We start from the raw sequence: 288,358 nt of genomic DNA, 5'->3' as shown, positions 1-288,358 counted from the left end.
CGTCATTCAGATGGGGCAAGAGCCAGGAAACAATATTCCTTTTTTGGCTGCTGCMTGGGCTTTCTGAGCATATCAGAAACACCGTTGACTGCCACGACCAGAGCAGTGCTTATCAGTCACGTTCTGCAAGGTGCTGAGGAAGCGGTAAGAGACAAGACAGCTCTTACACACCCGAGAGACTTGTTTTGCAGAAGAGGAGCCCACCTTGGTTAGATGATATTATTTTCCCACGTCATRTGAGGAATTAGGCTGAGCTGAGCACCAAAACCATCTCTCCATCATTCTGGGGACAATCCACAATGCCAAAACGAGCCACTTGCTGATTTAGGTCCTGCTCTTATTACTATGGGGCCGCTTCGTGCTGGTCGTGCCTCTGTTTCCCCCGGAGGGGTGTGAGCAGAGAGGGAGATGCTCATCACTATTTCTCCCACAGCCAAAAGTCCTGAAGTTCCTCCAGACAATTAAAACCAATGAACTGATGAGCGCATCAGTAGATGCCGGCTGCCCGGCGCTCCTTCCGGCCTGTCTGCTGATGAGGAGCCGAAAACCTCCCGGGAGGCAAGAGCCGTGGCCACTCATGTAAACACAAGCTAATCAACAATTGGCATTAAAGAAGTGTAGTCAGGTGATGACCCCAATTTCTTTTATTCCAGGGTATATTTCTCGAGCAGCAATTCGCATCAGCTCTCACAGTTTCTTTCTTTGCCACTTACGTCTAATTAGGATCCGCGCTCCCAATGAGTGGGAGCATCTGTAATTAAACCCAACCACYGCGCGGGGAGCGAGCGGCGAAGAGCTCACTTACGCTGCTGTGCACGGCTCTTTCCAACACGGCGGGAGGCCAGGATTTCAGCGGGAAACCACGGCAAAGGCTCCTGCCATGGACAAAAAGCTGGTCGGACCCRTGCACATGCACATCCCCTCTGGGTACCTCTCTCCTTAAAACATCTTTCATTTCGCAGTGCTATTGCCGCGATCTGTCGGGGGAAGCTGAGGCACGAGGGCAAAGCCTTGCTGGCACGCAAAGTTAGTCTTCCCTAAAAAGGCAATATTTAGCCCAGAATAAACATGGTCTACATAAACACAGGTTGATTCCCCTCTGCTGAGAGGAAAATTAGTCATTTCAAAGCGATGTTTGGGAATACGCACACCAGGCATCAGCCTGGACTGCTTGCTTATTTTTTTAAATGCCACCTTTAAACGTACCAGTTACACCCATAGAAAACACAGACAGAGAAAAACAGGACTGCAGGTTTGCCCAGGGCAGGTGATCAGTAAAATAACCATGAAATGGAAAGAAAAAACACCTAACCTAGCCAAAAGTTATTCCGTGTCAGTACACAGCCCTCGCTCTGCCCAGCGCCAGTCAAAACTGCCTCTTTCATGCCAAATCAGCACCAGCAAGGGGTTATAATTGCTACACTCGGGCAAGACAGGAACCAGAGGGAAAACTCCCAGATTTGATTGCCATTCTAAGGGAAATTTAGGGGCATAATTGATATCCAAGAGCAGACTGCGGATGCAAACCCCACTTTGAGCCAGAGCCAGCAAGTCAGGTGTCGACGGGTCTCTGCGGGCCCCACGTGGTCAGAAATGTAATATTACAAGTCACTGGGAAACCTCAGTGGATAGCGATTTCGTTAGAGTGTTGAAACATCAGTGGCTGAGGCATTCCAGGGACTGCATAATTCAGGAGACAAACAGATTCTGGGAGTTTGGGGTTTTTTTTTTTTCCTGAAAGAAAAGCTAATTTTAATGGTTTCAATTATTTTTTTTCATCCGGTTGATGCCCTAGGATGATGCAGAGTTTTGAATATCGGCAGGAAATAGTTTTGAAGGGGGAGGATTAAATATATGTTTATGTAATAAAATACATACAAATCCAGACCACAAGAAATGGACTGCAAAGCGCGGTATGGAACTAATCCCACCAAGGGAAGGAAGGAGCCAACAAGTTCACTCGTGCAGTTTATAAGGTCAGCACGATCCCGCACTGGGAATTGTTTGCTTGTAAATAACTGCAGCCCAACTGTTTTTCTGAATCAAATCCCCCATCTTCCAGACGACTAGTGATATGAGGCTGAAAGCTTCCCTTCAAGTAGTCTGGTTGTCCTAGTCCAGAGAAGGAAATCCAGCATCCTGAGTGCAGAACAGGAATGCAGGATCCTCAGATATTCGTGGGTCCTGGAAGAAGTCAGAAGCTACCAGCTAGCTGAGTGATATTGGGAAAGGCATTTCCAGCTCCAGCCTGCCTACTTCTGCGCTAGCTGGAAGGAAACATTTCCCATAACTCAACCCACATTGTTTTAAGAAGTCCATCCGGGATGATATTTGAGGTTTTGATAGTTTTCCAAATGCAGGGCAGGAATTCTTTTTTTTTTTTTTTTTTAAACTAAATCTGGAAAACATCTCCTGGGACAGGAATGTAATTTCCAAGTGTGCTCTTGAACTGATCGTGCCTCACAGCACTCTAGGAAGACTTCCTTGCTAATCCTACAGGCGTTTTGAAGTAAGCTATATTGCTCACGACCCTCAGGACCTCCTGAGCTCCTGCGGCACTGCATGAGCCACGAGAATACCTGGGAGCATCCCAACAATTTAACCATTCTAGGCTGGACACCATCCAGCATTTTCATAACGGAAAGGGGTTCAACCTCCCATCCTTGGCCAAAAACAAGCCTATCCTTCCCTTACTGCATAACAGTGAAGTAGCAGGAGGAAAGAAAGTGATGGAGCATCACCTGCGCATGCTACCTGGCTGGCACCTCCGCTCAGCAGTGCGGCGAGTGCCCCCTATCTCCCGCTGAGGAGCTCCATCTCTCTGACCTGGTGAGACCGCCATCCCCAGGGAGATGCTGCTAACAGATTTGCCAAATTAACAGATTCTTGCGATAAGATTTCTCCCTTTGCTCGGAGACCTTGTGAGCACTAATAGTTGGAACGACTTATCTCTCCGAAAGGCCCTACTCCAGCCCCTGTGCGGCACCGCTTTCATTTGTGGGAGCGGGAAGTCCGGATCTCTCCCTGTTGCACTGTTTTCACCAGGCAGCTTGCCTCCAAGCGTCCAGAGCTTTAGCCTGGGGATCCTCTTCCAGCTTCAGGCTGAAGAATTAGTATTTTTAAATCCTACCTTCTGGCCTTGCCTCAGTTTTTCCCCTTGAATCCAAGACTTGTCTTTCGCCTCCATCTGAGAGCTGCTACTGCCCCCATGCACAGTCCCAGATTGACGTGCTCCACCCCAGAGGCAGCTGCAACTTAAAAGACAGAGAAGCAATGCACTATAGATACCATAAATTGTCCCTTACAATCCTCTGTGACAATAGGTGAAGTCAAAGCTATACCAAAACCGAAACCCACTGTGCTTTCAAACAACAGGCAACTATTTGGGATGCTCACCCCAGCTGTTAAAACTTATAATTCCCTTTGCAATCTCTGTGAAGATACATCTTCCCCAGGAAAGAAAAATGCTGATGGGAACATGCAGCAGAGGTTCTCTGTGGCTGTTCAGTTGGCCTTAAAGCTTAAAACTTAAAGCAGTCATTGTCCTTATGAGAGCTTCATGGGAATAAATCAGCCACAGTGACTCAGAGTAAACATGCTAGAGCCTATGGGACTGGAAGAGGCACAGAAAAGATGGATGTTTTTGTGGTTAAAACACTGGATTGTGTCAACTGGAAGAGAAATTCCTGCCACATCTTCCAACGCAATCGTTTTCCAGAACAAATTACTCTTTTTGTGCATTTGGGCTACAAATTGCCGGAGAGCAGGGAGGTAGTCATGTGTTCCTGTGCCACCCAGCATGATGGGCTTGCAATTCTGCTTGACATGCATAGGAGTTACTGCATTATAGTGAATAATAGCAATGATTTGCCTTCTTCAGCCTTCTGGGGGWGGCAAAAACAGGTGAGCACTGGCAGCACTGGAATTTTACATGTTAAGAGCACAGGGGACCAATATAGCCTGGCTCTGACTGAGGGTGCTGCATAGGCAGCTTGGGAGGGTGTGGTAGAGCCCAGCTACAGCCTGTTTGATCTGCCTGTAAGTCTGTGCCTGCACGTAACCAAGGAACAAAAAAAGCAGAGTCCCTTGGACCTGGGAATGCTCTTTCTCTATATTCCCAGACTATCTTGGACCAAAGGACCTGCATCGTACTTCACTGAAGAGTTCCCATGGCAATCAGCTCTCTCCTTTCCTCAGTGAATCTCTCAGCACTGCCTGGGAGCCCAGGATGGTTTAGCCACGTATGCAAGGTGCAGGCTCTTCCCAGTCTCCCCACTGCTGCACCTGACTCCAGCGCTAACCGCATGGGGATGTGGAGGCCAGGACCAAGGTCCTAGAGGAGCCCATACCGATGCAAGCCTACACCGATGCAATACCGCTTCATCCCTCGCTGTGTGCCAGACACAAGCTTCCCACAGCTGAAAACCACCACTCCCCWGACCCTTGCACCCAAAGCGCTCAAAGGCTATTAACTAAGAGATCCCCTCTGTTATCTCTAGTCTTAGGGAAGTCTGTGCTTCCYTCTGTCGAACGTTCATTTCTGTTCACGGTGTGTGCTGCTTGCCTGCGCAGAGCTGTTGGTGTAGTAAAGCTAATTAGTCAACGATGCACATTCAAGAATGCCAGAGAATGTGCTAGTAACACTATGCAAACACACTAGCTAAACTGGAAAGCCATGGACCACTTTGGTTTGGAGCGTCTGCTGGAAGGAGGCTTTGCCTCAGTGCCGGTTGCTGCATGCCGTCTCCCATCAGGTCCACCATGGTGATTTGTAACAGCCTTTTGACAGTCGTGACCTATTCGTTATTTCAGACAGGCCTCTAACAGGTTTCTGTTCTGATTCTACCTTTGTGCCTTGTGGCTGGATCTCTTGAGGTTAACTGTGCCAAGCATGGCAGGGTTGTCCATCCTGCAGGAGGAATTCCCACCTCTTTCAGGTCCCCCCAGATAGATTTGCACATCTGCCCTCAGGACTGACCCTGGGAAGAAATGGCTTTTTTAAGCTTGGTGTCTGAAATAAACACAACAAAAAGCAAAGAAATATTGTTTGGGGTGGAGTTCACCAAAACTGATTCTGCCCAGGAACTACAACCAACCAAAAACTGGTTGGTATGGGTTAATCAGAACAAGCCCTCTCCTTTATTTCCTGGATATCTTTAAGAAAAGGAAAGATTGGCAAAGAAAGGATATTCTCTCTCCTCCTTGCACTCATAAGTGCCCAGGCACATAAAGCTGCTCATCTCAGCTGTGGGAAATGACCCTACATGGGTATCCGTGGACTATCTTAATTTGCTTTAAAGCAGGGATTTAAACCAGGCTGTCTTGCCTTTCAGGGCAGGTCTACTGAGAGAAAGAGGATAAGGCAGTGGGGGATGAAATCCCTCCAGTTGGGAGAGAGTAGGGTCTTGGCCAGTGTGAAGAGAGGCTCTAATGACCACACGTTGCTTTGAGTTCATTTTCATTCCCCCAAAAGGCTATGCCCCCATCACTCCTCTCGGAGCTCTCTATTAGGGGCAGTGGTTCAGAAACGATGCGGAAAAAAGAGGGCTATTTTCCAAAAAAGTTATCCAAACAGCATTTAGCAAGCTCCTCCTGGCTCACAGAGCAAGCGTGGCTCTGCTTAGCTTGAAAAAACCCAACACAGCTGCCCTCACCATGCTACACCCCAGAGAAAAGTCCCCAAACAGTAACCTCACATAAAGCTCCCTGCAAAAGCTCGGTGCTGCTCGCCATGGCTCAGCAAAGCTGCAGCACAACTCTGCCTGTGCAAACCTCAGTGTGCTGGCACCAGTGGGACGTGTTCCCATGAGGTGACCAGTTATTGCACAAGAGTTCACAAGCAAAGAGCAACTCCCAGGAWTTTGCAGCAGCTCCGATCCAGAGCGGAATGCAGCGATTGCATCTCTCCACCCACATCTGCCCCATGGTAGGCTGATAGAGAGCCCTATGCAATTGTTTCTCAACCTTTTTTCATCAAGAACTAAGAAAACATATTTAAAAATACCCCTTGGACTTGCTTGTGGCATGGTGCTATGAGATAGTTCAAAAATAAAGGTAAGCTTTGAAAATTCAAGTATTGCTAGGTTTTCTCCTGTTGTATTTGTTTGCCCATTGGCTGGTAGGTGCTAGTTAATAAAAAAAGGAAAGGTTTGCAGTGGTTTCATGGAGCTCCTCTGGACGTCTGCGACAGCACTAATGGACCACGTGAAGCCTACCCACCTCTCCGGTCCAAGGGCCTGCTGCTTCCCTCTGCACTGCATCCCCACATCACCRCTTTCTCCATCCCTTTCTGCCAAGCAGGAGTGGAAAAAGCCTGAGCAGGATGAAAAAAAGCTTCCCGGTGYAAAAGGGAAAGAATGATGCCTGGCTGGGATTCATCCATCTAACTTTATGTGTCATCAGTTCGGATGCGTAAATCTGAGCGAGTTGTCTAGACGCCTTTTATAGCCGATGGAGAGGAAGAGGAACTTCCAAGGTGCAATTCAGCTCAGCTGGGAGAGATGAATTGTGCTCGAGGAGGAACCATCTCTCTTTCCCGACTGTAAAGCAAAGTCTCGGCAATAAAGCAGCTCAGACATAACCACCTACTTCTCAGCAATCTGCAGTTAGCTGAGAAAAGTCCCACTCAAAATACCCACAAACAACTGCCAACTTCCCTAAACAGCTCCCACGGAGTAAGGGAATAAAAGCAGCCGGGGGAGAACCTCGTGTCTGCAGCGTGCTTTCCACCATCCTCAAACCAGCCCAAGTCCCTGTCCACGGGCGAATTATCTGGACTGGGAATAGACCTGCTCCAAATTCTGGCTGTAATGCACCRTGCCAGAGGAAGGGATTAGGATTTGGGGCCATATGGCAGAAGAGTGCCTGGACCTGCTCTCTCTTGTGTTCAGGTTTCGCAGCAGCGGGGAAGTTAGATGGCATCAAAGAGGCTTAAAACCTCTCCCACGGTGGTGTGTGCTGCACGCCAGGAATGGTGCCTGCCTCCTAGGGAGACAAGGGAGGATCTCTGAATTACAAAACGACCAGAATATTGCTGCAGATTTTCCTCGTGAGAAAACCAGGYTCTGGTTTCATTCCACCTTTCCCTCCTGCCCAAATATGAGAAAATTTGTGGAAATATTTTCTCTACTCCATTGGAGACTCCACCTGCATGCACACACGCACACACRCAGGCGTTTCCCAAGTTTGCTTTTCAGATTTGCCTGTTGACGTTCTCCCTCCCTCCTTCCCCTCATCCCCTGCTCTTGGCTTCCCCTGCTCACACACACTGTGCAGGCAGCAGCCTGACTCGGGTCTGTTTAACATCCCCCATCGCTGGGAGACCTGGGACTGCTTGGGAGGGGGAAAAAAAAAAGACAAGATGGGAAAGGGAAAAAGAAGAGGAAAAAAGAGAGAGAAAGAAAAGAATGCACGTCGCTCCGAACCCTTCTGCAGCACAGGCGTGCACACGGGTTGCCTTTTGCTTGGCGCACATCAATGCCTCTTATCCTCCAAAGTGATTTCCCCMGGATTGAACCTATCAAAGATTTCCATCCTCTCTGGAGAGAGCAGTTCCAGATAACACTGGATTCCCTTGTCAATTTTTGCCTACCAGGCTCCGGCAGCATTTTATGCCTGACGCTCTGATCTTGACACACACGTGCAGAAGCAGCGTGTGCATGTGTGTGTGTGTGTGTGTGTGTGTGTGTGTGTGTGCACGTGCGTGTGTATCTGGTACTGTTTCCTTCTGTTTTGCGAGCAATGCAGCCAGCTTTCGGCTGCAGGGAGGAAGGGAAAACCCAGTAACGCTTGGCATCTATATAGTACCCTATCCATCCGTGACTCCTGCAGAGTGTTGCCCTCCTTATAATTATTGTAATTATGGTTGTTATAATAATAATAATAATAATAATCATTATTTAGTGTGTGCCAAATCTTTCCCAATACAGCTCCTGCCCTGGAAAAGCTGCAGCTATATTTTTTAAAAGCAGTCACTGTAGGATTTCCAAATAAGTGCTCCCAGCTAATACTCTGCTGCTACAATAGCCAGGAATTCAGAAATATTTGTCCCTCTCCTCCTTTTACTGTGACAACAGTACTGAAAGTCCCAGCCACTCCAACAGGTACCTAGCATTTTTCTGATTATTCAGATAGAGTTTTCTGGCTTCTTGTGRTTTTTTTTTTKGGGGGGGAGAGGAGTGGTAAGAGCTGATTACATTAACAGTTCATTGGGGTCACCATCTCTTCCAGGCATTGGGCAGGGTTTGAGGACAACTCTTTTATGCCTCACCCTCCTGCTCTCCAGTGACTGTGCCAGTTGACGACTTCTCTTTGTTTTGTTTTTTTTCCCCTGGGTTCTATGCCCCAGGGTGGTGTTAGGACCTAGCTCCATCATGGACCATGAACACCAGCTCATCTCCTGCACCAAATATGAGGAGAGCAGCAAGAAATGACCCRAACTGTGGCCAGTCTGCTCCCTCTTGCAGCAATGCTGTCTCCAGCACATGCAAGAATGCTGGAAAACACCGCTCTGTGATTTGCAGTCTTACATATAGCCCTCAGTTATTTGCATTGTGTATGATCTTCTAGCTTTCTGCATAAGAAATATCACCCAGGTCATGCCCTGGAAGTAGCATAGCCCTCTGAGGCAGCTGTCCTAATGGTGTGGGAGGAGGATTCATGAATGCAATTTATGGAAGGTGTTACAAACATTAAATCATAACATTTCCATGTTAGTCCAATAAAGTCCTGTAGAAGAAAGGGAGATGCACAGCTACCCCACTGCCCCTTGGATACTTCAGTGAAACACCCAGTTCAGGAACCCACCATCAGTGTCACATTAGGACCCCACTGCTTTGTGCCCTTGAGCATTCACACTGATTTTGCCCCAAAGATGCCCTGTGGCCAGCGGTGACCAGAAAAGCAGAAGGAAGGTAAAGTATTCTCACCCATGCACAACCCCACAAACCCGAAGAGTGCCGTAAAGCCCTCACGCTCCCATGGGTGTGTGGGTCACCACCAGGTATGCCTATAGAGGCTGCCAGTGGGCAGACACCAAGGGGACCACGTAGGCGGAAGGGCCACAGTGCACRGTGTCCATACCAGTTCTTCCAGCCATTGGGGACGTACAAACAGCTAGTGATTCCTGAAGATCTTCATGCTAAAATCAAGAGCTCTGTTTGAAATTCAGCGGCACAGTATAGCCCCTTGATAGCAGAGCTAGCTCTGGAAAGGAGAGTTTTAATTGCAAGCCCTGCTCAAGGCTCACCTGTGTTCTTCCAGTCCTGTAAATAAAGGTTGGAGACCTTGGCTTGTGGCTATTTCACGCAGTTCCCCCTCTGGGAGTTCCAACATTTATCAATTCCAGGAAGATCCAATAACATTTTAAAGGCAGGATGTGAAATTGGATTACGGGGGACTCAGCCTTTGAGCAGAGAAGAGGTAGCTCTCCTTAAAGGCCAAAGTAATCTCTCCTCTTTCGCTGCCTGGGACCTTCACTGAACCTTGAATGGCGAAGCACGTGGTTATTCCATTTCACCTTGCAGCTGGCTTGCTGTAATTGATTATATTTGTCAGCTCGCTTTTTTTTTTAAAYGCCATGAATGGATTCACGCTGCATGTACGTGTAAACTAGAGTCGCTGCCCTGCAACAATAGTCCCCTGTTATTCTCTGTTCTGTACTCACAGGGAGAGAGACGCATCCAAATAGGACAGAAAAATACTGCTTTAGAAACCTAAAGTAGGTGTTGCAGCATCTAATCCAACCATCCATCATCTCTCTCTTCTAATCTGCCTGGAGTCAATGGGGACACAGAGAGAAGAAGGAGGCAACAATAACAGTATCGTGGTAACYGTGAGAGCGATGCTGGAGTGGACCGCCTACGCCGCACGCGCAGGGATAGGTGCACAACCTCACGTGCCGCTTCCCCAGGCTGTGTTTACTGGGTAAGCATTAATCAGATACAAAAGGGCACGTGTCACGCAGGAATAACTCTGCTATTATGATTATTTATTCTATGTAATGCTCTAGCTCTCCAGTCAGGTCACAGCCTTGGTCCTTTCCTTCAAAGCCTGAAATAGTTGGAGGCCTGCATTGCTAGGAGACTCCCTCATATTCTGCAGCCCCATTTTCAGCTCTACTCAGTGGTCACACCTTGTAGTCAGACAAGTCCCCGTGATGTCCCTAGCGGTTTGGACAAACAGGAGGTTGTTGTGCCACTGGAGATGCCACGAAACCAAGGGGTGCAGCCCAAAGAATGGAGATTTGAAGCATCCTTCCCTCCTACCAGCCCCAGGAGAAATCCTTTCAGGGCACAACAGCAGCTCTTATCCTGGCAGTGCTTGATGTGATGATACAAAGGGAAACATGGAGTTCTGCAGCAACAAAAAAAAACAAACAGCTCAGAGCTTTTTTTAATGGACAAGTTAAAAAGCAAAAATTATCTCTGAAAGTTCCAGCAAAACCTGCAGTTTCCCCCTAAATATCTTTTCAAAGGGAAGTCTGGCACCAACCAGCTCACCCCCTTCTGCTCTGAGATCTGCTCCTGGTGTCAGCTGCAATCAGTCTGCCACTTCCACCTCCTTTAACTATCCCATGCAGAGTCTGACATCTGCAGAAGGAAGGGCAYGGGGCTGCAGTGTGCGACTCAGCCTTGCTTCGAAAAACCATCACCTGGTGTGAACTCCAGAAATGAACCACCTGGGGGTGTTTTGCTCTGATGGAGCTTTAGGCGATGTGGAGAAATATGGAAAGGCTTCTCCCTAGACAGCTGCTGGAGTCCTATCGTCCTCCCTGATGCCCTGGAAGGAACAAAGGGAATTTGTAATAGGAATTAATAAGGTGCAGTGTAATTACACAAAGAATAGGCTATTTAGAAATACTTTCAGCTAAAAAAAACTCAGAAGCACTTAGGGGCTGCATCCTTCACCTCTCTCCTCCGATCTCAGTCATAGGATGCAGCTGCCCTCTCATGAGGGGCTGCAAAGGTAAGAGGAGATGAGATGAGAAACAGCAGAGCAAACACACACGCCCAGGGGCCACGCTGAGCTCCTTTGCAGGCCTTTGCAGCCTTCTCTCTTTGGCTTTGTAGGAGTTGGAGGGATGTGACAACATCACGCAGCAACTGGAGCTCGAGAGGTGCCAGCATCGTGTTGGGAGAGTGCAAAGTAGGGATGCGGATGAAGCTGTCAATGTGGGATTGATGCTAAAGCAACCTTAGCCCTTTTGGGAAATCTGTGCCTGACACTGCGTAAAACTCTGGACTGAGAAATAAAGACAGCATTTGGTTTAAGTTTGGCRGGGTGCAATATTATCCAGTAAAGCCGTGACATGGAGACCAAAGTGTGCTGCAGATTTGCGTTTGCTAGTGGAGAATCTGCAAGAGCAAAAGAGAAAAAGCCTGGTACATTCCTGCCTCTGCTTCAGTGAGGCATTTTAGGAGGTGCTCAGTCTGCAGCTGGGTGCAGAGGTGGCTTCTGTACTGTTCTCTCTGCTCTCGTTGTTTCATGACAGGTCTCTCCAGCCGGCACTTTTAAGTTTAACGGCTTGGTTCGCCAACAGGTCATCACACTCAGTGGTTCACGGATGGGACTGAGCCCAAATCCATTCTCTGTGGTTTGCTACCCAGCTTTGCCTCTGCTACTAAACCTAAATAACTAGTGGGTTTAGAGGCTGCAAACGCTGCCAGGCTGTTCTAGCTTTATTTAGCTGCAAAACAGGTGCAGTTTGGGAAGTGGCCTTTGCAGTCTTCCCTCACACATGCATGCCCACAGCCTGCCAGCGAGGTTTAACCCATCCCTGTGGATTTGTGCAAGTCAGTCCTTCCCCCACTGCCAACGAGAGGATCAGCTACTGCAGGGAGTCCTTGCGCCTGAGGCATGCGGCTCAGAGGTGTCCCCTGGTGGCATCTGAGTGTCTCATGGTGGGTCTGAGAACTGGTCACCAGCCTCCTAGGGATGGGATGGCTTCTGAAAGCACCAGAAGTCCTGGCTGGACTGAGATGTTGCACAGTATTCGCCGTTGCCTTAAACCCCAGAACAGCCATGACAATGTCCTATCTGGCGGGTCCACAGCAGATGCCTGGGAAGGGGACCTCTAAATTTAGAAAGCATTCAGATTTTTGGGGGGTGGGGAGGGGGGGAATTTGTCCAGTGTCTTTCTTAACCTGTGTAAATGCCTAGCATTTGTGATATGCTGTGTGAAGGCAGCCAACAGAACAACCACTCGCAGTCTGAAGGACGTCCTTGTGTTTGTTTTCAGCTTGCTTTCTGCAAAGTGCTGTCTGCCTGGGAGAGTTGATGCCTCCTTGTTTTTGCATCAGAAGAGATGGTGAACTAGCTTTGCTTCTTCTTTCCTCAATGGTACCCATGTTTTCACAGACATCACATCCACTTTCAGTCATCTTTTGTTTAAAATAGTTAAGTTGCATTGCCAGGATCTTGTTTCTGGCTCCAAGACACAAGCTAGGAATAAGCACTAGCTGAACAGASCAGTCTGTTACCAGCCCAGATAATTCATCCAAATTGCTCTGAAAATGACTCCTAAGGAGCAGTCCRGGACCAGCAAGTACAAGATTCCTGAACTAACACTTGGCACATGTGCAAGGTCCTGTACCAAAGCGTGGTACAGAGCAGCCTAATTGAGATCACCAGTCCCTGGAGAATTGATCTTCTCCGTTGTCAGGAACAAGGCTCGCAAGGAACTATTAAGCCACCTTTGCAATGCCCATGCTCCTGGCATGCTACTGCCCACCCCTGCCTTTGGCTGTGACTTGTCTGTAAAAACACGGACAGCTTTTTCCACCTCATGGCATTATTTAGAAGCTCAATTAGTTAATGGCTGCAAAGTGCTGGAAAGATGGATAGCACTATAGAAACACTGTTCTAGAGAAGTACTTCCACTATTAAAAAAACAAAACCGAATGACAAATCTGTTGCTAGAAGGGCCAGGATGTCAAAAGAGATGGACAGTGAATAACTGAGAAGGGGACAGGAATTATAATTAATCTTGTAGCTGGAATTTGTTTCATTTTTAACTCCCCTTCAACCTGAAGGCCCAAGTACCAGGTGGGAGGAAAGAGTTTTGTTAAAGACTTCTGAACCTTTCTGATGAAGGGCAAGAAACCCTCTAAGCACAATTGAGACCCTCCCCCCATTTTCACATCGCTGCTCCTTCATGTTTTTACTATTTCTAAGGTAAAAAGCAAGCAGGAAAGAAAACAAAAAAACAGCTGATACAGACTCTCCCAGGCTGTTTTTTAATATCATAAAGAGGTGGGAAGGAATAGAAACCCTGTTAATGTTCTTTTGTGAGTCAAAACAAGTCAAGAAGGTGCTAATTTCCCTCCAACACTTTTTTGATTTTGCTGTGCTTTTGGCCCGTGGCCCATTCCCTTGCTGCAAGCATGACCGGTGTCACTAACCAGAGCCGAACGCACACAGTACTTACAGCTTCTTTGAGCTTTTTCTGAAGGCAGCTGTGTGCCATCATCTCTGCTGTTTGCACAGCTGAATGCCTGTAATACCTGAGTCAGGGCTGAGCGCAGTGCAAATCCCTGCAGCTATCAGGAAATCCAATTTTATGGACACGGCTAAATTTTTTGTGATGTGTTGGTGGATTAATTCATGAAGATCATTGCCTTCTCAGTACTATAATTCAAGCTCTTTTCATACAGGGGAGAGAGAAAGGCACATGGATATTTTCACATCATGGGGCCAGTCAACAAGTGCCACAGCGGGCTGCAGAGCCAGTAGGTAAGATTGCGCTTGGCCAAAGGTCAACACAGCTATTACAGTGCTGCATGGGATTGGCCAAGGGGTTTGAATAAGCAGCCCAGATGGGTTAATTCTGATTTCACAGATACTGAGAGGTCAAAAGGCTGCTGGCAATTCCAAGGACTATATGTATATGTACTGCCCATTCTGGGATTTATTTGCTGGTTCAACATAGATCTGCCTATATCACTAAATCACACCTGCTTTGTGAGTGAAGATGGAACAGAAAAGCTTTTATTTGAGAGGCAACAGTGTACGTACACTCTGGCCCTGCCCTGTGTCTCTCTGTTCTTCACATTTGCACAAAGCTGTTTTCCCCTGTACCGTAGTAAAGTTGCAAGCTGCTAAGGCTTTGTGGACCTTCTGCCTTTCTGATGTCCCCGGCCACCTCTGTTCCAAAGCCCTTTCTCCCTGGACGGATAGCACCAGCGTTGCCCCAGAACAGCCTTTCCAAAAAAGGTACCACTAGTCTCGTGCCTGTGGAGTCCCTTCCGTTAAAATGGAAGCCAGAAAATCTCTGTTGTGCAGACTGTTTAATAGTGGCATTGGTCTCATACAGAGGAAATCCCCATGAATGTTACAGAAGGGCCTGCTGGGTGGTGCCTGGTGGGAGCCTAGGGCATACAGAAATGATTAAAAGTCAGGGAAGAGTTGCATGGGTAGAAATGGGTCTGGGTGTAAACCAGGGAGACGAAGGAGTTGTCTTACGGGATTCAAGTGCACTTTCAGACCCAGGCAGGGATCCCTGCAATGAAGAAAGGGCAGTGGAGGTCACAGCCTGAGCAAACACCTCTTTCTGCATCCAGTGTGATTCAAGCCCGTTGAATCCCATCAGCTTTACAAGTGCTAATAGCCACACACAGACCAAGAGGCAAAAGCAGACTGCACTGATGGCCAGTTTGCTCTGCTGCATGGGTTTCTTTCCAGATCACAGAATAAACCTTCCTCCATCTACTTATTACCTTCCTCGGCCAGGCTACAGCTGCATTTCCCTCCACTCAGAACCAGCCTGTGTGAATAAAAGAGGAAGGCAAAATGGAATTTCATGCACATTTGGAAATTTTAGCCCTAGAGGGATCAGTCCTTATGGTTTGATCTTTGGTATCAGCAAGCAAATGCCATACTGGGATCATTGGCCACTGGTTAGCTCATCACGATCAGAAAACCAAATAACCAGGGAAAAAAACAGTCTTGGCAGTTATTTTCTCCAGTGAGTGACTGAAATTTGCTGGCAAGAAAACCAAAGATGCCACTGGGAGCTCAGCTCAATGGAAGCCACCATCTGCTGCCTCCAGAGCCCACACAAGTCGAGACTTCACTGAAAGCAGGACCAGCAGCTTGATGTCAGGGTGAAAAGCAAACCCTTTTCCATGTGTGGATTTCAGAGCACTCTAGGGAGGGTGGAGGAATAGCATCCACTCTGTTTCACGGATGGCGAGGAAAAGAAGAGCAATAGAGGCACCTCAGACTACATGGGATCAGTCACAGATTTGGGAATGGGTCTAGGAAAAGGATGGAGCACGTGTGAGTGTATGTGTGCATACGAGGGGGATCTGGTCCCACTGAAATCACAGACAAATCCTCCACTGACTTCTCCAAAGCCAGGATTTCATCCAACAGCTCAACCCTTTCTGCGACTTAAACGAATGCCCTTCATATGATTACTCCRCAACCCTGATAACCACCTCAGGGTTGCTGGTTCTTGCAATTCACCTAATGCCCCCTGTTCCTGCACTAATTAACAATGTCCCACGGAGTCTACTGGGAAGCACTGGAGTTTTCTGAGGCTTGGAAGGACCCTGGGAAATGACRGGGGTGAAAGCCTAAAGGGGCGGTTGATCTCAACCCCGCTCCGATGGAGGCTCAGCTTAGAACGAGAAAGAAAGGTGCRTCAGATGGCATGAGGAAAGACCGGACACCCTGCACATCTTACAGGCATGGATCTGCTCTTCYGGCTCCCAATTTATGCCTGTTCTCTCTCCACCCATGCCTCTTTCCCTTTAAAACTGAATTTCTCTAACCTTCTAGATGCAGCCAGACACTGCTCAAAAATGACCTTCCACCCCTTCCATTAAAGTCTGTCTGCGTTTCCCTCTCTTTATGTATCTGTGCATCATCGTGTTTGTGTTATAGTTTCAGATAAATGGAGAAGCCTCATTGAAAGTGTTTTCCTGGAGTATTTTGCACAAATTGGACCATTAAACCTAATGTGTGATGTTAACAAAGTGTGTGATATTAAACTGAGTAGTATTTAGTGCATAAAATATATTTAGAATATTAGAGATTAATAGAGATCGTTTTCTCTTTACAAACTTAAAATACGTTAGAAAGTGAGAAAGAAGTGTAATAGCAGAAGGATCAAGTTGTGATTCAAGGCTGAAGAGTTAAAGCTCCCTGGACCACTGTAATTCTGACCCCTTCTCCAAATCATTATGCTAGGACATAGGGCCTTTCATTACTTGAGAATATAACACTGGGCTTTGGGAGCTTTAACTTCACATTTTCTGGTTCTTGTGGGTTTAAATCACAACTTAATGTTCCATTAAAACAGTTCTTTTTTTATTTTCCCTTCCCAACGAATTAACTTGGAGAGGTTTTTGAGAGTGAAAAGGGAAATTAAAAATGTGGGGAAAAATGGAGCGATCAATTCTGTTCTTATATGAAAGCCTTTGGGGGGGGGGTATTTTAAATGAAGGTAAACACACCATAAAACTGCTTTGTTAGTGCTGAATGATGTAAGGTGACCTTTATACAAATGAAAATCAAATCCAGCATGTTCATAAAGGCAAGGAAATAAGCCCATCAAAGAAACTTTTCTAGTTTTGTTTCATGCAGAAGTGTATTTCAACATATGTAAAAGCCATTGCTTAGTGCCTTTGATAAAGAGGACTCTTCTACCTCTCTGTCCTTCCTCTGAGCTCACCTCTCCTCAAATCCTTCCTTGCTTGTACTCTTACCAAAAAAATTTGTTCTGCCCTCTCCTTCTGTCTGGTCCTACGTCGTGTATTTACTGGATTTCTGCAGTCCCTGAAGACAACAGGGATTTGTCTGAGCAGCCTCAGGGTTTTTCACTTCAAGCTCTTTGATATAGGGAACATGTCTCCATGGATCTGTAGAATGCTGGACAAATATGCAAATATTGCTAATGTTTATGGCTTATATGTGGAATTGTAGCTAGATACACCAGCCGGGTTACAGCCCCGTTGTGCTAGACATTTCTCACCTATACACTATATACTTACCTTATCAGAGAGAGCCAAGGGTTCATCCTCCTGCCATTGAATGGTAGCAGAGCAAGGGATAAGTCATGGGTTAGATATGTCTACCTGGGTTTCCGGGTACTTGCTTGGGTATCATGATACCTCCCAACTTGTCCATAGGGAAACTGATACCAATTTACAGAAGCACAGCTATTGAGTGCAGACGTAGCAGATTGCATAGGGTCTAATGGAATTAATAAGCTGGTTACAAACACGGGGAAAGGGATCGATAAATGCTGCTGGTTCACAAGACACAGGGCCCCTTTTCATTCCTTTCATCAAGACTCTGGACAACGATGCTACACCAAGCAAGCTAGAGGAAGGCCAACTCTGGTATTCGCATGCATGTTGAAATAATGCCTCTTCCTTGCAGTGCAGGAATATCCCGAAAAGTAAGATGTATTCAGCAGGGAAAACAAATAAGCAGGTAGTGTGAGAAGAGAACAGGGTGACAAGCATATTACAGAGGTAGAAAGAAGTTTGCTTGGATTAGCTAGGAGCACATCTTGATATATGCAATAATCCAGCAAAAAGCTGTAATCATAACCTGACATTTGATAGTTATCATTATTTTTATAAATATTAATTAAATGTTGAGTACTGGCAGAAATCCCTTTCCTACCTGCACTACCTAGATCTGACTCAAAGTCTCCTGGAGACCCCAAATCAGAAGCTTCTGTTGTTTTCAACAGCCTTTGGCTCAGGCCGTTTCATCACCAGGAAAAGCCTGTTGCATATCAGAGATGGAACAAGAATGACAGGAAAAAAAAGAAAAAAGCAGAGAGACAGTTAATAGGGCAGTCTCCTGTGTGAGGTCTGAAAAAAACAAATATCTCCGTGAAATAAATGGGGACAAATGTTGAATCCGCGGATGGCATTTGCAAAAATGGCACCCATTGGCCAATGTTCTCTTTCTCATTATTCCTCATTTGTAGAACAAAATCAGGCATTATCTCCAGGGATGTTTTCAGATGTAAATAGATGACTAGGCATGTTCTTATGATTTTTGCCATCCCTAGTGTTTATGTTTCATATCATTTCATGGGCACACTTCAATCAGATTGCATCAAAACTCGTCGCCAGATCAGGGGTGTTTTGACTGAAACGAAGATTAAACATTACTCAAGACGATTTACAGCCATCCAAAACTGGATCTAGAAGGAAGCTGAACCATTTGTCTGGTATTTTCAGAGCCTCAGGGATAGGAAGTTCTGTGCAGATTTATATTTTTTATTTCTATAGTCTTGCAACGACTTGCTAATGAGACCCATTTCTCACATACTCTGCGTACATAGGACACCAAAGACACAGCCCTTCAACCACAGGGTTAGATATAAGCCCAGTTACATCAGTGTACACCCAGAGTAAATGATGGAGTCATTCTTGATATAACCAGAGTCTGGATCAGACCCACAGCTTCGTCCCTTCAGAGTCACTTCCCAGCTCTGTCCCATTCTGCCTATGCTGTTTGTCATCCAAGTTGTTTGCACGAGACTTGAATCATATCCAAACACAACTTTAAAAAACTTCAGCTCTGAATTCAAGTTTTGAAGTCTAGCTGTAGAGTTTTAGTATGTTTTTCTTCAATCTCTTGAGTTACAGCAGGCATCAGAACCTCTAGGTAGGACATAAAATGTCAGCAGGGCTTTCTGCTCAAAAGGAGTGTTACTTTGCGATCTGATGGACATCACCACAGCTACAACATGTTCAGAAATTTCCAAAATTAATCACTGTGTAGGGGCCTTCCTGCCAGAGGCAGGATTCAGCTCCAGATTGAGATGCTGTTTGAGCTGGGTATTTCAGATTAACAGCAGAAACACAGGGTCTATGCACTTTTCTTGGCCCCTTCATCTTTAGAGGAGTTTTGTTTTTATTTACTTGAACAGGTCTAAGCAATTCTTTGGGAAATTCCTTTCTTTTTCCCAAAGGACACAAGCTGATAGCTGGATGAGGGGAAAAAAACATCATGAATTTCTTATAGATCTGATGTCTTAAGGCAAAATCATAAACTATTTCACTTGCTGCTGACTCTGGTGGTGCAAAGAAGAGGCGATTTGAGGAGTCACGCTGTCAAATGAGAAGGATCTTCTTGGTTTGCTGTAACTTTGCAGTTCCTGCACGATGCCACAGGGAAACTTTAGGACTTTCACAGCTCCTCCACAAGATGGGTTGGAACTCTCCTTGTTTTCTATCTGGGGAAACCAAATCCAAAGAGGGTTCCTCGGTGCGTGGCTTGTCTTCACAATGACTAACTTTAATTAGATTTTTTTTTCTAATGTTGATTCACATCTCACAGCACTTCGCTGTTCCTGACTCCCTGTCCTCAGCTGACGAGAACTGGGGTTGTGCATCTGTCTTTCACTGCTGTCGCATGAAGCGAGTCCTCTATGTTGCATACAGATGAGACTTGGCTCTCACTTGCGCRGCAGCCAGAAGGAAATCCACAGGAATCACAGCTCCCCAGGTGTAAAAGTATGAAAAAAATACAGGCTTGCAGTTTGCAGAGAACTGGTGGAAGACACTAGTGCCACTCTGCCAACATTTGTGATTTTACTGCCAGCCTCACAATGTCTAGTAGTATCTTAAACCAGTATCTCAACTGAAAGGATTTTACRTTAAAAAGAGCAAACTCTGTGTGATTGTCACTGTGGAGCAAAGCTAGCACATACGAATCTGAGAGGGYATGAAACCAGAGTGCCATAGAAGGACCCCAGATCTCACTGCTTTCCAAAACCCTAAACTTTTTTCTTTTAACATTTGGGATCGGAAATGCTAAAATTAATGGCTGGATTGTACTTATGTTCTGCAAAGTTTCTTGTGAAAATGTCTGAGCACTGAAAATAACCCCTACATCTTCTTCAGAATCATTCTATTTGAACATTTCCTTTACAAAGTCAGCTTTCGGTCCAACATTTGAGAAAAATATTAAGCTGGGATTTTTTTTTTTCTGAGATATCAGAAAGGGGCTATTTCTGCAGCATGTGTCTCAAGTATCCTATAGACCCCCCTAGCTTTTACTTATGCTGCTTTTGAGCATCAGGATAGTCTGCTCTTATCTTTCCAATGGATTTCTGTTGCTGTGATCATTTCTCACATGGGAAAGGTGTCTGAGACTCTTTCCACCACCACAGAAATACAAAAGATCCCAGTTCCTTTCGTCAAGAAGCCAGTGTCGAGAATTTCCTCACATAGGGGTAGTGACTGACCCGGAAAGAACATCTCCGCTGAGTATTAGTTTTCCCAAATGAAATATCACTTATCCTGTTCTTTGCAGTACCACTAATGCAAACAGTCTCCAACCACTATAATAGCTTTGTGGTATATTGAAAAAAGAAGGAGCAGCTTTGTTGATTTGTGGTTTAGGAGAATGTACAATATATGTGTCTCCAACTGATATTAAAGATGACAGATTGAAATCTGAACAGCTGAAGATGTGCGCTGCAGATGATAAATTAGCCTCCAACTTTGAGAAGAGTTGGATCATGGCTCAGAGTGCAAAGGAAAGACATAAAATGCAAGCCAAAAGACCAATGTGTAGTCTCCACAATTAGTGTAAGCATCCATCCTACATCTGTGGAGTGCTTTCTATTTCCATACGGATGTAAGTGAATTAGAGTGGTAGGGGCTGATAGCCCCATTAGATAGCCGTCTTTCTTCTAATGGTTTGATAAAAGGGAGGTGACAAGAAGATAGATAGAGATAATATGCTAGGCTTCTTGCAGTAGAGCCATTATCATTAACAGCATTAATTAGCCTATAATACACTGTACAGAAACATCAAATACAACCATTCCAAAGGGAAGAAACCTGACGATTGTCAGTAACCTGATAGCTTAGCATTAGCATGTAGTGATCACTCAGTATCTTTATGCTCCTAACCTGGCCTTTCAAAAAGGGAAGAATTCCCCMGACTGCCTTGCAGGCAGCATCTCTAGCCAAGTCATTAAAAAGACACAAGATCATGGAAGTGGGAGCCACGAGGTTGGTAGCAGACTCCAGAACCTTTTGTTTTCAACTCAATCCTTCTGGTACTAGCCCAGTTCTACCCTTTGCAAGGCTATTTGCACTTAAGGGCACATTCATATGAACTAAATTGCTTCTAAATCCCAAAGCCTTCCCCGCAGAGATTGGTAGTACCTTTGAAGAGCAACTCACAGAGTTCTGGTACAGAGAATTACCCGAGTTTGCTCATAGAAAGTAATATGTAGCAAGACGTAAGTGGAATTAAGTGTAGCCCTAGACTGGAGAACTTCAGGCTATAGTTGACYTATTTGAGACAGCTGTTCTGGCCTCCGTACCTTGTCATCCTGCAGTACAGATATGCTGAGATGATGAAAGGATAACAGAGCATGCAACCTATACCCTTCTGAGCAGCTAGCCAAAAATACCCAAGGTTTTGTAGATTGCCTCCTACTGTGAAGCAAAATTAACTGTGGAATTTCTTTAAGGTAATCATCTTTCTTTGAAAGGAAGGGGTCAAGTCACAGAATCACAGAAATATAGTTGAGTCTCTTGCACTGAAGCTGGACCAAGGATACCTAGACCATGCTCAACACAAGTTTGTCTAAACTGCTCTTGAAGATTTCCAATCAGGGAGATTTTACAGCCTCCCTTTTTAACCCATTTTAGTGTTTTGTTATGAAGATGACTTCTAGTTTCCCCTACTATCCAAACTAAATCTTCTTTGCTGAATATTAAGCTGATTTCTTCTTGTTTTTCTCCCAGTAGACTAGAAAAATTGCTTTCATCACTTTTGCAAGTATCTTTTGTCTCCTAGAAGACTATTATTCTATCTCCACTTGGCTTCTCTTTTCTTGGCTAAAGAAAAAAAATTCCTTCAATCTCTTTTGCTGATTACAAAAGTAATCAAACTACTAGACAGGGTTTCCTTGCTCTGAGCACAAACCCTCTCTCAGCAAGGAGCCCTGAGACTTTCTCTCATCAAGCTTTTCTGCATGCTGTTGCTTAAGCCTGCGTGATGCTTTTCCCTGTTAGTACAACTGCACTGCACAGAAAGGAATATCTAGTTTTAATCTAACTAACTGCTTTCAGTGTCTCAGCAGTCTGAGGCAATATGGATTGGTGTGTGGGCTGTGCAAGGTGGGTTCTGGGTGGATCCTCAGGGGTTATACTGAAATCCAAGCCCTTTTATATTGCCTGCTACTGGTGGTCATGATGGATCTCTGAATCAGCCATGGCTTTGAGAAGACCTTTGCAGGGGGCTCCCAGAAGAAGACCAAAAGGCTTTTAAACTCAGAATGCCCCAGTTTTATTTGAATAAAAATCTCTGGTTGATTTTCCAGCTAGTGAATAGAAAGAGATAGACCTCTCCAGAGGATGTTTCRTCCTAGAGGCTAACCTTAGGCTGGGATAAAACTATTCCTTTCTGGAGGGAGTCCCAAGGTTTCCTCGGCCTTGACACCTAACCTTTATATGGCCTGCATGTGATGAGACGAGTTACACATCTATGCTCTGTTTTGCTTCTGTTCTCTCAGAAACAGCTCCAGTCCAAACAGACTCAGCAAAATCCCTCTACTGGGGCACCTCATATGTCTGGGCAGATTCATAAGCATCTTTGTTTTGGGCATTGACAGAAGTTTAACTGTCTTTGCAGCCATTTTAGCAGAAAGGCAACCATTACAATTGGTGATAATTAATGAAAACTAAGGATGGTTTTAATCCCCATTTTAAACAGGAGAAACTGAGGTATTAGGTGCCCTGAGGGATGGGTTGGGATTCAGCTCAGCTCACCTCATCTAGGTAGGTACCTGGTCCAAGCTAAGCTCATCTCCTTCTGCAGTCAGTGTCAAGAGAAGGCATCTGCAGCAGGAGGCTCTTTGCATCCTTCATGTTCAGGCGTTCCTGCCCTTGTCAGAGACCTGACGTCAGAGCAGAGGAATAACCCTCAATGATATCTATTATTTGCTCCAAAACAGAGAAAAAGCCTGTGACAGGTAGGAAAGTAAATACAATTTTTGTTGTCGCTAGCAGAAGGCCACAGGCTTCGCACTGACCCAACACTGCAAGGTTTCCAGCTGCTCCGGGCTGGCCATGTCTGGAGCTAGTTGTCACCGGGTCACCAGTGTCTGGTGGCCAAGAGCCTCCTGCCCGCCCAGCCTGAGCTCAGCACCGGGAGCATCCACAGGGCCAAGGGCTGCCCCCGCGCAGTCCCTGCCTGGCAAACAACAGCCCTTGCGTGACCCGCGCTGGGCGCTGGGCAACTCTCCCGCTGGAGCTGGGGCTGGGCGGAAGGGAGCCGGCGGTGGGGAGAGGAGGGGTAGAACCAGCCCCAGGTGGACCCACGACTGGGGAGGAGGAAACCCCACTGTGGACATCACACTCCTCATGGTGAAGACCTCAGGGTGGTGATGACTTGCAGTGATAATCCCACCTTCTGCTGGAGGAAGACTGGTGCCTTCAACCATAGGGCCTGGAGGGACGCTGGCAGGGTGAGCATCACACCAGAGAAAAGGGAGATACTAGGAAATTTTCTTGTATAACTGTTTTTACTGTTTTATTATTAATTACTTTTTTCTGTATTAATTTGTACTATAAGCATTAGTATTATTGTAACTGGATTAGGAACACTGTATTTTGAGTAGACTTTTAAGATACTAATGAGACTAATAATGAACTTTTGGCTCTATACGTATGGTGTGTCCCTTTAGTCCCTAAGAAGAATTTGAGTGTAACAAGCGCCGACAGCTCAAGGTCATGTCCCCCTCATCCTGGGAGTGCTGATGTTCAACCATGTCCTTTGCTGAGGTGGGCAGACCTCTAACTCCAGTGAGCCACAGCCAGTGTTAGAGCATGGCCATTTCTTTGGTTCCTGAATGAGTGCTTTGACCAAACCAATCCTTCCAAGTCTCTTCTTGGAATTAGTCTTTGTCTGTTCTTGGGCAAACTCCATGTTCAGCTGCTTTGCCTGTCCATGCACATGCCAGACTCCTGGGCACTACGAGCTCATGATTACAAACAGGTACCCACTGTCAGGAGTCTTGAGAAAAGCGCTCATGAACAGACTCTGAAAAAGATGAGGGACAAGCGAGAGCAGTCTGTCCTGCAGTGACCAGGCTCATACCCTTCCGCTGGGTCTTTGCAATTCCATTTTCTACCTCTTTTGTTTTCATACTGATCTTCCAAGTGCATGGAAGTCATACATGGAGGGAGGATTGAAAGACAAGCTAAGTGTGCTGGTGAGCAGTATCTCACTTTGGACCGTCCTTTTGCTATGGTGGGGCATCAGAACTGGGGAACAGAGCATTCATACCATAGAGCAGCATTTTGCTGCTGAGCTAGCAGCTGCTTTAATGAAATGCACAAAAAAAGAAAAAAAAAAAAAGCTGCCCATTCGGTCTAGCCTGGAACTGAGTTTTGGGGTTGTGATGGGACAGGAGGAAAGCAATCTTCCTCAGGGGAATGGAAAATATGGAAAATGAAATAGAGCAGACAGCAGAGAGACTGACAGCTGGAGCCTGCTGGATCTATTGCTATTGACCATAAGCTTGGTTAAGGTGGCAGTTATCAGCTGTAGTATCATTCCACCTAAAAGCAGAAAGGAAATATCAATACTGGAATGTTAACGGCATAAAAAAGCAGAGCAGAGAGAGGATGTGAAATAATGGGACTGCAACGATTAAGACAGACAGACAGACAGTGATGTTGCTGCAATGACTCTCAGCTGTGCGGGGATTGGAAATCTACGTTTCATTGTGAGAAATCATAAAAGAAGATGAATTTGCTCTTGTGCTGCCTGCAGATCTGGCAAGGCTGCAGAATCAAGTTCCCAGGTTCTCTGAAGAAAGTGCCTAGAGGAAACATCGAAGATAGGAGGGTTATTCTCCCTTGCTCACAAATGATACCTTGACATAGTCCTTATACCCCTACCCAAAAGGGATGGATTCACTCCTCTTCATACTTATTATCAGGTCTGACATGGCTTGAGATCAGTTATTTCCCAGGAGAAAAATAAGTGTTTGATTCTTGCCACTTTGAACTTGATGTGTATTTACTATTGCTTGAGGTGAAAATCTGACCCAAAACGGTGTGCATGCATCAGCATGTGTATGCACGTGCAAGCAGGGGTCAGGTGGGCACACAGGGTTGTTATAAATAAAAGGAAAGCGGCTGTCTTCTCACATTGTGCTTGGAACTGGGGCTTATTTCCCTAGAGGACCACATGTCCCATTTTATTTATGATCTCTAATGGCACACTCCCAAATGATGGCTGCTCCACAGATGGGCCTAGCTCCCCGGAGGGGACTGTCCCATGAATCCAGCTTTTTGGCAGCACCTATTCCTCCAAAAGACAAAGCCATTTTTGGTACTTTCTGCCCAACAGATGTGCTGTTGTCTGTGGACACCCTAGAAGAGCACCTTCCCTTGGGATGAGGCTCATTTCTTTACTCTCCTGAGGAAGTATTGGGCATTCACACATCCCAAGGATGCTTTTGAAACACAAAGCAAAGCTACATTTCATGCAGAGCATTGCCTTGCAATGAGAGGATTCAAGAACACAGCTCCATGGGGCCTTCCCTACTCAAGACTGACAGCCCAGGACCATGGATCTCCTCTCCTTCCCCCTGTGTCAGCTCCAGGCTTGTGCCTCTTGCTCAGGGAGCAGTTTCACAAAACCTCAGTTCCAGCAGCAAAGCCCACAGTTGTCTGTCCCACCCCCACAATGTGGCCCCACAGAGCTGTTTTGGGGACCACACTGTAAACCACATCACTGAAACATCTTGGTTAAAAAAGAATCTTTTGGATAAGGTTTTGTTTGTTTTTAGGGGTTATTTTCAACCCAGGTCATTTCACAGATGTTCAAAATCATCCCTATTCCAAAAACCGAGCTTGTGATGGAGCAGTATCTGACCTTCCCACCTAAGGTGGAGGCAGCTGCTCTCCCTTATTCCTCTCCCCCCAGGTCAGCCCCTGCAGTCCCACAGGGGCTATAAAAATTAACAGTGACAGCAAGAAAAAGGAATCTGCCCTGATGGTCTAATATCCCCCTCCAAAACCTGCTGGCAGTCCCCATGGTGCTGCTGATGAGGCCAAGAGGAGCCCTCGGGAGAGCTCCTCTGCCGTCCCTATCCCATCAAGAAAGCACCCGCCGTCCCCTCAGCACCCCGAGAGAGGCCTGATTCGAGTGTGGCTTGCAAGGCTGTTTTCAAAGGAACAGGAGGGGGAAACGGGGAGAAAAATCTTGTTTTTACCGATGGTCAGAAGCAAGGCCAGGGAAGCATGAGGGTTTGCAAGGGTGTTCATAGACGGACGCACACACAGCCTCTGCATCCAAGGCTTTACCTCAGTTGCCTCCTAAATCATGTCAAGAAGCATCCAGGTGACATAAGGCAGCCGCAATCATTTCCCCCATCCATCCCTCCCCTCCTCACAGTCCAAGCTCTGATATTTTTTCTTGCTTAGCTTTCAAGGCTATTTCAGTTTCTAAAGCCAATTCTTTCTGCATCCTCCACCTCTTCTCCCTTTAACTTTTACAGCACTGAGAGAGAAATATGAAAGCCAGGTTTCCTTTGCATAGCATGGCACGAGAGGAACCGTGATTACAATTGCAGCTCTCGCACTGTTGATGCGCATATGTAAGGCATCTTGGCTCAAACTCTAGATAACACCCCATTTGCAGGATGAGGATATCCTATATTGTCCTAGCTCTGGGTAGCTCGTGAAAGAGAGAAGATCTGTTTTAACAGGCGAGTATTTCCTCAGCTGGTGCAAGCCAGCATACACTTTGTGCCTTTCTAAAGGCCAGAAAGGATGACGATAGCCCCAGGATAATTTCCCTCAAAGCTTCACAGAATCCGAATGAAATGAACACAATTCATAGTTCATTGCAAGTTCTCAGTAAAGCAAGCACACAGCTTGGCACTTAAATTTCCCCACCGTCTCAACTCTTTTTATGTACAGCCAGCCAAAGCCATATTTATTTTCCCAGCATCTCTCTATTACCATCATTCCCTTCTTGTTTCACAAGAGCAGACCTTGATATACAAGGTATTGGGCGAACAACTTGCCTAGTGCTTCAAAAAGAGTCAGCAGCAGAGTCGGACGATAAGACTTGGCATCAGGAATCGCAGCGACATACATCTATAAACTCACCTGCCTCTGGCTGCAGTAGCACTGCAATGGGAAGCTGCAGGTGTGGGATCGAAGGGGTGGTGGTGCACAGGAGGAGGCAGAGCAGTGTGAGAAAGGAGATGCTGCAGGCAGCACATCAACACCACGCTTTTAGACGCAGGGTGGCCAAGTCCTGTGCGGTTCAACTGATACGGAGAAAACTACTTGGCTGGAAATCTCTCACAACCAACCTTTGGCACGCACAGACCAACGCGCTGAATATGCAATGCAGGGTTGACCTGCGCAGAGCGCAGTGCATCAGATGTGCTGCTCAGGCGCTGGCAGCGTGTGCAGCAGCACAGCCAGCAAGACAGGCTCAGCTTCAGGTAGCAGCGCTGCCGAAGCTGGCAGGCATTTTGCTTCTCACATCTGACTTCAAACTTCTTCTACCCTCTCCCCCAGCTCAGCTGCTCTGAACTCCTCAGAAAGGAGGGGTGGCCTTGAAGAGAGCTATGTAAGGCATCTCAGCTCAAATCGTTAATGGTTTTGAGCTGACTTGCAGGCACTGCCTGTTTTAGAGCACAGACTTGAACTTTAACGTCCCACACTGGCCAGGGGCTGAAGAGACTTTCCTGTCCTTGTATGTCCTGCCTAGGAGTCCTTTGAGCCAGTGCTGCCTCTTCTACGCTCCAGCTCCTTAGCCTTGTCTCTGCAGGTCACCTGCCCCAGCATGCAGGGCAGGGGGCAGCTCTGGCGGTCACTTTCCTGGTGGGGCTGGCAGGACCCCAGGGAGAGCAGGGCAGGAGCTCAGCTGGCTGAATCTCGGCTTAGTTACAGCATCGAGGGTGACCCTGTGGCCTTTCTGAAAAAGTGTGGTTAGCCCTCAGGCTGGAAAGGTTGGACACCTCTGGCTGATTTATCCCAAGACACTTATGCAGGAAAGCAGGCTCCCAGCCGGGGGAAGTTTGTGGAAGATGGATAACGCAGCACAGATGTTAATGGGCCATAAGGGTACACGGCAGAAAATGTGAGGAAACTACTGATACCTTCCAAATATAACTGACCCTTATCTGGCTGACAGAAGGATTTGAACCTGGGTTTTCCAACCCTGCGGGCCCAAATCTCATGGGTCTGCATGAAAGAGCAAGGGCTCAGGTTCACCTGAAACCTACCTAGCCTGGAACAGCAGGTAGGGAAGCACAGTGAGGACAGCGAGAGGTCCAAGAGCAGAGCCTCCAACAGCTGTCATCTGGGTGAAGAGCTGCCTGGAGCTCAGCAGTGGGAACACCCGTAAATCAGACCTTAAACGTCTCCTCTCACCATAGTCAAGGTGTCTTCTCTTCCTAAAATCCAGCAGGATTTGCTCTTTTTTTTTTTAATATATAAAACACTGTGGCATGAGGAAGAGAGAATCATAGGGTTGTGATTCCCTACAGTCAGGACAAGCTACATGCACACACAAAAGTATCTCCATATTAACTAGTTATCATTGCCCCCCTCTGACAAGCCTAAAAACGAGTGAAAGCTTCCTCACACAGCATCCACCTCCTCAAAAGCTGAGCAAGTTAATAGACATCATTGTCACAGCCCTTTGTTTGCTGCTGCCTTTCAATCTATACATGCTAAAGGTGGGTTTCCATCCCATCAGACACATCCAAATTCATCACCCTGGAGAGAAGTAGGCACAAGTAGGTGCAACTCATCTCCTTTTCCTAAAATACACATAGAAAATATGTCAGACAACCTGCACCCTAAGAAAGCTTGTCCTACTCCATTGACTAGGAAAGGAGAGGAGCCTGATTAGCTCTGACGCAAATAGCTGTATCATTCCACCAAAAGACCCTAAGAAAGTCAGAGTGATGTTTGAGTTACGAGTCTCAGGAAAAGGGAGTCCTAGGTCACTTAAACATCCCTGAAAATCCCCCCATAGAAACAAAGTAGGAATGGAGGTAGCAAGATGATGATATGAGAACTCATAAAGCAGGCAGGTACCAAACAGTGCTGGAAGAGAATCCCAGTACTGATTGCAGTGCGAAGTCTGGGACACCCAAGTGGTTGGAGAGCACAGGGAAATGTACTGTCTCACAAGGCAGGACAAATAATGCATCCCATCTTCTGGCTTTGTCCCTTTCATGAGAAAAAAGTTCTCAAATTCTCAAAACTAACAAGTGTACTTCCTTTTCATGGAGCCAATTTCAGGTGCTTTAAAGGGGATGGAGTTTCACAGCCTGACCCTCTGAATGTGAAAACTTTCTGAAACGTTTCCTACTATGCACACAAATATCAAGCCTCCAAATTCACTAATTAGTTGATTTGCAATCTCCATGGTCCAGTCTACACTTGGCCCCTCCATAGGTACCTTCATGCACAAGGTTTGATCTTTCTTGAGGCTTGTCTGCTTTCCTCTCAACTGGAGATTTGGCAACAGGTTAAGGACAAATGCCTGAGCCCTACATGAAGTGGGTTAGAATTAACTCCCTGGTTTTCAAAGGGGACCCTGGAAGAAAGTGCAGAGAAGGACTGAGAGGGCCTCAGAAAAGTTTACCCAGAGCAGCTAATCAAGAGTGGGTCTCCTGCCCTTTTGACTAGACAGCTCTCCTGTTCTAGGACTGGACTCCTCCAGCATTTCTCAGAAGCCGATGGGCAGCTATCAGATATTGTCATTTCCTAGCATGTTGTCACCACTCCTTATTACACTAGCCATGATGGTTGTGTGTTATTTCTCCTCCTACCCTTCATGGGGTGCTGAGCCCTTTGGGCTAGGCCTGCCAGTTGCACATGTGCACAGCACCCATCCAGCAGCTGATGCCTCATGGAGTAGTACCACAGTTTTGGTGCTATCTCATATGCGTGCAGGATCCCAGCCTTTGCTGCTTCCCTGGAGAATCCACCCACAAACAGGTTCTGAACTCTCCCGCCCCTTTGTTTGCTGGTGTTGTGATTTCTCTTTCCTGAGACACCCAATTCTTGTGTGATTTAGGTTTTAGATGAACAGTTACAATGAAGAAGATAAGAAAAAAGTTCATTTAATTTTCTCTGTTAACAAGATACATTTGTGCACTCCTGCTTCCCTCCTCCCCCTTCCTCTCAGCTCTTTCACTGAATCAAGGATCTGTTATCGGTTGCTCTTTGGAAACAGCTCCTCTGTGTTTACTGTCTCTGCAGGAGACATTATTGCCTCTCACAGCTTAAATCCGTGAACCTTTATTCTGTTTGTTTCTTTTTTTTTCAACTCCAACTTTCCTTTTTGCCTCCATTTACTACTCCGAGAGTGCTAGGATATTCAAAATACTTTTGGGACAAACACTTCTTATTCTTGATGTGCAAGACTAAAAAGCATGCACTCAAGACAAGGGGTTGTATTCAGATCACCTATTCCAGCTGCCTTGCTTTGGTACCACGATGATGTAGCATCAGCAGTCAAGGGATACCTGGTGACTCATCTCCCTGCCATCCAGGTCATTGTAACCCACTGGATCAAGAAGAGAAAAAGSTTCAACACAGATTTAACCACCTACAGTCGGAAACTTTAGACAGTTTGAATATGAAACCTAACTTTGTTTCCCAATGACAGTGGATATTGATTTTGATAAGACCAGGATGGTCTTCTCGCTGAGAGGGAATGGCCAGGTGCCTCAACACTGAATTGGAATTCCAAAGACCTGACAGTGACTTTGCACGTGACCTTCACTTCTGTGGGCACCAATGTACCTTTGCCATTTTTCCAAGCATATAAAATGGAAATGGGGTTCCTTACCTCAGTCCACAAGCTGTGAAGAACCAGGATCACAGCAGCCTTTCTCAGGAAAAGGTAGAGCATCCAAGACCTCGCTGTGTAGAAGTAACCAATGTGAGGAAGGGAAGGCTAGTGCCTAGTCATGCACAAGCATAAGGGACAGGAGATCCAGGCTCTGAGATCAGATCATCGGCTGGTTGGTACATTTTCAAAGGGCAGGTTAAGCTATAGTTTGCTATAGGCTATCAAACTGATATCAGCTATCAAGCTATCAGCTTAATCACTGATAATTCAAGAGCACTATATGCTTTCATTCCCTTTCTTTGCTGCCCTGTGCTTGCAGCTAAACACCATTCCTCACCTGCCTTTGCATGTTTCTTGTGGTCAGTCCTTGAGGCACACTGGATTCATGGCCAAGGCCATTAGGCTGAGCCCACTCTCCTCCTCTGGCATTCAGCTGTCACTGTGCGAGAAGCTCACCCTGACATCAGCCAGGATGATGTGAACGTAGTAGCATCAAAGCCGGGCTAAGGATCCCTGGGTAAGGAGGGAGCTGAGGGCAACACTGTTGGCCAGCAGCAGAAAGGGAAAGAGCAATTTTTTTCCTCAGTTGCTGGCATTGGCCACTACCTCAGTGCCCCCCGCTTTGGGTTAGGAACTGTTAGCCCCATCTAATGAGACTTCTCTTTGCAGTGGTGTATGGACTGACTGTCCCAGCTCATTGCAGGTTGCCAAAGATGGAGAGGAAAGGGGTCCCATGGCCACCGAAAAGCCAAGGGGACAGAGATGGAAAAGCTCAGCAGAGGAGCTGCTTCTAGAAAATGGGCTGTCATTGTCTCCACTGACCCTTTCCCTCTGCTGAGCCGATATCGCTGTTTTCATTTCCAGGCAGTAAGCTGGAAATGTTTTCTTTCCTGTCTGTGGATGCCAAAGGTGCCTGAGTTGAGACAGAAGCTTTCAGGGTAGCTCATCACAAAATGCACCGTAATAAACACTCTCAGGGACGGAGCCGTGCTTTTCTGAGTGTCGCGCATGTTTTCCTCCTTCCTCCATCACAGTGCRGAGCAGCCTGTCAGGAGTGGGACAGCCACAGCCTTTGCCTGTCAGACTGTGGGATTTCTCTCTCTCGCTCTCCCTGTCTCTGTGCCTTTGGTGCAATGCAGTATTTTCTGCTCTAGCTGCTTCACTCAGTGCAACCCTGCAAGAGCTGGAGAAAACGAGGGGGTTGCTCTGCAAAGCCTCCCTTGCAGCACAACTGCTGCTCCAGTCTTTAGTGGTTCCGTGTTTAGCCCAGAGACACGGTGGGAGCTGCCAGGCCAGGAAGGGGACGGGGCACAAAGGTTACTGTTTGAGCTCAGTTTATGCTGCTTGCTGTCAGTAAAGTTAAGGCTAGGAATGGASGAGTGGCAAAGTTCAGTGGTGGAGCCCAGCTTCTGGGAATTTTTTGTCCAAGCACCAGCCGGCGTCCCAGAACACATATAGWGACTTGTGGGACCTACTTGCCTCTTGTGTCGGCTGATCTGGGCAGGGATTAGGGAAGACACTGGTAGTGCGTAGCTTGTCACACCTAGGGTGGAGAGAAGACAGCTGGGAAGAGTCAGAGTTTTGCTGGCCACCAGGTAGAGAAAGGCCCATGTCCACCAGCTCAGGGCTAGCCCTTTTACAGGGGGTCGGCTCTGCCACCATCGCAGAGCGCTGGGCCTGGCTTTTCTCTGGGGCCATGGCTTGCCCATGGCACTGAGGCATAATAATTATTTTTTGGTGGATTTTTCTTTCCAAAATGCCTGAAAAGCAAATAACTGTCCCCAGAATAGTGCTTGGGCTTTGTCTCAAGGGAACAGGCTGATTCACACCAACCAGGTATCCGCAGGTGAGCTAACAGACACGCTCCATGGACAACAAGGGGACTGGGATGCAGGAGCTACCCAGGGAGCTAAGCTGAGTGTGTAGATGTGTCTCTCTGGCTTTCTAGGCAGAGTCTGCAACCCCAAAATGCTCAGGTGAACTTGCAAAGAGCCCACAGATATTGTTGCAGCCACTTTTGGCAGAAACCCAGCCCTACCGTAAGTCTTTTGTGCATGTGCAGAAATTAGGAAAACGCATCAGCTGTGCTGTAGTTTCCTGCCTGTATGCAGGAACGTGACTTCATCTCTCACGTTGCGACTGTTCTCCCCTTCCTAGTCGAAACAACAAGGCTTTGCCACTAAGCAGCAGTATCCTGCTCCTGCTCTCCTCTCTCTCTGTCCAAAGACACAGAAAGCTGGTTTACTTCTCCTGCAACAGTCAGGTGTGTTCAGCATCGTATTTAATGCATTATGCAAGACCCAGAGCACCAGACTGTGGGCTACCACCAGCTATGGACACTCAGTGGAAATGTCCTCATTCACCCTTGCTCTGCAGAGCTAAAGAAAGAAAGAGAGGAAGGAACCAGATGGACAGCACAGAGCTCCTATTTCTCTCCTCCTCGCTCTCTGTCCACTCTAATGAGAAACAGGCAGAGTTTCTCCTTCCCCAGCAGCCATGGAGCTTGTTTGAAGCAATTTGGAGTCAATTGAATGAAAAGGAATAAATGAGTGGATATTGCAGTTTATGGATGGCTGAGTCAAACCCAAAGGCAGTGATTAGAGGCCCACAGTCCCTTTCATGCCCACAGTAAGAAAATGACTTAAATTTGTTCCATTTTAGCTCTAAACAGGAGGCGAAGTTGTAGTGGGCTGCATCATCAGTTATGGCACCTTTTAATATTCATCTGGAGGAAAAACAAAACAGAAGAGATTTTTTTATTTTATTTTAAATAAAACGTCAGTCGATTCAAAGCAAATTTCTCTGGCTTTGATCCTCTCCTTCAGGCTGAGATACAAAGAAATGTGTGTGGGGAAAACAGAGCATAMACAAGCGCAAGTTCCCTGCCCTTTCCCCAGGCTCATTATTTGCCCTACAAATGGTTTTCAGCATGGCTCTTTGTCCAGCCTGCCCCAAGTTAGCACTTTCTATGCTGGGTACTCGGTCCGCCTGAGCAAGATACGTTCAGCTCCAAATTGTGAATGAGATGAACACRTAATAAAAGAGCTTATCTGAGCCTTAATTTCATCCCTGCCTCCACTGCTGATTTTCTGGCTTTCTTCCCATGGGACACAAGGTGAGGAACTGGAGGAGGAACGAGGGAAAGTTGGGCTTTCGTCCAACATGAGTCTAGGTTGCAGCCAGGGTGCTCTCCAAGCACTGGCATACGCATTTGAAGAATGTATAGTCTAAACAGAAAAAGGCAGAAAAAGACAGAAATTCACCTGAAGTCACCCAAAACATCAGTGGCTGGGGTACGCTTRAGATGCCCTCACTCCTTACTCAGTGGCCTTGTCTCCATCCCACAAACAACTTAAATCTTTGTGTTCTTAAGCCAGCTTGTTTCATCGGTGTTACTCTCAAGATTTTGGTTTGTTTATTTATTAATAGGGAAAAGATACAGTAAGGTTTAAAAAGTACTTGTCAACCTACATCTCTTATAATACTGTTTTTGAGTCTCCTGGGACAATGGCTACCATGGCATCAGAATCTGAATCCGCCACATCAAGTCTCCTCCTTTGTAAACTGATGGAAACTTGACATTTTCAAGTCTTTCAGAGAAATTACAAAAGAAAAAAAAAGACAGCAAAAAAAAAAAAAAACCAACCCCACACACTTAAAGCGTCAGCTGCTGAATCAGTATCAAGCTTTCAATGGATAGGAGAAAAAAAAAAACTCTTGGATGATCCATCAGACTGTAAAGGCYTCTTGCTGCTGCTGATAACTCCCATTTTTGGTCCTTCCTGCTTTATGTGCCGCAGTATTTGTGCCATTGTTTTGTCAACCTGACAGTGATGAAGTTACTACAGATTTTGCAAAGGCAAAAATATAATACCAGTTTACAAGGGTAGGACCTTTCATGCCAGCAGTATCCTGTGTATTTTGCAGAGAYAAATGCAAAGCAGCATATACACAGTTTAACGGGTACATTAGGGGCTCAGTCCACCTGGAGCTTTGTTCAGCTCTTCTGTAAAATCCCAAGCAACCCACTTTTCCCCTGTAGCCTCTTCTAGTCTTTACATACTGCAATGCCTTCTGGGGAGAGATGTCTCTCGCTGTGGTTCCCAACAACTCCCAGCCTTTGATTTCAGCTGGGTTCTCAAATCGCTATTGTAATGCAGAGAACAGCAACAACATCTGCATACAGCAGAGGCACAGAAGTATCGCATGAGATAGCAGACAGTAGCAAGACCAACAACAGAGCACAAACAGTGGGGAAAGGGTRTGCTTTTTCCTGTGCAAAGACCTGGAAAATGAAACAACAGTGCACCAAACCTCCAAATTTGGTACACGCTCAAGCTACTTGTGCTATGTCTGGATGGAAGGAGGGAGAAAGCTGGCGTCTAGACTATTGGAAGAAGCACAGATGGGAGAAGAGACATTAGTATTTGAGGTGGAATGGAGAAAGCCCCTRAAGATATTCCAGTTACAGAGATTTTTTAAACAGTTCAGTGAAGTTACTTGAATTTCTGCTGTTATAAGAGCATGTAGAGCATGTCAGAAGCTGAAAAACTGAGTGGAGAGACAATCTCATGGCTGCAACACTAGTCAGCAGCTCGGAAAGTACAGATGTCATTTGGGGCTCCACTGCAATTTTTTCTGAACCTGGCCACTTGCTTACAGCTATATTTCCCCAAAAACCCAGCTCCTGAGCTAGCTGCAAAACAATTTTGTTTGTTTATCTATCGCTCCCATAAAATATGTTGAGGCTTTGTTGAAAAAACAGACACTTGGAAAATGAGTATTTCTCAGTTTTTAAGGAAAGCTCACACTTCCTTTTTGTTACAAATTATTTTTGATGGAAAAAATATGCACTTTCAATCTTCCCCCCTTTTTTTTCAAAAATATCAACAGCAATGAAAATCGAGCAAACAAATTCAAGAACATCTTGTGGAAAAAAAGCTCAAACTGTCTCCTGTCTAAGCATTCAAGAGAGGAGATCAGATTTCCCAAAGTGCCCAGCCTGCAGGAGCCCCTGTTTGCACCAGGCAAACTACAACCATCGAAAACTATTCCTCCGTTTTTGTAGGGGTTGGATCAAAAACTGCTGGAATGTTTGTGCTTGGAGATGTCCTTGACATGTAAGATGCCATGCTCTGATTTTGAGTGGCCGGTGGCACCGGTGCAAGGGAGAAACTGAACATCTTTATGAAGCAGCCCCAGTCCTGCACCATGGGCCAAGGAAGCTGAATAGTGTCACCGTGCTGCTGCGAACACCAGTCCTGCCAACTGCAGAGCCAGTTTCCCACCTCCTCCCTCCTCGCAAACAGCTTGGAGCTCTGCCACGGCCCTGGAACGGGGCCCAGATATTTACGTTCCTGGACCTTGGCTCATGGCAGCCAGTGTTTGGTTTTGAAAACAACTGCTGATTAAACAAAAATTCCCGGCCGAGCAAACAAAAAGAATCTTTTCTTCACCGTTTTTTGCCCATCCACTTACATGCCTTGGCTGGCATAAGACTGTGTTTTTCTGGGCGAATCTCTCATCTGCAAACTCCAGTGGTGGATACACTGCTTTAGCACCCACCTGCATTGACATTCCCAGGGACTCAGAGCTGGGAGATAGGCTGGAAGATGAGGGAAAAGGTCTTCTTCAAATGATGTCAAACTGACACTTAGTAAAACTGATAAAGTCCCAAATAATCTTCAGTGCTTTCTTGCAACCCCTGTAGGGTTCGATTTTGGTCCCTAACACCTCTGTTTGTTTGCAAAGCAGCCTTCGCAAGTGATAACCACTGCAGTTTACACAGGCATCCTGCACAGCCCTTCAAAATACTCTGAGCTTCCTCGAGTCAGAGAGGTGACGTGACAACTCTGAAGCATTATGATAAGTTGCCATTTTGACCTTGAAATAGCTGAGTTGGCCTCCAAGAGACCACAGCTGTTCTTTCCATCGTTCTTTCCAYCCCCAGTGCAATACTTTGTTATCCCCAGCTGGAATCTGTGCCTTCATACAAATTTTTATTTGTAGTACAAGTGATCCTACTGCTTTCAGCCTTAATGTAGACTCTAGTGCATGGTGCTGTACGTGTCCAAAACATTTATAAAATAGATAATGCAGGCAATGGTTGGGAACAAAAATAACTGGCAGCTTTAAAGATAGGGTATGGCTGGAGGCTGGTAGTTCTTGGCCTTGAGCTCATCCACRGCACACTTGCTAAAAGGGATTTCCACATTTGAGGTGTTACATGTCATAACCCCACCTATATTTGTTTCATTCAAAAGCCATCCTCAAGTGGGAACTAATAGCTGGCAAAAACCCACTTCCTGACTCAGCTTCCAGTTGACATGGTCTCCATGCCTCTGGAATAGCCCCTTTGTGCTTGCAGAGCACCAAATTTCAGGAAATATGTTCTTTCCATTGCATTCCTTGCACTTGATTTTGAATTAAATGGCTGCTACTRCATTTCCAAGGTGACCCATTGACATGAGACCTTATCACGCTATTTAGGAAGAGGCTCGCTAGATTCTCCAAAGAGGCTTTGCAAACAAAGCCTTATTTTCAGAACAGTTCAGTAGGCTGGGTACTGAGCTGGTCTGAAAATCTGGGAGCTGTTAAGGGATGGGCAATTACGAAAATCTGAAATTCTTTGAAAATCTTGTGTCATATAATTTAGCCAAAGTGCTACAGGGACCACACGGTAAACCCAGCTCTTGTGCCATCATTTTATGAGCTCTCCTAATGTCTTTGCATTGTCTTGTTTCAATGAAAACCTTGGGGATATAATAGTTACATACAGCATATTCCCTTTTCAGCAGGACATTTAGAGCTCAGTGAAAATTTTCCATCACAARTTGTTTCTCAAAGGAATCATATTTTTTTCCAATCTAGATTGTTTATCCAACAGTATCTACAGCATTTTCATTATAAAAACCAAGAGCTCCGTGCCTCAAACTTGAGATGTTTGGATGGGATTTCCACTCACTTGCCTTTAGCCCCATTCTCCCACAAGGGTGACACTCCCTGCCTGGAATATATCTCTAATAATGTAGCACAACCTTTCTTCAGGAAGACTATGAGACTATGGTGATAGAGGAAGACCCAGACCAACCAGTAAGTCTAGAAAATTGGAGCAAATCTCCCAGGGCACACTGGAATCAATTTTTCTTACTTTCCAGCCTTTCTCCCCTCAAATACATATTTTCACTGAGCTCCTCCAAAAAGCTTCTAAGAAGATGGTGAAAGAACCTTTTCTCAGACAGCTGTAACTGCAAACATTTTATAGAACCTTTTTTTTCCTACTGTCTTTCACATTTCMTTTAAAGTTAGTTCTTATGAAGGCAACTACCTTGGGATCCCTCCCTTGAACAACAGAACAGGTACTGGGTGAGCTGAGAGATGCAATTTCTCCCCTTTCTTTGTCAGTTCGCTCTGCTGAAACAGTTGAAAAGTGTTCCAAGTCTGCTTGGACAAGTGACTATCTGACACAGACCTTTCACATGAGCCATCCAACAGCTGTTGGATGGCAACATCCTTCACTTGGCTATTGGTCTAGTTTGGATTGATTTGCAAGTCTATGACCTGGAGGCCAMATCTTTAGGTGTTCCCTTACTAATCATGGTCAAATCAAAGGAACTTGCAAAACATGCTTACGGGATAATGTTAGTGAACAGTAAAGCACATTCACAAGTATTTTGAGCCCTGAACCCCAAGGATGAGCTAAGTCTATTGAGAAGAGTTATGAAGAACACGTGTTTTGATGGAACTAAGGAAAATATAAGCTTTACATCTGACATATTTCTTGGCAAATGCTGTGGAGTATCTTCTCCAAAGGATGGGTAAATAMCCTATTCACTAGACCTGTCTGAAACTGTGTTTGCATCAGCACTTACAGAAACAAGCTTATACTGGCCATGAGAGGGATGAGATGATCTRATAGGTCTTTCCATCTCTCATTTCTAGCCCTTTGTCTCTTGGGCCATCCATTTCCTTCAGTGTGATTGCTTTACTTCCCAGTCTGCTGCTGCCTCTCCTTTCTAATCAGCAAAAAAATGGTGCTCTCATTAGTTTTTGTTCTTACCATGAGACTATGCCTTTCATTATAGAACAGAGGCTCTCTATGGTTGCCAAGAAAGAAGAGAGCAAATTAGGAGCTTCATCTGCAGTCCACTGTACATGCAGCTGGCTGACCCATCATACCTTTAATGGGACCTGCATGTTGCATTTGGCAGGAAATCGGATAATATGCTCCTATGCTATACCTCTAAGGGGAACATATCAAATTCCACTCTGGTCCCACGTAAGACTACAGCATCAGCCTACGACAGCAGAGAGGGAGGTGAGAAGTCACAACTCAGTCTTCCCCATCCACAGATCCTCATATTATCCCTTATAATAACATAAAATAAACCTGCTTGCATTACATCAGACCAAAGGTCCTCCAGCCAGCTAGCCTACCCCCAACAGTGGGCAGCTGCAGTTACCTAGGGAGAAAGTATGCAGAACTGGACAATTACGGAAAAATCCATTCCCTAGTTTATCCATCCACAGACCCATTTTTCTTCTCATCACACTTGGCACCTCTTCAGTGGAATGGCACACATGGTAGGTATGGATCTTTAAGGTAGACATATGTTTAAATATCTTATTCCAAAATCTGAGTCACATCATCCTAGAAAACCTGGAAGAGATGTGAATTCTGCCATTGTCTTAATGAGATTATGTGACCTTCTTGGAATAAGTGCAAATTATTCAGATTGAGTGAAAATTTGGGGAAGATTTGGGATTTTAGGTAGGAAGTTGAATCATCTGAAGACACTGCTCTAAGACTAAGGTAACCTGGGAGATGTTCTAGGGGTGATCTGGAGAAATGCTTCTCTCAGACACTTGTGTCCACATGTCTGGCGACTCTGAGTTCATAAGAGAATCATGCCTCTCCCTGTTCCCAACCAAGTGGGAACAGGACTTCTTTGTTGCCTTTGACTCAAGAACCAGAAAGTTCAGAAGCAGCATTAAAGTAAGATAACAAAGGGGAAAACAATGAAAAAAAATGAGATTGGTTTTGTCCCTTGGACGGTGGATTTAGGACAAGTCTTGCCCTATTCAAAATCTATACATCCAGTCCAAGGGATTCAGTAACATCTTGACCTCAATACAGTCACCAAGAAATGGGAGACAAACAGGACAGGTTTGAACCTGTCATTTTTCCTTGCCCAAAACCCATAGGAAATTTCAGATTTCTTCACTTCTCTTAAAATGGGATTAAACTAAAAGCCATGCCCACACACACATCTCAGTGGTGAACAGTCACCTGCAGTTTTGCATCCAAAGTTTCTCCATGCGGGTGATCCCCAGGGGCCGGTGCGGGGTCCCCTTCTTCTCTGCCATGCCTGTCCTTGTACTCTTCCATGTAGATGTTTCAAAACTGGACACAAACACCCCCCAAACCCCAAGCCTGTGTTTCAGGACAAAGAAAAGCAGCTGCCTTGACATGCAAGCCCACGATGTTGCCCCTAGTCAGATGACTATTGAAGTGCCGCGCCAGCATTTTTTACGGCAGTTTAAAACACTATCAAGGCGGCATCAAACTGCCTTTTACTTCCAAACCCAAATGGCTATGGAATGGAGCCCAGAGTGAAATGCTAAATTGGATCCTATCAAATCAGCATCAGATCACACAGGCTAAGCAGTAATGAATGGCTCCTAACAACGGAGTTCATCATTATAAAGTAATGACAAAAGATACATAAGCATCAAGGTCTCCAACAGCGTGACCAGCCGCCACCCATCACCTTCCCCCTCCACTCTGTCTGCCGCCTGCTGATTTTTTCCTATTAGGGAGAAGCTCTTTTCTGGGGAGTGTTTTTCTCCCTTTAGCTGGCAAAGGGTTTCAGGGCTCATTCAGGATAAATTATTCAGTCTAAACAGCGATGCAATAAATCTTAAATTGGAAACAATAGATGATTCTCCCTTTAGACACACAGAGCCTACAAAACTAATCTCCTGCTAAGCAGTAGTTATGTCCCACCACAGCTGCTGATGGCAAAATTTACAAGGGTAGCATTTGTTTCCTTATGTGCATCTATATTTAGATTGCCATAGGGCCTTCCCTTCCCACAGCAACACAAGGCAACCCATCACTGCATGTGTGAACTGGTCACCATGGGAGAGAGGAAGACAGAGAAATGGCTCTCCATCTCTCTCTTTGGAAAATGACTCAGTGTTCGTTTCTAAGTGATGCAAACTTTTAGCTATTTTGCTTATTAAATCGGAACACTTAAAAGTGAAGGAAAGGATACCACAGTTCTCCTAAGTGGTATAGGATTAGCACTCCAATGTACTGTTTTGCACAGATTTAAGCTCCTCACATTGCTGGTCTTGCACCGTTCTTCTTGGAAACCATGGCCTAGGCAGGAAGGCAACACTGTTTAAAACAGTCCTACCCGCTTTGAATCCAGTGGACCTATCTGAAAGTAGGTGAAGCTTCAGACCCACCTGCGATGCTCAGACTTCTGCCCCATYGGTAAGCCCGTTCCTCCATTTTCCTCCACCAGAATTCAAAGCACAGACTAAGTTTGTAGCATCTGGAGGATGCTGCTACTCCTTAGGGAAAAGAATCAGTTCGAAACACAGAAAATCCCCACCACAGACATTGTGCCAGTAACCAGCTGAAATAACACTATGGCTAGCACAAGCTTCGGCTACCGAGTGGAAATAGCTGTCGGTGCTGGGCAGGATCCTCAGCAAGCCACATTTCCACTGGCTGAGGACTTGGCCTTCTGTGTTTAAATCTTTCCTCACATTGCACACCCACTCCTTCCTGCCATCTGCCAGGCGCGCCATGCCCCGGGCCAAGTCTGGTGCAGACTGCTTCTCCCTGCACAAGCCTTCCCAGTCCAGATATGCCCAAGTGCTTCCGCACACTCCAACTGCTCCTCTCAGCCCAGGAAGGAGCCAAATTGGGAGCTCTGCTGTCATTTCCCCTACCCCCACATCATCTGTAACAGGAGTGAGCAACTGCTTTGGCTCCTCTTACCTTGCAGGTCCATCTGGACAACCTCAGACCTTGTGCTAAGGGAAATGGAGGAGCGCCAACAGCACCTTCATGATGTCACCCAGGAAGCAATTTATAGCCTAGAAGCAGGAGGTTTATGTACATTCATGAAATACTCAGGACTTCCTTGTTCTCCTTTATGGCTGTAGCATCCTCTGGGAATGGCACCGACTCCTAATGGATGCTGCATTAGCTAATCCAGTGATTCAATTAGTTCTAAATACTCTCTGGTGGCAGGGGCTAGTCTTCCTTCTCACTTACTGGAAATAGTTGCTTTTCCAGGGGGAGGGGGGAAGAGCTTCCATTATAAGAAGCATCCCCCTCTTTTTTCTCCTTGCACTGTCTTTCCATAGGTAGTACTCAGCCTCCAAGGGCACAAATGGATGCACACAGACCTGAGATCCAGCAGCCTCCTCCCCAGCTGGCGAGACAAAAATCCATTCTGGCCCTGAGGTCCTAAGAGCTGTATGAGGAAGGCAGGTCATCCCAGCTCAGCACGGGGCTATCCTGATGGCCAGCAGCTTACGGACAGGATCTGGCCCATATCCAGCCAGCCTGGGATGAAGCTAGAGGTGCTCAGCCCTGCTGAAACCCAGCTCTGTAGGCTTGCCAGGCCAGGACCAGCATCCATATGATATCAGGGGTGGCCCCAGCATGTTGGTATGTAGTCCTCCTTCAGCTGGCCAGCGCTCAGTCACGGTTGGTAAAGGGGATGGTAAAAGTAGGGGTACCAGGCTGGACAGATTCCTATCTGACTTATCAGTGTATATTCTGCTGTCTGAATTCATATTGCTGCTTTAATTAAATAGGTTGTGTTTCTTCATTTCCTGCCCTAAGCTCTGCCTCTGTGGATGGCCACATTTCAGCTGTCCACTTCAGASAGCTGTTGTGTCACTTAGGCGTATGCATTCATATCACCTGTATACGATACAACAAATCCATGTTCTTTTGGCTGGCACTTTGCTGTATGGACAGGATTTCACAAACCTAAGAATAGCATTAGTCTTAGTTCTTGAAAACACAGCTGAGATGAAAGACAGGTTGAGTACACTCAGAGGAATAAGAAGCTCATGCCAGAGAGGAGCAGGTTTGATCCTGTAATGAAGGAGGGCAGTAGCYGGCCACATCTGGTGGATAGGCCTGCACAAAATACTGCTCCCTCTCAGGAAAGTAATCAGTCAGACCTTGGGCGGATCTGGTGTTACTCTTTAGCAGGTATTGAATAATAATACACATATTTCTTAGAAACATACAAAAAAATGAGGAAAGATTTGCATAGAATGGGAGTGCCAGGCACACTTTATTTTGATCTGTCAGGGATGAGCAACCAAAGATGACCCGCTTTTGGCTTTACTTGTACATTTAGGATTGCAACATTCACCTTTGACTGCGGAAATGCTAAAGCATGTACAAGAGACACTGTGTGTGTGTGCCTATAAAAGGGAAAGGTAAGATCTTACGAGCTTCTACCACCTTCATATGGCCAAAGACCACAAGAAACATATTCATACCTTGSTTCTTAGCTTTAAGGAGCAGAAGGGATTAAATATATCAATACAAATATATATGAAGTATTTTAAAAGAAATAGCTCCTTAGCTGGGAAAAGAATCAGCGTTTTCAACACGCTATTGCAGAGCATGGATTGAACTGATGTGGAACTGCATTAATTACAATTTCTCTCGCTGCTTGTCCCAGGCTTAGGCTCACAGGGAGAAACTGCTATTTGCAAGTGGCTTAACTCCCTGATGCTGCTGGTCCTGAGTTCCCAGCTCAGAGGGGCAGGAGAAGCGCTGTTTGCAAGCACTTCAACTCACTGCTGCTGCAAAAAGGGACAGCAGCAACTGTTTGCTCGAATGACTTTCCCAGGAGCAAAGCACGTTCAGGGCAATTCAAACCCTGGCTAATCTTCCCATCCAAACAGCATGAGATGGAAATCCTGGCCTCTGCCCTTCAGCATTGGTCCAGTATTTCCACAAACCTCAACCTCAAAAAGTGGACTCAGGTTTCAAGAGAGCAAAAGATTTCCTTTGTGTGAGGACAAAATCCAGGTTCAATTCGGAGGGTAGTTCAGGCGAGGGGCTGTTTCCAGCAGGATCTTCGGTTGGAGCCATCCTGTTTTGGTGGAGACCAGAGTTTAGGCATAACAGTGTGATCTGTGTGAGCCACCTGGTCTCGTCACCAAAGACCAGTGCCTGGTCTGGTTTATTGACATGTATCCATTCCCTGGCACAGCTAGATCACTTCTGCAAGGACTTGATAGGATTTGCATAGGCCCTGAGGCCAGCGCAGCCCTGCCAGTGTTGCCCACACTGATTTCCTTAGGAGCTGGGTGCAGCTTAAGGAAAACAAGCAAGGCACCCTGCTGCATAAAACCCTGTTTGGTACCAGCAAAAGCAATTTAAAGAGTATAAATCCATTACATTCTTTTTAGAGGAAGCCATTAAGCTAAATCCTTTAGCCTGAGGTGGGCCACAGGCTTCTCACGGTGCACRTGATCAGGTAATATGTAACAGGGAGAGTGGAAGAGAAGGGACAGGAGGTGTATGGAGGAAGTACTGCATGGGTGACAACACAGGACAGACAGAAGATACCRTAAATCCAAGGAGAAAGAGTCAAACAAACATGGCCTGAAATTCAAATGTAAGAGTAAATTAATTTTCTTTGCATTGTATGAAAACTAGACCGGAGAGAGGAAATTATGAATGAGGAGGGATGGGGATATGGAGTCACCCTGGAAGATAAAACAAGTAAAGTATGGAATAAACTCTGCATCGGTCCTCTAATCCAGGAATTGCAGAGGTCCTGTCATTCACTGCCAATGAGACCAATCACCACAAGCACGGACAATCAGGTAATGGACATGCCAGACTATWTTTAAGCTGCCTACTGTGGTGTGTAGGTTTGATTTAGGGGTGTACCATGGTGCTTTATTTCAGGAGAGGAGTGATTCTGACTTTCTGCTGTCCAAGGCCCTCAGACACTCATCTCTAATACTGTAAATATAGAGAGGTGGACAGGATATCTGAGCAACTCCCTTATTGCACGTACTCTGGAGATGGAGCGTGCCTCCCTCCTTTGACTACAGGGAATCAGGATGATGTGGTCCTCACGTGATCCGAGCTGCTCATCACTATGGGGAAGCCAGCTGCATACCAGTCAGTGCCTACATCCTTCTTGGGAGTCACAAGGTGAGTACGGCCTTCATTTCAGGAAATTCTGGGCAAAATCCATCCACCCCACAGCCACAAACTCTCCACAAAAAAAAACTCAGGCCCTTAGAAAGAGCCGTAGCTGTAGTGTGGCAGGAAGACCAAGGGCATTGCCTAGCACTACTTGTGCACCCTGTYGATGGCAATGATGGAGTTAATATAGCTCCCATCTACATGTTGAGCAGGCAGCTTGCCAGAGGCTTGAAGTCTGGTAAATAAGCAGGCACATCTTGGCTCACTGGGAACAGATTGTTAACTCAGTTCAGCGCCGGGTGAGACACACCGCCGAGCGGCTGTCATTAGCAGGGAGGATTCAGTGGTCATGACTGCATGTCAGTGTCACAGCCAGCGCTGCACGGGACTGGAGACCTGGTAAGAGGAAATGGGTTTGGCTCTCGACCAAGTCTTGCAGTCCTTACTCCGTCAGCACTCCCATTCCCCATCTCAGTGTAACCTGCTGTTCGGTGGGTGTTGCACGTTCCTCTCCTGGCAACCAGCCTATAAACGTGCAAGCCGGTGACAGCTACAAACAGCTTTATACCCTGAGGGTTGAAAGGTCCTTGAATCAGTCCCGAGTCCTTCCCTTCATGCTGGTCGTGGTTCAAGGACCACAGGGTTTGTTCATGTTACTGGTAGAGGTCCTCTCTGCCCAGCCTCCTTCCCTCAGATCCTGCAGAGTCCTAGTGATGAATGGGGCAAAGAGACCCCAAGCGCCACCACCTGGGCTGACACGCCATGGCAGAGACAACACACTGGATGCTACAGCTTGAGCTGCAGCAAGACCAGTTCAGCTGAGGAGTTATGGGACACTGGCAGAGAACTGAAATCTGGCAGGGGTCTGGGTGGGGGTAAGGAGTTCACATCAACCACCCCCTCTCCAGGGAGCTACCTCAGCAAGAAGGCCAAGGATGTTAGCGGTCGTGGGACTGAGCACCTCTGTTCCCCACAGGGCATCTCCCCAAAGCGATGGGAGAAGGTCCATGTGGGAACTTGCTTCTCCTTTCCGGGATTGAACCATAGACYGGGCTTCAGCTAGTGCAGCCACATCATCAAAACCCCTCTAAAACCTACCAAATYAGAAAACACTGCTATCAGGAACCCTCTGCACTGCAAGTGCAAATTCTGGAACATGATCCATTTAGGGAAACAACTAGCAAATCCACAGYTCACACTGTGTTTTTCCCTAGAGCTGGAACTCAGACACAGAATTATGGACCTATTATCTGGTCTAAAGCAAAAAATCCATCAAAAGTCATCAGTATAGGGCATGCAGCACRCATTGGAGCAGTTTCGGTTCAGTCCAGCCGAAGCCAGTGGGGACTCCATCTGCTCCAGCCAGCTTGTCACAATGCYGTGCTTGCAATTTATTTGTGTGTCTTCAGTGCAATAATGAGGATCTACATGGGAACTTTCTCTCCATCTCCTGTTTGCTCTCGGCACGCGATGAATTCAAAGCTACGTGTACAACATCACAGGGCRTTAGAACAGAATTGGTCGCAGTGTCACAAAATCAGCTGGAAAGTTTGCAGAGCCGTAGCAAGGCAGGCAGGCTCATTTTTCTCAGTTGATAAAAAGCCTGAAGAGCAATTTTATTAAATCCATTGAGGGAAACCCCAGGATCAGTAGCAGAAGGGCACAAAGGGTTGTTATGGAGAAAAATCCTCTCTTAAACCACATGGATATCTTGGAGAGAGGCTCAGCGGAGGCATGGTGAATTATGAAAAGTTACCAACAAATTCTTGAAAGGAAATGACCACAGCACAGTAACAAGCCAGCTCTGAAAAATATGTACTAAAATCTTGCTAGAGGATGCAATCCAGACTGTGTAAGCGGGTGACTCTATTACAGTCTATATAACTGTTATCAAATAGGTTCTCCTATAGCTCAAACAGCAGAGTTTGGAGGGTAAAAATGTTGGGAATTTTCTCTCTGCCAACCTGTGAACAGCTACAGTGCATAGCAAAGAAAGAACTGTGCTGAAAGCTTTTCTGAGGGCAGGATCTGTCTCGTATCACACTGGCTATGTTGTTGGTGCTTCTACAGTGTAAAGAGATACTGCCATATGGGGACAAGTCCTTCTGCCCTTGCCCGACTCCTTGACTTTGGTGCATGCTCTCTCCATGGCTTTGTCACCTTCCATCCATCCCTAACCAGGGACCTGCTTCCTCCTTGAGTAACAACATCCACAATTTGAAGGAGAGCTAGTGTGGCTCATAAGAGGCATCTAAATTTAGGTGGCCTGTTTACATCTCAATACTTTGCATTTGCAACCTTGCTTCTAAGTGAAATGCAGAATTTGATAGCAACATTGCAAGAGAAGGACAATTTATCAGCAGAGGAACTAAATGCAAGTAGGCCAAGCGATGTACCATAGCGAGGCAGACAGAGGGAGAGAGGATCTCCATAAAGGAATTCTGTGACGGGTCCTTAGGAGAGCTGATTAGACAGAAATAATCTCTCACTCTCAGACCAGCCCTGGCCCTCCCTCTCAGTTTAGGTGGAGAAAGGGACTGGAGAGCAAAATCTTTCTTCTTTTAAAGTGCTTCCGTCTCCATGCTACAAAGTGTTGTTCCCCGCCTTGTAAGGTCAGTGCAAAGTGGGAACACGCAGAACATCAACCTTTCCATAGGAAGCAGACTCCCACAGGAACAAGCGACACAATTTTGTGCAAGGGAAGTTAAAAGGGAAGGAAGCCTTTGTTTCTTAGATCCTTTTAGGTGCTGATCAATGATKAAGCTTTAAACCTTGGCAAATACACCTCGCCCTGAAGTCAAACCAAGCCTGGGGCCTGGCTTTTCTCCTTCTGATGATGGGCAGCCTTTCTTCCAGCCCTGTTTCACCACCCCTCCCGGAGGGGCTGTCATCAGAGTGGCTCTTTCAGAGAAGGACCCAAGGTCTGCACATTCAGTATTCAAGCCAGCAAACAGCTAGGTGACATCTTCCGAACCAATTAGCAAGGAAGGAAGGCTRCCACATGAGCCGTGACCAATCAGGCTTCCCAGCGATGGGCAAGTAGATAGGGTGACGTGCTGGTGACATGGGGAAACCCATCTCAATCCCAGCTGCATCTCCATCTCATTCAGAATGCAGCTGGGCTCTTCATTGCATTTCCCTGTTGCTTTCGATACCAGATGAACAGGAAAATCGCTGATCATTAGCAACAACGTACGGAGGATCCCGAGGGCAAAGTTTATGTTGTATTCACAGAATCATCTCTCCAATCAGGCAGCCTGTCTCCCTGTGGCAGGTCTGAGCCATGTARCATCTTTAAAAATACATTTTTTATATAAGTAGTGTCAAAAATAAAGGCCTTCTTATGCTAGATGCAACGTGGATTAAGTAGATCTTCTTTGCTCTGCAGAGCTTAAAATTTAAATAGTCAAGACAATATGTAAAGGGAACTAGAGACATAAGGAGATAAGCTGACTTTCCAAGGTCTWACTGGAAATCAGTTTCAGAGCTGAGAATACTACCATGGTCTCCAAACAGAGCTCGGACTCCTACAGCACGATGGGGTTATCTGTTTGGGAATAAGATTAAATACTCCAAGTGCTGGAGTGCGTATCAACTTTCTTGGACACTGTCCTGCAGCCTGATGATTAGGAATTGGTGCCCTTGGTATTTAGCCTGAAGTGTTATTTCCYTCCTAGGCATAATCTGGTTTACTGCACAAGTTTCTCTCTCTCCAGCTTGCCAAAACTGTACAGGTAATAATGTGCCAGATTACCAGTACTGGTACTGCAATCATTTGGAAGTATTTGCACAAGGGAGAACAATTCTTACTCGGCTGCTAAAATCGTTGCAGAGAATAGTGTCTTCCACCCCGAAGGACATGCCACTGCCTCCCCAGTTACTGACCTGCAATGCAGATATTTTGCAGATATATGGCAAGACAACAGCAGCATGTCATACAGTTARCTCAAGACTTTGCAAAGTTGGCTCAGCTTAAGGCATGGATCTGATAGCTTCTTCTCATCAAATACAGCGGGATCAGTGGTGTCTCCCTTTGGGAGACAGATGACCTCCCAGTCTGGATTTATAGGAATTAAAACAGCACATGTTGATTCTGTTTGGGTCCTGTAACCACAAACCATAATATGTAATATCATTCTAACACTAATAAGAGTTTTGGTCAAAGTTGTATGTAACCGTTGGGTAAAAACTTATAGTTGAAATAACTGTCTATGGCTGCAGACTCTGTGATAAAATGCTTCGTTTGGCAGTGAGGGAAGAGGCTCTTGTGCAGCRTTGTCAAACTGCATAGACAGAAAATAATGCAGACATGACTGTACTTTTTTTCCTCCATATTTTGTATCTGGCCTTGTACAAAAGTGGTTTTAAAGCATGTATGTTCTGCCGAGCTCGCAAAGAATCGAATCTCACAAGGATCTTCATTTGGGCTGGTACCTTGTAATGTTTTTATTAATGATTCAGACATGGTAGATCGTTGAATTTGCTAGACATAATGAAATAAAGGCAGCGGTTAAGACTCAAAAGGATGTAACCGTTTTGCAGGCCAGTCTTAATAGAGGAGGTGAACGGGCACAGAGGTAGAATATGAAATTTAATGTGGCTAAGTGTGAAGTGATGCATTTGGGTGGGAATAATCTCCAAGCTAAGTGCATTTTAAATGGTGCTGAATTAGTAATACAAAGGAATATGATCTAGCCATACTGACAGAATCAACATTTACTGTCTTTCTCCATCGTACGGTGATGTAAGGTAATGTCCAAAGGTCAGGCCTCTGCTAGAGGTCAACAGGAGACACTGTATACAGGTAAGGGCAATTGTAGGCTCAGCTAATGACTATTAGGATAGTTAAAGGCAGTCTCATTTGCTTCAGCTTTTCCTGATGCCAAGCATCATTCTCAGCTGCTACTTAAAGCTGTCATGAGACCCGGGCTGCTCACACCCTGTTTTCTGATCTTTATTACTTTGCCAAACTTTAATTGGCCCAGCTGATGCTTCCCAAGCTGGGTGTCTGCTGCAGCCTGGTTAGTTAGTTATTTTTGTTATTATTTGTCAGAGGAGGTGGGAGGAGGGGAGGAAATGGGTGTTCCAAAAAGAAACCAGTGCAACTCTTTCTAAGGCAAAATGCATTGAACAAAATGTTAAAAATGTTCATACAACCCTTTGGGGGAGGTTGGAATAGGGGGTTGACCTTAGAAAAGGGAGACGGAGTCATTCTGATGTCTAGGGAATGACCTTTCCCTTTCCCTAGGGGTTGTGTCCATGTTTGCTAATTTGAAAATCTCCAAAAGCTTCAGCTTTCCACTTACTCGTGAAAGGCTTGTTAGTGGTTGGCAGTTAAATCCCCTGAATAGCTTGTTTGCAATGACCATGCTCCTTCCCGTCAGAGACCCATGAAACCAGCTGGGCTGACCAGGAGCACTTGGACTTATGCCAACCCACTGCAGGGAGAGCAGCCCAGGAGAGCAGCCCAGGACTCTTCTTGCAAAGTTCCTTCTTATTTAGGTCTAGAACTTGGAACAGGGAGACTTTTTTTTTTTCCATAACCTCAATATTCTCTCATTTAGCAGTGAAGAGAAAACAGTGTTACTGAGGAAGGAGTGTAAAGAGCAGTGAAGGAATGAGACAGTTAGAAGAGCTTGATAAAAGCAGAGATATTGCATGGAAGGATCTGGAGYGAAGGGAGCTGGATGGACATCTGTTATACCCCAAACCATGCCTAGGCACCATTTGAGACAGTGCTAGCTGGCTTGGGTCAAAACCTCATCACGAATCATGCTCACAGCTTGGATGCCCACGTGTTGGTGCTCCAGCCCAAGCCATGGCCCTCACTAGTTCACTGGCGTAGACATAGCCTGATGCTCCCGTCTCACACTTTCTCTGCTGTCAGCAGACAGAAACAAGACTCCTCATACTCCTTGCATGCTGATCAACACAGAGCACACTGTCATCCCAGCAGGGTTAGCACATGCAAAGGAGCTCTGCAGGATGAATCTGAGAGGTGAATCCTAGTGACAACCCAGAGAGTGGGGAGAAGGAGAAATTCATGGAAATGTAACAGATTTCCTTAAAAAAAAAAAAAAAAAAAAAATTGAAGTTGCAAAATCAAAGCTAGAAAATGTCAGAATTGCCAGTGTACATACCTTAGTTCAGCCCCTTTCATATATACTCATTATGTCATAATCTTAATTACATGGTTGCATAGGTTTTGACTCCAGAACTTGGCTCACGGGATACAAAGTGCKTATTGACTCAGGCACTAGGTTTCTCCCTGTCATTCAGTGGATAACCCCATCCCTTATTTTTCTGCACAGTATTTGAGCCTTTCTCTGAAGACAGTATTGTTAATTACAGATCCTTTTCTCTGCTGATCCCCCACACCAGAAGTTTCACAAATATGAATGAATTTATTTTCAAAACACTCCTGAGAGATGAAGGTGTACAGTAAACCTCACAATAAATGGTAGAAACTGAGACACAGAAATATCAAAACACATCCACATTTTGATTGTCCAATTTGAGCTTGCCACGACCCATTTTTCAGAGAGTTTAGCATTTTATAGGGATTTATTTGTTATATCTCTAAGGTGCCATTCATTTTAGTTGTGGTTTATAACTATTGAACATTTCTACACAGTTCACTGGTTGGTCTCAATGAATGGTCAACAAGGAAGAGTTTAGTCTAAATTACTTATCCGGTGTGCATGACCAAGGGACTTCTGTGATGGAGTTTCAATTCCCTGGGCTAATGCTGAAAGAGAGCTGGCCACAAAACAAGACTTCTCTTTTGGAGAAGAAAAGAATAATSAAGGTTTCAATTAAAAAAAAAAGTTATGAACCTGTAATCTTCTGCAATGGATGAGAAGGAGGGCGAAAGAGAGTAGAGTGGTGGTTAGGATGTATTTCTGGCATGCAGTTAGGCCAACTTTTAGTCCCTGCTCTGAATCAAGCATAATCAGACAAGTTCTCCTGAAACTGTGCTAGGTTTTAGAAAAAACAAATAAAATATTCATGAGCAAAGAGGCAAATTGATAGGACAACCCCACACCTCTGAACTTCTGGTTTTCCCTATCTTCAAATGAGAATCCAAATCAGCAGCTATCTGTCGCTGAAAATCCTATCCTAGTCTTGAAAAGCCTTCCTGCTCAGTCATGCTTTTCTGGCAGGGAAAGCATTCTGTGACAAAGGTCCAAACCAGCTCTACATTTTCCTGCCTAAACCTCAGTACCAGCCTTTCTTCCCTTCAATATCTCACCCACTTCATTGCTTCCACCTCGTGCCACTGCTGTGCAGTGGAACCCTGCTGCAGACTGCACCCTTTGCATCCCCTTTCTTGCAGCAAAACAGATGGGACCCTTCTGAGAAAATGGGGTCATTATGAGAGTTTTGCTTCCCCTTAATGAGTCCAAGAAATTGGAGATTTAGTGTACCTGAGTTTTAGCAGAAAATGCAACACAGTCAACAGAAAAAAAAGTGTAATATCACAGAGCAAGAGAKGTTGGAAGGAATCTCAGGAGGTCTCTGGTCCAATCCGCCACTCAAAGCAAGGCCARCTTCAAGTTAGATCTGGCTTTGAAATTAGATGAGGTAGCTCAAGGTCRTCTCCTTGAGCTGTGGCTTTAGCAGAGAAGTAATCCAAGGTTTTCCCTGAAAAGGCTCGCCRGTCATGGGCAGACATTTGTCCCCAGGGATTCTGCTGTCTCTTCTCAGAAGGCTCTTCACTGCATACATGCCCTATTGGCACAGAGCAATAATTTGGCTTACCCACACCTCATCCGTAAGATATGCATATCCGCATTCATTGCCCTATTTTAAAACATCTGAGCTTTATGAATGAATTGCTACCAAAGCTGCTTTGCTTTGTGGGTGGTGTAGCTGCAAGCCACACATTTCCTGTTCTCTCAGAAGAGCTTCACACACTGTCTAAAATGCAAACATTAAATTACATTCATTAGCATGTTCAATGTAACGTGATGCCAGAGAAACAAGTACCAAGAGTGTAACTGGCTGGATATATGGGACAGGCGATCCACCAGACCATGGAAGCATCTCATGAGATGTAGCCTACAAGACAGGTTCCTGTTCCCCACCATTGTGCAATTAGTGCCTTTACCATAACGCATGCACCCATGTGGGTGCCAGCGACTGACATCCTGCCCCTTTCGAACTTTTGAGAGCTCGTCTTTGTAGCCTTAATGCCCTTTTAATGTAGAATTTTGGATGTAATTATTTATTTACATGACCGTGCAGCCTAGAGGGGCTCACTTACAAGGATTGCGTGAGAAGACTGTGATTACTCAGGCTTTGCAGAAGATGATTAAAGCAGCGTGACTAAAGTGTTTAAAGTGCAGATCTGTCCTAAAAAAGGGCAATGTGTAAAGTGCCCTCTTCCTGCATGCTGCAGCTGCTGTCTGTGTTCAGAGACAGACTTGTTAACTGCAACGACAAAAGGAAGTTCTTCTTTCTTTTCCTTCTCGTCGGCTTGGCAATAGTCAAATACAGCATGTACTGGATTTTACTCCTTTCAATGGCCCACTCAAATTGTTGACTCATTTCCAGGCAGCTACACCTTCACCAGCCTCTTGACAGCAGCGAGGTGGGAGACGAGTCCCCAAAGGCGTAATCTGAAGACAGTATTTTTTACAGAGCTGTCAAGAAGTTCTTCATTTGGGCTGCTGAGCCTTTATTGCTAGTGACGTGCTGTAAGACAGAGAGGACCCAACTTGCATCTCAGATTTCAGGATGAGTTTGCAAGATTGATAGAAAAAAAAAAGCAAAACAAAAAGAGCCCTTCATTTCAGCATAGAAGCTTATCTAAGCTGGAACTTGCCAAGTGAGATAAACATGGGCCCTCACAGTCTGATTGTCACAGTCATTTCTTAGGCTAGATACAATCTTTAATCCATGGGTCACTATGAAATTAAACTGGCTGATCTGTTCGGATAGAGGCAAAGGTTGAATAGCTGAAGGATGAAAAGGAAGGATGCTAAAGGGGAAGATGAAGGAATTTCTTTTCATCAGCTGGTTTATACAAAATTGGCCTGAATATTCATTGTGGGTGAGAAAGTTAGGTAGGAAGGGTGAAGAAAATAAAAATAGCAGCAATATGAAGTCCTAACTAGGGATTGTGAATGTTTTCCCTGAACCTTCTTTCCGATGTTTGTTCACATGCACACACTGGACAATAGTGACATTTAGCATGCAGAGGACTTTTTCCCCCCCAGGAATTTGCTATTGGCTTCAGAATGAGAAAGGAAGAAATTGAGGTGGAATTTTCAAATATTTACTGGGATTTAAGAGCATTTAACAGCTGTAAAAAGTGAGTAAGATGTGCCTCTGAATTGCAAAGAAAGAGACTCCTAGAGAATGGCAGTTGCCTCCTATCTCCAGCTGTGAAGGTGAGGTTCTCAGACACCCTCAGYGTAACCAATGTGGTCCTGCAGCAAAAAGCTTCGGTGCCAGCACCAGTCACACTGCCATGTCCAGGAGGTGGTGCCCAGAAAGGGGAGAAAAGGATGAAGCTGCTTCTGAAGATGTTCTGCAGGGCTTGAGACCTGCAACCAGGACTGTCACATGAGGCACCTCATGAAGAGGCCAGCTTTCCAGAAAGCAAGAACCCTCCTTCTGAAATAATTCCCACCCCACTACAGTCAATGGGGCAAAACTGCCCAAAACTGTTGGCGTGTACCAGATTTTCAAAAAATAAAGCCTTTTCTTAATTGGAGAATGAAAGGAAGGACTTCCCATCCCTATAGCCAAAGTTTGATTTTTCCGGAAATGATGGATTCCACCAAGTTCAGTGGACTTAGTCATGTTTGCACTGATGTCAGTGGGATCAGAGCTTGGTCTCGGTGACACAGAGCTGGCAGCATAGTCCTCAAATTGTCCTTAACACCATGGGCATCTGGTTCGGTCTAACTTCCACCACAGTAGTGCCAACTCCATAAAAATAGAAACAGCAGGGGACTGACGGAGAGGTACATTGGGCTCGAAAGACTTTCATGAAGGGAGACGGGTTTTTGTCATCTATCCTTTGAAGATACAGTGCAGCAGTTAGGTATTCAGGCTTGACTTGTGTCTGCTTTTACAAATGGAACGATGTGAAGAGTTATAAATGGAGGGAGCTTTTAATCTCTGAACAAGCTACAAATCGAAGGTGAACCTCATTAACTTGGACACTTTGTGTGTTAAAAATGAGAAGCATTTCACCTAATGAGAAGCTCTTAATAGGTGTTGTTTTTTGCTAAATTATCATATTAACCAGAAGATAATTAACAAGCATTTTCTTAGTGTGGTGCTTTACTGATAAAATCTCATTGACTATAAATCATCAAGCCACTACAGAAAAAAAATGGCTTTTTAATCATGCTGGGCATTATGGGCAAAAAATTACAGGACAATTTTAATTCTTGGAGAACTAGAAGGGAAGAAAAGAATCTCTAATCTGTTGGGGGGATACACGGGGTGCCTTAAGGTATATCTAGCACTTAGGGGAGGTTTTTAAAACACTTCAGAGTACTTATGGGAATGATCAGTCTTTATTGAGATGGCTTCCTTGGGGGTACAATGTGGCAGAAGTTTAAGAGCAAATGCCACCTCCAAATGACACTTTAGAGGAGAATGGGGAGAGAGGAAATCCTGAAAGAAAAATTATTCCTGGTAAGGAAAGCCAGCCAAGATTAAAGCCCAAAGTTTCCTTTTGTGGAAAGTACCATGGGGCTCTTCAATAACCACGCACAGTTGGGACCCTGGCATTTTGCACTGTCGGAAAGACGACGGCTCCAGCAGCACAGCGACGGTGCGTTGGCTCTGTGCTGTTTCTGAGCAGGGAAGGCGCTGCTAACGCCGCCTTCGCCGAATGGCTTGGGCAGAAAGACTTGGGGAGTTTCCATAGCATCCAAGCCCTACCACACAGCCTCTTTCGTCCGCAGCCAACGCTGCTCATTATACATYGCCCCAGAAGGTCTTGCAGGTGGTCCTCCAATGGACCCCAGCACTGGTGAGACAGGCTCAGATTAGTAGAGTGCTCGCACCATTTCTACTTGAAAGCACTGCAGCACTCTGCAGCTCAGTGGTGCATTTCATTTTGCTTTCTAGCAATTTCCCTGCCCCATAACCATCGAAATAGTAACTGTTTTCCCTGTTAATTCCCTATCTCTACAGCCCTTGCTCAAGGTGACATATAAGAAATCCATGGATAACCAAAAGCTTACCTGCAGTTTCCTGAGTCCCTCCCAGCCCACTGGTCTGTTTAGTGGAAGAATTTCTACATGAGAGTGCGGCTCTCAGTTCAGCTGCACAAGAGATGGGCAGAGGTAACTCCACGTTCCTGATCCCCAGACCCTCCCCTTTGCTGGGGCATTGCGCTTCACAAATGCCACCACAAGCAAAACTAACTTGTGATTCATTTCCAGCCAATGTATCCTCCCCAAACTGCCCTGCCATTTCTGCTGTGCCTCTTCCCTGCAAAAAATCCCACCTGGTTCAGCATCTTTCTTACAGACGTTCCTGGTCACGGCCCAGATCTGCTCAATATCTTGCATTCCCTGCCAAACAGCTCTGAAGTTGCCAGCAGCAATTTTTGAGATGTCCTGGTTGCTTCTTGATTGTACCCACTGAACTGCTGAATTCATTCCAGCCTGCTCTCGGAGGTCTACTAGTTCACAGATCCGTCTTTTAAATAATTCTTGCCCTCTCTGTCTCCAGGGGAGTTTGGGCGAGGGCGGATTTTGCAGGGAGGCAAGGTGGCAGAGGGTGAGCTGAGCAGGGTTTAAGGCTCCTCTCTGCACTTTCTCTCAGAATTTCTCCCAAACCTGCGGGCTGCACTCACACAGACTGAAACGGCAGCAGTTTTCAGCTTGGCGTCCAGCCGCTCCGACCGCTGGCTGCTGGGGTGGTGGGCTCTGTGCCAGCTGGCCTGGGTTGGAGAAAGTTTGGCCTGGAGAGGAAAGTCAGATCAGGAACAGAGCTATTTGAATCAGCTCGGAAGTAAAGAGAGGAGAAAAGCAAAACAGAGGGAAAACCTGCAAGCCCAAACTGTTCCGGGGAGTCTGGGCATAGGATATGAGTCCTTCATGTCTAGTTCATAATCCATAGCCATCCAGGAGAGCCCAGCTGCCCTCATGAATACTCATGAGGCTGTGGGCATGGAAACAGATCTTTTTGCTCTTGTGGAAAGTCACGGATTGCTTGAACAAAAGGAATCTCCCTTCATACAGCCCAGAGTGTCAAAACTATGGTGCACATATCGCACAGCAGTCCTCAGCCCATCCAGCAAACAGGCATGAATCCGGGCTTCTGAGAACTCCGGAGCAAGAGCCAACAGCAAGCAGGATGGTGCTTTGGTGGTCTGCATGAAATTTGGAGATGAGGGGTGGAAGAAAGGCTGTGCCCTGAAATTCTTCCCTTTGCAGCGGTAACAGAGCCCTCAGGAGACTCAGGGCAGGTTTGTGCTACACAGGGGCGCAGACTGAGGTGAAAACGGTGAGCTGGGAAAGTGATGAACTAGAAGTCCAACAGTGCAGAGCACCACACCAGCTTCCCCCATCAGACCATAAGCATCTCTGCCTTAGCCCATAAAATCCTGTTATATTGCCCTGGTTTTGCGCAGCTCACCTGTGGCAGGGGACAGGCTCTGCAGCACGTTTTCCAGCACTGCCACTTTCAGTCTCTGCATGAAGAGCGCTGGCTTAGGTATCCTCGTGCTCATCACATGGCCATGTCCTTAAGGGACTTGTTCTTGGCTGTATAACCCAGCCCAACATGCTCAACAGGAGCGTGACAAATATCCCGACATTCTAGCTACAGACAGCCTCCATCCTTCCACATTTGACACATGGAGGGAAGAAGGASAACCCCAACACTGGCAAAACCCAAAAGACCTTCAATAGCTCGTCGTGCTTCCCATCCTAACAGGAAAATGCTGGAGGACCCTGCAGCTGGAGAGGAACCTGGAAGGAGATTGCTGAAGCAGAGCTTGGCTCCTGTGGGCCAGAGTCAGGAGACTCAAGAAGCCAGTTTCACAGCAGGACTTTTGTATGAGGATGCTGCATGGGCAATAGTGCTTCTCCAGCTTGTCTTCTATCCCGGCTCAACCCACCATGCCCTGGTCCAACACTGATTGGGGCACATGTCCCGCTCCACCCAGCTTCTGTGGGAGAAGGATGGAAGAGAACTTCATTAGAGGAGCGACAGAGCAGGATGAAGGGAGCTGATTGAGAAGGAATAAGAGTGAAAAATAATGGGAGAGGAGGGAAGGACTGCCCAGGGTGCCTAAGCATGTGAGGGGAGAAGGACAGAAGGCTCCAAGCATGGGCCGTGGATTTGTAGCATGCACTTAGCACTTCCATTCATATACAGCAACATGAGCTACCCCATGCCTGGGGTAGCTAAAAACCACCAGGGCCTTCATCCAGAGCTCAAACACCAGAAACTCTTCCATTAACTCTCACTCCCTGCCAGCTCCTCTCCTGTTCTTCTTTACCTCTATGTTACCGCCAGCATCTTGTCTAGAATTACCCTAGGCTGCTGTTGGACCAGCTCTAACCTCCGCTGCAAGCATCTCAGGTCACCGTGGTTGGTGGTACAGTCTTGGCTGATCAGTGCAAACTGTACACCCTGGCCTGCTTCTCCCTCCGGCCACCAATGATGTGGCGAGGTGGGGAGGGGGAGATTGTTTGGGCCTTTTATAGCAAATTTACTCCATGATTTATGGGAAGAGAAAATCCATTTGGAATTTAAAGCTGCTTTTAGCTCCTTTTGGTGTGCATGTGTCTGCATGTATATTTTATATATATATATATATGTATGTGTGTGTGTGTGTGTGTGTGTGTGTATATGTATACAGACACACACACATATATATAAAATACATATATCAACTCTTATAAAAAATAAAACATAATAAAAGGGTGGGGGAGGGATGTTTTCAAGCCTTGCAGGCACAAAGCGTTGGAAATGTGCAGCAAGCTTTATAATCACCATAGCATTTCCAGTTCTTTTGGCCACAAAAGCTCTGAATTGAATTGCTTAGCATCCCTCTCTGTCTAGCTGTGACTCTTCCTTGCACCACAAAGCTCAGAGGCGCCATTTGAAATTTCAAAAGGAACATTTTGGTGAATGAGATAATCAGCACTGACTAATCGGCCTCCGTGTAATCCATACACCTCCAGCAGAGGGAACAAAGCCACGTCCAGCTAATCCCCTTGGGGCTTGCCTCAAAACACATCCTGTGGCCCCTGTCGCTGGAGAGGAGGCAAAGAGGATTATGCTCTCAAGAGCAATCATAGGTCTGTGTCTTACATCATCCGGGACCTCGTTGTGCATGATTCCAGGTAACGAACAAATGTTGGGAGCAACATTGTGCAGCAGCGGGCCGTTTGGCCTGCTTGGATCTCTGTGCTAATGGCACAGAGGAGACCACATTTAACAGCAGTCAYGTGGGAAAGCACCCACTGCCACACGGACCAGAGCCTTGTGCCCTGCAGATGGGAGGACACGATCAGCACCTTGCACCCAGGAGACACGGAGACTCTATTCTCCGCCACCTCCTGACCAAAGGCTTTAACCATCACCTTATAGGCTGGACAGGAGTGGAAATCACTTTCCACCCCACAGTGGGTGCCAGGCTCCTACACCAAGAGTTGTGGGACCAGCAGGAAAAGAAAGACACAGAGGCTGATGCTGCAGCCTGATGCTCAGAGTATCTGAGGGGCAGGAGAGGAGYTGTGCAGGGTTCTGGGCTGCTCATGCATTTCACATAAAGAGTCACTGGATCAAACAAACAGCAAAACCCAGGAGTAATCTCAGAAGCTCTTAAATCCCCTACTTTCTCATTGCTATGGAAGAAGCGTATATGGAGCAGTGAAGGGTGAGCAAGAGCACACCCATGCATGCGTATCCATGTATGAACACAACCGTGTGTGTGCATGCACATGGCTGCATCCCTGTGGCTGGCAATGAACGTGTTTCTGACCTACCGGCCCTCCCCAGATCTACTGTAGAGTAAATTCGCAGATGCAAACAGGCTCAGAGCTGCCTCACCGAACCAAACCCCCAGTAGCCGTGAACATCCATTCTCAGGGTTTAAACTTGCTCTGCTTTTAATAGATTGCACCTCAATTAAAAAAGCAAAGGGCCTTGTTACCCTTCCCCCCCCCCCAATCCATCACAGAGAAGAGGAGCTGCTCCTGTTGCACTGCAATCAAATCAAACCAGTCGATCATCTTTGGAGAGCCCTGTTCTCTCCAGACAGAGGCATCTCTCTCCTCCTCTCGCTGACACACTCGCATACATACACGCTTATTCCTGCTCTGTGACTCTCCAAAGGGAGCTATCACTCTCTTCAAAATGCTCTCCTGTAGTCACCAGTGATGGGCAATGTAATAATACCTTTTATTGGGTCAATATATCAGCTGGAAAACAGAAGCTATTCCTTTCTTCAGGTGATGGCCAAAGAGTGACCTATGCGAGTGCACAGGCCTGTATATTACAGCTGTTAGGCTGGCCCAATAGGCAGCATGGTATATTTACCTCTCTTAGTTTGTCTCTCTGTGCTTTATTGCGTTTCCTGTTTTGTAAGCCGCCTTAATAAAACATCTTTCTGAAGGGCTCTCTGCTGCGTAGTAAATATCCTCGCTCATCCTCCAACTTAGATAGGCATCAATCAATCAGAGGAGGCCCCCGGGGACACCAGCATGCATCATTCAAGGTTAGGGACCGGACAGCCAGGTGACAGCAGAAGGATTGCAGTGCTGCTTCTAGGATTAAACCCTCCCATTGATTGCCGYGGAAAGGAGGATGGGAGAGTCCTCTCAACACAGGAAAGATGCCATCTCTCATCCTCAGCAGGGTTTCTTTCAGATGCCTGGAGGAAAACAGGCGTCCCTGAAATCAGCCATCTGGGTGTCTTGGTAGAAAATGTGGTAACACATCAAAGTGCATTGGGCTCTCTTGCCAGTAGATATCAAGATCTAACCATGGATTTCAGGAAACAGCACATCCAAGACCTGAGGAGTCTTCCCGTTGTGAGACGGGTCAGGACCAGGGTGAGGCAGCCTCCGTGGGGAAGGCCTGACATAGTTTGTTTGCTCCATGCTGCTGAGGAACCACAGGAAACATCTTTGCTAGCTGCCAGTCCAAAGGGTGACACCCACCGTGGTGGGTACCTGAGCTGCCTGGTGTGAATCCAGCATAGCTTTGCTCAGCACTGGACCAGGTGACGAGGTATCTCCCAGCAAGGAAAGAGTATGGTTACTGAGAAAAGTTTGACAACAACGTTTTATTGCTGTCTGTGCTTCCAGGCTTTGCAAGTATCTCTCGTATTAACTCTTCAATGCCTTCCAGCAAGTGAAGAGAGGAATTCAAATTTATTACTGCATTATTAACACATTAAAATGCCAATATTTGCCTTCAGTAGCCTGGAGTGCCAGATGGGAGTGTGGAAGCTCTCGCGTAGGGAAACAGCAACCATAAGTAACAATGACCTTTTAATTGGTCCATTATAAGGTCAGCGCTTGGCTGCCACATTGGGAGAGTTCACTAAGCAGTTAATCCATTTAGCAGAGTCCGGATCTTTGGAGAGGATGTAAGTGGTGTGGTTGTTGTATAAGCTGCATTTGAGAGTCATTAAAGGCTGCTTTTTGCAGAAAGAGTCACATTTTAACAGCRTTAGCTCCCAGCTCCACCAGGCAAGCCCTTGTGAATTACCCTTGCTGAAGCGGCAGCTATAGRTTTCATCTTATAGTTTCCCCCACACAATAGAGGACAGCTTGCAGACATCCTAGAGCAGAGCTACTAATGGCAACCGACATGCAGAAGCGCATAATATATCCCGACTCGGGAGTGAATTAAACCTGAGCACTCCGCAGACAGATCCCCTCCAGTTGGACAGCGGACAAGAGACGGCGTGCTGGATAATGTATTCGCAGGCTGTGTTTTGTAATTTGGCTCCTTTCATACTGACCGATAATAGGCACAGTCTGCAAGCGTAAATCCAACACATGCTTCCACCTGTAGCTTCCGTTGATGGTGCAGCTGGCTGCTTGGCCAACCGGTCCGCGCTCCTCTGTCACTGAGTCTGAAAACAAGCTCAGCTGTTTCTACGCTGATGCCAAGCCTGCGAAAGACTTGTCCTAAGAGGAGGTCACTGTTTGGTTACAGAAGCCCCTGACCAGGCAATAGCTGCCAAATTCTGGTTTCTGTCCTCTACTGGGGAGTTCAAAGCCTCGTGCAGGATGAGACAATGACAGATTCAAATGAACACGGGATTAGGTCAGGGAAGGAGCTGAGGTCTGCGAAAACGGAAGGAAGAGCGGTGCACCACTGAGTGACACTGTTTCCTCATGGAGGTTTCTGGCCTTGGGCAGGTTCCCTCTTCTGCTGYCCCACGCAGTGGGGAAGAGTATTAGGGGCAGAACAGAAAGTGCCATGCGTTATCTACTGTGTGTGTTTTAAGGCCATTCAGTGGTAGAAGCTAGCTAAGCCTCAGCAGGCAACAAATACTAAAGTCTGAGCACATGACCTGGAGCTCCAGGTCATTCTGTGCATGGTGAGCAAAGGGCTCCAAGTGGTGCAGAGGGGCTCAAAAAGCCACACTGCTGCAGGCAGTCCCTTGGCCCAGGCCTGTAAGGACCCTCACAAAGCCCTTTGTGGATGTAGCATGCCAGGATGAAAAGAAAAGCAGTGTGAAGGCCAGCTAGCAGCACTATACCTGTGCATGGGGCTAACTGGAAAGATGCTACAGAGGGAGGCTCCGAGTTAAACCTCAGTGCCGATGGAGTACTGTTGTTATTCTGTAATTCTGTGTCTTTCCCCTGTCCTTCCTCCCTACCTTTCCCTCTGGTGGATCTACAACAGGCTACTGTCCCCTTCACCTTTGAAAAATGATTATACTAGTGACAGGGACTTTCTAAAATCTCCTCTGGTCAGAATGGCAATTGTATGCATCTCCTGAAAGACAAAAGACCTCGAGCCGCAGAAGGGCGATAGTGCTGGAGCTGACGGCAGCAATGACAATTAGACCGCTTGGTTCGTCCATGTGCCTGTAACCTGGCAAAGTCCTTCAAACCCGCTACTGAAAATGACGGGAATCAAAACGGAGCAGAGATGATGTACTGCGTGTTTATGCCCAGAAACAGATTTAATAAAATCTCCACCACTGCTGGGAGCATGTCTATTGCTGGCAGGATGCTCCCGCCAGGTCTGCTGGAGGCTTTCCTCCCTCTTCATATTTGCATTTTGAGCAATATCTATAGGGCCCACAAGGTTGCAGATTTTTGTGCCAAACTAACAGTAGTACGTCCATGTCTCAGTGGGCCCTATAGAAATGCCAAGGGAGTTATCACCATTTTCTCTGTTTGTCAAATAGAGGATGGATGTATAGAGATCTACACGAAAGCTCAAGGCGTGGAGGTGCACGCATCCCCCAGATGCTGGCTAGCACGATGCTTGCATTGCTCAGACGATGCAAGGTTATGCCGGGAGCCAGTGTTAGAACAGAGGCTTGAACCCACATTTAACGGATCCCTGCCTTCCACATTAGCCGGAAAAAGCTATCTTGCACTGTCTTTGCAAATGAGGCATCAAAAGCTGTGTGCACTTGACTAACAGCAAACATAGTCCTGCTCCACTAGCTCTGTATTAGCGGCAGTGCCCCTCTTGGCTCATGAACTCTGCTGCGCTCGCGCTCTCCAGCCAGAAGGCAGGAAGCTCTGCACCGCAGTAACACCACTGAATCGCCACTTTTGGCGAGGCGCATGTTTCATTACACTTAGCAGGAGGGCTCCGACTGCTTTCATTCATTTACACTTTACAGCTCTGCAAAACAGTTTTGCTTTTTGGCAACGTGATTTCCATCCCCAAGTCTCCAAGAGTTGGGGCCGGTAGCTGAGTGCCGGACTTGGGCAGGTTGAGTGCATGAGTCTCACTGCAGAGCCTGACCCTGCTCCACTCCTATCGCTACAGTGCAGGGCTTAGGTTGTCCAGCTGCGAGGGGAACATCGTGCCTGCATTTTTTTCCATTTGTTGGTGTCTTGTCAACCTGGTTAGCAGCCGTGCCTATTGCCTTGCCTGCCATGCGAGGCAGTGGGATACGCTGCCCCGTCAATATAACTTGTCCAGTCTCCTCCTGTTCAACAGTGAACACTCCTATATCTCTAAGTTTCCTTTTCCTAAAGCAGCTAATCATTGCGCTGCCGTGACCTCCCACCCCAGACCTCGTCTGCATGGCGAAACCAACTTTCATGCTCAGCAGCAGCCCAGATTAGTGGCTTGCAAATAGAAGCATCTTTGTGCCCAAGCACTGGCCTTTGACTCAGCTCCTGATCTCAGCGGATTTGATGTGTTCGACTATTTGTCTTGCCTCTTGCCTGGAGGAAGAATAGGAGAATGGAGAAGGCACGCGACCGGGAGCTGAGCAAATCTGGGCTCTATTCTTGGCTCCATCGCAGACTTCCTCTCTGACCCTTGGCAAAATGACGGACTGTCTATTCCCGGGTTATGTAGGGTTATACTCTGCTGCGGTGGATCTCCAATGGAAGTGTCCATAGCAGTAGGAGGATCAAAGGATGGGTAATACAATATGGCTGGAGCCTGTATTGCTATACTGAGCCTAAAATCCAATTCTAGATTTGCCAGCATTTCAGATCCGGGGATTTGGAAGAAACAGCAGCAAGGAAGCCATTTTTACGGCATATCTTCTCCGTCATCACACCACAGCTCTCCCCAGCACAGCCTCCTCCCAGGGTAAACCTAGACCCCACATCCACACCTTCCTCATCATCTCTGAGGACATCGGCCTCACTGCTGTCCCTCTGTTTATTCCTCCCACACAGCCTCATCCCTGCCTACCTCCCAGCCTGTCCCCTGCCTTCCCTGCCTCTTTTTCTCTCTTCTCATGTGTTGATGTAGAAGTGGATGTAGTCGTAAAGAGAAACCAAATCTCCAGTTCTTGCCCTCTCCAGCTCTCGGCTGTCCCAGACACCTGGATTCCTCCTCTTGTCCCTGTCCCGGCAGGAGACCTCTCTTACAGAGAGCCAGGGCATTGCTTTTCCATTATGCTCAATGTTTCCAGTGYTATTAATTGTGTCTCCTGGAACAGTGACAAGTTAAATAATCCATTAAAACAGGGTGAAAAAATTCAATAGCTTTAAGACAAAAAGCTGGTATAACTGTGATAGGAAACTCATCCAATTGACCCACACTGGGACAGGGCTGGATGGGAATGTTTCTAGTCCATAGAGCAAAGCTGATACTGAACTCTCCAGTTCATGAATTGTAAAATGGGACCCCATCCTGGGCTGGATTTGTGATGGTAAGCGTCAGGTTCGTGTGAAATCTCCACCAACAGACACATAATATCACCCCAGATACTAGCTCCAAGTCCACTAGCTATAGAGATTTACTACTCCCTGCAATTACAGCCTTTGTTTTTCCTCTCCACGCTTTCTTCACGGAGATGGAGAATGCTTTTGCAGCACACTGTCAACTAACTGAGTTTTCAAATCATTTCCTAAATGGGTACAGCCCCATTCAGATGGAAAGAAACTCAGTCTCAGCTTCTCCCAGCTGGAAGCTGACACTCTTGTGCTGGCATGGAGACTTCACGGGTTGCTCCTGGGGGCTCCACCTTTGCAGCTTTCAGCAGTGATCAGTAGGAGGCTGTTTATGAGGGAGGGAACACAAGCCCTGTCAACCGCGCTAGGGTAAGAAAAAGTGAAAACATGTATCAGGACAGGATTACCAAGTACTGTGAAGGAAGGAAAGAAGTATTGAAGCAAAATGATGTAATACTTCTGCTAGAAATTTTAAAAAAATATTGACAAAGACTATGTGAAAAAAAATGGCCCCAGCAAACCTAAAATCTTCACACAAAGGAAACATGAAACGAATAGCCTACATGAAGGAAAAGAAGAATTTGCTAAGTTCTACTTTAAATAAGGTTATTGAGAGAGGTCATAAGACAGGACACCTAAGCTCCTAGCTACAGGCAGAAACGAGAATCTGACAAAGTACCCATCATGCATAGCATCAATAGAAAAATATGCATGACACAAAAGTGCTGAGAATCTCTTCTGGTCTTTTTTTTCAAGATTATACAAAGCAGAGCCACAGTTATCAATCAGGTTTGCTTTGAATACTAGGTTACTTAGTTACTAGGTCTGCTTAAGAATAAGTGTACCTTAGAGGCCCAGAAGAAACACTAGGAAGTGCATCTCAGACTCAGAGATACAGATGTAACCAAGAACAAACTAAAACATGCTAAATGCACAACTGGGAATGAATTTTGAACTGAGATCTAGGAAGAAAAAAAAAAAAGTCCTCAAACCAAAGGTTGTAAAGAACAGCTCCAAAACTTCTGCAGCTCGCAAGCTTCGGACTGCTAAACGCAGTCTAGCTACACGAACTGCTAATTGCACAAGACACAGATCCCCTTCCCTGATAGTTCTGGTGTTACACTCAAAGTCCTGTTATGGGCAAAATGGAAGACACCAATATTAGGAAGCCAATAATGTATTGTTAGTGCATGTGTGATGCTCACCCTGTCAGCATCCCTCCAGGCTCTACGGTTGAAGGCATCAATCTTCCTCCAGCAGAAGGTGGGATTGTCACTGCGAGTCATCACCACCCTGAGGTCTTCACCAGGAGAAGTGTGATGTCCACGGTGGGGTTTCCTCCTCCCCAGTCATGGGTCCACCTGGGGCTGGTTCTACCCCTCCTCTCCCCACCGCCGGCTCCCTTCCGCCCAGCCCCAGCTCCAGCGGGAGAGTTGCCCAGCGCCCAGCGCGGGTCACACCAGGGCTGTTGTTTGCCAGGCAGGGACTGCGCGGGGGCAGCCCTTGGTCCTGCGGGTGCTCCTGGCGCTGAGCTCAGGCCAGGCGGGCAGGAGGTCCTTGACCACCAGACCCTGGTGACCACAGCGACAACCAGTTCCAGCCATGGCCAGTCCAGAGCAGCCAGAGATGCTAGGGCAGGAAGACCCTTCGGTAGTTTTCTGGGATTATTGCCTTCCTGCCTTCAGGAGACCATGGCTTGCCCATTGCTTCACCATCAGCTCCACATGAACCCTTCCTTTGAGATGACCACCCATGACTGTATTTCAGACCATTTTGTTACAGAAGGCACAAGGGAAGACACAGCCATGGCATACTCCCAGCCAGGGTGGACGTGCTATCCCCCGGGCTGGAAATAGCCAATGGTCTGACTCCACTCTCAAGCCCACAAAGGTCAATACCCAAATTATTAGAATTTATTGAAAGGTCCAGATACAAGATTAATTTGACCGACAAAGCACTAATTGGTTTCAGGACTAATTAAGTACATATACTCGGCATTGSTTAATCAGTAAAATTTCCAATGGCATTAAAATGTCTAAGAATACGAATCCCCAGAGATTTAAAGTAAATAGTTAAAATCAACTTAGATCCAATTATCATATAAATCACTAATGACCTGGGTAAATCGGAAGCTCTTTGGCTCAGCCTCTAGGGAAGAATAAACCTGATAAAAGTGAACATGCTACCTGGATTAATATACATGCTCTGGGGACTTCACTGCAAATATTCCAATAGAACTGCCCAGGAAGTTTTCAGTGACATCGTTATTCATTGGAAAAATACCAATATTTCAAAATAAACACTTTTCACAGAAAGGTCTTGATGAAACTTTGATCAGGAACTTTCGTATCTTCATGTTCAGGATCCAGAGCTATATTCACACAAAAATAGCCAATTATCTATGGCTGGGCACATTGCTGACGAATACTTAAACTGGAGGGCAATTAGYTGTTTCTGGTCCCATCTTCCTGCTCCGTGCTTTTCATCTCACCCATGTTAACATTCTGATATTTCATTTGTAAAAATAATTAAAAAAAAAAAGAATAAGAAGACAGAGTTTAATTTTGGTCTAATAAAAAAAAAATTCTTGCAAATGTTTGCTGCATGCCCCAAGATAGTCAGGTCTAGTTTTCAAAATTAATTAAATGAAAACGGTGATGGACAAGGAAAGACACCTTGAGAAAGACAGCTGTCAGTTGAATTACTGGAATTTAGATTTCCAAATCTGAGGAAAGAGAACAAAAACATTATAGTGACTGAAGCCATGGGATGGATATAAGATATCACATAGGAAACACACAGGAAACAGCTGTAATAGTAATATTTTGCCAGGCACACTCACTTTTAGGTGCAGGATACAGCTGGTTCCCAGAAGACCTAATTTCCGCTATCCACCTGGGTTGTCTCATCTTGGCCCATTTAATTTGTCAGTCCAAACTCCAACCTTCCTCTCCATTCATGGGAATCCCACTCCAAAACTTGGGAAAGGTGATATGTGAAAAAGAAATCTAGATGAAATATGATACGGTTTTTCTGTATCCAGTGATTACAAATCTTAGTGTTTACGTCTGCCAAACTGCAATACGCATTAGGAAAGGCTGCCAATAAATGACCATTCAAACCCTTCATCTCCTCACTCTAGAGTTTAGCCAAGAAACGCTCACAGTCAGAATCCCTCCCATTTTGTATAGCTCTAAAATGTTCCCAGATTGTCTGCTTTGCCTTATGATTTCCTAATGATCCACCAAAGAGTTAATCTGAGTGTAATGAGGCACAAATGGGATAAAGAATTAACAGTAAATACCTCACCCACAGCAGAATAAAGCGATTAAAGAAATGTCCTTGGACCTTTGATTGTGTCTCACAGGAGAACAGAAAAAACAATAGTAGGGTACATCGGGCACCCCAAAAAGCTACGTGAAATTAAATCTGTGGGTCCCCCACCCTAAGCGATGGTTATTAAAGCAGCAGTCTCTGGAGAGCTGGGCTTGTACATAGGTTTTGGACATGGGCTTTTATTCCAAAGTATCAAAACACTATCCTGGAGGTCTGTAGTGACCTGGGTTATCATGTGTCCAGCAAACAGTGGTGCGAGGCACATTAGAGCAGATGGCCAGCTGGACCTTWTGGGTTGCAGTGTCTGCTGTGCCAGAAAACCCTCCCACACAGCACGTCACCTTGACTAGGGGACCTGTTCTTTAAAGGAAAGGATGGTATATAGTCAACCCATGCGGGGCAGTTTCTCCTTGACCRAAGAACCCTCATGAGACCCAGATGAAAGGCATGAAAGAAATCCATACCCTTCTCCCCTGCCTCCCCACCTCTTTCCTTTTCCTGCTATTCCTTGGTGTTATTTTGCTTTGGTAAGTGCCTGGAAAATACCTGCGTGCTCAGAAAACTTGGATACCCAGGCAAATAATAAATAYCTTGGTTGTTTCATGGCATAGGGCACTTCAGTGCTTGAGATGCAYGCTAGCACCTCTCATTTTCTTCTTTCCTTTTTAAGAAAAAAAACAGATGGAAAAAGTTTAATAAATAGATAAAGTAGGAAGAAAGGAAACCCACATTCCCCCTTACTCACCCTCATGTTCCCCAGGAATCCAGAAAACTCAAAAATATAGACTAAGACTCAGTGGCTTGTCATCCTTGCTTTTCCCCCGTATCATTAGGAGAACTGTTGGTGGCTTTGCTTTGCAGCCAGAATTCAGACCTTGCAAGGTCAGAATAGCTCACAGAAATGTAAGCCCGTGGCTGAATAAAGCTCTGATTTAGCCAATTGCTCAAACCCTTGTTGCTGAAAAAGCCCAGCAGCGCTAAAGTATTATAGGTACGGGGCTGTAGCAGAGCGCTGGGCGGACTTACGGAAGCGTGGGAGAAGATGAGGAGAGGTTGTGCTGCAGGGCAGTGCTAGAAATGAGCTCTGGACTCGGTGCCGTTTTGCTGCTTTGCTCCTTTTACCTGGTTAAAGGAAATCCAGGGACAATTTTAACACAAAGTCCCTGGACATGAGCCATCCCAAGCCGGTGGCCGAGCTGAGCCCTTCGGCACAAAGCGGAGGCAGCCGGAGCGTGGCCTCCAGGCTGGCAACRTGTCAGGTCCCTGCAATGCGAAAGACAGCATTTTGCAAGGCAAAAGCAAGCCCCGGGCGTGAGCACGAGCAGAGCCGTGAGAGATGATCGCAGCCACCGTCACAGCGGTATGAATGCAATTTATAATGCGGGGTATTGACGTGATAATGGGAAATACTGCATCAGTAGCGCTCGCTCATCCATCACCGAGCGGCACCGCAGCCTGCTCACTCACAGCTCACACCGGGGGAATAAAGAGAGACACCTGCCTTGAAATGTCCTCATGACCTGGAGGAGGAAATTTTGCTAAAATGGGGCTGGAAAGACCCCCAGTGCAAGACTTAACCAGGATCGGTTCTCCTCCCAGCCTGTGCAGGGAACAAGGATGAGCCTACTCCCAAAATAAGAGATCTGCTCTGATCCTACAGCTCCCCGTCAAAAAAAGCCAGGCCCTCACCAAGGGCTCGATGGAGATGCATCAAAACCAAGGAGCATTACAGAGCTGAGCACCGACCCGCAGGCTGCAGCGCACTCCGGGAAGAGGCAAGGTCTGATGGTGCCCCAAAAGGCTAAGAAAAAATCAGTCGAAATTGCAACGTAGGCTCTGAAAGTAAATTTTCCTCCTGGCCCCTGTGATTACATGAGACTGACACACGAGGCTTGATTACCCTGATGTTACTACAGATTAACTACATGCTTTTGCCAGTCACTGTCTCTCTACTTTCTTATTAACACCATCGTGTTACCTAGCGGAAATATCCAGTCTCATTTTATATTCATTTACGGCCGTTAGCTCGCAGCCCAACACAACASGCAGGCACCATGCGCAGAGCTTGCCAACCCAGGTATTTGTCACATTAAGCAGTGCAGGCCAMTTTAGAGCTGAGCTAAGCCAGTCCAAGTCTGCTCGGTTTGGCCCTGGGTCCGAATTTCAAAGATAAATGCCTTTATATGTTTGCAAACAGCAAGTCTACAAACTATCTGCAGTCAGAGAAGGATAAGCAAGTTTGACACTTTGGGGTGGAAAACTGCATCCTTCCCCATGTAACATGTCACATTTGGCCTGGGAGATTCACTTGTCTCTGGGGGATCAAGTATTCATCTGTAGTCAGTTCACTAGATAAAAATAGGTCAGTTCTTGTTTTCTCCCAGTGCTCTGGGCAAGGTTTTTTCATTCCTTGTGCTGGAAAAAAAAAAATAAACAGTATCATATCCCAGGATGCCAAGGCTGAACGAGGGTTTTCCCTGGTCGAGCATCTCCCTCTGCACGCTTGCCTGTGGTTGCCGGCCACCCTGGGCTGCTTGCGCCTGAATTTGCATCGCCAGAGCCGGAGAGGCTGGAATTTGCACTGCTGGCTGCAAGCCAGGCGGCAAAGCCCGGGATTTTCAGGGGGCGGCAGCAGCCGCGGCCGAGGGCACGAGCTCCACCGGCGTCGGCGGGATGCGGGGCCRTCCCCGTCTCCTCCGTGGCGCGTAAACGTTGGCAAACGAGGATGCGGCTGTTGCTAAGCTACACGGGGCCGAGCGGCTCGGCGGCAAACGCAGGGCACCAGTCTCCGCTTTCGAAAGCTTGGGTCCCTAATCCGAGGGCCGAAGAAAAAGGGGGGCATCTGGGAGCGGAYGAGCCCCGGGACGTGCCGTCAGCAGCACAGGCTGCAGCGAGCRGGGTTGCAAACGCCAGCCGTCGCATCGCATGCCCTGGGGACGGGCGGCATYGGCGAGCGGGCACGGATCCTCGAAGATGCGTCCTTTAAGAACGGAAGGTCTTTGAAGAGATTAGCCCCTCGATGCAAAAACAAAACTAAACGCCCTTACGTAACGCCGAGCCCCTCTAATGCTTCAGACTCGTCCCTTGAAATTAAAGACGGAAAGATTGTAATCTGGAAAGCCCCTCAACCATCAAATTATTTCACCCTAAAAAAATAAAAATTAAAAATTTAGAAAACCACGCAGTTTAAAGCAGAGCGAATACAAAAACTTGCTGTCCCTGAACAGAGGCGATGCGTAACACGGCAGGACGGAGACCCTGCTCCCCCTGCCCCTCGCCTCGCCAAGCTGATGCCTCGCTGAAGGTCGCGGGTTCGAGCCCTGCCGGCAGCGGAGCAGACGCCCTGSTGCTTTGCCTGCAGCTTCCTTGCAGCGGGGGCCATTTCCTTACATTTGCTTTTCCCACCACTGATACTTAACAAATGAAACCTAATCAATACCAGTAATAAAGCTTCCTAGGCAGTAGGAGGGAAAGAGACAGCTCAACATTGTCATTATAATGGGAGGATTGATTGTCCCTCCAGTAACTCAGCTCTAAGAGACTCGGTCTTCAGCTCACAAATCTGACCTTTTGCTTAGCTCAGGCTGGTTCCAGCCATAAAGACAAGGACACATGTGCCCTCAGCTCTCGTGCCCCATCTCAGCAGACACCTTTCAGGCGTAAGCAGTGCATGAACCAACACAGACAGCCCTAAGATGTTGCCAGCTGCAGCCTAAGTCCCCCATCACCCTGGTGCACCATGTTAAGTCAATCTCCTGAAAACTGGTGTTGTGAATGTTGCATAAAGCCACACAGTCTCTTGGCAGATGCTTCTGACACCAGGGCTTGGACTGGCTTGTGACCAAGGAAGAGGTGTCATATTGGCCTGCGAGGGGGAGATGCATCCTAGTGTCTTCAAACAGGGGCTCTTGGAGTACTTCTCATTGGAGATCCTTTTCACGTTGCGGGGATGTAGAGCGAGAGCTCTCTGTCTCCAGAGCAACACTGCTACCTTAGCGCAGATCTCACAGCGCCTCGGTGCATCGCCGCAGAGGAAGGAGAACCAGCTGCCCTGGACAGCTGGGCTCCCAGCTCTTCTGCCACAGCTGCCAACACAGGAGCAATTAGCACCACTCTACAGACCACCCTGCTAGATCCAGAGTGAATAACACCAGCACGTAGTCTGCAGCCTTTTGAACAGCCTCTTGCTATAGCGGATGGTATTTCAATAGCACTGACTGGGTTTGACGAGGGCTGGTGGCTGGATGGTGGAGAGATGTCCAAGCACACACATGCACACACCCCAGAGTGGCAGTGGCACACCTTCTTTCTCAGGAAAATTGCACCATGATGGTTCTTGTTATCCATCTACCCAAAAAGGTGGCTCAGAAACCCTTCTGGAGCAGGATGCTAGCAGGGAGCAGTACAGCAACACTGGCCTGGTGTGGGGTTATGTCTCCTGCCAGACATCCAAGCAGTGGGAACAGTTGCTGGTGCTTTAGTGACTGCCCAGGGGACTTCGCTTTATGGCATTCCTGTACGTGGCATCTCTTCTTGTATTAATGACACCGCAACTGGCAGGGGCTGTTGACAAATGCATCAGGGCTGAATGTGAAGCCTGTGTTACGTGCAGTGGATGCAGAAGGCGACAATCTCCTGAGCCCACTTAAGGGCAGTGGTGAGTACTGAGTTTATAACTACTGGTCGCCTAAGCTGGGCACAGGGTCTGCATGTCTTGTGGGACGTGTGATGGACACAGTGCACCTTCTGCCAAGGAAGAAGCCATCACCAACATCTTCAGTTTCTGGAATAGAGGGGAATTTTGGGGTGCTGAAATACTCACATAACCTAGAAAGTGACTGGGACAGAAAAGAAGAGCATCCAGTAACCACCAGGTTCTCCTGGTTGTTCCTGTCCAGCTTCCTTGTGAACACAGAAATGGCAAAACCTCTCTCCTGGAAGAAGACCGCTGCCTTCATCAAAGACCAGATATCAGCAAGGAAGACAAGTACGGGGTTTTTTGCCCCCAAAAGTTCCCACCCCAGTAGCTGGTCCTTCCAGGCTGGACATTAGAGGCACCTTTCGCACAAGGACTGATGCCAACTCTGCTTTTGTGGCATGTTTAAGTGGAGACGAGGACCAACAGGGATCACAAGCTACAGCAACCTTTCACTGGCACAAACACAGCAGAAATTAGGAGGGCAGAGCCAAAACTCTCTGTGTTCAGGCTGCAAAGTGTTAATCTGAACACAGACGCATGGGCTGTGCACACACCCAAGGGAACTCAACTGCCACCCTGCATGGGAGACCAGGAGTCCCAGGCTCCCAGACGATGGGCTGTGCTCAGTCAGCACAGTAAAGCAGAGGTTTTGTTTTAATGTCATGTTTTTGTCCCTGTTTTGTGAGGCTGCGGTGAAGTGTTCCCAGCAGCACATTTAGACCCCACCACCGTCTGGCAGAAGCCCGGCCACAAGCCCGCGAAGGAGCAGCCAAGTCGAAATGAAGACAAAGCACTCGGAGGTTTTGATGAACGACAGGCAGAGCTGCCTTCAGACCGAGCCTCTCGTACTATATACAAACGAAGACACAAATCAATGCAAAGTGCTTGAATTCCAGAAAGAAAGAAAAAATCAACACATCTATCACACTCAGACATACGTCCATTTGAGTCCGAAAGCTGGCAGCGCTTTTTATCAATGGCAGGAGCTGGATTAATACAATCTGGGATCTACACGCATCAGGACATGAGGTCCCTCTTCCCTCTCTCGGAGGCAAATACTGCACTGTTGCCATTAGCATCACTGATGAACAACTCTTCATCTGAGATGCATTAATTCTCCCAGTGCACCTCTAGGAAAGGATTTAGTCCCATTTAACAGAAGGAAAACTGAGGGGACAAGCACCATCCCATGGCTGAGGTTTGAGGAGAAAGACTAAGTCCAGGTTAGACCATTGAAGCAAACAGTTGATTGAAAAAAAGTAGAAACAAAGCTACAGAAAAGATAAAACAAGAGGTTACACCAAAATCTGCCTGACATGAGCCCTGCCCTCAGCTGCTATATGGGGTCTTCTGCCAGGGTAGCCAATTCTAGCAAAGCTGATCATTTCGGAGAAGCAGATGGGGTATTTCTGGGACCATGATCATTCAGGCACCCGTAGCCTCCAAATATTCCCTTACGGATGGGAACAGAGAGTGGATATCAAGCCTGCCAACACATAACCACGTGTCCGCACTTTCTTGCTAGTACTGATGGGCTACGGAAGAGACCCTCTCAGGGGCCTTCTGTTCATCTCTCCATGTCACTGCTTTATCAAGGAGGTGGACTGTGCTGAAGTCCATGTGTGACTATAAAGACAACAGTCTTGGGGTTTTCAGGTTCTTTTTAACATTGATTCTTTCTCCGGTCATTTTGTTCAGTGATTAACATCATTTGTTTTTTTCAGCCAGCAAGCATACAAATTAAGCATTACCTGGATTTTACAGTGGTTGGTTGTTCAGGTTTACTTGATACTGGGCACCTCAGCAATACTGAGAGAGGTGGTTGTCTTCTCCCCAGCCTAAGTATCCAACCCCCAAGGGTGTTTTACAGCCCTCTAGTTCATCCAAGCTTAGCCATCCCCTTCTGGCTTACTGCAAGTTCACGAATAATACAGYCTAAGAAACAACTGTTGCACAAACACCTCATTAAGACCATGTCTATCAGACAGCTCTAAGATTTCACAGAACCTAACTACGAGAAAGAAATTTTTAACAGATAGATTTAAGGAGGAGGTGCTTAACCCTGCAAAACATTTCCCTGTATGCTGGTGTGCAAGTCCTCTAATGCGGCTCTCCCACCTTGCGCAAGGCATTTGACCCCACAAAGAGCATTTGTTCCAGGCTGTCTGCAGACTGAGGTAGATACTTTCAAATCAGTCTCACTTATCCATGCTTTCAACCTTTCTTCACCTCTGCAAGGTCTGGAATAATGCAGACGTGATATTTTCAAGCAAGCTTGCCTTGGACAGTGGGTTTTTAGTGAGTCAGTGACAGGCTGAGGTCTCAGCGGGTGTTAAGCAGAGCCTCCTGCCTCTAGGGCAGAAAGAGGCACAACAGAGCATGGGAAGTCCCGTGGCCTCTTAGAAAGGTGCATGTGATCCTCTGCACCCTCCCAGCAACACGTCTCTGCATAACCCACTGCAGGTAGGTGTCCTGCCCAGGTGTCTCAGCATTGAGCCAAAGCATTAAGCTTGAAAACTGAGCTGCTCCTCACCAAGGTGGCTCAGGCCAGGCAGAGCCAAGAAACTGAGCAAGAAATACCCTTCGACTGTGGTCCAGGCCAGGTCTCCTCTCCATGCACAATGAGGAGACAGCTCTGGGCGCTCTTTTATACAACAGTCTGTTTTTAAGCACTCTCCCTCACGTTGAAATATTGGTGGTTTCCTCGTCAGGACAAGCAGCAATGTAACAGGAACCTTCAGGCTGCCCTGTCTTCTCCTCCACCACCTCCTCCTCTGCCCCGTTGGCCCCATGGGACAGACACAGCTGCCTTAACATACCAGGCATGCCCAGCATCCCTGCCCGTGGAGCCTGTGGGTCCAAGAGAGCAGTTCCCGTTGAACGCAGGTACGTTCAGACTCAAGTAATGCTGGAGAGAAGGGGCCCCGAACTCAGCCAGGACGGGGTTATTTTGAGCCATCCCCCTCCAGCTCCTCTGCTACAGGGTGGAGAACACATCATTGATGCACTTTCAGCTAGAAATGACTGCAAGGTCCTGGACCGGTAGCGTTCAACCAGCATCAAAGGCAGCACCAGTCCGCTCCTTTCAGCGTGATGGCAGGTGTCAGGGAGAGCATCTGCAAATAGAAATAGGAGGACAGGCTGYCTCTCACTCACTCATCTATCTATCCAGGGTGCTGCGAGACCGACCCATTGATTAATACTTAGCACTTCTACAACGGGTTACAACTTCAAAGTGCTGTGCAAACGTTAACTAATTAACTCCCTTGCCAGGTTGCGAGGGAGGGGAGGCTTGTCATCTCCGCGGTGCAGGTGGGTAGCAGAGGCACAGAGAGTTCAGGGGGAAGGGAGGAGGCAAGCCAGCCTGGGAGCAAAGCGGCAAGTCGCGAGGCTATTCCTCCTGATGCTGGTGCTCCTGTCCGTGACCAAGGAGTGGTTGCACTCGTTTCCCATCACCTGCAAGGTGAGTTGGCTTTGGCAGGGCGAAGGGGCAGCTTTGCACCTCAAAACTCCCCAAAAGCACCCCATGCTGCCCACCCTGCCCCAAAATCTCCTCATCACTGTGATCCTGGTCTTCCTTTGCTCTGCACGTTTGTTGTAGGAGACCCTTATATCAGGCTTTACATATACTTTCAAGTCTTAATTCCTTTTTGTCCCTCCAAAATACCAGGTAAATGACTAGAAAAAAATGTTTGCCACGTTAATAAGAACACGTGTAGATTCACCCTGGGAGAGAACCCAGCAGCTGAAGCCAGATTTGTCTTTAGGTCAATCCGAACTCCACTGTCATTCACCGCCACGACCCACCACCACCCCGGCAGAAGCAGATATAGGAAGTTACGTCTATTATAGTAAACTAGACAAGGTCAGGCCACAGGCTCAAACTCTAGCACATAATTATGCATACTTTCAAGCTACTGGCACACTATCTGTCACAGTTTCAGCCCATGACTAGCAGCCTCGCTCCCTTGAACGCCGTCCTACTGCTCTGGCCAGAGGATGACTGGCCGTTGCGCAGCTTCTTACTAGTGGCAAAGCCTTGCTCGGTCCCCGTACTGTTTTGAAAGAGCTGTAACAAATTGCTCACCTCTGTCCCCCTGCACACCACATCAACCCCTTCCCATCTTAGGCATCTGATGCATTTTTACATACCCTTTACATTCTSCTTGCAGCACTGGGAAGAAAGGAGAGGTGTCTTTGTGGACGGGAATAGCAGGAGCATTGCTTATGTGATGGCTCGGGGTGGGATGGGCCAGAGAAAGGCAGAAGCGTGGTGGGAAGCGAGAGGAGCTCAGCGCGACACCGTGACTGCGCGTGTCCACCTGCCTCCACACCACAACACGGTCTGCTGGGCTGAAGGACCTGGGCAATTTGATCTCCAGCCTGTAGTTGCCTCTGACAGTCGTCTGCRTTGCATCTCCATCAACTGCCCTGCTCAGGAAGCCTCTGTGAGCTGTGGGTGCCTACAGGATATGGACTATGCCCAAAGGCAGGAGAAGGGGCATGCTCCAGGGCAAAAGACAGTGCTGGGGAGAGGAAGGAGGGAGAGAAAGCAAGAGACCCCATGTGCACGCCGCCCAGGACTGTCGGGTGGAGGAGACCGAGAGGGTTGCAGCCATAAACGGGAGAGGGGGATTTGGGTGCAGGGGCTGCAGGGCACCTCGGGGGAAGGAGAGCCGCGTGGCAGTCCGTGCAGCGGGGCTGATGGGGCGACACGGTGGTGGAGTGGACATGGAGGATGGGTGCTGGTGGGGGGACCAGCCTGGCTCTCATACCCCCTCCTGCCCTCCAAGCTGTCCCGTCACATGGATGGGGAAGAGAGTGCCGAGAGATTTCAGATGCACTGCCGTCGCCATGGAAACCCCGTCCCCAGCATCCCTGAGTGCCGGCCGGGGATGGCTCACGTCGTCGCTGGCCGACTGCGAGCCCCGGGAGAGGAACAGCCCCTGGGRAGGGTACAGGGAGGAACAGTAGGGCCAGGGGGTCCCTTGCACCCTGGGCAATACCAACAGGACAGGAGCAGGCTCTGCCCATCTCAGCCACACTTCCATGGTGGGGCATCACCAGCCAGTCCCAGCTGACCCACCTCTGAGGAGCCACCAAGAACCTCCAGAGAGGCAGGAGGTGACCGGGGCCGCTGTTAACAGATAAAAAGTCAGGCAGAAACCTCCCTGTGGTCATTCGCTCTGCAGTTACCCATGGTGGCATATCTGCTCCTGGAGGTGAGCGACCAAGAGAGATTCTGGCTCATGTCAGCCTGAGCACGGGCCAGGCAAGGTGAGCACAGTGGGGTTAAAACATGCTTATCATCATGGGACTCATACCCGCATCAGCTGTCCGCACACACTTGCCCATCACGGCACCCTTTGGAGGACAGCTGGTCTCTTCTGACTGCCCCACACTCCAGCCACCACTGGCCTGAGCGCAGAAAATACCCCAAACCAGAAGGTTTTCAGAGGGAGCAGTGCCAACCTGCTTTCTCCTGTCTCCCAGGAAGGTGGCAAAGGGAGGATGGGCTTGGGGTCCGGATCTCCATGTTCACGGTCTCCGCCAGCTGCCACCTCAACCGTGGTAAAGTCTTTGCAGGGGTCYCCAGTGAAAGATTCCCAGGGCAACAACATCGTCTCTTGGAGGCACCTGTGAAATGCTTGGAGATGGTATAATTCACCTTAAATTAAGCGCTTGGTTTTAGATTGATCCTCAGTGGACACTTTCGAGCTGGACGCTCACTGGTCCTCAAGGGAAATTGAACCCACACTTGATTAGGATTCACATTTTGTAGGTGTTCACCCATTTTTTCAACGTGCTCCAGTTTTTGTTTTATCTGCACAGTATTTATTGTGTGTTTGCTGCTGTATTTTACCAAACTGTAAGAAATATGTAAACAGCAAATGATCAAAGCAATATATCTTTTATATCGAAAAGCAGGCTAGCCAGATGGAGTTAATTAATGAAGATGTTTAGCAAGACTAGAGTTTAGCTCATATGCAAACAGGTTGTTCCCAGATGCATCAATCTAATCCAATAAACAATTTGTGGGGGTGTAAGAAACTGTGCTTGGTTCCTTCCCTTCCGCTACAAAGAGCTGAGCAAAACTTTCATTGTTGCTATTTAATCCTGGTGAGAGGTTTTGAATCAACAGCACCAAAAGGCAATTTTCTGCCTGCACTGGAAACTTCCTTTCTGCCTGTCTTGATCCTGTTGCTTCGGGGAACAGAATAGTTGCGTTTCCAAAGCTAATGCAGTGCTCGGCCTCTTCACTGAGACTGCCAAGGGACCTAATTATGGCCAATTGTAACGACGTGGACATCATTGCAYACCAGACTGCATCCAGCCAAGAATCCTGTTCCATATCAGATGATAATTCAGCATGTAATATCAGATTTTATCTTTATTCTACAAGATATTACTAGACATAAACTGTTATAAYGCCCTAAGTGACAATCCACTCAATCACGCTCCGTTGTGATCCACCCTATAACTCAGATTTACAAGCCAGGTTTATGCCACAGATTATCGATCAATTATCCGGCTCGGCTTGCAGCAGTCTGCGGTGCCAACCCCTGCTCAACCGGCAAGAGAAGAGGCGTCAGAGTCACGTCCAGGCCACAGCAGGTGTATGTGGACCTGTACATGGGCACATGTGGTTTCCAGGGGCTGYGGTGATGGGGGTCCCATTGCTGTCTGCCTCTGCTGGCCGAGGGACGAGCGGGGCTGGCCGAGCTGTCCGGAGAGAAGGGAGCAAAAAGGAGCACCAGGATGGGTCTGGCCCCGTTTGCATTTCCCTCAACCAGGCAACAGGACATGGTGGGCAAAATGGATGTCTTGTTAAATGAGTCAAACTTATTTCTGCTTTGAAGCAAAGAGAGCAGGAGAACAGTTCTAGCTTTCTCTGGGATGGGTTACAGATGGGTTGCAGCAATCAGAGCTACAACAGGCAGCTCAACGTCCCATAAACGGCTCTGATCCCTCAAGAGCCACCGAACCCCCTTGAGCTGCTGCCAGCACCTGGCAGAGGACTCAGCTAAATCTGACCTGCTGAATGTCCCTCTAGGAGTGACACCACCTGGCTCCACCTCACCTACCTGCAAGCACTCAGCACTGGTGCCCAAAGTCTGGTTGCCATAACTCAATAACTTCACCTACACACCTAAAATTCAGCTGATGAATCCAGACCATGACCTCTGAGAGCGTCAGCCTGAGATATGACTTCTTTACCCTGGAGAAAGCCTCTTATCTGATGTTTCTCTTTGCAGTGGTTATCATAAGCCTGTTTGGTTTGAGGGAAGATTGCCCAGCAATGCCAAGGCGCTGTCATCTGTCAGCAACTGTGGTCACACCAGACTTCTGGGAAATGGCAAGTCACAGATCCAAATGAAAAGACTCTCCAGGAAAAGAAAGCATCAGAATAACTTTGTTTTATGGATGTAACATCCCCTTTTAGCACCTACTGCTGGGAGCTCTCGGGTTAATTCTTCTTCTTCCTCCAACTCCCCCTCCATCCCATTCAACACRCACTTTGAAGGAGTTTGAATATTCCTCTTCTTTCAGCCAGCAAGTCATCTAYCTCTGCGTCTGTTTAGACCCTGAGCTCAGAAGAAAACAGGTAAGGATGCAAAGAAACAGCTTTCAGACTTTCTCTGCACAAAAATACGAAAACAYGCCTTTCCCATTGGTGATGCCCGGGTTTGTTTTTTCCCCCATGGGAAGGAAATGGCAAACAAGAAAGAGGCAGAGTTTAAGGAGAGCCCGGTGCGTGGGCAGAGAGGTGCACACGTGTGCCCGCGCGTGACCAGTCCCTTCCCAAAAGGCAGCTGTAACTCTGGGACCAAACCCACCGTCCAGCTCTGCCTTCAACCTCCAGATAAACGTGAAGCTTCAGACCCAAAATTGCACAAAGTGTTCTACGTACATTTGCCCTTGTTATCCTCACACCTACTGTGGCTAGAAAAGGTCAAAATTGTTTTAGAAACCACTTATGTCCTGTCTGTGCTGCAGAGCAGACGTTTCCCCAGCTTCCTTGAGCTGCAGCAAGCTTTCAAACCAAATGGATCAATAATAGCTTTTAAAAATTATCATAAAAAAAAAAAAAAAGAAAGGCTTGGCAGTGCACATCCACTTAGATAGCTGTAACTACAGCAAATTAACATGAAACTGAAGTCAGTCCCAAATGAAGGCTCGTCTCTGAGACACTGGCGTCTAAAATGGCCTTTATGATGTAAATTTATATTAAGTACCAGCATTCTTTTGTGTTTCCTTCTTTAGCATTTTACTTGCAGTTGGCTTCTTTCCGAGTCTATTTTAACAAGAGATTTCCTAGACGGAGGGGGGACAAAGCTGCTGTCAGTCACATTTCGATTTCCACTTTCCTAGGACATTGATGGTCATCTGGAACTACGGGCTGGGGATATTTAATAGAGGTGAGCAGGCTGGAGTTTGGGGGAAAACCTGCCGGCTCTGGTTTTCCTCGGCTTGGGGAACGCGTGGGCCAGCTGCAAGCGGGTTGCATGACCCCGACTTGGCTCATTTTCCCCTCTTGCTGCTGGGCAGGGTGTCGCTCCCCAGTTTTCGTGGCTTTTCGAGCTCCTTGGACCCAGCGGGCTACACAGGAGGCTGGTATTTACTCTACATGAAATTTCCTTTATCAACCAGCTTAAGGAGGGTATTAAATTATTAGGATGTACATTAAACTGTTGTCAGTCAGTTGCTTAAATTGGATTAAAAAGTCACTCGTAATCCTCTGATGGGCTTCTGGGTTCCTAAACAGCCACTTTTTTATGGACTTGATGAAACACTACATCCAGCACAAAGACAGCGCGAGGAGAACAAAATTACAAGGAATCCATCTCCAATTTCCCATCCTTGCTCCATCCCCGTTTGTCAGCCCCACGCGGAGAGGAAATCCCAGATGGGTGGATACCGGGAAAAGAATTGGGTCAGACATCACATCCAGACCTTAATTTCTCCCGGACCAAGGTGCATGCAACAGCGACCATGGGGGCAACCCCTGACTCGGCAGAGGGAGCGCAGGTATCACGTTGTGGTTTATTTTCCAGCCTGCGGCCATCAGCAGGGTCTCAGGCCCCAGCCACGTCCTTGCGCAGCAAAATGCTATCTGTTCAGCCCCTTCCCCTTGCCAGGCTTTTCTCCTCCATGCCCCAGCCTTGCCCTGTCTTTTAGCAAAGCCCAAACCTGCCGTGAGAGCAAACACCAGCAATTGCATTTTATCTTTTATCAAAAGCATTTAGCGATGCAAAGGCCACAGACCCATTACCAAATATTTACTTACATCAGAATAATAAAGAGCTTTGTTTTGATTTCGTTACCAGGAGGAAAAACTTCACGCTGTCAGTGCAGAGGACTATGGATCGGGGCGCCAGGGCTCTGCTCCTGCTGAGTGACTTTGGGCAGCTGGTTTAAAACCCAGTCTGATCCCCACCCGCAAAGGCAACGAGGTATCTGACGCTCATTGATTTCAATGGGACAGAGGTACCCAAAGTATTTCTGAGAATCTGGGCCTGCGCTAGTATCGTTGTTCCTGTAAACTGGGGATGGTGGTGTTACCCCTGGGCTTTAGGGTCTGGGAGGCTTCTGGGCTGACGGTGGGAAAAGCTCCAGGGTGGAAAATGATCTGCACTTTTATAACCCATAGCGGGGGCAGCCAAGAGAGAAGAGGTTGATCAGGAACGTTTTAAAGTGCTGCTCGCACTCGGAGGGAGTCAGCAGGATGATCAGATGCTAAATATAAGGGGGAGGGCAGGACGTGTCATCTTTCCAGGCACCATCCCTCCAAAACYTGTCCGCGGCATGGTGACACAGGGGCATTGAATCCCACCAGTGTCCAGGGACTTCCCTCGCTTATCATGGGATGAATCAGGATTATTTTTACTGCAAAATACTCAGCTTTCTTACTCTCAGGGCAAGTGGAAAGAACATTTTAATCTCCATGGGGACGAGCTTTAACACACTGCGAGCGCTGCCCCCTTCCCCCAGGAACGAACAGCAAAATACAGTCAGCATCTCTCTGAAGGATCAGACTGACTTCCATTAGCAAAGCCTTCCCTTGGGTGACAGCACCATCCTGGCTCCTGGTTCCCCTCAGTTTATTTTGGAGTGTTCATCAGGGCTTTCTGCACCGAAAAGTTCACAGTGACATTTCAGTCTCAGACACTCAAGAGCAGCGCACACAGCCACCACCTCCCTGCTGCTTKGCCTCCAAAGCTATGGGTGTAAATGGTTTGTGGAAGGACCTCTGAAGGATTTCTGGTGTGCCTTGTTCGTTTTCCCCAGCGCAAAGCAAGGGAAATCTGGGGCTAATGATACCCCAACTGCTGTGATAGGGGGAGATCACTGACTCTTTTTCAGTCCATCTCCAGGGCCTCCTTGCTCCCAGGAAACCTCAGGACAGGGCAAAGCCTTGGGAGAGAGGGAGGAGCTCACCCATCTTCTTGCTTTACGGTGTGAGTGAGTCTCTCCTGCATCTCAAGCATGTCCTTCACCATCCCATCCTCTTCAATCCTGCAAAGCACAGCGCAACCTGGGGATGAACTCACCATACTGAAGGCCACCACGGACAAACACTTCCTAAAAGGCCAAGACAGCCTCAACACCTTCACTTGCAAGGCAAACAGAAGAGACGAAAGCCTGAAAGAGCACAAAACTCAGCGCTCAGCACACCAGCATCGTCTACGTTGCACTGCTCCCTTCCTGTTAGCACAGTCCATGCAGCAGAAGCCAAGTGGTGGGTGAGCTATGGGGGGACAAACCCTCACTCCACTTTCCCTAGAGGATCTTCCTCCATCAGGCCACGGTGAGCCACCTCATGCTGCTGTCACACAAGATTTCCCTAGAGACAAGCAGCAATGATAAGCCTTCCATGGAGCTCTATTAACTAGCACAAAATTACTTCCAGAAAAGGAAACAGATAGGCAGTGCAGTCATAGCTTCTGTTTTTGTTTCTGTTCTTGTTTGTGTGTGTCATACTGATTCTTACTATAAAACTGTTATTTAATACTAAAAATTGGGTAGGGAACTAGGGATCCTTGTGCACCAAGGTTTAACAGATCTCTGAAGAGTAAAGCTTAGGAAGTGCCTTTCTGGGGACTGGGAGCACTGTACAGAGAGTTTGCCTACTCCTAAATCTCTACCATCTAGGAGCAGGAAAAGGAACCCACCTCTTCCAAGAACGGTTCAGTGCAGGAGGTCTTACCTTGAAGACTGCTGAGGTCCCTTCTAGCTTTCCTGTGATTGTGATGCAGGGCTTTTTACTGCTTCTTCTGAAATAGCTTGTGCCAGCCATGGTTAGGTGGGATTCACCCAACTTCAGGTCCCTACGTGACACAAGATTGTGCAGCCTCCCTCCAAAGTCAGTAGGAAAAGGGAGCATCTCCACAGGCAGTTCAGGTAAATCTAAAGTAGGTGCCCATGGCAGGTGGACCGAAACACGCTCTGGATATACTACCCTCGTTCATCAACTAGAGATGGAGCCAAACTCCCTCAGACTAGAAACCTCACGCTWAGATAATGACCATTGCAAAAATGAGCCTCCCTCTTGAAAACGGGAGCAGAGCAGAGGGAGTGCAGGCCTCCTCCAGTCTGACCAGTGGAGCAGCAAAGGGAAAGGTGGGTAAGAACCACCTCCCCTCCCATTCAGTGAAGATGAGACGCTTCTGAGCAGCAGCTCCCGTGTCCTGCGGAGCCAGTCGGATGGTTTTTCCTAAGGCCCGAGGAGGATCCAGCCTGCGCCAGTGCCAGCTCCCACACGCAYGGTGCTGCAGAGCCCTTGTCGCTGGTCTGCACGCTCTGCTTTCACATAACCAAAGTGCTGGGAGTTGCAAATTGGGCAAAAAYTGTGGTTTATAGTGTTTTTTAAGTTATGGAGATAAAAAAATGATTAAGCTTAGGGAAACTATGCTCGAATGTGACCTGCTCCACAGTCCTGTTTGGGACTCTGAGATCGCCGCCTGTCCATTGCCCTCTTCCCGAGCAGGCATCATGCCCTGCAGTGCTTTCATTGCAGCGGCAAATCCAGCTTCTGCAAAAATGCCTTCAGGAGCGTCAGAAACCTTTGTGTAAACTAAAGGGYCCTGGATAACGAGTACCCAGGGCTGGGAGAGCCATTGGACAGGGCAGCTGAGTAAAACTCATAATTACATACCTTACGAATGAGCCTTGATCTCCTGAGTGCATCAGAGGTGCTCTTTAGTAGTGGTCCCAAAGACAGTGCACAGGAATGTTATTTTTCCAGAAGTCTGGGAATGAAGAACTCTTTTCCCTCAAAAATTGCTTCTCTAACATTCCCTCCGGTAACGTCAAGGYCATTTGGGCCTGTGATGTAGAAACACTAATATTCTGCAGAAATCAGGTGTATCCTAAGCAGCCTAGGTAGGCGTCAGGGTAGCTGGACAGCGAGTTCCCATGTCACTGCATATTCCTGGTGCTTTTCATAGCACTGGAACATAAAAAGGGATTTTGATTTCTTTCCTTTTCCCTCCACAGAGTCTATCAGCAAAGAGAAGGGCATGAAATGAAAGCTGGTTAGAGAGAATTTTGCYGGCAATATTTCATGCTGCCCCTAGTCTGTTCTTTCCTACGGAGTATTCCCAGCTTGAATATTGAGTAACCCTAGCTTCAAAACACACATGGAGGTGATGGATTGCTGCTGAATGCAGGCTGAAGTTTTAAGCCAACAATTACTTTTCTCTGAAGATTTTTTTCCCACCAGGAACTGGGGAAYAAAATACCTTTGAATTGTTTTTATGAACAATGCTGTCTTCTGCACRGTACCTGGGATCTTTAAAGGAATCCGGGTTATGAATAGCTCTCATTATGGGGAGGAAAATGACTGGTACCATGTTGGTATTTTTTGTACATGCGCATAGTGTATGTGCAGGGAATTAATCACTCCTTTTAAGGAGGAACAGAGMTAAAATTATTAACCTCTAAGCACAAACCCAATTTAAAAATGAAGGAGCCCACTTAGGCACTGCCTGGGAATCCAGACCCCTCTCCTTCCCCCTCCTCTGCTGCCATGGGGAGGAAATGAGTCTCCGCAGAGACAGCCACGATGGACCTCTGCAATATGAATGTCTCTCTAATCCTGTAAATCAAATAGTGAGTAACTTCCAACTGGGGGAAGGGATCACTTAAGAACCGGAGGCAGCTTCAAGGAGTGAATTTCAGGAGAAGAGCATAGCAGGGGCTGAAGATACCTTAAGGGGCAGAAAACGGGCATTTGGCATTTCTGCTGCTGTTTAAGTTGTCAGCCTTTAAAATGTTCCAAGTTGTGCACCACCCCTCCAAAAAAAAAAAAAAAAGAAGAAGAAGAAGGAGGAGGAAACATTCATTTAAAAGGTTGGCTCTTGACTGACATTAATTTCTAAGAGACATCTGTCGGGTCTTTCGTGGGGGTACCCCATTACCTGCCCTCAGCACCTGGCARTCTCGAGTAGGCGTATTGCCTTATTGCAGACTCAGGTCCAGAAAAACAAAGCGAATAGCACGTGGTCACACAGGACGTCGGTGGCATCACTGAGAACTCAACTCTTGCCTTTGGAGTCCAAGCAAACGYCTTCACCACTGCAACTTCCTTTCTTTTCCTTTTTGCTCCCTTTCAGAGGGGTCACATACCTACATACATGTCAAAGAATAGGGGAGAGACCATCTCGTAGAGTAGATCCTGGTTACAAAGGACCATTCTACATCTACAGTAAAGATTACTAAGCCCTTCTGAGAAAGGACAGCCTTAGACTGGGGCTCTTGGTCAGAAGGATCTAGATATAGATATTTCTAAAGCAAGCTGGAGGAAGCACATAGAGCTGCTGTTTCACATCTGTGAAGGTCTGGGGCAGAGCTGCTGAGCAGCTTACCTTCAGCTTTCCAACGAAACAAGGGTCTCCTGGGGAGGAAACAGTGACCGTGCCCCTTTTGCCTACAGGACAGATTAAACAATTCCTTAGTTCAGCTTGTCCAAAGCAAAACTGAAAGGAAGGGGAATAATACACACACACACACACTCCTTGAAGAAGAAAGGAAGTGTCCAGCAGCTGAAGAGGAAGGAGGAAAAACTTGGGCCACTTTTTAAATTTCATAGCATGGTAGATACTTTCCAGGGAAATGCCTATGGTGGTGAGAACCTGAACAGAGCTTAGAGGGACAGGTTAGACCAGCACTAAGGATTAACACAGTTCATTCTGGGTTAGCAGCTTAGGAATTGCACACCCTGGCATTCTCTCCTCCAACGCCTACAGCCAATTTTCAAGCCTGATACAGTTACGCCTACACCCTTCTCCACTGGGCTGGGGAAATGGAGGCACGGAAAGGGTGAATGATGCACCCGGCAATGCTCAAACTAGAAACCATATACCCTGATGTCTYGGTGTCCCCCTCTGAGCACTTGGCATCCCTTGTGTGGACCAAGAATAATGCTCTAGCTGGTTCAACCCACRGCCTCCTGGAGGAGCAAAGGTGAGTGAGACCATTTTCTGGACTCCTTGCCTTGAGACGAATCCTCTCAGCTTTTGCACAGGGTCCCCTCGCACCTGGAGGCACCCTGGACCTAACTAAAGGCAAGACATCGTAAGGAGCAGGATAGGAAAGACAGCTAAGTCCAAACGACTGACCCCAGGTAGCACTAGAGCAGGAGCCGCAATAAAGCAAAAACCACTGCATCTCCCAGGGAACACAAACCTTCCTGGAGCCAGGACCCTTGAGTCACCAAGGTTTGATACACACAGGTTTATTATTATATTTGGTTTCCTGGTAACAGCAGACCAAGCAGCAGCAGCAGCAGCAATCAGATTTGTTCTAAAACCCAAAAAGTGCCACGACATCAGATTAAAAAGCTTCCATTTAAAGGAAAAAAAACCCAACACATATAAGGCGAGACTTAATAGTGATTCATAATGACACTGTTTTACAGGCTCCCTAATGGGCGCACTCTCCATTCAAGGAAAACACACGGTGCATTGAGTGAATGATTTTGTTAGACTCCGTGCCACAAAGCCAGCGCATTTAGGTCGATAGGCAGATCCCAGAACACACACAGTTTACGGTAACATTAGCAGCAGCCGCACATTACACATTCCGAGAGCCTGAAGTGGATTCACAATCATCTGTTGTTTTACTGGAGGCTATTTAATATTCTTTCGCTGTTGACACCCTGCCTCTCCCCCGCCTCCGTTCTGCAGTTTTCCTCCAAACCTGTAAGAACAAATAACACATGCACATGTTTGCTGCAGCGCTTCCAAGATGCTCCCTCAYCATTCCTCCGAGACGGCAAATTGGGACCAGAGAACAGGCGCTGTGCTCAGTCTGGGAGATTTCCTTCCTATGCGCTGCTTAAGAATGAAGGATATGGCCTGCTAATCTGGTGCGTCACCATCTGCTCCAACCTCGGCTCACGTGCCCCATGCCCAGCACTTCTCCAGCCCTTTATATTAGTCTTAAAAACGACGACGGGGATCAGCCTCCAAGATGTGAAAACACACAGACGTGCTCTGTTCCTTTTGCCTTTTCTGTGCTCCTGGAGTTATCTTTGGATCATGTTTACAGACTTCTCTTGGCGAAGCTAATTTTTTCCTGAAAAAGCAGAGATTTTCATTTGTCCACCTGATTCCAGGAGCAGGAACCTTAAGGAAAACCCCCAATATAAAGAGATCACAATACCTTTCCCTACCCCTAAGCACTCGCCTCTTGTCAGTGAGACCCCACTCCCTGGCTGTTCACCTCTGCAAATACCTCCTTTATAAAACATAAGGCTCTGCTATTTAAAGAAGGCTGTGGTGGAATATAGATTTCTTGTTTGCTTGTTTTTAAGAAGAGTCAGATTAGAAGACAGTCAAGCTGACTTTGACCTTTTCAAAACAGCCCAAGTGTTAATAATATTAAAACTAAGGGGAGGGGGGAACCTTAATATTTGACATGATAAACAGGGTAGAGATCCAGCAAATTCTCATGGGCAGTCCAGCAAAAAAGGTTCCTGTCCATTAACGGTTCTTCAGTACCTCATCTCGTTTTGTCCCAGTACACTCCTCCCACGAAGCCCTTCGCCGAACCGTATTCCTATATGGCAGTCAAACAAACCACACCAAGCTTGGCAAACCGCGGCTCGTTCGACAACCCGACTGCTCCGAGGGCAAGAGCGCGGGCGAGCTGCCGTGGACTGGGCATGTTCCTTTCACACCGCAATGGCTGGAAGTTCAACCCAGAAGAAAAGCCCAAAGGGGGGGACTTCTAGACAGGGGCAAGCCAGGCCTGGGTAACAGAAGAGGCCAGCACAAGCCAAGATGTCCACAGCAAGGAGCTGCAATGAGCGGCTGGACTACGAACGCTCCTTGTAAACTACAGTGAGCACGGAAAGGCCAGGAGTGGTCGGTTATAGAAAATCAGTCCTTCATGCTAAGCCAGTTCATTTGTCTAGTAGGTGTGCAAAGCTGTGCTTATTTAATCAAAGCACTGAATATATTTTGGGGAAAGACTGGACTTCTAAGCATGACAGGAGGAARTTCTGGAACAGCTTTCCAAAGAGAAGATGACTTGGTTTAAGGAATGTGAGATCAACTCCTTGATATCAGGTTTTATGGAATAGCAAAGTGAACTCAAACATTTGCTAAGACTCCTTCCAGCCCTGCTATTTTTATACAAGCAACAGATAACACAAAGTAGAGCCTGCTTAATTTGCAGTTTACCAGGGAATTTGATCTGCTGCTTGCAGCTCCAACCCCGTCTTCCAAATGAACGCTTGCGGTTTGATCTGTGCAGTCACCACCACTTTGGAATAACAGGGACAGCTGCTCTACCCCCATCCGCCCTCAGGAGTTGCAAAGGAAGGAGGGACGATTTTCCTGTGTAGGGTGATCAGAAAATAACTGAGGTTTCATATGACAACTGAAGAGAAAATATGCATCTCCGGCTGCTGACTTACACCCCAATCCGGTAGAAATGCCTCCACTAAAGCAGCAAGACAGCCCACAGGTGAAAGGATGTGCAGGATCTAATACCACATACAGTGAAGACCAAAGTTAACCACCATCGAAAATTATGGTATTTCCTCTCTACTTAACTTGAACCTCAGTGCAACCATACAACGAAAACTGAGGAGCAACAATAAACCCAAAMCTCCTTTGCCAAAACCCACCTATGGTTCCTTTGGAACAACCCTTATTTCCAAAGGGCAGCAATACCATGGGGATCCATGTACGTAAAGCCTTTGTAATAAATGCGATACCACTCCAGGGCCATCTGCTGCCTTAGATCCTCTCCACAATGACCCATTTGGCAATTTGCCTGGGAAGCACAGCTACCTCCAAAGCAAGCGGAGGACTATGGCAGAAGCACTTTCTGAGTTGACTGGGAGGTGGCTCAAAAGTTTTTCAGACATGAGAGCTCTGAAAAGCACGCCTTTGGGGGTTATTTTTCCTCCAAACTATCCCTTAGGAATTTCAAACACAGAAGGGTTAAAGCAGCTGGGGGGGCACTGCAGCACTGCAGTTCAAGGTGCTCCCTCCAGCACAATGGCTGAGCGTTCTCCTCTTCGCAGCAGTTACTGGCTTGAGAGAGAATCAAACTAATTACCTTAGTAATTACCAAACTAATTACCTCTCTAATTACCAAGCATCTTTGTTCACTCCAAGCTGACATTCTTTCACAGGAGTTCTGGCTCAGTGCTCTACGGTCTCTGGGAGCCTGCCTGGCTCTTTCACAATGACTTGAAGACCATGATCCTCTTCATGCCATGTTCAGGAGGTCTACCTCTTCCTCAGAGATGTGCAGAAGCTGACTAAGCTCCTCAGCTRGTATAGGCCTGCTTTTGTAGTGGAGTGACCATTTTCCTGACAGGCAGCCTAAGAAAGGGTGCAGTACGTTTGCTACACATAGCTTTTTCTGGGGAGAATATCCTCAGCACGGTGCTGTGGGATCATCACCACAACGATGATCAAATTAGAGAGATGCAGTTGCCTCAAGGTCCTTTTCAATAATGCTCTCTACAATAAGAGCAGCACCTGGGAACAAACAGGAAGGTGTCCCGAGATGACAGACATTCCTCTCCAATGTAGAGTTAAAAACAGCAGGGYGTTCACCCAACAAAATCCAACATGAACATAATGTCATCTTATCTCATCTCTGCAAGCTTACACCCTCTACATTTTCCAGACCTTAACTTGAATCTTGCCTTGAGCCATCAAGAGCRGAAATCTGGTAGTCACTCACTGCTCTGCTGAACTTAAATGTGACAGTGGGCTCTTATCCCCTATTAAGCTGTCTGAAAGCAGCCCCCAGCTCTTTGAGGAAGACTCATCATCCTTAAGCACATMACACAAATGGTTTCTTTAATACTGACCATGATTTGTGGATGCTTTCGTATGAAGAGATGTTAGAGCCTGAACACGGAGAGGACTCTCATGGCTGTAGGATGTCCAGCTGCCCATGGCCTCTCTTTCTCTCTCCACCGTCCCCTATCTCCTGTGTCTTCCAGTGTCCAYTCAAGGCAAAATTCACAAAATTCACTTCTGCAGTCATTTGCCCCCAGACGAGGGGCATCCAAATTTAAATATGTATGTTTTTAAAATGCAACATCCACTTCTTGACCAAATAGGATTTATTATGGGCAGGGCACAAGTGACAGGCTACAGAGCACGTGAGACTTTCTGCAGGTGAGCTCTAACGTGGTATCAACTAGCACAGGACAAATGTCTGACAATTTCTTGGTCCTGCAAACGAGWTTCTGTACACTGGGCAGATGACTTAGTCCCCCTCCGCTTTATCTCTCTCTGCTRTTTGGAAAGCAAGGCCTGCCTCACWGTCTCTCGATGATAGCTACTGTGATGAAAGGCTGATTTTGGTTGGGGATCTCTAGGTGCTAATAGAAAAGAATGATGCATATAAACAAAACACTAGAAATAATAGGTTTGCTTTGCACAAACCTGATCAGCATTCAGTCTCCTTCTCGGCTGGAGGGAAGACCTTGCAACAGTCTGCAGAGAAGAATATTGACTAGCATTTCTGTTATTAGGGAACGGGAAAGGTTCTCCATCCTGTTGGAGTTCAAACAATGTACAAAGCACTTATATATTACACAGACTGAATCAAGGGGTAGAAGAAATAACCCCTGGAATCTGTTCTGGGAAAGATCACTAGTGTATGTGACAAAATGCCAACCTGAGGTTTGTTTTTTGCCAGCTAGCAAACTTCACAGGGGTAAACAGTTTCCTCGAGTGCCCCAGACTGACAGTGGTAGAAACACAGAGGGCTTCAGCTTTGGCTCTCAAAGCAAGGAATTGTCTTTATAGATCTGACAGAAAAGACACCAGGTAGTGGGGGCAGATTTTCAAAATTAATGCACAGGTATGTATGCAGTCTGGCAAGACAAGCAGGAAAGGATCAGTAAAGCCAAGACCTGATTCCTAAAGAGCCTCTTCTCCGGTAGGAGACTTTGGTTTGAGAGATGAGATTTAGCTCCATCAGACAGAGGGATCTCCATTCCCCTCTTCAAACTCCCCCTAAAAGAGCCCAGGATATAAGAACAACAAAGCAGTGGCCACCTGAGCTACATAATTTAACCCACYCCTTAGTCATTTGCATTAAAGTTAATTCCAAATATCTGTTTAAAATTGTAATGCAGGGATATCTTAATAGGTAAAAAAAACCAACTCTGTAAGGTTATGTGCTCTGTCTCAGACACACATGACTCCTGAGGAAAGGAAGTCCAGTATGAGAAAGAGTCTCACACTGCTAAATTATATGAGCAGGATAGCCGTGYTTATTTTGATACTACTAAAAGACTTGTGATTTGTTGCATAGAGACTGAGCAAAGAACAATCAAAAAGCTTTGATTTAGCTGTCACAATACTGCTTTCCCATTTAAAACCTTATGTAAAAATTGCCCTTTGGTTAGATCAGAGCTTGTGAATGACCAACAAGAACATCTAAAATTACTTTCTACCACRGGTCCATTCTGAGATCAGGATCTATTGAGTTTGGCTTGAATTCTCAGTTTGGCAGTGTGCAATTTCAGGGAAATCTGCTTATTTCTGAGAAGAAGGGAAACCTCCCCACAGTTTTACTATTCTAAAAAAGAGAAAATTGGGAAACTTTCAAGGTTTTTAGTCTTCAAATATAGCTASAAGTTAAGTCTTGGCTGTATACATTGCACTGTGATGGCATACCAACAACTGGCTTTGCTACATTATAAAGCAGGARTAAAAAAACACTGACCTGAAGAGCAATTCCTTAGGTATCCAGCAGGTAGATTACTTTGGTGGAAAGAGAAGCCTTGGATCTTGTCTCACTACTGAAGCATTTTGCACAGGATAAAAGTAGGAATACTGGCCAGAAGACAGACTAGGCCCAACAGTCTTCCTCCTTCCCCCCAGTGCCATGAACCGTAAGCTGCAGCCATACTCGTCCTGCTTGCGCTTCTTCGGATCCTACGAACCTTGCATTTTTTTGCATCGCTAGTCCAGTTTCAAAAGACATGGCAGAAAGTGTATCTACCTTAGGCAGACATACTGCKTCCTTGAGCAGAAACTTCTGCCATCCCCTCTCAATTCTGTTTTCAAAAGATGTGTGCCCTGCTTGACCTCCTTACCAGCAAGGAGGGAGAAGGGAGCAAGGAAAAAGTCAAAGACTGAGGAAGGGATTAGGACACAGGCATGCCAAAAGAGGGGTGGCATTGGCAGAAGAGGAGCAAACTGAAGCTCACTCCAGAAACATTCAGAWACACTGTTCTACTTTAATAGGAAAAGCTGTCCACAAAGTGGACTATTTTACAGTCTATGCTCTGTTTACTGCAATCTGCAGTCCTCCGAGCTCAAGCAACGCATGCTAGAGATGTCGCTACTGACGATACAGAAGATGTTTAAAGAATACAGCATCTCAAATGAAGCCCTAAACGCAGTTGGAACAAAGCAAGCAAGACTGACTCCCATTGCTCAAGGCTGTCAGGATGGGAAACCAAYAAACATTTGGCAATAATAGAGACCTTCCTTCCCGACATAACTCTTCTCCYGATTTTACAGAATCATCTGGCCTTAAAACCGTCTGCTTTTTCTCTATGCTGCATTTTGCTGCCAATTCTAAGTCTGGCAAGGATGGATCTGCCAACTTCTTGGCTCTCTGTTACAAAAGAGAACATTATAAAGGAGAATTTGTGAGTTAGCTGATTTGTAAACACTACACCAAGTCACCATGTAAACATGTCACTTATGTTCCTATTATTTCTCTCAAGCAGTTACCTGGCATCTGACATTGGATGCCAGGATTTTCCTTTCCTAAAGATATTACAGCTCGTTCACATGTAAAAAAGACCAGCTTCTTTTTGTAGCATAAAAACCCTCTTTAATTAAACAGTACTCACAAAGCATCTTGATAATTAGGATAGCAGAGTCACGGGCAACATTTTGAATACAAATGAGATCCGCAGGTGCACTTGCAATTGTACAGTAGGATACGGTTCAAATGTAGCCAATTAGGGAAACAGAACAGGTAAACAAATAGCAGAAGGCTCTAGACACATTGCTCATTTGGCATTACTAGTACCACGTAAGAAACTTTTCTGAGATTGCTTGGTAAGATGAACGCTGCAGTCATTATCTGAGCAAAAACAATTAAACGAAACAAGCATATTAATGGTGTAGGGCTTTGGAGGTTTAAACCCAGATGTTTCTTGCATAAAGATGGTTTGATATTTTGGGCACCGTATGACCATTAACTCCCAAGTACTTCCCAAGAAAGGCAACTCTGGTGGTGCATGAATCACAGCGTGCTATCAAGGGGTTCCCTTTCCTGTGGCTATTATGGCCCATGAAATGCTCATTCCTCTCGGAGACGGCAAATGACCTTCATCTTCCCTCTGAACTAAACACAGACCTGAACTTTTTTCTTTAGTAAGGCACTGCTTCCTTAGTTTGGAGCTGCAGCATTTACTGGAAAACCCCAGCCCTGGTTTTCATAAGGACTTGTTAAGTTACGGCAGGCAAGAAAAGAAGCCACAATTTCTCACCTACAAGATGCAAGCAACAAACACGACTACCATTTGCTCTGATGTTCTGATGAAGCAGTTACATGTAAGTACTGTTCCTGAAACCAAGTCTGGTTATGTGTGAAAGTCTATGCTTTAAAGTTTCAGCAACAACCTCGGCTGGAAAAACAGCAGAGGGAACAGCGTCTGCCTGGAAGTGGAAAGACAGACATCAGACTGGAATATCAATCTTGTTCACAAAATATATTTATTGTTGGTACAGAGTGAGGCATATTCGTCAGTACTTGATAGGAGTGAGGAGCACAACTGAATTATTTCAAGTAAATAAAGGCCATGTTACGTCTTAAGTGTTGGAGCATTAACACCATTCCAGCAGAAGGCCTAAAGAGAGACTTCATTAAGTTACATAATTTGTGAAATAAGTTAAAGCAAAATTTACTTCATTATACATTGAAAGGAAAGCTTTAATAAGAGCAATGAACACAGGCTGTACGGTGTGGAGCAGCAGCTGACTCGCTCACAAAGTATTGCCATGTCCTGGCACACCAAGTGTTACATACCTGTGCCTTTGACAGCGAGAAGTCATTGAAGAGATTCTACAATGAAATAGCAGCATTTGAAGGATATTTCCCCTTTCTAAGGTCAGTGAAAGGTTCTTTTCTCTTCCTTCCTTCAATCACCAATAAGTGGATTTTACTAAGACTGAACAGTATCTTCAGATGTATGATTTCTGATGTAATAAGATACAGGTCTTGGCTTTTCAAATGGTCACACTGATTGAGCTGTGATGGCTGCTGCTCTTGAAATGGCTCTTCCAGTTCTTCTCTTTATTGGTCTGCCCTATAAATGGGCTGTCATATCATTCTTGGGAAAAAAATGCTCTTCTGCTGAAATTAGAGTTGATGGTCTTGTGCTTGATTTGGACAATGCCTTTATCCTCCTCTCCCAAGCATGCTCTGCTAAGAAAGGAGGGGAGGGGAGAGAGGCAGAAACACTTAGTTCAGTAGTTCAAAGTTATTTAGAGACTCTATGAAGTTTAGTAACATTTCCATCCTAGTATTAGTAATACTTAAATTAAAACATAGTAAGACAAACTGTCAACATTCATGTCATCACAGAGATAACTCACTGAGGCAAGGTATCTGAACACTGCACCTCAACAGGCCAGACGCTTGGAGGACTGAAGAGCTGCAGGAACCATTCTTTCTTATCCTTCCTAATGCTATCATGGCTCATAGTCATGCTATGGCTAAAGGAAATTAAGGCATCTGACCTTACAATAAGATAAATCCCACTGCCAGCAATTACATACTCTAGGAAATATATCCTGAAGTCACATCACACTAAATACCTCTCCTACCTACCTCCTTCGTGTGTTCAGAGTCATAATCAAAATCTCAATAGTCTGAACACGTTGCACTGACCTTGTGCTTCATTAATCACTTCCTGTGCACAGCCAGGCCACCAAGAGCTAAAAGTATAGATCTGTCAAGTACTCCAAGAATGCTTCCTGCTGCCACATCGGAGAGGAGAGCCCTGCCATCAAGGTCTTGACTCTACTCAGAGAAGTACTGGCCTCCACTATGAAAATGCAGACTTGGAAGGACAGTATGTAGGGGTCTACTAAGAACTTCCTGTTGCCATCATCTAGGAACAAGAGGTCTGTAGAAACAAGTACATGTATGCAAACCACATACATAGATCAGTAAGAAGTGGGATCTAATATGACACTGGCAGGCTAGACAGTAAAAGTATGCTGAAGGCCATCTATGTTCACTGATGGACTAGCAAGTTAAACATGGAAACCTATTGGTTCTTGCCACCAAAATCCAAAAAATGGGGAGGAGAGTAAGAGCAATTCTGAATCTCTTTGGAAAAAATGGTGGGAAGGGATTTCACAGTTTTTAGGGCCTATATCAGGACCGAGCCCAAATGTAAACCTTAAAATCTTGTAAGAGAACTACAAGCAGTTGATTAAAATACTTGAGTAGTATCTGGCCAGACAGGGCACATTCTCTTGTGATTCTGGGTTGCACTGTCAAAGTCATGAAAGTTAGGGCTCAGGAAAATGAAAGAGAATGGGAAGCCTGTTGCCATGTACTACTTTAACCACATTCTCACAGTATTCCTAAAAACAATCTGATGAACTGTTCAACTAGATCCAGCAGTGCTTCTTCAAGAAAGATTAAGATATACACCACAGAACAGGATATCTGAAASGAGGGTAAATGTCCTTGTGATTGCAAACACTGTTCAGAAGCCATGTTAGGGAAGTGCACGCTGACAAAATAAGAAGAGTCAGTTTTATGTTCCCTAGGTGCTATTATAAACAAAGATAAGTGAAACTTTTATTAGTTAACAAAATCTCCAGTCTCAGTTTTGACAGCATCCCCTCGGAGATTTCTCTAAAACTGATGAAGGCTATTTTAACTGGAAGACTCCTTTGCAGTGGTATTGTGGAAACTTGCTTGAAGCTATTGCTGGGCTGAATATTAACTTTACTTAAATTTAACACTGCATAAATTAACACAGGAAATTCCCAAAAGATCTGAGAAAAACTCTATGTTACTTTTCTTTCATTTAATATTGTAARGGAAGAAAATGCAGGCATTTGCTCATCATGTGCAGATATCTGCCCACAAAACTTCATCTTCACACAGAYAGATGTGTTTCAGGGCTTTATTTCTGTCTACATTTCCGGTTTCTTTTATATTCTTTACCAACTTTTGCAATTTAGCATCAACTGTATATTCATTTCAGGTATTTAATGTTTTTTCCTCATGTGTTTTCATGACACCAATGTAGGCATGAAAGGAACATGGTCCGAGTCTCCCATAATACACTTCCTTCAATCACGACAGTCTTAAATGGTGGCCATAAAAGACAAGGTCTTCTTATTGCATTTCAGTTACAGCGTTGCCACCTATGCTAATTTTTTCGTTAGATTGTGAGATGGTAGCAAGCGCTCTACAAAAAAAAAAAAAAATCAAGACATAGGAAAAAACACTGAAGGGCAAGGCTAAAAAAAGGGCTTCATTCTGACTAGGATGTATGATTAAGGACCACTCTCTCCTTACACATTAAAATAATGGTTACAATGAGGCTGAAGAATAACATTTTGTAACCAGCCTTATGGGCACCAGCACCTGTTGGTATCRTTTTTTGAGGTATTTTCAAGCCTAAGCTGCCTGCAGAATCCTGCGTCCTTAATAAATACAATGGTCTAATAGGAAACCGTATTGCACTGCCTTTATTAAGATATACTGCAGCTGTTTTTCTGTATAGGAATTATGACTCCCTGGTAGCAGCATTGTTTCTATATCCCAGAAAAGGTGCGGGTATTTCTACACCACRTTTTCTATATTAGCTGACAGCGGACTAAGTGATAAAAATGCCGGTGGACAGTCCGTATTAGCGCGGTGACTTTTCCGGCTGGAGCTACTTCAGCAGTGGGAACACTGAAATACTTGGTACGGACAATTGTAGCATCTTCCCCTTAATGGCTCCATTAAGTAGTTTTTGTCTCCATTTCTATTATAATACAATACAAACATTAATAATGCATTTTAATTTATCTCACTAGCTTCTTATGACTTTGGGAAAAGATTTAAACTAAAGATACAACAATGTGTCAAACTCTTCTGAATTAACAGCTCTCTGGGCCTTTCTAACAAGGGGAGAAAAGGACAGATAGAGACATGAGATTACAGACAGGATGAGAAATAAGGAGCGCACAGAAGAGAGGGTGAGATAATTATAAGCAAGATAGGAAAGAAAGGGGAGTCAATAAATTCAATTTATGAAAAGCACAGAGTGTGCTCAGCCTGAGCACAAGTGCCCAGACTCACCGCCAGGAAATCGGATTAGTTAACTTATTTGGTTTTCAATATCTTGGTCTATTCCCTCTAGCAAATTTTCTTCTTTGTTTGCTTCTTGTAGCCAGCGTCAGTTAACTTTTTCATTTCTGAATTTGCCATTTATCCCCCTCCACTGTCTTCCAACCAAGCACACACATTTCATAATTTTGCTGTATTTTATAACAGTGCTGAACAATTATTTCAAAATAACTGTTTGTCTGGACTTCTGGGCAATCAGCAAGTAAAAATAATTACAACTACAGCTGCAACACATGAAGGATGAGCTCTAGAGAACTGGTGTTCGTTATGAAAAACAATCGTTCCTGCTTGTAAATATTTCCATCATAAAAGACTTCTCCTTTTCTGTTATCATAAGAGAAACCTCTCTGAATTCCCATCTTGAAACATGTGTGAAAGAGAATAAGAAGCATTTAGGAAACACTTTTAACTGCTTGACAGGCTTAGTTGAAGATCTTCAACAAATAAGGTGTCTAAAAGGGTTCAAAAACCTCTTGCTCATATTTATGCAATTTTCTTTTCCTGCATCTTCTAAACACGAATTAATTCATCCTCAACTTCTGAAGAAATTCATATCAGATACAAACTTAAGTCATATCTTAAACATGCATAAGTAATTAATCTAATTTTTGTAATTGCTTTTAAAAATAATAGAGGATTTTAAATACAGTAAATAAATGTTCCAGATGATGTAAGCCACAATGAAAATCTAGTCCACTGCATGACAGTATTATGCACTGTCCTTTTTTCTAAAATGCCTCAAGAATTTCAACAGTCCAGGAAACTCGGACTGGATTCTGGAATCCAAAAGAAAAGAAAAAAATCACACTAAGGGAAAACTTAGAAAAATTAAATACGTACACAAATTATTATGTATATCACAGTAGAAAATTAATAGAATTAATTAAAAAGAATGCAATCTTTTGCAAATTCTTTGTAAAGAAAAAAAATATAGAATTCAAAGAGTCATGGAGAAGTGTTTAGGTGAAAAGAGAAACGAGCAAAACCTGCTGGCTGGAGAGTGCTGCTAACAGCACTGAGCAATAGCAGCTTCTGCGCCCAAGGAAGGCAGCTGGGCAAAGCTTCCTGCACTTGTCACCCTTGGGTGTCTGAGCACGGCACCTTTCCAAAATTATTAAAATATCAATAGCTTCATATAAGAAAAAGTCAGGCTGGGATATCAGGAAACATTTTCATGAGCAGGGAGATCTGGTAGACTATGGAATTTTAAAGGAAGTAGAGGAGCACAAGAGCTTATTGCACTAACACGCAGGCAGGACGCACCGAAGGATGGACCAAAGGATGCAATTTTGAAATGCCTAAGGTGACCTCATTGGCCCTTACGTTTTGTCACATGGCTCCTCTTCGGTGAAAGTTTTCACTAACGATAACAAGATTTAATACTACAAAGTGATTTTTAGAGCAACCATACAAATTGTCCTCRTCCTGCACTGCTGCACGTTCGGAGAGGGAGCGCAGCACAGCTGAGCTCATCTTCCAGCCCGGCCAATCTGGCCAGGATGCCTGTTCAAAAACTACATAAACAAAGAATTACAATAATAGCACAGCACAAACGTATTAAGTGCCGTAGACTGTAGGAACAGCATTAGCGCTACCACACAACCGTTGTCTCCTACCACAATTTACACAGCAGTACACCACAAGCAGTATTAATTCCAGTTACATCTTCAGGAATATCAGGGCAAGACTGAGCCAGCATCACAGCAAAAAAGTCATAGTGAATGATTATAGTCAAACTCTTTCTACCTTTCCTCACAGGCAGAATTAACTCTAGTGAATATGATTATCATTATCAAATACTTAGAAGTGCTTGCTGAGTCTTTGCTAACATATTAGAGCACATGTTTTTACATATTCAAATATTAATTCACAGACTTTAACAGAAATAAAGATTAACAGACTTATTTAAGCTCTTTTTATGTACACTACGCATATGGCCTACGAGCACGTTTCTCACTGTTTTTTTTTAAGAACACAACTGAAGCCAACATATGTGTCTCTACATTTGAATTAATGTAAACAGGTGAAAGAGAATCGTTTAGAAATTTTAACTTCTTATAATGAAACATATACATATTGCTATCACTTTTTTTCCCTTGTGCTGCACTAATAAAGCATAAAAGTTCATAACCTTAAGTAAAAACACACACCCCAGCAAATGAGATGACAGGAGGGCAAGACCAGGTAAATAGCAGTATTACATTCTCAGAGTACATAACATAAAAGAAATCAAGACTTCCAACTGGTTAGCAATCAAGCTCAAGACATCCATGCATTTGTTACTGGAAGTGGTCATATTTATGACAAACAGTACCACTTAGTTTAATCCCCTTGTCTTACTGCTAAAATTGCAGATACCAGGAAACATCTGCCAACAGTGATAGCTACTGCACTAAACAATAGTCTCCCAAGGGAAGAGATGGAAACCCTATCATTTAAGTAAATTGAAAGTGGACTCCACAGAGCTTGTGAGAACATACATACTGGGATACTGCTCTAGCATGTAAGAGGGACTAATTGGATAATCCTATATCCTTCCTCCCTTTTTTACTCCGTTAATATTTCAGTAGCAGTTTTTCTACACCCACCTGTTTGGCATGATTGACACAATGCAGGTATTGGCTCGCCAGTGCAGAGCAGCTGAGGGTCTCCTGAGCATGCTGCTGATAACATTGTAGGATTTTACCCTGCAGATCAGCACAGACTGGATGAGACTCGTATCGTCTAGGGAAAGAAAACAGAACATTTTAGTTCCCTTCTCAAAAAGATTTCAGGAAAGATTTTTTAGAAGAAAATTAAATAACAGAAGTGAAAGAAAGCACTTTAAAGTTATAAAGAAAAGTTGCTTCTAGAGCTGTTTGTGTTATAATCTGGGTAACGAACGTGGAGGTGAGCTGTAGAAGTCTGGCTGTTAAGMCTAGAGGTGTCATCCAGAGCCAACGCTCGGTTCCAGCTGGCAGAGCAAATTAACAGCCAGCTTCCTGCGAGCGCACACCTTTCACTGAAGTCCGACAACAACTAAGCATGTCTGATCTCACCTCCGTTTAGACACCACAGGACACATCAAGCTTCATCACTGTGAAGCCCTATGACCACACCACCTTGCTACTTATTAAACATTGCTCCTGCCTAAGAGAGAAAGTGAGGGAACGATCACATACCGGGCTGACCTGGAGAATATAAAAGACCTGCTACCATGAGCAGATTATGCAAGCTACTTTTGCTGATCTGATGATAACCTCTGGTTTTGGTGCATGCTCCTTCCCTCCTTCTGCCCATCACCTCAATTCTAATCCTGATGCCAGATGTGCGATTTATTTAGGAATCCTGTCTACTTTCCTTGCTGCATGGATTCGTTACTCTAGCCATCTTTCTGGCTGATGCAACATGCTTGTTGCTTTCAACAGAAGCTAAAGGAATGGAAACTTCTCTAGTCTGGCCCGTAAAATTTACCCTCTTTTGGACAAAAATGTTGTCATTGCACTTATCTGTAAAATGTTATGCACGCTGATGGTGCCACAGAATTAAAATGGGAATACAATACTTTCCTATTTCAAAAGCAAGGAGGTTGGAAAAGTATTTTAGAGATGAAATGTACAATGTAATAGTAAGCTAACTGGACATTTATTTACTTTATAAATACCTTTTTAAGGTACGCATTTCTACAGGAGACAGCCAGATCACAGTCAAAACCCTTTAACATCAGAAATAAAATACCTTTTTTAACAGGAAAAAAAACCCCACAAAACTTTACAGAAACAATTTACAGTTCATATAATTTGAAAACAACCATTTGTTTTATGCGCGTGAAATATATACTTAACGCATCTTCCCGTTCATCCTACAAGGAAAGCCTGAAAATAGCTGTTTTAACCTACCTTCCAGCCTACATTATTTTTAGTTCAATAAGGCCATAAAAGGAATGAGACTCATCAGCCAGGGTATTCTCAGATGAATATTCTGTTCCTTCTTATTTTGCTGATGGGCCTAGTCAGATCTATATTTTACTAGAGTACGAAAGTGAAACGCGAAGCACAATACTGTTCCTTAGGGGAATTCGCTTCTTGGCAATCACGCAAGATGTAGTACCAAAAAAGGAAGGTTAAGCCTTCTTGATTTTACAGTATATACCTACATAAAACATCCCTCTTCCTCTTTTCATTCATTACCGTACATCTGTGAACGGCCTAAAACAGAATTTAAATGCAGTCCCATGTGCTTACACACTTTATGAGCGGAAAGTTCAAACTTCTGCAGGCTCTTACGGGCGAGGATTTTCCCTTAATCCCCCCTCTGCTGATATCAGCAAGGATTTCAAAAGACTGTTAGGCATCAAAACGTACGACCATCAAATGCCGTACACGGACCGATTACGGCAGGGTCTGCGGCTGCATCAGGATGGAATAAAAGTACGAGAGGAAGCATCACATATGCTCTTTGCAGACTTATGACTCACAGCTCTGATGATTTAGGTCCAACTAAACCAGAGCTCATTTCAAGTGACTAAAACTCTGGTCTGGATTGATAATGCAATACAATAGACCGTGAGTTAACAAAAACCACACACAATAAACGTAACTGTGCCTTTATTCACAAGTGATTTTAAAGGCCTTCATAGAGCACGTCTTCTATAAATTGTGAAGCGAGAAGGAAATGGTCTTCTGTGCACGTACTACATAAATTCTGTAAATGTGTTTAAAGCCATTTCAAAGGGGTAACCCACTCTAACCCACATTAAGGGGCTTCCTAGATTGCTTTTTTCCCTGAGCCATGCCATTAGTGTCCATTCAAAGTCCACATATTATCCCTTATTTTAATGTTTCGATGGATACTTTACACAGCTGTCAATATCGAAGCACCATAGGACATTTATTTCCTGCCCCACAGGCACTTGCTTTCATACTACGATTTTTCACTGGCGATTTTTCAAAATACCCTCTCGGCCCACTGCCTATCCTTTCAGGCACTCCAACGTGGTACTGATGGGAGGTGAACAGGAATAGGGCCAGTTCCTTGAAGCAGACACCGTCCATTTTCTTGGATTAATCTGTTCAAGGAGAGCACTGGCTCTGTATTGATCCGCTGTGCTTTTTATGCTGTCCTAATGCACTATTTGCACTTTTGGGAAAACACTAAATGAGATTACTGTCTAACATTAGATGGTTATAAACCATACGCTGCAGAATCTCCCATTCAGGAAAGAAGGTTCCAGTGTGCATTATGGCGAACCTACCAAAGAGTCTGCGATTGATTTCTGTTTGGTGATGTATGACAGTACTCTTAGATGGACAGTCAGAAACAGCCGAAGGCAAGAAAACTCCTTAAAAGGGAAATGAAATATCTCCCTAAAGGAGAACTTCTCTAATGTTCCTATAAATAAGGATAATTTTACAGAAGTGTTTCAGGGTCTGGAGAGCTTGACTGAAGAGAAAGCTTATTAAAAAAAAAGCTAAACAGTGCAAAAACACTAATTATGTGAACCTCTAGTGTTCCTTTATTAAAAAAAACTCTAGCTTTTTCAATTTCTTGTAATGCTCAAAGTGTTTAAACAGCTGCCCTATGAAATCACCATCACTATCTTCCAACCACACATCTTGAACTAGATTACTTCTTTCCATAACTTTCTCCCCTCTTGGAAGTGGTCGTTCAAATCATGATTCAGGAAGGCCCAAAGATGCATCAGAAAGTGAGCAGTTCACAAAAAAAAGTAAATTTAAGGTGACCAGAGGACAATATCCTTGTATCCAAGTTAGGACGTTGCGGTCTGGATGGGTAGACAAATAGACAGCTGAAGAACTGGTTAGATGGTTGGGCTCAGAGGGTAGTGATTCATAGGTCACACTCCATCTGGAAGCTTGGAGTAACACAGGAGTCTATACTGGGACCTGTCCTGTTTAACATCTTTATCAGCGACCTGGAGGCGGAGATGCTGGAGTGCATGTTCATCAAGTTTGCAGACAGCACCAAACTGGGGAGACCCAGTCAATACACTTGAGGGCAGGGCTGCCATCCAAAGGGACCTAGACAGGTTGGAGGATTGAGCCAACAGGAACCTCATGCAGTTCAGCAAGGGCAAATGCAAAGTCCTGCACCTGGGAAAAGAGCAGCCCTTTGCAACAGTACAGGTTGGGGACTGCCTGGCTGGGGAGCAGCTCTGCTGAAAAGGACCTGGGGACCTTGGTAGACAGCAAGCTGAGCATGAGCCAGCAGTGCGCCCAGGCAGCAAAGAAGGCCAGCAGCATCCTGGGCTGTATGGACAGGAGCACTGCCAGCAGATCGAGRGAAGTGCTTATCATCACCTATTTAGAACTTACTAGACCACATCATGAATCCTGTGTCCAGTTTTGCTCCCCCCACAACACAAAGGCACAGACACATTGAAGCGAGTTCAGCAGAGGGCCACAAAGAYGGTCAGGGGCTGAAGCACCTGCCCTGTGAGGAGAGGTGAGGAAGCCGGGCTGCYTCARCCTGGAGAAGAGATGGCTTTGGGGGGACCGTGCTCTTCACGGCACTGCATGACAGGAGGACAAAAGACAATGCTGTAGATTGAAACCAGAGAGCTTCCAACTGGATATAAGGAGAAACTTTTTCACGATAAGGACAGACAAGCACTGGAACAGGTCGCCCAGAGAGGTTACRCAGTCTCTATCATTGGAGGCTTTCAAGACCCGAAAGGATAAAGCAACCTGGTCTGACCTTAGAGCTGACCCTGCTTTGAGCAGGAGGTTGGACTAGAGACCTCCTGAGATCCCTTCCAATCTGAATTATTCTGTGTTTCTGTATCCTGAGAGGGAGATCTATATTTTTGAATATGTGGCAGAGGAAGTGCCTGACTTTACCACTTGGGAATTTCACAACTATACCTAAGAAAACAACAGAAAAACGGACAGTGTTCCAGTGAACAAGGAATGACAGGACACCCTGACAGATCTCAGTCTCTATTGAATGCGACTCAATTACTTTACAGAATCAACACATGTGAAATTTAAAATGCCTTTCTTCGCAAAAGTCAATATGAACAGCAGTCTGATCTGCACTGTGCACTACATGGCACAACAGTAACGACTTGTTTTTATTAAGTTTACAATTACTCGATCTGCGCTCGCTTTCCCAGCTGCTCCTCAAGCGCCTCACATTCAAGGAAAATATTCCTGTGTACTAGAATAAGCCTCAGAGGAAACCACACACCCACCTTTTCAATCAAGCTGATGCAACAGAATCTCATAAAGGTAATAGGATGAAGACACAAAAGAAAATAAGAGAAAGCTTTAAAAAGAAATATTGCATGCCAAAGCGTGAAGAGAAAAATTTAATGAAAGCAACTTTGTACCCACCTAGCCTCTCTCAAAGAGCACAGCTTATTGTATTCCTGGGGGCTCCAAGAAAGGATCCCCTTCATAGCCTTCAAAAAAAAATGTCTACTAAAGAGGAGATTTGAAATCACCATGGTAAGCTTTACAAGTTTTGTGATAAAACTGACATTCTGACTGACGGAATCCGAATCGCTGATGAGTTTCCAACTGTGCAGGTATCCAGCATAATCCCACCAGATCAGGACTTCAGGCAATTGTCATAAAAATGTAATAAAAGTAATAATAGTAATATAATAGTAAAAATAACCCCAACACATTACAAGAGCTAGTGCCATTAGCCGGCCAGAAGTATCCAAGGACTAATTTTATTCCTCATTAAAATGTTGGGACCTATCAAAGCTTCTATTTCCTCAACRTGCTCATAATGCGCAGGGAAGATAAGGAACAACAAATTGATGCAAACAGATGGTAAAACAAAAGGAAACTGAGGCAATCTTTATTTTCCTGATAGGCAGCCAGCTAAGTATAGCAACAGCCTAATTGCTTTCAAGCGCTTTATGAGCAACCGACAGGATTCTTAGAGGGATTTGTGGGAAGTTAATCAATTACCTTTGTCTGTGTCTACCAGAAGTTCCTCCTAAGATTAAGAAACAATAAAAACAGGTGCTTGTTTGAAAACTGGAGAAGCGAGTGATGAAAGCTAGTGTCAGGAGYGGTTCAAAGAGAAAGCAAATAGGGGGTCAGAAATACCTGGGCTGGGAAAACAGCATTTCCCACACTAATTTCAACAAACATTGTCAAGGCAAAGTTTCACTTGTCACGGCCAGGGGAAAAGCTGTTGCAGTAACTGGTATCCTGAGTTATGATGGATTTAGCTGAGGAGATGAATAAAAAGGCCGYGTTTCAGATATTTTGCATAAAGAGTCAGCAGGAGCGAAACGTAAGCCTACCGGAGAAGACCTAGAGAGAAGGTCAACTCAAAGATAAAGTGTAAGCAAGAAGACTAAAGCAGAACAGGACAATGGCATTTTCCATCATGACACAGAATAGGTGTGTGCGTCAGGAGGGGTATTGCTTTTTTTAAGATTATCTCATCCCAAAAGAGCCACTTCCAGCAGAATCACTTCCTAGTGAATTGGCAGGACTTGTTTATAGTATAAAAAACAGTTGAAAAACAAAATACAGGGGACAAGTAAGGGGAAAAACAGACAAAAGGGCATGTGGTTACGAAGGTCCCTACTGCTGCACCATTATTTTTAGTTTTCAAATTAATTTACTCCTTATATTATTTAAAAAAAATTGTCTTCACACATTAAGTAGGTGATGACTTGCAAGCACATTATGAAACATGCAAAGCACAAACCAAATGGTTACGTTCTTTTAAAAGWAGTATTGTGGAAGTATTACCACTATCTGATTTCTAAAAATCCACAACTGATTTTATGAAGTAGTCCATAATGAAACCGTGCCCACACAGAGCCCTCAAAATTACAGTGTGGGAAGTGCTGCCAGCAAAAGACCAAGAACTGTATGGTTGATTCTTGCTTTTATTTACACTTGACTACATAGTGTGACTTTTCCAAAAGGTGTAAAAAGAAGAATATTTCTAACAAAGTCTTCTATGAAACAGTGGAAGAGAACCACATTCTTTTCTGTCCCACTACAATTGAGAACACTAAATGTATGTAGTAATACCAAGTAAGGGACTTCTGCAGAAGTCTGAACACAACTTACTCTGCCTCCTGACACATGAACCTTTTGTACTATGTGCTCAGTTGCAGTGTTGATATCGCCCACATTATTTTTAGACTCTTTTGCCTAAAAACCCAGCACTGACAAGAACATAAGCAAATGTTTGTCATTCTCTCATTTATCTCATTTCCCATCCATCCTTCTTAAAAGCAAATAAAAAAATCTGTTTCGAACATTCTGACCTTTGCAGTTTAAGGATGGAGACAAGAAGAAGACAGACACATTCCAGCACATTCACACGCGCTGCTCGAAGACAGACGTTTCATTACGTCTAGAGAGTACTAAGTCAAGTCCAATATGTTGACAAAAACCTGGTTCAACAAAGACAACTGGCAGAAAGTACTACTGAGTTGTTTTTTTTTGCGCCTAAAGAATGTTTCCCCCCAGTAAAACAGCCRGTACGTTGGTAGGGTTACAGCTCATTTTTTAGGATAATCAAAGAGCATCTCTAAGATTTACAGAAAGAATTTACGATCTCAAACCCAGCAAAGCATATAAATACAAGTATAACTTCAAGAAGTGAACAGTTCCTTATTTTCCTTCTTTAAGTTGCACACGTTCTTACAACCTTCGCTGGACTGAGACTTCGGAAAAAAATAGGATGAGGATCAGAAAAGATTTCTTGTTTGTGAAGTCCTAATTGGACTGATGAACTAGTTCCTAAGGTAGGTCTTCAGACTCTTAGGATATTTGATCTTAGATTAACTAGACTAGAACTCTTCACCCTAGAGAGAGACAACTGCAAGTGAACATGAGAAAGATCAGTGAAATCATCAGTGACACTAGAGAGAGACAACTGCAAGTGAACATGAGAAAGATCAGTGAAATCATCAGTGACACAAGGAACAATTATTTATAGAGGCAGCCAACAGAATTACCTAGCAGTAGGTTTAAACCCAAAAAATAATTAAARCCCTTTCCAAACAACGTATAATGAAAAGCTGGAACTCACTGCTGAGGATACTGTGGGTATCATAAGCACAGTTGGGTTCAAAAGCCAATTACAAAGTACTGTAAAAAAAGTCCATCAAGGGATTATGAACAAAAATACAATGTTTGGCTCAGGAAGGCCCCTCTCCACTTACTGTCTGAAGGTAAAATGGCATCCCTCTATACTTGCCCTGTTTTTACATTTTTCCTTAAGTACCTACGCCTAGCCACTGCCAGACAAGCTAGAGGACCTCTGATCTGACCCACCTCGACTGCCCACACTCTAAAAAGCCTGTAGAGCAACTCAGAGGAATATGAGGCTTCTCTCAACTTTGGTAGGCAAAATTAGATTGGATACATTTATTTAAATTGATATTCATTGAATTCTATTGTCTCAAATCCCTACTCCTTTATAAAAATTCTCCTCCCTGAAAGAAGAACAAATCCTAAAATACGAAGTACACCAACATATTATCATACTTTACATACCGTACCTTACACGCACCTAGTCTCAGAGCTGCAGATGGAACCACATGTTGCAATTATCTAAATGTGGGATGCACATTGTTTCTTAAGCTCCAGGGTTAAAAATTTGTATTGAATACCAGGATATATGCTTTATACACTAAAATAAACAATTATATGAACTACGATGGTACAAATTTTAGAATTCTAACAGGGACATGCATGCCTTTACAGCATCGAAAATATAATGTAGTAAATATAGTCTTTAATCAGAAGAAACTCTAGAAGGAGTGGTTTTATCTACACAAAATATATTGTATCTATGCATTGTACCTATATAGTATATATACTGTAGTAAGAACTTCTTGGTTGGGCACTGGTCAAAACCAGTGCCTGACTTCGGCAAGTTAAGAGAGGAAGAACGATGATCTCAGACATCTGGTATCTGTTCATAGGTAGAACGAAAACAAACTAATCCTAACACAAGAGTCAAATTTGCTCACTCTGGATTGAGCAAAACCCCACACTTGCGTGTGTACATGCTCAGCATATAAACAYTTGTATTCTGAGCACCATAATGTACACTCAGATCACAAATTATTTTTAGAGTTTGTATGTGACAGCACTCGAGCTCTGTCTCATTACTCCTCCCAAAAAATTATTTAATGAAGACTGGCAAAACTCCCCGCGCTCAGCTGCTCATGAACAGCCAAGCCAAAGATGATGGTGGCAAGCAACACCAGGTGGTGCCATTTCTTAGTATTACAAGTTTGGGGGGCTCTTTTTTTTTTGGTGYGGCAGCATTAGGCAGTTTTAGGCAGTGTATCATCCAGAAGGAGCTGTGGCAAGCACCTAGGGAATTAATGCTCTCTTTAGACCTGGCTGGAGCTCATAGCAAGGCAGACCTGCTCTTGAGGAACTTTACTTGATGCTTTGGCTGACATTCCTGAGCGAAGAACTAGCTAAGCCCAGTGGTTTGCAACGACTGCTGCTGCAGGACTACTTGGGTATGTTAACAATGTTAAGTAGCATTACATACCATATAAAAATACAATACAGTATCACTAACTTTTTACTGGGGGGGGGGGGGGAACATCCACATTTTTCAACAGGTTGAAACCTGCTTCTGCATGAAAGTGGCAAAACAACACAAGAGAAGTTTTTCCAATATGATCAGTGGGCCATAAGCAAGCGTATTATTCCTGCCCTTAGGTTAAATTTTTCACAATAACATTACATCACTGAACTAGTGTGAAGCATGTGCGTACACACACAAAGAGAAGAATTCAGAGGGACCAAAGCAAGGACCAAAAATCCAAACGAGCAGCATAAACCAAATTCGCGACAGCATACCATGTTGTAAATTTTTTATTGGCACTTATTTTCATGGAGCTATATAATTCACTTCAGGCTTTGCAAACTCGTGAGTAATGTGGTCAGTTCAAACTCATGGTAATAAAATCTTCACGGCAACATATGCTGCTATTAAAACCAGCTCTCCCTTTATATATGTACTATATAATGCATTCTGAGAAGGAGACGTGGGTTTTGCTTGCATCAAAGGTCAACTACCGCACTCAATGCAAAGCGCCACAAGACACTAACTTGTGGCACATTATTATCCAATATTACTTGCTAGAGCAAAACATGTTTAACCACTTTTTTTTTTTTTTTCCAATGGTGAGAGGCCTGAAAGCCTGTTACTGACCACAAAAATAAGAGATACCATGGACCAGAAGTAGTGGACAAGAAAAAACAATCAACAGTTAAAGACGTTAAGCATCGCTGCTCCTGTGGGCGATGATTACTTGAGCAAACTGAACTGCATGTTGAGTTCTTAAAAAGTTAAAAGATAGTAAAATAAATGGCAATTTTTCATTTGGGCATGAAGTTATTCAATGAAAATGCTTGGATTCACTCTGATAAGCTACAAATCTAGATGCGCTTCCTAAGGTCTTGCGCCGGGCCGAGGCAAGCCAGCCTTTCATAAAATGTAATCATCCGGGCTGCAACAACAATAACGTGTTAGCAAACATACACAAAGAGGAATAATCACCCTGTGAACACATTGCTAATAAGTGGGTACTGGACCTTGCTATAATGTATCTTAGCTTTAATGCGCTCGTACAAAATGCTGTAGAAGTATAAAAAACGTAATGTCCTCAGCTTCCCTTTTAGCATCTTAGGAGGGAAGACGCACCGCTCACCAYGAACAAACCATGAGCTGAACTTGGAGAGAGGAGGTGTAAAGTCTTATTTCATATTTTTTCACTGCCTACCGGTGGACGTGCTGGCATCACTTGTTCAGACGCTGGGTTATTTGACGGCACTTTGCTCTGATCCAATAAAGCCATTCTGATGCTGTGTGTTTTACATCCTGATCACATATGATTTTTAAGTGGCTATTTTTTGCCAAAGCCTCAGAAAGTTTGGTAGCGAAACGCTTTTCAGCTCAAGTATCTCAAGTTTGACAGACTTTCGATCAACCGCTGACATTTTTTCTCGTTAGGTCATGCCCCTTGATATCAACTGGTTTTCCCTGCAGTTTCACTACTAATTACTGCTAAGCAAAGACCAACTTGCTCCTCTTGTCAAAGCAGCACATCTCATTACAAAAGATGCTACTAGGCTAACGGCAGCAAAATAACATTTCTTGGCATCTACAGATGGAAGCCGGCGTTCTTTGCCATTAGGCTGGGGCTTRGTTTTAACGGCGTCTAAATATAATAGAGTCTAAATATAACCCAGACAGGAGGACAATAACAATCTGAGGGCAAAATATCTCAGTGATGGTGACTGTAACAGAAGCAGTGATTTTTCTCTAAACGTCTTCCCTCTTCCTCCTCGTATCACTTTGAGAACACGCAAGTAGGTAAAATCTAAATGACCTCTTTCATCCCAGGTATCCAGCGAGCCCCAACAAAAAAGGTCGCCTTTGGGTACCGCCTAGAGAAAATGGCAGGATTTTATCACGTTCATCCCACTTAGCGGGAAAGGTGGGTCCACTTTAAACCAAACACGGCAGTGGGTGAGAGCATCCTATCAACGGTACAGASAGCTCAGAGACAATAATGAAGATAATTACAGTTAGTTATTGTTTGGATTACTTACAGCCCTATTTTATAATGCTACTGCCAGCAGAGCTATTTTATGCAATGTCTTTTTCATGCAGCAACCTTTTCATAAATCAAAGCAAAAGCAATACTAGACAGTTTTCTCCTGCAGCCTGTTTGACAATAAAAGTTAACACTGAACCCTGGCTGCTATCAATCTTCATAAATGTGTCCGTGATACGGCAAGCCTGTTCCATACTACACCGAGTCCGTTACTAATGCATGCAGAGGAGCAACCCAGTGGCTTAATGGATTCCCTAAATGGCTTGAAACTGGGACCCATGTGATGTGGTGAAGAAAGTTTTAAAGAAATAACTGGTTTTCCTCATTTTGTTAAATACATGATGGAAAAAAATTACACTTCCCTGTGGGTCTCTCTCTCCTAGCCTGAAAAACTTACATTGCAATACAATATGAATTTTCATACATACAATAGAAACCTCAGGAAAATGCATATCATATTTAAGAAATTACAGTATTAAGAGTAAGTTATTAGTATTTCAGTAGTTCCTTTTAGCAGAGATCTGTGTGACCAAGGGTGTTTATATTCAAGCACAGAACTCAAAGTTAGAAAGAATTAAGTAACTTATTTTCAGTAGTATACACATCCCTATTAAGCAGAATAAGGGGTAAAACCTGACCTATATTAAGACATATTTGCATATTATCTGAAAACACTTAATTTACAATGCATATCCAAAACAAAGGGTTGACGGTGGAGTTTGACACATCTGTACTGCATGGATGCAAAAAGTAACAACAGCTTTATCTGCCTAAACATGAGGTTTAGCACGTACGGAGTACCTTAAGGACTACCCCTCTCCTATACAGTGTCACATTATACAGCTGGAGAAGGGGAGCAACAAGCCTTCAGGTTTAAAGGAAAGAATCTGAGATAGAACTTTTAATAGATCGGCTTTACAATTGATCAATTCTCTTGAATCACAGAATGGTTGAGGCTRGAAGGGACCTCTGGAGATCATCTAGTCCAACCCCCCTGCTCAAGCAGGGTCACCTAGAGCACGTTGTACAGGATCACGTCCAGGCGGGTTTTGAATATCTCCAGAGAAGGAGAGCCACTGAAACCCAATTTATAGTCCATTCAGAAGAATACACGGCAACACCTCTACCTAAAGGACAGTGGAAGGGAGCCAAAACATTTTGTGAAGAAGAACTGGTGAACCGCATTCATTTGGCACTGAACTTATCCACAAAGAACTTATTTTTAAATTGTATATTGACCAGGACTGCATTGACTGTAGCTTTCTATCGAGAGGCCTGTAACAATTATTTTGCCAAAGTACAGTGTCTAAACAAGGGAAAGAAAAAAATACATCTGATAGAAGAAAAGGGACTGAATATCAACAGTCCATGCAAGAGCGAGATTTCACCAACAGCAAAGCGGTGCAGCCAGAGAGGTACTCTATCACATACAGATCTGTAAAGCCTGTCTCGCAAAACCTTTCGATCCTGATCTTCTCCTGCTTCCAGGAATGCATACTACACAGTGCAGCATTTTCTGCRGAATATAATCCATCTTAACACATCCTTGACAGGGAGCCCATCTTTACAAACTTTACAGCCACAGACAGGGCGCTCAACCGGTCTCCTTTAAGATATCCATATTAGTTTTATCTGTTTTGTTCCGTTCCTTTCCCAAGGCTTAAATGTGTGCTTTTAATGTTTCAGGACTCCGCTTGGACTCTATACGGCAGGCAGATAGACAGCGTGAGAGAAGTGCATTTTTATGATTTATGGGTTTTTTTTTAAACATCGACAGGTTTTCCAATTTCCATCAAAGATCCTCTATAGAGGCACACGGCTCTTGAACTGACAAAAGACACTAAAGCTTAACTGTTCCATAAACAGTAATATGGAAAAATTCCCCCTACTGAACAGCTTTGCCTCTTTGTATGTCCTTTTAGTGCTAGAAGGTGGAGCTAACGTTCCCAGATATGTACCATCGAACAGGTCCTCACCAGAAAACACAAAATGTTTCAAAATCCCGAAGTAAAATAAAAATATTCAGGAAATGCCTTCTTCAAAACCACCACCAAAGGAGAAATGGCTCCCTTGGAAATGAAGTTTATCTTTAAGAAAATACGGAAACGTGCTCAACAGATGCTGTAAAAACATTAAAAAAGTGGTTATGACATTTTGTGGCCAACATACGGTTTTTCTCCTAAGGAGAACCCATGCTTTAAAGACGTAGCGATAACCACTGAAGGAAGCAAAAAAGACATTCAGACAATAATTTAGCATTTTGTATAGGGAAAACAGAGATTAGCAGGGAAAATAAGCAAAATAAGGCAGAATGTCAGCAAAAAAAAAATCCTGTAAAGAACATACATTAAACAAAACAATAGCGTTTCGAGGGAAATAAATAAATGTTGAATTTTCTGCTAGGAAGATGGACTATCTTGTTGGACCTGAGTGCTTCTGATTAACACGGCGTTGGATGCAGAGCCCTGTTAGCATCAGGCTTTTGCATTCAAAAGCTCAGGGCTTTGGTCTCCTCGGACGAGGCAGGTGTAACGCTCCCTGCAAAGTCACGCTAGTTGGTCTGAGAGTCGCTACCGAACTACTAACCTACTTGTACAGTTGCATTTAAGATGACGTCCGTCGTTACAGCTTGCTGGAAAATTTAAGCTAAGAAGAATAAGAAATTTTTTCAAGACGCATCTCCTGGGAAATAATTTTAACTAATAACTTTTAAATTTAATATTCACAAAAGGCCACCACTGCCTAGAATTAAGTTATGTGAATGTCAAGGTTTCTCTGATCAAAGGAGAATGACGTTTAAAGTATATAAGTTTAGGAGGAAAAAAAAAGTAGTAATGCTTATGGGAGCAGGACTTATGCTGCTCCCCTGTTCAAAGCTATATCAAAATATACATTCTGGTCAGCTCCTAGGGAATGGAATTGTTGGAAAAAAAGTTATGTTCAGAGAAGAAACAGGACAACACTATACATATATATACACATGTGTATTTGTATTACTGACATTTTCATACTCGATCCAAGTCCAGCGTGCTTTCTGATGACCAGTAGCAGATGCTTTGTAACAGAAATTTTAGAGATCTCCACAATTGGCAAATAGTTACCTCCGTACCTGCATTAAAATCCATTTTGATTCCTCCAAAGCCACATTTCTAACTTAAAGCTCCACAGTACAAGGGTTAACATTGTCCCCATAATTCTGAAATTATGACAGCTCCAGACAGACTTATCTATAGGATCAGCTATTCTCTTTTTCAGTCTTGTTAAATTAAACCTCTTTGTCTCTCCTAGCAGTACGTTCCCGGTACGGGCATTGAGTGAGCAGAGCAGTCACTGTCCCTGCTAAATCATCAACCTATCTCTAACCAAAACTCCTGCCCCTCAACAGAAAAACAAACGTGCAACCTGTGGTTCCACCATCCAACCAAACATTCTGTGAGAGAGATACATTTTTACTTGTTTTGATGCCGTTTTCATTGATATCCCTTCTTCCCGTTTTATGAGAAAAGAAGTTTCTTTTCTGGCTTCTTTAAATCATTTACTGTTACAAGCATTTGTTTAATTTTCCTTTCTAGGTGATGGATCCCAAAGCACACAATGCTGCAACTGATGCTGACAGCATCAGCAAAGAAAGCCAATATATCACCACTTGATGCTAGTTAACATGGAAAAAAAAAGTTCAGGGATCGGTCTAACCACTTACCTGTAAATGAAATCCAAACTAATCAGGTCACTAATAAATATTATATAATGCAGTAGAAAGAATAGCCTACAAAGTTTGTGGGAAAGTGGCAACCACTGACCCCCTTAATTCTAGTCTCGGACTTGGCACATATTGCCCCTCTGACCTCAGTCGAGATCCTTAACCTTAAGGGATACCTCAGTGCACCTAGGTCACAGGCTCTTCCATTATTTTTATTACAGTAGCACCTAGATGAACTAAAGATGAATTTACATTACATACAGAATCTGCTAATCATTCTAATTCACAAAAAGGCATAAATCCCACGCAGACTTACAAAGGCTTCTCCATGATCCAACATCCGCATAATACACCTGTTGCCAGCAGCCAGCTGCACAGTTTTGTTCCATTCGACAAAAAATTATGTTAACCAAGCGTGCCCTGGCCCGAGTTATTTATTTATTTGAGCCCCCAAGCAGCACCAAGTGACAGCAAAGGGATGAAAGAGGAAACCTGACACCCACAGCACGAATCTCCCTACCCATCTCCCAGACGTCAGGAGCTCCAGCAAGCCCTTCTCCAGATGTTAACTGCTGCAGCCTGGCTCTGTACATTGCCAATATAAATATCTGCAACGCACCGAGACACAAACACGTGAGGACCAGCATGAAACGAATGGAAGCTGCTTTCAGCACCAGCAGCATTTGTGCTGTTCTGACGTTTTGGACTTTTAAAAAATGCAAATTAAACAGCAGTGGAATTCCCAGTCTACGCGAGTGCCGGAAGACACAGCGACGCTTGCCGAACGCTCTAGGCCCGACTGAGAGATTGAGCTGAAGCCTCGACAATTAGCTAACGTCCAGATCTGCATGGCATTCTCAACGCTTTGAAATTCAGCTTAATCGGGAATGTCCTAAGCAAATAGAAAAATAAAATACATTATTGAAAGATAAACTGCAATTAAAAGTGCGGCTCTGCTCAGGGAAGCAGCTACTAAAACGTATCTGTTCTCTGCATGCCTAATGTCTTGTCAGCTCTTGAAAAGGGAAAAAAAAATTCATATGCATATACACATACATATTTTTAATTCCATTCAGCCTTTCAATATACCTGCCAGCCGCTAGAGAAACTTTACAATTTTCAAGCCCTGGTAATAATTTATACTATCAGCGATTAAAAAGAAAAGTTGTACCTCTGATCTAATGCCATTTGACCTAGACGCCAACAAGCCGGCTTAACACTGTTTTTACAGACCTTAGCTTCTGGGTATGACAGTACTTTGCAACAAAGCGTATGATTTGATACTATTTCCCAAATTGTTTCAGGTTTTGGCTTTACAGCCGTGACCACTTAGGCGGAGTCTAAGCAGAATGCCTGCAGTCTGTTTTTTCCCATGCTTTAGGCCAACACTACGGGGGGGGGGGGTTAATTACACTAGCAACACTGGTTAATTACAAGCAGCAGCAAATGAGCTGTAATGGAGGTGTTATGAATGCAAATCAGCGACGCCCGACGCAGCACCCGCGGCATCTGTGCGCGCAGCTCGCAAAGCAATAAGACGGTGCCCGTGTACCGGCATCCTGCTTTGATCACTTCATCTCGTTGGCGAGCTCCGCTGGGAAAACAGAGGTCAGCGGCACCGACCTCCCTTCCCGCGGCTTGCACACGCGCGAGTATTGGCGACCGACCGAGGCTGGATCTCTCCCCCCCCCCCCCACCCCGCCACCACCCGGCACGATTTCGGAACGGCTGGTTGCAGAGTCGGGGGCCTTATCTGAACAGATAGCGCAAGCTCCTGCAGTGCGGAGCGTCATGTTCGAACGCGTCGAGGTAAACGGCATTTCATCCGTCACCCCGTAACCTGAAGAAGGTGTACGCTCCTTAAAAAAACCCACCGCATCCACCCTGCAAAACACGCTCCCTTCCGGGGAGGCGGGCTTGCCGCGCCGTGCTCCGAAGTGGGAGCTGCGAGATTTGCAGGCTTTGATTCTGCAGATGGCTTGGACTCGAGGCAAAAAGAAGAAAAAAAAGAAAGAAAGAAAAAAAAGGTATTTGTAAATCTGAGCAAGACCAGATTACAAAATTCAGAACAAATTAAAAGAAGAGACCGCGGGTTTTAACCTTCTCCGCGGTTTAATACCGTAATTGGGAAATCGTTTACTCGTGTTCGCACAAAATCCCGACGAAGGCTGCTTAACGTAGGAAAGGAAGAGGCTTCAGTCCTCGAAAGGGAGCGGGCAGCCAGATGCACCGCCGCAGCGCGGTACGCGCCAGCCCCACCGCCAGCCGTCGCCTCTCGGCGCTTACGAGCGGCTCCCGAAACCGCAGCCAGCAGCAAGAGCTGCCCTTAACGAGCGCATCCATCAATTTGCGGGGGACGTGGTTGATTACCAGCGCACAAAAATACRGGACGTGCCAATTTAACCGCTGGCCGCTGATGCATGAAGGAAGAGTTTCACGCGCTGGCTTTCGTAAGGTAGCCTCTGAAATTACTTAACCTGTCCGCGTAAGCAAATATAGAAAACCTGGGGTGTGCTGAAACGTGAGCGTGTGCCTCCATGCTGACACATGCGCGGAGGAAGAGACGCCAACTAGGAACACTGGGGGGGGAAAAAAAATTAGAAAAAGAAATTAGGTAAATGGGTACGTTTGCCCACGTCTGCCATAAAGGTTATCCTAATATAGCGACCTTCTAGAAAATCTTTTGTTATTTTAAGTACTAATTCGTCGCAGAGAAAAAGTTCCTCGTCGTGACTGAGTTTTATTAAAATTAATCTTCCCGTTGCTTTCTCCATCCCACACTGCAAAGTATCTAACTATGCGAAAAACTGGCGATAGCCTGAGGGCAGCTTTAATTAACGTACCCAGGATTTCTAAAAAAGGAAACAAGGGGGGGAAAAACGGATTGTGACAAGCATGGAAAGAACTGGCTTGGCTCTCTTAATTACTGTGTTATCCAAATTTTGAGTCGTGGATAAATAAGGTAATGCAACTCTCAAAAACACACTGAACATTGAAAACTGTCCCCTGGCCAAATAGATGCTCACATTTAACGTTCACAGTTTACGGTTCAAATATCTCAATGGAAATGCACGTTCCCGTGCAACCAGACTCGTAATTTGGGCATAACGGGAAAACACACAGATACTATTCTAGAACGGCTGGCTCCTGCTTCATTCAGAATAAGTCTGCAGCCAGCTAAAAAGTGCGCAATTAATATTTCATATAGCTCTGTTGAGTACATTCCTAATGGACTATATTGATCAAAGGAAGAAAGTTAAATATCTACATTGCTGTAGGGAAAACTAAAGTTGTCACTTATGAAGYGGTCATCATTTCATAGGTAAATGCACTGAATAAAGTGGGTTTTTTTTTTTTAAGAATTTTGACAATCTGAACCTCTATATATGTTCACAGGTTAGAGAAAAACTGGAACAGGTTGAGGGTAGCTGCTGCCCACCGCTGAAGTCCCTCTATCCAAGTTGCTGAAGCAATAGGCAACGTTATCCAAAAAAGCAGAAACATATAACCCCTGTTTCCTCGCTCCAAATCAAAGGTGTGCACGGAYGAAAAGGCTTTCACCAGCTGAGGAAATGGGGTGTCCGTCCAGGAAGCAAAATCACACATGCAACGAAGCGGGAGAAAGCCGAGCACGTTGTCTGAACGCGCTCTGCTACGGAAGCCCTGGGATACGTCCAGTGCAAAGGTGAGCAAAGGAAGCTAATTCGGTTTTATTTCTTTGCTTCCAAAAGGCCTGCGATTTTGTACAACCAAGACAAATAACACAGACRGGAAAGATTTCTAGCCTCTCCGACACTTGTTCCTCCTACCTGAAGCAGCTCTCCATGTTCTGACTCCTGTTTTAAGCCTACGAGGGGCGACAGCATCACATAGACGTTGCAAAACGCCGTTCACGCTTAGCTCATCAAGCGTCACGCCGTTAGACAGGARACAACGGCGCAGCTTAAATGGATTTAAGCAACCCTCGCTCCTATGCCACCCTGTCCGCGGTGTCGGCACAACTGTCCGGGCAGCGACACAGCGAGATGGCCTTGGGGACCTTACCTGGCCGAACGTCACGTAGCGCATGTGCACGCACACACACATGAAACGGGGACGAAGAGTAGGAAGAAAGACAGAGAAAACCGTTCAATTAAATCCGCCACTTTTTTTTTTTCTTGCTTCCTCTTGTTTTTTCTATGTGAAAAGGGGACACAGCTGTACTGCGAGGGCTGTGCAAGGATCGGTTACCTTATATAAAACGATTGAATAAGGAGCTATTTGCATACAGACGCAAACGATTAAAAAGCCGCATTTGGCATTCTGTTGTTGGAGCTTTTTTCATACAGCAAGAAAAAAAAAAAGGAATTTAAGAACAATACCTTCGGCAGAACGGCGACGACTGCTTTATGACAAAGCGCTACGACGCATGCTACACGCACGGGAGGAAAGATTAATTCACGATGTTTCTATTTAGAGCCCATTGTCCGCGGCTGAGCAAAATTTCACCGGACGGAAAAGGAGTTCGGCTGGAAGGCGGCAAGCAGCCTCTGTCCAAGTATTTCTAAATAGCTTTCTGTTTTCTGTTACTGGAAAAATACGGCATAGGGTTTAACAAATAATTCATAACCTCTACTTTCAGATTTAGTTCTTAAAATTCATACTAATTAAGGCAACAGAAAGAACAACTAGAAAATAGAAAGCTTTCTAACTGTAGGATCCGCACAAGCAAAAACAGCACAAACTATCTACCTAGGTCTCTAACATGGATTTCTATGTTAYAGTAGTGAGTATCACATATCAGAGAGCAAAGAGTCCCTGAAAAGTTAGCAAATGAGCCCAGCATCGTGAGGGTAACAAGAGCGCTCTGCTTTSGGTCCAGCGGTGTCATTAAAAAACTCGTTTCCTCGCTGCACTGCATTTTTTTCCAGKGTCCACAGAACAGGCATCACTTTTTCAGCTACACTTTCCAGTTCAAAAAAATATTAGTTAAAATACAACTTAAGGGCATACTCTTAATGTTGCCATGTATTTACAGACGGCCATAAAACACAGCTAAACTGTGCTTTAAACTTTATTTTCAATAACATTAATAACCCAAACTTCACGATACAGATGTCACCAATGAAAGGAATGCATGATATTTTGTTATATACTGTGATTTACCCTATCCTGAATCAAAATACCTAACCGATCTGATTTTCGAGGTTGTAATAGGCTGTTGCCTGGCTATTGTAGAGGTCTTACCTCCGTCAGCGATCAAACTATCAAAGCAACGGAGATTATCTAGGATCGTGTGAGCCGTAAAAATGTTTTTAATTCTCAAACGCGTGAAGCAGCCAGAACAAACCCCAAACCTTACTACGTTTAATCAAACTAAGCCCTACAATTTCTCCGAGGCGTTACTCCKAACGGCAGGGTTCAGGATCATAAGCCTCACGGCAAGAGACGGAAGCCATCAAAATCTGCAATTCAAAACRAACCACCAAGCTTTCAGACGTCGCGATGCAAAAAACCCCTCCACGATTAAAATGGTTCGCCTCGGATAATTTCATCCGGGAGCCTGGCTGTTAGCATCCGCCAACGCATTAGCACAGAGGCAAAGACCACTGTGCTGTGAAGCACAAGATCCAGAATTTGGCTTCTTCGAAGACACGGGAGTTTAGAAGCGTTGAAGTGACACACCGAGACCGAGGGAAAAACAACTTACCCCGGCTCTGTGCAAACACCGCCTGGACAGTACGAACCAAAATGAATAGCTGATCCCCAAAGAGGACCTGGATTTCATAACTTGTCAGCCTGTACAGTCCAGCCTGCTGGGGAATAGGTTTTTGCCAAAAAAAAAGCCCAGCAGCAATAAGCAACTCCATGTTGTTTAACAGAGAGCGCCGGAGCAGGAGAGGAATGGCTAAATATTTTCAAAAAGCGCTAGTGAATAGCTATGAAGTCTGTCATCTGCTGCAAGGAATCAAAAAAACCCCACAGCAGATTAAGTAAAAACATTTATTTTGAGCAGGATTTGCCCTATATACTACTTGCTCTRTTCCTAATGAATAATCAAGATGTTACTTGGCTCTAAACACCATGGGGGAATAAAATGTCACCACTGCAGCTGCCAAATTTCCCACTACCAGTCCTTCAAATTAAGGGGGGGAAAAAAAAAATATATATATATATATACAAATGTAAAATGTGATTAGTAAAAGCCCAAATCTTTGCCCAAAGCCCAGCTCTTCCTGTAACATTGCATTCTTTTCTTCTTGTGTAAACTTCTCATTATAACAGAGACATCTTCATAATATAATAATTCTGCTTATAATGTAACTGCGGGTAACATAACTCCTACATTAGGAAAGGCAGCATGCTCTAGTAATGTTGTTTTAATGTAATTTGTGTACTGCAGGAACTGACTGAACCTGGTCATTTAGAATTTGATCAATGTGAATTAGTGTCCTAAAGAGATGAACCATCTGATAATTTAGAATTTGATCAATGAGAATCAGGACCTCGCGGAGATAAAACATTTATCATGAACATTTGGAATATCAGCCTAATTCACGCGGCACCGAAGAAGGCAGTAAGCAGGCATCAATAAGGACGGCAGACAAAATACAGAAGACCTGTCAATTCTCTGGTGCAAGTCTACACGGGGTATTTGGGTTTTCCCTTTTAATGGGATGAATTATCCCTAAAGACCGGTGAAGGCATAGCTGATGTAATTTCAGGGACTAAATGGAGGAAGGAAAGGAAAATCCAGGAAATATCTAATCATTATCCACTCCTCTTCACTCTTGAAGCAGATTTAGCTTAAAAAGTTGCAGAAGCGCAAGCTATCTGAACAAAACTTAGTAAAATTCTAGACATGTTTAAAATTAATCGAGACTGTTTCCTCCCAATACCACAATTAGATCTATTAATCTTTCACTTAGAACTTGAAATCACACTGACATGCAGCACGTTGGTTTATGCATTAACAAAATTATAAATTTAGCAGTTCAACCTTATTTAATTCTTCTTTTACAGCCAATTAAACAAGCTCTTTAAACACCATTGCTTGAAACTCCGTACTCAATCCTCACGTGCAATTAAACTGAACATGAGAAGTGCCTGGTGACACCAAAAGAGCATCATCTTTAGGTTTCACTAAATCATTCATAATTTATCCATCAAGCCACATACAAAACGCAGTGATAAAATAACATCTGCTAAGTTTAAATTGTCAATAAAAAAGACATACCATTTAAAAGGATTTTATATAAGGAAAAATGTAAAATAATACAGTAGTATTGATGTTTCATGCACTCTATTTTTAACAGTCATCAAACCTACCTCAATTTATGTGCATACTTTTCAGATATCTTTTTCTGATCATAATGTTTTCTTTTTAAAGCAATGGACCAAAACTGGATCCACTAATCAAACCTCTCCAAATAATTTTGGGGAAAATCTGCCTTGACAAAGGAAGCACAGCAATTTCAGTAATGGCATTACAGTGCAGACTAGTCAAATAGGTCATTTCTATGTATACCTTTAGTCTCTAGAAAATTAAGAGAAGACCAATCTAATCAAGCATTAGGATTCTCTGATTCCCTCTCCAAATCCCTCTTTATTAAAYACTCTTTTTGGTTTATGCAGACTGAAAAGTCCTCCAAAATGGGATTCTTAAAATTCTTAGATATTGCATGATACAACCGACTGGTCCCTGCTACATCTATCAGCTCTGTGCAAAAAGAAATCCAAAAGCATTAGATTTATTTTGGAAACTGCTTATATATTAGGGGAAGAAAAACAGGCTTCCCACCTCTCTCCACAATAACCACCTAAGCTTCTTCAAATCACAGTAACAGCTTGTTTTGAAGTAACAAAAGTCAGATTAGGCAATAATTGGATCTCAAAACCTCAAAATACCCATATGCAACAAAAGAAGGAGAAATACTCCCTTGGTGGGAATCTTAGCAGAGCTGAAAAAAATATTACTGTGAGAGACAACATAGCAGGCTTCTCGTCCATACCAGACCTCCAAAATCACCCTTAAATCAGACTGAGAGTCAATGGCCATTCTGTTCCTCTTGAGGGACAGAAGATTTCAGTCCTCAATGACACAAACTTTGCATCATTAATCAGTACGAAGATTTTATACAAATACCAATGAATAGCTAACAACTTGTGATATTAAAAGATAAAATGACTTTATCTTACAGTGTAGAACTTCATAGTTTTATATCATAGTCGACAACTCAAAAAGGCCTTTTAACCTCCTGCCTATCAAAAAGCCAAAAGAAAAACCCTCCACAAACCTAAGAATGGCCACAGAGTAATTCATTTTATACAGCATTTTTTGGTTACTGGCGAGCCTGAAAGGTTGTAAAAAGTTCTTTTTGTGTYCTTACTAAAATGATAAATGGAACCTCCTGCCTAATGGATGCACTGGCAGAAAGGGAAGAGTCCAAGGCTAAGGGTCAGAGTCACTCTGATCCATCAATTACTATATCTTCATTTAACCGTCCTCAGGACTAATAAAAATTATTTAATTTGACCTTCTCTGTTAGGGGCAAAGTTAAGTCGCTAATTTAAATCCTTTCATCTCATAGATGAATACTACTGTAATGCAAAGTTGTACTACATTTTTGCTCTTCCCTTAGTGAAAGTATTCTAAAAACATATTCCTTAAGCATATTTCATGCATCTTATCAAACATAAATTAATAAGTATATTACTAACTGTACATCCAATTTCTACGCAGCTTAATGTTACTATGCATTGGCTTCCAAATTCTTCCAAATTCTCTCATTTCAATAAGCAGCATTTTTTCCAGCACAGACCGATATGATGGCAGAAAGGGGAATCATTATGCATTTTAATGTGGATAAGAATTTGGCTACTTCCCAGCCTCAAAAACAATGATAAAAAAAGACTTACTTGAACCGAGCTGCCACTTCATCGGCGGCTTTCTGGTATTGCTCTGTGGTAACTTTGTAGAACTGTGCACTCTGGAAAGTTGAAAAAAAATCAAAAACTTAATACAGATTTTATATAATATCAATTACATGCATGCTAATACTTATCAAGTAACATCAATCTGAATATTTTATAAATTTAAGATGTTCCCCCCAAAAAAGCAAGTTCTACAGACAACAAAGTTGCACAGGCATTTTTGATAAATGCATCGTCCTTTTTCAGGACGGTTATGCAAAAGACACGGCTCTTGGAGAGACAGGTTAAGATTCAAGTATTTAGCATCAAGTAGTATTAGGACATTTGAAGCTTCTCCTTTGGAGGGGAAAAAAAAAAATCAAAATACTGAATCTTTGCTTTTTTGCATGCGCATATTTGCGTTGCTTGCACATAGATCCCCGCATCGCTTGCAGGCRATATTCATGTCAAACTTCAAAGTTGCGCAATGAATTAACTACGGTTCGACTTTCTCTTCTGCTCTTTGCCTTGATAACGCATCTCGCAGGGAGTTATTTTAATACGCCAAGCTTCCGGGTTGCTTCAGTCGGTTGCTAATTTTAGTTTTTAAAACAAGTCAGCTTCCAAACATATTTCTCTCTCCCCATAACCAGGGAAAGCCTTTCCCTCAGTATCTCCAAGTCATTAATTTCCAAAATGCAGGCCAGACAAGACTGAGTCATCAAGCAATAAAACTTCTCAATACTTAAAAATGTCACAGCTTCTCAGTGGGACATACAATATTCTAAGACAAATGACTATAACGTCCTGACACTTTATGTCTACATAATATATGTTTGGTATTTTTAAAGAGGTTTTTATAGCCCTAACACAGTTGGACTTAAGATATAATAACCAAGGCACCTGGCTTCACAGTTGGAGGAATAAAAAAGTTAAAGCAGTTCAAAAGTTTTCAAAAACCAATTTTTCTCTGACACTTGGGGCATACAGAAAACACAACACTGCAGAGATGTATAAAGGTTTTTTTGGCACTAGCTAGAACTCTATCTTAGTTTTGCAACTCGAGTCATCTGGCATCCCAAGAAATCATGTTAACACAGTAATAAAAACGTTACAATTACACACCCCACACTTGCACAGAAGAAATTTAAAAACTAATGTTAACAATCTACTTATTAATACTATGGTTTAAGGTTATCCATGTCATGACATCATTCTGCATCTTCAAAATACTTAACATACTTGGATGGCACAATGCAGTCCACGGAAACTGTCATTCTAAGTTTATTTGGGGTAAAGTAAGCACAGTTTTTTGGGTTTTTTTTTTTCAAGGCATTGATATATGAAAAGGGAATCTACCTAAAACACTGCTGCAAAAATATTAGCCTGTAACTGGAAAGACCACTCTTACAAAAGCCGAAGATGATATCGTGTCCTTCATCAGTGGGCTAGTAGATACCTCTTGAACCACATTTATCTGTGGCAAATTGTGAGAAATCCAGCTAAGACAGCCCACTAAGGCAAAAAATACTCAATGAAAACTTCAAAAGAGGCAGCTTTAACTAGAAAGGTAAAAACATTTTTTCCTTCTCATTTGAGGAGCTCATCTTCCAAAGTTCATTCTTGTGAATCATGAACTTGAAAGGTACAGAAATCACTGGAAAGAACAGCAATGGAGAACAAGAGTAAAACTGCATTTCAAGTCTAATATTTTACCCCAAATTAAAACAAATTGCGTAACATATACTGCAGTCAAAGGGCACGTACAGATCACAAAGAACATGGTGGTCTACTGCACTCTTGCCTCTGAGATTCAGACCTAATAATTCATTTGTACTGGAACCAAGGTTTCCACGCAGGTGACTTGAGGTCATTTATTTTTTCATAAATCATTGTTGGCCAGTAAGAAAATGAAAATGAAATCCTCCTCACACCAGTGACCTCTTTGCATTTAGCTGCCCAGTGACAGTCACATCCAGGTTTCTTGGACATAGATGAAATCAATAGGTATGTGATTAGACAGCAGCCTGACTACGGGGCGAGTGTGGACAGGTCACCATTTGAGATGATGAATAGCTCTCCATCATACTACAGTCCCCTATGATGCTAACATTTACTATAATCTTATTTGGGCTGCGATTTATCTTTCTTTAGCCTGATCAATAAAGATGAACACAACAGTTGTAAGGATCGATTGCGATTTTTTATCATTTTCAAGCACGAAGGAGCATTTTTGACACAAAAACAATATTCCGAGTATACCTGTTCTACTTTTTAATTGCGGTTCAAGTGATCAGCTGAGGTCCTATATATGCCAAGAGGTTTTAATCCTATAGTAGACTCAAGCTATCACAAAACTGTTTGTCATCTCAGCTAAAGTGCACTGTTTCTTGTATCAAACCGTCCTTTGAAAGTTGCTCAGGTTCTCTTTCATATATATATACACACACATAGAGAGATGTATGTGTATATATCTATAATCCAAAGATGAAACAGCTTTTGAGAAGTCCTCACTCATCCTCAGGACAAAGCAGCAACGGTCGTTTCTCTAAATACAGAAAAAAAGGGTGCTATAAGTTAGCACCAGGTGGAATTACTGCACTGTCCTTTAACAAACACCTAATACCTTTATAAATAATTGGGGAGCAAGTTCTCTACTGTTAATGTAAATGATTTCCTCAGTCAACAAATAGATACATGCAACTATTGTACATCTAGTCTGTATATTCATGCAGTGTTCAACTCAAAGCGGAAGAAAAAAGCCATGGTCCAATTCTCAGACTAGCAGAGGCCCCCATTTCTTAAGAGTTTCTCAGGGCTATCCCGCCCAGCAGCGGCAGACTATCAGAGAGAAGCTCTGGATCAGGTGCTCAGCCAGCAAGCCCTGTGGATCTTAATGGGTTCCAGCAGATATTCCAAAAGCAGCTGCTTTCTTCCCAAAGTGGGGAGAGGGAAGGAGACCAAAATGCTGTCCCACCTACCATTTTACATTAAGCACTGTAGACATGTGCATACAAACCTCAACTGTATGTATTATTTTCCAAAAAAAAAAAACCCTCCAAACCCCCAAATCCCTAGGATTCTTTTATCTAAGTGCGCCACTGAAAAGGTCGAGAATTCTACTTTGGGAATTATATTTTGGGACCTGTTCTGGAGTTCTTACATAATGTAGGGCATGTTGCTTAACCTTAATATCAAAATCAAGTGGTCCCTCAATAAAAGGAGGAGCAGTCACTCCTGCTGTCTAGAAACATCTGCGCTTAGGGAGCAAACCTTGGCCATTAGTTTAGACTAGACACTTTCACTTTTAAGCAGCTGAAGTTTAGTCACCAAGACCCAAATAAATAATTTCACATGTGACTGTAATCCAATTGACCTGAATGGGACCTGCACGTATAAAGTTACTTACATAAGTGTTTATGGCTCAAAGACTAAGCAGATAACACATAGGCTGCAAACCAAATCAAAATGAGTGATAAGTAGTGTTTGCTATGCCTTTTATTTAGTACGTTTCTTTGAAAAGATAGATCAGAATTTGTTGCTCTTATGGAGGAAGAGCCTTTTTAAGAGCTACCTTCAYAGAAGAGAACAGAGAGAAGCGCAGGCTGGCATTGTGGAAGAGAAGCTAAAGAAAAGAGGACTCGGATTTTAATTTCAAATCTATCCAATTTTCCCTGATAAATATGCCGAGTAGTAGCAAGTATAAATAACAGTATAAATCAACAGAGAAATACATGATCTGGTCACGGGGAAAAAAAAATAAAATAAAATATATAAAATCATCACGTCAGCCTCTGAAACAATCGTCCCTCAATAAGAGGAGGAGCAGACACTCCTCAAAGAACATATTGTAGAAGAACAGGAGAATTGTATTTGCTAGATAGCTGTGATTTTAAAGGTCTGTATTAGAAAATAAATTTCTACAGAATCTTACAAGGTCAGCTGTTTTGTCTGCATGCGGAATCTCAAGCAGAAGTGCATGTTTTTACTCTCCGCTGAAAATCTTCAGATTTGCAGCCAGATACAGTTCTCAAAGATCTGGTGTCATCCAAGCCGATAAAAGGTTATCAAAAGAACCAAAAGGACTTGAGAGCCCTCATTTAATCTCACCAAAGCAGCATCACCTACATGTACTATTTTATCACAAACGTGCTGAAACTGTTTTTACTGCACAGGCATGCTATGACTTCTTTTTGCCATTGAAATTTTTCTTTTAAGCACCTTGGCTCTTAAAGCCCTGACAGATTCAATATGAACATAAGACTCAGGCAATCTATTTTAAGGGTTTTTTTAATTTAATAGTTAACAGTTTATTTGACAAAGAAAAAGACGTGCGACTTCCACACAAAAGAGGCAAAATCTGGCCTTTGCTACAAGTTAGCACTGTGAAAGACAAAAATGGGCACAGCTTGACTTCAGAGCAGCCCAGCGCTTTCTCCACCCACTAAAGGAACGAGGAGCCTGGGCTGTTTGGCACCTTTGAGATTCAGGGTAGAAATTTTAATTTAAAGACTTCTTTTTCCTTGTCATCCTCCCCCACTGAAGGACTCAAAGCAACGGCAGGCAAAGATTATCATGTTCACTGAATGGCAAATTGGAAAGGGTTTTTTTTGCCCTTTTTTTTTTTTTAATCTATTTTTGCTGAAGTTAAGCTTACTTTTATCCCTAAACTGAACTTCTGGCTATTTCATCTCAGATTCTTCCAAGAACTCATTTACACATAATATGAAATATTTTATTCATTCTGTTGGCATGCAGCCTGAGACCTGTGCTGGAGGGAATCTCCCTTAAGCCTATAGAGTTGCTTCATAGACTTGAACCCAGCCTCAAGACTGCTACAGTCTCCATTCTGTTTTGTTGCTGCGAAAAAGGGACGACAAGCCGGGCTGGACGATACCTCTGCCTGAAGAGACCTGTTACGGCGGCAGTGCAGAGGAAACCCAGGGAGAGTTGCGTTTCCCATAGCGTGGAGGACCTGTACAAGGTCCGCGCAGTCAGGAGATCATGCCCYGCTGTTAGGCAAATTGCTTCTAATGTCAAATAGACTGTGTGGACTAGAAAGAAAAAGGCAAGATAAACTGCTACAAGAAATAGCCTTAACACATCCAATCACACTTGATCTACGAGGCTACCGATAAAAACAAAAAAATAAAAAATAAAAAGAGGGGGAAGGGGTATTGACAAAGAGAGAATGAGCTTACCTACTGCAGGGCTAAAGAGTGTACATACATCCAAGTTCCAAACTATATTAAATTACTGCTTTTTAAATATATGACCGCTTTTATGGCATCTTTATTTGAATTAAAAGCCTCTATTCGTCTCTGAATTGATTTCAATAAGCCATGGAATACCAAGCGTATAACATCATACAGATTCCCAAGTAATACTGCATCTTCATTCTACCTCAAATGCTATTAAAATGATATATGAAGGAAGTAATTTCTTCTGAAGTGTCATCAGATCAGGCCCTTGCTAGAATTTTTAGACAAGTTGTTTTTATGCAAGTTACGACTTCTCTCATTTGTTCTGACTGTGCTATTTAGCCAACTGCTGCACTTTTTTCCGCTCCAAGGAAATGAGAATGTCCAGCACCCCACTTCAGGTATCGATGTATAGCTTACGATTTCTGCTTCTTGTTGGGTTTTGCACATGCATCTGTTTCTATGGACTATATTTTGAATGAGGGGACTGACTGCCTTTGATATTCTGTTTTGCCTTCATCATAAGATGAGAACCCACTGGATGGGCCAGAAAGTTCTCTGTACCTGTCACAGGGCTAAAAATAATGAGGCATTTAACTTTTATGAAAATCCATTCAAATGGAACATCTTGTGATAAAAGAATGGCTGCTGCCCAGAGCAGAGAGAGTTTTTCAAGTCTGAACTCCAGCGCAGACGTTGCTTCCAGAGTGTCAGATCTTCCAGAGAAGTATCCAACAGATGGTGGGAGACTTTGACAACATGATAAGGATGCTCAGCACAAAGGACTTCACAGGTATTCACAGAGACAAGAGACACACAGACAGAACAGGGAACGTGCTGTCATAGCAGAGGAGAACTTTTTAACTGCAAGACTAGTAAGGGAAAAGTAGCTGCAAAGGAGGAGAAAAAACACAAACTGAAAGAAGCTCCATGATTCAGAAAAGCTAAGTTAAGGATCTGGACTAAGTCTGGAGAACAATTGCGGATGGTAAGGAATTTAAGGCTAACACCTATTTTCAGGGGTTTGGTGCAGCTTACCTAAAGCTACATATTTCCTATGTTGGCTGAAATTCAAGTGCAATTCCCTCCCCTCCATCTTTTACCCCTAATCCTTTCCAAAGTCACAGTCATCTTCCCCATATGTCCTGGAAGGAACGGGCTATGAACCAGAGTGCCTTTATGATCGAAAAGATGTCCAAACCACTAGAGACTGTAGGGAGGACTCTGGACATCTATGCCATCAAACATGTGCATCTACAGAAGATGAAAAGGCAACCAGGTACCCAAAATAGAGTTGAAGTTGCCAGAGAAAAAGATAGTACTACGACCTACTCAAACAAAGAAGAAAAACATACTGCATCTTGGCAAATGTTCTGCCAGAAGACAATTCGCTTTACAACACAATTTGTTTAGTTTCATGACATATGCATTTGTCAAAGAATATACATTCAATGTGCAGCAAGTGGGGCAAACTACTAAACTTAGTTATCAGCAGAAAATGGGAAAAATAGCTCATTCTTTGACCTTTTCTTTTGAATTTCCAATCCTGTTTTGCAGGCACCACTAATACCTTTAACTACAACTATTAATGTCTTTAAAGTTTCTCGCAAGATATGCTTCACTTCACTTTTCTGCCCTAGTAGAACATTGATCTCTAATTTGTTAACACTCAGAGCTGCCAAAGAAAATGAAAACCTTTGTGAAAAGGACAAATCTATTCAAAATTCTTACAGCTATTCACCCAAGCATCTAATCTGCATGTAATTGTAGTATAGTCTTTAACATAAATCTTCTCAATGTTAGAGATGCACATGTAAACGGCACAACTATATTTATATCTCCTGCTGATGACAAGGTGCTTAACCTAAAWCATTCCTATTTACAACTTTTCTTCTCAGTCTCACCCTTTCCAATATTATACATTATAAACTACATTCTCCCTAAGGTACCAGTATTTTTTATTTTTCAATCTCCCAAAGCAGACATTCCCCCCACCACAAAAAAAGTCATATTAATATTTCCCAAGAAATGTAAGTTTGGCAGTCCTTTCTCTCAGTGGCACTGCATACAAATTGTGACATTAGTAGTTGTTGGTCCCCTTTATTAAATGAACTCTCAAATACAGGTCCAAATAGTCACTTTTGCATAGCAAAAGCCACACCTTGGAAAACTAGGATCAGTGTGGGCCTTCAATGGGGGTCCGTGGGTCACATGATCTTTCATTTCAAYGTATACGGCACAAGTTGTTTTTTTTCCACTAGCCAGATACAGTTATTTCAAATACAGCTATAAGGCACTGCAATCCAGCTCTGYAGCTAGTTTACCTCCTCAGTATGGCTACACAGAGCATCCCACATCTAGAGCAATGCAAAGTCAACTTTACATCTATTATAGTCATGGACAGTTGCAACTCACGCCCCACATGGGCAATTCTTACAAAACCTGGTGGTGTTAGGAAAGCAAGGGAAGAGAACTTGAGCCTACCCACGAAGCTGTTGTTGTAAACTTGTAGCAGAGAGAGCTCCGAGTACCAGGTAGCTCTTCTAAGACTACAGCAGCCATGCTGTTGTGCACATCCCAGGCTGACCAAACAACATTTGAAGGTCATGTTAACCTCTGCAGTCAGAAGAATGGCCTGAGAAAATCACCTTAAACATTGCCTGCTTCAAATTCATACTAGTCAGCTTTGCGAGGCAGGCAGCTATCCCATTAAAGCAGTCAAAAGAATACAATCAAATTGTTTCTGTGAAACATGGGTAAAAAGCTGGCTGGCTCATCAGGCCCAAAAGGCAGTGTTTAATGGTTCATGATGTGCTTGGAGGCCAGTTAGATGCAGAGTTCCTCAGAGGTCTATACTGCAACCTTCCCTACTTAACATCTTTATTAATGACCTGGAGGAGGAGACAAAATGCATGCTCATCAAGTCTGCACATGACACCAAACTGAGGGCATATGTCCTACGAGGAGAGGTCCAAGGAACAAGGCTTGTTCAGCCTGGGATAGAGGAGGTTTCGGGGGGACCTAATAGCAGCCTTCAGAAAGCTAAGAGGTTATCAACCAGATGGAGTCAGGCTCTTTATTGAGGCACATGGGAGGAGAAAGAGAGACAATGGTTGTCRATTGAAACAAAGAAGGTTCCTAACGGATATAGGGAGAAAAATTTCCCTCTGAGGGTAATTAAGCAATGCAACTGGGACCCAGAGAGCTTGTGGAATCTCCAGCATTGGAGATTTTTAAGATGCAACTGGAGAAAGCCCTGAATAACCTGGTCTGACCTCAGTGTCTCTGCTTTAAGCAGGGCATCAGACCTGCTGAGGCCCCTTCTGATCCAAATAGTTTTGACTCCATGAATGTATGTATACTTACAGCCAGTGATATGCCTGGTATCAGAAGGAAAACCTGATATTGACTGGTAGACATGCAATCTGCACTGCAGCTTCATGTGAAATYCATCTTGTGGCAGAAGCCCAGCAGAAAGAATCAGGGATTGGCTACATCTTCTTTCAAATAAATGGTAAGTAGGAGAGTTTAGTCTAATTTATTAGATCTACCACTATCACTGCTCAGTTAGATTGCTTGCCTAAGGGCATAATGAGYGCAAGATTACCATTTTCTGAAAAGCACAGTGCTGCCACAAATAACGCTTATGCGCCAATCATCAAGAGATCAAGAATAAAGTTCTTAAAAGCAACTCTAAAATATTCCGTCTCTCRCAACCCAGGAGCCTTAGCAACAATGTCATCTCACATGCTTATTCCTGTCTCTGTACCACAGTTGTAAAAAGTCTTATCTTTGTTCTTCTGAGCTGATACCAGGTTGTGACAGCTTTCTGAGGCAACTGTCTCAGCACAGGCTGACATGACACTGCACYGAGGCACTGAGTTTTGACCAATACTACCAAAACCTTCACATCRAGGAATTACGAGCTGCAGTGCCCARAWACGAAGAGGTTATTACTCAGGATGACTTCAGTATCACCATCAGGTGAGACCAACAAACTTCACWRGCTATTACTGGCACAAATCTTCCAAATGGTGGTATCTGACTGCATCACTGTCAGGTGAAAACATTTTGATGATGTCAGGCTCAGTGAGTCAGTAAAGAGGAGCTGAACGCTGGCCAGAGCATCATTTCAGTGTGCACAGTTCAAGAGCCACATCAAACCACCCACAAGGTAACACGGCAGGAAGCCTTTCAATCACAGAATATCAACCGGCTGACAGCTGATGCTGTAAAACAAGAGCTAAGCACAACAGTAGAAAACTAAATATCAGTAACAGGTTTTTAGCGATAATGAAAATGACCGAAGTGCTTCAGTGATAATCTCTTGCAGCTGCTTTGAACCATGCGGGAACAGTCTGCAAACATCAGGATTGGTACACTAAGAATGTTGGTACAATAAGAAATTGGTACAGTAACAATGTACATAAAGAAAATAAGAATTGGTACAACAGAAAATTGGTATAATAAGAACGAGAATATTAAAAAAATTATTTGGTGAAAAATAACATATGTATTTGCCTTTAATGACGGCTAAGTATCAGAATCCAAGAAAACTACTTTCGATACTCTTAAGTCTAAATGGAGGACTATGCTGCTACTTAGTGAAGCATGAAAGGAAATGAGCTATAAGCATGTTTAAATCAAGCTAATACAAGAATTTTACAATGTTCTCACAACTGAGTATCCCAGTAGTTCCATCTCTTTGGAACTCAGATGGAAATATTTTGCTGAGAGAAACACAGCCAAAACTAAGGAAGGTAGACTTCTCATTTAAAAACCTACTAAATAAAAATATCCAGGTCCTGTGATAAAAAAAACAAACAATTAAGTTTCTCAGTATGCCATGGGTGTAACCATTACCACCACACTGCTTCGGAGCCTACAAACACGGCTCTATCGCTCTCAAGGGATAAGGCAAGACGCCACAAAATTCCTAGAGCTGAAAGACACACGAGGCCAAATAATTCAAATGTAGAACTCTAACAAAAACATTCACAGTTAATTTATAGCTATGTTTCATGCTCTCTAAGGATGATTCCCTCTATTTACTGGGCTTCTTTTTCTGCATGCTTTGCAGGTCTTGTTAAGTCTCACTCTCCATTTCAACCCTCCCTCCCAGAGTGTTCAGTGCATCTTTCAAGCCTCAGCTGTTATTCTGCCTTTCARYCTTYCYGCAGATACTTAGCATCTGTACCATCTTACCTAAGTATATTCTCCCATTGGAGTCTTTGTCTTCCCTTAACATTCAAAGTGATCATTTGTGCTACACTATCTGTATTTCTTTATACATCCATAGCCTTTCACAGACATCTCTTCCTCATTAGTCTGCCCAGATTTTTAGCCACTTCTTGAGAATGTAATCTGCTTTATATACACATTGCCCCCACCCACAGCATCCATTTATTTTGGAAGATGAGGGAGAGGGGAAAGCCAAACAATTATCCTTGAGAGAGAAACCAAGAGAATGTGTCCCAATTTTGCTATCTCAAATGACAAGACTCCCAAATTTGCCTCTGTATGTCASCGATGCTATTACGAGGCAAGTCTGTTACTCCCTTTACCCTTGCAATGGTCCACAATATTTGTCTCCTAGGATGGGATTCATCACACCTCACCTGCCTAAAGCTAGATGCTTAAACCAAGTTTCCTCAATACTCAAATGCAAGACACCGGCACAATCTGAGGGTAGTTCTTTCCAAAATACCAAATATCCAACCACAATTATTCACAATTCTCCTTCATCCATTATGAGTAGTAGGTCTAGCTAGGAAAATTAAATCTCTTTATCAATTAACACAGTTTCCTGATAAATATATGTAAGTATATGCAAAAGTTGATTTTTGCAGTTTATTCTATGTAATGCATAATATTTGCATAATGCATGGAAGCATTYAGAAGGTGCTTGGTATAGTTATTTTTTCTCTTCTTTTTCCCTCCACAGTACCAAAGCTATGCAACWAAAACTCTCATATCTCTTTTGGTCAGCTATCTTAAACCTACTGTGAGAAAACATTCATTTTGTGATTATGAGATCTGGCAATGTCTTGCGGGATCGACGTCATTGTAAACTTGCTGAACGCTACAGTAACTCTTTGCTATGATGCATCTATTACCATAATCATTCATTCAATCTCCAGATTGCTCTGAGGAGCAAGAAGTGGCAAGATTAGTTCTCTGAATCAGCAAGCTTCATTTTATAATGCTGTATCATAGAATAATTTAGGAGGGACCTTCAGAGGCCATCTAGTCCAACCCCCTACTCAAACCAGGTCCAACTGGATCAGGTTGCTGAGGACCTTGTCCAGCTGATTCTTGAACACCACAACAGATGATACCTTGTTTGTATGAGAGCTGTGTCCTATGGATCACGTCACCAAGAATTGTATTTATGCTACCGGCACACTGGAGCTTTCCACTTTACTTATTCTATCCCTYTCTTGATGCTATTTCTTAAAACCTGAACCAAAAGTAAAATAATGTCAGTAAACTTAGAGACATCTGAAAATAGGCTTATGGGTCTGAAAGCTTCTTCTTCTATCTTCTTATCTGACTAGTTGAGGTAGTTGTCACCTGGCCCCACGAATACTGTCTATAAATCCTTGTTTTGTTAACCACTGGTAGAACCCCCACTTAGAAAAAAATTGCACACAGTGCAGTACAAGCACATAYAGTATTTTACACTTAGATTTTCTAATAGAAAAGTACAGGTCTTGTAAGGATCTTTCAGTTCTTAAAGAAGGTCTTTCAATTTTATAAGCATCTGAGATCTCTTGTCAATTCAYGGCAACAATTCAAAAGAAAAAAATCAGTGAAGTTTTCTGTATTAAAGAAAAGGGGKTTTTTTGCTTTTGAAGAATTTTTTTTTTTAAAAAAGCAACTCTCCATATTTTCTAACAAAGGGAAGTCCAACCTGCACTGTCATCCAATAATTTATCTTGTCTATACACAGTAATATTTTGATTTGTGCAGTTGAAAGCCTACTGAAATACTAGCGCTTGCCCAGCAGCAAGATTCTCGCATTTYCAACATTCTGCACATTTTAAACATATATAATTAAAGAAAGTTTCAAAAAAAATTAAATGACAGTAGCAGCAGTAAATTCTTAACAAGGGAGGAAGATCATGAAAGCTGTTTGAAATGTGCAATGAATACAGTATGGTCGGTATTCAGTTCAGCGCAAGCGCTACGTCTGCGATGCATTATTTGGCAGGGTTAACTGCAAAAAAACAGTACACCTATTCGCTGGTATTAGAGGGGACGAGMCAACGAAGATATCAACAGCCTTGCCCATAATCATGATGAAATGAACAGCTTGACCTATAGGAAGCAGAAACCTAGAGCAAGGTGCCTTGGGGAAGGAAAGACGGAGCCTCAGAAGAACAGAGCGCCTGGCCCCCAGGGTAGGCACGGCAATCCCGAAACAGAGGTGCCAGGTTCAGCTAGACCTGATACAAGACTGCTGCCCTTCACCTTTTCCAAAAATGCCTTTCCTCCTTATGCTTTCTTGAACAATGCTTCCAAAAAAAGGTTGTTTTGGCATGTTGYGTTCGCTTCCAGCGTTACCTGCAGAATACAAAACTTGCACAATTTAAACGCAGTGGGATGCGGGAAGAAGCCCAGTGAGAGCCAGGATAGCACAACCAGGTGATGCAGTTGGTGAGGACAGGAGACCTCTCTAGAGGATGGTGAAGACCCTTCGCTGTCAGTGAAGCACTCGGAGTGACTGGCCCCGGCTCACGAATTTACAATACAAAGCAAAAGAACCCAAAAAAGAAAAGACATGGAGTGAAAAATCTCTGTATTACTACTCTAATCACAGAAGGCATGAATACATCTAGCACATAACGCTAATGTAAATCTCTTGGACATAAGGCATTCTAGCTCTCARGTACTGCAAACCCCCCAAAGTAGGGTTTGCTGAAAAATGCCTCATGCCCTGTCAATCACTACGCTCTAAAACAGTCTGCAATACATACTTCGGGAACTGGTATTACGCCGTCTCTGCACAATACACACGCGATGCTCTAACTACCTGATATGAAAAATTAAAATTTGCTATCTTAAAAATGAAATACGTTCAAAAACACAACCTGGAAGCTCACTTAAAAAGCCTGTCGGACAAGTTAACCAAGAAAAAGAGTTAAGAAATAATAATAACAATAATCATGCTTTCAAATTTCTAGATGTTTTGCTGATTAAAACACTGATTCAATGACTGCATATTTTAAGTTGCTTATTTTCCTAGACAACAAATTGCGCAGTATCTGCTTTTATGGAATTTACCAGAGAATTCACTCTCATATGATATGTTGATGAACTGCATCCCTTCTTCCCCTGTTTGGGGAAACTGTGGCAAAGAAAAAACAAGTTTTCTGGAGTCTCAGTCTGAAAGAAATAGGAAAATTAAGCAGATTTTTCATGCAAACTTCTACTCCTTAGTTACAGACAAAATTGCTGTTTATTCAAATAGAAATGCTTTGTATAACGTGGGTCAAAATGCACGTGTTTATAACCTGTAGAAATTAGCAATTATAGTTTATTTACCAAGCAAACTACTGCCAAACACTACTACGCTTTACTTTTTAAAACCGTAGGCTAGTGAGGATTACCTATTGAAATCAGTGGCAAACTTGGCACTAGCAGACTTTTGAGCTGGCATGTAGCAACAAGCATCTGCAATRCTTTTTAAAATACATATGGTATCAAGCACCAGAAATATCCTGTATTATTGCCATAGCCTGTTAGGGACAACGAATATCTCCTTTGCGCTTTATGTTTGCTAAACATATAGACAACAAGCAAAAAAAATTTTGTTACAGGAAGAACCTCTATCTGGATTACATTAGCTGCAGAGATGGAAAACACTGAAATGTTAGTAAGGTAAGACGTTTTAAGAAATAATAATTCTTGTCTGTGAATTAGACATAAGTTTGAACTCCTCTGTTCATCCGAATTTACTTCGTAATTACCGCAGCTATGTTTTTGTGTTTTAGTGCGCATAAATGCATATTCCTGCATGATTACAGCCCACTGCAAGGTAAATGGTCTGAGGAGACACGAGAACTTCCAAATGTGTCCGGCACGCTTACGGAGAGCGCGACGCGCCACCAGCCTCGCATCATCACCTCCGTGCCCTCTCGCCRTTGAGGGCTCACCAAGACTTCTCCTCGACTGTGCATATACCCCTATTAAAAAACAACAGGAGCAACAAGAAGCCCCAAGCTCCCTTCAGCGGCCAAACAGGACCTATTTTCCTACTGAGCAGGTTGCAAAACCCATAAAACCAATGCAAAACCCATAAAACAACCCGAAAACGGTGAGCTCTGTGAAGAGGAAGAGCGAAGAAAGCTGCAACCGTCACCTTGGAGGTGCAAGTGTAAAGACCACGAACGCACGTCTGGTTTTGCAGGAAGGAGCTCACAARCACAGAGCTTCTACCACAAAAACGCAACGCCGGCTGCCACCTTGCACTCTTTGGGCAGGATGGGGAGTCCAGGAATTTGAAGGCATCTGGGCAAAGCGCAAGACAAATTGGTTTGGCTTCAAAAGCAAAAACTTCAACTGAAAAGCAGTTGTCACTASGCTTTTCACTAAGCCCGTTACTTTGCTTTTTGCCCCACTCCCCATTTTCTTCCTTTTACCTTCCTGCTCATCTTGAATTGCCCAAATTCCTCCTACCGTCTTTTAAGCTAGTGTATTAGTTTTGGGGGAGGTTCACAGGTAAGGCCATACAGGAAAAACACCTGGCCTTAACCTTTCACTCCTCTTTTGGCCAGGCTTCCCCAAAGCTGATATCCACATCACAGCTAACGTCATCGGAAATCTGGTACACTCAGTCTTCCCCTCTCTGCTTGTAGCGAGCTCAAAACGTGGCCTGATCCTCAGGTTTTGGTTCAGCAGAATTCTCCCCGACAGGAGGACGTTGCCGTTAGACGCAAACGCTCCTGCGTAGGACTCGATGTCTTGCACGTGAGGAGCRCAATGAAATGAGAGGAGAAAGACGAGATGCCTGCAGTCACCAGGGGCACAACACAACGCAGAGCACTGATTTCCCCACGTAAGGCATGAAATGCGCTCTGCGCAAAGGTACACCTGCATGAAAAAGCAAGTTCTCGGTGCTTATCGTACAGGAGTAGAAGCGAGGATTAAATCTGCAAATCCACACAACTGGAGGCCAAGTTATTAAGAAATTGTTTGTCGGCTTAGATTGCATTGATCATTTATTTCCCAGATTCTTTTTCCCATCATTTGCTCGTTATACGCCTCCCCCTGATGTAAGAGGACGTTTATTAGCGCCTGCATTTATTGCGCTGGCAAACAGAACCATTCCGCAGCGTTTCCTGCGGATCCTCTCATTCATCTATCGGTTACGGGACTCAAGCGTTTCTAAGGGGCAGAAAAATTAAAATATCACTCAGACCGAAAGCTGTGAAAATCAAGTCTGYATCTGCTTGGGAAAGCCATTTCAGCCTTCAGGTTTACAAGATTTAACAAAAGAGCGTTGCAGCCTTTCATATAAACGTTATTGCTTTACAATGAGAAGAATTACTAAACACAGCTCAGGCAGAAAAGCGAGCGTTTTAATAAGGAAGTGTCCTCAGAGCACAACGTTTTAATGCGCATAAAAGCATCACTGATACTTGTTTAAATGGAAGGGACGCTTACACTGGTCACTTCTTGTTTTTAAGAGCAAGAGTGCAAAGGACAGGGAGCAGAAACCAAGCAAAAAAGGGACCGGTCTGTATTTTGCTTCTTCATCTCCCTTGTTCGGCTTGCCCCAAAAGAGCAAAGTAAAATTACTGGCCTATCAGAAGAAAGTATGTAATATATTAAAAAGATAAAGATGTTTTAGGGAAGTCAGTTCTAGCAGACTCCCAGGAAAGCGAAAGAGATGAAAGCATTATTGCTGTTGAATTATTCCTAATACTGCATAACCAGTGAAGTCTCCAAAAAAAAAAATCCTAAAATTCAGTATGTTACCTGTCACGTTTCAATTTAAAGTTGAAGCATTTTCTTAGCATGGTACCTTGACAGAGAAATCCAAGCAAACTATCTGAGTGTTGTTTTAAACCATTAACTGAGCGCAGTTTTTGTACCAAAACTTCATTTTCTGTAAAGGAAAGAAGGGTGGAGGAGGAAAATGAAAGCTGTCTACTGACTAACTACACATACGTTAAAGCATTTTGCCATAGCCTATGAAGGGCAGTAAATACCGTCTTTTAACGTTCAAATCACAGATTTCTCCGTTTTGTTCGACGGTGCCTATTACCAAAAAAAAAAAAACCTTCTCTCTCATGGTGCTTCTCTTTGCCCGACCAAGCCGCGTGGCCCAAGCGGGTGCGTTGGGCGGGCCGAGGTCCCGCGGGAGAAAAGGAACGATCAGCGCCAACGCTTATCACGGGACCGTGAGCAAATTCCTGCCGTTAAACTACGGCAGGGGGTCAGTAAACACCGAGATCCGGGGCAGTGATAACTGCGTAACTGCGGAAAATTCAGCGAAATACTGTGACTCGAGCRGCGAGGGCTCAAAGCTGGAGGAATGGAAAAAGCACGATGTGAAATATAGCAGAGTGTGGAGGCTTGAGGTTGCCTGTGAAAAGAAATCACGGCAGAGGAAAGGCTGATGACCCTCTACATAGACAGCCGAGACTACAGGTAAAATATCAAAGTCAGTTCTGGGCAACGACATAAGTAAAAGGCATTGAACCAGAAGCTACTCAGGAAAAAAGAAAAMGTTACTAAGCTGATGATGGGTTAGAGGGATAAACTGATGGGGATAAAAATCAAAAAAAACAAACAAAAAACACACACGTACAAAACACAAAGAAAATGGGTATTTGAAAAATCCCGAAAGATGACATAAACACATCCCCGCTGCTGGGATTCTAAGTTATTATTTTTCTATCCACTATATCATTATCCCTAGGTTTTATACAAATTTATACAGAAAGAAAACACCGAATTACCTGTTTTTGCTCCAAACCGAAAGACTCAAAATAAAAATAAAGAAAGAAAGAACATCCCAAGACATGGTTTTGCACATATTGGAGAACTACAAAAAGGATCACAAACAACCTATATGAAACTACTGACTAAACGTTAAAAGTTAAAGACAAAGTGTGTTACCACATAAGCAAAAGAGCCTGGAATATTAGTTATCGCACTTTTTCTCCATYCATATAAAGACACATACACAATGGGAAAAATAATCTATAAGCAAACATTTAGAGGAAGATCAATACCTACTATGCAGCGTGGAGCAACTCCTTATTTTGTTATTAAGCAGCATTTCGGCACCGCTATCGACTGGATCTGTAATAATGAAAGATGAGACCGAACGAGGTATTTTGAATGGCAAAAGTGTCTCCGAACAAACACCATGTATTTTTGGTGGGTTTAGGGGGAAAAAATGTACATACACAAGTCTTGGGTGTGTATGTGTATTTGATAACTAATATGCATATTAGCTACTTAATCAGAAAATGGCAAATAAAAGATAATGAGCAGRGGGAAAAAAGGCTCAAAAACAATTATTTCGAATAACGATTGCGGCTCAGGCAGATAGTGCATTAATGCAGCGCTCCGGGCAGAGGGCTGCAGCCCAGTCCGTCTTCGTCAGTCAGGTTGAGGTTTCAGATATCGTAATTGGCAGCAAGTTTCCTAATCTCAAGCTGCCAGGCAAGAAGCGCTCGACAACAGCTCCATCCCCCCAAATATAATGGAATCTGAAGAGAGAAATTTTCTAATAGTGGCAACACGAAGCAAGATCACAGGTTGGGGTGACAGCTTTATTATGCTAAACTGACAAAACGTTACACCCGGGTCAATACAGGACTAAAAAGGGGGGGGTTATGAGCAGTATGGAAATACAAAGCATTGGGAAACTAGGATGAACTCCTACTTTTATCTCACTGGCGCAGCATATGAGGTCAGACACAGAGAAGTCTCCTGGTCCAAGTACAAAGCGAGAAATTAAAATATCTTGATTTTATACTCAGGTCTCCTGCTGCACCAATTTGGGGAAAACCTGCACGAACCCACTGTCTCAGTTCAACATCCATGGGAAAAAAAACAAAAACAAAACGAGACACACACACACACACCAAGAACTTCACAGAAATAGTGTAATTCATTATTATCTTTATAGCATGACATACAGCATTATTGCTCAAAATGGAAGTCAGAGTACATTGTGTTGCTTTTATCTGAAAAGCGTTTGGAAACAGGTGTTGTTTGGCTTATTTTTTTCCTTATTCTTGCTGAAGTCAGCAGAGAGGAAAGTCTGAACCCAACGATACCCAGCTGGCAGATAAGGTTGCGGTTACATAGGTTTAATACATACACGCAACCATCTACGCACACGTATATCCATGCAAGTATTTTCCCATGGAGGTAGCTCTAAAACAGAGCCCCAGCAAGTAGGTTCTGGCTAATTTTGGTTAGGGAAAGTTTCACTACACCTCTTTGAGGAAAAAAATAAACCCTTTTTTGCAGGCCATTCCTAACCATATTCTTCTCCATTTATACAGACAGAGGAGAAATTCAATGAACTTGAATTTCCAGTGCTCTGTGGATAAAGACTGTGGTCCTATCCGCCTATCTTAAACTCCACTAGTCACAGTCAGGGCTTTTTCTTATAGCAAATACTGCCTTTGAAGTTATTTTAATTGCAAGGAAATTACTAAGCAATTTTGGTGAAGTTTTTTGATATCCATCCACTTTGCCATGACCCCTCCATTCTACTGAGTCTTCTCTAACAGTTTAAGGGAAAAAAAAAAAAAAAAAACTAACACTTTACACACAAACTACTGACAAAAATGAACCGTAAGGTCATTGCAAAATCATGGTAATACCTGCTATTTATGAAGGAACTAACTACTCTCAGTTGGACCAGAATTTCTTCTGTTGAAATCTGGATTACAGAAACGAATTCAAAACAAAAAATTACTTGAAAATGTACTGAGAAAACGACTGACACTCCTAATCCTATTAGCACACAATTCTGCAAATAAAYGTGAACTTCCTATCTATATAKATAGATAGATAGATCTCTTTATATAGATATTTATATGTAGATATACAGATTTCTATATAGAGAGAGTTGTAAACATATATAAACAGGAAACATAATGACATCTCACAAAGGYGGGGGGTGGGAGAGAGAATTTTCTTCTTTTAAACCATGGATATTTAGAGACTGCCACTATAAGCACTGGTTAAAATTCAAAATCCTGGTTAAATAATACAACATAGGCATAGTCACTTATAATTTAAAGAGAAGGAATGTCTTTAAGCTACCTTCCAGCAAGCCRTCTTCTGAAACACAGGAGTTCTGGTTAGGTCAGTATTTGAACGGAACAACCCCAAGGACGACACAGGCACTGCTGGCAGCATCGATTTAAATTGAGCAAAAGCTAGACAAAGACCAGGCATTTTTAGACATGCCGTATTTACCAAATTCATCTCTCCAGACAAAAGAGTACAGAGCATCTCCACTCACAAACAAGCTAGAGAAACTCTCCAAGTCGGGAATGGTATGAGAGATTATTCTATGAGACGCGTTCTCAGAAAAAGAGAATTACAGTGTGCATCGAATCCGCTGTTGAAAGATCCCTTCACTCATCTGCAGTAAGGAAGATATAAAAGCAAACATAACACACAGTGATTACGACTGTCCCTATGCATTATCTTTAAAACAAAAATGCGTTTGACCACTATTTTGTATTGCCCAAGGGACAATTTGGAAAAACCTACCAGTATTGTGTCTGTCCCATAAAGAAAGTACGACCTGTTCTTAACTGGACAAGTGCAACTCAGCAGGTCTGTCAGCTCTGTGCTGGAGGCAACGTCATTCCTTCACGGGAACAGCGGGAGAACATTTGCCTCACGTAAACGCACAGTACCTGGTATCATCGACCAAAACCGTTTTCTGCCTAACTGGATCCAGCCTGAAGTCGTGAAACGCCGCACTTGTATCGCTGCTATTTGATTCTGAAAGGCATGAATGAATGCAGTACAAATGTGCGAAGAGAAAACACGTTTACTCTACCGAACACAAACTTCTAAACACAAGAGGCGGGAGCAGGATCATCTTCTGGTTATGAAATCCTTGCTGATACAGTCATGCAAGATCAAAGAAAACAAACAGACTGATGACTTAAAACAAATAGAAACAAAAGAATCCGTAAGCCGCTAAGATGCATTGTAGGAAATAATACTGTTTGTAGTTCTTATATTGCTTATAAAAGTCCCACTCTGCTATCTACATCTTCCAAACTACAGTTTACAAGAAAACATAGTAAACAGATTCTAGTTATTTAGTTGTTGAGACTTTGGAAAGGCAAACAATATTCTGAAGCGTTCTGAAAAAAACGCGGAAGCCGCATYGTTTGCACCGTAGCACTTATGTTCATTATAAACACGTACGAAAAGCCAATACTTGGCTGTGAAGCTCAGCTATATATTATCTCCTTTTCAGAGCGCTGGGGCTATCACTGCCAAGCACAGCGGTCCATTCTAAGCCCTGAATAAAGAAAAGGAAGAGATCATTAAATTATAATTTCCCTGCACAATTGGTATAAGCATTTCCTACCAACAGGATTAGTATGAACGCAAGATCCCAGAATAAAGCTGCTCAGCAGCGAGGATGGCAGTTCAGTGTCTACTAAATTTGATTTCTCTGAAAATCCTGACACATCATAATAGCAAAATCCTATTTACTGTAGCAAGCAGGATGGATAATACTATTTAACACCTGCTAGAGTATATGTCATCAGCTCACAGCTTTGTGCTCTGTGTGCTCATCCTACCTTAAGGTTAATGCTCCCTGACAGCCTACATGGTAAGTAGAATCCTCAAATTAAGTGCTGAACCTATGATTTGCAAATCCTTCCTCAAAATTTAAGTCATGAAAAAAATGGATGCAGATAAGAGGATCATATTTTGAGAACTTATGTCTGTATTCTCAGGCTCTGATCCGGCAGTAAGCTCTGTACGACGCAGGAGTCTCCCTGCACGAAGTCCACTAAAGTCAGCGAGGGTCTGCCCAGAAACCACAGAATCCGCACCTGAAGAACTATCTTGGGCAGTGACTTAGTTGACTTCTAAATCTGGAGAGCATCTAACATAACACTGAAACCTCCAAAGGCTAAGAGTATATACTCATTTTAGTATCTTAGACTGTAAGCATATTCACGCGCGTACTACCCATCCCTTACTGACAGCATTTCTAGGACACTCGCAAGCATAGACAATTATCTTGAATGAGAACTACCCTCATTAGCATTGGGATACACATCTTGCTCATTCACATAGATAAACTACATAGTTGTGCTACACGGCAGTCTATTAAAATCAATTCCCTTCTGCTCCTACAACTAGGAGCATGATTCTCATAAYGATGCATAATGGTCACACGAGAGCTGAGCTTGCTGAGGAAGATTTGAACTGGAGAGAGCTGCCTCACTCTCTCTCCATGGAAGCATGCCCAGACACACCTCGTCATGAACATCTGCAGGCCACCAAAACCAGATGCAGAAGAAGGAGAGGATCGAGCAGCATTTCCTATGTATTAAAAACATTTTAAAGCAAAAGCAACAGCAACTAGGTGAAGGAATGACAGGGGTGTGAGCTGCTCTGCAGCCAAAATTAATGCAACCGTGGAGGTGTGATTAGAACCTGCATACCAGTGACATGTACGTTAGGGATGTAAAGGTGGTTAAGAGGTCTATAGCCACTGGGGCTTGGAAGTTATATTTAAACAAGTGGCATAACTGCAAGGTGATGGACATGGAGAAGCTGAATAGCACAAAGACAAATACAACAGGATAGAAATGCACGCGTGCRCGTGTGTGTACACACAAACACGAGAGACGGTTAGTAATAGAGGCCGCAGCGTTGCTCTTCGAGGTAGAAAGTTGTACGATTTGTCTGAGATTTCAAGTGKTTTTCCTTTTGCTTGCTTCACTATTTTAAAAGAAAAATCAAGCCACTTAGAATACCACAAATGCCAATTATATATAGTAAATAATTAATATTATGTAGGGTACACATACATCAGCGATTCAAGCACTGCTGTCTAACTTTCTACTTTTTTTGCTGTTGTCAAGAAACGCCATTAACCTATAAGCAGACAATAAAAAACACTGCCCCTGCACTACAGCATCTGTTCTATCAGTTGCTTCAATTAAAAAGGTAATGCCAGCTAGTGGTAATTAAAAAATAAAAATGATATTAAAAAAAAAAAAAAAATCGAAAAACCAACATCAATAAATCACCCCAGAACAAACTTCTACCTCCGTCTCCTATAGCTATGTACTACCCAGACCTAAACAGGTCTGTTCTCTCAGAACAAACGTAGGCAACACTGTTCATAAATCTTCTGGAACCCAAGAGCAGAAAATGCCCTTTTAACACTGATGAATTTTCCTTAAAGCTTAACGTGGGAACTCTTAAATAACAACTTTATATCCTAGGCAGATATACTGTACAAGAAGGTTATTCTTTAACTCCTTTGTTAAACTATCTCATTTTGCTCAGCTGCTGTGGAGTGTGTAATAACTCAGAGCTCGTGTGCTATCTTTGACCTAGAAACACTGGCAGCTGTTAAGGGAATCACTGCTTTTTTGGAAAGTAGCAAAAGGTTTTTAGCACATAAACCAAATTTATGAACAGATATTGCCCTCGAGAATAGAACTGTTTATGTTTTAGTATCGCAGCTGTCACTGGCGCACAGTTTTGTCCTGTATTAATCCCCTGAAAAGGTTGAGCATCTTCACTCAGTCGCTGAAATATTTTATAATTGACAGGCTTCATCTGGCAGTGAATATGTACAATAATTTTCTCCGTAAGGAGCACACTGCGCTGACACTAATCTGTTGTGTTGTCGTCTCCCTTTATTATCAATGTCTGCATTGTTGTTTCAGCAGCACTGAAGAACACAAATATGAAGCTTCTAATTGAAAAAAGCTAAGTAATCAAAAAGCCAATTAATCACCGAGATGAGCTCTGACACTCGCTGATGCAACAGACAGAAATACCACATACGAGTAACCAACGTATTTTTAAAGGGGGCTTATTTGATGTAAGAATGATCTGAGAATCTAATTAGCATTTTGTCACAGGTGACAGACTAATACTGCACATTTCTTCATCCTGACGTTACTTCCCTGAGCCCCGCTTGCTCCTGCCTTACCTTCCATCCTCGTCCTTTCTCTGCCATTCAGCACGTACTCTTAGGCTGTGTTAGCTTTCGCTGAAATCAGGACAAGTTTAGGATCAAATAAGCAGCCTATTACCGTGCTCTGTAATTTCCAAAATGTTAGCCTTTCCCAGTCCTTCCTTTCGCTCTTAAAAAAAAAAAAAAAAAAAAAAATCTATTTCCAGCCCACTGCTCAAAAATCACCAGTACTGAGACTTACAAATGACCTTAAAAGAGGCTGCAGGTGCAAAAACCTGGATTCCAGGATACACGACCTCTGGGCTTTTGTAGGCTTTTGTTCTATAATCTCCACATCTCTGAACAGGTTCAAAGCCGGATCTGGAGGACAGAGTTCACCTCGTTTCAGAACTTCGCAACTCTTCCTTCTGTATGTGCACATTTACTTTGAAAACCAACCTGATGACAATTTGCCAAAGCAAAGGTTCCTTAGCTTACCAATAAGAAGCCTGAATGAAAAGACGAGCCTTATTATCACGAGAAAACCTCAGCTCTGAAAGACAGGGTGAACGTTTTCCATGGAATAAGATAGTCAAGTCAGAACTGCTTGCTGTAGTCCTGGAGAATTCAACTCAACAACAAGGAAGAGAAGGCAAGAGACGGCAGAGATCGTCTATTCCACACGTCCTGGGGAACAACAGCTTAGTAGTACTCTTATACACAAAAATAACGTTACTGTTTTTTATAGCTCATTATTTTAGTTGTGCACAGCAATGATATATTCACAGGCACGTTAAAACAAGATTCCACACCAATGTCTTCACTCTGTAGTGCCTTCACTTGCTACTGGCATTAGCTACCTGCTTTAACATTAAAAACAACTAAAGAATGAAATCTAATTTGTTGCATAGCACCTCAAAAAGGTAAAACAAAAGCTTTCAGATGCAGAATCATGGTTTATTATGCGTTCTTTGTCATGATCTATTCCGACACTGTTTGCACTATAACACTAAAATGGAAGACCAACAACTAAGAGCTCACATACAATCATGCCTTAAGAATTAACCCAAACCAGCCTGGTTGATATACTACAGATGCTTTCTCCTCTAACACCAGCCAGTTGTTTGAAAATAAGGTAGGTATTCGGGGGGGGGGGGGGTTGTGAAGGGTCTTCATTTTTAATTGTTTAAATAACGTGTGGTTTTAGAATCATTAAAATAATTTAGGCTCATCCCTTCAAACTACTTTTCATGGCCAAGAACATGACTTCATTAATGTTATCTTCAAAAAGGTGGGTGAAAACACCAAGACAGTATCTCATGTGCCCCGTATTTAAAATACTCGTTAAGATCAATTATACATACTGATAATTCATGCAACATGCTCTCCTTCCTAATTCATAAAAACAAGGGTTTCGCTTCCTTCTATCCTGCTTAGCTGCATAAAGGAATATCTATCATATTAACACAGTTTTCAGCACTAACAAAATCCAAATTAATCATCAATAGGTAGCCTTTGAAAGAAGGGCGGGGGGCAGCAAATGTATTCAGGTTGAAAGTTATATCAAACCCGGGATGTAGAAAATGACAATTGTAATTAGTTCGAAAATTACATGCTGCAGAATAACATCCTATAACACATAAGAATAAAACAATATTTAAAAACATTTCTTATTAAATACACTGTAAGCACTTTACACAGCTTACCAAACTTCCATACAGTTTAGTTTCAAGTCTACCATGAGACTAGACACAAAAATGCTTTTTAAACATGTCATAAACAGCTTACACTTAATATTACACTTTTCCACGTACAGGTGGTGGCTTTTGAAGGACTAATTCTGCCAAAGGTAACTGTGGACAGCAAGGGAAGCAGAAATTCAGTGCGTGCTACACGCTTCATATGTAATTTTAAGATTACTTGGTGATACCCATTCACTCGCACTGGTTCTTCATCTGTACTGCTATAAATATAACCTCCTGTTAGGATTAACTCTCTGAATGCAATTACCATGAAATCTCATTGCAAATATGAGACATTAGTCAGCTAGTAAGAAAACAAAATTTTCAACATTAAAGCCTCCATCTTGTCAATATTTGATAGAAACAGTTGTAGTTAATGCCAAAGAAAACCCATATCCACAGCTTTGATTTTTACTGTCCCTAGAGAAGTCATCTTGTTTAACAATAAAGCATAACCAGAAAGTCAAGAGCAGAAACGAACAGAAAATTCATCTTTAAAGGGGAAGGAAAGCTTACCCTTTCTTCCAGTCGAGCCAGCTGCTCTTTGTAGTAAGCATCATGTTTCTTCAGTTCTCTGTCTTTCTCTTCCAGCTGCTTGGCCTAAAAAAAAAAAGAAAGAAAGAAATAGAAAAATAAAACTGGATCAAGACAAAGCATCACTTGCAAAGCAAAACATCTAGTATAAATTGTACCATTAAGCAGTATACAGCGGTTGAGAACTCCAGTCTATTAGTTTTTGCCAAGCAGTACGTTAATAAGATGATGATTGCTGCATTGAAAATACACAGAGACTGTCTATTGTACTTTTCCCCCCCCTTTCTTAACAGCTGTGCCACATTTCTTCCAAATGTGTTTGGAAATGTCAAGGATGGAACCAAGCATACCATCCCGAAATGAAATTTTTTCATTAACTTTGCAGATCACTTCTGAACTTAGGAAAATTCTTCAAGCTACAAAAGAAAAAGTCTGTAGAGCCTGAATACTTAACTTTTTTCCTAGGTTGTTACTAAGTGGACATTTTAAGGTCAAAATAGTCAAACTTCCATCCATATATTTGTAGGCAGTGGTAAAAAGAATTTTTTCAAACTAGCTGTTTGACTGAAACCCCACTTCAGGGATGCATTTAGCATGTGCTTAATTCTAAACACCTGAATATTTGGAAAGAGCCAAGTGCTTACAGTATGTGTAGAGGCAGACCTAAACAGTACATCTACAACTCTGCTGCCCTTTTTAATTAGTGGTTATCCTTCTGGAAACTCCTTGAATGGCTGAAGCATCAATTAAGTAAGCTGAAACACTTTTACTACAGGATCAATCATGTTGATCAAGCTGCTTCCACATTATTTTAAGCTACCGGACTTCCATTTTTTCAATACTGTTAAGACTTCAGTATCCATGTAAGACACCCTACTTTCAGCATTACCAAGCAAACTGACATGCTATTGCTTTTCATCTGGAGTATATACTAATATGTAGTATTAATGGCACTCATTAAGAATTATAAAATGCATTAAAAGTGCACACATGCACACAAAATACATATAGAGTTATAAGTCCTTCAAAGGAAATACTTGACAATTCTTTTTAAAAAGCAGTGGAGAATTTCATACCTAAAAGATCAGCACAAATTCATTCCAGGCTCATAATAATTTAAAAGTAAAATATCTTAGTGAACAATAATTAAATATCAGTGGTCATCACTACAGCAGCCCACACAGAATTAGTCATTTATCTCTAACATATTGTTTTCAGCCAGTACTGAATACCACAAAGCCCACTGTAAACAGTTCCCTTTTTAGCAGTACCATGTGAGACGGAAAACTATAGTACCTTCTTACTACTAACGATAAAGTTTCCAAGTCACACTCAGAGACGCATCAGAAAACTTATTTACGCCACACACTGTACTATACTTGTACGGATATAGGGCTTAATTCTCTTTGTCAAGATTAGGATACTAATTTCATTTGATTTTTTTTTTTTTTTTGCAAATAGTCTAAGAATAAAAGCTTTGCTTCTTCAGTTGTTCCTTGCTTAACTACTTACCTTTTGTTCTATCTCCTGAAGCATGTAAAAATCAAGAAAGTCAAGTCAAATTCATCATGAAACAGTGAATATAAAGAATAAAGAAATACATGCATGTTGGGCACATCTGTGATCTAGAACAATGCATAAAACTACACAGATGATTTTCTTTTCATGCAACTTCACCAGAAATATCCCTCCTTATCCAAAAAGCACACAGCCAAATTTTAATTCTACTTGTGTGACCCAAACCTTGGCTCTCTCCCAACCAGCCGATCTTCAGCATAGTGCTGTAGAGCACTTGCTACTAGCCTGTCCACCATCATTTAAATCAGCCTTTATTCTCTACAAAAAAACTGATTACGAGTTTTTCCAAAGCTGATTACACTAAATATCCTACAACCTAATTACCATGCTTTTTACTGACCATGTTTTTGCTTCTTCCAGATAATCCCTGTGCCATCTCTCAAACCTGCCTCTTGCCCTGGCTCTATAAACAACTGAAAATTGACGGCAGGTTGTGCCTCCCCAGATCATTTCCTTTCAAGCATCTAATAAAATGCTATAACGTGTTATTATCCTAGTTCGCCCTATGCGATTATTCTGTGCATGATAACAACCCTCATGATCCCGAAATATTTGCCAACTCAAGAACATTCCTTTTGTTCAAGTACAGCTAAATAGGTCAGTGACAAAAGAAAACGTAAAATTAATGTTCCGTTGTGCTCACAATAATTTTATAAGTTTCAGTTCTTGGAATTCAAGTGTTTCACAGGATTCGATCGATGACTTGAAACCAAGCACCAGAACTGACTTTGGAAAGCCAGTAAGATATAACAAAAAAGCACGCAAAAGCGTCGTAACGGAATTCACTCTTCCACGTTTCCGAAGATTCACAGCAGCGGGAAGCTTCAGGGCGCAAAGACTCCAAAGGTCAAACTGGACACAGTAACGATGGAGGCAATGAAAAGGCACCATGCCACAAACCCTCCGCTCCTTCTCGTCCGGCTGATCAGTGAGAATCAATTCTCTGCACCTCACCCAAAGAAAACAGCAGGAAATTATGCGATCCCTCTTCTCCTCGATGAGGATGAGGAGCGAAAGAATGAGAGCAACCTCAGACCATTTTACAAAGCAGACAAGTCCCACCAGGTTCAATCCAAAAATCCCCCTCCAAACCTCTTGCATGAGGATGCTAAAAACATCTCATACGTTTAACACGATTCCTTCATAGCACAGTTGAAGACTGCACTATGCTACACAGCTGTATTCCCAACTTGTGGGAAAGCTTGCAGCTCTTCTGCAGAATTTCTGCATCGTTTATAAACGCAAATTATGGTTTATCCATGTTAGGTGGCTACTGTTTTTAACTCAACTCCCAATATTCTACCTGGTAGTCCTTACTGTGCTGAGCATTTTAAGGCCCATTTATAATAAAATTTTCTTCACACTGGTTCCATCCACATTAACCACAGTATAATGATCAAATAGTGCTGTTGCACTGATTGCTTTTTGTGTCAAAAACTGAAATGGACACCTACGCACCTGGTCTATATAAAAAAATTAACATGCAGACATCTGAACTTCTGATTTAAAACTCAACAGGTGAGTTAAAGCTGACGTTGGCGGCAGAAGTGTCTGAAACCTTGCAAGGAAATGCAGCTCAATCCAGATAAAGTCTCAATGACTGATGTCTAGGAAAATAGCATTTTTCCTTGAAAACTGCCCTAAGTATAACTAAATAACAAACTTTATAGGACACAACAAATTACCCAAAATCTTTCATAAAAAGAGAAACACAGAACATGGAAGACAGGAAAATTGAACTGTTTAATTAAAAAGTTGTAGATCACACAGTATATTGCTTAAACATCTCTCTAATGAAGAACTCTAACAGAAAATATTATTATAAAAAGTAACTTCAAAACCTCTAGAACCTTGATTTCTACAGAATTACCAGGAGGTATTCTGGGTAGCAAAGTATGCTTCAGCTCCTTCTTCTCTACTTTGAGCTGGTTCAGTTAAGACGCTGCATCTGCAGGTCATACCCTCAGAATTATCCTATTACATGGATCAACAGCAGAAATAAAGTAAGAGATGGATCAAATTATAGAACAAATAGAATTAAGAGTGCCATGAAAAATTTACATTTATGGAAAAATTTGAATGCAGGTAGGTACGGAACTAAAATTCTGTGAGAAAAAACTGCTTGCAGGATTTGCAACTACTAATCTGTAATTGTACCTCATATAGATATAATTAATTCCGAGACAGTCCCAGTGAAGTGACCCACAGAAAATGAATAAATTAGCAAAACATTCCAGAAAATCTGCATGTGCCTCCAAACTGAAATTCATTTGTGTTGTGCTTGCCAATCGAATACTGTTCAAAATAGAGAGATGGATGTGTTTAATGGTATCTGATCACTAAATTTATGCATCCAAGAGACATATGAGTAGGGGAATGCAAACTGTATCTGTTCCAGGGGTATCTATCTAAATCCAAGGTTTGCCCTAGCAAGTTTATTGTTTTGGTTTTTTTCCTCCCAAGACATTTAGCGACCAAACAGCAGGATCTCACTGCCCATGGGGGCGAGTTATATTCACACTGCTCGTTGCCCTGACTCTATGGGAGCCTTCATACTCCTGATGAAGTAGAAATATTAAATCAGAAAAATACTGGATAATACATTAAATCAAAGCTTTGGTTCCCGATATTGTGACAGTAACTGCAAGATCTGGAAGGCCAATAAGCAATTCAGTAAAAGAAGTTTCAGGCATATGGCTAATACCACTGGCATTTGTAAAATAATGCAGTCACAGCAAAAAGTTTTAAAAAAAATATCAGTGACATTTATACGGGAGACAAAATAAACATGCCAACAGAAGAGAATTCACTGCTGAAATATAAACATGTAAAGTAATTTTATATTTATGGGRCTGCAGCAACATGATCCCAGTGAATATCAATTAGCCGTAACAAAATAATTAACAGTAGCCATGTATTCAATTAGCTGAATGCTGCACTTTAGTTGTAAATGAGATATTGTAACAGGTTCATTGCTTCTTCACAAAGTAACTCTAATAAGCAAAGCATTTGCTTGGGTGTTATTTAGAAAGCAGCTTCAGAAGGTCACCTTTGCAAAGCAGTCTATCCTCCCAAGTCAAACCCAAATTAAAAACCAAAAAAGTGACAGCCGATATTAAACGCAGAAACTTCAGAATGCCTAGAAAGTTRGAGCAAGATTTAAAGGCCAACCTCGGTTTCGATTTCAAGAGTCGCCACCGGATTTTAACACAGCGCTGGTATGAATTTTAATCATCGGAAAAATGGATGCCTACCAAGAGGCCGACTGTGCATCACCCCCGCAGCTGCAGCGACAAAAGCTCAAGCGTTTCTGCTGAAGGGAAACTTGCTCTCCACGCTTGAGGAGGTGCAGCAGATAAGCCATGACTACTTAGTTTAGGAGGATACATTTATAGGCAGATTTCAGAATCAGCTCTTGAAACATTCTGAAGTCCCACGTTTCCAACTGCCCCTCGGTGAAGGCTCCGAGCTCCAAATTCATTAACATCCATTGAGTTCACAGAAGAACACCCCTGAGATCCATCTAGCTCACATTTTTCTGCCAGAGGCGAATCATCTGCTTCAAAATAAGAGTCCAGGCTTGCACTACATTTATAAAGCACCGTTATCAATCGGAAAGGAACCGGGTGCTTTGTCTAGGTCTTTCCAAACCACGTCACAAGGGTTCCTTGCCACCACCCCAAGAAGGCCAGGAGAAGGGAGAGGCGGGCGACCAAAAGACCAAGTCTACTGAGTGACCTTTCCAAGGCTGCGAGCGAGACCAGCCATCAGGTCCAGGARGAGCCTGTCAGAAGGAGTTTGCAGGACTAAAAGGATTTGCCTGATGAAATGCCAACCAAAGAGATGAGGGCTTTCTTGCCACTGAATGAAGGGAAAGGTCACACAAAATGCCTACAGGCCTTCAGGCAGGCCCCAGTACTTTGAAGAAAAGGTTAAAGCATAAATAGGCAAACGGAAGCAGCTGCAGCAGCCTGGCCTTCAGGAGCTCCAGAAGCATGAAGATCTCGCCAAAAAATTGCTGACAAGTTAGGCTGAACACGATGCGCTAGGACTACTAGAGAGYGGATCTCAAAGGCCGTTCAAAAAAATTAACGTTTGCCATTACGTTGATAAGGATTTTCTGTTTATCACTTGAGGTTTGCTGGATGAGCACGTTAGCGCATAAAACTAGGGTGTGAATTTACGAACCCGTTCACACGAACACCACGTGCAGTATGGACTATGACCGTCAAGACGCGAAACAGTCTATTCAAACCTGATGCCTGCTCAGTAACTCTGAACAGAAATACTTTTACAGTGACCTACATCCACCCTCCAAGGATAGCCCTATATATTGACATTCCCATGTTGGCAAAGTCTAGGATGTAAAAGATCATCCACATACATGATCGTGACCAGAAACACTACAGTCTTCATTCGCTGCAAAGGGTCCCAATAAAAGTGATTCTCATTTTTCACATGTAATGTATGTAGGATTACAATAGTTTTGAATTTTACCTTCTTCTATTTCAACATGCATATATACTGTGCTCAGTGGACAATGCAARTAACTTATGAATATAATTAGGAACATATGCTTCTCTTCCTTCCCCAAAATCATTTCTTTCTGAAGTTACCACTACCCGTAAAAACATTCCTAACCACAAAAACTGATCCAAACACATCATCTACAAAAAAACCCCTATGTTAATTTCCACTTGGTAAAGGTGGAGAATAGTTGTGAATTAGAAACAGCAGCAATAATAATGCATCATAAAGTGTATTCTTTGACAACTGTAATTAAAACAAGATTTTGTAATTACCAGTAAATATGCTACAGTGCATTTTCTAAAAATAATGAAGTCCTAAAGGAATGAGTAGTGCAGATAGAAGAGAACACATTTAGAGGAGGCTAATGGGGAAAATTAAAAAATTGAATTTACGAACAAGTTAGGATTTATTCTATACAGAACACATGACATTAGGCTTCATTTTCTAAATCTAGTTACAGGCCAAAGAAAAAAGGTAGGCTGCGTCAAAAAAAAAAAAAGGTTACCAATTCCAATTTCTAACGTAAGCCRCAGGAATATGCAACTGAAATTCAGAGGCTTGTTCCTATCCAACAAGATAACAGTTTTCCAGTGTTCTTGTCCTAATAAGAGCTTCTATCACTACATTAGAAGTAAAAGGCTGAAAAAGGACTCTGTGGGACAACTGCTGAACGGGGTGGATGATTTAGGGAGCATAGACAGATATAGATGAGGTACCCGACGGGATCGTAAGATATTTCAGGCTGGAAGGGACCTCAGGAGCTCATGTAGTACAAGCTCCTGCTCAAAGCAGGGTCAGCTGGTTCCTCAGGGCTTTATCCAGTCTCCCTCCAAGCATGGAGACTGCATAATCTATACCATGCCTCCTTTACCTTAGTCTTCYTCTGCTAGGTCTCCCATGCCTGTGTGTAGAGGCAGGGTTCAAGAAGGAGAACAGGTAACAGCAGTGGATGAGAATTGAGTTTGTAATTCCCTGAGAAAATTCAACACATACCAGTTCATGGTGTGTGCTACAGATGGGCTGTATGTGAGGGTGCTGAGAGACCGGGCCAATGTCACAGCGAGACCACTTCATATCCTATTTGAAGGATCATGAACATCAGGGAGGTTCCTGATGAGCAAAGAAAGGAAAATATTGTACCCACCTTCAGAAAAGGCCAAATAGACTATCCAAGAACCAACAGGCCAGTCTCCCTAACTTCAGTCCCCAGGAAAATCAGGAAGCAAGTTCTCTTAGAACACATTTCTGGGCACAGGAAGAAGAATAAAGTGACCAGCAGCTGGCAGCATGCATTTGCTAAGCATAAATCATGTCTGACCAACCTGACTGCCTCCTAAGACAAAATGATGCAATTTGTGGATAAAGTAAGACAAGTGGGTGTCCTTTACCTTGACTCTAGGAAGGCTTTCAACACTGTCTCCCATAATGTACTTGTATCCAAGTTAGGACATTACAGTGTGGATAGCTGGACAACTAGTTAGGTTAAAAAAAACCTGGTTGGATGGCCAGGGTCCGAAGGTCATGGCTGATGGGTTGTACTCTACCTGGAGGCTGGTAACAAGTGTGGTACCCCAGAGGTCTGTACTGGGACGTGTCCCCTTTAGCATCTTTATCAATGACCTGGAAGGGGAGATGTAAAGCATGTCTACATGCTTTTCCATGTAACTAATACAGTCCAAAAAGATCAAACATTTTAAAGACTATCTGTACTGCTGCCAGGTGTTTGCAGCATTCCAGTAATGTCTATAACCTTTTCAGACAACTGCTGAGGTTTCAGGCACATGTCAATATGTACAGTTTTCCACTAGTCYTAAAGAAGCAGTCATAAAGTCCTCCTTATGTGCCAAATTGGATTTCTCTATATAAGAAGGGAGTAAGAAAACTACAGTCCTGCTAAATTCAGGAAGAACAACTGCCAAACTACCTTTAAGTCATCTCATTGCTGGGATCAGGTGCACAATTATATCCTCAGTAGACTAGAAAACAGATTTAGGACTATGTTCTACTCCCAGCTTTATYATCATACCAATATTCTGGTAAGTCATAATATGTGCATCCTTTTTTACTGTTTTCAAAATTGATCTAATAATGCTTTTACAAAAGCAGTTTGAAATCCTTGGATGAAATAAATCATGGAAAGACAAAGGAATAATATTATTAAACACTGGGAGCCAATATTTGATGTATTGTAAAACAATATATCCTGTATAAGAAGAGAAAATATCAGGTACTTTCCACAAGGTATTCTCTCTCAGACCAGCACTGAAGTCCAAAAACAAGTCAGAAGAAACTTTTTATCAGTACCTGACTATTCAGACTAGATAAAAATTTTAAAATCTTCTAAGTTGTCTATCAAGGAACTTTTATTCTTCTTTCAGGAATTGGGCACTTTTCACCAACACTACTATGTTAAATATTGTATTTTTAAAAATAGTTTATTTYTTTTACTTTTTAAATTGAAGGTTCAGAAAAATGAAGGTAAACATTGAAACAATTCTCATACAGACACTGCACTAATAGAAGCCATGAAAACTCRACATCTCATTGAAGCACACTTCAAAGTCAATCTCATCTGAAATCCCACAGCAAAGTGACTCAAACCACTATTAGAGGTCTAGAAGCATCAGTGTCTGCACATTCTYCACTGTTATTTTCCATCTGCAAATATCTTACCTTCTGGATCAAATAATTTAAACTAYACATGAATCACTGTCATTTCTTTCAAAACTGAAGTTGCACTATTGCAGCTGGCTCGTGAATCTGTTATCCTTGTAACCAGTTTCCAGTAAAGACAAAAAAAATGATGATGCCCAAGTAGCTAAATGTTCTTTGGAATATGAAACAAAAGCACATCTATTTCTTGTCACCTTTTCAAGTTATTGATTCCTGCCTAAGACACAAAAGTGAATCATTTGCAACTACATCAGCTGTTTCTTAATCTGCAAACTATAATATAAGCAGTACCTTTGATTTTGRATATTCAAGATGACATTCCTTAAAACATCTTTTAGGTAGTGGGTTAACTCTGGTGTGGGTTTTTTTTTTTTTTTTTTGAGGGGTGGGGGTTGAGATTAGACCTTATTAAAGGAATTCTTCTCTTTAGTAATAATGAAATCATCCAGACTCACTGGTTCTCATTGATATAATTCAGCCACACTGCTTGCTATCATCTCAAAACAGAGAGATTTTCCTAATCAGTTTGACTAMAGAAAAAAAACAAGAGCTGCAAATAGCAAATAATTTAAGGCAGACATCGTCACTCAGCAACAGGCTGATATTTCAGGTATAGARTGTGAATTAATTAATCTACAACAGTGAAAGATAGGATTATTTAGGTATTTAACCTCAGTATTACCAAGGGAATATCATTTTAGTCAGTTTAGGAATGCTACAGCTTTCACAAAAGACCGTTTCCTATCAAGACATCTAAAAGATTGACACAGTAAGGAAAATATCTATCATTAACTGGCATGCCATATATATCGAAGCTATACAAGTTACACCATTGAATGCTTCATTGCTTTTTAGCTGTTCTGTTTTTTGGGTTTTTTTGCAGCATTTTGAAAACTAGATTTAAGCAAGCAATAGAACAGTTACAAAGTTCTTTTCATCAGATGCCTAAGTATTTAGCTAAGACTTAAAATAGTACATGGTAAGGAAAGTTACTACACCTGTTTAAATTATTAAATACAAACTACCATCCAGCAAAGCTAGAGAGGAAAACCTCAGGGAGCACAGGGGCACAGCAGATGGGAGGTGCGTAGCGGGAAATTATAAGATTTCATGTTTCTATGATTAGCAAATAACAATCCTGGCCTTTCAAAATCTTCGTTAAAGTATTAGCAATGCCTTCTGAAATAAGCCCACAACAGAGAGTTATTGCCACGAGCGGGGATGATTTATGCATTGATTATTGGTGAGCACCTTCCTTTTGTATAATCCTAAACACGTGTCATCGAACTTGTGTATCCAGCTTTCCACTCACTGAAAATATGTTTCTCTTGTCATTTGATTGCAACCTCTAAGGCAGAGCCTGGAGCTCACTACTCCGCTGTGCAATGTTTAACACAATTATACTTCAAGCTCCGTTGGCATCTGCACTATCCTAACAGAAATAAATAACATTCTAAACACAGAAAAGATATAGGAATACATAAGAAGGATGGAAAAGCAGAGAACTAGTACAAGACAGGAAGACAAATATTTGAATTTTGCACAGAGCATGCAGGAAAAAATTTGTTAGACTTCATTTTTTTCAAATTAAAAATGTGAAAATTTGCCCCTGAGTGACTGACCGGTTAAAAGTAACAAAAAGGAAAAAAAAAAAAGAACAGAATTTAAAAGGGTTTTTTTCTTAAAAAAGTCTGGTCCAGTTCAGATGGTATATGTCTAAGAGTGCTAGTAATTATGAACTGAGTTACTAAATACTTATACATACCAATTACTAATTGGAACCAGGAAATATATTTAAAAGAGGGTCTAATGTTAACATTTATATTCCTTATTCTTACTTCATTGTCATGTGAATTTGCCCACAGAACACTTACGAGAGTAACATAACAGGGCACTGAGTGGCCGTTCTGAAAACATGGTTCTTCATTTTACTACAAATCCTTCTCACAATATGAATGAGCAAACGTAAAACAGGTGACTAACGGGATTGTCAAAAATGATTCAGCAATATCTTATATAAAGAAAATTGAACACCAAGCAATCATCAGTTTCAGCGAAAATTACTGGATAGAAATGGCCAAAAAGACCGAACCAGGGAAGCCAATATTGCCAATTTTTCATATTTCACGAGTTTACAGTCTAGATGACTTCAATAATCTAGCAAAGGGGATATGCTGAGATGATCACAACTGGAGATCATCTTAACTCATCTTAACTTAATTCCATGTTATTGGAGACAGGAGAAGACTGCGTAGAACATCACAAAAAGCAAAGGTAGGTGGAACCAGCAGAATTCAACGAGGATTAATGATACACGCCGCAAGCACAAGTCGGTCCTATCCAAGTGAAGCATTTTTATTCTAATCGTAATCCCCAAGAGAAAGACTACGTTCCTGCAGGCAAGTCAACAAAAATTTGCCCTGTGTGTATCAATAGCCAAAGAAGAACAGAAAAAGATTTCTAAAGAAAAGAGGAAAGAGAACATAGCAGCACAAGAGTGCATTGTTTGACGTAGATTAAAGATATATCTTCCCGTAATTCTGGTCACTACACCCAAAAGCCTCAGAAAAGCAAGAAGCTGGAGATATCTAAAGACCAAACAGACTAGAAGTGCTTCGTGTAAGCAGAAGGGAACATGATAGAGGTATACAAAAATAATTAAGTAAGTCGGGCACTTTTATTTACTCTTTCTCATAACACAAGAACGAGGAGATAGATACTCAGTGAACGGTGAAATTGAAAAGCAACAAATTTGAAACCAATTAAATGCATAATTAACCTGCAGAACTCAGTGCCACGAGTTATCAGTAAACCCAATCACTTGGCAAAATTCCCCCCAAAAAAGTTTCGATGTTCATATGAACGCTGAAAACATCCGCAGTTACGTAAGGTAGTTGAGATTCTGTATTTGTTCGATGCCCGCGAGGGCTGGGATTGTCAGGATTTCGAGAACGATTAGAAACACAGAAGTCTGCCAGATACGATTTAGAAGAGATTAGGATGAAACTCCTGGTCCTTTTCATATGCCCGGCACGGTAGAGTGCCTCCATACCACAACTACTCCTTTCCTTGAAGCATATGGCAAAAGATATTATTTGTCTCAAAAAGTTCAGCCATTTCAGTCAGCTTCCGTGACCCTGCATTTAAACAAGCAAAAAGAAAAAAGTCCCAAATAAGCTTTGCCCGCTCTCTCTTTTCTTTCACCGTGAAGATGACATGTCTGCATACAGATTTCACAGATCTACATAGACAGTTTCAGAGAGTCTTCTTGCATAATTGCCTCTCACTTGCACATTGGTAATGGCCAAAACAGAGTGAACGGAAGAGACTGTAAATAAAACTCAAGGTACGAAGCAAAACAAAATATCTGATGAGCAGGAAAAACTGTATATATAATTTTTTAATACACATATATTTTATATATTTAATACACATCTATATATATATATACACACACAACAAATAAATCTGAATATTGCTGAGAGAGAAACCAGAATGACAAACCAGTCATATGACTTTTGCAGAAAGCAAGCCTGCAGTACATTTACTTTCTCATCTCAGCAAACGTCCTACCATTAGCCTCATTGTTCTTAAGACAGAGAAACCCATGCAGCAGAAACCACAATTTTCCAGACTAAAGAGAAAAAGTGCTGAGAAGGACAATAAAGAAGAACAGGCATTCTATGCGCTGAGTTTACTGAAGCAAACACACACTGATCGGCCTCCTCCAGCCTCCTCATTTCCCATTTCTGCTCTCCCTCTTCTTCTCTTCACCTCCCTATACACTTCTAAAAAGGCAAAACCATCACAGCTGTAACTTACACTCTGCTTTGGCAGTCCAGCAGCTTAAATAACTTTATACAGGGGGTATAAATTGGGCCTGTAATTTCAATCTAAATAGTAATGAGTTCATCACTCCAAAAAAAAAAAAATCAAACATTACCACTGTGGGGGGGATGCAAATGGATGAGAACATCCCATTATGATCTACCTTTAGAGCAACTATTAATTATTATGTTGGTTTATCATATTGTTTATTACTGTATGACAAACAGAGCAGCTCAGCCTTAGACATCGATTAGGATTCTGCTGTGTTCATCACTGTAAAAACGCAATATGGACAATTAGTAGAAGGAAGAACATCTGCGAGATTTAATGCAATATATATTCAAGAGATAAGAAGGTTAAGAAAAAAAAGACTATAGACGATAATTAACAATAATCCAATAAGCTGTTCCTTGACGTATTTTGGGAACGCTTCCATTCTTGGAGAATGCGAGTGCTAGAAGGCACAGTGACAAATAAGCTTAAACTTGTGCTATCCTTTACTATAACCTTCAAAGATGTAAACGTTATTAGTCATTAGAATTATCCTGATATTTACTTTTTTGTTTTGTTCTGTTTAATTTTTAAACAGGAGAGAATCGGGATTCCAATGCAAACAGCTTCTGGCTCAAGGGCATCCGGCATCAGAATGAGGTCCAAAATAGCGCTTTTATCGTGTACGTGGCCCTGACGCGGCCCCAAATTGGGGTACGTATGGCACTGGGAGGCAGGAGCAAGAGCTCTGCTGCCAGTTCAACGGCTTGTGCAACCTCAGGAAAGGTCACGTTCCCCGTGGGCGCCGGTGACGTTTGCAGGCAGTTCTGAGCGCGGCCTGTACAGGACCTGGAGATCTACACTCCATACGTTTTATAAAGAAATACTGCATTATTTTAACACGACTATTTCATGTTGTGCGTGAGCAAGTCCACGGGTAAAAGCGAGCACTTAAAAGTGCTTTACACAAAAGTGGTTTCATCCCAGTCACTAGACTGCTTCAGGAAAATACGAAGTGTCAAGTACTTCCATAATAACGGCAAAAAAAGCCCTTACATTTGGGGAGTTGCTAAAACATGCCAATTTTGCACAATCTTTGTGTACTGCCCAATATTTAGACTGCTGGAAAGCAAAGCTCCTCTCTCAATTTATAAAGTGTTTTCTACTGCATGCTTAAACCTTATTTGTCATGCAATACAGACTGTTCTAGGCCACAGTCGAGAATTAGTGCTTAATTTGCTGAACGTGGAGTGACATACCAACTACTTGCAGAAGCATTGTTTCTGGTCTTCACATAAAACTGAGAATAGCAAAGAACTATTACAATTAGATGAATTCAGAAATAGTAAGAGAGTCACAACTTTTCTGTTTGCTTAAAAAGGAGAAAAAAAAAGATCCAGCAGAACAAAACATGACTGAACATAAATAGGCAAAAGAACTAATAAAATATTTATTCATCCCTCATAATACACAGTACATGACATCCTGTATTTCAGGTTATTAAACAGGCAATGGCCCTGCAATGAAATAAAATCTGGATGAGAGATTGAAGGATTTCCCTTTGATCGCCACGTGCCTTGGTCTTTTTGTTGTTGTAACAAACCTCATTGCGTAGCACCAAATATGCTCTAATCCCTCAAAAAAAAATAAATAACAATTTTCTATATGTGAAAATACCCACAGGCATCCTTGGGTACATTTATCACCATGTAGTATGATTCTGCTGAACTTCAAAACCAGATCAGGTTCAATTAGCTATTCAATGAGATAAATACATCCACGTTGACCGCTGTGGCAACCGGGACTGTTTCATTTACGCTATCACCAAATCAGTGCTTCGGCAAGGTGCTCGGGAAACGCAATACCGTTTTCCAACGGGACATAAAACCGGTGTCCTAACCAGTAAAGTGCCTAAAGGTCTCCCGTAAAAAAATCGGGTTGTGCCGTTACCCTAACCACACGGCAGTTTTGTTAACTGTAATCTACGTTTCAAAACTCTACGCGCAGTCTCGGGCAACGGCTATTTTTCACTTCTTTCTTTATGCTGTTGAGCGCTATTAGACGTCTGCCACGTTCTACTTGGAGAGTCCCGATTTATAGGGGGAGGAAGCAATATATTTACCTGCAGAAGTTCAAATGCATTCAGACGCTGAAATACTGCCGAGGTAACTGTTATAGAAGCACAAACGTTATTGCCGCCAGTGACATACAGTCCCAGCCCAGCTCAGAGGCTCTCTAAAGGAGAGACGGAACAGATGAGTATGAATCTACATTATGCCAAATACTAGCACAGATGCATGAATTCTGCCCCTATAAACTAAAATTAAAGACAGCCTTGTTTGCTTTTATGAAGCCTTAATCTGTAACGCACAGCAAGCAATATATTTTTTTAAATGATGGGGAAATGCTTTATGTCTCCTCTTACTTAACCGGAGTCAATAAAAAAAAAAGGCCTAAGTAGTTTGCCCTGAATTTTAAAGTGTAAGGCTTTTACTACAGTAGAAAAAAAGCAATTTTAAAATAAACCTGCATTTTTTTTTTTTCAAATCTGTAACGAAAGATCAAGATGCACATGGTCCATAGCCCATGCAAACAGAGTTACTTTTATCAAATCAAGACCAAAAACCAAAATCAAGGTTTAAAATAAATAAATAAAATAAATAAATAAGAGCAATCCATCAGCCTGGAATCTGCACCTTCAAACCAGACTCTGGATTCATGTGCAGCTCAGCACGCCGGTGACACTGCGAAGGGATGGGCCAGCCTGGCCTGCCCTGGCACCCCTGCATCATATATGTATCTCAACTATATATATACACAATATACACACAGATATTCTCTAGAATATTTTTCACTCCAAGAAATATATTCCAGGAGCAAATTAGTACATTTTGAAGGAACGTGGGAGGTATTTAAAGTTCAGAATGCCCAAATTACAATAGAGCTAATAGCATAACTGTGACTAAGTAAAATAAGAAAAGCAGGCAGGGATTTGGGCTTTTTAATCAGATCAAATGCTGCAGCTGGAAAGCAAATGTACCTGCTTTAGGCACACAGGGTTTTTTTTGTTTTTTGGGGGGGTTTGTGTGGGTTTTTTTTTAACCTCCCCAAGTATTAGTTGTGTGTGTGTATACACACACACACACACCAAAAGATATAGTATATTTAGTATATATAAAACTAATAGGCTTATTAGCTTTATATAACTTTTTCTTCACATCTTGATCTCAAAAATTACAACATATGGGGAGATACTACATGCTTGTTTTCAAACAGTAAAGGACTGAAATTAAGAAAAAAAATAAAGAATTCTACAAAATACCACATGAAAATTTGAATTGGCATTTTAATTTTAATCCTTAAAGCAAGTTCCTTTTGGAAGCCTGAAACTTTTTCCATTCCAACACAAGCAAAAGGCTTCCAAACGGTATCAGAATTGCACCTGTATCAAAATACAGACAACACTGGTAGAGCGGGAATCTTGTGTATATAAATTATAGGGGATGAGATTTTCAAAAACAGCCAAGTAGTTTCGTGCAAACATTTAACTACAAAACAACAAGAAAATTCAATGGGACCAAGATTAGATCAACCCTGAGATACTTCTGCAGAGGACTTCTCGTTTCCCTCATACAAGAGGGGATCAGAGCCACTAAATATTCGGCTATTCTTCACTTTGTTCAGCTGCAAAAGGTTTCAAAGCCCCAAAACAGGCACTCCCAACTTGCATTACATACGCTAAAAAGTGGCAAGGCTATCTGTTTTAAATGTACTTTTCTCGCGCAACAAAAAACAAAGCAAGGTATCACGCAGACAGAGCTACCCTTATAGTTATAGGTTTAAAAGGATAATGCACACATAAATATTACACACACAGACCAGGGAGTGTAAGCACTGGTACGTTCAGGGTCTTTTGAACTAGAAGAGCAATAGCTTCTGTCATCGCATTCCCTGCACATAGCTTAGCTTTTCTGTCTAAAATTTATGGGAGGAATAATTCTGACAAATATTTTATTCCTCTGTCTGCCGCTCGTAGACGTTTGCAGGCTTAACAAGTAAAAAGCCATTCATCTGAGCCTGAGCACCAGAGCTGACTTTGGGTAAAAGTGCAGTCGCAGCTAATCTCCTGCTCCGGGCTACCTGAGCCACACGCTCCTCAGATGTTCTTCTCAGATCAAGAGGGTGATAAATTACGAAGACACAGAAAGGCCGGAAATACGGACGTATTTAGGGCAAAAGAGAAAAAAAAAACAGAAGGATCCTGCAGCAGAATGGGGAGGGCAGATGTAAGCCTCCTCCTCAGGGCCCTAAAGGTTTTGTGATGAGGAAGACGACCCCCGAGGAAGCAGGAGAAAGAACCGAGGCCATTCCCCATTTCCTCCTGGCAATTAGCTGGCAGAGCAAAGACCTCTCATCTCTTCAAAACAGACCAAGAGCACTGCGGAGGGAAGAGACACTCGTCCTAGAGAAAAGCAAGATCATTTTCTCCTCCRTTTCCAGGCACGAAAGCCAAGTCGTGCCATCCCAGCGGACCAAGGCCAGAAGCACCCACGGAGAAGAGCGGGGCAGGAGCCGGCACCCGGCAACACAAGAGGCTTCTCCCCATCTGACCCAGCACGGCTAAGTACTCGCCTTTAAACATCAGCAGGCCCAACGGGAAGCAGCACGAAGTCATTCTATAGATTTAAACAAACTCCGAATGGCGATGCCGGCGGGGAACTGGACGAGGTAAGGAGGGCTGGAAGAAAACCTCTCTCAGTTCACCAGCAGCTGACCCCTCCTCAAGGTCCTCGTGCAAGAGAGAAGCAAAACTTCTTCAGCCTGGCCAAGCTATAGCGCTACAGCCGAGATTTATGATACCCCAACAGGGAAACCAGTACCAAAAAGGAGCAAATCAAGCAGAGATGATGATGGTGTCAGGAGAAAAAACTCCAGCTGAGGGTCTGAGTGTGGCTGACAGCACTAGATGAGACTGGGCAATGTCAAAGACCTTGGTAAGAAAAAAACTGAACTATGGTTTGAGAAAGCAATTTGTCAGAGCACACTTCTGCATTACTTTTTTTTTTTTTTTTTTTTTAATGTTCAGGTTTTTTGGAAGTTTTTTTGCTCTCTGTTTTTGTTTTTTTTTTTCCCCTAAGATCTTGATGTATTTCTTAAATTAAGATACATCCACAGCATGAAGAAAAAGTGAAAGATCCAATCATGCTGCTATTTTCCTCATGATGTCTGACATAAAATTATTTCTGATATTTTTCACAGTTAGAAAAAGGATATGAAATGTTCAGAAATTCATAATTACTCTTTCAAGCAATTCAAAGATTGACTTGATATTAAAAAAAAACCCTCTGGATAAAAAGGAATAAAAACATCTAAGAGACTAAGTTAAATGGAATTGGTTAATAATTTGTATTATCTTATTACTAAGGTTTATGCAGTCATAAAACCATAATGGCTAGGAAATTTAGATTTAAAACTGAAATTATGTCCACAATCTTACCCACTGTTCTAAATATTAAATTTCAAAAATTTAATGATCTGCTTATTAACAGTATCATATTAGAAGCACGGTGGAGTATGCGGCTAGCTCCCTACTTGCTTTTAAAATATCCCCACTATTATTACTCACTGTTCAATGCAAGCACCCTCTGTAAAAACATATGATGGCAATGAATCAATAAAACTCATCATCATCATAAAATCTGATTCTACTTTGCCCTACTGCTTTTTCCCCCAAATGCTAATCTATTTATAAATCCACAGTAAAAAAAAAAAAAACAAAAACAACAACAAAAAAAAACCTAGATGCCACCATTTCTTATATTTCAAATAGGACACCTCAAACACTGCTTTGGGGCTGTGGTTTCGGAGACAATGTTGTAAAGGTATCCTTCTTTCCAAAATCACTAGCAGCAGACCTGATGTTCCTTAAAATGATTCGTAAAGAAAGAATATTATGTCAAGGAATTAAGTTACAAAMATCCTTKATTTAATAGTTTTCAGCGAATCTTATTAGCATAGCTTTWAAAAAAWAWWMYTTTTTTTTTTTTAAAAAGAACTATAGRGTATTTCTTTTATTTATAAAATAATAACAAAAAATTGCCAAGCACTCAGCATGCAATAACAATCAACCATCCAAGTGCCACGTGCCTTGAAAGAGATCTAAGACAGGAACAAATTAAACTAATCCTATTACTTTAAGGTCCAGGACTGAAAAGAGCTGCTGAACCTGTGTCACTTTGATCTTCATTGTAACAGAAAAGCAAAATGACATGCTCAAATGAAAATCATTTATAATAGATGAAAGCAAGGCTGAACACTCCATGGATTAAATGTGTTTAGGGGAGTCAGAGGGTGAAAAAAAATAAATAAATAAAAGTTGCAATTTTCTCTAGCCCTGTTCAGATCCTTTTCTCAAATTCAAATCCAGCTCCTGCTTCCCAAAATTAGCTTTAATTACTACATACTTGAAAACCACAGAGAAAAGAAACACGTGCATTAAAATATCAGTCATACCTAACACCTCATTCTGTAGCTGACTCAAATGCAACTGTGACTAAAGAAGTAAATCAAAGCGCTCTAAAAACAGAAGAGCATGAACTTTTATGTAGTCAAACTAAAAATTTAAAGGGCAAGAACTGAATCTTTCCCCCTCTGTATTAGTACTGCAGCGTGATCTTGACAAATTAGTTTCTCTGTATTTCGGTCTCTGTTGCTAGGAAGAGGAAATGACCCCTGATCAGGTAAATAGAGAATCTGACAGGCAGCTACGAAAGGATGCTGCAAGTGCAAAGCAAGACTCACTATTGCACATAACCGAGGGAATGTGGCATACATTAAAATTAAAAGAGGTTGATAATTTGACCGTGGGTTACTTCGCAGAGTGATTTTGGAACCCATTTTTACTCAGTTGCACCTTCCCCAAATAAGATCTTCATAACAGTTATGGTAAGATCTCCATCTATGTTAAAAAACATCATGATTTAAAATAAGTTTACATTTTTCCTTCATAACTGACTTTTTGACCATTTTATTCTTGTTAGAAGTACTGCTGAAAATAAATATGGAAAAACTAAAGCGACCTGCTCTAGCTGAGCCTGCTTTTACCAGGGGAGTTGGACTAGTTTATCTCCAGAGGTCCCTTCCAACCTCGGCTATGTTATGATTCTCTGAAAATATTTTTGGCTTTCTTTGTGAATAAATATTAAATGCTAAAAGTTGGCAGTCCTACCACTCACATTTTTATTCATTTCAAGCAGACCTGAAGTTGTCAGAACTGGGTTTTATTTACTGCTTTGTTCACTACCAGACCTTTGGAAATACCGGCTCAGCCCTGGGCAAAGTGACTTTTAGTTGCAAAACTACCCGTTTCTGCCAAAGAGCAATCCATCAGCTGTTTCTTCAGCAGGAGAGCATTTTAAAAATCATACGTGCTACAGCCAAACTGCAGATAACAATTTCATTCTTAATATTTTTATGCGTAAACCCGTTCAAATAGCACTGCAAAATCTTTGCAGAATTATCCCTTCTTGAATTTGCTTTAGTAACATATAGGAGAAGGCTGTATACATCACGAAGCTGTGCTACACACTCTGGACCTCAAATTCACGGCTCACTTCCTGCAAAACAAAGCAATCTGCAATTTGGGGTTATCCGCTTGAGTAACCGTCCCCTGAAAAGTATCCCTCTTTAAAAATTATGCACGCCGAGCGTCAGAAGCTGAGGCACTTAAATCACCAGTTATTTCTCCACACGCACCAAAACGCAGAGTGAGCATTCGGGTTCAGTCTTAGCAAAAATCACATAAGTTTCCTCATTACAACCCAAAATCCCAAGCGGAATGCAGGCACTGCGAGAAGTTACCTGTATTCAGGTCTGGTAAAAATGAGCATCTTCAAGAGGAGCTCAAGACTTCCTGGCTTTTATAGGTCAGTCAGGTTCTGGTTTTAAATATTTACGGCAGCTTACAACGTTGTCAGGGACTCACCACTACTGCCCAACTGTGGAGCAAAAGCCTCACGTATTAGTTCATGCTTGCAAGTAGAAGTTAATAGTTAAATCAGAAAAAGCAGAAATTTCTTGGTCAACAAAGCATGACTGACCACCTAATTATTAGCATTTGGTCCAAAATTATCAGTTTGGAGGCTTTCTAAKACATATTGTTTCTTTAGCTCCGTTGTATTTTGCAGGCAGGAGAGAGTAATTCCGTGGTTTCCCTGTAAGACAGCATTTCACAAGGCACGAGGTCACAGATTGTAAAGGCTTTTTAATTATCTTTTTGTGGGCGTAATTTTGTTATCCACAAAAGACGACGCTGATTCYAAAAAGGAGCAACATCTCTGTTCTCCGCTCAAGTTTGTTAACGTGAATCACTGATGGGTTGGAGGTACTGAGAGAAGCTCGGGGCACCGTCTGCATGAAGGAAGCGGCCCACAGCTTCAACAACACAACGCAACGAAGGGATTTTACGAACGAAGACAACGATACCTACGTTTGGGGAGGGCAAGACACCGGCTTCTCCTACCATAGGAGTTTGGCGCTGGCTTAAGAAACCCTCTGAGCATTCATAACTTCAGAAGTTACTGACGGTACCTCAACTTCCCCTCTCCTCTTTCTTTTTTAATCTAACAGAAGTTGGTGTTAGATGATTATCTACCACAGGGACAACTGCTTTATGGATTACACTTAAACGATAACGGAAGATCATGTAAATGCAAATTAAGGAGAYGCAATTAGGGAAGGAAGGTTCAGTTTGCTGAACCTTAGTCTCCTAAATTACCGAGTAGTTGTGCTACAATCTGTCAAAGGTTACAGTCTARTTTCTCAAAGAAATTGTTAACAAAGTGCAGCCCTTAATATTAACTCAGCTTGAGCTAATAAACAAGATGTTATGAGAGCTGATCAAAACAAAACTGGATTTTCAAACTAAATTGCTATTACACATAATATTGRCAAATACAAAAATCGAAAGAAAATGATAGAAAAAGTTCTATACACACATCATCATCCCTGACCGCAGAGTCATCAAGCCTGAAGAAAGTCCGTTCCAGGCAAATCTTCCAGCACAGCCTCTACCCATGTCTGCAAAGTACTAAAAGAGAAGCGCCACCAAAAAAAAGACCTCCAGACTCAAAAAATAAATGTGCAGGAACRTATAACTCTTAGTGGGCACATTAAAAACAACTCAGTAAAAAAATAACATACCAGTGCTGGGGAAACAAGTGATTCTACAGGATTAAGATTGCTCAACTGAATGTCTTACACATGCCYTAGTCCTCCACAGTCCCAGACAAAATGACTTTTTTCTTGAAAACTACCCCTTTCTTTTGAAACACAAGCTATTATTAGTCTAAATTCACTTTCACTCAATTTTTATTGCACCTAACTTGAATTTTCAACTGAAAAAAATCAATTTTAAACAATAAAGGATGGCTGAAATACCTGTATTTAACTATAATAAATATTTACAAATACAGGTATTTTTAAAATTTTGCATATTATCACACCCTCCAGCTTTAAAACATCTTCTCCCTTTCAGTATAAAAAGAAAGGGAAAAACAACCACCAACAGGAAAAGACAAAACATTTGCTATTTGTTTCCCGAAATATTTTTCTCCCAAAGTAAAAACCTCCAGCTTATAACCCCTCAATCACTTCTTATTGCCATTTCTGGCAAAACGTATAAATGACAAATTCTGAAAGCCATAGTAAGGTTGTTGCACTGCAGTGAACTGCCACACGGGGGATTCCAAGCTGACGGGAATTACACAGGAAAAGAAAAAGAAAAAACAAAAAGCCATGAGATCTATGGCATGGGAAAGGTAGAAAATGCAGCCTTTACTGTTTAAAATGGCAGTTCAAACTACAGGCATCTACATGGAGGCATATGTATTTCTTCTACGCATTTCTCACTAACCTTCCCCCTCTAAAAAAACTACCGTTTTTCTTCGAAAACTGGGCATATATTCCTRTACCGCTTCTGGCAATATAAACAGATAAAGTCAACCATCTTGATATTATCCYGTTTTCACCATTTGAACATTTTCTATTTTAGAGAAAGATGTCAACAGTCAAAAAAAAAGAAATTATGTGCATGTAAATACACCCACCCCCGCATCTACGCGTGCATGTTAGSAGCTACTACAGATTCACGTCTCGTGCTTTGCATCCTTGGCACTATTCAAAAGACGACACATTCATTTACACCTAGCAGCAAGTCTGATGTCTTAACTAAATTAAGAAACCTCGTTCTTTAAGCAAATGAAATGTTGTTTCACTAACTACTGTTTAAGATTTCAGGGACCGATTTTTAGGGAGGGAGCAAATTTTTTCATAGCTGCCATAGGACCAAGCGCTTTCTCTCTGCACTTCCACTGCCTTTAACTTCCATTGCAACTTCAGAAGTGCTCCGAGAGGGGAAAAAAGACCATGTAATAAATGATACTGCAACGTTCAAAAACATTTATTGTACAATATAAGTGATAGAAGACACTGATAAAACCACCATTCGTTTTGCAGCTTCATTTATCAACGGCCATTTATTTTAATATTCTACCAATCAGGAATTTGTTAAGTGGATGTTTCGAAGGCCACTGTTTGATAAAATACGCACCTTTACAAGTATTTTTTTTTTTTTAAATAGGATTTTAGATCCAAGCCGCCGCATAATACAATCAATTATTTGCGGTACAACCTAGCACTTACACATGTAGCATGAGAAACACCTCGTGTTCTCAGAAATTGATTTCATGCAACACAACGTAATTCAGCTGGTAAAGAGAAGCCTGTCGTTTATCATCGTCAGCGTAAATAGGTATTGTGTCAAAGATGACACAAAACGAGAAACTCRAATATTCACGATCATGCACTCAGCAACCCAGGCTAAGCCCCGTTCACATGTTCCAAAGCAAGACTCCTACGGAGCAAGGAGATGCGAGGGAAAAAAGCCCACCGAACAAGCCTCTGTTTTTTCCAAGTTAGAAATACTGTTTCCAAGGAAATGGTTTCACTGCAGAATCGTATACAGCATCTTCAATTTTCTCTAAAATACCCTCTAMCCTTGTCGGTCAGGTTTTCGAGATAGCCTTGGCATCGACCCCCTGCGACCGCGTTTCTCCCGCGGCGCCTGTCGGCAACCCGAGGAGGAACCAGCTGCTCCTCTACCTGGCTCGTCCCCATCGAGTSCTACGGCGGCAGCGCGCGGGCAGGGCGGCGGGCAGCGAAACCGATAAAAGCGACGCARCCGCCCCGTCGGCTGTGAGGTCACTCCTGTCGCCGCAAGCCGATTGGCCAGCAGACGGGCAGGCTTTGTGAGGTCATCGAGCRTGTCATAAAGGCCAAGACTTCATAAGCCAGGACTGAGAGGTCCTGGCAAGGCCTGGAGGCAGGCAGGGAGAGGAGCAGCCGGGAYCATCACCTCCGGTGTGGTCTTTACCACTGAATCTCATATCCCCAGGACAGACAAAAGAGGAAAAAGCCACCGACAGAAGAGGACAGTGAGGAAATATAGAAAAAATAAGAACCAAATCAGTTCTATGCTCAAAATCCTATTATTATTAACAAAAAGATACTTCTGTAATGGTACTGAAAAGAAACTGGACTTTGTTTTTCAACAGACTAAAAAAACCACACATTTTTGTTGGCTTCTGTACCACACCACCCATTTGTACATCAGCACTATTTCAGACCGTGATCCCTCTTACGGAAGAGGCTAAGGTTAGGCCTATTTGGTATTTACAGCAGCAGACTTCCAAAAGAGAGCTCACTTAAAGCCAGAGCACAGTGGTTTTGAGGGGGAGCTTCATTTTTACAGTTATTCTGCTCTTAACTGCTGCCGGAAGCGGCCCTGCTCTCCACCTCATCCGCAGTCAYGCTGCTCCTGCTGCTCCCAACTAAMTGAAATCCARGAAYTGTGCGGCTATACAACTCCAGTCAGTATAGCAATTCGACAAAGTTAGTCTGAAAACAAACAAACAAAAAAATCTGCTTTGGATCCACCGCTAAACTAGATCAGCTATAACACAAAAATACAGCCTGGCAGTTTGCTACGCAGTGCAGCATTACTTCAAAATAAATAAATAAAGGCTTGAAAACATTAACTTAAAAAAAAAAAAAAAAAAACAGGCTCGCTATTACTACTTCTAGATAAAGTTAAATCCCTTCCTAGAGGTCCTTAAAACTCCACGTAATACTGCGGAACATAACAGATGTTAAACCAATGCCCTCTCTCCTGAAAGCAATGCTTGCCTTGCCTGTCTAAATTCAGGCTGTATTTTTAGACGGAGATTTTAGYGGTCTTCCTCCTGCTGCCTCTCGAGCACTCAGTGATGTTGAAATTCAGTGTACTAACAATACTGGCACTATGTTATCCACATTTAACACTCAAACTTGCACCACAGTAGTTCTACACACTGTAAATTGCTACTGTGTTCTATCACAGAAAGAAATATTTCTGTGGTGACTAGCATGAGATAATGTGGTTAATTATATAACTTGCAAAAGCCCTTTGAGAGCCCCYGAGATAGAACGAATTCTATGGAAGCTCTCTTTATTAATAGCAGTACTTATAACAGTTACTTTGAACTTCTATAGACAGTGCTTTACTTTAAACTATTTTAATCAATTCTCACAGAATCTCTTGGCAACAGCAGAGAGGAAGTATACAGAGCAGGGGAGTCGTGGGGTTTCAGTCAAGCTACCAAGTCTTTATTTTTACTATTCGTCCTTACTGTGCTTTGGTATGAAAAAAAATAAAAAAWAWAAAAATAAAACTAATATACTTTGCTGGYCTCAAAGTCCTCACGTACTAGAAAAGTGATTACATCCCGTAATCTGGAGTTAAGGGTATTAGAAAGGCTCGCAGAATYGTCTAACCTGCCCTGCTAACAAATCACTGAAATAGATTTAAATTAATTTAGTCAAGTGAGACTCGGCATCATCCTCCAGGTGCAGCTGTTCCCACCGAAAAGGTTACCGATCCCACCGACGTGCCCGCAGAGCCGTCCAAGCGAACCTCCAGGTGCAGGGGGGAAGGAAAGAAAAATCAGTTTAGCTCGGACCGTTCATTCAAACTATTTCCGCAAATAGCTTTTGCCCAAAGCAAATTAGGGGACGTCCGCACAAACTGCTGGGAGGCCAGCGGGTGAGGGACGCTCACCTCCAGTGAGGCGCAACGACAGGGAGCTGCCGAAGCCCGCAACGTTCTCCACCAGCGCTGCTGGATCTAGAAGAGGACGCTTGTCAGAGGCATCCGTCTGTCTAGGCAGCAAGTGAGAGCGACGAGAAGGACGCCGAGTCTCAGCTTCAGCCCTGGCACGTTCCGGCTGCCAACTGAAATCACACGCAGCGGTGTATGATTCATATTCTACAGCGTTGTTCATGTATTTGACACAAGAAGAATTTACAGATGCCTTAAAAGCACAAAGTCAGTTTTTCAAAGAAATTTATTTATCGCGTAAAGATAAATAAAGAGCTTAATTCTACAAGCACCGATTTTATCGTCTGGCTGAGATGTACTGAATCTTGCCACAGAACTACAGCTTACTAAGAGTTATGTGCTACTTCCTTAGCTACAAGCCTGTATTTTGGTCCAACGTACGCTACTGGCTCTTTCAAACCGACGGCTTGCGTTAGACTAAAGACAGTTTGGTAGCCGTTGTCAAGAAAATTGGAGTTGCTCAGGCATAGCTGCAGTTACTGCCGTTATTTGTTTGGAAGCCTTGTGATTTAGCGAAATCACCAGCAATTGTTTAGCAGGTAATTAAACTATAAAGCCGAGACCTGTGATTTTCGGTCTTTTGAAAGCAATAATCATCAGAATTCCAAGCACCATTTAAACGATTCCCATCTACAATCCCTGGCAACGTCTGTGTTGTCATTCATTCCCTTCATATGCCTATATTACTGGCTTTACCAAATTATACGCTGCTGTCTGCTCTTTTACTGAACAGTCACTACGTAGGTCCATTTCTCAACAGAGCTGGATCACCGTTTCTTAATCATTGAAATGCAAGTGCAATTTTAGAATTTCGGCTTATTCATTCCGGTCCAGACTTTCATTAGCATACAAAAAATTATTTAAAGTCAAATAAAACTTGAAAGGCTGGACTATTGTTTTCTTCACATTTTTTAAACCAAAGACTGCATTATATAAATTTCACAATTCCCCTAAGTGCCTTTAAAATTACAAGCAATTTAGACCATGATTCACTTTCATGCAGACTCTGACTGCATGCAATTTTTTTTCCTCATCTCAATTATATCTTAATATTATGGGGGCTGAAATGCATTAAATAAATCATATTTCATAGTAAAGCAATAATACTTACATGCATTTTAGAAGAAATTGTCCTGCATTATAAATGTATTTATAATGTTATTACCTTATTTTCCACATTGACTGAAATATTAGGCAGCAGTGACTGCTCCAAGCTACGGATGGAAGCTTTTAGCAAACCTTATGTTTATTTTCCTGCTGGTAATTAGCTGTTTTAGTTAATATAATACAACGTTTACAAAGAGCAATTTATCCAATATATAAACTTGTTCCTGTAATTAGTGAAACATTGTTATTGATTAAGATTTAATATGGAGGTTGCTGTTTCTGCAATGTACTACATAAAGGAAACAATCACTAATTTGTCAGAGGACAGTTCCTAGTCAAAGTAATCTGCTGGCAGAGCACTATGAATTTAATTCTCTATAAACTATTTTCTAAAATATTTATCCAATCTGCAAAATTAAAAATGTTTTAAAAGAACAGGTAATCCAAAAAAGAAATTTAAGASACAATTGCATGGCCATTCTCTCCTGAAGGGACCAAAAGTATTTGATTATTGTTTTGATGTTAAATAAGTTTAGGGTGATATTTATAAACAATAAGACCCACAAATACCCATTCAAAAATATTCTGAAGAACACATATACACACGCACAAAAAAAACAACCCTCTGCATCATTTTGAATTCGACAGTAAATACACTGAAACTGTTTTACACAGAAGTATCAATTCTTCTGTTGTACTTTGCACAGAAGTATAAACTACAATATAATTTGGAAAGAATCTTCTTTCTGATGGTTAAAGGGATTTCAACCATCACCTGTAAGAGTTTTGGAATGAAGATTTGAGGGCGCTGCCCATTGCACAGCATTTCATTAAGAAGTTTAAGGATGAATTCACACTATTCGCACTATCAAAACTTGAACCAGAAACTGTAATTTCCACAAACAGCCTTCTCTGGATTCATGCTTAAATTCAGCGGTGCTCCTGAAGGTGATGTATGAGTCCTCGTCTCTTCTACCGCATCACTCATCTCATCTAGACTGCTACCTGTTAGCAATATTGCATTTTATACTTTCATTATCAAAAGCAAATGCAGTAATCCTAACAGCAAGTGAAGTACAATTTCAGCTATTTAGATTTTCAGAACATCTAGCACATTTCGCTGAAGTACACAAGTAACGTGCCCAGAAGCACCAAACACCATACATAAGAGGAACTTATATGTCTGAATAGTTACTTATCATTCCGAAAACTTGATCCTAAACTAATTTTAAAATTCCACATAAAAATGTTGTAATCGAAAAGGTTTTTATCTCCAAGATCTTACAACAATGCTGATTTTTACAATACTACTTTGGTATTTTTTAATTAATCAAAAAGCACTGACAAAGCCAAGGGTGTGTTAAAAAAAAAAAATCACAAAACACTAATTAGTCCAAAAATCTCTCTATAAGCTTAGCTGAGAAAATGTATGCATTAGATAGAAGTCCAGCAGAAACAAGAACAGTTACCAATATTCCAATCTGGGGATATGAACACCCTCACTACAGTAAGTAACAAGAACAAACTAAATATAATTTTGATCCATTCCTAAGTACCAATGCATCTTAGTTTAAGAATCAAAGAGTCATTTCTAAACATATTATCACAGTTTAACCCAGTTCCATATATACAGTGACCAAGGGAAGACAGGAGGCACCCAAGTTCCTGACAGAAAAAGCCAGGAAAACTATTATATTCATTAAAATGCTCCTAAAATGTCTAGTTTATCATCTTTGCTACAGAATAGAGCAAGCTGAGCATAAATTATTCATGATGTGTAACAGTTTAATGGAGTATAAAATAGGTTTTTTCTCCTCACTAGTAGCACAAGTTTTGATTTTTTTTTGTTGTCAGTTCCACACTCAGTAAYGTACTCTACCCATTTCGGATTATGACAGATGCAACAATTTTTAAAATTGTTCTATATAAACTGTAAGTTAGAGAAATTACTTACACCACCTATTTATCATTTGCTTTAAGTGCTGTCATAGTATCCTGCAGAGAACACACTGTTGAACTGCATGAACTTCCAGCAAATTGCAGGACTGTTGTCCGTTCCTCCAGAAATCTGGGGAAATCTTCGTATCAAAACTTCACATATGGCCCAATACCGTACCATCAAAATCACCACTGCGGGAAGACACACGGACTAATTTCATCTCCCTCTACGACCACAGTGACTCACTCCGTATCTTGTAGAACATGCTCCAACCTCAGAGACCGTGGGAATGGATAGGAATTCATGCAGAGTAGAATGCTTACCCACAGGCAAGGGCAAAAGCTATTTTAACACTGAATAGAGTTAAAAAACTTAAAAAGTGAGAATTACAGAAAGTATTATGCTTCACAAGGGGAAAAAAAGCTAATATAAACTGGTAACTCCCACCAATTCTTCACAAATGATTATGAAGAAGCAGTGCATCCYCACATATTTGCATTAGGCTAAGTCTTCTAAGAAGAATTTAAGGACAAGCAAGAAATCTCCTAACAAAACACACACCCTGGGAATAGTTTAATTAGTTTTGACTCATTTTTAATGCATTATCAATGCTTTTTGCATRACGTGGATGCAGGTACCACTATGATATTTATGTTTCAGGTGCAAATCACCTCACTCAACTAAGATGTCTACATAATAAGATACCTATATTTAAGCTAGACTCCATTAAGCCCAGAAAGACAAATACAGAGAAACACACGCTTCTACAATGTTATCCATTTCATCATAAAGTTAACACCTGAAACAAGTCAGAAACACATCCTAAAAGCACCTATTTCTCTTCAAAGAGATCCTGGGGTGAAAAGTTGTGGTACAGCTGAATAGATCTGTAACTATCTGAAAACGTAGGCAGAGAAATTCTACCTCTGCTTGCAAATGAGAGCTGACAGTAAGATCACTACACACCAGAAGATCCAAATCCTAAGCTTTTAAGGAAGAAAGAGTTGGAGACACCTGTATTTAGATTTGTTCCTCCTCTGCACAATTAGCCATTGCACATTCTGAAGTAAAGCTGAACTCACAGTAAAAGTTATTTTGTATAATATTGTCACCTTTCATAATGGTGAGTAAAGACAAAAGTTTAGAATATTCCCATGTTAGACCTGATAATGAGCAACAGCACCAAAATAAACACCAAAGATAGTAAACAAACCCCATCTATTTTTTTCCAACTCATTGATCAGACTCATACTGAAAGACGCCAGGAAAAGAAGYGATCTCCATCAGTGTTTCTACCATCCTTCTCCCACAGCAACTCTACCATCTGTACGAAAGCCTCGTGTCATCTTCTCCACAAAACAGTTTCCATTCACTTCCCACTTCACAGGGCCTCAATCTACAGACTGTCAGAAGCAGCAGAAAGAAAAGAGTTAAAGATATTCCAAAGTCATCTCAAACTTTTCTGAGGGCCTAAGCAAAATTCATTCCAGCCACTTAAAAAGAAAAAATGCAAAAAAAAAAAAAAAAAAAAAAACCTTTTGTTCCACCTAGAAGTTTTAGCATTCACAGAGTTTCTAAGTAATCAGATATCTGATGGGAGACGCCTATCACATCAGTTTCCAATAGTTACCTCCAATAAAACCAAATTAGACTTAGCCATGACCATGAGGCTCTGAAAAACTGTAGCTCAGCTTCAGTAMAGGTTTATCAGAGCAGTTATGTCCTGCATTAATCCCGTCTTCAGAACACATCTTCCATTCCCTCAGAGCTCCTACAGACCGATGTGTATACCCATGCTACCATGCCAACAACAGAATTATGAAACCTAAATATGATCCTATACAAAACATGGATTAACTCAGCATTCCCAACTATCAAGACTACTCTGTTGTCAGTAAAGCTGGTAAAAGTCCTGTCAAGATGCATCTCCTGAACACCTTCATAAGTTAGCTCACATGGCATGATACAGCTCCAGGGAGCTGTAATAATAAAATTTCAGACACGCCACGGAGCGACACGCCACAGAGCGACACACTCTCCCCAATATCAAAGATCTTAGATGGACTTAAAGGCCATTCCTTTTGTGGGATTTTGAAAAGAGAAGAAAAATTATTTGTTTTGTTTTGTTTTGAAAAACAGAGGAAATTGCAGCCAAGTAAACTGCACCAAAACAGTAGTAAAATAGCAAAATCATGCTTTCAGAAATTAGCCTTTTATCTAGTATTTCTTATCTGTTGAACCTCAGCTTCAAATCCTTTGTGTTTATGTATTCTTAAATGCACCATATTTACTATCTTAACACTTTCTCAGGTACTGGATGGTCAGCACTCCCTGAATAGATAATTATACGCAGCTTTTTGCATCATCTTCCACATGCAATGGATGCTACAGGCCTCTCTGAAAAACATATCAACCTAAATGACATAATCAAAAAATAGCTTATAGTGCTTTCAGACAGGTTAGTGCTTCATATCATCTCCCTACAAAGAGAATTTAGAGAAGTGAAATCAAGACCAACACAACCAAATGAGTTCACTGGATCTGTGTACACAACTAAAGATCACTAAAACCCAATTTTTCAGAATACTTATTCCTTTTAKAGGAAAAAGGATTGAGAGCCTGTGATTACGTCACTTTATAAAAACACCATACACCTCCAGGACAGCAAAATATTTCTTAATTTCTAAGCAACTCATTTTGCAATCTTAATACTCCAGATAGGCAGATTTGCTTGTTGGGACAGCCAGAAGTACTGTCATGCRCATACAAAAATACTAAGCACTAGTACTGCAAAATTCAAATAGTCAATTACAAGTTACCAAATGGCAGAGTATATTTTACCCAGCAAATTTTCAAGTTGGGCAATGATATCAATACAGAAATTCCCAATATCCACTCTAACAACCGAGTGTCTCCCAAACTCTGCTTTATCAGATAAAAYATTACTAGAAATATTTACCCAAATTAGCACACTATCAATCAGCATCGCCACAAATTTTAATGTCAGCAGCACACTTCCAACACTCCTCTTGCAACAGAACATTTCTTGCTCATCAAGGCCATATGGAACTACTTCCCTAATATACCAGGGCTGATGATCAATGGTAAACAAAACAGGGATTTCAAACATTTGACAGTTAAAAAAAAAACCAAAAAACAAACCAAAAAAAAACATCTTTCAAGGGTTGTGACCTCATTCTTGCTTTAAGACAAATGCAGACCCCTGTCCTAACAACTCACAGCAATTACGCAGTCGCCTTCCTTTCTTACTCCAACTACTTAACTGCACATACACTTGATGGGATCCTGAAGACCAGYAGAAAGCTGCAGTTGCTGCAAGAAGACGAAGTCTTTTAGAAGAGCAGTTTAATTTTTCAATGAGCCTCTAAAACATAAGCAGGAATATGGGAATAAAACTAGCAGCTCTGGAGAACTATGCAGCCTARTGAAAAAAGTCTGCTGAAAGTAAATGAAGGTTTGCCCTTTTATCCCCTTCTTTTCCTTAAGGTCAAAATCAGTACATGTAAAAATTTTAAATGAATTGTAATGCAAACCAAACTGCAAGGGAAAGCAATAGGCACCATATTTCTGCTGTACAATAGCTCACTTGCAGGTAGCATGTTCAAAGAAAGATTCAAGTTCATTATCTTCTTCCAACATCATTACTTTCATAAGCAGTAACCGAATTTCTTTTTCCATGCTTCAAACAGGAAGATAAAAGGGAGAAGGAAAATTAAAATATTAGATTAGTTATTACAAGATAAAATAAAGACCCAACTGACCTACTTATCTAGGTAGTTCTTAGAAGGTSCCCCACTTACTAAGACAGAAACAAGACCCACTCATTCTCATTCCTCCCAGCAACCCTTTTGCCTRCCTTCAAAAGCATTAAGAGAAAATCTAATTCATATTCTAGAGAAGTATTTCTTCTCTTACACCAAAATACCACACACACKAAGCCATCGCTGTGATGTCTGCCAGCACAACTTCATTTTGCAAATTTGGTAGCCCTTCAGTTTTGCCTTACACAACAGAAATAACTTGGCTACTGTTGTGCTGCATACAATAATTCTCTTTCCTTTGATAAGATGTCAGATCAGTCTGCGCTCTAAATGCGAGACRAGCCCCACAAAACACCGCAGAAGGCCCTTTGTTGGTTATTCAAASGCTTAGAGAAAGACAGTCACAAATTGGCTTTAAAAGTCAACTTGTATTTGTCTCCAAAATTATTTTAATAATTTACAATTCACTCTTGCACGCTCTACGTACGCCCGTTCCAACGCGATACCCGGCCAAAATCATTTACCTGCACCTAGGACTCCTTTCTCAATGTCATGTCTTTTTTCCCTTTATGTATTCTAAATGCCCTAATAGAAATTATTTTGAAATGCAACCATTAAAGGTATGCTAATGACTATGAATTGTGACAGCTGCTGCGGAAACAAGCCTGTTGGCTCAGGCACAGCACCATTAACTATCTATCATAAAGTACTCTTGGACTTGCTCATTTATTACTGCTGCACAGCCCAAGGGGGGCAGGAGGGGGAACTGCAAGAGTTTCTCTCTCCAAGGCAAAATCATAAGCCACTTACTTATCCTAATGTCATGATCCCCACTGTTTATCTGCATGATAATTAGGAAAATGAGAAGTAATGAAAATTTTTATTTATTTATTTACAAACGTGATTYGAATTCAGCCATCTAAGAAAAAGACAATGCAGTATCTTACCACGCTAACAGACTGGTGGATCCTCCAAGCGAGCCACTAAGTTACATGCACTAGCCACGCTAACCAAGAAGTAACGTGACTCTTAAGTATTACCAGCTTTTTTGACGTGGCTTCCCAAAAATGAATGGTAAACACACTTCTCCCATACCTTCTTAGGAAACTGAAAATAGAAACTTCTTTTCGCTGTCAAGTCTACCGTTTAAACAAAATTTTGTATTAAAAAARTCTTTTTTTATTTTGGAAGCCTCATGTTGAAATTAGAGTATTTTTAAATTGAAGGTATGCCAGAAAAGAAAATGGGCTTGCCTCACTTTACTACAGCGTTACTTGCATAAATTCCCTCTTCGAGGTTTGACTTTTATCAGGAGATATCCAACCTAAGCAAAAAGAAAACTTAATAATAAAGACCAGCTTAAGCATGATCCCATCCCTTTAACCAGGTGCCCAGATTCAAGAATATATAAAAATTCAGAGGGAATTTGAGTCACAACACACCCACCAGCGTGTCAGATTCTCCATGAAGGAACAAGTACACAACTTCCAGAAATAGAGAGACCAGCGCACGCACGTATAATTTTAAGACCATCATCAGCACATTTCCTGGAAGGAGACTGAATTTCTAGCTACAAAGTTTACTACACTTTACAGGGCAGAGATGACATATTGTGCTATTGGGAACAGTGAAATTAAAGAGCCCCCCCAGTCCTCAGAGGATTGTACTATCAAGAAACTAATTTTTATTACTGAAATAAAATGGTATATTAACATCCTCAATTCATTAACCTTTACACTTTAAACTCTTCCCGCCTTTAAAGAAATTGGAGGCAGACTGTTCTTTTTCTCCATACACACACTGACACATCTACTGCAAAATATATCATACAAGTGATACCCAASAGGACAGAAAAATTCCTTTTCTTAACATTTTACAAAAACAGAGTTAACCACATTATTTCATTTTATTTCCTCACACTCTTTTTCAAAAGTATCCTTTTTAATCAGATTTGTACACACATGCTTTAGGTACCTTGGCACTTATTGCTACAACACTCAAGCATCTTGACACATTCCAGAGATGCAGCGGAATTCTGATAGGAAGAGATACGGAAATTTGGAATTGCATCAAAAAGTGAAAATATTTTTCATTTGTCACTCCACTCCCTTTTTTCCAAAATACCATTCCCTATCACTATTCCTTTTCTAGGATCCAAATTCTCCAGGGTAAGAACTAGCTCACTTTCAAGTCCTTTAAGCCATCCGGCATATTTTGCGACACTGTGTAGGTGAATCTATGGCAATGATTACAGTAATGCTAATAATAATTGTATKAGATAGCACTTTTTGATCAATCACTTTTCATTATAACTTTTGATACACACACTGGTAAGTGTCATCTTTGATGAGAGGTTAAATCTATCCTTTCTGAAAGAGACTCTCATACTATCCCTTACGGTATCGTAGGCTCTTTGCTAACCAAAAGCGGTAACTAAGACCCAGATCTGACAGCCACCGAGAAGCAACAGAACTTTTCCTTTCGATTCGAAAAACTACATTTGAACGCAAGCTAAAAAAAATTGCACGCAGCCGTATTTCTTTCTCAGTGACTGTTTATTTCTCCTACAGAGGCACTGAAATTTCACTACTTCAATAACTCACAGAAGAAATACAAGTCATCCAATTTTATAGTAATAACTAAAGATCATGTCAAAGTGTGCGAAGAGCAGGAAAAAAAAGTATTAAAAAAGCAAAAACAATAAAAATGTCTCAGGCATTATGTTTGGTTAAAGCAGAATATGACCTCACTGCTGAAAATGCCGATAATGCAGATAATTCTTCCACTCATTTTGGCCTCATCAACATTGAAGGTGAAGAGGGTTTTTTGAGTGTTGTTCTTTAAGATATTAAACAGAGCTTTATAAAATATCTTTTCTCTCCCTCATAAAAATGACCTTCTAACTTAAACTTATTTGCCACCAGACTTAAGCTTTCAGAAATACATAAGGAAAAACACCGTCAACATTGCTCCGTCAGTACTAAGGCTGGAAAGAACGCTCTACGTTAATATGTTCACAACTGCTAGGAGGTCACACAAGTCACTTCCATGCCGTATGGCACGCAAGGTAGAGGAATCTGCAACAGGGTCCATTCCCTAACTAAGGGTACTATGGAGTAAGCATTCATTGAAGAAAACGTGCTTTTGTCCTTATAGTCAAGAGGATAATTTTCTAAATGGGAAACAGATGTAAAACCAGGCGGCAATGGTGCTCCTTAATGCAAAAAGAGCTTCAAGTAGGAGTTCAAAGAGGAAAACTGATATCCACCATGACGCTTCCCAGAGTTCCCCGAGGATGAAGCGAGAGTCAGCTCTTCCTAATGAGACAATGTAAACAGAATTAACTGTTTACCTACCATATTTCACCCTTAATTATTCTCAGATTTTAATCCCAACGTTGGGCATAGTTGTGAATATAAAAGTTGATGGGAGATGGTCTACTGACATTTTAATTTACCTTAAGTTCTCCTCCTCTTCTCCCTCCCAACCTGCCCCCCAAAGAAATACTGGGTCAGCATAAAACTGCAGAGACACAACATATGATCCAAAGGAAAATAATTTCCATTATTCTAGGATTTCATAGACATGAGAAGCACATATTCCATGTATTCCTGAATGGGCTCTGTCTTATTATTTAGTATTCAGATTCTCAACTGTTCTCAATAAATGAGGTGATAGAAGAAAATAAAGCTACCAAATTAAGTCATAAGGAATATTGTACGTATCACTGTTATCTTAATATTCACAAAAATTCCTCATTTTTTTTTAGCCTGATGCTTCAAAACGAAGGACCCTTGTCTCAGAGCTTGCTTGTGCCAGAATATGCAGGGTCCTGATCATAGCAAACATTACAACAGCACACAGAGTGAATACCATAAAGCAGCAACGTCAAGATCACTCACTGATCAATCTAGTGAACTTTTTAAGGTACAGGTGGCTGGATCCTTTTCAAACCGTACTCTTTTAGTGGCCTGGTCCCCTTCTCTCAGCTGGTGGTTCCAGCCAAAATATGCATGTTCCACAGTGAAAGGAGTCCTTAGACAGGCTAAAGGTATCATGACACAAGGATTTTTGTTAATCGTTCAGACAGTCATTAGTAACACAAATTCCTCTTAATTTTTCTCCCCCTCCTGAGTGATCTTTCTTCTCACATATCTTCCGATTCAACCCAAGGGAAGAAAGGCAACTGAAGTACCCTAAAGGAGAGACAAAGGAAATGTTTGCCTAGCCAAAATTAACCTATGCTGAGAGTAAATAAACATTAAATGAAAGTCAGAATGAGAGTCTTAAGACCTCACAAATTGTTCCACTGAAATGGAATTTTCTGTATTATGTTTCATGATTTCTGTCCAAGGAACACGTTTTAATCCATTACATGCATTTATACTGTGACACTTCCAAGGACAAGTCTTCACAACTTTTTGATTTGGCTTTTGTCGTATCATACGATGGGCAAGGCCATACATGCTTCAAAGGCCCAGAAGTAATCAAAAGGAGTATGGGATAGGAGGAATATTTATATACAAGCACTGTACTGAAAGCTTCAAGAGAACATTATTTAAAATTTACCTTTTTCATGAGATCTTGAAGGCAGAAATGGGTCTTCTCTCAAGAAGAAGAACGGCTTACGTAAAAAGGATTAATATGCTTACTTTTTGCCCATGCATGACAAGGAATGATGATATTCATTTGGAAAGATAGCACAGCAATTTTGTTAGCCAGTCAATAAAAAGGGAGTAGCAAGAACAAATTGGTTAATGAATGAGGGAGGAGAGAGCAGAGTATTATGCAGTGAATCTATAAAAATGAACTCAATTTGAATTCAACCAAAAGAACAAATTGATGGAGCATCAGGCTTTGTAAAGYACTAGATCTTCATCTGGATGCTGGGATAACACCATGATTAATTTTGGTTCTGTCAATATCCTGAGCTTTGCTATGTAAGAATTAAAAAGAAAAAAAAATAGTTAGCTCTTAAATGTTGTTTGACTAACAAAACACTGTACTCCTACCATTCAAAAATTATTTTAAGAGAATAAGTACTAAGTACTCTACCTGCCCTCAAAATTTCCTATTTCAATGCTTTTTTCCTGTATGTTAATCTTTGACATAGGGAAAAAGAGCAACAGACCATTATATATAAAATGGATAATTTAATTATCCATCTACAATACGTTGTCAAGTCAGAAACTGGAGGAAGGAAAAAATTATTTGTATTGTGCCATTGAAATGAGTATTTTAAATGACTGAATGGATGTTTCTAGTTCAAAGGCACTTAATAGCAGTTTCAGAGACCAAATAAAACATTTTCTTAACTAGTATACAGTTCACATGACACAGATAATACTGGGAGCACCCACAGGCTATTTTAAATTACTTTTACTGTTTGACTACATCAGAGAGAGAGAGAAAAAAAAAAAAAGAAAAAAAAACCAACTGTTCACTACCATTAATAATGTAATTTTAGACATGCAAGTGGGTTTTAAACATTTCTTCAAGGCACATTCATGTGTCCAGGTAAGAAAAGCATTCATTCTTCACAAATATTTGGTAGGAACTTCCAATTGCTGCATTGCTAGAGACAAATATTACCGATCGCTATTTGCATAGCGACACCTTCTTTTCCTTTTGGTACAGAAGAAGTTTCGCATGATCTATTTAATATCGCAGATAGATCGAAAGCCACACTCCTATCCCAAGCACCTTATCACTGCAGTATAAATGACAGAAATAGAGAGTGAGCACACAAGAGAACAAAAGTGTGCCAGGAGAGGCAGCATCCATAACATTATGTTTATTCGAATGAAGACGAGCACACACAGTGCAATTACTGTTTTCAAAATGCAAATGACTTTTTCCTTTTTCTTCCTTGTAGATGTCTCTGTAGAAGCAGGATTTCAGAAATGATTCAAAGGCGAAGAAGGTAATAACCTTAAGTACTAGCATGAGGGACTGAGAGGAAGGCAGAAATAAAGGCACAAAGACATTTCAGCAAGGGGAAAAATACACGGGATCCACCAGGACACAAGATTAGGAAATAGGCAGAAGAAAAACACCTAAAAACTAAGGTGATAGCAATCTTGAACTTAACATCCCAAAGAAGAGGGAACAGTACAAGGATTTAAAGTCAGAATTACACAACCAAGAAAGCAAAGAAAATACTTTAAAAGCTGTGTTTTGCATAGATTAAGGTTGGGTAAGGGAAGAGTTCATCAAGTGCCGGGGAAGCCTCTGAAGCAGCAACTGCAATATCCTAAATGGAACTGGAAACATCAGACGCACCAGAGCATCACAAGTCCTAAGGTTGTGCAGATCTTCAAAAGGAGGCTATTGAAGATAAAATGGCAAAGTCAGGACAGATGCTGGGTACAAGCAAGAAGTTTACGATTTAAGAGGAGGAAAATTTAGCTTGAATTCGTTTCCACTACCCCCCCGAGTATCTGTCTTTTCAACAGAATGCTTAGTTGTTATTTCAGAGTAATGCAGTTCTTTCTTCTGTGCGGCTTCCTTTGAAAAGCTATCCTTGGATACGGGATTATTAAGTATTCAGCTTATCACATCAGTATGATATGAAGATTGTTTATTTTGAAGTGACCGGCTAACTGAAAGCACTGGAAAATTAGAAAGCCCTCAAGCTCTAAGAAAGCTTATTACTTCCTTTGATACCTCTTTCCAAATTCTAGGCTGACAGGTTCTGTAAATCCACATAGTGGTGACAATTTAGAATTGAAAATATTGTTACTGTACAGAAATGGGTACAGCATGCTCGGGAACAAATCTCAAGCACTAGCGACCCAGTGCCACTTCCCTGGAAGACACTGAAGGAGGTCCTCTTCAAAGATGGGAAGTAGAACGGTACCAGCTTGACAACTGTTCTCAACCACGGGAAAGCCAGACCGCTATGTACTCCAAGGAGCCCTCTTCTGACGTCCCAAGCAACTTGCATCCCAGCTCCTTCACAAAAAACAACCAAAAAGCCTCCCCAAAACACAAACCTAAAACAACGGATCACATCCTCAGTATGCAAAAATAACTTCTTCCCCCATTCTTATTTCTCTTTTACCCTGTCTTCTACAATAGGAAGAAAAAGTGCCAGATTACTGTTAACCAAATTACAAGAGTCCTAATACAAAAAGACTATTTGTTGCAACAAGACAGCTATTTCTAAATGTTAAAAGGGACAGCACATGCCAACAAAGAAATATGCCTATAAACCTGAAAGAATCTTATGAATAAGTCTCCAAAAAAATCTCTGCTTTCAAGAAGTACAGATGTTTATTATAAAACAGAAGAACAGGAGACAAAACAACAGTCACTAAATCTAATTTTGTACCACATTGTTTCCAAACTTTAAGTTTCATTTTCAAATACGAGCACTGCTAGAAAGCCTTTAATATTTTCACTATCATAAAAATCACAAATTATAGTCACCAATCATACTGTATTTTTCAAAAACAGCTTGGCCTTCTCTACAGTAAGCAATCATGTTTTGCCTTAGGCTATGTAGTTTACCTCAAATTATTACAGATTCATCTAAAAAGATTCATTTTTCTATTAAAATGATGAATGAGCTAAATGAGGTATGTAATAAATACTGCAGATTTGTAAACAGACTTCTTTTCTCTTGAGAACTAATGCCTTAACTCATTTAGTAATTCTTCCCCCTGGTATCCTCTAGTGAAGTCATCCTTAAAATATGGTTAGCACAGGACTGTTTGGAAAGAGCAAGAAGGGTCAGAATATAATCTGCTTATGGAAAATAGGGGACCTCCTCTTGACAAAGATAATGAATTGAGGACAGGAAAAATAAATGCAATACTAAAGCAAAGGTCATTGCCTAGCACATGCATATAGTGACTTGGACCAGCCACGCAAGGATGATAGGAAAAACACCTAAACAGTTGAGACACAGAAGAGTAAAACACTATCTTAACAATATGTTTTCAATTATGACATTAGGTCAAATCCATTCCTAATGTAACTCAACACACTTCAGCTCTAATATATCAAGGAATGTATTTTGTCTATTGATTTCAGCGCTTAGAAAAGTAAAAGAAGAATTATACATCTCAAATGTGATTCTGCTAGCAAAAATATCCAATAATCGGATTACCACATTCACCTAAGGTGCAAAAACAGTTTTTTAATATAAGGATACTTCTCCCAAATTGATTTTTTGAACACAGAATTTATTAATAGACATTCTTGTGTAGAAAATAATTTAAAACAACAGAAAACTCAGCAACAACAGATTTCATTCTCTAACAGGTACTTCAATGAAAGCCTGGAACAATACTTTGGGAAATATATATAATTGTATTAGCATAGATACAGATTTCTAATGATGGCAATAATCAAATTTTAATGTTATGGTTAGAGCAAATGAACAGAACAATATTTCTCTGCCTCTTCAAAGGGAAATGAGACTTTAATGTCATTGGCAGCTCAATAAAACTATTTTCTAACATATAGGGTCTTAATGACAGCTCATTTCAGTTCAGACAGTGAAGAAAATATGTTAACAGTAAACTCCAGGTCATTATAAGGAGATGGAAATACAACAGACCTTCTGCTTTACGAATAACTATCGATTTTTTACTCCATGTTCCCATGTCTCACCCCAACTCTCATAATGACTCAAGTGATGGAATGTCAATAAGCTATTTATGGCAAAGTTACCACATCTAAAGCTGCTCAACAAGACCATATTCAACTGAACTGCCTACAATTTTTAGATGTGCAGCAAAGATCACCAAATATAAATACAGCAAAGGAGAACAGGTCTGCTGCCTACATGAATAAGACATAGTACAAGTATTCCTGGAGTGTTCAGCAGTAGGGAGCCCTCAACTCCAGTCCTCGCCAGAGGAGATCACCAGTATCAAAATTCTTTATGGTCAGACTGAAATAAAAGACTTAATTCATTAAGAAGCTCTTCTTCCAAGAAGAATGGGCAGAATATATATCATACTCTAAACCTACATGCTAGGGGTATGAAAGAGGAATATATTCTTCACACACCATCCAGCGTTAGACACGGACAGTTCTCAAGTACGACTTCAAGCATACAAAGCACTTCCTCCTGTGGTGAAACAAATGCAGGTGTTTTCCAAATAGCTGGTCTCCAAACTGACTGTGGGTAAGGGTAAAGGTACCAAAACCCACTCTCCTCAGTGACAAGGCCAGTTCAAGAAGCTTTCGTTAGCCTCCCCCAACAACTTGCCTCCAAAACTGCTGGGCTGAGGAAATAACAAACTGCATCCGTAGCCAACCTACAGAGCAGACTGTTGACACATCTGCACTTGAAAAAAGCCTCCAGAGTGATAATTTGTAATTAGCTTGCTTCAGTGTACATCAGCTGCATTGATACAACAGAAAAGGTGGTGAACTGCACCGCAGAGAGAGAAACAGCTAGAAAAGAGATGAAGAAATTCTTCATTAGCAAAGCTGACCAAGATGCACCTTGTAAACATGTGAAAGCTTTCTTCAAYATGACAAGTCACATCTGTCTTCTTACTCACTGCTGCCAAAAGGATAGTCCCACTCCCTCTTTTCCCCCATGCGTCCACTGCGTCCCTTACACCTAACACTGATGTTCATGTGACCCTTTAAATAGCTGGTTCACAGCACTAGCCAGATGGGGGAAAAAAAAGGAGAATGAATTTTTATAGGGCTAGCAAGCCAAATCAGCTCATTTCAGCATCAGACAAACATCAGCACCACTGCAGTGGGACAGCAGGATCCCACAGCCAGAGATGGGGTGAGATGCCGAAGGAGACCCCACAAGCTCTTTGGTGCCTTAGGTTTCCTTGGGATTGCATCTTAAAGGCTATAGCCATATGCTGCAGTAAGGGAAGTTCAGCTGTGTCTGAATGGTGACTCCTGAGAGTCAATGACCTCTGAAGACATTACTAAAGGAATTAACAGCAGCTAGATTTATTTCTGCTGAATTTTTTGAATATCAACAGTTTAACAAATCCTCATGCTGACTCTGCGAGGGCCAATTCCTGCAGCTCTGGTGAGGGTCTAGAAATTCCGTTCTCAAATGTAACTTCTACCTTGCTTGGTTCGGACATCAGAATTACTGTTTTGCAAACCTCTGCATCTTCCCTAAAATCATTTTAAAAAAAAGTTGACATCACATTAGCCACGTTTCAGTCCACTTGTACTGAGGGAGCTTTCACTAACAGCTTACACAGCAGTAAGTAGTTCAGCTATCATTAGCTCATCTATCATCTTTGAGTTTCTTTCAGACTTTGTGTGAATACAATACCATTATTAGYAATACCATCAATTTCTTCCCTAACGTCTTCTATCAAAACTTCAGATCCGAGACACCATTTTAAGAGACCTCTGCAAAGAAAAGTTTCAGCATGGGAACTTCCACGAGTTCTTCCACTCTGAATAGATCTGTAGAACAACTCATTTACAGTGCTGTTTCCTGCTATGGCTTTTTCTCTTCTGTGCACTGCTCTTACTCCCTTATCATCTACCGGCTTAAAAAGTCTTTGGTGGGATTCCTGTTCTGGGGCGTGCGTGCGCACAGGTGTATGTGTATGCGCACGCACGCGTGTGTTAGTCTTTATACCTTTTATTAATTGCACTTTAACACCTTTTTTGTCACACCGTGCCTCTGAGTTTTTGCATTTTTGACATTTAGTCTAGCAGGTGTCATGATCTTCCTAATTCTGGCTGCCTGAAAATTATTTCAGATTTTTTATTTTTTTAAGGATGCCTTCCTCCTTTGCCTTACCTTGCTGCTCAAGCTCTCCTGACTTCCTTTACACTTCTTTTTTGATAAGTGGAATACATTTGCTTAAAGACATAAATGATGTTTTTCTGTAGTTCTTCTTGCCACCTGCAAAGCTGTTACTCTTTTAGAGGCCTGTTTCAGCTTTCTTTTTTTAAGAGAGTTAATGCTAACTTTTGGTATGTTTCTCAGAAGTTTCTTCTCTCTGAAACTACAACCAGCAGCTGCTGTTAAAATGGTTTAGGAATGAGAAACATGTACTTCAATCTAACAGTTTCATGTCTGTTTATTTTAGAAATGAGTTAGTAGTCTTTAAAAAGAGTTTTTCTTCCTTCCTAACCATAATATTATCATTTTCTGTGCACTAGTTAAACAATGAAGGAGCAGCAAAGAAATTAACTTTATAGATAACACTACTGACGTTTCAGAAACAATATATAAAAAAAAAAAATACTCCTCTTCTCCACAAAGAATTTTACAGGCCAGATAAATCCAGACTACATAACTGCTACAGGAGGCTGATATTTTATCTAACACATGAGATCCTGCATGCTACTTCACAAATGACTTAAACATATCCCCGCGTGCTACAGATTTTATAAATTCAACATGGATAGGGGAAACATGAATAAACAGCTAGCAGAAGCAAATAAGCCAAGGGACTAAAATATGACCATTTACAGGAAAGAAGAGGAGGTGGCTTATAAAAGGATCTACATGGAAGGTGAGAATTATTTAATGCTTGAGAAGGCAGCAAACTGATAGAAACTGATTTATCACTTACTCATTTTCAAGAAACTAGCACACAAGGACCACTACTTTGTTGTCTTACGCTTCCAAGAATGAACAAAACTATGGTGGCAACAACAACTTTGTAGTAGTAACGGCAAAACCGCATAGCCATTTTCACTGCAAAACGCAAGATGTTTTAAAATTTTACAGGTTTATGAAGTACAATGTCACTGGCATAAGTCACTGACAGAGCTCAGATACCTTGCTCCTCTTCCAAATTGCAGAACACGCGCCCTAACTAACTTGTGCTTCCACAAAGACATGCRTTTTCAATAGTGAGCTTTCCAAGATGACAGGCAGCAGTGCCTTCACCACTAAAAGACAGCAACTGCCTCGATACAATTCCACATGACAGCACACCYTTGAAGATTTTAAGGTGTTTGCTTCATTTCATTTGCACTATCTGCATGCTCTTCTTCCAACTCAACGTGCAGCAACACCACGCAGCTTGAAACAACGCTCTCCAACCTGACAAGGCACAGAATTAGTGAACAGCGACTCCCGATTGCTTCACTAGAGCAGTTCCMACCGCAATATTCTAGAATAAGAGAAAACTAACAATAAAATTGATGTAGCAGCTAAATAAGCCAGTTTCACATATGCAGTAAGAAATCTCTCACTCGTTCATCTGACGAGAAAGGTATCACATACTTCTCAAAAGCATGATGCTAAATATAGTAGTAAGTGAAAGATGCAAAGCCCTGGCAATTCACACAAATAATATTCCCAAATATAAAGCTTCAGCTCTTCATTGGGCTGACACCACAAAACCCTTATTTGTCCTGCACAACAGTAGCAAGCAAAGGTTTATGTCATAAGATGTGTCCAAGACTGTGTCTAGATCAAAATTCCTCTCCATTTTCCTTTGATCCCATACTTTAAAATAACAAAATATGAATCAATTGTTTAACCACACTATAATTAATTATTCTTCAATAATGGCATTACCATATAGGCCTGAAAAAAGCATTGGGAAACGACTCCAAAAAGATACTAATGCTYAGGCACGTTTAGGCGAACTTTTTAAATAAACGTCAGTGATTTGGCAAAACAACAMAGGCAATAGGTTTTTTTACTTATACAGCATAGATAAAGCCATGGCTTATTGCAATGGCTAGTTTGCTATGGTACAAACATAATTCTTAGAAGGCTTTGATTTTACTTCAGATACAGAGGGCCAAACAAATGTTTATACAGACACTGACATAAGCAATTCCATTTATTTTAAAAGGAATGCTCACATACATGATTTCAAACTCCCCCCCCCCCTTGAAAACACCAATTTGTTTACCGTTTATACTCAAGTCATTTGCCCCAAAAAGGCCCGTTCAGACCTCAGAGAATAATTATTATTGTTAGATAGAAGACTCAATACAGGCAGCCACAAGCGACTGCTATAGGAAGCTATAAATCTGCCAGACATTTGGAACTGACTGAAATATATAGTGCCAGTTTGCAGGGGAAAACAGGCAGCTATATTTTACAACTTCCTTGTCAGGAAGGTTTTATACATCAGCTCTAATGAAATATGACTCTTTGATACAGAATTTTTCACGAAGCTGGTACCAAAGTTTGAGACAATCATCAAAAGCTGGACTTTGCTTGTTTGTTTGTTTTCTTAGCACATAAGAGACTTCAAAAATTCTGCTTTTTAAATCCTTATTGTTAGCGAGATTTCTAGCCCAGAAATATTATTTAAATAAATAGTAGATAATTAATTCCAAGAAGAGTGTTTTGTATTCAGTAACTTCTTAGCACAGTCTAACAAAATTTAGTATATAGACGTAGATTATCACATTATTCTTCCTTCCTCTGAAAAAAAAGACATAAATATTACTCCCCGCCCCACCCACTAAACATAACATCTTTTGCAAACTTCTTAAAAATAGGCTCTTCTTAATCAGCTGTTCTTAAGACAGGGACATTTCACAGCAAAAAAAGTAAAAAGGGCAGATAATAGTTAGTAATAAGAAAAAATAATAATCACAGGAAGAGATCTGCTTTCTTCTTCTACCAATAGTTTGGAAAAAAGTCTTAAGGCAAGGTTGTTTAAAAATCCGAGCTTTATACAGAAGTTTCTGAACTCACAAAGCGCTGTGCCTTCTGACGCTCCTCTTCCGTGGCAGATCGCTCTCTGAGAATGGCTCGAGTCAAATGCTCGTTCGAGGCGATCCTTTCTCGCTCCAGAAGTTTGCCAAACTCATCACGTACGTACGTTTGCTCTTGTTTCAACCTACAGAAGGTGGAGGGAAATTTAGATTAAAGTGCATTTTCCAAGTGTAGTTTAGAAGGACATAAGCATGGTCAGTTTAAAAATAGTCACTGTAACCAATTCTTATCGGCTTAAGGCACACGGAATATTTGCTACAGAATGCCAGAAGTTTATTTTCAATTAAAGTGTCAAAAGTCAGAATACACAAATTCAGTAAGTATTAATAACACTATTTACAAAATCACAAGATATACAACTTCATTAAAATATCTTTAAGTAATAAGAATATGCAGGGAGGCCTGTTTATTTGGGAGGAGGGCTGGTTTTGTTTTATTTTTAAGATCTCCTTTAAAAATACTCTTTCTCCCCCACAGCCAGGCAGTAATTAGACATCTAATTCAAGCTCCAACCTCTGTTCCCTTCTGTAATGGGATAATGCTTTCTTACATTTGGATACACCATAAACCCAAACAACACACCTATTTACCGAGCTCCGAAAGAACTAAACAACCATAATAAACCTTCCCAGTGATTTGAGAGCATCACACGAACGGAGCTAATGAACCTCTTACAACAGAGTTAATGCAGGCAACTCCAGCCCCAGAAAATTCTCAACATGTATATAACGTCACAAACCACAAATTTCCTAGAAATTCTTACAAGGGTACTTTATATAAGCACGCCGTATCTAATTTTCATGAAAATACACACAAATACATTAGATTGTTTAGCTAATAAATTTTATCTATTGCACGTGTGTTGTGACACTGAACACAGAGTCAACATTTGAGAGCTCAGAATCATAATGGGAATATCAAATACAGGTTTTCAAATAGATTTTTCAAAGAGCGAAGGAGAGGAAGCTTAAGTATTCTCAGTGCATTTATACATCGTCAAGGGAGCTTCAAAGAACAAATCGTAATGAGCAGGGTCACTTTGTAAAAGGTACTAGCATTACGGTACATTAGATTCTTCCCCAGGGAAAATATTTAAGTGGGGTGGGGAAGGAAAAGACAATTACAACATGTATTACTTTTGTGCTCAGACACAACCCTCTGAAATGCAGCAACCAACTGGGAGTCTTTATAAAAAGTTTATTAAGCAGCATCTTCAATTACTCCAGCAAAAAGTCAGATTATGCAGACATGGACGAAATTCCATTAAGTGATTTCCCAAGGTCCCCCAAATTATTCCAGCAGCATTGATATATCAAACCCTTCACACAATCAATGGTGCAGTCAAAACACACTGGTTATCTTTTCGATTGGAGGAACACTGTTTTGCCTAAAAAGTGTCAAAATAGAAGTCTCAGTAGCTCTGTCTTGCGAGAGACAGCAGAAGCAGCATTTAGTGTTTCCAGCCACTGAAGTATGCTCCTTCGCCATCCTTTCTGGATTCTACTTCTCACAAATATTTTTCCCCTAAAAGTCTCTCTTCTTTATGCACATTGTAATTAAATTATATGAAATCAGATACTATCTGAAAAGGCTGCCAGAGTTTTTCCACATTATAAACTCTCCACAATTTAAAAAAAAGCTCCAATATTTACCTCTAATCCTCGTCAAACTATTCCTACATTTGACATTAGCTCAGYTAGTCTTTTAAGTCTTCTCTCCCTCTTGCCCCTAGAATTACGTACCTCAACGAGGCTCCTCTCTTCTCTTTGGAAGAGAGCTTGAAAGTCAGCTCCTCTAACACTTAAAAATAATAGGTTCCTAATGTCAAGATACACCATTTGATGACTTAACCTGACTGCTGTTACGTTCAGCCTCCCTGCTAAGTACGCTACAGAACGATGGGACGTTCTTTTCTACCTTTGCCAAAACTCTGCATGTGCTTTACTGCAAACTTGTTAAACAAGATGACCCAGAATCTAGTCCACATACCAGTGTCATCTGTCTCCCCACCTTCCACTAAGCGGTTAAGAAACCTTTCCTCAGAAGCTCCGACATCCAACAGAATTAACGGACAATGACACAGCCGTGAGGATATCCAGACTCCGGTGACAACAGCGATGGTGATATAATGCAGGTTTCACAGAAGCTGAGGACTCAGGGCAAGACATCCTACTCTGCCTGAGCTAGCCCATCTAAAATTAGCTCGAGTATCTCGAGACTGTCGTAGCCATTCCAGTCCTGAACATAGGTCCTTGGAGCATCATATTCAAAACAAAGCTTTAAGGGGAAAAAAGAAAAACAACATTTCGAAGAGGAAATTTTAAATACAAACACTGGCATTTTAAATATTCAAGATGTGATCAACAGTTATCAAACACTGAACATTCACAAAATGGGAGAAAATTTCATTGGAAGAGACCTCTGGAAATCACTTATTTCAATCTCCTGCTCAAAGAAGGCCTAACTTCAAAAATCACATCAGGTTACTCAGAGTAAATACTGCCAGTCCAGGCATCTCTCCCAATAAAACTCACTCCTCCTTTTCTGGTGCCAGGGTCCTGTACCTAATCACCAACCTAACTTCTGGAAGTGCCGAAAGCTCTTTCTTCATTTTGCCAGAAATCACACGTTTCCAACCTCTGCCATCATAGGAGTCCCTGTCCTCCTGCTGCCTGTATGTAGGCTCTGGCTGCCCCTCTAGAGCTTCATCACGCAAACACATGTCAAAAAACAAAACACTTTCTACAACATATTATCAATGCATTTTCAAGCGTAATGTTCCTCGGCAGGAAAAATAATACCTTTTATCTTGTTCCTTTTATCCTTTAATGATATCCTTCATCTGCCAGTGTGATTCAACCATCAGGATGCCAGCCCCACCCTCTCTACCGCTCTCCTTTCCCTAAAGGGAATAGTACATCACCATTGCAAGCAGAAATATTGCCTAAAACCACCATGTTTCTCTTCATGAACACATCTGGCTCAGAGTGACAAGCTGCTGCTAAAGCCCATGATATGAGAGTGAGCTGGAACCATATTCTTGGCCATGAATAGCTACCTGAGAGCCTTTATCTGGTGCTCCTACCACAACAGGAGAGGAAAACATGAGGACAGGACACCAAAAACTGGCATCCAGACCCTACATTTCCCAAAGCTGTATAACCTCACCTAACTTTACAAGCTTCCAAAGTGCACCATGTGATAAAAACCCAGGAAAGGATTCTGTGCCATCCTTTCTTGGCAATCACATCTCGCTGTCACTCCCAGACCAATCCCCCAAGGAACTTCCACCTTAACAGGACAGCTGATGGCAGTACAGGAAGGGACCCTGACTTTCAATTCCTATCTTTAGTAATACCACATTCAATGATTTTAACAAACAAATTATTACCCCCGCACCTCCTTCTGCCCCCACCCCATGTGAAAAATGAGGAAGATATTAACGGGCAAGTGATGTGTTCTTTGCAGATAAGCAAATTTCATAAATGAAAGTATTGCTAACATTCGTTCCATGAGAAATCCCATTACTAACCACCTTCTAGTCCCTATGCCTACCAGTAATCTCCACTGGTCCGTTCCCTCACCAAGTTCCACCTTCTCCAGTTTGACCAGTAGTTTTCTAAAGATGCCAAGTGTTTCAGCAGTGGTTGGAGAGGTTAGGCCAACTGTATTTGTGTTTTAAAGTAGCTATGTCGTTACGGGACAAAAATATCAAATTGTTTATTCTCTGGTGTTATTTCCCTTGAGTAAATCCATGTTGCTTGTCTCTTATTTTCCTTTCCCTTCTACGTTAGTAATTGATCTTCTCTTCAAAATTTGTTTACGTCTTTGTTTGCCACTAATTTACTTCAACAGATCTGTGGCTGTCTGAATTACCTTGAACTTCCACTCTTTTATATATATATATATATATATAAGAACAGGTACAAACTATTTGTCAATCTCCAGTTGCATCATGTTGCTAACTTAATGGACTAGATAAAAATCTTTGCTACTAAAGGCCTGCAGTCAGACAGATAATTCTTTCGTACTCCTGCAACAGAGATATGTTAGCCCTCCAACTCAAGCACATTAGCCCTCTCTGAGTTTTAAGACTCTCACCTTCACTATGCTAGCCTCCCTCGTCTCCAACATTTTTTTTTGATAAGTGGAGGAAAAACATCTATTTAGTTCGAAACATACCAGAATAAAGAAAATGAAGATTTCCAGTGCATTTGAAGGAATTCTCATTTTGACCCTCTTCCACCCCTTGATTTCTAGCACAAAGCTTTCTTTGCTACTCTTTTGTGCATACGCATCCATCTGCCTTGCGGACTCTCTGCTTAATTGTAATCCTTTTTTGAGACGGCTATTCCATCAGAAAGATCTGGAGCACTTTCCTACGTAATTTTTCTTCTTGTTTGGCTCTGAAATACTAGATGGCTTTTGTACCTTTGTCATAAAGAAATATCCAGGTTTCCTCTACATTCAGGTTGATAAATTTATTCTCATGAACAGCAGTTGGCTTTCCTCGTACAGACTAGAAAGGCCTGTGGCCTAGTCCTAACACATAGGTCTTCCAAACCTACAGCTAGCAACTTTTCCAGACAAAACTCACAGAGCAGCACTGGCATTAATATGCTCAGCTCCGGAAGCAAAAGCTTGCACCTTCGCTAGAGGCTAGTTGCATGCATAGGTACTTCCCCTGCCCAACTAACTATAAACTCAAAGGCTTGGCAACATCTGTATATGTTGTTCGGTCAAGGTGTTTGGAAGTAGTTTATTAACCTTTTTGATTAAGACACACAGGTCATCTCACTCAAAGAAAATAGCAGAGCAATAATATTTTACTTCCCCCCCCCCCTTTCTTGTGCAGCATTCTACCATAAAAGAAGTTRATACTATTTCATGATCAAATTCTGTATAAGTTAGGCCAAAAAGATACAGTTCATGTTCTTCAAAAGCATCTGTGACTGCCTTGCTTTTTACATGCACCTTAAAGCAAAAATGTAAGGTTCTTCCTATCTGCTCTAATCCGAATTCAAGTGATCAGAAAGGTATCTCATCATATCTACCTAATAAAACGTATGCATAACTGTACTCAACTTCCTGAGCATGCAATAGACTTCATTTAAGGCAAGCTTTAGTCATAAAAATATCCTAAATGCCCATCTCAACTGATTAAAATTCACCAGAGTTTTAACAAAAGTAGTAGGATTTTGAAGTAATTTTCATTTATTTGTGTTACATAATTGGGTGGCTTGTAGGAGCTTAATGAAACAAACACCAGGCAGCTACGTTCCAACAGCTCAAACATTTGCTTGCATCAACTTACAATAGTTTTCTTCCTTGACATTACAAATTCATTTTACTGGTATTCAGCATATACTGCAGCTGAATGAAGGCAAACAACAGCTAAATCTTCAATAATAAATTATATAATTACCTAGCCAAAAGGAAAAAAAAAAAAAAATCCAGATCTGCAATTTATAAGCAGGTAGAGTTATACAGCACAACCTGTCAGTTTAGTCCACTCCTCCAACAACTCCACCTAAATAGACCATTTACAACGACAACTTTAATTACAGTAAAATTAAAGGCTCAATATAATGGTTCCCATGTTTAAGCACAAAGCCATAGTTAACAGACAAGAGATATTATGCATTACACTGATCATTTGTACAGAAAGAAATAAACTTTGTGCCTTAAAAAAGGTGCTGAAACAGCAGACAAGGCTATACATTTTTCTATAAAGTTGATAGCTTGAATAAAAAAAAATACTAAATAATTAGGAAATGCTGTTTCAGAAAACGTACAGCTATCCAGTCACACTATCCGATTCAGTGAAATAAAGTATGCAAGAGGATTACTTTTCCATAGTGCTATTTGAAACTACACATAACACATTAACGTAAATCTCTACATACTGAGCTCAGAATTAACACTTCACAGTATTTCATGCTCTATACTGTTTTATAGCATACAATCATATATACAAAAAGCAACTGCTCCTGCCCTTCTACAGCACTGTCTTTAAGGGCTTCAGAGCTCTTAAGTTAATACTTTGAAGAAAATTTATTCTTGTAGGACTCTTGCACTTTTTGCAGTTTAGCTAAAAGATACCCAAAGATTAAGTCACTTATCTTTTTATCGCCTCTCAAGCTTCTGGCACTTTGAAATTCCATATCATAACTTCTTCCACCCATCCTTTACATGCTTGATGACTGTCTCTCGTTTATTAAATGGAAAGCGCAGTCCACAGCTCTAAACAGAGCATCACATGACTCATGGAGTATTTTGTTTCATATAGCACATATAAAGCGCATATTTTAATACTATATTTTGGTATCAATATCTAAATAAGTAGACATTTCCATCTATCCATAAATCTATCTACTGCTAAGTAATTGAAATAAATCAAATCAGTAAATATTTTAAAGAAAACAATAACAGAAAACGCCTGTCATTTTGTTGTTGACGTGAACACAAGGTGAACACACAGAAGAGTGAAAAACATGTGCGTGCCTTCCCGAAATTTCTCTTTGAACCATCGAAGTACCATTCAGTGGTACATCAATATGTTCTAACGTGGAAGCAGAAAACACTCCAAGTGTAACACTCCTAAGTCAATGACTGGCAGAGTTACCCCAGTTGATACATTTCTGGTAACTATGATACTTCAAACATGTCAGTTCCCATCCTTGCCCTGGAAATCTGTCTTCAGGGTACACCAAATCTGTGACTATTACAGCTCCAAAATAGAAAAAAGCATCTGTGAATAGCTAGAAAACTTCATGTTTTTCTTTGTGCTAAGCTGCAGGGATTCTTTTGTTAGATATACGTTAACAGAAGCATGCTTTCCAAGTAGAAAGCTGAGTCATCCACCACATATGGTTATTCTAAACGCAATAGATAATATATCAATGTAAAAGATGTAAAAACACTTTTGACAGAAGAAAACAAGTTGTACCAGTTAAAATTGGGCATACTTTTTTTGTTTACTGATGGCCCTGCAATCATCTCTGTTAAAACTGGACATAAAACTAACACTTTAGTCTCAAAGAGCAATCTTGCACGTACATTTAGATAGATAAAAGCAGACAGATGAATAACATGTCTGAAAGATGCTCTCATATATATATATATAGGCCAATTTGTTCTTAGATCTGTATGTTTGAGGGGTGGCAGGAGGGATGGAGGCCAAAAAAAGAAAAAAACAACAAAAAAAGAGGTTACAAGTATACACGTGATTAAAACATCTGGCCCAACCATCTTCAGACCAAAGCCATAATGGAAATGCCCTATTTCAGCAGAATAACCTTTCGGCTTCTGCATTTCTTCAAAAAGGATAAAGACCAAAGACCCTTCTTGAAAATCTACAGATCACGTTTTGCAGGAGTCAGGAAAGATGCCTCCTGTTCCCACCTCCTAAATCCTTCCTTGCACTTCCCAAAGCTATGGAGTCATAAGTTTAAAAGGCAAAATAGCCTTTTAATTTTGCACAAAACTTGTCAAAATTGAAGTACCTCCTCAAACAGAAATCTAGAAAGCAATACAAGACAGGTTACTTTTCCCTACAGTCAAGATACTTCCACCACTGCCTCCTCTCTGCAGATAGAGGAAAACATTCACCTTTGAATGATTTCCGCCCAATACTCGTACATAAATGTATTTATGAGCTCCATCATCTGCATTCACAAACATATTTTTACTTTTTTCTCTTTTTTTTCCCCCTCTCACTCTTCCTTAGTTTTCTCTACAGAGGCAGCGAACGCGAGTTTCCGGATGCCATCTGTTATTACATCGTTCTCAACGCGACGACGAGCACAACACGCTCGCGCAGGAGTAAGGAACCGAGAAGCTACGTGCGAATACGCTGAACTTTTGGAGAGCGTTATGTAAGGCAGCCTGAAACACTCGCCCCACTTCTCGGGGAGGAAAACCTCTCTCTCTTGCAGCGGCTGAAAAAGACTGAATGAATAAAATTATGGCGTTTGCCCAAGCTAGCGGTACTGATTTGGCCCCGATGGGGACGAAGAACAGCTGGAGCATCGCAGCAGTGACGCGGCACCATACGTTGTCATCGACTACGCAGGCGACGGATTAGAGCGCCCACCTCGCACATGACAGTCATCGGTCGAAGCCGCCCAGCACGAGCTGGTTTTTCCTCCCTACGACTCTCTCCAACGCGCCACGGAAAGAAAAAAAAAAAGGAAGAAAAACCTCAATTGCTCAGCTCACCTTGGCCATCTGCCACAGCCGACAGTAGAAGGAAGGCAAAACTTGCATAAATTAAGGCATCTTAAGGATATAGAGATTGAAGAGATCTATATTTAACACACTACGTAGAAAGTAGCCCTTTCGATTTTCAGAATTTGGTATTTTCTGTATTTAAAAAAAAAAAAAAAAGAGTTTAAAGTAATTATTTTTTAATCATATGACACCAGAATTTAACTGCAACCACTTCATGGCTATACGCTAGCAAAAATAATTCCTCACTGAAGTAATGACCTAAAATGAATGTCTGATAACTTATGTCTATGGTCCAACCAAAACRAAGAAAAAAAGGAAAAGAAGAAAAAAAGTCATGTCAGAAAATACCCAGCTAGCTCCGCTCTCCTATCACCATGAAGCAGAACTAAAATTTAAAAAATAAACAAGAAAACCTCTGTAAACAGACATGTGGTCAGTTTTCTGGATTTAAGAAATACTAGAAAGCTCTCCCAAAAAAAAATTAAAAAGTGTGAAAAAAAAATTTTTAATCCTTTTCAGATCTGTATTTTTAATGAGTTGGAGAGGAAAATTTGTTATTTATAACCTGCAAGTTTATGACACAGTGCTGAAATCTTGCACAGCGTGAACCATGTTAGCCATGCTAACAAGATGAATAGTTTTTAATTTTCAACCCAGAAGAATTCACTCCTTTGCTTACTTTCAGATCTCCATTTCTGAAAATTCTGCATTTCTGACTCTTCAAAAATATGTGCAGATGTTAAAGTTTATCAATAAGGAAAAAGGACATTTGTGGACAACTGCAACACACAGCGAAACGTTAAAATATCTTCAGTTTTATGAGTCTTGTACTTTGGCCACTACATGCTTTATTCTAAACTAATTCAGAGCTCACAGGAAATCCAAAATTGGTAAACAATCCAATATTAAAAACAAATATAGYGATATATCATTTTCAGCCCTTATTTCTGGATATTGAAAGTTTATCACACTATCAAAGACTAAGTATTTTCTTTCTGTTACTTTTCAGGGAAATAATTACTTGCTATTTGYTATATGTTTATTACAGTCTGCAAGCTACACAGCTTGATATATTAGTGGTGACCCAAGATAAACTCATCGAAGTACAAAACATGAACCGTGTCATTTTTCATTTACATCCAACCAGCCAAAAAAATCGAACTATTTCCTGTTTCAAAGTCCACTATCAGGAAAATCTACCTTTTATAGAGAGGAAGAGAGGATGAAAAATCTGAAGAAATATTAGTCTTAGAAGTTGGAGATGATCCTAAAGTATAAACTCCATGTAAAGAAGACATAAAACTAGAACATTCCACTATTTAAGAAAATATAAATCTATGTTTTCAAGGGAGAATTTTAYTGAAAATTAATGTTCATTTTATCCAATTTCCTTCACTTTTCATGGTGTTTTAACATAGGTTTCTATATGACGTCTCCTCAACTCAGAAACTTTCACTGAATTAAAATTAGAATAAAACACGTTTATAGTGCAAACTGTTCAAAAAAAATTTGTTTTTTGGCTTAGTTTGACACAAGCGAGTTTCTTAATGCATTCTGACAGACTTGCCTAACATTCAAAAATGTTTTGAACAATGCAGTTTAGGCCACGATGCAATATTAATGAATGAATAATGTTTCTGAATACTGAGTTTCAATATTTAATGAGTGCATACTGGATGTGCCAGAGCAAGATGTGGTTGGAAATCACTGCAGCTGACAGGGATTCGAGAAGAGGCTAGAGACTGCAGGAAAACCTTTAACCTAAACTTAAAACCGGGGCCTGAGAAGTGTGAAATTGATGTTTCTCTTACTGACTTTCTAGTAACTGATCATTCATCTGACCGTAAAGTTTATCTAAGCCCTTCTTAAAAATTGAATCATCTGCCTGTGCAAAACCTATGTGAGGAAAGAGATACAAAAACATATTATCTGAATGGCAATGTCTCATCACAAAAGTCACAGAGTAACAATACAAAAAGTTATGTAAGAAAAAAAAAAAATAAGAATAGTCTATTACATTGAAGCCATCTCCTAAAATTATTTGCATATAAAAAAGGGGGGGGGGGGAGAAATCTGTGTGTTCTGTTCACCTAAGATTCTGCATACTATAGGTGAAAGACACTATTCCTAACATTAAGTAGCAACAGCTTTTAACAGCTTTTTTCAAAAATCCTTCCTAAAATTTAATTTCTAGACCCAGTATTTCAGATTATGCAAATGTTAACAGGAAAAGTCATTCTTCTGCACTGCAAAGCCACAGTGCACAAGGACAGATTTTGAAAAACTCTCATCTGCCTTCAACTTTTTTGCATCCCAACTGCTACTGCGTTGCAAATAAGTAAAATTTTTTTTTTTTTCCCCTCCTCCCATCTGCTTTGTTCTACTGGCAAAGTTTTATCTGGAGTCCATGTCACTTATTTCCCCTAATAAGATTGTTTCAGGATTCATTCCCCTGTTTGGAGGGGGTGGAGAAGAAATCAAAGAAACAAAAAACACATTACTAAACATAATCCACAGGAGAGCACAAAACTCTAAATTTATGTTTGGACCATTACTTTCCCAGATTTATACTCCAGCCAGGTGATTTTTAAGAACTCTATGTCCAAAACAGATCTCTCATTGAGCGCTAGAGTGGCCTGGTAAAATATAGAGGAAGCAAGGCAAACCAAAAAGGCTAAAGCTTTAAAAGGMTAAGAATATAAAAATCAGAAACAGGAAGATGCAGGTTATCAAATCCCAACCTGCAATCATTTAATAACTATTTAGTCCAAAACTGTTCAAACACTAATACGTGGATGCAAATTGCTATACACTTTACAGACCACAGCATACACAATCAAAATTCTTTGACAAACTCATTAATTTTACTACAAACGATCAGGAACTCTAATAATTATCGTGCGGGCAGGAAGACACAAGAGATCAAAGCTGCTATTAATGCCGTTGTTTCCTGTCCTGTCAAACACTTCCGAATAATGCAATTCGGGAGAGAGGCCAAGTTACAGCCAGGAGATGGGTCAGGAAGGTCAGGTGATTTCAAAATTGATCCCTAAGCAACGAGTGAACTTTATTTCCTAACGGTAACTCCTCCCTCCGATACGATCCACTGCAGTCTTGTCTGTGGTCAGTCCCAAATCATCTTAATTCTTACATTAGCCACCAACACTCCCACGTCAAGTGGTAATGTCCAGTGGGTCAACGTATCAAGTGCTTTGCTTCACTCTAGGAAATCTGGGCTGCGATCGTTCTTTAGTGTAAAGTCTGCTATCCAACCCAAGAAAATATTGAGTTTATTCAGTACAATTTATCTTGGGTAAGACAGCACCTCACCCCACTTAACCGTTTCTTTCCATTCTCTCAACCACCCTTTACTTCAAACGCTGCTCTAAAGCCGTATGTACCAACGGGGTCAAAGCAAGAGCATTTAGTTGAACATAGCATTTGTTTCCATCTTCAGTCGTTCTCCAGCCTCAGCGTAACATCTGCCAATTGAAGATCTTTCCCAACAGCCATGTGATATTATGTGCCGGTCCTTGATCAACAGATCAAAGATACTAATTTCAAAACCCTTAATTATTTACAGCTCTTCAGTTTATCAGCAAAACTTCCACGGACAGCCTGTTAATACGTATTGCAACATGGACACTAACTCCTGTCAATCTGATTGCTGCTTATTCTTTAGAGAAGCAGGTTAAGTTGAGTTTCTTTATTGGTCTTTTTTTTTTGGGGGGGGGGGKGGTGGGAAGAGGAAGGAGGGCAAGTAGGAGGGAGGGAAGGTTGTCTGAGGGTTTTCTGTAATTGTACTTCATCAGGCCACTGTTTTTAAAATAGGTGCATATAAATCAGTATTACATAAAGACAGAACAAATGATTTCTACCTTTATGGCAGAGACATGCACAGAAGCTTAGTCAGAAAAGTAAAGCTGTTTTACATAATTTATATACATATTTAGTTGAGACTTTTCTTGATATTTTTATAACTCCAACTGAAATTACTTCCCAATTTAATATCTTTCCTCTTGGGATCTGCAAAGGCAGTCATGAAATCATGACAACAACATTAATTCTCCATTAAAATGAATTGATAGTTACCAAAAAAAAAAAAAAAAAAGAATTTAAGTGTTTCTCTATGTCTACTCATCTGCTACTTTTCAAAATGAAAGAGCTCAGCAGTTTGAAAGCAAAGATTTGTTTTAAATTGCCTGGGGGGATTGCTTTCCCTCCTCCCTACGTTAATCTAAAACTATGAAGCAGTATTATTTTCTGTTGATGCTCTCTCCAAATAAACTCACTGGCTTCAAGTCATTTTCCGATCTCCCTGAAAAATAAACTTATCAAGATGAAGCTTTGTACACAAGTTGTCAGTTCAGATGCCAAGTTTTAAAAATCAAAGTGAAAAATAATCCCTTGAAAACTGGGGTTTATATAGGTAGCAGTGAATTATAGCAGTGCTTTCTACAATTTTTACTTCCTGTCTCCAAGATTCATCTCTGTATATACTTGGAACCAGACATAATGGTATTAACGGAGAGTCAGACCAATAACAGAAGTCTTGGAGAATAACTCTACCATTGCCAAATACTGCTTTTTCTTCCCAGAAAGCAATAAGAAAAACAAAACAGGTTTCTCTGACAGTTTGATATTTCCAAACCCGCTTAGCCTCATCAGAGGCATGACTTGAAACATTTTCATGCTTCCCTGGCATTTYGCAGGTAGCACTGTGTCCTAAACTTCTAAGGTTATAAAAAGATATAGTGAAAGCCCATTCAGAAGGCCACTTATGCTTCCATGATAAAGGYGGCTGTCCAAAGAGGGGTCTGTTACAATATCTCACCTGACCATAGTACTTGTTCTGTAGTTAGTCTACACTCGAACACGTGAAAAAACCTCAAATGTCTTCACACTTTCTCTTGGTTTCTTCCCTTGCCTGCATAGGGMTAGTCTCGACCTAGCCTGACTCTGCTTCTTCCCTCCTTTTCCTGYGGCAGAGAGGTATTATCCCATAATTCTTCGGATCTCAGTAATATTGCAGCTGTCAGAGAGGAAGAAGCTGGCATCTGAATTTTTTTGCTGGTTGTGAGATAGGATGAGGGAAATTTCTGCTGAGAGAGAAAAAAAWATATTTGGTTGAGAAGAAGGCATGACTAGGAAGGCTGGGGGGGATGAATGCAACCTGCAGAGGACGAGATGCTAAAATCTGTCCCCTTCTCCAGGCTTGTTCCCTAACCCTGAGGCTGGACTGGCCTTTTGTACAGTCACCAAGCCAATTTTTTTTTTTTTTAAATGAAATCAGTCATAGACATGRAACATTTTGTTTTGGTAAACGAACAGCCCTCACCCTGGGTTATCTGATTTTACAATTCGGGAAAAGTCTACTTGGCAAACTTACCCAAGTGCTATTTTTAAGTTCTCTCCATACTGTGTAACCTACTATACATGGAACTAGAGAGTCAGACACACATGCATGTCACATTCAGCAACGGGAGGCCCTTAGCAGATGTCACATTAGCCATTCTTTCATATATATATATACACACACAAACACACTTTTTTATTTATGACTTATCTCCCAAAGTCCTGTTTGTCATTATAAATATCTAAGTCTTGCTCTATCAGGAGGTAGTTTTGATGCACCAAATGTTAGAGAAAGGTTAAGCTTCCCAACATGGGCAGAAAAGAAGTCATCACATATAGACTACACGAAGGTGGGAGAAGGAAGAGAGAGCAAGTCTTCCACAGGCTACATAAACATGGCAATACTGACAGTAGAGAGGTTCACTTCACAACCTCAAGAATTTTAAAAATATAACTATTAATAAAGTATACATTCTCATGCCACAGTGCTTAACTTTTTTTTTTTTTCCTTCCCCCCAGGGATGTCAAAGGGATTGAAGTAATTTCCTCTAAAAGCAATTTCTCTCAATTATATTTTTAAAGATGTTTTGAATCTCTCTCTGGAATACTTAATTTGTAAAATCCTTGTCAGAGAAAGGGACTAGACGCACTTCTGGTGCAAGTCTGTTGTGACAGTCCTCGCATTCGTAAATGCGATTACCGATTAGGTAATACCTCTAACTGCTTTTTAAAACCAGAAAGGTCACTCATGCCAGAAGATACTAAACTCTTTTTCTTGAGCTTTCAGAAATAGAAATAATTATATTCACTTTCACTTTTTCATGAAAGTATTTTCAGCTTTCCCTCCTATTGTGAGCAATAGGGACGATGTATTTTTACCTGACTGTTTTTACACTTAATCTAAATGTCATCAAGAGGTCCCTGTCGTAGAAGACTAGGCTGTAACTATTTTTCTGACTAACAAAGTACCTTTTTGTCCCCTGTGAGAAGAACACTGCAAGAAAAAGCAGGTCTTTCAATTTAACACAGCTAATTACCTGGGAAAATATAATCATTTAACAAAAAAAAAAAAAAAACTACTTCAAAAAAAGTTTTCACTTCATTCAATGCACTACCCACATGAACTGAAGATAAATTAATATGCTCTTTATAAATTAAAATACCCCAGTAAAATATAAAATGAATATTGTACATAAATCATTTTATTCTTTCCTTACATTCTGCAGACCTATGCCAGTAAACTAGAATAAACATGTTATTAAAAGAGAAATCAATAGAAAGCTTTAAAATATACAGTACCACAAAAAGGGTCAAGCCCAAATATTGATTTTAATATAACATCTTTTTCTGTGTAGTTTCCCAAAGGGTTCTTTTCTAATATTGTTCTTCATTCTTCTTTCACATTATATTTTCACTGGTGAATTATCTGGTCTCTTCTGCAAAGAGCTGTCCATTCCAAGAAGTTTTCTAAGAGTTTGCCACATATGCAATGTACTGCTGAGACACGACAAAACAAGGTCACGGGAAGGCACTCAGACACATCAGAGCATCAATTAAACCCAGAAGCTTATTGCAGTTGCACAGGGACCCTCCCCTAAGCGCAAAAAAAGAGCAAGAAACTAACGGCTGCAACCTAATAACCTACCACCGAGAGCCACCTTCGTGCACCACTGTGTACATATTTTTAAACGCTGATTTACAGTTTAGAAAGATTTTCTTTAAATGGATGAGGATGTTTAGAAATACAGAGGTTGCGGTAAGTTATCCAGCTAACGACAGATAAAGTGCCACACCATATGGAGCTCAGCTAGCCAAGCAGAACAGGCCCCAGCAATTCATTACCAGGGAACGTTTGAAAATCTGTCATCTGTGTTATTCGAGAAGAGCGTTTTTCATGCGACTCTCAAAACAAAAAAGTTTACCAAAGAAGTCACAGGAGACCAGATCGTCAAAGCCTAGCAAAACCTGGGAGTTATCAAAAGACATCATCAACTAATTGGCTTTTTTGGTGACCGGAGATACAGGAGAATAAGCAGCAGTCAATACAGGGGAAGGGTAATGGGGGTCCCAACAGGCTTTCCCTAAGAAGGCCCAGAAAGCTGGGCAAGGAATGAATAAGACTACAGAACAAAATACAGGCTTGTATCTGCAGTACAAGGTAGTTAGGAGACGCCAAAACATTCTCCAGGCAACAGCTGTTTTCTGGATCAGCTGGTTAAAATTGTTCATCTCCAGTTACCCATCCCACCTCTCACCCACGGAAAGTCACCACCCATTCAATTCCCCTCACAAGGGACCGCATCAGTGCTCCCTGTCCTGCTTCAGATGAAGTCAGCTGGAGAAGCTCAAGCATGTTCTCCAGATCCTCAAGTCAACCCACTTGACCATAGCTGAACCAACACTTCTGCCTTCCTACTTGAAGAGCGGGTAACTGAATAGCTGGGGTTGGTAAAGGCCAGAACAGAAGCAACTGCCTGAAGAGCACATGCATGTCCATGGCCTTCATTTAAACCGAAGTCATCTCTCAGGGTTGAAACCGTCTAAACACTGGTTTTAAAAAAGATTTAAGATATGACTTCTGCAAACATCAGAATTCTTTTTAAAGAAGATTTTGAGCAACACTTGAACAACGCTCATTGCTGTTCCCTATAAAAATCACACGTGTCTACCTTTATCATGTCTATACAATTTTAAAGCAGACCGAGGCACAGAGTTACTGAAAGGCTGCTGAACCAAACAAAACCCTACTTTTAAGCCTTTCCATGCCTTAAAATTCCTACTCACAGTAGTACTTCTCCTCTAAGAAACGAGTTTTGGAATCGCAGGAGACGCAATAGAGAACACTCCAAGTACAACCAAGCACGTGGAAAACAGTTATTCCAGTCTCCTGGAACAGTCACGCATCAACAAACTGCACGGGAACATATACATGGCATGCTAACAAAATTACGTTCATGTGTATATTGAAGACTTGAATAAAATAAACTTCCTGCAGTATAGTAGGGATTGTCATGCACTAACATTTTGCAAAAACATCTCATTCTAATTATAACTAATATTTGCCATGTGCCAAATGTTTTTTTTTTTTTTTTTTGGGGGGGGGGTGGAGAGAGAGAAGCAGAGAAAGATGTTAAAAAGGGACGGGAGGGAGGGATGGAGGGGAAGAAAATCCACAAAGGTTTAACCTAAGCTAAATGACTTCCAAAATAAGCAAGCCAAAATCTGGACACATTCACTCACAATTTTTCAACGTCTATGGTAAAATCACATCTTTCACTCGCCTGCCTTATTCAAGTATTTTGGGGGAATGTTTCAGCAGAGGAATCTAATAGTCTGATGAGGTTGACAGTAGCTAAAAATTTATCATTATGCTGACAATATAAGTTATTGCTCACTTTTGCTTTCCCAAAATATCTTTTCTTTTCTGTATCTGCCTTTCACAACGTTAACTCCTCAAAACAAAGAGAGCTATTAAACACCATCTCCACCACACCATGCATACAGATAAATGAATTGCTTTATTTTCAGGAACAAAGTTAATGTGTGCAGTAGGCAAACTTCCGTTCAGTTTGCATATTAAAGATAGGAGGAGAAGGAAAAGTCATGTAACTCCTGCATACCTGTTTTCTAGAACCATAACGTTAAAAATCTTACCCATCAACTATAGGAAAATTAAAACTTTAGGAAAACGAGAAGTTTATAAAAAATACTAGATATTTACCGAGCTTGTCTAGAATATGCAAAAAAAAAAAGGGCAAAACATGCATATTATTACATATTTAGATTCAGACACCCAGGCTAACAGGAACAGCACAACAGTTCCAGGTACCACGTTCTGGCGATAAGAAGCAGATTAAAGAAAGCYGGAGAAAGACAGAGGCACAACACCAAAAATCTGAGAATTTCATGACTGATAAAGTTTATTGCTTGGCAATAAACCACTTCAGCTTAATAMCATTTCTCTGTATTGCAAACGTGCATTTTGTTACTTAGCGACCCCAAGTGCTAACTTCGTACTGCCATACTGTCCCAGAACATACACGCTGGTCCACTGAGTTGTGCCGATTTCTCCGCAGAACTCAACGGAGCGGATGCATCTTGCTGACTAGGAGGAGATTCACATCGCTGAAGTTCATGAGCCATGGCACCACCTGGTACGGTGCAGGCCACCTCTGTGCTATCAAGACAAATGCTTCTAGTTACTTCAAAGATTTTTACCTGGCACAGCAGCAACAATTTCAGACCACCTCTTACCACCATAGCGAACAAAAGGATTAAAATAAAGTTCAACAGCTGTGACAAGAGACAATACAAGGATGTACGTTCGTAGAGCTACACCTCAGGAAGAAATGTGAACAGCTGAAAGATTCAAGTTTTGTCTTATTTTGTGAAATCTCATGTTATGGCAAGTAACTAGCTTCACAACTCATTCTATTATAACCCTAGATAATAACATAAAGAACTYTGGGGAAAAAAAAACTAAAACAATTATCATTTCCTTACCTTTCACTATTGTCAAACTCAAGCTCTTAACGCCTCTTCTCTCATTTTTAAGGGTCCTTTTTGCAGAGTTGTATAAAGAGCCATTTGGGGACGTATTTCAGAGGAGGCAAAAGCCTGCCTTCTTCAGCAGGCCTGAATGGACCATACACACCAGAGGCAGTAACAACAACACATCCAGAAAGTCTTTTAAAGATGCCCAAAGGAATCTCTTAATAAGCTGCACACTTCATTAAGTATACTCTCTGTTTCCACCAAGGATGAAACCTCACAGCAATTTAAAATAGAGTTTCTCTGTTATATTAGAGGAATAAGATATATTAATTGGGATGCTGATATTGACATGAAATGCAAAACAGAATATGGGAATATTTAGGCTATTTTTTCCTCAAGGTGAAAAAGTCACATAATCCTTTCCTGTTACTTTCGTTTAGAATACACAGAAGCTCTCTAATATTACCAACCATAATAATAATATTAATATTACTATAATACTGGTAGTATTACAGACTGTAAATTTCCCAGAGTATTATCGTAAGATTGTAGCTCCGAAATATTATCTGGCCACGTTGTCTGCTAACATAGTCACTGCAAGTTCTGTTGCAATCAAATAATAATCAGCTTAACTTTTCTAAATGAAAATACTTTTAAGACGAAAAATTTTAAATGTTCAAAAAAACCAGAGTCAGAAACAATAGTTGGGCTAAGTGAAAGAACGAATAAGACTAGGATCAACTTTGRCCCTGCAGTGGGGTTTGTGGTCAATAAGACTCCATTATGAAATGCAAGACAGAGCTAATATGTTCCTTTTTTTCCCCAAATTGACTTGAGAACTTAAAAAGGCCCACTGGTCAGACTAAAGGTCCGACCAACTCAAACAGCCCATCTCCAACACCAGCCAGCAGACGCTTGAGGAAATAAAAGAAACGACACAAGTAGAAATCCTTCCTTCACGTACAACTCCTCATTTCTGAGAAGATAAATGTTGCTTCCACTTAAGAAGCTGTAAAGAAGAAAAAAAAAAAATCATCTATAGCAAGTGCATTAATTCTACAGCAAGTGCATCAATCCAGCCTAAACAGTTATATTCCCAGTGGAAATTCATCCGAGAGGCTGCTTTATTATTACAGCACTTTCAGGAAAGTTCATCAATTAGTCACACCGTGAAAATAGGAAATGAAGAAAAAGGTAGCGTTCTGGACCAACGGCAGTCCAATACGAGGGAATTCCAGTGGTAATGCTAGAATTTCCACCAGCAGACTAAAAGTTATACGTGTATGGCTTATAACCATATTCAATCACCCAACCGTAGACACACACAAAAGGGATTACAGTACAGGAAGAAGCATGCTGAAATAAGCTGAAGGATCTGGGTATACACYATTTTAGACACACAGTCTAAGACTGGGTCTAAATCACTACTTTATGTATAAGTGTTCACAATCTTTTTAAACAAAAGCTGTATAATCCGTGCATTATGAGTGTCCTGACAGTATTAGAACACAATKTGAAGAGTCAGTCTGTAATCACATTAACAAGCACAGATTGTAACTTTATATAGGAAGAGTAGTCCACCTGTACTGTGTATGTATGTGTGAATAACTAAATTATACACCCCATTAAAACTAAAAATTCATTCCTGCACAGTCCGAAATGAGTAAAATACCTCTTGCAATCAGATGAGAATGTGGTCATACACTACATACAGAAACACTACCAAAATTAGCCATTAGACAGTTGAAATCGGACACAACTAAACTTTGCACATTTTAGAGGTTTATATGTCTAAAAGTCTTCTCACTGTAAAATTAAGATTGGGAAAAAAAACAATGTTTTCAAAAAAGGAATGAAAAATGTAGACATGCAAAATATATGATCTTTGTAAAAATCTCATAGAGCTAACGCAGAAACATGAAATCTTAAGATTCTGGATGTCACGGCGCAGCCGTCAGCATGTATCTTTAAAGAGAGTCAACAATGAAATGTTAGGTTATCAAATTAAATTGTTGACATAAGAAAAATCCACGTTCAAGTAGTTTTTATACTATGATGCCCATTCAACTTATTACGATGGGTTTAAGCGCTATCACATTGCTTTGCATACCTTCCCTCCGCCCCTCAAAAAATAGGAGTACAGCGCTCTGACTTCTCTAGACAAAAGCTGCAAACCTATTACCCAAGTTTAGGGGTCAGGTCTCATTACATTCAACTCTCTATCACGGAGCCCGACCTACGAGCTGAGAGAGGTAGCGAGTCACAGCTATATAGTTGCTGTTTGCACAAACACCATCATGTCCCAGTCCAACTGGCCTAAAACAGGGCCAGCGCATTTGTATTCTGCGTCACTCAGATGATGAAAGCTGCATTACAGYGCACTTTTCCATATGCGTGACTGCTGACATACGAATACTATAAGCTGTTCTCCATTAACAGGTTTCTTCTGTTAAACGTCCTAAGCACAGTACAGCTGCGAACTCAGGTTCGGTTTTGTTTTCCAAGATTTTTTTTATCGGTGTTTGCGCATTTATCACAAATAACAGTAGTCGAGAGCACTCTTTTCCCTTTCGTGTTTGTATTACCTAGAGGACTCCCCACATTGGGTAGACATGCAGGACTGATAAAATACTTTACCCGAACAACGTGCATGTAGCACTTAAATAAGTGCTTACTTYGAAACTGAAGTCCAGTAATGATGAAAAGTTATATTGACTCGGAAAACGCATGAGTGTCTGGAAGACCGATATAGGCGGTTGTACGTCAAGATGGCATTTTTCTTCAGCTCAAAGCATGGATTCTGACTCACAAAAAAGACTTTACGGGGACATTTGTCATGCCCCTGCACGGAGGGGAGATTACTTTCTTAACCACAATAAAAGAAGAGGGGTAGGTATGCTGAACCTGAACAACATAAATCCACTCTTAAAGAGGTCAGCGGAGCAGCGTTCACTTCATTCATCCAAGAACGGGGAAGAGAACTGCTTGCAATCCCATGCTCCAAATTTGCCACAGTATTTCTGGAGTATTTTTAAAATACAAACCTCAACCGGAATGTAACCCACAAAAATTGAATTAATAGCTAGGTAAACATCTGCATCTTTTAAAGTTGTTTCACAGAACATGAATAGAACCCCAATATTATGCTTAAAAGATTTTTTTTTTAATTATATATCCTGCGTAGAAAGTATAATGAGAAATCTTTATGTTCACTGTTAAAAAATAGAGAAGGTTTAAAAGCTGCTAACAGGATTTGATATTTGGTATTTTGTTGTTTTTATTTGATATTTTTGTCTTATTTTGATATTTTAAATTTCAAAGGCACAGATTCTTCAAATTAAAGACAACAAAAAGATCTCATACAATCTGTTTAATGTATAACATCTTCCCCACTAGTCCTTAGCCAAATAAGGGAAAGACTGACAGCACTAGTCTTTACAAAATATAAAATTAGGTATACGACAAAGCCAACCTGCTCTCTACCTTTTGCAGACCAAGGTGCAAACAATGAAAGCTGAATTATGGAATACTTAATGAAAATTACTGAAAAGTGTCAAAGGAAAAAACAATGAAGTCACAAAACATACATTTCCATACTGTAAGCACCTTTAAATGAACTCCCGAGCAGTCAACATTAAGCTGAAACATAATGCGAATTTTCCTGTGAAAACCCCGTTCAAAGAAGAGAGATTTCACTATCACATATCGATTTCCATTACTGCTGATTCAAAGAAGTCCTGATTCTTTTTCTGGGACATTTATATAGTACTATCTAATTACATAGTCCATCAACCTAATTCAATTAAATAATAATATAATGATGTGTAAGAAACAACTGATATATACGCAGACAATTTTAGTAGTACTAATTACATTCTAATCTTTAAAATCCATCATAATGAGCCCTTCTTCCCATTCTCAGAAGGGAGGACAAAATGTAGGTTAATATTTATACTGTGTGTCATATTATCTTTTTAAGAAAATCACTGAAGTGTGAATTAAAACACAAGTACAAAGTTCAGCATAGAGCCAAGCTCRATTTTAAGCTAAACGGGAGGGTTTTTTAATTGCTAATAGTTCTACAATACCATACTTAAAATTGCAGAATATATTTTAAAAAAGCCGCATCCAACTGCATTCCCTATTTCTCACTACTCCATCTTTCACAGTAACTACAGTCTCTGAAAAAAAAACACGCATATAAAAAAAGGATTGTTTCATTATACAGAAAGGATATCAAAAGGGATTTCTGCTAGTAAACTCTTTAATACAGTAGTTTATCTTCAAAGCACTTCGCCGTACTAAGTACTAAAGCAGTTCAAGACATACTGCAGCACACAGAACTATCCAGCATTTCTACAGCTGTTAAAATTTACCTTTTGATCAAACAGAGGGGTTATAAGTAACCCACCTCTATGTTGCTCCCAAGCTATTTCTATCTCTACACAGCAAAGTGATTTTTTGGACTCAAGAGAAATCAACTAAGATTCAGCTTAAAAGATTACAAAAAAAGTCAAGCTCGTAAGGTCAAAAGGGATTTAGATCAAAATTTTATGTCAGCTCTTACAAGGGAATTTTAGTTAATTTGTTGTTTTAACATGTATTTAATAGCAGTATTCGCAATATAACAGAAAGGTCTCGCTTCCCTTTTCTTCCTGGGGCACACAATTCAACTGCTTATAATAAGCAGATAAATAACAGTAATAAAAGTATCAAATACATTTGTGTTTTAAATACTGTTACTAACAAATACAAACAAACCTTCTCTTTTGAGCTTCAGAGTCTCTCCTGGCTTGTTCTAGCGCCAATTCTTCAGCTATTCTTTTCTTTAGTTCTTCATCATTAACTACAATTAAAAGAAAATTAAATGAAATTTTAACAGAACACAATATGTTTCTAATTACAGAAAAAAATGCATAATACCGCGTTTTTTTTTTTTCTATAAAGCAGTTGAGTACCTTCTTGTGGTTTAAGCACCTTTCAAATTTTGATATACATTAGAAAGCTTTCAAAAATTACTCCTATTAAATAATTTTTCATTTAATAGACTCTTTCAAAAATTAAAACCCACACAGTATATATTAAATTAAATACATCCTTCATTTAATAAACATGCCTTTAACAATGAAAATCTGGAGGAAACCTGGCACCTAAATAATGAAGTCTCAAACTTCTTATTCATATGGAATCAGTGGAAACATGTTCTCATATATTGCTTTAAGTATTTTCATATGCATATTTTAGTCCCCACAACAGAGCATTTACAACATTCTAGATATCAATACTTTTAGTTTCTATTGCTTAGAGAAAGCTTTTGCCTTAAACTTCTCCTAATTTCATTTGAGCAAGCAGACGTGGAAAGAGTATTTTTCTTCACTGAGACTACTTCAAATGAGTTAGCTGAAAGTCTGGTTAGGAACTGAGAAAGGAGGGAAGCAAAGAAATTCTCTTCTAAACTATGAATAAGCTTTTCAATAAGAAAATCATGAGATTTGCTAATTCTACAAGTTTGAAAGACATCAATGAGTGTCAAAAGTCATTTAATARGATTTTCAAACACAGAAAAAAGGTTCGTTCCCAGCTCATTTTGATATTCAGGTGGTTAGTCATGCAACCTGCTTACACGCTGATACTGTCCAATATTAAGTAATTCTCTGCATCTATAGGCAACTGGGTATTTTTGAAAAATCTGACTCAGGGAGATGAGAAATAGTTTGCTATCACTTCCTTTGAAGCATGTTTTATTGCTACAACTTCTATTAAGGACTTCCAGAAGAAACCACACTAAAAGGTTGTTTCAGTCTAAAAAAAAAAGAGAGTTTTGCTTATTTCTAGTATGTAAGAGTACTACTTTCCATTCTGGAAAAACATATTAGCTTGGTAACCAGAAGTTACRCAACTTTGGTGGGACAGCTGTAACCTTACATGAAGTGTTGATTTGCAGCAGTCGGAAAGAATGAGTTTTGCTTTAGAAGGAAAAGAAAACAACTAAAGAGTACAGCTGCAGAATGAGATTAAAATCAAGTAATTACACCCAGGTTTCTTGCCAGTATAAATGGAAATCTAGATCCAGCTCTCTGGAGCCAAGGTGTATCCGTACGAGCCGAGCTGGACCTCTATAACTCGGTGGTATTCCAGGACTCCAGTGCAGACAGAGGGATACCTTCCTTATTCATTTAAAGCAGCTGGCYCAAGCATCTCTCACAAATTCCACTATATGGAACTATGGAGCTAAAAGACGCATAATCTAACTCCAAAATCATTAACGCCTACCACTTGAGCAGAACATGGATGTTAAATGCAGGTACGTGAACCAACCTGCTCCTCTGCGCTCAGAAGCGGTAACAAAAACACGTGCTTAGGTAACTGAAAGACAGAGAACTAGGTTTTCAGGCAACATAAGAGAAGAAGCAATTGCAAGACAACAAGCAATTAAAAAAAACAGTCACCTCAGACCTCCCATTTGCATTAAGTATTTATACATAGAGATAGCATTAAACAACTGTTAGTAGCCAGACACTTGTGGAGGTCCTGGGGCAGGACAGGAGAGGCCGTCAGCCTCCTTTCTCATAGCAAACATACTTAAAGTATTCGCCCAGAAAGTGGGACATCTGGAATTCAGATCCTCCTTGGACAGAAGGGTTTGAGTCCATGTATCTCATATGCCAGCAAAGTGCTCTAATCACCAAGCTATCACCTAATTTAAGTGGAGATGACCTCTTTTTTTTTTTTTTCTTTTTTTTTTTTTTCTTTTTTTTTTTGGATAAACCATTACACTAAAGAAAAAGAGACTCAGACGGTGCCTAGCGATTAGGGCACAAAACTGGCACAGAGTCTCCAATTCCAGTACCTGCTTTGTGGACCCATTTATGCCTTTGACATTAGGCAGCCACTGGATTCTAAAGAGAAAAAAAAACCAAAAAGACGCGCTATTAAAATGCAAGTGTCAAAACAGCCACGTGTTTCAGGGATATCACGTTTGCGCATTCCCACACAAACCTCAGAGAGCCGCACTAAACTGCCTCCAAAAAAAGAGGAGAGTTTAGCAAAACAGGAGCCTGTTTATATACTGCAGCACACACTCTCCCCCCACACCTCCGTGAACATCACAAGCCAAAAGGAAAGCGGTTAAGGTTCTGCCATTTGTACCCTTAGAAATGATGAAGCTGTCATAAAACCAACGGATTTATTTCAGATCACAGCCACCTTCCTCACAGAACAATCTGAAAAGCCACGATCAAATGTTGCTTACTGCAATTCCATTCAACCCAGATACTTCAATATTTCATATCCTTTTAATGCTGTGCTTGAGAATACACAAAGTGTTGCCTAAGTAGAAGTACGCTGTTCACCAGCATTTATATCATGAAGTTGATTGTTCTTGCGTGCAAAAATGAGTAAAAGTAATCTAACAGACCATAGAACGGTCCTTTAAGACGTAATAAGATAAAATTCGGGCATCAGCCAATAAAGACATAGCACATTTGACCTTAGCAATCAATTAGGTTACACATTGATCAACCCAATACTAATAGGGAATAAAAGCGGAGCTATAGATCATCCAATAGAATTATTGTAGGATATAATTGGGTAGCTCCCAAATGAGAAATTTATGATGTTTCAGTAAAAACTGCAGTTCTACAAGCATGGGGGAATTGTTCTAGGAGAAGAGGCATTTAAAGAAAAGTTAATTTATCAGAAAAATTAGAATTGTTTCTAGGCAAAAAGCAATAAAATCTCTCTGTGACAGCAATCTCAAGGCAGACTATATGACATTAAAAACAGACACCTAACAAAAGCTATTAGAGAATGTTAGAATATGGTAGGCACAGGACTATCCAAATAAGCAGGATCTGGAAACAGTAAGTATACAGCAGTTGCCAAAAATTATTTACCCACCTCCATCCCCCTCACTATTTTAAGTTCTTCAGGATCCCAAAATCAGTGTGAATCTCATCATAAGTGCATTTCAGAGCATACAAACTTGGGAGATTTTTAGGCAACTATTATTTAGGAAGGCTACACTCGCATCCCAGGGCTTTAGTACGCTCCCTCTAAAAGGGCAGAAAGCGAATGCAACTTTACTGTTTCCCGAGCGCGAACGACCTAATGTACAGTTCACATCACAAGGCAATTTAGATGGATGGTCAGTAATGGGAGCTCGACTGAAAAAGCCACAGTGCAATAACCAGAAATAACTCTTCTCTGTTCTCTTAGCATGTGAAGTGCAGATCCTGATAGGTGTCTGATAAGCGTTATTCTCCTCGGGATAATGGAAACGGAGGACCGCCAGCAGCACTGCCAACGGGCTCATTACCACGCTCAGATCTAGGGCTGGATCTAGCAGCGGGGGCACAGCGATCAGAGTGACCAAACCGCTCCATGTAACAGCGCTGCTGACACACCAAAGAAAAAAAACAGGCTCTTGTTAGACCAAGCATCGACTGTCAATGGACAAGAAGATTTTGCCATTTTGATAGCCTCTGGAATGAAGTAGCCTGGTCCTTATATTTGCCCACTCCCTTTGGGAAGGTTTGAAAGATATAGTCATTTATGTCTAGTATTACAGTGCAAATGCATCACGCATTTCCTCCCCTTCATGCACAGAATAAATTAAGAAAAATACAGGTAAGTTAACCAAATTGTATTTAATCCAATCAGACAGTCTAGAAAACATTTGTTTGTACTTGAAGGACAAGATAATATACACATTCAGTTCAGTTAGCCGGGGAGGGGGGCTTCTTTCACCTTTAAAACAAAGCGTTAGAGCACAGCAGAAAGAGGACAAAAAAGGCAAAGATGAGACGAGAAGAAGAAACCATAAGTTATATCCACTATACATTGATTGGCCAAAATCTACGCCCATACTCAATGGAAGGATGAGAGGCAGCTTCCAAAATAATAATAATAATAATAATGCAGCTGCAGAACAGTTACTCAACTTTGCTATCAAACCATTTCAGTCAACCTTACGTCTTTCAGATGGGCGCACAGACAAAGGGAGCGAACGGGTCTGAGGGMGCCTTGCAGTGTAATAGGTTTCGCTTTTGAAAATGCAAATCAGATTGGTAGTTATGAAAGCGTAACAGTATTCTCTGCTTTGCCTTATTTCAATGCTTTTCCATTGATCTTTTCCCATACAAAGACAAAACATTCCAARATTTTTATTCATCCGATACTCTTTTGTAAAACTGAAAGGAGACCTACTCTTCCATCTTTTTATAAAAAGACCACAAGTCCTAGGAAGATGGCTTTGGGGAGCACTCTCACGGATACAGCCTTCACCTGGACTATAGAAAACAGCAAGAAGCATTGGTTTCGGTAACAATAAAAAACACACTGCACAAAGCCATTTGTTTAACCCTTAGTATTGATTCTCCACTTGTGCTTCAAAATCAGATGATTGAGAAAACATACACTTGATGACTTTCCCAGGGTCCAAAAGGCTTTGAATAATTACGAGGACAAATCGATGAGGACCAAGGAGCTAAGGGTACTGAAGAGCTTACATACCCTCCTGACTGTTACGGAGGTTTCAGACACATATAATACGCATTTTATCTTGGACCAGTGAATAGCCATCCACTAGCACTTATCAGGGCCAAGATAATAGTCTCATAAGATGACAATTCTTGAGAAGTAAATAGCAACCTTATCTCCTAGGTCCACTCTGAGCCCTAATAAAGGATTAGGAAAAAGCTTTTAATAATTAATATCAATAGCAAAGAAAAGTACCAGTCAGTATTTCCTTTAATTTTTCCATTCATGTGGTTAAACGTATGCCATATTTATCATTTTACACAACCACTGTGCTATTCCCCTTTTGCCATAGAGATTTAAAATTTTATTTATTTATATATATAATCTCCTACATTGTATTCTTCACATTACCTTGCATACCCAAGTACAGCAAACACTTGCCCCATATTCTGGTAAAGCTGCTTATTCATCTCCACTCATTGCAGTTCTTACTGCGAATAGCCAACCTTCTCACTACAAGTTGATGAGTAAGGATATATGCAACTCGGTGACTTTCCGTAAGATCTTCCTCCATTTTTTCCTGCCCTTGCTGTCCACGCTAGTCACAACATCTAAATGCACAACATTTTCTCTCACTCTGAAGCAGCTGCTTTATGGAAAAAACATTTGGCATGACACTAAAATTATAGCAAAAAGGCAGCACCCAAAGCTGCAAACAMCACACATTAGGCAAAAATTAATGAAATAGCCTTTAGCCTGCACAGCTAGGAATCTATTAGTCCTGCAACTTCAAAAATTTCATTAATGGAAAGCACATTTATTATCAGGTATCTTAACTAAAACCTCTTGAAAGGGCAGGTGCATTAAGTTATTAATGAAAAGACACTTACGCTTGATATAATCAAGCATGTTTTAGAAAATACTTATTTAGCAAAACAATATTCAGAGAGTGAATTTACAAGAAAGGAAAATAAACCAGTTCTACTCTTCCTTTTTATTCCATTTTGCTAGCAACCATGAACTAGATGGCCTTCAAAGAGCAAATTCTTGAAGGCCAGAACAATACAAACATCCTCCAGGAATAAGGGGATAAACATTTGCTGTTACAAAAAATACCTCCATACACATAAAATGCACAATCCCTCTAGACAACCTGTTGCAAAGCTTGACTGTCCTCTTGGTGAATTATTTTTTTCCTTAAAACAAGTCAGAAGCCCTCTTGTTCCAGTTTATGCCTACTATCTCTCATCCTCCTACTACACACCACCATGAAGAGCCTGGCTCCATCTTCTCAATAACTTCCTTGTAGGTACTGGAAGGCTACAAGTAGGTGCCCTTGAAGCCATCTCTTCTCCAGGCTGAACCAGCCCAGCTCCCTCCACCTTCCTTCATAGGTTTCAGACCACCACTCTGATGCTCTAGGTGGTTAGCAGAGGTGGGAACTCAGCTCTTATACACTACTAATCTAGACACTAGGTTCTCCAACTGGTACGCTTTAGAGTTAGCTGAACTGCAAAACTTCAGCAAGTATTGTGGTAAAGATAAGCCCAAACTACAACACACAGACTAATGAAGGAGCTTCCAAACAGTCTGACCACCAACAGTCACAGCGCACCTCCACTCAAGGAGCTCAGCAGTACATTCGAGGCTGTACTAGTTACTTCCGCCCTGAAATAAACAGGCACAATGAAGGAAGACCCATGCCATTATAGTTAAGTATATAACTTGGATGCAATTCAGATGATGAAAGTAGGAGTAAGAAATACTTAAAAAACCAGAAAGCCTTATTTCCATAGGAAACAAATCATTTAAACAGAGCTAGAAAAAACACATACGACAATTTTCAAATTAGTACATTCCTGAGTGCATCAGCAAGATAGCGGGTGAAGAACAAGCTGCATATGGGATTCAGTTCATCTTTCACATAGAAACTCACTGGAGGCTGTTAAGAAAAGCATGTAGTTATAAAATGAGCGGTAAATTATAGCCATGAATTAGAAACAGGCTAAGACAAAACGGAGAACAGAAAGCACAAGTAAAGGGAACGTGGAACAGAGACATTGTAAAACCTGCACATGAATAGCCTAAATAATTTTATCAAGGCTGGACAAGATTGTGGAAAACTTTAAAAGGGAGAGATTAAGGCCAAGCAAGCCGAACAGCACAATGGTATACAAATTCAGTTTTGAAAAATGAACAGTCACATACACTGGAAAGCATAATGCGATTTTAGCATACATTTTACTTGGTTTTTATATCAACCATAACTATATTTAAGGCCTCAGTATCAAGGAAGCAGAAGGAAAACTTGTTTAATGGCCAACCAGTGGGGAGGGGGGGCAGGCTTGGAGGGGCAGCAGACTGTAAAGAGAAGGTTCAGCAGAAGTCTAGAATATACAAAGAATGCAAAAGGAAGAATGGAAAAAACAGATATAAGATGACAGAGTTGCACCCCTCTTTGAGCACAGTGTTTTACCAGTCTTTCCATTTCAGGAAGGCACAGCAGTTAAAACCAAGGGCGCGTTTCTCTCAAGACCTATTTCAGCTCAGCCAATAGTTATGGGCTTAACACAATAATTACTCTGAAAAAATTCTAACCCATTTCATGCAATAGCTGATGTTAACATCTTTCTTTTTAAGGCCAAAAGGACACATCATAATTTAATCTTTGAAACAAAGTATAGAAAACACGAGTTTTTTGATCAGGAGCACTAACAAAGACTAGTTTCTCACAGATTTGTGTCACCTTTCTCTGCACCCCCCCCATACACGTTAAGACAAGTTGACCTCTCCTGCCCCTGTGACATTATCTTCCTTCTGTACTTCCACTCCCCCGGTCTCCACCATACCCTCAGCTCTCTCCTACCTCCTGACTAGGTTTGGCAGCAGGCAGCACGTGTTATAGTTGCTTTCGTGGTACATGTGCCAATCTGTCAGCCATGACACGTGTTGGGTGGTAAACTGATAGGCAAAACAGCCTAGGCAGCCAAAGCCCTTTCTACCCAAGGGCACTTGTTTTACCGTCTCTTTTCTACTCAGCCCTTGACTTCTTCCAAAAACGTACAGAAACTTAAATGCCTCGAGTCTTTGAATGCCCCTTTGTCAGATCTGGCTGAACTTGATTAATAAATGCAGAAGTTATCAGAAGGCAACTGATGAACGTATGGCATGATCACACGATCCTTCCTCCTTCAGGAAAGCAGATGGAAATAATGAAGAAAACCCTGAAATGGCTCAACGCAGAGAAGAGACAAGGTACAGAAAATAATAACACAGGCTTCTCTTCACCCTTCCATAACGCAGTGTTACAGAGGCACACAAATGAAGCTGATAAGGCAACATTTAAAAGACTTTTTTGCGATAACTGAAATGAACAATGGACAACACATTGGCAAAAACTTTCTTCAAGCTGTTGAATACAAAAGCAAGTAAAAAAAAATCAAACGGTGGGGAGAGGGGAAGCACAGAACGCCCACAGTTAGGCTGTACAATATGCGAAACGGGTTTGGGGAACCCAGCTCCAATGTATGTACCAACYACTGCCAGACTCGGGAAGATTTCTTTTTCACTGGGAAAACTATTCCACAATTAGATACTGCAGAATTTCTTGTATTCGCTTCTGAGCATCTCGTATCGAAGACAGGATGTCAGGCCATTCAAACCATCGATCTGACCCAACAAGGCAGTTCTCCTGTCCGTATGCACACTAAGTACTAGCATTAACCATCCAGCTTAGCATAATGCACCTCAGGGCTATCTTCAGACCCATCATCTGTCTCAGCAGCTGGCAGGGCAAATGCAGCTTTGTAGACATTAACATTAATGAAGACGTCAGAAGGAAAATTCCTAACTGCACACTAACAATCATAAATATTGAATCAGAAAAACAAAGTATCACAAACAGGTTGGTGACCTGGAACGTTCACAGCATCAAGCTAAGGGCTCGTGATATACATTATAGCTCTTCCACAATTAAACTACTTTTCCCTCTGCATTTCAATTTAAGGCACATAATACGCAAATATTCAAATATGCAAATACCCTCAATTTATTCTTTGCCACTCAATAACACTCCAATTTGGACCATATCTAAATTCCACACATCACAAAAAACAAACATCAGTGGTAGCTATTTAAGTTAAACAGCATAGAAAAAAATATTAAATCCACAACTTATACAGCCAACTGTATAAATGACATGCACTCAAGTAGCATACTATTAATTTCCACTCAACTGGAAAAAATATATATATATACACACACACACACACACACTATTTCTTATTCAATTAAATGACTAGAAAATATTATCATCTTTCCTGCATTCTCAAAGTGGTTCTCATGGAAACAAGGTTTTTCTCACCCCAAAATAGGTTCCTTGAGGTCAAGGTTAAAGTGCACTGGTAAGTCAACGCAAAAAAGCTCCATCTACACCTAGTCCTGCTCCATGCTGTCTGTGGCTAAACAGAAGCTTCAGCTTGTCAGGGCTGTCAGTCAGATACCTCTCGTGAGCGTAAAATTTACTGGCAGAATTTTGTATGTTTGTTTGTTTTAGGTATCAGCAACACTGTCAATTCTTATCCTGGACTCCTAAAAACAAGCTTCTTAAAGAAAGCCATATAAACAGTCATTGCACCCAAACAAAAACAGTAAGACTACTAGTTTAAAAACCAAACCATATGATTTGATCGTCTATTAAAGCCCCAGCAAATACATTGAGCGTGCGTAAATTTGGGGGTACCAGAAATACCAATGACATCATTACACACATTCTTCCAACTTTTTTTTTCCCCCTCCTCAAGAGCCTGAATTTGCTGGTAACAATGTAAAAGAGAAAGCAAGCAAGCGTGAGCAAGTACACTAGCAATGGCTAGTGTATAAGCAGTATTCCCTTCCTATATAGTTATTTTAAAAAATTTAAGTGGTTTTCAAACAATATTCTACCCAGCCTATAACATTCTCTGTTGTCCAAATTAACCTTACACTCAATGTAAAATTCATCAACCACCCCCTCATGCCACCAGAACTACAGCTCTGGAAGTAAGTTATTTGCCTCAAAGACCAAAGGATATGTTTCTCTTTGAGCAAAAAAGGAAGCCCTAGGAGGGTCTTGGGAAGCTTCATGGTACGTGCACACGAGAGAGATTTGTTTCTGATATTGATGTGGAAAGTTAGCCAGAATAGTTGCTTTCATGGGTGACCTTATTCCACATTTCCCAATTGTATTTATTATAAGCCACAGATCAGGGTTTGGTCACCACTTGAAAAAAATAATAATAATAATTTAAAGAATAGCATTCTTAAGCACACATTTTATTTTCAGACTCATACAAGTTTAACTATCAACACATGCAGCAACTCTTCCATTTAAATTCAGAATTGCAGCCACTTTTATCAACCATAAATTCAATATAAAAGTCCGTCTCCACAGACAGAATTTTGTATTAACTGTTAAATGTTAGGAATGTGCGGCATTACTCCTGATAGCTCCTACCCTATCCTATCTTAGCAAGCTCCTAGGACAAATAAATACAAATAAATACAAAACCAATGTAATTAAAACTGTGCATAATTGAATATATTACAGATTATTTTCTGTTTCTATTACCTATTTTACAGTGTAGATGTGGGAACCAATCAATTAATATAAATTTAAGTTGGAAAAAACTAGATATAAAATAGCAAGTTGGTGGCATATTTGAACATTCTCTTTTCGATATCCATTATTGCCACTTTAGCAATAAACCCCAACAACGAATTAGCGCAGASTTAGCGGGGGGCCAGAAAAACAGGAGAAAGCTGGATTACACGTTTTTGCGTTGCATTTCCCTGAAACGGCTGCTATCTGCCTGTGCTTAACAGCCCTATTTAACAAAAGCAATTCATTTCMGAGATTCGCACCTTAGTGAGAAAAGCAGAGAAGAACCTTCATTACTTTTTAGCATGCCCGAGATTGTATATATCTATTTATTTGACTTTCTCTTAGTTTAGTGGAAAGCAATCAACAGAAAGAAACTTAGAAGACACGACATCCCAAGGCGAAACTTAGCATTAGTTCTTTCAAGCAATACACAGAGGAGAAATGGAGTGTAAGAGAACAAAGTGGTAGAAGTAAGGATACCCAAGAGGTCTGGGCAAAGATTTGTGCAGGACAAGGCCACCCTGCTGCACTGAAAGAGTCACCGACGGTCTAACATCAACTCTTCCATTACAAGATCCAGAGTATCGTATAATATTCTAATAATAATATTAGTTTCACATCTGCCCCAAAGCACACCAAGCTCTTGCCAGTTCAAGCTAAGCGCCGTAAGATCAGGCGGGGAGAGCTACGCTGGGGCTGCAATAAAGGTCATGGCAGAACCGATGGAAGTTCTCACAGCAAATTTAAAAACCTATTTTTGCACGATTCTGCAGTCTGCCTTAGCACTTATTCAAACAAAAGGTTACAGGGAAGTCGAGGCAGGATTGTGAACCCTCAAAAATGTGTCGGGGACATTTCTGATTAGAATTTTCTTCAATAAGTTTTGAACTATTTGCAAAGAATATGCACCCTTGACACAAGAAACCTATTGTCTTAGCTTAAGTTACCCACAAGATAGGTGACAGATACAGGGAAGTAGTGTAAGAGCAAAAACATGATATACAAACAATTTATTTTATTATCCATCATGTTTCTAGATAAGCCATTAATAACTGGATCGAGTTAAATGGGGCAGTTAACATAAAACATATCTAATTTTTATTTTCTATGCGTTCTAGGAATCCATGCTTTGCCAGTTACATCACTATGTGAAGCTTTATTACACCTTTTAAAATTGTTCCCAATTCCTTTACCAAGTTGTGAATCTTCTCAACTGAACCTTCTTAATAACCCATCCCCCTCAACCACCTTTGCAAAAAATATTCTGTGTGTATATATATAGTGTGTGTATGTATATATATTTTGGTTCAGCAAATATTTATCCATAACACAGTTTGCTTTCATGTTCTTCTAAAAAAATTGTGTAAATGGGAAGAAACACTTATCTTTACTAGACTATCATTGGCAGCATTCTCCTTACATTTAAATCAACAGTTGAGACTTGCTATTTTAGCTGCCTGTGCTATACACTGTAAAGCTTTTGTTGTTGAATGCAATGGATAAAAGCATGAGGATCCCATAATTCAACATTTAAAAATAATCACAGTGTAAATGATGATATGAAAGATTTATTGCTCTGCTTTCAAAAGGATTAAGCACACAGTTTTCTTTCAAGACCATTTAAGTTTTCCAGTTTCTGCTCTTCACAGTTCATAAATTTCTTGTAAAGCTACTTTATCCGACAGTATGGGGAACTTACTGGTATCCCTTTTATTTTCTTGGACCTTTGCAAAATTATTTAAGTCTGTATACAAAGAACAACAGGAAATCCAAAGGGATTCGGACCATTTTCAATGCAATAATTCAATATTTTCTGACATGCTTAGAATATATTTTAATGTAACAAAACTCAGTATCAAGCCCACAACTTTTGTTAACACACAAATAATAAACTAGATGATAAAAGTTTAAGCGTTATTGAAAATAGAGAATATGAAAGGAATTTTCACAAAAAAAATCTTATTATGGGACATGCCTCGTAAGAGTAATAAGATGCAATCAGGTACATTATATGGAAGATGTGATATTCAATTTCATTTGAATTTTTACTTGGGGAGGCTGGGGCAATGAAAGACCTAAATCAAAAAATTCTTCTGCCAAGGATATTTCAATAAACCTCTACTACTGCTTAGGGGACAGTGCACTAATCAAGTATTTCTACACATAATAGCTACGCAAAGAGGTTTATAAACCAAAAGATCTCTTTAATTTTACATTTAGAAGTCACCACTAATCGCAAAGACTTACAAATTGTTATTGCCCAGGCCAGCATTCCCCAATGAGACTCTCTGTACCATCAAGGCTACATAAATAGCAAAATTTGATGTTCAGTTCWTCTGCTACCATTATCTTTAAAGAGGATTCTCCAGCTGCGATTGCACACTATTAATGGCACAGGAAAAGTCAATTGTACCCAATTACAGCTCTGAATTACACTAGCTTTGGAAAGGAATAAGAAGATTTGCAAAGCTGCTCTTCATTCTGAACCAAGAACTCCTCTGTTGAGGACAGTCTCATATACCTTTCTGTTGGTGAAAATACCAGTTCAAAGTAGCTCTAGACATTGAATTTTATCATCAAATGTCCATATACCAGCTGTTCTTAAGGCAGGAGGTCCTGCTTTTACACAAGTGTAGTTCAAAGCTCAGAGAATGGGCATTGCTACCAAAAATAGGATAAGTGAAGACATATAAGCAGTAACTGAATGGGATGAGTTAGCATTAACAGGTACTGGGATAAAGAAAGATTAATGGCATTTTCTGTTATTGGACATCCAGTGCAAGTGATGGTACATATTTACAAGGAACTAAAACTCAAGTTTTTCAAATCAATGATCACAAGATATAAATTTATATTCACTTAATTTTTCAAGCTAAACTTGGGTTTTTTTGTATTCCATTCAAACTCATATATTGGTAACATTAAATAATCTTATCACAGCCTATAGCCGAGGCTGCCCTTCGCAGCAGACATGAAAAGATTCCAAAGAAAAGCAACCCGAATAATCAGTGAGGGGGGAAGAGGGGGGCYGAGGTAAATAAACACAATTAAAACATAATCAGAATCTGGTATTTGCTGGATGACACAGCTTCATCAGCATTCTGACATTCAACCCCTTCCCTATTGCTTATGCTGTTTCCAAAGCCAGCTATGTACTCAACGCCAAAGGAAATTCTCTCTGCTTCCTAAAATTAAAAACAAACAGTGTTTTCCTTTCCACGAGCAACTGAACTAACGATAACCTCGCTTCTCGTGGATTTAGGTTCTATTCCTCTTTTATAAAAAAATAACCCTATCTTCTCTCGTGTCTGCATAATATTTGAATCGGGAAAGAGAATTTTTTGGCTAGCTCCGAGCGATGCACATAGTGACTGCCCATCAGTGCCCTTGTACTGCCTGACGAGTAGCACAACGTGCTACAGGAGAGTTTTGCTTACTTGTCCAAGAGCAGGGCATAATTCACAGATCTTCCAGCTTCCTGAGGGGTCACATACTCAGTAATGCTGTAAAACCGTGGTTCCGAATGTCCATCCTTTATTGATATCACACACAGATACCAGCATCCATCACTGGCTTGCAGCTACTTCATTACTTAAAGCCACCTTTAACACATCAAATTTAAAAAGTCATCTTTGATTTTTGCTCAGGAATGGAGAAACTGCTAATTTGTCCCATCACACCTTACTCATTATGGCATACTCTTTTCCAGAGCCTTGGAATCCTCCAGGATTCCCCCAGCCCAACATCTCAACTCACATCAGCTACGGCTGCAGAAGCTCTGCAGATCTCCAAGGATCATCATCTCTGGACCTGTGCCTCCTCTCCAAATTCAACCCTATCATCAAACCCTCTTCCCTTTCTCTCCAGGAATGCTCTAATCTTTCCATAAAGAGTTTCACATAGGCAGAGACAGCAACAGTTACCATTACCCACCCAGCTGAGGAGACTGGCCCTTTCTGAAGGGAAGGGACTTTGTGTTATCTGCTTGATAACTTCAGAAGTTCTTGTGGGAAAGAGGAGGATAGAGACAAATTATATAAGAGGCCATGATGTATTCACACTGTGAAAAAAAACAAGCAGTGAAAGTGTGTCTTTACAGGTAAAGATTAATGAAAGAAAAAGTGTTTCACATAAAGATACCACTCATCATTACATCTGCTGATTCCATTACGATTTTTCACTTTTTGGAGTTGCACAGAAAGGTAAATCAATATACCAAACTTCCACTTTGTACTTTTAAAGCAATCTAACAACTTCTCACTAAATCTTACAGGGCACAAAATTTTTCCATTAGATTTTGATCATTCAGCAAAAAAGCATAACCACCTCCACATCAAGTCATGATTTTATTTGATGACGTGGGCTCTGAAACTGAGCAGAAAGTCCGAAAGCAACCACATCATTTAAAATTAGGTAAAAAGAGAAGCCTGCAATGATAAATGAATGGATCTTTAACAGCTGTTGCAGCTCTCTCAAATCTAATCTCCATTTTTTTCATTCAAGTTTTTAACAACAGACTGACACATGGATGTTTTGTATTAGTGTAGAGAAAACACTAATTCCAGGATTTGTTTATTTTGCTCAGATGCAAGCTACAGTACATTCAGTCTCATCACTGCTGACTAAATTAACAGGAAAAAGTTTAAACCCAAATCAAAAGTATAAGGGCCTTTAAACAATATTTGTCCTACGCTCCCGCAAATCAGAATTAATGATTTACACACTTACAAAGAGAAGTACGGAAGAATCTATAAGTACTTTCCCCTGTTTAAAGGGTAAGGTTTCCAGCTTCCTACATCCCACCTAGCAGCATGTTTATTCTAAAGAATAATCTGAAAGACAAGTTTTAGTAACAGAGTGACAGAATACTTACTTCATGTAAGATCAACGGTAAGGCACAAGAAGTCAGCCTGAAATGTATACATTAGCTACTTCTTCACGGGAACTTAGCTCGTGCATAGGAGGAAGGATTTGTTTCTGCTGAGGAAGGTGGCAGTGACTTACAAAGCATCATAAGTTGTCTTTCTCCAACTTCAGTTAAACTTGCTTTATATTTAACTGTCAGCAGACAATTACAGTATCGTCAGCTTTGAAATGTGGTAACTGAAGTATTTTCAGCCCAATATTTAGCATTGCATTACCACTTGTAATAATAGATGAAAATTGATTATAACCAACATGAAACTGAAAGTTATGACTGTTTTCATCATTCAGAGGTGATAAAAAAAGGATGGATGCTGAAAAGCAAATTAGATGTTTAAAATTCTTATAACCACAATAATCTAACACCTACATTTTTAATAACGGGTAATAAGATGTATTAAAAAAACAATTTTTCAAATGACTAGTTTCTAAATTGATTTCAACACTTACAATACTAAAAAGTCGTCAGTGGGGGAGGTGCTGCAAGCCTATAAATTGCTAGCAGTGAGAAAAACAAGATACTATAGACRGATGCACTGAGGAGCAGTATTGCTGAGAAAAGCAGGCCTAATTCCATTCTAGGAATAAATTGTCTCACATAGTCAACGTAGCACGTTCACCCAGCATGAAAGAGCAAATGCAAGAGCAAATAGCATCTCAAATACTAAAAAGCGAATGCAGGAATTTAATAAAAGGTGCGGGGGGGTGAGGGGGGGGGAAGCAGCTGAAAGGTCAGATTTAAAAATCCTAAGGAACAAAGTAGGCCAACTGGCAGCAAAGATGCTTACAGTTCATCCAGTAATATATGAGGTTCACTTTTTCTTCAAGGGAAACATTCTCTCTCCACTTATCAGGGATAACCGAGTCCTGTCACTTCAGTTTAACTCCTCCCTTCTCACAAAAAAGACAAAAACCCCACAAGTATCTTAGATGAACCATTCGTCTCAACTCTTGCTGTATAAAGCTCCTGATAACAGAGGAATGGATACCTTAGATGCCTTTCACAGGATAGGAGGAACTACTCTATCTCACCCCTGAGTATAAAGGGAGTCTAAAGGATTCACCTAAACTAGCTGCTTATTTTTGGATGACTAACAGTGGGTGAAGTGAAAGACAGCTAATGAAGCTAAAAAGGAAGAAAAAAAAAATCAGATAAACTGGTTTCACGAAGCATTCTCCGATGTACAAAACAAACCATGGGGGGCAAAGAGAAGACAGACTGTCCCTCCTCTACGTTTTAAATTTAGATTTTACTTGAGAAATTTATCTGATCGTGAGATCATTTAAAAAATCAAAGAGTTCAGTACATATGTAAACCAGTTCTGGGTGGGGGGAAAAAAATATCGTATCCATAGCTGAAAGTGATTACTTTTCCCCTGAGGTAGGAGAAAAGAAGTCTCTAAGTGGTTACCCCGTTTAACTAAAAAACAACTAGTGGAAAGCTTTCAAGAAGCAGCACTATATAGTATACTTAATCTGTCTGATCTGACAGGTGATGAAGAGTTTTAGTAACACCTGGTTGCAGCCTGCAGACGAAAGAATAAAGCAAAGCTTTTCTTTTCATCCTAATGCAATAAACCATACATCTAAAGTATTCTTTAATACTACGTTGAAGCTTCGCTAACCTGTACGTAAATTGTGCCTGAAAGAAAAGGAGCATTTACTGTTAAAACCACAAGGTTTCATTACTGCAGCTGGATAAACAGACCTCCAAGTAATATTATACCTAAAAAATGATGGTTTTAAATATTACAAAGAAATAAATGCACTTAGAATCTCCTCCCGCTTATCCTGACTGAAAATGATCTCCTACCAGCTCATGGGAGACTTGGTTTAGAAATATTTTGATACATTCTCCCTTTATACCAGTCCTCAGTTTATTTTCATTCTACTGACTGTTGTGGTCAGCGGAGAAATAACTTGGATAAAAATATATTTTACTACATATCAGAAGAGTGTGTTATACAAAAGAAGGAAGACTTCCCTGTATAGTGCTATCAAGTATAATACTGGTTAAAGCAAACAGTTCTAATAAACTTATCAAGTTTTAATTCATTACAATTACATATTTTTTTTACCTTTAAGAAAGGAAAACCATTCAAGCTGCTTCAAATGACTTTTATTCTAACAATCCTTTAAATTACCTCTCGTTTTATCTAGTCTTTTTGACCYACAATCCTAGCAAGGTCTCTGAAGACAGGAGGAATAGCAGGGTTTTGCTCTAGTGCCTAGACACAGCATGGACCACAGAAGACCAAGGCTGAACTTYCAGAGGAAACCTTAAATAGTTCTGGAGAACGTCTACTACTGACGCTCTCCAGTACATTTAACTCTCAATATGAACCGAGAACTTGAGCATGTGTGAACCGCGATTTTTCCAAGGCTTATAATCTGAACGTGCATAGGGGATTTTTAACAAGGATGGCAAAAATGTTTGTCCCAAAATGGCCATCTTCCTCTGTCAAACTCCGATTTCTAATAGATAGTGGAGCCGAACGAGCAAAAGAAAGAGGGAGGGAAAAGAAGTTGCCAGACTGATTTTTATTTAGTTCTATCATGGAAAAAATTATACTGTATTTTCCCCAAGTCTGCTTCATAACCATCTGATAAATTCTGGCCAAATATTCCAAAAGTTCAGCCTAAGGCTAGGCTCAGATTATGTATGGTTAAAGGTCTAAAATTTTGCCAGAATTTAACTAAAAAACAGTCATCCATCAGAACTAGTAAAATGCAATGGCACCAATCCCCGCACATAAATACGTGACAATTTAGTCCTTAAAACTCACTATTACATGCTGGTTTGCAGCGGGCTCCATGAACGGTACACAATCTCTTTTCTCTAGCTTAAGTTTTTTTTCCACGTTTTTAGATACAGTTTCACCAGCTTTCTGAACTACATTTATTGCAGTGCTAGAAGCTAAAATACAAGAATTGCACACCAGCCAGCATCAGTTGTTATTCAACATGATTTTCCCCTAAGTACTGGAAGATTGTGTTTTAGCATACACGAACCTTGTGCTCCCACATCAAAAAACAGGTAATTCTACCTTTAACTCCGAAGCCATTCCTAAGCAAATACTCTCTATAAGCTTGTTATACTAGCTACAACAAAAATTGTTTTATATCTGTGTACTGCACAACTATTCAGAAAGATTTTTTAGAGCAAACGTCTGCACTCGGTAAACCCTAATAGAGCACATGCAGCCTTAAGCAGAATAGCATGAAATTTAATTTTGACAAATCCACTTGAGACCAAAAAAAGCACACAGTATGTGGTACATAAGAATTACCTGTTTCAAAGAATCTATAGGAACAAAAATAGCATTTCTAAATGAATACCTGTTGAAAGATAAAATCAGCCTATCCAAAAAAAGCCACACACACAGGAAACTACTTGTAAAGAAAAAAATATATATATATAGGAAGCTGACTATCATAGCAAGGAACCTACCTCAGTCTAAGCCCCAGTTAGCTATGCTTATGCAGTGGACAGGAACTAACATTTTGAGTGCTCTTTCTTTAAACCTCACTTGGAATATCAAAAGTTTTCTATCAGTTGTAAAATGAGAGCCCCTAAATAAATCAGATGTCCACTTAATATTTGACAGTATTCATGGGATAAACCCGCTTTCCCTCCCTGATCTATATGTTAAGAAGCAAAGAAAAAAACGAAAACCCTCTGTCCTATGAGCTCTCAAAAATCCAGTTCGTCCATTAGCTGAATCCCTGAAAACCTCAAGTCTTTTCTTTAGTTCCTTTTACAACACTGAATAATGACAAATAAAGCAAGACCAGGAGAAAAGCAGGGAAGGGAATCAACTACTTCAACTCCAGCCTTAACTGCCTCCCCCCTCCCTTTTTTTYCCATGCAAAATAAACATGATCATTTCATTACAATAAGAAAGAAGAGACAGACACAAAGAAACGGAGAGAGACAGAGCGGGTGACCTCTTTTACATTCGGCTCATCCTTCCAAGTGCAGAATCAAACTTGAGCCAAATTCATATCATACCAAGCTTTGGGTTAACATTAACGCACATACCATTTGTTGGAGCATATTTAAGCGTATGTATTTCATGCGGTCCACTACTATACTGAAAGACAAATAAGGTTTTCCAGAGGGAATTTTTTAAAAAAATGAATTTACCAGTAAAACATGTTTTTTGTTAAAAAAAAGTGAATCTTTCCTTGAACAGTATGAAATAGTATTTCAGTATTTAAAAAAAAAAACACTATTCTTTGAAAGCTTGAGGATTGTTTCGTATTCTATAGAAAAGAAAAAAAACAAGCCACAAAAAAGAAAAAAAAATCAAACCACATTTTGGAGAATTACATAGTGGACTAAATGTACTTCAGAGATAAAACTACCAAAGTTAATGCCTGAAAATATAAGGACCACCACACTGAATACAGCAATTACAACRTCTTTGATGTTCAACAACAGCATTCAAAGAATTTTCACATAATACATATATGTATATATTAATCCGTGCTACGGTCACCTCAGTCCTGCCCTTCCCTAAATTGATGACATAATTTAAAGAGGTCTAAAATTCTGCAGCGTATCAGCTTCRATGTACTCCATCCTGCCCTCCTCCCGGCCCATCCGAACCATGCTTTGCAGAGCGTTCTTTCAAAAATACAGTTCAGCCTGCTTGAGCCATACCTGCAACCCTTCAGCTCCACCAGCTGCGTGTTCCTGCTTATTCCCTCGTGCTAATGCTGGCACTTCGACTACCACTGGTGAAGTTACTTAGGCAGTTGACACAGGAAGAAAAAAATATATATAAATGAAAGGTTGTTTGTTTGTTTGGTTTTTTTTGAACAAACATACAAGCAGGGTATGGAAGACAACCCAAACTAACCGCTTCAGGCAGCTAGGGAAACACATTCTAGCAATATAGTTCGACATAATTTGCAAAGCTGTTCCAAAAGCTAGTTGCCACCAAAAAAAGGAAGAGCGGCACTACTGCTCCTGCTCCCCTTGCACAGGCACTTCTCTGAATCCACAAGGTCCAATTAAGGGAGCTAAACTGGCACAAAAACTTTTCCTATAGGGTTAGTCTCTGGACACCAGTTCATTATAGGATCAGACAAGCACCAGTGTCAGAGTCAGGAAGTAGGCAGAAATATGTGGCCAGGACTAAATGAGACCGTTAGATCAGGTTGGTTGTAACATCAAACCCTAGCCTTAAATACATGACATTCGTGTGAGAAGCTCCAACACCTTTGCCATTCACTCTTGTTCTACCAGCGGGCATCTGTCTAAAAAAATCTATTGCTCCACAGGATATATCAGCAGCTGAAATGCAATTAAAGTGGACAGCCCCAAACTGCACTCTTGATGACATCTCAGAGACAGTATTTCAGTGAAGAATCAAAATACGACTTCTGTATTGGACAGATGTTGGGAATACAGTACAATAAATTACCCTGGGCATATCCTGGGCATATTTTTGCATTCCCACCTTAAATTTCTGTTCATACACCAAGACAGGCATTCATAAAGTTCTAGATACTCCTCTTATGCACTTGCATACCTTTTCCATAGTCAACAATCCAAGTCTTAAATTAAATACGGAGTTTTCCCACATCCTCTAATATTCTCATCACTTCTACTCAACCCGCCATTAATTATGCAATTTTTTTTTTTTTTTTTAGGACGAATAAGCCCTTTTACAGCCCCCATCTCCAATCACTATGAGCCAAAACAAAAACAGAAGTGCAAGTTACATTGTTTGGTAGTTTTGCTTCTAATTTTAGTACTATTTTACAAAGACATACTCAGCCACCTGAAAGTGTTCACAGAACGCCTCACATGTCACACAGAAAGTGAGAACTTTAATTTATGCAGCACTTATTTCGTCTCCCATGCATAATTCTATCTTCCCTATACTTTTGCAATCCAGTGACATGAATGTCAGGCTCCACTAAAGATTTGCTGTTACAATGACAGCATTAGAAGTTAGGCATCTTTAGCAGTCTAGTGAGTTACAAGACGTTTCACCTTTTGATAATAAAATACTTCCATCAATACTGAACCTTTCACCCAAAGAACATCAATATACATCACCGAAAATAAAGCTATTTCCAAGAAACTCAGTGACAACTAAGTGGCAACACAGCAAGCCACATGAGAGCAGGAGCGAGCACTGCAGCATCGCATGAGTAGGAATACCCAAGATGTCTTACTTGGATTTAGATCATGCCTTAAAAATACATATCCTGAGCAGGCTATCGCCTGGGTATCATAACCAATGACATTCTGATGAAGCCRCCCTTCCTCTACATGACACTGTACTACACCATATAACTACGGCCTTAGTTAAGGACACTAGGACCGATCTTACCCAGCTAAACTGCCAAATATTCTTTGGAATATATTCTTTGACAACTGCAAGATTAGAAGCTTCCAGGATTCTCAGATCAAAAGCCTATCACTGGCCTTCAATATTTCTCACAAATCTCTCTACACCTCTATGAAGAAAACCTTACTTTTTGTAGAGATCAGAGGGAAATCAAATCAAAATCACAAATAAACAATCCAAACAAACAATCCAATATTACTCTATAGGCTGCAAACCATGGTCCTCCAGGCTACCAGTGGTCCACAGACAGCTCAGCCTGTTGAATGGAAATCACTATTTGATTTATTTCACAGATGTTTTCAGTACCAATTAGGTTTAAAACTTCCGAATTAAAGAGCATCCAGAGATGAACCTAGATAAACAAGAAGATAAACATTACCAAATGGAAAAAGACAAATCTCTCCCAGCTGATGCTAGAGGAAGAAAGGTTGCAAATCCATGTTAGTGGCTAAAAGGAGCTCCCTGAGATTTACAGGTGCCTCACGGCAAGATAAACAGCAGGCAGTCAATGCAGCCACCAAAACATCTTGCTAAAGCTCTGTTTGTGCCTTTCTAGAGTCAATAGGAAGCTTGCTTGGATTTCCTTTATACAAAGCAACATTATGGAAATGTCAGTTTACTTCACCTTTCATTTCATACAGAGAAGGAGTGTTGTTACTACAAAAAGGTATAGAAAAGTAATTAATATGTTAAAGGGCACAGAACTAGGAGGATTTATTTGCAAAGGATTTTTGCTTAACTAGAATAAGTTTAGCAAAAAAAACAAAAAAAAAAACTTTATACTTCCAGATACTCATAAGAAGTGCAAACCCAAAACAATTCAAAGTTACAAGCTATGAAGCAAACCTCCCTGCAATGTATACCATGATATATTCTAGTTCTACTTTTCTCAGACAGCTATCTGACTCTCCATAAGTACCAGTATCATCAGTAGAAGTGCTTAGAAATACGCACTTGTATTAAAAACACACACACACACACACACACACTTCCTAAAAGCCTAAAGAGCAAAAGCAATGGCACTGGTAAATAATTTCTCGTCTACATTTGCTTGGGCTTCATTTTGCAGGAGATAAACCTAGGGGATCACAATGGTTCCTTCTCACATTGTAAGCATTAAGAATGCTTGACTGCACTTAAACTTATTTTTATAACCTACCTCCAAATCACAGAATCGCGGAATCATTCAGGTTGGAAGGAACCACAAGAGGTCATTTCGTCAAACTTCTTGCTCAAAGCAGAGCACTCTCCAAGAAGAATCGCACCATGATTTTCTCAGGGACCAAAGTGAGGCAGATARGCCTGTCCTCCCCGAATCATCCTTTTGACCTTTGTTGCAAATGGGTACAACATATTCCCTTCTTCACTCATCAGCGACTTCCCTGATATCTACAACCTTTCAAAGATGATAGGGACCAGCCTTACTATGACATTGGCCGGGTCTCTCAGCATGCTTGGTTGCAGCCCATCTGGTCCCATGGACTTGTTTGGGTCAAATTCTCTCAAGTAATCCTTGACTCAATCCTCACCCCCTCTTAGTAGTTCTTCTCCTCTGTGAACCCTGCCTCTACATACAGAGGTGTGGGAGACCTTGTTGATGAAGACCGAGACAAAGACATTTTGACATCCCTTCCAAGTCTCAACTCCAGGTGCAAGCTTGCCTTCCCTAACACCCTTCATACTCTGGTAAAATTTCTAAATTCCTCTTTTGTAATTTGTCCCTGCTTCCACCTCCTGTGTACCATATTTTTCCACTGGAGTTCCATCATGAGCTTCTTGTTTAGCCAAACCAGTTTCCCAATACAACTGCTTGTTTTGCTGAGTATTGGAGTGGACTGTTCTTGCATTTGGAAGAGGTTGTCCTTAAGGACTTGCCAGCCTTCCTGAGCTTATTCCTCAGAGACATGGACACCAAAWCAAAGCACACAATCAAAAGACATCATTCCACACAATGAACAAGGCCAAGTCATACGTTTCTCCAGTGGAAACATTCTATGTCTAACCCAATTTCTGAGGGGGCAGCAGCAATGCTCACCTTATCCACACACAGTACTTTGAGACATTTTTTTCATGGATATACTCTAGTAACAGTAACAGATAATACATAGTTAAAAATAAAAAGGGAATAATACTCTGAAAAAAAATCAGTGTAATCTGCTGCATGCAAAGGAAAAAAAATGGCTGTCGGAGATGCAGAGACTCCTGATAATTTAAGCCCTTGTTCTTCCTTTTTTTCTCTAATGGAATATTAGCTTTCCAGATATCCACTAAGCTAAAATGAATTAAACCATTCCCTTTGTCTGTTATGACTAAAGCCTTAGGTATAATACACACTCAGAAAAAGCACTCGTAGTCTGGCCAAATTACTTTTCATCAATATTGCTTTAGGAATTATAGATATACTTTAAAGATTTTACACTTGTTAAATATTTTAGTGCATTTAATATTACTGAAAAGTCAGAAAATGATCCAAGCAAGCTAGGATGTTTTAAGACACAGTATTTAGATGTCAGATTTCATTATAAGTGTAAGTAATTTCATTTTCCATCCCCAAACCAAAGTCAATAAATTCATCATATATTGGCAAACAACTAGATACACATTCTTTCAAGTAATGTAATCCATTATTCCTCAACCAAAAAAAGAWAGGGCTCTTTCTAAACAGCTTTAATGTTTTTCCCTCTGGACAATTTTTTTTTTTTTTTTTTAATTTCTGTAGAAAAGTACCACTCATCTAGAATATAGTAAGATATAAATGCAGGCTACCAAAATGTCAAGGTTTTAGCTGTCCAGCTGATAGTCCAAAGGCCAGAACCAGACTCCAATACAACACCACCCTTGGAAAACTCTCTTTTTAAGCAGTGAGGGATGCAGTTTGACAGAGTAACAAGTCACTACCACCTGATTCCTAAGTGGGAGGGGAGGGGAGGGGCTCTCTAGAGTCACRACTCTTGTTATCAGTGCAAGGGGCTTAACCAAGGAACCCAGACTCAGCCCTACTGCACCACAACGCCTTACACGGAAGATGCCCCAGATCTGGGATCCAGCCCCAGAGGCACCAACACACAGTATTTTCATATGAAGTCATCAGAGCACTAGCTCTGAKGCGAGCGCTCTTCCCGCAATACCGGCTTATCAGACAAATGCAGACTCTGACAAGTTAGATCTATCTATAGAATAAACAAATGGGCTGACTGGTCTTACGGCATCAAAGAAATTCAATAGTTCGTAATTCTACCTCAAAAAACATTCAATGAAAGTGTATGGTGYGGAAATATGCACTTAAGTATAATTTAATCCTCTTAAATACAAATCATTTTAGCAATAAAACCGAGGTATAACCTTGATTGTACTTTCCTGGGAAAATACAAGCACTTCACCTAAATTACTAGTTCTTAAAGCAGAAATAAGCATAAGGTTTCCCAAAGCTTACAAAGGGTCAAGCAATTCATTAAGCCTTTCAATAAAAGACAGAAAAAAAAAYTGCAGCTATTTCCAACATACAGGAAGAAACAAAATTAAAGGACCAAGATATGTGCAAACTGTGAAACAGTAAATAATTCCTGAGGTCCTTTAGCCTTCATCTCTGGTCACCACATCCCAAAAATTACAGTCACTTATTCACAAGGCTACTTCCATAACCCAAGTTAGGGATGAAAAAACAAGGAGTACCACAAATGAAAACAGCTAGGATGTATGCGTATTATTTCAGAGAAAATATACATAACTCATTTCCTAGAATTTTTTCATCACAACAAAATACATGTACACCAGGAGAAGGCCATTATTGGGAAAAAGAGAGGGACAGAGAGTCTGGCAGTTCATGAATAAAACTACAGCCCAACTCCATCCAAAACATATGAAAGCAAACATTAAATTTCTAACCAATTTTAAGGAGTATAAAGCTACATTTCTTAAGTCAGGCGACAGTTTAAGTTACTTTTAGTCCTTAGTTGTTACTTGTCTTCACTATGCCAGAGTCTTCCCATTTATAAAACGGAAACACAAATCTCTAGAATACTATTGCTTGGGAGCCCCAATATTTGTAGAACATGTTGGGTTGTATTCAGCCAACATCTTTAGAAGCTTACAGCTGAACTCTTCCCCCAGGTGTTCCTAGAGGGCAAATCCATCTCATCCTAAATTAGAACTCTAAACCAAGACAGATGCAATTCATCCCCTCAAAATGTCTTTTTCTTCCCACTGACTACAAAGCAAGCCCAGATTAGATGTAGGTACCAACACCATAGACATCTTTAGTTAAGCAATATGAAACCAATTTTTCAATGCTTTAGATGAAAGACGCTACATTCTGTTCATTCAAGCCTCGCTGCGAGGCCCACTTTTGTAACAGCCCTTAGTATTAAAAAAATAAAATAAAATAATCCACCTGATAKAAAGGAGCACCAATAAGAAGACTTACTTGAACATTACAGGTTTTCACATAGTCAAACAAACATAAATCACATGCTCCAGTCTCTGCCACTCATTTTCACTCCTGTAGTTGCTACGTCTTGTTCACTGTGCCGAACTCTTTTAAATTACACTTCTGCCTCTCTGCACAGAGCCTATTTGATGCTTTTGAACAGTCCTCAATAATGAAATACAAAATGCTGACAAAACTATCATTTTGAGCTATCAGCATGTATAAACTGTACACAACTCACGTCTACAATTCCATGATAGAGAAATAATATATCATTCTTTTTGCATTTGCTTCAGTATATTYCAATAGATGTTCATTACGCTAGAATTCAACGTTGATCAAATATGCTAGAATTTTCACTTCAGAACCCAAAGCATACTTTAAATGAGTATTTGCTTTTTCAAAAAAAAAAAAAAAAAAAAGAATTCAACGTTGATCAAATATGCTAGAATTTTCACTTCAGAACCCAAAGCATACTTTAAATGAGTATTTGCTTTTTCAAAAAAAAAAAAAAAAAAAGTCTTTAACATTGGTAATGCCAATTTTTCCACTGTAGGAGAAACAAGTCTCAAACAGTTGTTTTTAATATTTTATGGTCAGCCAGAAGAAAATAAAAAGTAATAAGTCTTCTAACAGCCCACAAACTACTTCATTCTTCAGTAAAATGATCAGCAAAAGAATTAACGTGAAAAATCATCTCTATGAAATGGTGGTGGGTTCACTACAATGATCTGAAAGACACATTCAATTTTCTTTCTCTCATTAAAACACAGAAAAGATGAGCGTACCTGCACCAGATGCCGATCGGTGCTGAGAATGCAGTCTTCCACTGGATGAAGACGGTTCCTTCATACGATCAATGACATTGTCGGATAGCTGAAAAAAACAACCCCCATCCAAAAAGAGTCAGACAGCATCTCCTCCTTCCTATCACCCCTCCCCTAAAGAAAAATTAAGTAAAACTTTAAAGAAGGGAGTGAACCCACAGAGTAAGATATGACAGCAGCTTAAGATTTTATCAACAACGTAAATGTTCTGTTTCAACTGCGTTTCCCCTTCTTTGGGTGGTGATCAACCAAACCGACTGCAAACGATCAGGCAGAACAAGATATTTTTGGCTCTCATAGAAAAAGAAGGTTGAAGGTGAGAGAAGACGAGGAATTGATATGACAAAATAAAAGATAACGGGGACAGCAAAGGAAACAATACCCTTTGACATGTTGCTTGTAATTCATCAACCTTTTCGCCTTTCTGTTATTTGTATGACAGTTAAATACCACAGTGTACAGTTGCATAGCATCAATCATAGGGAAAACTTCATCTTTATAAAGCCCTCAAGATACAAGTTTAGCCAACCACTCAGTTCATTCTAATGTTGACATATGCACACATAAAATACTGTCATAATTTACATGGAACCAAACTGAGAATAAAAGTAACGCCCAGTTTCAGACCTGATCAAGCCCACAGAAATATTTAACATAAATTAAAGCAGTAATAACATGAAAGTTCCATTTTCCAATTTAGAACTTTCTACTGGTTTCCTCACACATCTACTCCTTAAAAAATACTGTTTTGACTGCTTAAGGAAAATTTGTTTTAAATAGCGCTTTATCAAAATATTACTAAACTTATAGCATAGTGTGTTTTAGTGGCAGAAACCCTCCTTAGAAAGATTTTGCTAAAATTTGCAATCTAACATGCAACTGACGGTGTGAAATTCCTTCAGCTAAAGGTTTCTGAGCCCAGTCCTAGAACTCTGAACATCACACAGCTCTACACATGTAAACAGACCCACTCTTGGATGCCCTATTCACCAACATTATTTAGCGAAACTAAGTCTTCCTAGTATCTGTGATACCATTCATTTTCTATTCCCGATTTTTCAAGATCCAGGATAATTTACAGAAATTTCAATACTACTTCCTACTACTGAAGCAGCTGGAGCAAGTAATGAATTAACAAATACCTTATTCTGTTCCTGTGCTTAGCGTGTTTTAAAGAGGATGAACTCTCTTCCACGAACGCTTACATTACTGTAAGGTATTTGTCTGAAATCATTAAATGAGCAGAACAGAAGAAGTATGCTGAGATAGGCAACAATTACTATGTTTGTTCATGCTACAACACCCTCCTCTACAAGCAGCGATAAAGGACAAGTCTTCTTCATTCCAGGTATGAACTACACAGCGTGCTTCACCAAAAAACTTTTACGCTGCAAGACTTGTCAAAACGTGCCATGTCGCAAGAAATTTGCCTTACAGGCAACAACATCCCATAGACAGGGAAAGAACGGGAATGTTCCTGTGGGTACGCACGAGACAAGTTATACTGCATGTGAGACCCAGCAGAATATCGGTGGAGGGGGCTCCAAGAGGCGGAGGTCAGAGAGAGGCAGAACAAGCCATGCATCTCCTACAGCTGTTCTGCCATTCTGCCTCGCTGGGGGCGAAGGTCCCTGCTCAGAGCTTCCCGATCACGGCTTCTCGCCGAGAGATACCTTTCGCTGCACCTAAGCACCCCGGCTGCAGCGGGGCCTTGAATTTAAAATAAGAAATCACTAAAAAAGGAAGAGCGAAGCGGGGCAGGAAGCAGGCGGAGGTCACTCGGGGAGAGCGGCTGGAAGAGGAGGCGCAAGGGAAGGGAGAGGAGCAGCGGCGGGAGCGCAGGGCACAGCCGCGGCCCGCGAGGGCAGGAGGAGGGCGGGAGACGGCAGAGGGGCCGGGGCAGCCCCGGCAAGGCAGGCCCCGGGCGCCCCGGCTCTCACCCGCACGCCCTTCACCACCGTGATGTTCTCGTTCTCGTCCGCCTCGAAGGTGACGCGCCGGGTGCTGCTCCCGCCGCCGCCCATCTTCGCCCGGCGCCACCAGGCCGCGGCCAGGGACGGCACCAAGGAGACTCGCCGTCCCCGCTGCCAGCTCGCCCCGCAACAACGCCGCCCCTCATTGGCCCGCCGCTCGCCCAGCCACGCCCTCCGCGCATAGAACCCCGCTCCCCGTTGGCTACGGGGCGGTAGCCATGGAAACCGCGCACCCCCGCCGAAGAGCGGCAAGGTACCCTGGGTCCGCAAACTTTTTCGGTTTAAACTTCCCGAGGAGGGCGGCGTGGCCTACAAGTCCCAGGGTGCTTAGCGCCGGGCGGCGGCGGCGGRAGGCGGTGCGCGTTCGCAGTGCACWCTGGGTAGCGTAGTCCCCGAGCGGCTGCCGAGGCGGAGGCGCTGTAGCGCTCGGGGAAATGTCRTTCCTCCTGGYGGYGCCGGTCGCGGGGTCCCCTGGGCGCCACCCTGCTCTGAGGGGACTTTCGTTCCCCGCCCAGGGTCTGTTCCTCCCACTGGGGCTGAGGGGGCGCGCTCCGTCCCTCCCTGAGGGCGGCGGCGCTAATGGCGCCTCAGGGCAGGCCCTGCCTCCGTGGTGGCAGCTCGAGGCCTGGGCCCGTGCGGAAAGGCCTTGCTCCGTTTTCAACGTTGCAGCGGCCTCAAATTGCGGCTAACATAACCCCTCCGGAGGTGTAATTATCTTTCCAGGAGGCTGACGGCATAACGTTAATAACGCGCAGCGCGTTTCCTTTTCAGCCGGCGATAGCAACTCCGTTGGGATGCGGCTGTTGCGCAGATAAACCCCGGCTGCGGGTAGGGTGAGGCCTACCTGCGCTTCCAGAATCGCAGAGGTGGGTTCTGGGGAGACACCTGAAACGAGAGAAAAAAAGATGCTATATAGGGTATAATATTAGAAAAAAATATGGTGTGCTGGATGCCAGTGGTGTCAAGACGCATCTTCGAATTTCTCTTGCCTAAGTGTGAGGCAAGGAACACCTTTACCTAAGTGGTGTTTATGAAGCTATGTTGTTTTGTTTTCTCTACCATCTGGCCTCTTGTTTTATCCATCCACTGCATCTTGTGATTAGCCAAAATATTAAGTGCAATGAAGCCCCAGTCTTCTGCTGGGACTCCTTGACACTAGTGAAATACAAATATTAACAACCACAATATTTGGGAATCTCTATCTTGGTTTTTTTTCACCCTTAGAAGACCTTCCCAGCTTGGCTCAAGGTATTTTTACTGAAGTAACACCGAACTCTTCCATTCCCTTGTAAGAAATTTGTCCCAGTGTGTTTACTTCTGATCATAATGGATTATTGCAGCCAATGTCAACTGACTCATTTCATTTCTCAGAATAGATGTAAGCATCATGTTGGTTGCATCAACACAACTGCTYACATGTCCTTGATATATTTTCAAGCAATTTTTATTTGGATGTAAAGTGTCTATCAGCCGACATTTCAGCAGTATCTGCCTTCCTTGGGGCTTAAGATATTGTTGAAGCATTGGCTGATAGGCACTTTACTATCAAATAAAAATTGCTTGAAAATATATGAAGGACATATGAGCTGTTCTCTTGAGATATGTGACGTGATGTTTATGCCTGTTTTTATAGATGTTAAACAAGTTTCTTTGAAGGGACACTATTACGAATTGAGCACTCTGGTAACTATACTTTTAAGGAAATAGATGAACTGTGCATCTGTATCTGTCTTGATAGTGTGTGAGCACCAACAAGCTGAGGGCTTACTGATTTTTTTTTTTCTGCACCAGGAATGTTTTTGAGGGTCAGATTTTATTTATTCAGTTAGCTATGTAACTGTTGTGGAAATGCCCCTCTCCAAATCAGAAACAGCTCTTCTAATATATGTTGTCCTCTGTTTGGAGAGTTCTGAGAAAATATTCCTGTCTTGCTGAACAGAAGATTTATATTTGAGAATTAAGGTTTTAACAAGAGCTATTTTCTACTATGTGCTTTTATGATTATTCTGTATGACTTGGAATTACAGAATGCTGTAACATATGCATAGATTTCTGGAAAAAAGCCATTCTTGAAGAACAAATGGGTAGAATTACATCTCAAAATTGCTTTGGGTCATTTTGATATGTCCATAAGGTTCACTAGTTGTGGAAAAAGCAGGACTGTGKTACCCCAGAATTTATGGCTCCCCTATAATAGGTAGAAATGAAAGACTATTTGCTGYAGGCCAGAGTTATATATATGTCAGAAGCTTTTCTCTGTGGACTGTCAAACATATCTGAGGGCTCTTTCAAGGACAATACTGGATGAAAAATGTATTACAAATTAATGTTAAAAAAGCTAAACCAAATTTGCAGACCAAAACTGTTCATTAACGGCGAGCAAATAAACTCATGTTTATTTTACAACTCTCCCAAGCAATTAGCAAATACAAAAAGAAGTCATATTCTGTGTATAAAATTTATCCTTCAAACAGTTTAAATGTCCTCATAAATAATATACTTATTTTAAGAGTAGTGTGTATCAATACGGTACACAGATTTGACTGCTATGTCGCATAGAAAAAAACCAACTTGGTTTAAACTAACTAGTGCAGGCAGCAGCAGTAATCAAAACATTTCAAAATAGAGCTCAGCACAGAATAATTTATGTTACTACTCAGCAGTGTTAATCAGTCTACAGGAGTTCTGTGCAGCCAAGCCAGGCTGCTTTTGATATGTGAGGTACCTCAAATACCGGCATCCCACTCTTCGGTCAAGGTAAAGCCATTTTAAGATACGTATGATGAAGGGACATGCCCAAAGTCATCCAGTAAGTCAGCGCCAAAGAAGCAGAACATTGGTCTTCTGGGCCAGTTCTGTTTGGTTATCAGACAAAACTTCCTTCCCACCAAGAAAAAAGATAATGCAAAAGCAGGATGTCAAATAAAGATGTAACAATCAATACAAATCCATTCAYTGCTTCTGATTCTTGTTTGATCTGAACCCGTTTCTGAATTGCATAGATAGAAAATCCATCTCAAATTGGTAAACTTCAGATATTTCACTTTGTAGCTGAAAAACACAGGCAGTATCTTATTAGGTTAAAAACCTTTACTTTTTGTGGTGCTCTGTGCTTTTCCACATACCCAGCACATTTTTATGGCCAGATTATAAACTCTTGACCCTTTGTTGAAAAAGCAGTGTCGCTGTCCTCTCTTGTTTTGTCCTTGTCTGGACATATTCCTTTGTGACAGAAATATTTCTTGTATGACTTGCTACTCAAATTWTTAGTTATAAGGTGAAGCCAAAGASTAGAGAAGGACAGCATGACCAGACATTCACAAACAAATAAATCCTAATGAGCCCAGGAACTAGTTATTACTAAATTTCAGACTCTTGTCTCARGACTTAAAAAATGCCATGAAAATAAACACTTGATAGGCAAGGAGACATATAAAGGCTCATTGCACACCTGCTGTGAGCTTTTTATTCTTCTGCAGAGGATCATCCTGCTCAGTCACTGCCATGGTGAGCRTATCATACCTTATGACTTTACATGGTTATCCCTTGATGGTGATCTATTCCTTAGRAATGTTCAGCATGGAGAGACTTTCATAGTACCTAGGTTCCTCCTTAACAGCAGTGACCATAATAGCAAAGTCTGCCAGTTCTCCAAATTTGGAATTTACTCTTTCCTTTTAATATGGATGTGACAGTCTACGGTGCCTTTTGCCATAAGATGAGGTTTGAAGAATAAGTAATGCATCTCCAGTACGTTCCTGGTGTGCCAAATCCTGCTTCCACTGATGCTATTGGCACGATTTTCAGTATCCATAATGACTGCAGGGCAAATTAAGCTAAACCATCAGCTTCTTCCCATGAGCTTTGCAAATGTATTTAAAGGCCTGGTTATATAAAGGGCAGAACACATTCCCTTTCAGTTCCAGTTCAGCTCCTGCAGAAGCTGAATGTTCATGACTTACCTGACACTCAATGCTTCAATCATTGTTTCGCTCTTCACATTCAGTATTTTATTCTCATTAGTTTAAGACTAGAGCATGCTAGAATTTTGCTCCCTATCAGCAACAGGTACCAGTTGATATCACAGGAAAAGTCACATCTGCATGGTTTGGTTTCCTGAGTCATCAAGGTTAACAGTCTGATCAGCGAAAAAAGATGAATGATTCTTCTCTCGCTGAGCAGAAGGGGCAAGTTCAATTCATCGTATTCTTTGCAGCAGTGAGGATGGATTTCTCGTTGGTGTCTGAGGCAGCTCCAGGTGATGTGTGCTATGTGCAGAAAACTACCACTTCTGGATGCCAGTTCTAGAGTGCCTGGGATGTTTTATTGTTATTTATTTCTTCATTGGCTATTATGTGCTGTATATTATCACACGAGAGATCCCTGCGCTTTCCATAGAGGGCAGCCTGGATCCCATGCCTTGCAGCATTATCTACCGAAAGCTATTGCAAAGCTTATTTAGTTAATGCATATCATGTGGTTCAAGACCCTCAGATTTGGCTGTGGACTTCAAAACTTAATATATTAATACTATGTCATATTAATATGTGATTATTTATGTTGATATACTTTTATCTGACTGGTGTGGTTCACATCAATTGCGAGTAAGCGGCAGAATTTGTAGCCAGCCTGTCATTTCCAATACCAGACTTGATTCATGGTCTCATTTCCTGTTTTTCCTCCCACTGCTCACAGCCCTTTTTTCCCTTCTCCATGGTCCATTTATTAAATGTAGAGTTAAAAACACAATTAGAATTTACTCAAGTCTATAATGTCTGAATACTAAATCTTCGGAACAATAAAAATTCTCTCCCAAACCTGTCTTATCTGGGTTGCCTATTGAACTGATGAACTCAGCCTTCCTTACTGACTGACTGAATAAAAAAGGAGTACATGATTTGTGCAATTCCAAGCAATGACTATGTGAATAATTCTAAAATTTGTAAGCACTGCAAAAAGGCCTGGAAGCACAAAGGCAGAGCAAAAAATATTTTCATGGCATTCTGTATACGCTGATGTATAAAGCTGAAAATCAGAAGTGTCACGGTGCTGAGCACTTGTACTGCGGAAGAAATAGGTGAAATCCCAAACGGAGCAGGGGAAGCTCTATCCTGTGGACATTTATGCATGTAAAGCCCGTTGTTGAATATTGGCAAGAATTCARCCTTGGTTTTGAAGGGGGCACGATACATATACAGTGCTGGTAAACCAAAGCAAAGACAACAGCCAAGGAGCAAATACAAAACTCTGCACATTCATTCTTTCCACTGTGACTGGCCAGATATGTCGCATGAAAGGGTTTCTGTACCAACTTTACATTCCCAAATTTACAGCCCGGGTGAATATCTTTTCCATTTGGAGACTATCTGAGAATATTTGAAACTGTCCAGTGTATCTCATATGAAATGAATTTTCAAATTATTTTAAAAGAGACAGATGGTACAAAGCCTCTCCTAAGTGGTTCATCCAGTTTATGACAACAACCTACTACTGCTTATAGCCAACATAATTGCTCTTCTAGCTCAAGCGAGGGATGTCTCTGGTAAAGCCCAGCACAATATTAGTGTTAAAACTTTGCAGGACATCTGTGTCCATGGTCCAAACTTAGCTCACATCTCCCTCTAGAGGTTGGTCATCTAGATTCTTAAGCTCAGATTGATCTTCTCTAGTTAAGCCACCCAAAACCTGGACTACCTTTAGAGATGACTAGCCATCAACTATAGAAGCAACCTGGGGCAGCTGTATTCCTAATGAAGACACCTCAGTTAAGTGCCTCAAGTTAAGTGGAATAAATACTGGTCTAACAGCCTTACACTGCTATCAGCTAATGGAGTTAGTCAAGCAAATGTCTGTGCTGAAGAAATCGGGCTCAGTCCCTACTGGCAGCTCATGCAGTTGCAGCAAGGGCTCCAAGAAGGCCTGCATTCATGGTGCTCTCCATGAGAGCTCCTATGAGGAAAAGCCTAGTCACCGGGCTGTGATTGAATCACAGAGATCGCAAGGAAGTAAATTGCCTGGTTTAAAAATAACATCTGTAAATATGTATTTGTTTGTTTACTCCATTCCCGTGGATAACAGTGGATAAACACAGACACAGATTAATAGAATTTGAAAGGCAGAAGTATTATAGCTGTGACAGGCTCAGGGTTTTGTTACACCAAACCTCATGTTATGGGAAACAATACAACGTACCTTATGGGTGGAGCTAAGAATTTACTGTTAGTCCAAATAATATCGTAACAGTCTAATAGCCCCAATTAATTAATATTTGTAAGGTCTTATCCATAGCACAATTTAACGTTTTATGCAAAAAGCCCTCCTAGTCTCTACCCCTTTTCACGGGTGTGATGCTCACCCTGCCAGCGTCCCTCTGCATCCCAGGGTTGACAGGTTCAGGCTCCCTCAAACAGAATCAGGGAGAGGGTTATGACGAGTTGTCACCACCCKGAGGTCTTCACCGGGAGGAGCCTGATGTCCACAGTGGGGTTTCCTCCTCCCCAGTTGTGGGTCCCCCTGGGGCTGTGTTCACCCCTCCTCTCCCCACAACTGGCTCCCTTCTGCCCAGCCCCAGCTCCAGCGGGAGAGTTGCCCAGCGCCCAGCGCAGGTCACRCAAGGGCTGTTGTTTGCCAGGCAGGGACTGYGCGGGGGCAGCCCTTGGCCCTGCGGGTGCTCCYGGTGCTGAGCTCAGGCCGGGCGGGCAGGAGGCCCCTGGCCACCAGACCCTGGTGACCACAGTGACAACCAGCTCAGGCCACGGCTGGATTTAATTCTTCACTCCGAGAAATTCACTATCCACATCTCTCTCCAACTTGTTTCTGCTTGTTAAAACATGAGTGGCCATATTCAGGATGCCAGCAATGGCTCCTAAAATGGACTTAGAGATTTTCTATGATATTTAAGGTCAAGAGAACAGTGAGCTGTACAGACTATTTGCCATCCAACATGCTGGATTTAATGGCATTTTCATCAGGAAGGGTTCCTCAGGGAGTTCTTCATATCTCTGCTCTGAGTGAAGATTCATTCTCCTCGCTAGGGATTTATCTCACCCATCTACAGTGCAAACATCACCTTCTGAGCCAGCTGTCTCCATGCTCTTTATATTCAGGGGAGAGAAATAGGCACTTTTAGAGTGAGATCTGTCTGCCCTGTTTTAGACGTCGCTCTTAGGATGAGATGAACTGCACGCCAGCAGGGCACATTTCTCTCCAATGATTATAAAAGGTCTTAGACTGTAAGTCAAGTCAAAATCTTATTGTGGGCCAAAGGGAAGACACCATATATAGAGAGCTAAAAACTTATTCTTAGCCCAATTCATGTTTTAACAGTCTAATAGTCCAAATTACTCAATTAGCACAGAAAAGCTTCATTAATGATACGATTAGAACTGTTCCCACYTTCCCAGTATCTACCCCCTTCCTCTGCTGTGGTGCTCACCTTRYCAGTGTCCCAGRGCTGASAKCTTCARTCTCCTCAAGCAGAATCCAGGGGAAGGTAATGATGAAACACCACAACCCTGAGGTCTTCACTGGTAGAACTGTGATGTCCACGGTGGGGATTTTTCCTCCCCAGCTGTGGGTCCCCCTGGGGCTGTTTTTAACCCTCCTCTCCCCACCGCCGGCTCCCTTCTGCCCAGCCCCAGCTCCAGCAGGAGAGTTGCCCAGCGCCCAGCGCGGGTCACACAAGGGCTGTTGTTTGCCAGGCAGGGACTGCGCGGGGGCAGCCCTTGGCCCTGCGGGTGCTCCCGGYRCTGAGCTCAGGCCGGGCGGGCAGGAGGCCCTTGGCCACCAGACATTGGTTATTGTAGCTAGAACCAGARGTTCAGACCATGGCRAGCCCATAACCAGTCCTGAGACCCTGCAGTGTTCGGTCAGTGCAAAGTCTGTGGCCTTCTACTAGTGATGGCAAAAATCTTATTTATCAGATTAYTGTTTCAACTGGAAAATAAACAAAGAGATCCATGGATTCAGGTGATCGCTGAAGACAGGGGGTTGCCTATCAGAGGTGGTCTTCTATGCCAGCTCATTGCAGTTGCCTTCATAAATACACCAGCGGCTAGGACTGCAGCATGTAGCTGGGTTCCAGCTGCTTCGATACAAAAGCAGGAGAATTTAGTATTTAACATCAATGTCAGCAGAAACGTTTCATGACCTTCAACAGGCCCCTGCCCCCTAGCGAGTTATTCATCAGAAAACTTGGCTGGGCTGTAGCATCATCTTGGACACATTCAAGTGCCTCCTGCAGAGAGCATCAAGGGCTCGGGGACTTAGCATTGATAGTCTCTCTAGCCTCGCTCTGCTGGGGCCCCGAGTCACAAGGGCTGGGAGCTGCTTTCTCAAAAGCAGTTTTTTGATCATTATCTATCCTTTCTGCTCTGTCTGAAGAGAGAGATTTGAAGTAATCTCAGTTAATATTTGCTTCTCCTTCCACCACATCATTAGACACCTCCCTCTCCAAACTTTTTTTTGGCTGAAGTGTACAATTCCTTTCCAGAAAACTATTATCTGATGCTTCGATTTATTATTTATGTTTCCTCGGTGCCTAGGAATGCTAGCCGTGGGGTAGGCCTGTTTAGCGTTCAGAGTGGGCAAATGGGAAACAACAGGATGGTTGGTGTGAGTTTCCTAGGAATGTGCAAAAGTTACAGGCTAGGGGGATACGCTGTCCACAGTAATCTGGAGAGCTATAGGGTTATATCGCAAGTGACATGTAAACCCTTTATTGCTGAGAAAATCAGCCTCAGCCTAGAGATGGTCCAGCCAGCATGTAAAAGGCACAGGAAAGGAAGGAGAGAGAGGAAAGATTAGAAAATAAGCTACTTTTCTATCATGCAATCAGGGAGCAGGGACCTCTGTGTGGGAGCACATGGAGAGGAACTCAGAGGTCATATGGGTTGGAGCAGTCATTTACTGTCTCCCAGCAAGCTAGCAAAGGGGGTCAGAAAAATTTAGGGTGCTTGTATACAAATATTAACAGTTTTTATCCTTTTGCTGTGATGAAGGCTTCACTGTGCCTGTTGGTAAGCTGGGGAGATCCTTCTACTCTCACCCTCCTATCGCCTTGTGTCCCTTCCCCAGACCCTCCAGCAGAAACATTAAAGGAGTCATCATGTGTTCGGACATCACCTCCACTGCTACTAAAAGGGACTTTGTTCCTTACTTTGATACAGCTTTTCAATTCCAATTGTTTAACGTAGTTCAACATAGCATTCTAATATGGAAACTAGGAATCATAAAAATGGTGTAGGATGCATGCAAAACTCTTCCAAGTTGGAAGGTCTTTATTACTAGCTTGATGTTAAAAAGAAAAGGAAATAGTAATCCTGGATATTCACTTCACTGAAACCCTTCCTACAGTCATTTCATCAGGGAAATTCATACCAAGTGAACTAGTCTGAATTTTATACTTAAATTTGGGAGAAAGGTAAACATTTGGTTAAATCTAATGGCCTAAGCTTTATTGGAGTGAAAAGGATCAAAATCATGTTGTTACAAAGTGTCTAAAGCGAAAAATATTTCATTTTTCAAGAGATCTTAATTTCACGTATCCAAACAGAGCATGGAGCAGCAGTCAGATTGTTTCTATACACCATTTTCTTGAAGAGTTTCCCCCGGAGATATCATAGTTCTTTAATTGAAATGTAACTGTATTTCTTCTATCTCATTAAAGTAGCTTTAAGAAAGACACGGTCTGTGGAAATCAATGCAGAAAAGTCTTCTATTTGCCATCTAGGGTATTCCATTTGTGCTGTTTACTTTTCCAGTAGTAAATTTTCAAAGAGGCTGTCAGCTATCTAAGTTACTAATGTGCCATAGTAATTAAACAGGGGATTAAACTATCCAGGAGAGTAGCAACTAATTCAAGGAGGTGAATTTACCTCTGAATATAGCATAAGTTGCACCAGTAACGGAATTCTGCGCCTTTTTTTTTTTTTTTAACATTGTAGAAGCGGGTGCAGTGCAGAGAAGAATCCAGGAAATGATTCAACTATGATTCAGGCTAAAACAAAGCCTGACAGTGAGTCAAAGACTTTAGTGTTTCTGTCTTGACAAAAAGAAGACACGTAAGTGATTTGATTATAGTTCTTAAGCACTTTCATAGACAGAAAATATTGGAACTTTTCAATCTAATAGAAGAAGACATAGCAGAGGATGGATGTTAAAATAAGAGAAATTCCAGTTAAAAGAGTAGCAAGGCACTGGGACAAATCCAAAGGAACTGGTAGAACCTCTCTCTCCTGCCTGGTGGCCTACTGCAAGGTCTCCTTTAGACAGGCAGAAGTTATTGGCAAGCAAATGAAGCTCCATAGCAGGAGGTCAGACTAGATGAGCTAATGACTTCTTTTGGTGGTAAAAGAACTACACCTGTATCTGCCTAGGACTTCATATTCATCAGCTAATCTGTATGTTGTGGGCACTTGGAAGACCAAGACAGGGAGCAGACTCTAGCACTGCTTTGAAGAGTCAGGACATCTGTTCAGATATGATTGTGGGTATTCTATGGAAACAACATAGTGTAATTATGAGAGCAGTGCTAACTGTATTATTGCCTGTGTTAAACATCTCAGACAGACTATGCTAAAATTGCGATTTCCAGAAATTCGAGCTGGCTGAGCCTCTCATGCCTCAAAGCAACCTGTCACACCAATTTCTGTCAAATATTTTTCCTTCCACCAGAGACCAGGACACTCAGTATTAGCTGTTACCACTACAGCATCTCCAGTCCATACTGAGTTTGACTCAATCTAATAGAGGGAGAATAATGGTCACATACTGACCCTTACATGATGATCTTAAAATAGCAAGAGCTTAAGAAAAGAATGTGGTAATGACATTGGAAGAGAGCTTTGATAGTCCCTTTTTTGGCACAATCTTGAAAAGGCCGATTTGCATTTGCTGGTCATGCCGTTTCCCATATCAATGGATCTATTCACATGCCTAAAGCTAGGCGTGTGCTTAAATGCTTCATTGAATTGGATTCTTATTAAGATACAATAAACCAGCCTAAAATGAATGCTTCTGTACATGGTAGCTGTACATGGTGTACAGTTGTGGCCATGTACTGCGGAATTCTTGATCCTGTCATGTTTCTGCAGATGTTTGATCCCCTTTGGGGAAAACTTTTGTCTCTAATGTACTACTCATGCATCCAGGGGTCTCAAGTTTGTGCAGATAGTTTTCTAGCTTCTCCAGAGAGTAATTCTGTTAAATTTGTTGGTTTTCTATCTGGAGGAGAGCATGCAGTTGACTGCTTGCGTGTGCAACAGACACAACAGTAGCAAAATAAAGAATACTGCATTATTTGCCAGGACGGACAAGAATAATAGAATCCCCTGTGAAATAGCAGATTGATTAATTATACATGGCCCAAGCAGATTATTTACTCAGTAAGAGACTAGCACAGGATCTTTTGTTTTATTCTGAGTCTTACTTGTTAATCTGTTTGATTTGGCAGTTTGTAAATAACAGGTTAATAAAATTTGCGAATGTTAAACCTGAGTGATGAATAAAGGGCAGCAAATACTCACATAAAGGGCAGTAAAAGATAAAGATTTCTTTTTTCCTTAGTTGAAATGGGGAGTAGCAGAGCTAACAAAGCAGGGAGAGAGAAACAAAGATAGACATCAAAAATGCAGCTTATGGTCTGAAAAAGCCTTGATTAACTTATAAATACATCCATGTAACATATTGAGCTTAAATATCCTTTTGCCCATTGCTCCCAAAGAAGTTGGAAAAGTTCAGCACCCTTACCCCTATTTTACAGATGGAAAGACTGAGGCAAACAGTACGCTCACGGCAGAGCTGAGAGGACCTCAGAGTTTACACAGTGGGCAGATACACTCTTTGGAGCATCCCGAACATCTAGCTGAGCTCATGCCCTCATCCTGGCCCTGCTCCATCCCCAGGTGCTTTTGTTTCCAGCTCTGTTGTGTACTCTGCTAGGTCTCTTGCCCTAAACAACAAGGGGACCGCAACTGGAGGCCCACATCAGAGCTCACCTGCCCTTGCAGCGCAGACAGGGCTGGCAAGGACCCAGATCTCCAGGCTCTAAGCCTGTGTTCTGTAGCCTGAGTATTGCCCTCCTTCCACCACAAGTGAGTACTCTGAGGCTGAAGTAAAGTAGTACAAACTATGACGTATCTTCTATCAACGCGCCTTTTTTCTAGGAGCTCCAAATACAAAGTGTTCGTACAAACAGCATTGCATAAAGAGAATGACATTGCATAGTCAAGCACTCAAAAGTCAAGAAATGCCAGTGCAATTCATTGCACCGTGCATATGCATGACGGTAGAGTGTTAATTACATGCTCCCGTGCTGTTTCTTTCCGCAGGACACCTACATTCAGGCACAGGATAATGGTGCTCGTTTAATGAGCAGCTATGCGATATTTTGTTTTCGCGTTGTGGTTCCATGTGTGGCCCCATGCTTTATTTTCTGCGCACTGTTCAAACCCAGCTCTCAAGGCAGTGATTAATGCTCTCGAGGACTTCTCCATGGCAACAATCAATCTGGCATTCCCTAATTTTTGAGTGCTTTACTTCGCAACATTAACGTTGTTTTCTTTTAAAGTGTTGTGGGTTTAGATTTTTAATACTAGCTTTTAGTGCTGACTGGAAAACTTAAATGTATGTATTTTCTTTGATTTCAAAGATTGCTGAAGTAGTAGTAGCGGGCTACTTTCCACTCCGTATGATGCGGTTGCCTGTGATAACTGGGAGCCACATTCAGTGATGCAGAAGGAACATTTCTGTCCAGTAGTCCTATTTCGGATTAGTAAATAAATGATTACGTACCACCAAGATGCAGTAGCAGACAAGAATAGTGGGTCCGTTTGTAACTGCAGAAGAAAAAGCCAAGAGGCCCAAACAGAAATGAATGGGAACAGGAAGAAGCAATTGTCTCTTCAGTCATAAAATCTATGCCCAGCACTGTGTCCTCGGTCAGAGCCCTGGAGAGACTCCACGGCCAACCAGTATGTAAATTTGGATTCTATTTTCATTGCTTAGAGGTAACCATCAACAGATGGTGTTTTGAAACACTCATAATTTTGGCTAATAGAGTTACTGTTGCCAACTGTCCTGTCCTCCAAGTAGTGATTAGATTCATTATTATTAATAAATAATACCTAATAATGATACAAACAGTCCAAACCCTAATGTTCTTAGTCCTGAGCAACTCCCACATGCTTCAAGACTTTGTGCTCATATCTTCGGATGAGTAAGTGTTTTACTGCACAGAGCCAAGTCCCGCTTTCTGGTCTGCATTACCAATCCCTTCTTTTTTAATACAGGTCCTCATGACATCCTCCACATAAGCTCTCACCAATGGGAATTTTATATGGTGATTAGAAACAGAATTTTCTCATGCAGGACTCAGCCATAGAAACTATAATCAAAACTTCCCTTAAATTCCTAGAGCAGAGGAGCCAAAAACTCTTGCCTACTTTACACATTCATATCCAGATGGCCTCTTCCAATTCCACAGTATCCGAGTGCTCATTTGAAATTAAAAGTGAAATTCCACCCTTTATGGTTATTGCGATAACCTTTTGTACGTGGTTGGAAGGCAAGCCGGTGGATTCTACCTGAGCAAATGTGTGAGATGCAAGGCCAAGCCTTCACAGCAAATGAACTTCTTGTACCGCTGACTGTTTGGAAACAGTACACACTACGCTGAGAAAACAGCAGAAGGTGGGAGAGGATCCAACCTAAGACCGGTCTTCAAAACAGGGAAGAGATTAACCCTGAAAGTCATTATTCTGTAAGAGTAACTCCTATACACAGCGAAATTAAGGGGAAAAATACTGCAAGAAAAGAATGTGATCAGCATTGTCCTAGAGGATAAGGGAAGAGCCAAGTGCAGTGGAAATACATGAGACCAGAGCGGCATGTGTAGCACACGAGCAAATATAATTAAGCAAATCATATTTCAGGAACCAAGTGTAATATTATTCCAAGTGGAGAGACCGAGGCAAAGAAAGGTACAAATGACTTTTGCAAGGCTGTGAAGCTCATACCAGATCATGAAGCTCCCCCCAATCAGCCACACGATACAATGAATATATTTTGCCCTTCTCCCAGTCAAAGTAGCGTGATTTAAATTCTATCATACCTAGCATATGCAACATTTTAGGCAAYTGCATGAATAAATAACTGCCTGCTATTTAATTCCTGGATTACTCTTAGTGACCAGGTGGGGCATATTGCCATTTCTTACTAAATTGCTTCTACTGGTATCCAGAATTTGATCATACAGACCAACTTCATTGGCAGTTTTGCCAGAGTAAGGACTGATAATTTCAAAACTTGGCCCAAAACTTCAGAGCAGGAGAGGCAGTAAACATTAGTCACTACGGCAAACTAATTTGTTTTCCATATGGCATTTTCACTGGAGTGTGGAAGATACACCAGTGAAATAATAATTACAAATGAGGAATACCTTAAAAAAATGTGTTTTTCTCCCTATGCATCACTTAAGAGGATTTTTAATTAAGTCAGTACTTGATTATGCTGGATGTGACGTTGGCAGCCAAATTATAGTTTGTGGGGTTTTGTCTCAGTGAAACTGTTCTCAGGGGCAGTAAAATTCTTGCATCTGTTCAGCCCTAGCTGCTGCTGTCATGTAGGAGAGGTAAGAGAGGTGCTTAATTCCCTTTGGAAAGTTTCGTAGTGAACATTTTCCCAATAACGTTGTTGTAGCAGAAAATTTTGCTCAGTAAGATGAGGTGCTGATATTATGGATTAACCCAAGTCAAAGACTGGTGTTTTAAGACAGCTTTGCATCTGCATCTGGCTGAACTCAAAGCCAAGTCAGAGGCTGAAATTATGCTCCAAGGCAAGACATGAAATCTCAGCCCTATGGTAACCAAAAAAAATCCAAAATAGCCTATTCGCCGTACAACATCTTGCTATGGGCAAAAACAAATGAAACACACCATAGAGAGGGAGCCAAGAATTTGTTAGTCCAATTAATATTTTGAAAGCCTAACAGTCCAAATTATCTAATTAGTATTTTAAAAGCCTCACCAACACCACAATTTAAATTGTTGTCCAAAAAACCCTCCTAGTCTCTACCCCTTTTCGCTGGTGTGATGCTCACCCTGCCAGCGTCCCTCTGCGTCCCAGGGTTGACAGGTTCAGGCTCCCTCAAGCAGAATCAGGGAGAGGGCTGTGATGAGTTGTCACCACCCTGAGGTCTTCACCGGGAGGAGTGTGATGTCCACGGTGAGGTTTCCTCCTCCCCACTCATGGGTCCACCTGGGGCTGTTTTCACCCCTCCTCTCCCCACCACCGGCTCCCTTCTGCCCAGCTCCAGCGGCAGAGTTGCCCAGCGCCCAGCGCGGGTCACACARGGGCTGTTGTTTGCCAGGCAGGGACTGYGCGGGGGCAGCCCTTGGCCCTGCGGGTGCTCCTGGTGCTGAGCTCAGGCCGGGCGGGCAGGAGGCCCTTSGCCACCAGACMYTGGTTATTGTAGCTAGAACCAGAGGTTCAGACCATGGCGAGCCCATAACCAGTCCTGAGACCCTGCAGTGTTCGGTCAGTGCAAAGTCTGTGGCCTTCTACTAGTGATGGCAAAAATCTTATTTATCAGACTACTGTTTCAACTGGAAAATAAACAGTAAAGTCTGAAGAGGATCTAAGATGTGTTTCAGGTCTCAGTTCAGTTTTCAGTCCGGTGTTGTAAGAATGTACTTTCTGCAGTGATTTATGCTGAGATTTTGTACATGTAAATGGGAAGAAATGAGAGACCTATGTGTTCATGCTCACTTGTAACCAAGGTATTTGACTTCTTGCAGTCAAACACCCATTCCCTATCTCACAAAGCAGCTTAAGGACAGTCCTCCTTCCAGATTTTCACTACCAGTAAATCACAGGGAACTTCCAAAAATGGATGGCAATACACCAACAGACAGAGAACAACAACTGAGAAGAGATCTAGAACCCATGACTACCTTTTTTTTTTTTGGTGGTAGTACAAATACTGATTTTACTTCGTTTTTCAAATGCAACTAAGTCCTTTTTGTTCAGGTCTTTGTACGAATTTGGATCATACTTCATATTTCTTAATAGCTGTCTGGAATATGCATAGAGTAGCCATGTCAGATCCCTGTTCTGAATGCAGAAAATCTTGCCAAGATTAGGCCCAGAATAGGCCACAGGCAACATTTTGCTACAGTTGAATATGGGGAACATTTTCCTTTTGCAGATACATCCATCCCGTAGGCAGGTATCACTGGAAGACACGGTCTTTTCCCATAAGATTTGCTGATGTTATTTACATGCTTGATCCACTAGCTGCATAGGAATGATTTATACTACTTTTACCTGTATGCATTTCTTGACATGGAGGGACCCAAGAAAGACACCAAAAGGATACGAGACTGCTTCACCCTTGAAATGTTCTCTCAGACGAGTGCTGTTGGCTGTAAAGGGCTGCTCGGAGGTGCTAGTTTGTGATCCGAACAGGCACATCAGAGCTGTAGCTGACCTCCCTAAGTTGGAGGTCAGCATAATTAATGATTCACATGCCATCAAGGGCCTCTCATCAGAAGTCAGGAGCACCTCAGCTCCACAACCACTGTTCCCATTTCAACAAAGTATTAATTCTCCATCGACATATTTCAGATTTCTTAGTTACCGGCCATAGTCACCTTGTTCTCATCATAACTCAGTCTCCCACTGAGACAATTTTTATCACTATCACTCACAGCCAGGTGAAGTCCATACCTTTTTATAGTGAACAGCTCTGAGGATGAACATGAAAGTAGTTTCTAGTCTCAGCTAGGACATTGTGCTAGTTTGCTAAACAGCACCACAATGTGGTTCCTTTTCATGCTTCGCATGACTTTCTTACTATGCTTTCAGAGGTTTAGGTGTTCCTAGGATGCTGATGATAATCTTTCATTTCTTCCTTGGCACTGTTAATACTGACCATTATCAGCTAACGTGCCCATCTTCTGGTGTATGTAACTCCATCTGTTCTGATGTCACTCAGGAGTGCTGCAAGGTCCAGAACGGACCTACTGCATGGAGATCTTTGCTGACAAGAAGCTGGCTGAGACAGCCTGAAGGAATTTGTTACAGTTTCTGCTGTTGAAGTAATCATCTGGTTCATAAATGCCTAAATGGGTCACAGTCAAACAGTGACACGCTGGCATATTTTAGAGGCAAAAGGTGAAACTCACCATCATAAAGACATAACTGAAGTGTCTAAGAGCATTTTTAAGGAAAAAGCCTAAACAAGATCACAGAACTTTCTACACAAATGTGGCCAAAAATCTAAGGCAGGAATGACTCCTGAGGGTTTTGTCTGACTTACAGAGTCATACAGCAAAGGCAGAGCTTGGCCATTGGCAAAGGCTCTATTCTGATACATAAGACAGATGGGTTATCCTTGCTTGGGCAGCAAATAAGACAACGCAGAAAGGGATTGAGCACTGTGTCTCCATGCTCCACCACAAAGACAACAGAGGAAATAGATGCCTGCACAGAGGAACTCATCTAACCATTGGTCTTAAAGATCCCTTTTTAGGATCTGATTGCCTGGATGGGCTCATTTCTTTCCACTGATTATAAGGGCAACCTGGGGTGATGAGCTTAGATGTAGACATCTGACGTTTGGATACCTAAATCAGGGCAGATAACGCCCACCACAGGACACTCATCATCCTTGACTGTCTTGTATCACGTTTTAGCACTGAAGCAGAAGACAGCAACAGATAGGACACCGAACAAGATGCGAGAGGCTGGGGCAAGCTGTCCCCTCTTCACCATGTGCCTGTTTGTTTTCTGTGATGTGTTATCCATTCCTTGAGTCTGTAGGGTACCTAGCACGCAGAGGCCTTGATCTCTTACAACAGTTTTAAATGCTTGGGGAATATAGATAGTAATAATGGGCTGAGCTGGTGTGAAATGGCACCAGTTCACAGAAGGGTTGCTGAATGTGTTTTCCCTTCTATAAATATGTCTGTCAAAAGGCATTGGAGACATAAGCACACAGTGTCCTTCTTCAGCACGCGACTCTGATAAACATGCACAGATATTCCTCTCTTGTCTGTGCAATTCAGTTCATGGCCCAAGCGTCTAAGCCACAACAACTCAATATTAAAGTGATAAATTAGAACTATTAAATATTTAATGAGAGAAGGAAAAAAGCTGCTAAAAACATAAAATATCTACAGGGTAATCTCAGTTGTATCAGAGAGAAATGTTACATTAGCAAAGACGATTCTGAGCTTTAATATCTTATTTGAGACTATTTCCTTTTTGAGAACATGCTGTGCAATTGCCATATAAATTTATGAACAAACTCCTAAGGCCACATTTGTTTTCTGTCTACTGTTTTTCCTGGACTTTTATGGCACTTTAGGATTGTCAGTGCTGGAGGATAAGTGATTTTGATTTTTATCTTCTGGTGTTGAATCCTCGCCATTTCATACCTGGTTTTTTTGGTTGATGGAATTTCAGAACTTCATAAAACTTGTAGGGCATCATCACCGTTGTGGAATGACAGCATGGTCCTCTAACATGACTGTCAGACATATTATCCATAAGGCATTTCAGTCCGCCCCCTGCCCATTATCTTTCACCAGGATTATGCCACATATGACAGATTTGCTATATAAAATGCCAGAAGTGCAGCCTGCTCCAAGGCGGAGGAGAGACAAGTAGCCCACATCAGAAGACATGCCTGTGAGCAGACAGAGAAAAAAACCTTGCCCTGAGGACCCCTGGAGAAATAGGCATAATAAAATTAATTTACATGTCCAGATCTTTGCTTAAAATAGAAAAAGACTCCTATCAGATTTAAAAGATGTTGTAAGAGAATTCAGTTGTATCATTGTGCATTTGAAGTCCTTGAAGAACTTCGCCAATATTGTTAAGACTCACTACAACCCTTAATGTTAATTAAGGGAGATAATGCCGACAGCATTATGGCGATGGTTAGGTTATACCAGGATTTCTGTTTGAAATGGTCCCTGTTGGCTGCTTAAGACTGCCAAAATGTTGCTTTCGGCATGAAATTTTTCACCAAAAAGTTTGTTTCCAGATCAGGGGCAAAGAGTTGGAGGTGGAAAGAAGATGGCATCATATTATTTCTGGGTCTATATGGAAGAATCCACAAATTAAACAATGTCACCTTAGAGCCAACGGAGCAGCCGTTTAACCCTTTGCGTCACCCCGGCTCAATAACGTTGGAGCGCGGGAAGCGGAGGAGAGATTACGGCACGTAACGAACCGCAGCGGGGGGATTTCACGCTGAGATAACTCGAGCTGGAATTTGGCCAGGTCACTGGGGTTAACCCCCTTGCTGCTGTGAAATGCCGTGGGGTCTTTAACGGGTGTAAGTGTCGAGGAGCTTGTCTTTCACGTCTCCTCTGATGGAAGGAGAGCGGGGAATTAGTTTACTCTCTTTAACACTGGGCTTCTGTACTGCAAGTGTCACAAAGGATATTTCTTTGCAGGCAGATGTCGGCTGCCAGTGGGAAGCTGAGAAATGCCAGTTTTAATTAAAAGCTTTATTTTCAAATACAATTCAGAGATTATAAGCAGTAAGAAGGACTTCTCCGCTGGGAGGCTTCAATGTGCGGCCCTGAGCAAAACAGCAGTAATTGAAAGACAAGGCCTAATTCCCTTTCTCCCAGCTGGGTCTAACCACGAGGCAGGGACATCAATCCAGCCCTTGAAGGAGGGCTGGGAGCATCTTGGATTTGTCATTGCCTCTATTGTTGGAGGGAAAGAAGCCAAAGCAAGGCTTTAAGATCTTCCTATCCTTTTTCTCTAAAGTTGCCTTCTGAAGAAAAAACAAAACTGAGGGGCAAAGCTGTTAGAAAAGGGTAAAAGGCGCCTATCTGAAGGGGCTAACAAACACTGGCTTGTCTTATACGTCTTCATTGCGTGCACAAGCTTTTTTGGATTCAGCTTGCTATAGCAGCCTCACACTTTTTCTACAACAAACAAAGCCATAGCTGAAAATGGAACAACACCAGATATGAGTGTCCTACGCTGCCTTTACTTAGATGGCTAGTCCTAAGGGCTTTTACTGGCCACTTTTAAGGAACTCACAGGCTTTGAACAAAAAAAATCAACTCTTGTCAACAGTCCCATCTGTTCTACAAAATCAGCCTCCTCACATCTGCCCTCCGTCTTTAGGGATTTTTTTTCTAGTGTCCGCACACTGACGTCTAATCTTTTGATGGGTCTCGCCCTTAATAAAAGCAAAAATGATTCCTACAGATCAGTTATCTCCCTTTTGGATGTAATGGCATTTCTGATTTCAGTTATCCCACGTGTGGGCAGGCGCAGATTTACCAGCAACAACGACAGTTTGCAAGCTTTTGCAGAACTGCTGTTTCCTTTGCAATGTAGTGTTACACCATCCAGAGCCTGCTCGCACATCAATAAAGTCTGGCTGCTGCCATGTGACGTCCCAAACCCACTTCCTCAAGTCAGAGCAGGATGTTGTTCACACTTGGTGTTTCCCTCCTTTCCCTGACAGTTGAAAAGGAGCTTTTGCCATTTTCTTCAAGGCAACCTCTGTGCCTTAGCTGCGCCTACAGTTTTTGCAGAGCTACAGAATCACATTCAGGCTGGAGGGGCCTCAAGAGGTCTGTAGTCCAACCTCCTGCTCAAAGCAGGGTCAGCTCTGAGACAGACTAGGTTGCTCAGGGCTTTATCCAGTTTGGTCTTGAAACCTTCCTAGGAAGGAGGTTGCACAATCTCGCTGGACAACCTGTTCCAACATTTCAGTGTGCTCATTGTGGAAAAGGTTTTCCATATATCCAGCCTGAACCTCTCCTGCTTCCATTTATGCCGTTCTCTTTCTTCCTCCCACCATGCACCACTGTGAAGAGCTTGTCCCCAGTTTCTCACTCAGCCCCTCATAGGAATGGGAAGACTGCTGTTAAGTCTCCTCCAAGCTTTCTCTTCCCCATCCTGAAGAAACCCATCTCCTTCAGCCTCAGGGCAGGTGTTCCAGTCCCCGACCGTCTCCATCGCCCTCCACTGAACTCGACCAGGCTGATCAATGTCTTCTTTTGGAGGACCCAAAACTGGACATAATATTCTAGACGTGGCCTAACAAGTGCTGACTAGAGGAAGTCAAACACTTCTGTCAATCTATGGGCAGTGCTCCTGTCCGTGCAGCCCAGGATGCTGCTGGCCTTCTTTGCTGCCTGGGCACGCTGCTGGCTCACGTGCAGCTTGCTGTCTACCAAGGTCCCCTGGGTCCCCTTCAGCAGAGCTGCTCCCCAGTCAGGCAGTCCCCAGCCTGTACTGTTGCAGGGGGTTGCTCTTTCCCAGGTGCAGGACTTTGCTGAATTGCATGAGGTTCCCGTTGGCTCATTCCTCCAGCCTGCCTAGGTCCCTTTGGATGGCAGCCCAGCCCTCAAGCGTGCTGACTGGGTCTCCCCAATTTGCTAGCAAACTTGATGAACGTGCACTCCGGCATGTCATTGATAAAGATGTTAGACAAGACAAGTCCCAGTACAAACCCCTGGAGTACCACACTTGTTACCAGCCTCCAGGTAGAGTACCATCAGCCATGACCCTCTCACCTCGACCATCCAACCAGCTTTTTTACCTACTAGTTGTCCAGCCATCCACACTGCAATGTCCTAACTTAGATACAAGAACATTATGGGAGACAGTGTTGAAAGCCTTCCTAGAGTCAAGGTGAAGGACACCCTCTTGTTTCCCCTCATCAGTCATTTTATCACAGAAGGCAGTCAGGTTGATCAGGCATGATTTAGGCTTACTAAATCGTGCTGACTGTTCCCAGTCGCTTTATTCTCCTTCCTGCACCCGTAAATATGTTCCAAGAAGAACCACTCCATGATTTTCCCAGGGACCATAGTGATGCTGACTGGCTTGTAGTTCCCCAGATTGTTCTTTGGCCCCCCCCCTTTTTTTTCCCTGTCAACCTAATCTCTGAGGAAAATCAGTTCATGTAACCTATCAAGTTCCATTTATATATAAGAACAGATCTTGATAACAACAGCAGGATAACCATGCAGTTTATTCTTGGACTGATAAGGAAATAGGGATCTGCTTTAAAGACATTGTATTTTGACCAACCCACCAGGGACATCAAGAGTTAAAAGCAAGAACTGCAAGGACTTCTGTAAGAATTAAGCATCCTCAGGTGAGGCTATCACAGCCTCATAATATGGCCTCCTGTGCCACGAATTTCACACGTGCACCCATACAACCCTGGGTTATGCTTGTACCACGTTACATGTGACGTGCACATGATCCTTTTTCCTTGGAGCATCAGATCCTGTTCTCAGTTTATAACGCTACCACTACTGTGTGCATTTGGAAAAATGCAGTTACGCCAGATCCGTGGGTTTCACCCTGCTGTATCTAAACACCATGTGCTTTTCCTCCTCCTTCTTCTTCCTGCATGTTTTCCCTTGCGTCTTCAAGCCCCACTGCTGTTGTACTATATCAGGTTCTGTACATATATTTAAACGTAATAAGATAGATTACAAGAATTGATTTTCCCCAGGGTCAGGTCGATAAGACTGTATAAGCAAGGAATATACAATGGTTCAAAAAGAGCTAGCTGTAGTAGATTAATTAATGATATGCAGTATAGAAACATCCACATAACTGTAGCTCTTCTCGGCTCACCTCAGCTATTAGCTGAATGTCTTGCAAGACTGAGCAGCTTGCTGCCATCCTAACAATATACAAATTTCCTCTTGGAGCAATCACAGCAGTGCCAGAACTTTTGAAGATCCAAAGGTTACTTTGCCCTTGCTCTTTCAAGGAGAAATCACAGTGTGAAGTAAATACACTTTTGAACAGCACAGCACTAACCTACCTAATCTTTATTGAAATCTAACAGGGAAAATAAAAAACCTGCTGTAAATTCTTATTCGCTTTTTATTTTCCATAGATATTCAGCTTTTGGAAACAGCAACAACAACAAAGGAGATCCTGCTTTCTGGCAGTTTGCAAATAAAAATATATTGGATCATCTGTATGAACTAATATATTTTTATTAAAGTGGTCTGATGGTTAGAAGAGGATTAGGAGACATGAGGTCCCTTCCCAGCTCTAGGAGACACGTGATTTACAGCTGGAACCAGAGGAGGAAGGAGAGAAATGTAGGGTACCTGCATCATCTCCATCCCTTAAAAACTGAATGGTAGCTTTCTACTTCATGTGGTTGAAGCCAACACTGGAATTTGTGTACCTAAATCTCCATGAACTCACTAAGATTAGTGAGTCACCTAAGTGCATTTGTGGACCTGACCTAGATCCTATAATCACAGTTTCAATGAAACAGCCTAAATAAGTGTGCTATGGAGCTGAGAAGAATACTCATCCAAGGTATGCTTTACATTTAACTGCATTCTCTAGCTCGGCTGGGCCAAGTTATCCAATATATTTGGCATCATAGATTTTACTCCAGTGTAAGCAAGAGCAGAATCTGGCCCACTCTTCACTAGCTTCTGCTCGAAGTGGAGCTGAAGAAACTCCTTACAAAAAAAATTCTTTTCTGACAAAGACACATATTCAGCATATCCTGAAATGATATGTGAATTGCACTGAATTGTTTGCTTAAGCCCAACAAATCTTAGCAGAAAATTCATTTCAACATTTTCCAAATGAAAACTGCAATTTTCTTCAGTTTAGTTTAGTTTTTAGTTTGAAATAGCTTTGTTTCAACATCTGTTGAGCATTCAAAAATGTTTGAGAGCTGGATTCTGTCAGAAAATGTTTCATATAACTTGATTTATTCTTTAATTGTGTTTTCCTGAAAATAAAATAAAGTAAAGTAAAGTAAAATAAAATAAAATAAAAATAGGTTCCCAGTGCAACCAAACTTGCCAATGAACTGAGACATACAGTTTCCCACTTTCAATATGAGGGTGACTTTTGGGTCTTTTGCCTTTAACTATTTTTTTAAACACCCAGTGGAAGACTTTTAGGGATTGATGTTCAGGTTCTTATTTTATTTAAACGAATACAAAACCAAAGAACTTAAAGGACTTCTGCAAATTTTAACAAGCACATCTGTTGGAGAACCTAGTCCAATAGCGGACTGCACTGGTGGTAAAGATCTGGAAAGTAACTTTCAAAATGGTTACAGCAAAGTGTGGAACTTGAAATAAGAGAGGAAAGAGGAGTTAAACAATAACGAAAGCTGGTTTTGAACACCTGTAATGAACGAGGGCTGTGGGTGGTTGGGTTCTGCGTGGGGCCAAGCTGGCAGAAGTGCCCAAGTCCTGGAGAAACCTCCACCTTTGGGGATGTCGCTTAGCTCCTACCAGCTTGGCTCCTGGGAGAGTCTGGAAAGTGTCCCAGCATCATTCATTCTCACCTACCCTATTGCCTGGGAACTGTCACTGCTCTAGAGATGGTTAAATATATATAAGATCCTTATTTCATTCAAAAAATACCTTTTCTTTTTTCAGTTTTCCAGAGTTCTGACTTTCAGCATTTTGGTTTTTAAAAAGATAGGAAATGAGTACAGCAGATTCCTGCAACACAGTTGTCTCTCCCAGTTCTGTCTTTCTAAAGTAGGAATTACCTACTCTTAAAATGTTGCTTTAAACGGAAAGATGAAAAAAATCAACAAAATCTAATATTTCCTATTTACATTTTAAACCAGTATTTTTCCAGCAGTTTTCATTTGATTTGGGGAGAGGGGGGACAGTTCTATATGTTCATCTGTACTGCAGTTTTTTCCTTTGTCTGCTGTTCTTTTCCCCCAATGAAGTATTTGTTTTGAAAGTTTCGAAAAGTTTCACGTGAAAGGAAGGGTACGCTTTTTTAAAGAACGCAGCATCCCTGGTGAAGAAATAGCTAACATCACCAATAAAAAATGATTTAAAAGTTTTGCCTAGCCCAGCTCCGACACACTGTGCAGTCACCTTAGTTTCAAGATCATTTTTGATTGCAGTAAGTACAGTGGTTAGCAGCATGAATTGGGGCAGGTTGGACATAAATGAAACACGAAGCTCTAATGCTGGGCTTTCATACTGGCTGTGATTCAGCAAACTCATTCACTGAACACTAAGATTTTCCTAACAGGTTGCTTGACCTTTTCATTACTATTATTTATCGGCCAGCAGCGTGCAGCATCTTTTAAACTCTTAAATGAGCACTGTTGGGTGAAAGGTTGATATTTTAAGGGAACTTTCTTCTGCTTAAAGTTTATTATCGCTGAACGTAATGCTGTCAACATCTGACATTTATAGAGTATGTTCAACCTCTAATAATCCCTGAACGCTTGGCAAATGCATGAGCCAGATCCTCAGCTGCTAAAAGTTTTCATACCTTCACCAGTATCACTGGAGCTATCCCAGTTTACACCACATGTCTAATGAGGTACGGTGTGTGGCAAGGCGAGGCGGTATGCGCAATCAGAACGAGTGATTGAGTTGGAGAAAACAAATAAACTTTTGGACTCGTAGCTCTTTTTTTATGGCTACACGTGATCTGCAGGAGAGCTGGGGAAAGCCAGAGCTTGCCTGTTTTTTTCCAGCTTTGTTAGTTTGCCTAATAAAAATCCTCGCTCCCTCTCCCCCTCACATCCTTCATATCATCAGACTGTCACAGCAGCCACAACGCACCTACTACATGTATCTCTGAAGCTTCTGCAGGACATTTATGCTCTAGGAGTGGAAGCTGCTCTAGGATCAAAATATTTCTTCATGCTTAGTGACTGGTCCAAACCAAGACATAAATATTCTCACGCTCTGGGAATTGTTGGATGTGAATCTGCAGTGAAACTTATTGTCCCAGGACCATCTGATTCATAAAACGTCAGAGTCCTTTTCCCAAGACTGATATGAAAACACCTGTGTAATCCTACAGAGTAGAGTTTGGGAGAGGACTTAAGCAGTCAGGCCAGCTTCAGCTTTGGGAAGACCACTGACTACTCTGGGGTGGGATCTGAAATTAGATTTCCCACTTAAGAGAAAGTAACACCAGCTCCACGCCTAGAAAAAAAGTAGAGAAGAAAAAGACTAAGGCCCACCACTGTCCAGCTCCTTCATAAACCCTGTCTGTGGATGAGGTCGCAGCTTCCAGCTCCTGTTTTTCACTCTCTCTTTGCCTGCTGCAGTAAAAAGTCAGCCACTATCACTTGTAAACCACGATCAAGTCCTTCTTCACTTTGCGACAACTTGACCCACCTCACTTTCTGAATGAGGCCTGTTTTGTTGTGATGCAAACCCACTATTGAATCCAATATGCTTCTAGTATACCCTGATATCCTCTGGCTCCAGGTAGGGAATTATCCCTGTTCTTCTCTGTTGGTTTAGCAAACAGAACCCTGGGGCTGAATTTTTGTCGAATGCCTCTCCTGGCCGCACTATCTGGCTGCTTGGTCCAAGGTCTCCACGTTCTCTGCCTCTACCTGAAACAGTTAAGTTTTTCTGGTTTCACCCTTCACGGGCGATAGGTGAGTAAAGGAACAAAAAACAGGCATGGCAAAAGAGTTTCCTAATCAGACGTAGTTCATTCTTCACAAAACACAAAAGCACTACAAACTGTCTTGCACAGTCTCTCTCAGTCTTGGCACCATCTCATGAACTTGGCCATGGTCTTGAACTGAAACCAAACACTTTCCCATCTCTAACTGGTCATCACAGGGAACTAGTTTCCTTGACTTAAAGTGTCCCTATGTTAAAATGGCTTCTGATAAGTCCTTAGCCCCTGCTCTGGGGTCCTCCAAGCAAAGAACCGTTCAGAATCAAAAGCCATTTTTGTAGAAATACATTGTTGTGCTGGAATAGAGCCAAGCAGGGGAATAGTTTTGCTGTCTCAACTTTCCAGACATGGATTATCAACAATACAGTAAAACACAGCATCTTGGACATACATATGAGCTAGCAGTAGACTTCTCAGATCAAGCACCAGAAGCCTTTCAGAGCTGCATTTCACCCAGGTATATATTAAATCCTCCAATGGGAGCTCTTCACTGAGCCATGTAGCCACACTGAAAATTTTAAAGCATCAAGCTCCTCAAATCATTTCAAGGCTTCTAAGTTAAGGTCAATATTCAAAATGGAACAAAAAAATAGGAAAGAGGGGGCAGATTCTGACTCCACTGGGTTCCCACGTGCCATCTGAAGTCAAAATGTAAGGCAATATTTACAAGACTAACAGGGAATTCATGCAAGGACACAGTTTGTTGGAGACCTTGAAGACTAATTAGAATGAGCTTCTAAAATGTCTCATTGTAAAGTAGATTTTTTTGCACCATTCTTATTCTTCCCTTTAACCGTATCGCTTTTTAACACCTTTTCTAAAACTGTGGACATCAGAACTGGGTGCAGAATTTCAGTAATGACCTTGCTAATGCCATATGTAGAAGAAAAACTGCCTTTCCTTGGTTCCTGTTCCTTTCTTTGTGCTCCCGGGGATCACATTCTCTCTCCGAGCTACAAAATCACTCTGAGCTCACCTTCAGGTGGTTCCCTGTCATTGCCCCCAAGTCTGCTGCAGCCTCACAGCAATTTCAGATGCTGTCTCCGGTCTTGTCAGGGTGACCGACGTTCTCCAGAGCTGGATGTACGACCTGGCGCTGACTCCTTTAAAAGGTAGGCTCAAGTAAGCCCATCTCACCAGCTTTATCATTATTTACTTCTCCAACTTCTGAGTTATCTGCAACCCTGACCAAGAATTATTCTACTTTTTCCACCAGATTCCTCATAAGGAGAATGAACTGTGGTAGGTCCAGAAAGTTGTCTCTGTGACTCCACTGGAAACATCTCCCCGGAATAGCAATTCCTCAGGTACAAACTCTTCTTGCTCTGTCAACTAACTGTTTTTTAACACTTCTAAGAAAGGCTGCAGTCATTCCGCATGCTGTTGTGTTTTTTCATTCTGTCCTTTTTCAACCAGAACTGCATACAGTTAAATGCACCTTTAAGTTTGGCGAATGGGTGGCAAAATCTTGGTGCAGCAGTTTAAGACAGTACAACCTATAACCATCAGTGCTGCCCCCCTGCCAGAGGATAGTCTCCCCTCTGGAAACCGGGGGAGACAAACATCTTCCCCTCAGCCATTCACCGACAAAACCCTGGTGCCCAGTGCAAAGCACCGATGAGAACAAGATCGGGCTGAGGTGCAGCACCGTGCGCCCACGTTGCCTTTGTCAGCTCTGCCCTGGGGGCAGTAACCTTTGCAGAGAGGAGGGAAGAGGACATCCGAGAGGAGTCATGTCCTACACTGCCGCAGCAGCGGTCTTCAGAGCCTGTCCGTCAGAGCCTTGAGGTCAATCCGTCACGTTAACACACTTATCTTTCACAACCAAACTTGTAGACCGGTGGAAAAAAAAAATTAAGTTTACTTGATGAGAGCTGTTTTCCACACAGGCCTACTGATTGCCCTAATTATCCTACCTCCTTAAAAGCCTGTGCTGATTGCAGTCCCTCCCAGCCTGCCTATAATTTTATCCCTGGCTGAAGTCAGATTGAGCAGAAGCTTTCTAGGCCATCCCATACTATCCTGTAGTATATTGGTGCCACGTTAATGTTTACCAGCTCCTCTAGAACTTACCCAGTGCTACAGGATTTATTAAAAATCAACATTTAATGGTTTAGAGAGCTTCTCAACCAGTTTTTTTAATATTCCTAGGAGCTAGTTATATGGCTGCCAATGTAAGTATGTTTAATTTTAATATTTGCTGTTTAATATACTTCCTAGTTACTCTTAAAATAGAAAGTATTTCCTCATTACAGTAAGATATGAATACAAAATCTGACTTCTTTCTCTTAAAAAAGAATATTTATGAAACTTTTCAATTTTTCTGCATCACAATCACCAATTTTATTAGCCTTATTTGGTATCATGCATATCCTAAAGGTTTTATTTGCTTCTGATATCTTTACATTAGTCTTGTTATTAAGACATCTTCTTCTAGGTCCTCCCAGCCATAGATTTGTTGTTGGTATCTTAAAATTCCCCTGCTAATTGCTTATATTTCCTAGCTGTTACTATGTACTATTCGCTATTAACTTAACCCCTCCAATCGTGCTATTGCCCAAAATCCCCAAACAAACAAGGCCTTGCCATAGCTTAGCATGCAGGATTTTATCCATCCCCAGCTCTTCTTGCTCTGTTGTACTTTCACACTTGTGCAGTGCCAATGTATGCTGTCCCTATGGCATCTGCAAAAACAAAGCGAAGCATCCTAGCGTCGCTGGGATATCCCCAATGTGCCACGAACCCTGTGTGTAGCACTGGATTCCCAGGCTGGGAAGGGATAAAGTGGAGCAAGAAAAGGTTCAGATAAGGGTGAAAAGTAGTAGAATGGCTTCCACATCAGGAATGATTGTATGGACTACACAGTCACTTCAATGGGGAAAAATTAAGGCGGAGGGAGACACAWAATGGAAATCCTCGACAAGATGAAGGGCCTGGAGAAAGTGAATAGGAAACAGTTGTTCACTGACTCTTTTAACTCAAGAACTAGGGGATATCAATGAAGTGAGAAGGTGGCGAGTTCAAAGCAAAGAAGGAGATACTTCGCGCAACGTACAGTCAAACTGCAGAACTCATTGCTGCAGGATGTGGGTGCTTAAGTTTTTCAGGGGACAAGAAAGAACTAGTGGATAAAACCCATCAAAGATGTCAATTATGGCTCACAGAGTTCATTATCTGGAAATCTCTAGAGGCTGGGAGAACACAGCAAGGACATCTGTACTTGTGTTCACTCTCAGCAGTAGGATATTGGATGAGGTGGGCCTTTAGCTTGAGTCCAATTATTTGTTCTTTTGTTCTTAGGATCCTTTCTATGCACTTGCAAAATTCAGATCCTTGCATGAGTATGAAGAGGTCAAACCAACCACTTTTTTTTCAGTGAAGCAACCCAACTTTCCCTGTTCTTTTGTGTCTCATTTATGACAGACACCTGGCAACTGAGATACATTTCATATTAGAAGACAGAGACACAACTCACAGCATAAATTGGAGTAGCAGGGGCCTCTGGGACATCTCCTAGTGGGAGCTCATCATAGTGCATTCGATGCAGACCTCAGGTTCTTGATGTAACGTGTTGCTCCAGCTATGAAATTTTCCATTTGCCTTTTCCTCCCAAAGTTGGTGTTTTCATCCTGGATTTTGAAAGCAAATGCTAGGATCATGACATGAAATTCAGCAGCTGAGCATCCATTCTGGAGATGACCACTTTGTTCTGACTAAATGAATTCCCTTCCAAATGCAGCTGAAAATAGAAGAAAACAGTTGCTAAGAGAAGAGCTCCATTTTACTTTCCTTTTTTTATTACTTTGACTCAGCGCACTGTTGCCAGCATGTAGCATTAGGGTAACACAGTCTGTCAAGTTGGATCACATCAGCTTGGGTCGTAGTGGTGTCTAACATGACTTGTTATGACACAGAGCACATTATACACCGGAGTGATTAAAGTTTACACACGTACACATCTCCATTTAGAGCAGACCACTCTTACAGTGGTTGTGTTATCAACAGGTACTTCTTGTAAGGTATTTGCATCTTCGCACCAAACCACACAAGCTGAGAAGCTAATCTTTGGTTTCTGCTGTGGAAGGGGAGAGGTTTCTCCACTGCATGATTCAGAGCACCTAACTCAAGCTCCTGCTCTGCAACGCCCTTGGAGAAGCCAGTCTCTCTCCAGTGTCTATAGAAACAGGTTAGGCAGACAGGACATCCAATGTAAAAACCCACCCCACTGGGCTGTCTGATATTTGGGGATAGGTGACAGAATAGTATTATCAAGTATTAGATCTAAAACAGTATTATCCTGGCTCAGTATCAATGCAATGAACAGGAATATTGCGGGTCTTCCCCATCCCTCTCCTCATTTCCTCTAATTTGTTGTACCACTCTTATTCTAGGTATCTGAACTGCTTGGTTTCTACGGAAAGTTTAAGCTATGCCCATGTACAGCGCACCTGCTGCTTTGCTGAATACGTCAAGCGTGTCTGTGCAGACTACACCTTCTGCGCTGGCCTAACGGGAACAGGATACCGCTGACTCTTCTGATCCACTCCAGCTTTTCTTGGCTTGCCTCCGAGAAGAACATCTTTAAGGGGCAGATGTGTTAGAAAAAATCTGACCAAAAGGACAGTGGCACCTCCCAACTAAAAAGTGATATGCTTGCTCAGACCTGACGCTTCAGAAATGTGGGCTGACATGGTTGTAAGGTTTGTCGAGGTTTTACATTATTACTCAAATTGTCCGCTTGTGGAAGCAGCAAGAACAGTTCTGGGAATGATGTGGTCCAGCCTGAATTAAATATGAAACAGCTAAAGGTTTATTGTTCGGCATGTCCTCATACTCTCAGAGATACCTTACTGCATCCGGACTGAGCGCATGCAGGAGCTACGGCTTTCTGATAACTGACATTCAAAATTATTACTATTATTTGTCACTCTTTTAGTCATAAAACAGGTTACTGGGAGTTTGCAGAAAAGAGATGTACCTCACCCAAAAGAGATGCACTTGGGACACTTAAAATGAAATCAGCAGTCCATTACGTGATTGCCTTTTCCTGGCTAAGAATACCAAGCAGAACCTCTGCTATAAAATTAAGCACGTCGTAACCTGCTCTGTAGCCTTTGACCACCTCAGAAATCATGAAAAGCAAGTGAAGCACTTCAGCATGTCTGGAAGGTCTGGATAATATGGGACACAGATCAGGAAGCTTATGACTGATTAGTCGCTCAGCATGGTTTGCATACCTCAACATACTTTGTTCCAAGAGAAGCATGTGCCTTGTCATCAGTGCTGCCACAGCAAATTTTTAAGGATTGATGAAGCAAAGATAGAGGACGGCATGTTGATTTAGGAAAGGTGGGAAGGTAATTTAGTTGTCAGGACAAATAAGGGAGGGGTGGGTTTTTGCAGCATTATATGGAGTAGGGGAGAAAAGGGAAATCAAACATGATCTTCAGTTTAATCAGCCAGAATGCAAGAAAAAAAATGGTGTTATTAAGTGTACTAGTTAAGAGAGGTAATAGAAAGAGTTTAGAAGAAAGTGAGTCCTTTGGGAAGCTTGATCTGAATTCTACTGTTTCTGAAGGGCCCCAGTGGAAATTCAAATGAACTTGTAAACAACTGCAGATGAGCGACAGGTGAAAATGAATGATAGAATAAATACAGCCCTGACTGAAATGAGACCTGCCCAAGCAGATAAATAAGCCACCTAACGTGTGCTCCCTAGATGAAATGATATTCCACTGGAGACCCCAAAAGATGGTGGGAGTCGGAAGCTTTGGACTGGGGAGCAGAATGCAGATGCCTGCAAGCCACTGACATACAGGGCAGTTTTGATCCTGCCTTAGACTGAAACTATCAGTTGATAGGTTAAAAAAAAACCTGGAAAAGGATTCCAAAATGGAGGAAAAAATGGGAGGAAGAAAGGGATAGCCACAGAGAAAAAAATAGAGAGCACCCGGAGAGGTGACAGCAAGTCACAGAGGCCAAGAGAAAGCAAAGACTCAAAGAGAAAGCACATAACGGGAGATGAAAATGAAGCAAAGTTTTGGACACTCAGCCAGGTAGATATATTCCAAAGCAGTTTCCATGGAGACAGAGGATACAGGATGGAAGTGGGTGAATGGGCAGGACAAAAATGAATGCAGGAGATGTACATAGACAAAAGGAAGTGAAGAGAGATGGAACAATAGCTGGAAGGACAGATGAAGTCTAGGAGGCGATTCTTGATGGAGGCAAGAGTGTTCTTGAAAGTGGAATGAAAGTAAGCGAGGGAGAAGAAAATTTTCATAGAGCAGACTAGAGAGCGCCGGGAAAGTTGGAGCTAATTTTAAGATTTGGAAATGAGGAGCATGCACTGTTAATTCAAACCGACGTGGGAGCTGCACAGCTTCAGAAAGACCATGTTGCATTTGGGCACCTGTCCTATCCAAAAAATTACAAAAAGCCACATTTGCACATAGAAAATGGGTTTTAAGACCAAACTGTTTTCGGCTTTATTCCCATCTGATCTCCATTCTACAGTACACTGACCATGGCAGTGTCTGCTTGCTGGCAGCTATGGGTCTTTCCAAATCCCTCCATGCTTAAACCATAGTCCAGCTTTCATCTGGACAACTTGGGTTATCATATTCATCCAGATGGAAGTAATGAGCTCTCCTCCTCTGCATGCATCAAAAAGCTGGGCAGCAACAGTTCTGCAGTGTGGCAGCTGAGTGAGAAACCAAATTCCAGGTGCCTTGAGAAGAGACATACGCGCTTAGTGCATGACGGAGAGCAGGGTACRGTGAGGGCTTTCTGGAGGCCAACAGGCAAGGAGCTTTCCAGGGACTGGGAAAAGCCAACAGAGTTGCCACCAGTTCATTCCCCTGCTCGTCACAGGGGCAGATTGCCTGAGAGATGAGTATGGACTCTGTAACTCCAACGTCTTGATGATGGAAAGGTCTCTACCCTCTGCAGCCCGGATTTTCCTACTTTGTTTCAATAAGGACTCTATACACCAGCCAGCACAAACAACATTCGTCTTACCCTACCTATTCCAAAAACTAACACRACGATAGTACCTTAAAGGCAGAGTCCTGCCGCTTGGTGGCTTCCAGCTGGAGTGATCTGTGCTGGGGCACAGCCAGGATGAAGGATGCCACCAGTAAATCACATTATAYGGTCTGTGATCAGGCCCAAGCGCCAGCAATCAGCAACATGAACGTGCCATGCAGCCGGTGCTGCCATGACCAAAGCAAGGTGCTAAATTGCTCGGATTCAGCTGAAATCACTGGTATAGCTGACTAAAAAATACATGATTATAACTGCTCCTTTGTGTGTCTTTGCATGTTCATTTGAAAGAAGTATGGCAGATCATAAAACACAGTAACATCTCCCAAACCCAGAGGGCTTAATGAAGAATTAAGGAGATTGTAAGTGCATAGCTGAAATAATAGGGAGGAAATTGAATTATTCCACCCATATTAAATGCAGAGAGTCTTGAGTATTTCTGCCAAAATTACTTTGCTAACCCATGGTGTGAAATACAGTCTGTTTTCACATGGGTGCATTAAACAAAGATGCCTGCTACAGTACAACAGCTTTGAAGAGAATGGAAAGGCATCAGGATGAAAAAGCGCTCCTGACGTATGGTTATATCAGCTCTAAATTGTCTCACAGCTGTTTCTAGCTCCATTAGATGGAAGACCGGGTAATTTATAGAAGTCATTTTTAACAATTTGATTGTTGGTATATATCTGCTGAATTGATTGGCTGGGGAGACAGATCTTTATTTTTATAATAGCAATAACATCCTTTGCAGATTACTGCTCAATTTATCCCTGATGTTCAYGGTGCTAGCCAGCAACTCTCCATTTATATTACGCTGTTATTTCTTAATTATCAGGCTAATTGTAGAGAAGAGAAAAGCCCAGGATGCATGAGATTGGCTGGGCTGGACAAGAAACCGCAGAAGCTACGGGTCTGAGTCTTTCACCTTAGCTATGCTCACAGCTCCGGCTGAGATCGGTGGGAATGAAACACTCCTGCTTGTGCGGTTTGCTTGAAGTTTGCTAATCCTATGCAGAATACAGTGATATTTCCCACCAAAGTCAATGGGTGTTTGGTTACAGATGAGAATGACTTACCTAATGTACCCAGTTTTGCATATAATGGCTCCGGAGGCGATCATCGTGAAAAAAGGATTAGTTTCCCATTCAGATCAGGAGGTCTTTGAGAGGCACGCAGGGACGTTCATAGATGACCAGCTCAGTGGGCTGTGTAATTCCTGACGYCGTCTTCGAGAGCAGCCAGTGCCAAGGGACTCACAAGGGGCTCAGCTGTGGCCTGTGATCTGTCCCGGGAAGGGTTTGTTCCTGGCCTCCGAGAGTCCGAACAGGTCTTATACCTTGAAGCACGAACGTATATACTCTTCTCTGTGCTCTTTTGAAAATGTATATTTATTGCAACTGCATTTTTAATCCGACACAAAAGTACCCAAACTATTGATTTGAGTGCTCTGAGTCTTCTGGCTTCGGCACTGTCTTGTGGCTTTGAGATCCACCAATTAGCTAAGAAGAAATCTCTGRTAAAGATTTTTCCTCAACTTTGAATTTGTCAGCTCTCAATTTTGTCCCTCTGCTCTTGTGTGATGGGAAAGAACAGGATGTCTCACTCTGCCTTYCGTGGGCTTTTTGTTTTTTCACACATTTCTGTCCTCATTAAATAGATTTACTCTATAATTCTCAGGCACAGTCTTCTACTGAGCATTTTCCATCRCTTAAGAAGAGATTTAACTCAATGGAACAGATTTAAAGCTCAGGACTTACTAAATACAAAGCCAACTGCCTACATTTTGTGCTATTTGAATTACAGCCCTCGCTAGCAGAAATTCTTCTCACAGGTGTTAGTTTCTAAAGCCAAATCCCAGGAACGTTATTCATTTTTTTCCTGACTTCAGTGAGAGTCTTGTTTAAGTGAAAATTTGGTGAGTGATCTGGGGGCCGATCATTGTTCTGGTAACCAAGGGATCCTTTGAAATTTTATATTTTCATTGGAATGGAGGGGTATGAGGAGAGGGGAGACAGAGGGTCAGAGCTGCAGGTAGGTAGCAAACGCACGCTGCAAATTAATAGAAAGAGAGCAACTCATTCTCATTCAGGTTTTTGAAATTTTTCCTGATGCATAATTTTGAAGCAATAAGGAACAGCTCCTGAAACAAGGGCTAATCATTCTTCATGTGCTAGAAGGAGCGAGTTAACGCCAGCATTATGGGAACACTTAAAAATTCTGGAGTCATTTACCTTCTGTGCTATCTCTGGCTAGGTTTTGTCCCTCCCTTTTCATGTCACACCCAAGCCTCTTCCAGTCAGACTTTCAGTGACACAACTAATTTATGTCATATGCTATTCATTCTCTTTCATCTTTTCCTTTCAGCTCTTTTCCTTTTCCCAGCTGTATGTGTTGGGAGGTATTTTTGTTTTCAAGGGTTTTTATTAACCCTTGGATTGTTTGGGGATAGTTGGGAGCAGGATCAGAGACCTATTCTCTTTAATAAGCATATATTCTCTACCATTAAAAAGGATATTGTCCACATCCCCTAAATGCCACCAAGCCCAGCAGGCTTGCGGTGACATCAATGGCTTGGAGATGTACATGGGCAAGCTCCCCCGGAGCTTATCAGCGCAAATCAAAGCAGTCTCCACTCAGCTTGTAATCCACGGCTTGTAAGCGATACTCAAATCCAATTTATTAAAAACACACTTGTTTTTCAAGCACACCAGATCCCTGATTAATTTCCAGCACCATGGGTTGTTTGATGCTGTAGGTTTCATTGTCATTTTTGATTTTCCACAGAGTGCTTGATTGATAGAAGCTATTGTGAGCCTGTTCTTTGAGCACATTGTTCTTGTCAAATAACAATACAAATCTTATTGATGAAAAGTCAGCCTGTCTTTTCTATATGGCAAAATCGTCAGGCAAGCTTTGGGACCATGTGCTGAGCATATGCACGAATGAATGAAGGAGTGTCAGATTATGCCAAGAAAGTTTAATATTGTAGAGGAGTTACCGTGCCAGTTGAATAGCCAAATTCAGCTGGCGTAACATACCCCAGCAATCTATGACTCAGATGTTAATCAGTGTTAGATGCTCTTTTTATTTTTACGCTATTGCCGAACGTTACAAAACCAAGTGCCCGGTACCAAGAGGGCAAATCAATTTTAAATTAAATTAGTCTTTTGTTTGGAGGGCCCTTGGGATTTGTTTGGGTTTTGATGACTGCTCCCAAGAATGGCTTTGTAAAAAGGCAGCAGAGGTGAAAGGAAACCTGCTCTGCCTGGTCTTTTGGTTCGTCTCTCTTCCAGCCACAGGATTGCACCTTGTATGTATTGCCCCGTCCCCTCCTCCTGCTCTCCCCGCTGCACAGAGGTGCTGCAAGCGAAGGGAGCGCAGGTCGCATCTTACGGGGGCGGTGAGATCCTCCAGCATGAAAACCGGAGCTGACAGTGTCTCTCTGCTTCTGTCGAAGCAGCCTCGCAGCTCTGTGGGCTGTGACGTTGATTTAACCCATCGGGCTGCAGCTATAAAGGTCACACAAGTTTGAAGTGGAGCTATAGTCTGGAGGAAGAGGTTTGTCACGTACAGAGCACTGATGCTTTTAATAGGAGGGGAAGTAACCCGTGAATATCAATAGGCACCTTCGCAGGTCTTTCAGCTAATGATACCGTATGAACTGCAGAAGTAAGTATTTTTCTCCTCCTGTTAAGGATAAAAACAAATATATTTTTTGTAGTTGTTTGTAAACTTCATGTCTGTAAGAATGGAAGGAATGAACAACAATATCACCACGTTAGTCCTAGAGCAGGTACAGAGTACGTTTACCTCTTCCTCAGCCCCGGTATAAAAATTCATAAAAGGATTATTTCTGTTTTCAGAGCAAACTCCAGAAACTCTCATCAAACACTCACTGTTCTTGTCAAGAATAATGGATCTGCACAAACAGAAATGAAAACGAAACTCAGTTTTCCATTGCGTTGCCCAAGCCTCCTTAATTACTTCATCAGGTAACGGCAGAGATGAACAATCTGTAGACAAACGCCAGCGTATGTAGTTAACACATCTGCGCACTTTTCAACTTCAGGTGGCCTAAAAGCTCTTCTCACTCTAATCCCGTGTGATCAAAAGGAGGACAGGTGACAGATCAGAAGGTGGAAGACAGGAGCTAAGCCTGCACGGAGCAGAACCTTTCTGTGGCCAGTATCAGATCTGGGAGGCTGCAGAAACCACAGTATTAACTTTTTCTTCAATTAAAAAAAAAAGACTAGTGGGGAGAGACGTACTAATTAACACTAATAGAGCCCTCTGGCTCTATGCCTGTTAGCTGAAGGAAAAGTGCAGTCATGCAGGATCTGGCTGGCACCCACCTACCTTTTCTGCAGCCTTTGGGGAGTCGCTGGAAACACCGGTGTGTCCTTCTCGCAGGTCCTCTCTGGAGCATCCTTTGCAGGACAGAGGACTTTGCAAGACCGAGGACTTTGTGGTGAAAGTCAGCACAAAGATGCAAGGACCAATCTGCCCTGCAGCTGAATACAGCCAAATCATTTAGTGGGTTATGCAGTCGTGTGCCTGTGAGAGACGCTGGGCAGGCTGTTCTGAACTGAAAGTATATAAAAAGCAGCCAGAGCGAGGTGTGGTGGCGAGTGAGAGGGAGCAAGTACTTTATCCCAGGGATGGGCTGGCTGAAAGAGGAAAATGAATTAGATCGATACCCACAAAAGCTGATCAGATCCATTTTTAGTTGCATTCATATTATGTTGCTCTGATTTCTCATGTTCAGGACGAATACAGATTACTTGGTCTGTCTACACCCTTGGGCACTGCAGGTGTGCAAATTTCCAACACGCTTTCCCACTTCTCTTTCTTCTTTTACTATTGTGATCAAAATTGTTTTTCTCAGGCAAATTATTCTCTTCATTACTGTGCGTGTGCTGGAGGGAGTATTTGGAGTGGTGGGGGGAACCTAGTTTATCTTTAATCTCAATCCCTATCCTTACGTCACAGCAATTCCATTTCACAGGGATTTTGTAATATTTGGTTTCCTTTCCATTAGCGAGCCTATCTCCGCTTGACTTTTGGCAGTTCTCACTTTCTGACCTCCAAGATGAAGCTTTCTTGGCTGATCAAGCTGTCCATAGAGATGACAAAAAATCTATTACTTCCACTGCCGTCGGCCAGGGGAGGCATGCGGTTTTTGGAGCCGAAAAGCAAGGTTCTCCTCCGTGCTGGTTGGGTATGTGAGGGATTTACAGCATCTATTTGCCAAACGTGGTTTGTTAGGAAGGCGTCTGAGGCAGAATAAGAAAAATGGCTGGAACAACTCACAGCCTATAGAGGAAAATAGCTTAAACCTCATCAGCTGCAACTCAGCAACCTTGACTTGGGGCTGAGTTCCTGCGCGCGCATTCTAAACTTTCCCTTATGGATCACCCCCATTCCACAGCTGCTTTAAGCTTTGACATAAAGTGGTATAAATCTCCTGCTAAAGTCCGTGATTTTCCCAGCGCTGGTAAAGGAAGAACCTTAATTACCTGAAATTGTCTCTGCTCCACTGAGGCACAGCATTTGCCTACAGCAGAGCTGATTTGCCGGTATGAAAGAGATTCCAGCAGATGCCCTCCTTTCCTCGTCACTGTTACCTGAACTTTTTAAAAAATCCACCCCCCACCCCCCAGCATAAAATCCCAGAACTTTTTTGATTAATCGAGGTATAAATTGCACTCCTGGGAGAGGAAAACCTCTCCGTGCCTAGAAAAAAAAATCCACCGTT

General features: G+C 42.1%; 1 protein-coding gene across 2 annotated transcripts; it reads right to left on the bottom strand.

Moving 5' to 3' along the window:
* Positions 1–95,623: 95,623 nt before the first annotated feature.
* CHCHD3 (coiled-coil-helix-coiled-coil-helix domain containing 3) lies at positions 95,624–249,368 on the bottom strand. Of its 2 annotated transcripts, none has more exons than XM_026091178.1 (8): positions 249,079–249,368; positions 247,100–247,187; positions 220,235–220,319; positions 197,372–197,516; positions 151,083–151,166; positions 125,470–125,540; positions 101,884–102,019; positions 95,624–96,358 (listed from the first exon to the last, which is right to left on the bottom strand). In XM_026091178.1, exons 1-8 carry the CDS (start codon positions 249,160–249,162, stop codon positions 96,332–96,334), a joined length of 720 nt encoding a protein of 239 aa, XP_025946963.1. In that variant the 5' UTR covers positions 249,163–249,368; the 3' UTR covers positions 95,624–96,331. The 2 variants fall into 2 exon arrangements, with proteins under 2 accessions (XP_025946963.1, XP_025946964.1); XM_026091179.1 differs by having other exon boundaries at positions 95,624–96,355.
* Positions 249,369–288,358: the final 38,990 nt, after the last annotated feature.

This window comes from Apteryx rowi, unplaced genomic scaffold (genome assembly GCF_003343035.1).
Source record: "Apteryx rowi isolate R43461 unplaced genomic scaffold, aptRow1 scaffold_9, whole genome shotgun sequence".
Classification (NCBI taxonomy): Eukaryota; Metazoa; Chordata; class Aves; order Apterygiformes; family Apterygidae; genus Apteryx; species Apteryx rowi.
Note: the sequence above shows the minus strand (reverse complement) of the source record. Positions and strands in the feature narration are given on the sequence as shown.

Bases quoted from the DNA above. Each gene is read 5' to 3' on its own strand.
- CHCHD3 (XM_026091178.1), bottom strand. From the start codon at position 249,162: ATGGGCGGCGGCGGGAGCAGCACCCGGCGCGTCACCTTCGAGGCGGAC. The intron at 220,320-247,099 runs GTACGCTCATCT...TTTTAATTGTAG, and splicing joins CCGATCGGCATCTGGTGCAG to TTAATGATGAAGAACTAAAG. The intron at 197,517-220,234 runs GTTTGTTTGTAT...CACCTTCTGTAG, and splicing joins TCTGAAGCTCAAAAGAGAAG to GTTGAAACAAGAGCAAACGT.